The sequence below is a fragment of the Martes martes genome (genome assembly GCF_963455335.1).
Source record: "Martes martes genome assembly, chromosome: 4".
In the NCBI taxonomy this organism is placed as follows: domain Eukaryota; kingdom Metazoa; phylum Chordata; class Mammalia; order Carnivora; family Mustelidae; genus Martes; species Martes martes.
The window spans coordinates 172,736,714-173,022,733 of NC_137891.1; the positions used below are offsets into that span (position 1 = coordinate 172,736,714).

Genomic DNA, 286,020 nt, shown 5'->3' on the forward strand with positions numbered 1-286,020 from the left:
CACAAGCCCTGCCCTTTTGGAAAACCATGAGTAATTTGTGGGGAAAGAAAAGTTTTTTGGGAAACTTTTCCTTGGGAAAGAAAAGTTTCTTAATACTGTGACTGGCTCACCCTGTGACTTTGTCCACTCTGGACCCAAGCTCTCCCATCTAGAAGCTGAAATCTTTGGGCTCAGTGGTCTCTGTGGTCCCTTTCAGTTTTGACAATCCAGGACACTGCCCTGGTAAGGTTATGGTAAATAAAACCCATGGTGGGAAGGAGTGTGTGAGGGCAAGAGTTCGGGGACAACAAGAATAAGGTGATTTTCAGAGATTCCATTTAGGAACAAGGGGCAGCTCAGGGGAGAACTGAAGCTTGTAAGAGGTAATGAACCCCAGGTCAGAACTCAGTAATATTAAGAGGTCATGGCCACGGTTTCTATTTTAGGAAGAACAGAACCAGGAGTTAAGATAGTAAGTGTGGAATTTAATGTGTGGGATGGATAGATAGATGGAACATTGGGTGGGTGGATGGATGGATGGATGGATGGATAGTAGGTGGATAGGTAGACAAAGGAATGGATGGGGAATATTCAGTAGAGTATTAGATGGAGGGAGTGGGTGCATATATTTGGTAGATGAGACAGGTGCATATGATCAGGTAAATGGAAGGCCGGTGAGCACGTGGGTAAGTAAATGGGATCTGTGAGTGGGCAAGCAGACATGCAAAAAGGTATGTGGGCATAGGGTCAGGCAGGTAGATGCCCAGGTGGTTGGATGGGTGGGTGGGCCTTCCAATGTAAGAAGGCTTAGGGGATAAAAATGGATTTGTTCGTTCAGTTTTCTTGGCCATTTATCCCATTTCCTCTTCCATACTCTACTCCCATTCAGTCAAAGACACCTGAAACACTTACAGTGAGTTTCTCAATGTGTGGACATTGTTCCAGTGGTCGTGCATAAAACTATTTTATGTAGTTATAAAATAATCTCAGAAGAAATCCAGACACAGCTTGAAGTAACATTGAATCACATAGCAAGAAAGATATTCCCTTTGACTCCTCTTTCTGTCTTTCTGATGATCACGTCAAGGAGAAGGTCCCACCGGGTGCTATTGTGTCTTCAGCGCCTTGCTGATTCTTTAATCTCCCGTTTTAACAAAAAAGGTAGACCTTGGGATCAGAGCCTTAGGCAGGAGATGGAAGGTAACAATGTTTCATTTTCATTAGATTTCATTATACTGTCACTTTGTGTATTTGACACAAATTAGGATAGTGTTACAAAGGGTTTCCCTTTTAAATGAATGCCTATACATAAAGTGAGTCAGGTTACATGTCAAATACTCTGTGATCAGTCTTGATCACTGGGACAAGAGATCAAGAGATGTTGGATACAGTGAGAAAACACTGGTATGCAGAAGTACGATCTAGTTATGTCATTCCAGGCTCAGCGTCTGCTCCGGATCCTTCATAAGGGGACCCCCGCCCAGCCCACTACCCAGCCTCTCCTGCATCCCTTCTCCCTTCCCCACTCTGGTCCAGTCCCAAGAAATTTCTTTACCTTCTTCCAGCTTGCCAGACTCTCTCTCGCTTTCAGGCTTTTGCCCAGAACTCATTCCTCCTCCTCCACACTTGGGAGGAATCTCACTCAGCCATCAGGTAATGGTGAGATGTGGCCTCATGCAGGACACCTTTGCTCACACTCCCAGCAGGGTTCTATGCTGTCCTCACCACCCCCCAGAGCATCCTTCATGCCCCCATCACACCACCCAGCCTGCAGGGGAGAGACTGCCTGGTTAGCTGCCAGCACTGCCTATTAGAAGGGAAGCTGGTCAGGGACAGGGACTCTGTCCCAGTCACCCCTCGCTTATTTGTTCGTTCGTTTTACCGAGTGCCTCCTCAAGGGCCAGGCACTCTTCTAGCAGACACAGCAGTAAACAAGACAGCAAAAGTCCCTGTCCTCATTCTAGAGGGTGGAGTGGGACAAATATAAAGAATTGTTTTTTAAAAGCCATATCTACTTTATATGCAATTTCAGGTTGTACTGAGTCCCTTCAATAAATTAAGAATTCGGGAATTAAAAGAGAGGGAGAGAGAGAGAGGGATGAGTAGTGATGGGGAGGGACGGCGACTGCTATTTTAAATTGGGGTCAGGAAAGGCCTCTCTGAGGAGGTGACATTTGTACCGAAACCTAAAGGAAGTGAGGGGAAGATGGACAATGGCAAGGGGGAAGGCCTTGAGGTACAAACCAACGTGGTACGTTTAGTGAATTTCTAAGCAGCGAGAGTAGCTGGGAGCAGTGTGAACTTCCTGGGAGCAGCAAACCTGGACAGGGGCCCCCACTCTGGGACTCGAGGAGCAGGCTGCCCTAGGAACGAGGCTGCCTTGAGCAAACAGAAGGGAGGATGCCTTCTTTTCCTGCATGCCTGCCTACCCTGAGCTGCCTGAGAAACCGAAACATTTGTAGAGGTACTTCCCGTTAACATTTACCTTGGCTGAATGTTTATTAATCGGGTCTATTAATAGACCTTTTTTTTTCCTTTGCCCTTCCTAAGAAGTAACTCCTGGAAGAAGCATTTTTCCTCAATTATCCTCTACCTTGCGTAATGCTTCAGGTTTGCAAATTGCTTTTCCGTCCCTTATTCACTGATCTATGTGTTTATCTATCCGTATGGCACCCATACACTTTCTTGAGCAGGGAACAAGACAGACTGAGGTCCTACCCTCATGTGGTGTGTACCCTTATGAGAAGCAAGCCTGGGGGCTCTGGTGGGGTCCAGCTTCCCTCTCACTTTTGGTAGCTCAGCAGAGAGCTGGCTGGGCTGGACCAGGCCAGTCTGGCAGGAGCCACCCACATCTGCTTCAGCAAATACTGGTGCTCCTGCATGCCGAGACCCTCGAGGTTCTCCCAGAGTCCTTGGGGAGCGACTCACAGCCACACATCCCTCAATGTATTTCTTAGAGAAATTGCGTGTCCCCTCCTCCCTCTTAGCTCAAGAGCGATGGGTAGGTCCTTCACCCCACGAACTGTCGCACATCTGGCCCACTGGCTGTGGGGGGCACCTCTCTGCTGAAACACTGGCCATGTTGAGGACCATGCTGAAGATGGGGAGAGTTCGAGGGGCTGCAGACGCTCTACTATTTCTCTGCCTCTCAGTTCCTCCCTGGTGGTCTCAACCTGCCCCAAGGGGTGTGAGTGCTGTGTGTGTGTGCCCCCTTGCATGAGAACTCTAGCGGAAGTAGACAGGAAACAGGCAGGTGCCCTAAATTATGATGAGTGTTACAAAGGAGATGACCACGCGCTATGGGAGTGACTTAGGACTTGGACTAGGGGAGTCACAGGCTGGGTTCTCTTGAGACAGAAGTTTCAGTGGAGGTCAGCATGTAGGTGCTTAATAGGGAGGATTCTGAGATCAACCCCTGTGGAAGGGAGGGGAAGGAAATGGGGTTGGAGGAGAGGGGAGATCCCAGTCCCCGTCCAAGGACCTCAGTGGCCCCTAGGGGAGCAGTGAAGTGGGAACAGCCCTTCAGAGTCATCCTGAGTTAGTTGGGATGGCTGGGAGGAGTTCTTGGATTCTCCTTGCGGCTAGTGGTCACTGAGCAGTCACCAGACACAGGCAGCCCTGAACGGGGTGGTGGCTGGAGGGTGCAGGCTGTCTGAAGACAGCACCCCGGACCCAGGACACTGAGTCTTTAACTGAAGGGTGACCCACCCGTGCATCTTGTGCCCACCACAAGGAGTTTCAGGAAGACTTCCTAGAGGAAGGGGCATTTCACCTTGGGGTTGGAGGGGTGAGCAAGGAAAGAAGAGCTGTTCAGGCAAAGGGGACAGTCCCTGAGAAAAACCGAAGGGCCAGAGGGACAGCAGTGCTCTTGGGAGCTACACAACCCCTGAGGAAAGCAGTGGGTCCATTTTAGGGTGGAGAAACCACCTCATAGAGGCCAGTGGACTCGCCCAAAGTAAGGTTACAGCAAATGAGAGAGCCCAAATTAGAAGCAGAGCTGTGCAGCCCAATTCCAGAGCCCTCCCACACCCCACTCCCATTTGGGTGCTGTCCTCGTCGGTCTCTTCTCTGAGACGGCCACCGGCAGTATCTGTTCTCCCCTCCGCACCCGCGCACACGGTGCCTACAGCTCTGCCCAGTGAAACGTTCCTATTCCCTCTAGTTCCAGCACCGTCTCTGGCCTTCTGAAGGGATCCTGGCTCCCGCCTGGGTCAGGTTTCAGGTCAAGAATTGACTTGTTATTTGGAAATTCGAGATCAGTCTGTGGCCACGTTCACAGTTCAGCGAAGGACAGAGGTCAGGACTAGAAGTTAGGGCTGGATAATGATTGAATTTCTGACCAGAGCCAAGATTTGGTTGGGGATTAGGTTTAGAGCTCCCTCTCTAATAAGGGTTCAGCCTGGAACCAGGGTCGAGGAATGGTCTGGAATTGGGTCAGAACTCAGCCTGGAACTGGGGTCAAAGAGCAGTCTGGAAAAAAGATTGAGGCTCGGTCTTAGAATAAGGCCAGGGGCCAATCTGGAACCAGGATCAGGGCTCAGACTAGGGACGATAATCAGGGCTTAGCATGGAGGTCGGGGCAGGGCTCTCTCCAGGGGCAGGTTTGGGTCTTGGACTGGAAACATAGTCAGGGTTAAGCCTTGGGTTGGGGCTCAGGGATAGGAATCTGTGTCTGAGATGGACTGACGACCATCAGGCCTCTGACTCCCCTGCCTCTCAGCCTGAGACCTGCCCTGAGAGTAGGCAGGAGAAACCTAGTGAGGAGAGACACACCCCGCCCTCCGCCCAGCTGAAGGTCCACCCCTGCTGCAGTGCCGTGCTCCAGACCCCCTCACTCATCTGCCTCCCGCTCACCCCCCGGGGCCCCGGCATTCGCAGGCTCACATAGGTTTGCAGTATGTGGGAAGGAGGGACCCAGGTACGAGGCCCTGGGGAATGCGGCAGCACTGCTGGTCTCGTGTTTGCGGGGAACGGTCTGCACAGATCAGATGGAGCCCCAGGGAAATCAGAGCCAGCTCCCAGGAAGGCACAGAGGTGGGTGCAGGGAAGGGGTGGGTGTCTCAGGCTACACTCTGCGCCGCCCCCGCCCCCGGCCAAGCCTCATGAGAGCCCCAGGGCCACCAGCCTACAGAATTCTGGGTCTCTACGTCAACAGTGTACCATGAGTCCCCCAGGACTGGCCCTGCCCAGACCCTTGGGAGGATGACGACCAGGTATAGAGCAAAGAGCCCCGGGCTGGATGTGGGGGGCCTGGGTACCCCGGCCTTGCTTCCCATCTCTGAGCCATCTGTAAAATGGAGATAAAGTAAGAAGGGTGAGTATTCACAAAGGAGGAAACTGACCATCATAAAGGGGAGGGACGGCTCCTGGCTCACGGCCCAGGAAGGGAAGCCAGAACCCAGGCCTTCCAGCACCGAGGCCCTTATTACTCTTGCCAGTGTGGCCTCCCTTGTCTCTGAGATGGACCAACAGCCTGCTCATACCCCACCCCACGCAGGCTCCTAGGGAAAGACAGTATAAGAAAAAGAATGGGTGGATGGGGCAGGACAGACACCCTGCTTGGGTCTCCCTTTTCACACTGGGACCCCTCCTCAGCCTGTGGGAGAGGTGCCAGGAACATCCTGTATTATCATGGAAGTAAGAAGTTCCCTGCCAGGAGGTGAGGTTGGCATCTCCCCCCTGGGAATAGTTGCTGGTAGGCCAGACTGTTCTGGGCCCACCTGAGCAGAGCAGGAGAGAAGCAGAGAGAAACGGCACATTGGAAGGAACTGGCAAGGGGGCAGCCTGCATGCCTGTGCCCCGCTAAGGATCAGTAGAGGCCACAGAAAAGAGCCAGGCTTGCACCATCGTTGGTACCCATCCAAGAAGGTACCCCGCCACACATGGGTCCCGTAGCAGGAACCATAAGGCAAAATGGCTGCCATCAGGGTCTGTCTGGGGAGAGGTTATCCACATCAGAATATCCTGGGGAGGGGCGCCTGGGTGGCTCAGTGGGTTAAGCCTCTGCCTTCAGCTCAGGTTATGATCTCAGGGTCCTGGGATCGAGCACCGTATCGGGCTCTCTGCTCAGCGGGAAGCCTGCTTCCTCCTCTCTCTCTGCCTGCCTCTCTGCCTACTTGGGATCTCTGTCTGTCAAATAAATAAATAAATCTTTAAAAAAAAAAAAAAAAGGATATCCTGGGGAGGACAGATATCCACATCAGGTGACTCTGGAGGCCGGCGATCCCACAGGCCCCCCAAAAAGCACACTCGCGTGCCCAGCAGAGAGCCAGCATTCAGACCCCTGCCCTGCTGAGGGCACCGGCAGTGGGCAGGCTCAATCCCCAGGAAGGAGCCCAGCCACGGTGGATAACAAGGAGATGTCATCTCGTGAGCCCTGATTCCCTCAGCCTCTACATCTGTGTCTTAACAGAGAGGAGGAATGAAGGACCTGCTTCCACACGGACACGCGTCAGAACCATGGCACTGAGCGCAAAGAGCCAGACGCACAAGGCCACGTGTTGGATGATTCCGTATATGTGAAATGTCCAGAACAGGCAGACCACAGGTGGAATGTAGACTGGCAGCAGGCTGTGGGGGTGGCGTGCTGTAGTGGAGGGCTTCCCGTGAAGAGGAGATTTCTTTTGGGCAGGACGTAAATGTTTGAAGGGGGGATTGTGATGCTGAATGCACAACTCTTGTGACTATACTCAAACCCATTCAGGTGTGCACTTTAAACAACTGAATTGTTATGTGAATTATATCTCAATACTGCTGTTATTTAAAAATGGAAGTGGATTTCTTTGGGGGCGATGATGAAGTTCTGGAGATGGACAGGGGTGACGGCCACATAACACCGAGTGTGCTTAGTGCCTCAGGCCAGTACTAAAATTACAGATTTTATGTTAGGTGCATTTTACCACGATTTTAAACAAATAAACATTTAAATTTAAATTTGAAAAAAATGGCAAGGGGAGGGAAATATCCCAGAACAAGACTACGTATTTTTAAATACTCCCAAGATACTAGGAACCAGAAAAGAACCCACGCTGCGTGCGCACACACACAAACACACACGCACTCCCAAGTCCCACAAGCCTGTCATCTGGAGACAAAGGAAAGGAAAGCTTTGACTTGCCCCTGGGATGAGGATCTCGAACAGATGGCCGTGTAATAACAGTGTGACCACGACACCCTGGGACCCTGGGATCTGCCACTGAACAGTTGGGGTCCGTGACTGGAGAAAAATGAAACTGTTTCCTGTTAAGGCCCCTATAATCAGGGAGCTCATCAAACTGGCTACAGATGCTCAATGTCAGCTCCCCATGGCGCAAAAACTCGTTGAAGGCTGGGACCACTGGGTCTGGCTTGTGCCCGGGGCCCAGCACAAAGCTGGACACATCATGGGTCCTCAGTCAACGTCTGGGGAAAGAATCAAGAGCCTCCCCCATTAGACAGAGAAGAAACTGAGGCCCAGGGAGGCCATGGCCCTGCTGAAGGCCACACAACCAGGGAAAGGGGGCAGCCAGGACCAGAACTCAGACTTCCATCTCCTGCAGCCCAGGCCCATGATGGGCAGAGCTCCACTGACGGCTGAGCCTCCAGCTGTGCACATCTGTTGGCCTTGGTGGAATGAGGCAATCACCCAGGAGGCTGGCCAAGAACTCAAACCTACAGGACAGAACAATAGAAGGCACTTCCAATGGGTGGGGTTGGCAGTGCAGCGCCAAGTCTGGGGCCCCATAGGGCTGCCTCCTCCTGACTGACTCTGGGAGCTGCATTCCCAAGGCCACACCTCACACTGTCATCCTAATTCCTCCTGGCTGAGAGGCAGGAGCCCTGGGATACTGTCCTGGTCAGCTACTCTCTGGGGGATGAACTCAGCAGGTCCCCGCCCCTCTCTGGGTCTCAGTTTCCCCTGGGAGATGATTAGGTTCCATCCAGTTCTGTTAGTTCCAGTCTGGCTTTGCTGACACTCACCTCTTAGAACACTCAGCCCTGCCTAGTCTGAGGGAAGAGACATCACACCCTTAGATGCCCCAGCCCTACCCCGCACACACAACCCCCTGAGAGCTGAAAGAGAAGTCACACCACTCGAAGGATTTCCCAGTCTCAGGAGCGAGAACATCTCAGAGTCAGGAACTCCTAGTCTGATGGGGGAGACCTGGGACACCAGCAGGAGGCCCCTGTGTCAATGCTTGGGCTCTGGCTGGCTTCTATTTTTTTTGAGATTGATGGATGGCTTGATTGATTTAGAGTGAAATAGGGGGAGGGGGCAGAGAGAGAGGGAGAGAGAGAATCTCAAGCAGACACCATGCTGAGCGCAGAGCCCAGTGTGGGGTTTGGTTTCATGACACTGAGATCAGGACCTGAGCTGAAATCAGGAGTCGGAGGCTTAACAAACTGAGCGCCCCCAGGCACCCCTCCTCTTCCCACTGATAGGGTTAGGGGCTCAGAAACCAGCATCTCTCTCAGTTTCCACAGCAGTGGGTACCAGCTTCCTGACGGACTCATCCTGAGCTATGGCCTGGCAGAGAGCACGTGCTCCTAATGTACTGTCTGCTTTGGGAGAGAAGCTTTCTGACTCAGCTGTGTCTGTCACAGTCCCTGGGATGGTGTCGCCTTGGTCCGAGACCTGTCCCTGGCAAGCCAACAGCAGGAGCGTCTAGAATTAGGAAGTGCTCAGACTGGACAGGCTCCTTTGGCCTGTGCAAGACCCAGTGACCAAGGCTGGCCTAAATTCAGGACATCCTCCAGGAGCCTCACTTTGAAACGTCTGGCATCCATGGTGCACAGCCCGGTCCTCACAGGAACTCCCCCCAAAAGTCTGGGTTTCTTATTGATGAGGAAACTCAGAGCTTGCTTCCCCAGCCACAAAATGAGGTTGATAAAAGTAACAGCCCCCAAAAGATAATTGTGAAAGATTCCATGGAGGAAAAGCAGGCAAAAATACCAGCATGGTGCCTAGCCAAGGGTAACATTGGCAGTTTTTAGGTCCCCCCCCCCTGCCACAACCCCGCTCAGCATTCAAACCCCTTTCCTGCTTATGGGACTAGCTAATAGCATGAACCTTACAGGGAGGCGGCCGTCCTCCCAGGACAGAGCCTGAGCCTCGCCAGGTCAACCTGGACCAGGCCCGGGACTGGGCTCCGTTAGGCTCCTGCCAGCACTGAATTCAGGGTACAGAGGACAGTGCGGCCGTGCCCAGGACGTGACGTCCAGCGACAGTGGCCTGGGCAGCAGCACTGGAATCACGCATCTCCTCTCAGGGCCCCTTGATGGGTCCTGAGCAGCCAGCCTCCTTCCACAGCTGCCCTTTCCCTGAGCCGGGCTGGTGTCCTTCCAACAAATTCCTGTCCTGCTTCAATTAGCGAGCGTCAGTCTCCATTGTTTTCCACGGGGGGACTTGACTGGTTTGGAAATTGGTCTGAGGGGTGGGTTTCAGACAACACACCCACAGGGAAATGGGGGAAATAATGATCGGGGCTAGCTGGGTCTGAAGGTAGCGAAACTCCAGTTGGTATCCAGGGACAGGAATCTAGCAGGCTGTGGTATGTAGTGGTGAAACAGCTAATTAAATTAAATTAATGAATTACACTATGGCCTGTGGCCATCTGGAAAAAAGTGCCATTGAAGGCAAAGCTTGGAGGGCCTGAATTGCTCCTGCCACTGAACACATGAATGGCACGAAGATTTTAAAGATCGGGCGGCTGCTTCCATGACACTGGACAATTGGAAGAATAACAGCTTTAATCCCAATGTTCTTGGCTCAAGGCATGGACTGGAGCCTAGGAACTTTTTTACAGCTGGGCTAGAAATGCTCTTATCTTTTACTGCAGCAGGATGACGTTTGAGGAAAACCAAACGCAAACGTGATCTCCGCATGGCCAGACTGCAACGGTGGCTGAGCGCTCACGCAGATGGGTCAAGGCTGCTCCTGGGATTGCTTCTCTCCCCGCTCCACGTCCTGCTGCGTGTGGGGTGCATTTGGCCGTGAGTGACTGAACACCCTGGGAAAGGGGAGGCCTGGGGCAGGTGGGCTCCTGGGCATGGCCCAGCTCCCCCTGGCTCCCACCACTGTTAGGGGCACCCTCTGCTCTTCTCTGCATTCCACCCTCCTCGGGGCTGGCTTCATCTGGCAGGGGCTGGAGCTGGCTTATGCAGGCTTGCTGAGCGGATGGCATGCGCTCCTCGTCTGCGCTCAGTGACGTCCTGTCGCAGCTTGAAAGTGGCCACAGAGGGGATATTTACACCATGGAAATCTGCAAATGCTGCCAGTCAGCATCTTCTTTCTTTAAGGGGGAGAGGTGGTATACCAGCCCACAACTGGCCTCCTGCTAGTCTGGTGCCCTGAGGGGTGGCAATGGGGCCACTGGCTTTTTTGTGTTTACACCAAAAAGGGCGAGGGGGAGTGACAGAGGAAGGGAGGATCTCTCTCCCCTGACTCGGGAACCAGGTCGGTTTTTCAGTCTCACTGAGCACCAGCACCAGGAGGGATGCCATGAGCCAACCGACGGAGTCTCACCAGATCCCTCTCTGGAGCCCGAGTGTGGGGTCGGCTGCCCTGAAGAGCACGTGCCGTGCTGAGGGTAGATCTTTGAACAAAATGGGTCCTTCGGGGAAGGGGGAAAGATGGAACAGAGAGGACGAGTGGCAGGATGAGGCCCCCACACCCTCTCAGGGTGCCCAACTGCGCCCGTGGCTTCCCTGACCATGACCAGAGCTAGTCCCCCGCCCCGCCGGGCTTGGGTAACTGGTCACGACTGGACATCTGCGCTCAGGCGATAAGAACGGCAGTTCTAACAGCTCCTGCACAGAGCGTTGGCCACATCCCAGTGCATCTAACCACAGAAGAGCCGGTATGAGGTGGTGCTACTGTCGCCCCCATTCACAGACGAGGAAAAGGAGGCTCAAAGGGGGGCATGACTTGCCAGAGACTACAGTGGTGGTGCTGGGATGGGGAACCAGCTACCTGGCTCCAGGTCCTGGCGCCAAAACTCCACTCTACCCTGCCCCCTCCTCTGCCCCCCACAGGAACCTCAAACTTACTGCCTTCTCTCCAAACCTGCTTAAAGCCCTTCCCCTCCTTGTCAACTCCAAGTCAGTGGTCAGGTGTCACTAAAGAATCTCCGTTCTAGAAAGCTTTTCTAATCCCATACCAGGCTAACGCCCTCTCCTTGGCTGGCCCAAAGAGCTCTGCCTCCCCTAACAAAGCCCAGAGCCCCGGGTGCTATGACTATCTGGCTTCGTGTCTGTTTCCCTGGAAATGGGTCTTACTGCCCCCAACATGCCCAGGGTCCTGAGTGCAGACCTGGCATGCAGGGGCCACCTGCTGAGAGCCCAGCCCTGGGCCCTCCATACCCTCCCCTCCCCCGCTGCCGGGTCCTGTCCTAGCGGGCCCTGTCCTAGCAGGCCCGGCACGTGCCGACCCCTGCCTTACTTTGCAGGCAAATGTCCCAGCAGCCCCTCCACCACTCTACCTCCCCAGCTGGCTCTACTTCACACGCTCAGCACGGATTTCCCCACCTCCGCTCCTCAGCCTCCTTCCTGCTTTACTCTTTTATTAAGATTCTAATTAAATAATTCTAATGAAATGTAATGAGCTGAATCGACAAACTTACTGCGATAAAACAGCATTTGAGACATTCTCTCTCCTGCTCTTTTCTCGGCAATGGAAGCGAGATGGCATGGGGCCTTTCCTGCCAGGGGTGGGGTGGCGATCGGCAGCTGGCCCTGAGTGCCCTGCTCACAGGACATCACTGTAGGCCGGAACCACGGGCCTGCCACCCCCAGTCCAGCTGAGGCCTCCCCTGACGGGGTGCCACGCTTAGCACAGAGGTCTGTCTATTCTAAGAGATCAAGCACTGGCCTGGACCTCACCATCCGGCCCTCTTCAGGCCTGTGCCTCCGGCCAGCCTCAAGGCCTCTGCCTAATGGCCCTGCGTTGCCCTCTCCGTACCAGAAGGGGCTGCTGAAGGTTCCAGACCTATGACCTGGGGTTTGCTAAGTGCACGGCCATCTGTTGCTGCCCTTCGCAGAGAAAGAAAGGCCTGGGCCTGTGTCTGGCCCCATCTCCAGCACGGCCTCAGACACGTGCCATCTTTCCTCTGGGCCCCAGCCCAGCTTCTGCCAAGCATCAGGCTTATATGGGCATGAGGGAGCCACTGTGACAGAGAAAGAGCACCAGGATGTTGAGTTGGGCCTGGCCTCTGGCCCTTCCTGCCTCTACGGCCTGGGGCAAGTCACTTCACCTCCCTGAGCCTGTTTCCTCATCTATAAAAAGGGACCAACATCACCTGCTCTGCACAGCCATCATGGAGACATTAAAACAAAAATAAGTGTGGCGCTGGTGTGGCTCAGTTGGTTAAGTGTCTGTCTTCTGCTCAGGTCATGATCCCAGGGTCCTGGGATCGTGCCCTATGACTAGCTCCCTGCTCAGTGGGGAGCCTGCTTCTAACCCCTGCTTGTGAGAGGTCAAATATAGATAAAATCTTTTAAAAAATAAATAAAACAAAAATAAGGCACAGACTAAGTACTTGATAAATTATGACCACAAATTATCCCAATCCATGTCCCTTTCCCCATGGCAACCCTGGGGACCGAGAGCTGAGGTGGGGGATTTAGAGCTTTCAGAATCTTCCAGACCTGACGCCCCTGCCTTCCCACTCTGGGTTAGACCAGAGCCATCAGCCAGTGTAGGGACACAGTGCCCTGGTGGCCTCAGGCTGGACTCTAGAGCCTCACTCACAGGCCCTGCCCAGGCAGCAGGCCGCAGTCACAGCCCCGTGGAGCTTCCTCCCCTGCCTGATCTCAACCCCTCCGGGCAGCGAAGGCAGAGATCCACTCATGGTCCCATTTCACAGACAAAGAAACAGGCTCAGAAAGGGGATGGGGACTTACTCAAGTCCCACGGCCAGGCAGCAGGAGTCAGGCTCCCACACACGTGAGCGACGAACTGCCATCTCCCCCTCCAAGTGCCACACAGCCCAGGCCGTGAGACCCAACAGCCTCAGAGGCAGGCAGGGGTATGGAGGAAGGGGAGAGTCCACAGAGCAAAGCCAAAGAGCGGGGCCCTGGTTCCTGGGCTGCCCCAGGCTCACCCAGCCTCGGGCTCTGGGGCTGGGCACAGCAATACTGACTTTGGAGTCAGGGAGACCTGGGTTCAAGTCCTGACGTTGCGCTCACTTGATGGGTCCTAGGGCCACGGATGGCACCTGTGGGAGCCTGGGTCTCTTCACGGGGTGAGTGAGGGCGGGGGGTGGGGGTGTAACCCCAGAAAAAACGGAGGGCGTTGTGGGTATCCTGTCACAGCCTGCGTGTTAGCTTCCTGGGGCAGTTGTGGCAACATGGCGCGAATTCTGACATCTCATAGTTCCGGAGGCCAGGAGACCGCGCTCCCTCTATCCCCTACAGGGAGGCATTGTGCCTGGCCTCTGTCAGCCCCTGACTGCCCTCGAAGTCCCCACGGTATGGCAGCGTCGCCCTGGTCTCCACATGACACTCCCTGTATCTCCTCAGTCCTTCCTCGGCGCATGTCTGTCCTGTCCAAATTCCCCCTTTTATAAGAACATCTGTCACATTTGATTAGCCCACCCGAGTGACCTTGTTTAAACCTGATTACTTCTGTGAAGACCCTATTTCCAAATAAGGCCACATTCTGGGGGCTGGAACTTCTATGTAGCTCTTCAGGAGGACACAAGTCAACTCATGACAGGATGCAAAGCTCTTTTGTGCTTATCAGATCCCGACGGGAGGGCGGCTCCCCACTCAGGGAGGGGACATGACTGGTACGAGGTCACACAGCGAAGGAGTCACAGAGCCAGGGTTTGAACTTTGGTTCCCCTGAGTCTGGTGCTTCTCCACCACCCTCTTTATTTAAAATGAGGAAATAGAGTCCAGAGCTATCCTTCAGGGTCAGGAGCCTGATCCTGAATAGCCATTTGGCATCAATACCACCACCATGGATCAAACACCGACCAGGAGTCAAGCACCTGCTTTCTGTTCACTGTCTTACACTCCTGCCTTTGCAGCCAGACTACCTGGCCCAACCCAGGCTCTGCCCATTCCCAGCTGAGTGAGGGGGTGAGTAACTTCACCTCCCCGGGCCTCAGTTTCCCTTCTGTAATAGGGGTCAGTAGCTATTTCAGAGAGTTAGTGCTCCAGGTAAAGCCGTAGCACAGCGCCTGGTGCACAGTGAGTGCTCACCTCAGCTCCACAGCAACACCAGGAGGCGGTCCCCACTCTGCATGTGAGGAAACTGCAGTCATCCAACCAAGGTTAGGAAGGAGGAAGTGGCAGAAATGGGATTTGAACCCAGGTCCCTCTGATTCCTAGCTCTGTGTCCTTTCCACAGTACTAAAGACTTGGCTTTTCCAGAAGGTCCTCGGGTTCAGGAATCTGGCTGTTACTTAAGTCTGTCAGGGTCCAAACATCAGACAGTCTTCCTAACCAGGTGGAGGGAGACCTGATCCAACCTGGTTACCGGGGAGGGAGGGGGAGTCCTCCCTACTTCAGCTGTCAGAGACCCCAGGGGGCAGACCCTCCACCCAAGTCCCCAAGAAGCGCACATCAACTCCACTGAGTCCCACGGGCCATCAGTTTTGATTCACTATAAAAACTAGAGCTGAGCTCTGTGGAAGGTCAAACAAGCAGGGGCTCTCGTGACTAAGCCAAAATCCAAGACATTCCCCCATGCTGCTCCCTACAGACGACCAGGGACCCACACATATGTACAAAGGAATACACATGCCTGCTTCCTCCGCCTCCATCCCCCGGAACTCACAGTTTCCAGGCTCATATTCAGGTACGTGCGCCTGAGATGCACACAGACCCACTGAGCCAACATGCGCTCGCTCCACACACCCAAGGCGATGACACAATGTGCCTGGAGATGCTTGTGGCTCCACAGCCTTGTGGCTGGCAGGGACCAAGAGATGCCAGCCCCGCACATCAGATAAGGATGCAAACTCTGGACCCAGCCCCACAGAAACCCACAAGATCCTTGATGCACAGATTTGGGTCCCTGATCAAGTGCATGGTGTCGTCCTTGGCTGGAAAAGAGAGGGAGGAAAAGTTCCCTTTTCAAGCTTCTGCTGCCCCTTTCCTAGCCACTTGCCTGCTTCCTCTGGGGCCTGCGACCTTGGAACCCCGAAGTCTCTGCATCCACACTTGTGTGCCACCTCTCTGCAATCTTGTCTCTCTCTGCACAGAACCTTCTGATGAGCGTCTCACTCAGAAGCCAGCCCAAGGCCCCTGCCACAGCCCAGAAGTCCCAAGTGCCTGACCTGCTCTCAGACCTCATTTCCCAGTTCTCCTCTCCAGTCACACTGATTTGCTCCTCCTGTTCCTGCCACATTCCACTTCCGTCTGCCTCAGGGACTCTGCACTTGCTCCAATAGCCATGTGCTGGCCTCCCTACTTCCTGTGGGGTCTCTGCTCGAGTGTCCCTGCCCACCCTGGGTAAAGCAGCACTGCCCACCAGGTAGTTTACCATCTTCCCCTGCTTTTTCTCCTTCATGGGACTGAGCACCCTAGAGGACTGATTCATACTTACAGAGGGTGCAGTTCCCAGAATCACCCACAGTGGAACGTCAACTTCACACGGATGGGACTTGTGTCATTTTGTTTCCTGCCGTGTTCCAACTACCTGGAACGCCGCCTGGCCTGTGGTGGGTGATCAGTCGATGGGTGTTAAAGGAATGACTCTCTAGATCCCCGAAAGCAGCCAGGGGTAGGCTCATCTCCAGACAGCCCAGGGGTACGGTCCTAGTTCTGTCACCCAGCAGGGCCCTGTCCTCAGCCTTGACTCTCACAGGGCTGTCCTGAGGATTAAGATAGTGTGTGAGGCAGGTGGAGGGTGACGCAGGGAGGTTTGCTCGGGACCACTGCCCTCCCCCAACCCAAGTGCAAAGGGGGAGGGGTGCCAGGTTTCTGGTGGCTGCTCAGCACTACTTCCCTTCCCTTCTAGTTGCCCTCTCGTACCTCAAGGCTAGATGCCTCTAAACCACTTTCCCACTTCCCTTTTGGGCAGACTCCAAGCAGTCTGCCCGTGAGACCAGATCCCGTGAGAGCTGGAGGCAAAAGGGCCCTGGGATCCCGAGCAGCAAATTCCCCCAACCCTAGCCTTCCCTGATGCCCTGAGCCTTTGCAGGAGCCTCCCTCTCTCCCCTAGCCCTGCCAGTGGTTTTGTGAGCGGAATCTCTTTATTAAGAGATTTATTTCCTACTTAAAACTGCTGGGGTAGAATGTTTTCCTGACTGAATCCCAAATGGATAAGAAAGGCTCTTAAGTTTTCCCAGAGGGCACATTTCGGTGGTGGGGACAAGCCAACGTGTGCCCTTGAATGGCATCAGGGTAGAAGCTGGTGAGACATTTGCCCCGGGGAAAGGTAGGTGGGCCTCTCCCCTAAGTGGGGACTGGTCCCCAGCCCTGCCTCGCCCACCTCCAGAGTGGCCCGTGCAGCAACAAGGATAGAGGGACAGCCCCAGCAGATGGTGTTTTCAGCATCTTACGAATAAGAAGTCTTCGTTAACTCATTCTCTCCTCACAACACCCCAACTTGACCCGAAAGGAACCCCAGATCCAGACTATGAAATCATCGACACAGCTAAGAAGTGGCAAAGCTGAGATTCCGGCCCAGGCTGGTGCCCAAGGTGGTGCTCATCACCATTTTTGGTTCTCTTTCCGGCCTTGTGCCGGCATCTCTGGCTGTAGAGACCTCAGGGCTCGAGAAGGGGGCTGAAGAGACAGATGAGCTGACACTCGTTCCATGCCTTGGAATTCACCAGGCCTTTTCTCCAGCTCTTCTTATAATCCTTTCCACTGCCCCACAAACCCTTGGACCTTGAGCACGTGGCCCTTTCCAGCAAGTGTGGGGAAGGGACTTCTCTTTTCTCCCACTGGGGTGGAGGACTGAGCATGGGCCCCATGGAAAAATCTATGGCTGAAATCGCAGCTCTGTGTAACTGCCCACACAGCCTGGGGGAGTCCTGTCCCTCTATGGGCCTCAGCATCCCAGGTGTAAACAAAGTAGGTAGCCCGGAGGACCATTAGGGGCCCTTCTGGCACTAAATTCTAGGATCCTGCTCTAAAGACATTTTAAAAACCAAGATCTTTGGTCAGGGTGAAGGAGTTTTCCCAAACCAGGCGGGGCTGTGTGAGAGCTAGAACGCCAGGCCCAGGGTAACTGGTGGAGCTTGCCATGGGACGGGTTTGCCTCTAGAACAGATAGATACTCTGCAAAGTGGGCCACCGTGCCACAGAGGCTGGTCTTGACCCCTCTCTCAGCAGGGTCTCACAGGAAGCCAGGCCAGCTGTCTCCGTTTTGGTGAGCCGGCTGTGGTCCTTGACGGCCACTCAGTGCCAGGTGCTATGCTGGGCACTGGGGCCATAGGTGTCTCAAACCCACACCCTGGCTGTCCAGAGCTCAGGGTAACCAAGGCAGTCTCCAACCTTTGTACTCTCCTTCAAGGCCTAGCAGGAACACTTCCCTCTTCCAGAAGCCCTTGTTGGCTTCCTCAGCTGACTTTCAACGTCCCCATGGTGCAAGGTGAACCTACATCATGCCCAGCTCTCCAGGGCACTGTGACCCACAACCCCTGGACTGCGAAGAGATCAGGACAGGCCCTGGAAGCCCCATCCCACTCGGGGGCTCAGCAGGTGCAGTCAGAATTGTTGCTTGGCAACCAAGACTTGTGACACAGCTCACATTTGTCCTGGCTGGAAGCAAAGGCACCAACCTGATCCAGCACCTGTGTGCTGGGAGCTCTGCTCAGAAGCTCCTAATATGCAGCAAGGTATTGTCCAAATGTTCCAAGTGACCCACAGCCACAGCAGGACAGGGGAGAGCACACACGCTTTGAATCCCAGGCCTGCCTCTTACCATCTGTTGGAGGCTGGGAGGTCACATAAGCTCTGTGAGTCTCAGTTTCGCTGTCTCTAAAATGGGCTTATGATGCCTACTAGCCCAGTCACTGCGCAGCAGCTTCGACTGGCCAATGTGTGGAGGTGCTGCCAGGGTTCCAGAGAGGGGTTCCCCTTCCTGGCGCCTCCGAGGCTGCCATTCCCCACCAGTCACACGCTGAGTCTGCCTGCAGAGGAAATCTTCCCCCTCTGAGGGACCACAAAGCTCATTCTGGCCACCCCTTCCCTGCCGGCCCCAGGCTGGGCAATACCTACTGGCAATATGCGGTAGGGTGTGATGAGGCATGACCTGCCAAGTCCTAAGCCGGCGTGTCCAAGCAGCAGCCCCAGAGCGCCTGCCTCTACCTGGTTAGAGGCGGGAGGGATGTTTGGGCCAGTCTGGGAGATAGACCCCGCTTTAGGTGCCTAGCCTGGCCCAGGCCCCGCTACTCTGCCCATGGAGACACCCACTGGCCAGCAGCTCCCATGTGCCCTGTGGGTGATGCTGCCCATTTCTGGGCATGGGCAGCTCGGCTTTACCCTTCACTCCACGGGGTGGGTAGGGTCATGGAACTAAACAAGCACTGGAGTCAGACAGATTGGGGTCCAAATCCCAGGTCCGCTCCTTACTGGCTGGGAGACTTCGGTCAATTCACTATCTTCCCTGACCCTCCGTTGTCCCATCTTGAAAATGGGACTAGGACCACCCACCTCATAGTGCAGTTGTCAGAATTAGTACCACCGATGTTAGGCGTAAGGGACCTAACAGGGCCTGGCACGTATGAAGCGCTGGAGAAAGGTTCACGCCCTAACAGACAAGCAGGCCACCTGCCGTGATCTGTACACACGGGGAGGCAGGAGGAGGAAAGCCAGAACCGAGAGCATGGAATCGACGCCGATTCCCTCTCTGGGCTTACTTAGAAGTCATTGGAGAGATTTAACTGGGATGCTGTCTCCTCCTGGGAGACAAGACCTCGACATCCACCCAGTGAAGCTGAAGGTCACATCAAATCTGAAAGGCGACTTTGTTCTTCCTGGCTTCATCTGTTATGCATGAAAGAGCAGACGGCAGGAGCTTGGGAGTCATAATTTGAGACATCCGGAGACTAAAGACATTGGCCAAATTTATACCGAAAGATGAACTTGTTGGGTGTCTTTTCAGATTATGGGAGAAGAAGAAAGGAGAGGATTTCTTAGTCATCTATGATCCACTCAGAACTCAGTGAGTCTGCCTGACATCAGAGGGCTCCGCCTCTGGGTTCTGGACGTTTTAAAAATCGCTGTTTAAAAGGGACAAAGAGATTCATGTTGGAGACCCCCGCTGGAGCCTGTGGAGGGAGACTTTCTGTGACCAGCACCATGGGGCTCACAGGACGCCATGGGCAACATGACTCCAGGTGTGGCTCCAGGGAGGTCAGGACATGGTGGGGTCAACGGTCCACAGATCCGAGTATGGCCTGTGGTTCTGCAAAGTGCTAGGTGCAAGACAGCCTTCCTCCCTAGCCTTGGTGCCGCAGCAGTGAAAGGAGCTAAAAGCAATGGGCTCAGATGAGTTCAAGTTTAGCACGGCCCCAGGTACATGGTAAGAACTTCATTAACAACAGCTGCCTTTATTGTCAAATTTTACTTTGATTTCCTTAGGGTCTGAAAGCCTTTTGCTCTGAGATAAACTTTGAGCTACCTCAGTAGCCACCAGTGACGAAATGGCTACCTCTGAGTCTCACAAAAACCAGGGAGGTGGGAGGGTTTAAACTTGCAATAGCCTTTTCCCAAATGGGGAAACCAAGGCTTAAGGAAAGAAGTGACTGGGGGCGCCTGGGTGGCTCAGTAGGTTAAGCCTCTGCCTTCAGCTCAGATCATGATCTCAGGGTCTTGGGATTGAGCCCCGCGTTGGGCTCTTGCTCAGCGGGGAGCCTGCTTATCCCTCTCTGTCTGCCTGCTTGTGATTTCTGTCAAATAAATAAAATCCTAAAAAAAAAAAAAAAGAAGAAGTGATCGATCCAGTGTCAGAGCCTGAGTGAGGCCTTGGGTCTCCCACATCACTAAAACTCTTTCCACCATCCCTCACTCAGGTCTCCAGTCACACCAAAGCTGCCACCTGGAGTCCACTGGGTCCCTGTAATGAATGCATGTTGGGGACCCACGTAAGAATGTGACAGAAACGATGGACATGCTCCCCAAGAAAAACACACATGTGGATCCACACATAATCACACGCACATTCCATGGGTTCGCAGACCCCTGGCCAGGAGGCCCTGCCCTAGGTCCCGCTGCTCCAGATCGCTGGTGTGGCCCCAAGCCCTCCAGGACGAGCTAGCCGCATGGCCACATCTGCCGGGTGAGAAGGCTTCCACCTGCTGGGCTTCCACCAGCAGACCACAGACCATTCCCGCCACACACACCTCGGCCTGTGGTCACCACCACCGCAACCACTGAAGGCAGGAGCTTTCATGCTCACCGGGCCACGGGCCATGGGCCACTCCCTCCAAGTGCTCTTTGTGGTTCAAAAAGAGAACCTTTATTACTCCATCTTTTCCTCATGAGAACATCTTTTAGAGCAACACAAAGCAAAGCACAAGCTCATCTGCAGACACACAGGGGCACACGGACAGCTTGTTAGCCAGGGACCCACAGGAAAGCCAAGTCCCGTTCTCGGTCTCTCTTTCACACACACACACACAAGCACAGCCTCTCAAGGCCAAGTCCTGTTCTCTGTCTCTTTCACACATACATACACACACACACAGCACGGCCTCTCGGAGCTTCTGGACCCTGGTGCCAGGGACAGCCGGCGTCGGGCCCACCCATTGCTGCCTCACAACAAATCCACGGGCCCACACCAAGGTCTGGGGTGGGCAGCAAGGTGCAGGAGAAGGGCAAGGAAAGAACAGATTCCCGTGTCTGATAAAGACTCTACGAATCCCCCCCACCCCACCCCTCGGCCAGGCAATTCTGTCTCTGCGCTGATTCAAGTGCTTGGAGAAGAAGATTCTGAGAAATGGTGTGTGTTTTTCCCCGGCTGGTGCAACCTGCGAGCATCAGTGACTTGAGCTCAGTAAAGCCAAGCCCAGGAGGCACCTCCAGGTGGAGATGCAGCTTTGCTGGGAGCCCCGGGGGGGTAAAGTGGGAGGAGAACAGGAGACTGAGGACAGCCAACCACCACCATGCCCCGACCCAGGGGCCAGAGCCAGGAAAGAAGAGCGTGATGCTTCAGAGTGTGGTTTGGTTTCACCCTCCCAATTAGCATCGACACTTCACTTCCACGGAAATCGGCAGCCAGACAGCTAGCAGGGCAGGAGGCTCAAGCCAGTTGTGTGTGGAAAGGCACCAGATGGTTTGTTATGAAACACGTTTTGGTCAGAAAATAGCTGGGGGTTTTGGTTCCTGGGAGGACAACAAAGCCACAAAGAAGGGAGGCGTGAGCCAGGAGAGGCGAGAGTGAGTGGCAACTTTGGCATCAGATCTACTTCTACTCTGCACTCTACCCCTTCCACACTCGGGGCCTGTCTCCTCCTCTGTAAAATGGCGACAAAACAGTCCCGACCAAGTCTCGGTGCTCAGTGCCACACGTTGTCCCCGGAGGCATGGGGAGTCGGAGCTGAGACCCCACGCGATGCAACAAGAAGAGTGGGCACATGCCCATCCAACTCGGGGAGAAGAGTGCGGCGAGTGACCCCGACGGAGGGCAGTCACAGATGACCCCCACTGTTGCAGTCTCTCTTGGGACCCGTGGGCAGCCAGTTAAACAGGTTCCGAGCACCGATGGGGCCTATCCACGGGGACTTCGGGCCTTCTTGTGGCGGGGCAGACAGAAAGCTCCCTGCAGTACAGCACCGTGGAGGAGCCCCTGAGGGCTACACCTGCTGTATGTGCTTTAAAGTGCCAGCTGCGCACCGTCTTTGGTCGGGGGCGACCCCTCCGTTGGGGAGCCCAAGGCGGGGGCACAGGCCTGCTGGGCCCCGGCCGAAGGCACACTTGAGGACGCAGCACTCTCCTGAGGCTGTGGGGCCCTCCTGTGCTCGGTAAGGAGTGGGGGTGCCGCCAGGGAAATCTGGGTCCTTAGAAAGGGAGCAGGGACAACAAGAAATGCTTTGGTCACCGTCCTGACACCCGCAGCAGAGAGAGCTGGCTCGAGAGAGGGCAGAAAGCTGGTTAAAATACTGCGCTCGTGCCAGACGCAAAACCGGCTTCTGAGTTGAACCAGGAGTCACTGAATAAATATTCAAGGCATCCTTCAGTTCTTACAGAAACAGTAGAGCCAAAAAAAAAAAAAAAAAAAGTCCTCCTTCCCCCCTGCTTGACTGGAGGCAGCTGTGACTCTCAGGCTGACAGCGCTGCCACCCAGCAGAAGAGGGCCAGGGGTCCGGGCGCCAGCCCCACGCCGCCACAAGTGGCTTTGGTCTGTCACGTGTCCCGCCAGCACCAGGGCCCTCAGAAGCTGAAGAGGTCATCCTGCTCTGCACCATGGCCGTCGGGCTTGTCCCAGTCGACAGGTGAGTGGCACTCGGCGTAACGGATGTCCTGTGCTGTCAACCCAGTGTCCAGGACCTGAGGGTTCGTCCGAGAGTGCGCCAGCCTGGAAGGCAGAGCTATGTGAGCCCAGGGCCCCCGAAGGGGACTGACAGGGTCCTGAGCAGCAGTGCCGGGGCAGAAGTGAGAGCACACCGGTGGGAGAAAGCCAGGACACAGGGGCCAGAGAAGAAAGTCCTAGACATCAGGACAGGTGGTGCCTCTGACCAGAGTCTACCCTTGAGGACCAAACGGCTGAGAAAACTGTGGGGCAGGCAGGGGCATTCCCGCCACAGAGCCACCCTGACCCCGACTCCACTGGGGACAGGTGGGAAGGACAGCGCCGGCACGGGCAGCAAGGGACACATGCGGGGTGAGGCAGTGCAACCGGGCTCGGACTAGTGGCGAAAACTCTGTTACAGGAAGGAAGACAGCCCAAGCATCCAAAGAACAGGGGAGATGTAAGTTAAATTACAGCCCGGGTCCTTAGAGGAATGGGAGGCAGTCAATAAATGAGGTGTTTACAAGGAGTTTTTAACAGGCTGGGGGAATGCTCCTGACAGGTCAGGGTTAAGTGAAAACCAGGATCCCCAAAGCAAATACCATTGTGAGTGATCAAGGCAGAAAGAAAAATGTATATGTATAGGATTAGCATGAATTAAACCCAAAAGTCTGGGCTGTGGGATTACAGGATGGTGTTATTTCCTGTTTAATGCTTTGCTGATTTTCAAAGTTGTTAGTAAAGGGCAATAGGTTCTTAAGTAATTTGGAAAAAGCAAATGGAAGATTTTCTTAAAATGAGGGGGTTGTAGTCAGCTAGAGAAGCAGGAAGATGGTAAAAAGAATCTCTGTCTCCATTCAAGAGCCACCCACGCCGACCCCCAATCTGCCCGGGCCGGGCCCAGGGGTTTCTAAGCAGGTTCTGGCAGGGAAGGAGTTGGGGAGGAAGGAGAGGGCTGCAGGCGGCTGCTCAGGGTTCCAAGAAAGACAGGGACGCCTGACTGACCAGGCCCAGTGTTCAGAACCGAGCTGCCCAGGGCTTCTCTTCAGCCCAGCCTTCTCAGTGCCATGTCCCCAAGCTAAGGTAGCCATGGCTACAGGGCTGGCCCCTGGGAAGATGGGGAAAGGCCATCACCCTCAGGCAAAACCAAAATATCTCCCTATAGGGCCTGACATTCCTCCTCTATGTATCGCTGCATGGACTTCATTAAGCATTACCTCCTCCCTGCCCCCTTCCACAACTGCAAAGTCTCTGGAGGGAACAAAGCCTGCAAAAAGCCAGGTCTGGAAGACTACACCAGCTGTAGAAAGACGGAATCAACCTGAGCTGCAGAGTGTTTAGCTCATCTCAGACTGTGGTAGAGAAGCCACTAGGAATAGTTTTTGATTCAACAGCAAGAGCCTTTTAGCAGACCTGGCCAACCCGATAGTGAGTTCCCCATTCCTGGAGGTATTCGAGTTGAGATTTTACACCCTGGCAAAGGTCAGAGTTCATGTTCTCAGATATGGCAAAGGACCCCAGAGACCAGCCCACAAGTACCAGGCCCTCTTCCCCAGCACAAGGAGCCCAGCTAATGTTACCTCGAAAATGCTTCATCCAGGCCATCATCCAGCTCCTTGGGGAAAACAAAGGAGGAGATATGAACCCTCAGTGGGGGAGCCCGTGCTCACAGCCAGGCCCTAGCCCAGCCCTGGGTAAGCTATGGGGACTCGGGACACAAGCGGAGGAGTCTGGCGGGTGCCTGGGGAACAGGCACACACATCTAAACACACAGGCCCAAACATGGGGTATAGAACAGGACAAAGAGCACCTGGGGGGTGGGTAGAAATCCCAGCTCAATAACACAAGGGACCCCTTGGCAAGTCGCTGCTCCTCTCTGGGACTCAGCTTTTCCTTACATAAAATGAGGGGGTTGGACTAAATAAGGTAGATGGCTTTCAAGTTCCAAGAGCAAAGAGGGTAGGGAAGAAGGTTTTCTTGCTTTTCTCCACTTCCAGGCTCCTGAGGGAATAACTCATGGCAGGGACCCCACAGCTCTGGTGGGTAAACGATGGGCGGGGCTCCCTGCAGCCTCCCTGAGAGGATGGGTAGGTGCTAAGAGTGGTTCCCAGGCAGCAGAGAATGGGCCTGATACCTACTTGAGGGGGCCGCAAGGAATGGGATTTGAGTCTCTCAAGTCCATCACCATTCCAGATATTTTACAGTTAAAGAAAATGACAAAGTAACATGTGATTCTGCAAGTGATCCAAGAGCAAAAAGGGGACGTGTGGTGGACACATGACTACAGCCTGTGCCTGACCTCATGGCGTCGGACTGATAATGACTTCCATCACTGTAATGTGCTCGTGTGAGATGCTGATATGTGGAGAATTTGGATGAGAGGTGAACAGGAATGCTATGTACTGTTTTCATAACTTTTTTGTTAAGTCTGAAATTATTTTCAAGTGCAAAAAATTTCTGTATTTTTAATAAAAAAGGGGGGGGGGCGCCTGGGTGGCTCAGTGGATTAAACCTCTGCCTTCGGCTCAGGTCATGATCTCAGGGTCCTGGGATGGAGCCCTGCATCGGGTTCTCTGCTCAGCAGGGAGCCTGCTTCCCCCCCCACTCTGCCTGCCTCTCTGCCTACTTTTGATGTCTCTCTGTGTCAAATAAATTAATAAAATCTTAAAAAAAATTAACAGTTTCCTCTGGAAAATTCTGCAGGCAGAGGTCATCATCTTCACTGAGGGGATGAAAAACCTAAGACACAAAGAGGTCAGGGGGCTTGCCTCGAGTCACAGAGCGAGTCAGGGCCCAACTGCTAACCGCTGGGCTTCAGGCTCCTCCTTCAGATGGCGAAGCGGGGAGGGGTGTTGGAAGCAAACCATGCCCACGCCAAGAACAAGGGAGCCTTTGGCTGGTCCTGTGGTGGGCCGAGCCACAGGCGCTCAGACCAAGAGGTTGGGCATTGTGAGGATATAGCTGTGCTGGGAGCCAAGCCTGCTGGGGATGCAGCCCCGAGTTCAAAGGGGACATTGTTCACCCCCCACCCTGGACCTGGGCGCTGCTGGGCTGAGTCTGGTCCTCCCATAGGACTGAAGTCATGGGTGCCAGGGCCTGGGCCCTAGAGAAGCCTTAGGCCTCAACCAGGATCAGGCAGAGGCTCGCTGGATCCCTGCGGGGTCCCCAGGCCACATGACCACTCACCCAGACAACACTGCTATTGTTCAAGCCTTGAGGCCTCGGTGCCTCGTCCACGTTAGTGGTATTAGCGCTGACTGTGGACAGCGGGGCCTTGGCCGTCTCTTCCAAGTCCAGCAGGTTCCCAGTGGCAACCACTATGAGGGGTCCGGTCAGGTGTGTCAGTGGGAGGAGTCTCCTATTTCCAGGCTTCATCTCCCAGCCCCCGTCGTAGAGCCTCCCAGGCCATCTTGGTCCTGACCCCACCCTCAGGCATGGCCTTCCCAAGCCTATCAACAAGACTACCCAGAGCCCCACCCCAGCACCTCCCCAAGTGGCTGGACAGCTGCCCAAAGGGCGCAAATTTCACCCCAACTAATGTTTTAAGCTAAAATTTTCACATTCACAACAGGTGTTAAGTTTTTTTAAGAGATCACATAAATAAGATGTTAAACGTACCGAGAGAGGGGTATACACATATTTACATATTTGCATACACATATTTGGAAGAACATGCATCAAAAAGAGCAACCGTTCCCTTTTATCTGCATTTTCTAATTTATCTATGATGAGCATGTATTATTTATTTAACAAAACAAAAATAAAAAACCAAGGGTTTGCCCCAGCCCTCGAGGGAGTGAGCAGGGCCCTCTGGATGAAGGGCAGCCCCGATCTTGCAGCTGATTCCGGCCCCACCCCCTGCCCAAGACTCACAACTCTTCAAAGACGGGATGCTGTCTCGGAGGCCCCCGCCTAGGACGTCCCCGCCCTCTTGGCTGGCTTTCTCCCTCTTCTCCTTCTCTGTGGGACAAAGGCACAGAGGGTTGCAGGCCCCGCCCCCAGCAATCACTGGACAGGGGCCCACATCGGGTGCCCAGCAGGGAGAACAGAAACTGCAGATCTGACCCTCATAAGCACCCTGGGGGAGGGAGACAGCTGTTCCTTTCCTTCACAGGGGGACAATGGGACTCAGGGAGGTGAAGGGACCTGTCCAAAGTCACACACCAAGTTGGTGAGGAAGAGGAGAGCTGGGCCTGGACTCCAGGGCCTTTAGTACCTGCTCCCCACTCCTCTCTCTCTGCCAGTCTTCCCCTGCTCCACTCCCACCCCCCACAGCGTCCCTGAATAAGACTCACCTTCCTTGGACACCTGCCAAAACTCAAAGGCGACTTTGAAGGCCTGGGCGACTGTGAGGGTGACAGCCTGGGCCTGAAAAACAGGAAGTGGGGTGGGGAGGGGTGCCTGTCAGGCAGGTAACAGCAAGTCTGAACTGCAGGCCTGAGGCTCTGCTCCGTCAAGGCCCTGAACTGCCAGATGGGTGAAGGCAGAGTCCCAGCCCCTCCCAGGTCACCAAAATAGCCCTGCGGTGTCACAAGGCCACACCCTCTCCAAGCAGACAGTCCACATCCTCACCACTGGTACGTAGCGCAGCCAAGGTTCCCACCTGTATTCCAGCCCCAACGTTTGCAATGGCTGTTTACCTCTACTTTTTCCCCTTTCCTTTGGGCTTCTCTATATTCAAATAACTAGGGGCTTACTTATTCCAAGAAGTCCCCCTAATTACCTGAGGACTTCACACTTAGCCCTTAGAATTAGAGAACAGAAAAGCCAGAACTGGAAAGGGCCTGGCCACTGCCTGAATGACCAACTTCTAGAGGCAAGGGTTAAACTCCGGGCAGCCCTACGCCGGCTGGGAGGGAGTGCAACTGGATCCACAATTCAGTGCGTGCCCATGGCAGGGGACCAAAACTGTTCAGGGCCATAACGCACCTGGAAGAGGGAGCCACACCTTGGCTCTTCACCCCTGAGGGACTCCCATGCACCCCGCCAATTCTCTCAGGTCACCTGGACTGGGGCCCCACAGGCCCACCAACCTCTCTCTGGCATCATGCCTATCAAAGTGGCACCAGCTCACATGCCTGTGTCACCCTATCTGGGTGCTTCCTTAAAGCAAGAACCCGGTCTAAACACCTTGATCCACAGAGCAGGCCAAGCCCTCCAGAGGTGCAACACTGCATGTGCCCAAGGGGCAGGCCTCCTGAGGCCTCACTCAGCCAGGACCTACCCCCAGCCCACATTCATGGCAGCCTCTTCCTCTCTCTGCTTCCAGTTCAGGGTTAATCACAGCTCAGCTGCTGGGAGTGGGAGTCCCAGAGCTCAGCTGTAGCCGGAAGCGACATCCAGCTTCCTTCTGACAGTCCAAGCCTAGAGAAGAAAGCACCAGATTCTTTCAAGTGCACAACAAGTTCAGGCCTAACCAGCCTTGCTCGGACCCATTCCCTTTCCCTCTACCAGACAACCTGATTTAATTGAGAAATGAATCTGCGGCTACTGCCTTTAAAACTCTTTTTTCTAAAATTTAAAATCCTTAAACAAGCTGACTGATCCATGCCAATTAAACTTCACGAAGTATAAAATCTCATTTGAATGTCTCCGTCATTTACATTTTTGATGGAAGTACGGGTGCTTTATGGCAAAACTTAAATATGGTAATTAAGTATGAAACTCTTCACAGCTGTTTACAATTTAAGCTGTCACGTCTGAATCAAGTTTAATAGACCCAGTTACCATTGAGAATTGCCCATGAACTAAAAATATGGGCTGATTACCAGCCAGAGTCAGCTCACTACATCCCCAAGACGCGGCTGGTCACCTAGTGTGGCAGGGAGATGGAAACACCATTATTTTTGCCTCCAGGATATTTGGGGCCATGAACCTGATACTGGTTTTGCATCAATCTACTCATTCATTTGCATACATTCCTGCCCTTTCGCCCTAAAATCCCGAGCTACAAGTAAACCAAACATAACCCAAGATGCACGTGTGTGCAGGTGGCTGCAAGCCCAGGTTGGGCTGGGGCTGGGGGTGGGGCAGGCCCTGATCTCTGGGGCGGCTGCCGGAATCTGGGCAGCATTACAAGAAAGGACTGCTCGAGCCTGCCCACGGGGAGGTCTTCCTTCCTTGATCCCGCAGGCTAAATGCTTCTCTCTCCTAGGAGTGCCTCTGGCCTGTGAGTCCCTCAGCACCTGAACCAGGTTCTACCTCACCCAGTTTTCTTGTCTCTGGCTTGTTCCCTGTAACCAGGCTGTGAATTCCTTCAAGGGACCAGGTCTAGCTCAGGACACCCAGGATCCCAGACCCCAACCTAGTACTCAGACCAAGTCCGGCCATGGGTCCCTTAAGGCCCTGATGGCCCAGAAGGATTACCTGAGGAATGCCAACGGCCGGGTACAGCAGAACAGCTCTGCCCCAGCCTGCCCGGGATAGAATTGGTTGTGGTGGGGGAGCAGTGCGGAGTCACTTTGTTTACTGTCAGTCCACCTACACTACAACCCTGGGCCCCCCATCAAAACCACAGCCCCACCTTCACTTCCGAATCCCGAGGCTGCAGGGCTGGCGGAAGCCTCGCAGTTGGGCAGACAGAAGCATTTCTTTCTGGGGGAACTCATCTTGGCCGTGCCAAACAGGAATCACTGGGGGAGGGAGGCCGGGTGGCTGTGCTGCCCGAGCTGAGTTGAACAGGGGGGCGAACCAGAAAGGAACCCTTCCTGCCACCCTGGGTGGTCACAGACTTCTAGCCCAGAGAAAGGGTAGGGATACATGGAGACTGTGGGCCCCCAGCCAAAGGCAACGGGGGGCTATGTCGGCATGCAAATTCAAGTTTCCCCCACAGGCTGACTCTACTTTGCCACCCACCCTGGGCTCCAGTCACATCTGAGTCCTCCACCACCAATCATACCATTTAATTCTGCACCTGCATCTTTGCACGTGCCGACTCCTGTGCACTCGCTCTCTTACCGCCCCACCCCCTTTCTCTCGGCCGGCAAACTCTTAACTCATTACTCAGTCTTCAAAGCTCAAAATCAAAATGTCTCCTCTGGGAAATCCTACTGACCTCTGGTGAGACTTAATGACCTCCACCCTAGAACTGAGTCCCCTGGGTTCCAGTTACCGAATCCTGGCCCCTCTGCCCCACCACCTTGTTGGTATCTCCAGGGTCGATTCCCTGGGTCCCCAGGTCCCAACACAGGGCTCAACCCAGGACAGGCAGCAGCGGACATCTGGGAAGGCACCTGACCACTGGGGGGCTGCAGAACCTGAGACCCCATTTCACCCTCTGCCTCCTTCTCAGAAAGGTCCACTAAGCCCCGAGAAGCTCAGAATTTCCAACATGGCCAGGTTACTGGCAGCCTGGGCTCAGCGGTGGCCTGGGGAAGGCATGAGACCACCACCCTCACGTCGGGGGGCCTGTTTACCCTGCCCTGCCCTGGGCTGTCTGAAGGCAGAAAGCCGGCTAAGGAAGGGTGGATAAGCTATAATTGAGCCAGTCAGCTCCTGACACAGAGCAAAGTGTGTTAGGAAAAGTGACAAGCCTGGGCCCAGGTATCCAGCAGGAGCCACCCCCTCTGCCAGGCCAGGGTTCGGCTGTCAGCGCCAAGCCGCAGGCAGGTTGTTTTCCTCAATAAATGACCTCTTGGCCTGGGGCAGGCTGATTTTGTTCCAGCCTATCTAAAGTCCTCTGGCCCCAGACCAGGCCTCCCTTCAGCCACTGGGCCGGCATCCGCTTTCTTTTACCCCCTAGCTCCCCTTCCCAGAGGAAGCCTCTGGAGCTTGGCGCCCCTCCTGCCCAGGGTCCACACTCTGCAGCAGTGGCTGTGGGCCAGCTGCCCCTGCCCAGTGCCTGCTCTGGTCGGTGGGGAGGAAGAGACAAACAATGGGGACATAATGAGCCTGTATTTTTAAGTCTCTGTGGCCTCATAAGAGACAAAGCCAGGAGACACTGTCTGTGAGAACAAAGCCGTCATGGGAGAAGCTACTGCAGTTCGGGGACCTGGGGCATCACGAGGCCTTGGGTGAGTGGCTGGCGACACTGAGTCTGCAGGAAAGAAACAAGGTACACAGAAGAAAGGGGCCTTTCAGAACAATCCTAGAGGTCACTGAGGTGACCTCCTCATTCTGCTGATGGGCAAGCAGCCCAGAGAAGGGCAGGGCCTTATCCACAGTCACACAGCACAGCAACCAGAATCACACCCCTGATCTGTCTCATCCTGCAGTGCTCCCTCCAAAAGCCCTGTGCTATAGGCTGAATCATGGCCCCCAAAGATGTCCACATCCCAATCCCTGGAACCTGTAAGGGTTAGCTGGCATGGCAAAAGGGACTTCACAGGTGTGATTAAGTTAAGGATTTTGAGGTGGGGGTTATCCTGGATTACCTACAGCGCCCAATCACAAGGAGCCTTCTAAGAGCCAGGCAGGAGGGTCAGAGCCAGTGACAATGGACTGACAAGGGAAGCAAATGACAATGGAAGCAGGAGGAAGACTGGGAGGTGCTGAACTGCTGGTCCTCGGGTTGAAGAAGGGGCCAGGAACCAGGGAACGGTGGTCTCTAGAAAGTTTAAAAAGGGCAAGGAAATGTATTCTCCCCTGGAGCCTCTGAAAGGATTCCCAGCTCTGCTGACCCACTTCAGACTGCTGACCTCCAGAACCATAGGAGAATAAATTTGGGTTGTTTTAAACCACTACTAAGTCTGCGGTAATTTCTTACAGCAGCTATAGGAAACTAACACCGTATCTCGAGCAGGCCCTGATGGGTAGCAGGAAGCCAGGGGGTCACTTAAAGACTGTGATGTCCTTGACATGTCCGTGATGAGAGGGGTAGGAGAGATGATCTTGTCTCCTTGGTTCCAAGGACCATAGGATCTGGGGAGGGCTCTGGGCTCTGTACAAAGGTTAACAGAGGCCAACGCTAAACCAATAAACGTCAGAATCTCCTCACAGAGCAGATGCTCAGATCTCCAGGCCTCCGAAACGAAAGCCTCAACACCAAAGATGAACTCACTCTGCCTGCTTGTTGCAAAGTTCAACACAAAGCCCAGAGACCACAGGGGTCTCCACTCGTCTCAGCTGGATGTGGCCGGAGGTAGCCTGGAAATGGGGCAAGGAGCTCGGGGCTCCTTGCAGTCATGCAGCGGGGAGAAGCAGCATGGGCTAAACCCTTGCTCTGCCCAGCTGGCTGTGTCATCTTCAGCAAGACAGCTGACCTCTGTGAATCTGCTTCCTTGTTAAAAATAAAAATAGCGAAGCTAGTAGCAGCTGCCACCTCACAGAGCTATGAGGACTGCACAGAAGATCCCTCAAAGCCCACCATTGACAGAGGCACATGGTAGGTGCCAAAAAACGGCCATTTCCCTCCCCACTCTGGCTACAGAGAGCCAGGTCCCCTAATCTTTCCCCTGAGCCTTCGGATCACCAGTCTCCAAGGACTAATTCCTATAAGGCCCTGAACCCCCAGACTGTACTACTGACAGGAAAGCTCCCCCCCTTCAAATCCAATCAATCATGTTAAAGAGGAAGGGACTAGGGCACTTACTGGGGACATGGGCTTGTCACCACCCACAGGCCAGGCTGGCCACTCAGGGCAGCCCACAGTGACAGGCTGCCTACTGACTGCAGCCTTACTCAGTGCTCTCAGCATCCATGTGGGGTTCCCAGGAATTTCATTCCTCCTATTAAGTGATGTCACCTATGGGTCCTGCCTCCCCCCTAGGGCAGGGCTGCCAAGGCCAAAGCCTGCCTGGGCCCAGCCTCTCCCCACTGACCACTTTCCGCTTGGTGCAGAGGAAGGCATGGCACTCGAGATTCTCGTTGTGCTGGCTCTGTGCAATGTAGGCAAACACTTTGTCGTGCATCTTGTCTGCTGTGCAATAGGAGATCCTGAAAGGCAAGCGGGAAGTGTCACCAAACCCAGCACAAGGGCCTGCCCACATACGGGTTGCCCCACAGGGCATCACCCCTGATTCCCCAAGAGCTGACTATCCTACTCCACCAGGGGGAGACTCTGGAGAGACAGCTTTGGCCTCTGGACCTGGCATTCTGGGCCATCAATGGGGGGCACACAGGCTAAGGCAGGAAGGAGTGGAGGGGACGTCCCCTCTCTACTGAGCCATACTCCAGAATGGTAATAGCTACACCTGTCCTGCATCCCAGGCCAACGTTCGAGATAAGACTTCACTTAATTCTCAGAGCTGCCCTGAGATGGGTTCTATTATTATCCCCACTTTGAGTGCCTGCTGGACAGAACTCCAGCCTCCATGCCCTGGTCCCAGCCCAGCTACTACCTCACTGTGGGGCCTCAGGCAACTCCCTGGGCCTCCGCTTCTCCATCTGTAAAATGGACTGTCCCTTCCAGCACTAAAATCCTACAACCAACCAGCCAAAAGAGGGAACAGGGAGAGCTTGAGGTTCCAAGGGCTGGGCTCTGCCTCCTTGAGAACAGTGTCATCCCCACCCCACCCCCCATACCATCTACACTCTGGCCTCAGACTCTGCCTTGAGGCCTCCCTGAATGCCTGGCGAGATGTCCAGAGCTGCTGCATTCACAGTGGAAGGAAAAGGCAGTGACTCCACAGCTCTTGGCTCCAAGCCTGCCTCAGCAGCACGCCTGGGGAGGGGCGGTGGGTGGGGAGGGGGTCCCAGTCCTCACTAGGCCTCAACTGCCTACTGCAACTAGGAGTAATGACAGCAGCAACTGCCCTTTAACCAAGCACCCACTGTGACCAGGTGCTGTGCACTCAGCACTTCTAACAGCACCATGAGGCAGTGTCTGTTTCCAGCCCCCGCCCCCAAACACACACACAGGAGGAAACTGAGGCTCCAAGCTCACCCAGACAGAAAGTGGTGGAACCTAGATTCAGAAAGGGCGCCCCACCCACTGCCCCAAGCAGCAGAGTGAATGTGGGGGATGCTGAGCATACCTGTAAATGGACACGTTCTCGATGAGCTGGTTGGTGATGTTGTCGGTCAGGATAATCCCCCGTGGCGACACCTTGAGGGTCACTTTCTGCAGCTTCTTCCCGCTGGCCTTGGCCTTGGGGTAGACGTGGGTGAGAGAACCTGCCTGCCCCACTTGGGACCTACTCTCATGGGCTACACCTAGCTGGTCTAAGCCCTAGACTCGAGGCCCCTGTGAGGCCTCAGCGTAGAGACAGCAGACACGCTGGGGAAGACAGCAGTCAGCGCTCTCCTGTGATAAACACAGGACAACCCCAGCTCATGAAGCACCTGCTGTCTGCCAGGCACTGGACCTCAAGTTGTCCTTAGAGGCAACAGAGCTTCTCCCGAGGAGGAAACGGGCTCAGAGGTTAAGGGAGCTGCCCCAGGACACACAGCTAGGAGGACTCTGAGGAAGAGTGGGCTATCACAGCCCAGCAGGGTCACTCCTGGGGACTCTTCACTCCACCCACTAGACCTGAGAGCGTCTGAGCTGAAGGGTCCAAGGCCACCAAGGAGGTGCATTTAGAGGGCCATGCTTACTCAGGACAGGGAGCTGGGGAGTGGGGAGATCTGTCTCTGGTGCATTACCCCATCCCTCAAGCCAGAGAGCAAGTGCTTGTGTGACCGCAACCTTTCCACTACTCCTTGGCACTAAGTCACCAACCCTGAGGTGGGACCTGAGTTGGGGGAGGGGAGCCTGGGAGAGGCCGAGGCCACAACAGCTGGAGAGGAGGACATGGACCCTGACCCCACAAGCCCAGTGGCTCTCCTCTACCAGAGTCCCTAAGCCAGATACAAGGGGAGTCAAGGATGGGAACAACTGATATGCATCCCATCAGGGTAGTAAGCAGGGGATGAGCAGTACCCCAAGAAGCAGCCGGCCCCTGGCTCATGGCTCCCCCACCCTGACTGGGGCTCACCGTGGCCACAATCCTCTTGACAGCAGCAGCTGACAGCTCCTCGCCCTTGGGCTGCTCCACCAGCGTCATGCCCAGGTACTTGAGGCTGAAGAGCATTCCCTCGAGCAGTGTCTCCCGAGTGTCTGTCCAGTTCTCCGGCAGCTCTGTGCAGAAGGACAGTCCCTTAGACCCTGTCCTCCCTGCACCCATTTCCTAGGAAGACCTAGCAAAGGGTATTGGGGTCGTTCATCTACCATTATTTTTACCTATAATAAAGGACTAACATTTTCCAGTACCTACCAAGCACCATGGTAAGAAGCCTTCCATAAAATGTTCTCATTAATCCTATGACAACCTATGAGGTAGACACTTTTATCGTACCCACTTACAAAGACATTGAGGCCCTGGAAGGTGAAATCACACAACCATGTCCACAGAGCCAGCAAGTATAAGAGCCAAGATCTGAGCCCATATTTTCAAGTTCAAAACCCAAACTCTATACTTCAACACTTGCTGAGAGCAAACCATGCTATTTTCTTACTGAATTTTCTACATGATCCTGTGAGGTGGATGCTATCCTCACTTTACAGATTAGAAAACTGAGGCTCAGAGAAGTAAAGTCATCAAAAGGCCACATACAGTGAGTAAAGAGTTGGGAGGTTCCCAGGGCCCCAGCCTACTCTTGCTGGCCTCCATCACCACAGCCATGGAGAGGAAGAGGCAGGGGTGGGGGACCAGGAGAGAGGTGGGGGCAGGGGCAGGAAAGGGAGAGGTTGAGTGCTCAAATGACATCTTATGAAGGCTGCTGGAATCTAGCAGACCTGGGTTCAAGTCCCAGCTCTGCTTCCCACCACCTCCATGTGTTGGGGAAGTCCTCTCCCCCCTCTAAGCCTAGTAATGCTGAGGCCAGGGTACAGAGTAAGGCACACAGAAGGGTCCTCTGAAAACTCTGCCTGAGACTGAGGTCAGGAAGGTTGGGAGATGGGAGCTATGAATACTAAACAGAGAGAGAGCTGGAAAGCCCCCTCCTCACCCCACCCATGTGAGAGAGGGCCCCGAGCAGTTAGAGAGGCAGGAGGGCAAGTGTGGTCTTCATCAGTGGTTTGAACAACCCCAGGGTTTCTCCCCAGATCACTCAGCTGGAAGCAATGAAGCCAGAAGCGAAGGAAGGTCTCTAGGGATCCTTCCAAGCAGATCACCAAGACAAATGAAAACCCCACACTCCTGGGGCGCCTGGGTGGCTCAGTGGGTTAAATCCGCTGCCTTCAGCTCAGGTCATGATCCCAGCGTCCTGGGATCGAGCCCCGCATCGGGCTCTCTGCTCAGCAGGGAGCCTGCTTCCTCCTCTCTCTCTGCCTGCCTCTCTGCCTACTTGTGATCTGTCTGTCAAATAAATAAATAAAATCTTAAAAAGAAAAAAAAAAAAAAGAAAAGAAAACCCCACACTCCTGCACGTCAGGGCCCTTTGCCTGTCCATTATCATCCCTTCTCTGACAATGCAGTATAGGAGGTATTACGATTGTAGCCACTTTAAAGAGGAGGAAACGGCTCTTCAGCTTCACCCACGATCTTGGATAGGGCAGGATCCACAGAGGAATCAGTTTCCAGGGGCCACCATTGGAGGCAGGGGGCCAGCTTCCCTGGACCACTTTCCGGGAGAGGAGCTGGGAGAATCCTGTACTCTCCTTGCTCATCCAGGAGTCCTCAGTGTCTCTAATGAAAGAGCCACAGGAAGAAAGCTTCGAAAGCATCAATGGTGCCAGGGCAGCTGAGGCTGGGCAGGGCTGCAGGCCCCACCTACAAGGCACAGGCTGGCTCAGGGGTTTCTGCGCTACTGGGCCCAGTCTGGCCCATGCTGCCCCTCCCAGCAACTGTCTTGAAGTTCTCCTCCTCCAGGGGTTCTACCTTCTTTTCCACCAGCCATAAAAAGCCTTGCATACCCACACCTCTCTGGTTTTGACTTGAGCAAGCCACTGTCTCTCTCTGAGACTGCTTCCTCATCTGAAAAAGAATGCATGGGTATTGGGGGGGAGGGACGCCTTACAAGAACTTACAGGTGTACCCAGTCCCCCTGTTTGAGGTCCAGGTGAGCAGGGATTTGTTGGCTGGTCATCCAGAGCCTGGCATGCAGCTGGCACTCAGTATTTGCTGAGTGAAGAAATGACCTGGACAACTCCAAGGCTTCTTTCAGGTCTGCAATGTCTCAAAACCATCTTCAGCTGCGGGCCCCAGCCCACTGCCTTCCAGCCCCTTGCACTTGGGCTGCCACCCCAACAGGAGGCCCCAGTCCCCACTGAGAAGACCCCCAAGGCACCCTATCCTCTGCTGTATCAATCACGAGCCTGTTCCATTTGATCCTCCAAAAAGAATCAAAGTCCTGGAGGTGACCCAGTCCTGGGTTGGGTGATGGAAGCCCCAGGGCAACTCAGACCCGAGCCTCCGCCTCAGAGAAACCAAGACCACCGCCACATCATCAGCGCAAGACTGAGCTATCAAGTAACAAAGACAACAGTTGTAACAAAGCAGCTCTGACCACTACTTCTAACATTCACAGCTACCTTGCAGCCAGGCATTCTTTCATTCCCCTTCCAAAGGAGGGAAGGGAGGCTCAAAGGACATGTGATTTGTCACATTAGTTGTCCATCTGACTCTAAAGCCCAAGTTCCAGGGAGCCTGGGTGGCTCAGTGGGTTAAAGCCTCTGCCTTTGGCTCAGATCATGATCCCAGGGTCCTGGGATCAAGCCCCGCATCTCTCAGCGGGGAGCCTGCTTCCCCCTCCTCTCTCTGCCTACTTGTGATCTCTGTCAAATAAATAAATAAAATCTTTAAAAAAAAAAAAAAAGCCCAAGTTCCTGATCAGTAGCTCATCCTATTGATGAGGGGACAGAGGGCTGGCTGAGGACAAAGCAAAAGGCTGACACCTTGCAACCTGCCCCCCACCCAACTCCTGGGTGGGACATATGTGACATTCTTTAGGAATCTCCCACCCATCTTAATGTTAATACCTTCCTAGAGGGCAAAACGACCTTGGCAATGGCAAGGCCTTTGGTATCTGATATCTTATAGGTCCTCTTTAGCATATGAAAGTTCTATTGAAACCTCCCTTTTCCTTACCTGCCCCCCAACTCCATGGTACAAAACCGGGCACCCCTGGTCACCCCTCACAACCCGGGGGCAGCAGCTCTTCCTGCCCATGGGTCCTGTCCCCGTGCTTTAATAAACCACCACTTTGCACCAAAGATGTCTCAAGAATTCTTTCTTGGTCATTGGCTCCGGACCTCACCCCACCGAACCTCACCTATATTCTAGAACTTCATCACTATCTTCTCATGAGGCAAATCACCTTGATTTTAGCAAAATGTCAGGAAGAAGTTTCTAGAGCCAGAGATATTTCCTCCCACAATTCCTGAGGATTCTCCTCAGTAGGTATTCAGACTACTGCTTTCAACCCAAGATGCATCTAAGCAAGGATGGTCAACTACATGCTGCCATATCTATCACTAGTTTCCTTGACAGACCCTGCTAATCAATTGCAGCTCTATTCCCTGATTTACAGGCTTTGGACTGTTTCTCAATGTAAGGCTCCAGGCAGGATCGATCAGGAATGGCCTCGTTCACCTCACTATCCATTCCTGCCCTACAACAAACATCCTTCATTTTCATGTCCCCACTATCCCATTTCCTTCAGCTCAGCCTTTCCTGGCTCCTCTCCAAAGCCACTTCCGCCCCTTCCATTCCAAAGGGCCAAAGCTTGCCAAGGTCACAGATGACCTTTTTGCTGTCAAAACATTCCCCAGTCCTCCCCGACCTCTGAAATGCTTGGCATATTCTGCATTCTTCCTTCCCTGGCCTGACCCTTCTCCTATTCCATGGCCTCCTTCAAGAGGGCCCTGGTAGACCAGTTGCCACTCATCAGCCTTGGAGACCCTCTGCCCAAACTCCTCACATAACAGATGATGAAACTGAGGCCCAGAGAGCAATGGGACTTGTGCAAGACCACACAGCAAGTCAGAGCTTTACCCCTCCCCGCCTCCCCAGCTCCCAATCCACTACAGGCAACTCCCACAATGACTACTGGGGAGTCACAGGTGTCCCAGTACCCACTCCCACAATATCCCTGCATCCACACACTCATTCACATACACATGTACACACAAACGACGCTGCAACCATGCAGAGCTTCTTCCTCATGATGTTTAACATTTTCTTTCCCACGTCTATGCTTTGGCTCAGGGAGTTGCTTCTACTCAAGGAGTTCCTTCTATCAGAAATGCCCTTCCCTTTATCTGCTTGAAACCCCTTGCGTCCACCCTCATCCAGGAAGCCTTCTTGAAGGCAGGATAGCCTAGCAGTTAAGAGCAAAGGCCTTAATCCTAGAATCCCAGGTCTGACATTGAGTGATCTTGAGCAAATTAATTACCTTCCCAGAGTCACAGTTTTTTCATCCATAAAATGGAGAAAACAACAGTCCCCAGCTCACAGTCTACTGTTTTGACCCTTTGATGAGATAATAAAATTAGATAATGAGATAATAAAACATAATGTGCTTAGCATAGGACCCAGCCCATGGTCACACCCCCTGATGGGGTGTTGTCCCTCTGTGAGCTGGTCTACGGTTTCTTTCTTGAGCCTGTGCCTCTCTTGAGCATGGATTTCCCTCTCTTCCTTCCTCCTTCCAGCCACATCACTCACACCCAGCAGCTGTCTACCATGTGTCTTCCTCTTGAAGGACTTCTGGTCATGTGTGTCTCCCCCAAGAACTGAAGAAGGTGTACTCCTGTCCAAAGATGCAGCTGTGCTTCGTCCTCTTCACCCTTCCCACTACCCCATCCTCCCAGGCCCAGCAAGATCCTCCTTCCCCTCAAGGAAGGGAATCCTACCTCTGCTCCTATACTGTCCTTCTGGGCATGAATCATGTCTTCAATGAGGTGGAAGGTCTCTCATGCCCCACACCTCCCCTGAAGAAACCCACACCTAAGAGCACTCAATAAGACAAATGCATTCACGCCTGCCCACCAGCCAGCCATCTCGGGCTGGAGGCCACATGCTCCTAGGGGAGGAGCCCAGAGCTTCAGGAAGAGCTCCCAGAGGCCCTCAGGCAAATACAGGCCTGAGTCCACAGCCCTATTCCGGTCCTGGTTATTTTCAGCCCTGTGGTGGAATAATGACTGCGCTATTTTAACTTAGCAATTTTACAGATGACCTGCTGTCAGAGTTAGCTGGGGACGGACCATATGCCCAGTTTAACTTGCGGCTGCAAACATGTGCCCTTTCCTCATTAAGGCCCCCTGCCCAGGACTCAGAGCTGGGCAGGGGGCCCCTGTGCCCCTCATGGAGAAGGGGAGAGCCAGCCTGGCTCGTGTCTGGACAATCAGAGCAACAGCCAAACCCATGGGCCAGGGGGAACCTCCAAGCACCCTGACCTCCAACCTCTTCCAGTCTGGTGGGGAGATGGCCTCAGAAGTCACAGGGTAACATCTCAGAAGGCAACTCGAGCTCTACCATGACCCAGAATGTAGTTGCTTTTCTAAGGCCACAGTCTCTTTATCTGACAAATGGGTTCAGTTCCTTAAGAGCATCATCAGAAACAGGTTCAGCATGTAAAAAGTGCCAGGTAAATTTCAGAAGTTGTTAAGATTATCAAAAGAAAATAATTAAAAAAATTATCATCGCATAAGCTCTCATTTCCTGGGTACCTAAACTCTGTGAAAGAAAAACGAGCTGTCAAGGTTAAAATCCTGGGGTTTGGAGATGGGCTGTGGGTCTAGTCACTCCACCTCCCTGGTCCTCAGTTTCCTCACTTAAAAACTGGGGGACAACCCCATAGTGTTGCTGTGAAGATGAAGTGAGTTTACACACCAGGTAGGCTCAGAACCATGCTTGGCACACTGAAGTGTGAGCTACTGTCATTACCAAGGGTTGAGGGCTAAGGGCTTGAATGGGCACACAGTCATTTTCTGTATTTTGTGAGGAGAGGCAAGGATATATTAGGATTCTCACTTTATGGATAAAAGAGGCTCAGAGGAGTCTGGCCATGACTCATAATTGACAATGCTGGTCTTTGCCTCCCACAGCCCGTGCTGTTTACCCACGCCGGCAGCCCACCAAGCCCCTTTGCATGTGAGCCAGGGGTCAGGTCCAGGATGACCCAGAGGGGTGGGAGCCCTGTCCTGCAGGGCTGCCTGAACAGAGTGCCGCTCCATGAGCATGGAATGACCTGACTCCTTTAAGGCACCTATGCCTCCCTCAGCCAGCAGACCTGTGAGAAGCAGGACCCAGCCTCCAGTTAAACGTCCCCGGCACCTGCTGTTCCCTCTGGCTGGAAAGCTGTTCCGAGGTTCCTCCCTCCTATATTCTCACATGTGCTCCAAGTCACCTTCTTGGAGACACCTGACTGCTTGCACTGACGCTAGCAGTGCCCCCCACCTCGATCCCCTCAGCCGACATCATTTCCACACACACACCCTGACAAGCCACCTCTCTGCCTGCAGCTCTCTCTGGCTACCAGAGGGGCCGATGTCCATGCAGACTGGGGCATTCAGGGCTCCCATCCCTGAATCCACCACTGCCAGGAACTGCCCCTCAGAGTAACCCAAGAGCACATTCTCCACTGCTTCCCAAAGCTCCCCACGGGATGGCGCTCAAGTCACCCACACTGGCGACTGGCTTCATACTGTCCACATTTTGGACTCTCTTCCCTTCTCACTTCTCCTAAAGATATTTTCTACGGTCTGTTCCCAGATAGATAACTTGCACTCAGATCCTTCTCTCAGCATCTGCTTTCTAGAAGAACCCAAAGGGAGATACCACTCTAAGGAAGCAGTCCCTGCCACTTCCTCACAGCCCACTTTATCCTTCCTCACAGGGTCACCACTACTCCCGTGCACCCTGGTCACTCTGCTTCCTCCACCAGACCGTGAGCACTGCTGACAGACAGACAGACTTGTTCACCAGACTCTCCAGCACCTATCGGTACATGGCACACAGTCTGTGATCAATAAGTATTATGACTTGGGGGGTTATTTATAATATCTTCTATTGTAGATACTGTAAGTAAGTACAAACAGATCCTCTGTTCTCCACAAACCACCGTACTCTAGCTTTCCTGGAACCTGTGCCCTGTATTTCTTTACCTGCTGAGTCCTCGGACAGCCTGGAAGGAGCCTGAGGATCAGAGGGGACCCCTCTTGGAAAGAAGGGTACTGAGGGGCCAGGGTGAGCCTCCTTTCAAGCTGCTGGAAGAAAAGAAAATCCCTGGCTAGGGACTGAGATAAAATATTATAGCTCCTGAAGAGATGGGGAAAAGACCATGTGTGGGAGAGGGAGGTGGACCAGCTGGGAGACAGGGCCATCAGGTTCAGTGCAAAACAGCCTGGGGTTCTAGCTTGCTGTGTGACCTCAGGCAAGCTGCCTCCCTTCTTTGGGTTTCAGTTTCTCCACAAATAAAACAATGATCATGCTAATCCCAGCTGAGGATCTTTGAGCTGTTTGGGGAGGAGCAAGTCACAGCTGATAGCAGGTTTCAAGTCTAACCTTAACTCCACAGGCTTCATTTTGGCCCCAGAAGTCAACCACGGGGCTCTGTTCCAGATGACCGGAACAACACCTCAGGCCAAGCTACCCCAGCACCTCCACCCCAGACATACCCACAGCTTCCCTCTCTACCTTGTGGCCACTACTGTTCTCAGGAGCTGTCAGCCCAACCTGGGATGGGGTCTACCCCAGCTCCTCCCATGGCCAGAGTCGTGATGCCTCATAGGAAGCATGGTGATAGACCCCTGGGCTGGGGATTCAGAGTGCTACCTCTAGGAAGCTGTGCGGAAGCCTGAACCTCCAGTCTTTTATCTCTGACACGGGTCTGGTAAGAATCTCTGCTCTGGGGGCGCCTGGGTGGCTCAATGGATTAAAGCCTCTGCCATCGGGTCAGGTCATGATCTCGGGGTCCTGGGGTCAAGCCCTGCATCAGGCTCTCTGCTCAGCAGGGAGCCTGCTTCCCCTCTCTCTCTGCCTGCCTCTCTACCTACTTGTGATCTGTCAAATAAAACAAATAAAATCTTTAAAAAAAAAATATGTGCTATGCTGAGTGCTGTGAAATGTGTAAACCTGGTGATTCACACACCTGTACCCCTGGGGATAAAAATACATTATATGTTTATAAAAAAATTAAAAAATTAATTTTAAAAATGTATTAAAAAAAAAAGAATCCCTGCTCTGTCACCTCACAGGAGCAAATGAAACAACAGAAGCAAAAACTGCGTAAAACATAAAGTGACAAAAGCAGTAGTTACTATTTATTGATTCCCTTTGCTATTCCAGGCAAAACACTATTTCATTTAATACACACACACACACACACACACACACACACACACACACACACAAATCTGAGCTGGGTACTACCGTTATTTACAATTTACAGATAAGAAAACTGACAATAACGAAGGACAGTGAAGATTCCACCCAGATCATTCTGGGTCCAGAAGGCTCAGGACAGCATTCTGGGCTTTCTGGGGGTCCGCAGGGGAGGGGGGTTCTCCTCTCCTTTTCTCTGCAGGTGTAGATAGGCTCTGAGCCCTCAAAACTTGTTTCATCACAGTAATAGTCACACTGAAGGTCCACATGACAGGAAGGGGGAGAGGGACAGAAGGAAACCACCAATGAGGTGCCAGTAGGAAGCATTATCAATAAGTTTCTCAACACCCGTGTCAGGTTAGAAGTTTTATCCCATTTTTCTGGTGAGGAAACTGAGAGCCAGAAAGGAAAACGACTTGCTCAAGATGAGAGCAGCACGAGAAACTCTTTCCCACCATCTAAGGTGGCTTCCTCTCCCCGTTCCCCAGAATCAGAGGCTTTTAAAGCTTTCTTCCCTTACCTAGCACCCCCCTTCCTCCCCCTTCCCAGGAGAATTGCAGGGTTCCACCACTGGAACAAATCATTATTCCCAGAAGTCCCAGTCAAATCCCTGAAGTATTTAAAGGGGCTATATTTAGGGGCCAATAAGTGTGGGAGATGGTGCACCCCTGGCCTGGCCCTGGTCAGCCCTAATGGGTCTCTGACCCCACTCCCACCAGCAGGCCACGGCCCGTGTTCCCAGTGCCAGTCTTGGTTTAGGAGGTGGCCACAGCTGGAACAGTGGAGTGGGGCAAGAGGGAGAGGCAGGGCGGGCTTTCTAGGCCCAGACACGCTGGCACTAGGAACTCGGGCTCCCCTGGCGGAGCCCTGGAAAGAAGGACGGGGGTGGTGGCGTGTGACTGTACTGTCAGTGGTTTCTAGCGGGGGGGGGGGGGGCGGGAGAGCGGGAGGGGAGAAGCTGGAGTCCCAGGTGTTTGATAGGAGGGTGGGCGTGTACAGAAGTCCTGGCTCCCGCTCCACATCTACCAGGAAGGCCTGTGTGACCCCAGGCAATCCACTCCCTTTCTCCTGAAGAAAAAAGAGGGACTTAGGCCGGGTTTCTCAGGCCTCAGGGGAAGGTGCCAGGTGACGGGTTCCCTGAGAGTAATTGGAGCCGGGGAGGGGGGGCCTCCCGGCCTCCCAGACGCCCCCGGGAGAGGGGAGAGGTGGCGACGAGTCTGCCATTCGCCTGGGCGCCCTGGGACTTAGGAAGCCCGAGGGGGAAAGTGCGAGAGAAAACAGGTTTCAAAATTAGCCGGAACGCCAGCCAAGAGGAGGGGCCGCAGGGGTCTGGATGACTCGGGGTGTGAAACCTCCTGAGACCCCAGGCTTGAGCTTCGCCCCCAACCTCAAGTAGGTACCTGAGAAGCCCGCTCACACCTGAGTCGGTTTCTGGGCGTCTGGGAGCCCAAAGACGACCTCCAGGGCTGGCAGGAGGGTGGCGGAGGTGGAGAGCCAAATGGGCTCCCACCGGCCACGGACCTCGCAGCTAAGGCGCAGGGCTACAGGCATCTCCCCAAACCCGGCGCTCACTCCTCCTCCCCCGAGCACTGTCTCCCCTCAGCCGCCCAGCGCGGCGAAGTGGCCGGGTGCCGGGCTTCGCGCACGTCTCTTCCCCTCACCTGCGGCCCCTCCGACTGCCGCCTGCACCTGGGGACCCCGAGCTCCGCTCTCTCCCCCAGCTTCTGCCCCTCCTCCCCAGCCGCACAGAGCGGGGACAGGAGTGAGCGCGACTTGACCCCCGGCGACCCCCAACCCCCGCAGGACCCGGCAGGGCCGCAGGGCACCGGGCAGACCGCGCCTCTGCCCCCAGCGCCCGCGGGAGGCCGGTCCCTCTGGCTTGGACCCCCGCCCGGCCCCCGCCCGGCCCGGCGGACGCGCACACACTCACTCCGATGCCGGCCGCCGCCCCCCCAGCTCTGCTTGGCGAGGCTGGGGCTCCGGATCAGCGCCCGCCCCGCGGACTTAAGCGCGTCCATGGCCGCTCCGGCCGCCACAGCCAAAACTCCGTCAGGGAAAACTTTCCGCCGGGGCCGCGCGGTGCGCGGGCTCCGCGCTCCTCCCCCCGCGGCGCGAGCTCCGCGCCGACGTCTGACGGGGCGGGGTGATGGCCGGCCAGGCCCCGCCCCTGCCCCGCCCCCGACCGCCCTGCATCGCCCGGCCCAGCCCGGGCTCCTGCTCTTGCTCCCCAGGGAGTCCACACAACGGGCGCCCCTAACGTAGAGGGCCCAAAGCCCGAGTGGCCCCTTCTTTCCCACCCTCTCCCAATCCCCTTATTCCTAGGATTTCTAGACAGCCCAGCTATAAGATACTTTGGGACCATTTTACAGATGGTTAGACTTAGGGTCGGAGAGAAGGGTCTTGCCAGAGAGGAGGGTGATGCCGAGGGCAATGGGAGGCTTAGGAGAGGTGGGAGTAGTAGGACTTTGCTGGGAACCGGGCAGGACTATTAAAGTTTTCCTTAGTAAGACCAGCTCGGCATTTTACTCACCCAGCAGCACCCAGGCTGCTCTCTGGCACGATCAGGGCTCCAGGGCTGCCCCACACCCCACTCCGTTCCCCATGTAGTGATATGGCCTGGGTATTAGGGTCCAACACTGACTTGCTCTGTTACCCCTCTCTAGGTCTTAATCTTTATCTGTCAAAGGAGATGGGATCCTATTTCTAGTGATCCTTCCAATCTGCCAAGGTCAGGTGCTGCATGACCTGGACCCAGAGCCTGCCATGCTTAGTAGGAGGCATTTTGCAGGCAGTCTGGATTCTAGAATTCCTCCAGCACAGATGTGCTAAGTCCAAGATTTAGAATTCTCTCTAGGATCCTATACTCATCTGTTGGGCTTTGCAGTCAAAAGAGCACATGCTGGGGCGCCTGGGTGGCTCAGTGGGTTAAAGCCTCGGCCTTCAGCTCAGGTCGTGATCCCAGGGTCCTGGGATCGAGCCCCGCATCGGGCTCTCTGCTCAGCAGGGAGCCTGCTTCCTCCCTCTCTCTCTGCCTGCCTCTCTGCCTACTTGTGTTCTCTGTCAAATAAATAAAATCTTAAAAAAAAAAAAAAAAAAGAGCACATGCCTCCATGCCACAGTCTGGCTTCTTCTAGATGGGGAACTTTGGCAAAGGTGAACTTCAGCCTCTAGGATTGCTGCTAGCTCAGAAGACAGGAGTCCTGTTCCTGTGCTGGGAGAAAGATGGGGCTGAGCTGTCCCCAGCTGGGTGGTGAGGCTCCACTGACATTTAAACTAAGTGCTTTTTCTACCATCTGTCCTTTGCTCCTCCAAAACCCTGCAGCCAGCAATAACACACCCGCTTTATAGATAAGATTTCAAAGTCTGGGAGAGAAGCACTCAAGAAGGGTCTCTACAAGTCAGAGGTTGGGATCAAACTCAAACCCAGGCTTGTAGTCCACAGTGGAATGCTGGGGATTTGAACTTGACTCCTTTTGGTGGCTGTGAACTTATCTTTCTAGCCTCACCTGTAAAAGCAGCAACAACATCTATGCCACAGGGCTGTCTGTAAGAATTAATTCATGAGTTGAAAAGGCAGAGATCTGTCCTTGAAAGCTCACCTCCAGAAAGCCTTCCCTGACTGCCACCCATCTGTTAGGCTTCTGCCTTTGAGATCCCATAGACCTGAGCGCTCACCATTGAGAGTGTTGCTGCTGCCTGTTTCTGCTCTGCCTCCACTAGACTTTGGGTCCTTCAAGGCCAATAAATTTTTCTGATTCATTTTCTGAACGCCTAGCAAGGGGTCCGATGAGCTGGAATACAGGCAACGTTCCTTTCCTTCCTCTCTTCTTCCCTCCTTCCCTCTCTCCCTCTCTTTAGCTTTTTACCACATGAGGCTATCTTCTCCCCAGAAAGTGCTGTGGCAATGGGTACGCAGGTCCTCGGGGCTGAGCCCCCCAGCTCTCTTTCCCTGAGCCTTCTGGGTCCTGGGGCAGTAGAGAGAGCATTCTGGAGCCTGGAGGAAAAGCAATCACCCAGGGCTGGCAGGTGAAGGGCAGCTGGTGGTGTCCGGCTGGCAGGGGGCACCATATGGGCCTAGGGAGCAGGCAGGCCTGGGAACGCTGAGCCTGCACTGAAGGCTGTTTCCAGGCCTATCACATCGTCCCGGAGGTGACTTGCTGGGAGCTGTCAGCCATGCGTCCCCCGCAGAGGGGCAGTCTGCCTGTGCCTCTTCTGCCAATCCAGGAACAGAAGCAGAAACAGAAGGTCAGAGCTGCAAGGGGCCTCCTCTGAGGTCACCATGCTCAAAGCCTCCTTTCACAGGTGAGGAGCCTGAGACCTAGGGAAGGGCAGGGACTTGCCCAAGGTCACACAGCGAGGCAGGACTGGAAGCCAAATCTCTTGCTTCCCCTCTTGGATGCTTATAAAAACAGAGGGAGCAGAGAAATCTTGAAAACACACCGGTATTCAAGGAAGAGTTTTAAGGTGATTTTTTTTTTCTTTTCTCTCTCTATCTCTTTTTTTTTTCTCATTTGCTCTAACTTTGTAAAAAAATTTTGCCACGATCATATAGCCTTTTGTAATCAGAAAGAAAAATAAATAAATAAAGGAGAGGAAGAAGCTACCCTTAGTTATAACTGGCTTTTGTCTTTAGGAAAATGGTGCCAGAATTGTAATTTTACTGTTTTCTCCCCCACGGGGCCCTTATGGAACCCCAGGAAGATAGTGGGTGCACGCAGGTTGGGAGGGCTCTCGGCTTCTCTCCAGCTATCATTTGGGCTTGCAATGGGGCCAAGATAGAAGCCTAGCCTAGGACCAGGAGCCCTGATTTCCTCAAGCAATCTGTCCTCCCTACTTGCCTGAGCCAGTCCCTTTACCTGGCTTTGACTTAGTTTTTCCATCTGTAAAACAGTAGTTCTTACAGCAGAGTATGTTTTCTTGCCCCCCACCAGCAGAGCACAGTGCTTAAACACGTGGATACTGGAGCCCGAGATCCTGTCTTCCCTATACCTTTACTTCATGATCTTAGGTGGGTCACTTAAATTACATGGACCTCAGTTTCCTCATCTGTAAAATGGGGATTATACATCATGGATCATTGCAAGAATTAAAAGAGTTAACGTTTGGAACATGTTTAGGATTATGCTTGGCCTATAATAAGTGCTATATACATAGGTTGCATATTTTAATAAAACTAGAATCACTTTTCTGACTGGATGAGCAGTAAAAGTGGAATGGCTATTATTATCATAATTCTTTACTGGCCCCCAGGGAAGGGAGCTCTCTTGCAATTGGAACCAGCCTGGCCCAGTCTGAGCTCCCCCAGAGTCCTCCCCTCCACCCCGCTGCCCCACTCCTGACTGCTCAGCCCTCTCACAGGGATTCAGAGGAAACTTGGGTTACTGGTGAGTCAGGAGCCCAGGGATTACTGCTTAGACTTGGCTCTGACCCTTCACCTGACCCATGGGACCTCTCCTGCCTACTGTGTTCCACTGATCCAGCCGCTCCAACTAGTTGCTTCTGAAACCCTTCCCTCCTCAGAGCCGTCCCATGATCCTTGCTCTTCCAGAAACATCCAATCAGAATGCCTCCTCAACTCTCCCAGACTACCCACCTTTGCCCCAAAGATCTAGCTGGCTTCCTCCCTGATACCCGGTCACAGCTACCCACACACTTGTCTTCCCTGGCAAACGGCGACAACTCTTTGACCTTTGAGTTCTACAGAACTGGGCCCTAAAACCTAATCCTCCATCTCTATAAATGCAATCTCAGGCAACCGGGCTTCAGTTTCCCCATCTGTGCAGTGGGCATAATACCTGCTGCAGAGGGCTTTGTAAGGCTTCTGTTGGATAATACGGGGGAAATGCTTGGCCTAGTGCCTGCCAGGGGCCAAGTGCTCTGTCAATGGTAAGTCAGGTGACCATTCATGTTTTACAGTCCCTGGTGAACCTGTTTACCTCCTCCATCAGCTGAACATGCCCCAAGCATGGGGGCTGGGAATCATCCTTCACCCCAGGGGTCCCTGGAGCAGCTGACCAGGGCCTGGCACCAAGGAGATACCCAGTACACATCCAAGGACTCCACTTATATTCTGTCTTCTGGTTCTCAGCATTTGCCCAGCAAGGGGGAGGGGGACCCTCTGTGGTTGGAGAAGCAGCAGCACCTAAAGGGGATGGGGAACGTGCTCCTGAGGGGCTCCTACCCACCCAGACTGCCCACCTGGGTAGGACCACCAACTATCTCCTGCTTCTTGGAGGAGCTCTTTGCTTAGGGAGCTGCTGAGCTAATTAAGAATGACAAAGCACTGGTTAAGTGTCAGGAATTGATGAGTCTCCTGCCTCTTCCTGCCCCTCCTTCTCTTTGCCCTCCTTGGCACCGTCTGGCCTGGAGGCCAGGCCTACAGGCAGGCAGAGTGGTGAAACTGAGCACAGACTAGTATCAGGAGATTTGGGGGCTGGCTGCTTCCGCCACCCTCTTACGTGGGATCCTGGGCTCCATTCCGTTGGGTCCATTTCCCCATCCGCAGGGCTCTTAACCTTGTGTTAAGAGCAGGGACAAGGCTGCAGGGCCAGGCCAAAGGGCTCTGCTGAGGGACTGGGCAGGAGCTGCCAGGGGGGTTGAGGTGGACAGTCTCAATAAAGGCAGACAGCCCTGGGTTTACGTCCTAGCCCCGCCTCTCACCTGCTGTGTGATCCTGGGTAGGCTGCTTACCTTCTCTGAGCAACAGATTCCTCATCACCAAAATGGGATTTGTTTGACAGCACTTAGCTCTTACTAGGAGAACCCTTATTTGTCCTAGATGTGTGTCTGTAACAGAGACTCCCTGGACAAGAGCATCTCTATCAAAAAGAACACAGAAGTTACGGGTGAAAACTTGTAGTGCAATTTGATAGCGCAATTGTATGTCTTGAATGTTATAGTTTAAAAAAAAAAGGCTTGTATTTTTTTTTCATTTTATTTTTCAAGTAATTCATTTTCCTTGTATTTTATAAAAGTATTAGTCTGTAACAGATTAGAAATTTTTAAAAATGGTCCTTCTCCACAGATGGTTTGAGAAGCACTGCTTTAGAGCACCTTGTAAAACAGACATGGTAGCAATCTTGTCACAACATCTACATAGTTCTAGAGTATGATTTCCAAGGACCTTCCACTTCTGTGGCTCCCAAGCCTTCAGGATCAAGACCAAATCCCTTAGCCTGGCTTTTAAGGTCCTCCTTATAAAGTCCCAACCTACTTTCTCATCTCGCCTCCTTCCCCACGACACAACCTTGTAATACAATCCTGTCCTCTCCCCCTGCCTCTCTGCCCCCCGCCCCCACCCCGAACCTCCCATGCCTTCTCACTCATTCATGCCTTTTCCTATGCTTCTCCTTCCATCTGGAATGCCCTTCTTCATTTTGCCCTAAAACTGGCAAACTCCTATACATCCTTCAAAGCCCACACCAAATGTCCCCGCTTTTGGGAAGCCTTTCCCAGTGCCACCCCTGCACCTGCCCTGGGCTCTGTAGTGCAGCATGCTACTGAGAGACAGGATGTTGTAGCGGTCAAGTCTACATACAAGCTCAAAAGTCAGAACAACGTGGGACGTGGACCTGACATTGCCGTTTGTGTGATCCTAGGCAGGTGCCTTTGCACTGTTGAGTTTCATTTTCCCCATTTATATAGTGGCATCTGCTGTGAGGAGTAGAGATGATGTGTGAAAAGTTCCCAGCACCGTGACCCATGGGAGAGACCCGAGATACGACAAGTGTTGTTAACATTATTTCTCTGGTTGATTTCCCAGGTTGTTTTTTCTGTCTCCCAACAGACTGGTTGCTCCTTAAGAGCAGGGACACTTGAGAGTGTCTGATGTATCTAGCTAGATGTTTCCCAGGCTCTGTGCAGGGCTTTTGCACAGAGGGTGTGTTTTGGGTAAGGGAAGACCTGAGGGTTCAAAGCCCACAGTCAAGAAACAATTCTTGAGACGTCTTTGGTGCAAGGAGGTGGTTTTATCAAAGCACAGGGATGGGACCTGTGGGCAGAAAGAGCTGCACCGGGGTCCAGAGGAGTGACCCAGTGTATGCTTTCAGGTTGGGAGGGGTTTAGGGATAGCGTAAGCCTCTAAGGAATGTAGAAGCAAGGTTTCTGGGAGCTTGAGGGGGCTAGCTGTTGTTGGGGAAAGGTCATTTATTACTGTCTAATAAAACCTGAGTCCCGAGACCCTTCAGATGTGTATCAGTGCGCCATATGCTTGGGGAATGATTGCCAACATTTATCTTGGGGGAGGGGGGCGGCAGGTAGAAATAAAGGAAGTTTCCAAAGGAATTCTTCCATTAAAGTAGACTTACAGGATCCTGGGCAAGGGGGATGGGGGAAGACTAAGATTGCCTTTTGCCCTTAGCAAAGTATTAACGTCAAGGCAGCTGAGTTCCTAGAGGAATGTCACTCTGCCTGTTTCAAGGATTTGTCAGTGAGATATAGGTGGTAAGGAAACATAAATTTTCTTTTGCCTTTTTTTCCCCACATCACTAGTGCCTGTGGCTCCCTTGTCCAGCAGAGAGCTGATTAACCAGCTCTATGGATTAAAAAAAAAAAATCTTTGATTTCTTTTTTTTTTTTTTTTGCCGGTTTCCATGCAGTAAAAATACCCACCAAGGCTGCCAAGTTACAGAAAGTTTAACAACCAGCTTACAAAGTTCCTGAATATTTTAACAGTCTGCTCCTGTGAACCACCCAGCTCCAGCACCCAGCTCCAGCACCCAGCTCCAGCACCCCTCTGGGTGTGACTACTCTGAGCCGAAGGGCAGCCAGAAAGGCTGGGACCCATAGTTGAAAGACAGGCTGCTTCCCATGCCCTCTGCCCCAGCAAACCCATTGAGGGCCACCCAGGGAAGGGCCATAAGGTCGCCAGGCTCCTTACAGAGGTTCTCACTCATCCCCTCCCCCAGGCCTCCAGCCCCTTTGTTCTCTGTGAAATCATCCATCCATCTCCTCCCGCCACAGGAAGAACAGCAGGTGGGCCAATGAGCCCAGATGATCCATCAGTGACTCCTGGCGGCCTGGGCAAAGGGGGGCGACCTGTGCAGTCAACTGGGGCCTCTTTATAATAATGCTGTCCCTACAGCCGCGGCAGGTAGCCCTGGTCACCTTGTCCCTTGGTCACAGTGGGGAGCAAAGAAAACTTGTGCACAACCTCCTCTCACCTCTCCACCCTCTTCCTCTCCTCTGGTGGAGCCCAGCCTCTGGGTCTTTGCCTCTGCAGTTCCCTCTGTTTGGAATGCCCTCTCCCTCTCCCCCGCCCCTACTTTCTGCCCAGTTCAATGCCCAGCTGCAACAGTCCTTCAAGAGGTCATTCACCAGCAGAAGTCTCCAGGCCCCCCTCTGCAGGTGCAGTTGGTGCCCCTTTTCCCCGCTGCTTGGCCCAGCTGCCCTGCCCCTCCCCCTGCAGCAGTGGTGCCCCTTGGGATGCTTTTTTAAATGCAAAGTTCTGGCAATACCCTCTGAGGCGGGAATCTGGGCCCCCGGACATTTGGATATAGAGGACTGAGAACCTGATGGTTTGAGAAACCCTATCTTAACTCACCAGGACAGTGGCTGATTCACCCCGAGGCTTCTAACCCCTCACCAGGACCACGTGCTCAATCTGCCTCCGAGGGATAGAATCCAGTGTCTGCTGCTGAGGCCTCCCAGTCTGGAAGGCCCATCCTCCAGGCCCAGCTAAGGGTTACTCTGGGTGGGGGTGGGGGACTGAGCACCACACCCCCTGCAGGTGAGCTTTGGACTGAATTGTGTCTCTGCATCCCCCCAACAACTCATATGTTGAAGATCCCCAGTGTGGTTGTATGTGGACGTGGGGCTCTCAGGAGATAATGAGGGTTAAGTGAAGTCAGGAGTGTGGGGACCTAATCTGGTAAGATTGGTGGCCTCCGTAAGGAGAGGAAAGAAAGAGATGAATTGTGGGTGCTGTGGCAAAGCTAGGTGAAGACCATAACAAAAAAGGTGCCTGTCTGTAAGTCGGGAAGAGAGCCCTCACCAGGAACTGAGTTGGCGGGCACCTTGATCTTGGACTTCCCAGCCTTCAAATCTGTGAAGAAAAAAAAAAAAAACGAAAAAACCAACAACCACAGTTTCATTTCAGCCAGCCAGTCTGCAGGCTTCTGTTCTGGCAGCCTAGGCCGAATGAGGCCCATGCTGTGCCCTGTGCTTGGAAGGATTTTCCCCTGATCTCACGGTGGCTCCTTATGTCTCTCAGATTTCAGCTCAAATGACATGTTGGAGGGGCCCTGCTCCCACCTCACCAGAAGCTGGAATCTAGGGTCTCCTGCTTAACTCCCTGAGCCTTGAACCCTAGGTGGCATCCTGGGGCCTGAACTATATGAGTTAAGTTGTTTTTAAATACCCAGAATCTGACCACGCATCCTTCCAGGCCGATCCACGCCACCATCACCCGTTCCCGGACAACTGCAGTGGCCCCCTGTTTGTCTGCCTACCTCCTAAGGTCTCCTCTCAACCCCGCAGGAGCCCCCCTAATTCTGACCATGTCACTGCTCTACTGAAAACCCTTCCTTGGCTCCCCCTTTCTCTCAGACCAAAAGCCGTCATCCCTAAACTGTCCCCCAGGGCCTTGCAGAACTGGCCCTTTCTCCAACCACTCCATCCACACAGGGCCTCCTGGCTGCACCGTGGATGCATCAGGCATGCGCCCAAGCCAGGGCCTCTGTACATGTGGTTCCCTCTGCCCGTAACACCCTTCCCTCGGAAATCTGCGTGGCTCGTTCCTTCTCATTCTTCATCTTTGCTCAAACATCATGTTCTCACCAAAGCCTTCTCTGAACATTTGTTGGGAATGACCGCCTTTCCTAAACCCTCCAGGGCTGGCTTCTGGGAGCACCACCAGCCCACAAGCGTAGGACCCTGTGCTCAGAAGGGCCCCATGCTTCCCACTTCATGTTCCACCAGCACCGTCTTGAGGTTCTTGATAATTTTATCTTCAGATTTGTGTGTTGTAAGTGAAATCTGATGGGACAAGGGAGTGTGCACCAGGAACTTGGCCTCAGCTCACACACAGGCTGCCTGCTCCCCACCCATTCATACCTCTGGCCCAAGTCAGCCTCCTTTCTCTGGCCCCACCTAATGATTGTGGCTGTCTTGGGTGCCTCGCAGGACCCGGATCACAGGCACCAGACAGGGGCAGGGGAGGTCAAGGGCATGCACCCCACAGTGTCTTGGGGCAGGACATGGCCATTCCTCCCCTTCACTGGCAGCATCACCGAACATCTGGTAGGTGATTGGCCAGAGGCCACATCTCAGCAGGGGTAAGACCCTGATCCAGGTACTGAGCACATTCTAGAATGGAAGTTTAAAGACCCTTGGGTGTTACCCATCTGCCAACAGTTGCAGCAGTGGACCCATGGGAAGAAGTTGAGATCCATGGGCCCCACCTTCATCTGGGGTGATACACATCAGTCCTGAATCTGGTGGAAGGGATGATTTTGTAGGTGGAGCTTGGTGGCCGTCAGGCTCTGGAGAGTGGACATGTCCCTTATAATGGGGCAGGGTTCCTGGGAACCCAGAGACCTGAGGGTCTCTCGGTGCCCAGGAGAGCTCCCTTACTCTGGGTGGGTGGCGGGGCAGATCAGCTCTTCCTCTTTCCAGTCCTTCTGTTTGGCCTCTTCTGGCAGGTTTGGGGCACCCTTGGGGACAAGCCATGAAATAGAAATTGTGTAACTTCTGTGATTCCACATACGAGTTGAACGCTCTATTATTTTCATTTCAAAGCTGGCATTGCACAATAGAAAAAGGTGAAACCCATGCTGATCATTTAAATTTAATTTTTTTTCTTTACCTTGCATGACATTAAATAGCAAGTAGAAAACAGTGACAAGTCGAGAGACAGAGAGGGATGAGCGCCTGGGTGCCTTAGTCGTTAGGCATCTGCCTTGGGCTCAGGTCATGATCCCCGGGATCTGGGACTGAACCCTTGCTCCTTGCTCCACATGGAACCTGCTTCTCCCTCTCCCACTCCCCCTGCTCGTGTTCCCTCTCTCGCTCGCTCTCTCTCAAATAAATAAGTAAAATCTTTAAAAAGAGAGAGAGAGAAGCAAGACTGCAGAAAGAAGGAAAAAAATCACCTGTGTACCTGTGACAGCTTGTTTTCTCTGCTTTTAGAACAAGCCCCACGTTCCCAGTTTGCACGGGGCTCCACAGCTTACAGAGTCAGCCTCATCTCCGGCACTCCTGGTCCTGTTGTGTTGTTTTGTTTTTACAACACTCACTGTATCTTGGCACTACAGAACTGACTTATTTTTTGTGGTTGTCTTTTCTGGTCTGCTTCCCCACCAGCATGTGGGGCCCCTGGAAGGTGGCATTTTTTTCTGTTTGGTTCATGGCTGGATCCCGAGGCTACAGAGGTGACCAGGACACCTTAGGAACTGCAGAAATGTTGAACGAAACGATGTTACCTGGGAAGACTGAGGCCCATCGGGTCCTTCCCCTCCCGAGCCCCTCCCCAAGGCCTATTTTGTCTATTTTGGCCGAGACGGTTCCTATTAGAACTTTGTGGTTCCAGCATTTCCTTTCCAGAGCTTTCGTGTCTCCCGCCAGCCCCAGCTCTGTCGGTGTGAATGGTGGCGGCTGTGAGGAGCCCACCAGGTGCCTGGACCAGAGGCTTCTCTCCTTCCTGGAATTCCTTAGGTCATTTCCATCCATTGTCTTTGGCTACAGCTTCTTGAATTAGTCTTTCCACCTTGGGAGGGCTCCCTTGCTGGTTTCCCCATCTGCGTCCAGGTCCAAATCCTTTTTGGCTCCAAATCCTTTCTTGGGGTTTCCTTGGCCCTTCCGCCTCTAAGGGCCAGGGTGACCTTGGGCAAACATCCAGCTTTCCTCTGGGGAGGCCCTTGTGAGATGAGGGGGGGTCTGCTCTTGTCCTCCCGCCAGGGAAGGGCGGCAGGGGCAGAGTCATTTAGAAGAACAATGGTGGGGCACCTGGGTGGCTCAGTGGGTTAAGCCGCTGCCTTCGGCTCAGGTCATGATCTCAGGGTCCTGGGATCGAGTCCCACATCGGGCTCTCTGCTCAGCAGGGAGCCTGCTTCCCTCTCTCTCTCTCTCTGCCTGCCTCTCTGCCTACTTGTGATCTCTCTCTGTCAAATAAATAAAAAAAAAATCTTAAAAAAAAAAAAAAGAGAACAATGGTGGGGGGTGCCTGGGTGGCTCAGTGAGTTAAGCCTCTGCCTTCCACTCAGGTCATGATCTCAGGGTCCTGGGATTGAGCCCCACATTGGGCTCCCTGCTCAGCAAGTGACCCCATTCCTTCCCCTTTAGTTACACAAGAAACTGTCCTGCTTCACTGCTGCTACGAGCAACCCCGGTCATTCAGTCGTTCTGCAAAAATGTGATGGGACAGAGCCCATCGTGTGGGAGCCCCAGACTCTGCTCCCCCTTTCTCCTAAAGAGCATTCGGGTTGTGACTACTCAGCCGGCCTCTCCCCTTTCCCACCTCTCTTATTTACCAGTAGGACTCAACTGCTCTTTGCTGAGGCAAAGAAACCCCCACATAAAGCAGAGTGAGGAAGACAGGAGTGTATGCCCGTAGAGAGACTTGGTCCCTTCCCCGGGAGACTTCTGCCCCGAGGCTCTGTCAGCCCCACCCTGGGTTGTCGCCCTGTGGGCCCTCAGCCAGCAGGGAGGAAGAAGAGGGCACATGATGACCCAAGGCCTGGGGCTGAAAGTGACTTCCATCCCTGCAGTGACATTCTGGTGGCTGGGACTTGGTCCCAGGGCCACTCCAGGGCCACTCCTGCGGGGAATCGGCAGGTCTAGCCTGTGGCCCGCAGCAGGAGGGGCCCAGGGTTGGGAGGACAGCCCACTGATCGGCAACACCTCCTTTCTCCCCATAAGGTGACTCTGGCTTTTGGACAATCTGGTTTCCAGGTTTTGTGTCATGGAGTGGAAAAGAGAGGAAAAAGGACAGAAATGCAGCGGGAAGAGGATTTTAAGGGTATTAGAGAGACACAAGTCACAGCTGGAATTATTTTTAAATTACTTTTGCTTAATGGTCTGTGTCTTATTAAGTGCTCTGGCCTCACGGTGCAGGGACTGGGCCCCCAGGGGTCCCCGGAAATGTGGGTTACACGTGCCCAGTGCACTTGTAATCTCCCAGGCCCTGTGCTGAGACTGAGGGCACAGGACACGCTCTCTGCCCTCCAGGAATCCACAGTCCAGTGGGGAAGACAGATGCGGGATTAGTGGCAAGTCCAAGCTGCTGAAAAGACGCTGAGGGAATTAACTCGGGCTTGGCGGGGTGGGGGAGGGGTGGGCAAGAAAGGACTTAAAAGGGACATCATGTGCTAGGTTTACCTCGGCCTGTGGGAAATACTCCATTTTTTAACACATTGCGCTCAAGAGATGGAAAGCAAAGGGAAGAAGATGAAGTCAAGATTGCAGGAACTCAGGTCGTGGCCCTGCTGTTGTGCATCCTAGGGCAAGTCCCTGTCCCTCTCTAATCACCTTTGTTCCATGCCATGTGCTGGGCCACCGTTGGCATGGTCTGCACTCTTGGAGGAAGTACTGAAAGGCTCAGTCGCCGATGGACAAAATACAGGAAGGTGACCCCTTCTCCAGGCTGACGCGGGCCCCACGCTCGGACACACGGGGTGGAGACGGGTAGATTTCAGCCACACTTCCCCCATGGCTTCCCACCCTTGTTCAGTGCACAGCCCACACAGCTGTGTGTAGGCAGCAGCTTTGTAGATCAGCTCCCGAGATGCTGTGTGATCCCAAGGGGGTAACTGCTGTGGGGCTCCCCAGAACCCCAATAATCTCTGGAACACCCTTCTCACCAGCAGGTTTCCTTTTTCCTGGGCTCTGCAACAGGTGCGGAGCTCGCGTGGGGCAAGCCAGGCACCTAGGGCACATGGTTAAGGAGACAGTCATGGTCACGGTGACCATTGACAATGGGTGCCTCCTTAAATTTTGCACACAGGGCACCTCACCTGCCTCACCTTAGTCCTAGCCCCATTCTATTGGGTTCCCACAGATCTGGGCAGGTGGTGGTAGCTTTTCAAAGGAAGGTGCTGGAAAACAACCTCAGACCTGCTAAGGGAGGCTTCTCTCAGCAGCGGAAGCCATGGAGGGGACTGCTCCCTGAAGAGGAGGCGCAGGGCAGGTGGACCATGGTCCAGGGAATGGGGTGGGGTGCTAGGAGAGGCTCTGTGCCTGAGAACCTCAACTTTAGCTAGAACAACAAGGGGAGACGGGGAGGGGCCAAGTAACCAGGCCCCTTGCTTGTGACTTGAGAGGTCTGATAGGAGGACGATGCTTCTGGGCCCTGAGGAGGCAACCTCCAAGGGTGGCCTCCACTCACCTGTCCGCCTTCGGGACCTCCAAGACCCACCACAGGGTGGCTCTGGAGGCAGCGAACTTGACACCCAATGCTCTGAGAGTTCCAGACTCAGGCTATCTCGAGTCAGTGAGGACATGTCCAGGCCACGGTCCCTCCAGCAGAGGAAGCCAGGACGAAGTCAGCCTCGCCTCCCGGACCTGGGGAAAACCTCTGACTGCCTCTCAAACTTCCCAAACATCCAAACCCACTTTCCCTTCTGCCTGGGCTGATAGCTGCTCAGTGTTTTTAGAAAAATCAACTCATCGTCACTTAAATAATTTATCTTTAAAGGAAACTATGTAAACGGGAAACTTGTAGGATGGCCATAAATAGCAGCTTTGCAATCGCACGAGGACAATGTTAATCGAGTCGTGTTCTGAAATTCTGGCTGGGTTCTGGAGCCCCGAGTGTTCTGAATTCGAGGGCCTGTCTTTGTGTTCAAAGGGAGGTTAGCAAAGGTGAAAAACATCAGAAAGAAGGATGGTATCCACCTGAGACTCCCCTTTCATGTCAGAAATGGAACCATATTCTCCCACTGTGAGTCTGAGTCTTTTAATGTGGCATTTGTGCCCATCTACCCCATTTCACAAATGTGTCCCCTCCTTGTAAAAAACGGCTCCTAGGGAGTCCCGAACGTAGGACAAGAGCTACCTTTCAGAGTTGGGGTGGGAGTTGCTGGGGCCTCTGGTTCTGGGAATGGGCTGGGCCCTGAGCTACACCCCAGCCTCAGCCTGGTTACTCCTGTCTCAAGCGAGTCTTGGACAGGCTGGTCTTGATACCCTTTAACCTCAGTCGTGTAGGAGCAGACACAATAGTAGGTGCTCAATAAATGCATGAATGCAGAGCTCTTGGAAGAGGGACAGGTCAGACCTCAGGAGCGTCTGGGGGCCTGGCTATGGTGGTGGCTCCCAGAGAAGCTGGTTCATCTCAGGGTCCAGCCTCAGCCCCGACAGGGGGAACCCCAGTTCTGTGGGCCTGGAGTGAGAGGGTTGGGGCAGACATGGTCCCAGAGAGAGGCCACTGGGAGGGATGGGTGTGTGCACAAGGGTAGCTTGTGGGTTTGGTGCTACAGTTTTGTGGTGACAACTGTTTCCCACGACTAAAGCGGTGATAAAAACAGGAAGTATCAAGCAGCGGAGAACTTCCTCGATCCTACCAGCCCTCTGTCTCCTCCACATCCTCACACACCAGGCTGGTAACCTGTCTGGTGTGAGGTGTTCTGAGAAGTCCCAAGAATCTCTGAACATTTGACCCGCCCTGCTGCCCGCTGTCTCAGGCACCACCACCACAGGGGGGCACCGGTTCTGCTGGGGGGGGGGTGCCTAGCTTTCTGGTCCAGCTCTGCCATCCTCTCACTGAGTGACATTGGGCAAATCTCCAACACTCCTCACCCCCTGCCCCAGCCCTGGACCTGGATTTCCTCATTACTGAATGGAAGGGGCTAGATGTCTGACGGCCAAGGGCTCTTCCTTCCCAGGAATCCCGCAGGATCCTGGGGGCAGCAGGAGAAGCGACTGGGGAGACTGGAGAGGAGAGGTCGTCCCTGTGGCAGGAACAGACATGAGCCCAGCTCCCTGCAGACTCCAGATCCAGGGCACACGCACCCATGCTCACACACACTCCCACACAGACACACAGACACACACCCCCACCACACACACACATGGCATGGGCATAGCTCTGTGAGTGAAAGTGAGAGAGAACACAGGTCATACAGCTGACAGTGCCAGCCGGGATCAGGGGCCACAGAGAAGGACGAAAGAGCCAGGCCCCACCGTGCCCTTGGATGGCCCCTGGGTCAGGGAGACAGACCAGCTTGCAGAACAACACCACAGAGAAAGGCATTATAACAGGGACTGGCCGTTTTGGGGTGGAAGAGAACAACTCTGCAGGGGCTGGGGGGTGGGGACTTGACCATTGTTTACCCATTGTTTATGTATTATTTATCATCATTATTATTTATTTTAATTTTTTATAATATTGAGATAGAATTCATAGTACATAAACTTCACCATTTTAAAGTACGCAATTCAGTAGGTTTTTAGCGTGGTCACAATGTTGTGCAACGACCCCACTAATTCCAGAACATTTCCGTCACCCCAGAATGAAACACGGTACCTCTCAGTAGTCACTCTTGATTCTTTCCTCCCCACTGCCCCTGGCAGCCGCCAATCTACGTTCTGTCTCTCTGGATTTGCCTATTCCGGACAGTTCATGTAAGAGGAACCCTGGCGCCTGAGACCTTTTATGACTGGCTTTTTTCCTTGGCATAAGTGTTTTTCAGGTTCATCCATGATCACGTATCAGTACTTCACTCGTTTTCACGGCTGACTAGTGCCCCATCGTATGGCCACACCACGTGTTGTTTAGCCATTTGTCCCCTGATGGATGTTCGGGTGGTTTCCACTTTTTGGCTATTATAACCCATCATGTGTCAAGTTCTCTCTCCCTGGTCCCAGGCCCTGTTTCAAGAGTTCCTCAGCATCGTCCCACGTAGCCCCTCGCTCCAGTCCCCTTTACGCAGACAGGGAAGGAGATGGGTGCCAGGATTCGCCTCAGTGCGGCGCTGTGTGCACAGACTCCCTTCGAGGCCACAGCACTTTATTGTGAAAGCGAGACCCTCCAGGGCCCCATCGAGTTGACTGAATGGATTGAGTTGGGAGCTGCTCCTCTGGCCTCTGTGTCTGAGTGCCGGCCTGGGGCAGAGCTCTCACCAAGCCACAAAGGACACAGGCAGTGCCTGGGAAAGCAGCTTTTGCTGTTGGAAGCCACTGAGACTGGGGCTCATTTGTTACTGCCGCAGTGCCCAGCCTTCCCTGACGGACCTGGCGCTTCCGTGGGCTGGGACCCCGGCCGCCTCTGTGCACAGAAGCAATGCCCAGGCTTGCAGACGCGCACACAGCAGAGCTTGAGGTCAGGTTGAGGGCAGGCAATGTGGCTTGAATTTCCAAAGGCTTGGCGAGTACATTTTGGGAGCTGATTTTCACGAAGGTTCTGTCGCACAGTGACCAAAACTGCCCAGAGGAGGCTCTCGGTTGTGGATCAGGCTCCCCCTTGAGGTTGTTTCCAGATGCCCCTTTGTGCTCCTTGAGAACAGCCACTCACCTCGGCAGATAATCAGAGCCAAAATAAGTACCGATAGAGAATCTACCAGATACAGCATCGAGCACTCTTCATATTTGTATATATCTTAACCTCCTAGCCACCCTCTGGGACAGCTACCATTATCACCCCCAATTTCCAGATGAGGAAAGTGAGACTCAGAGAAGTAAAGAGACTTGCCCAAGGTCCCCAAACAAATAGGTGAGAAAGGTAGACTTTGAACCCTGGTCTGCCTACTTCTAGAGCTCACGTTCAACTCACTATCTTTTGACCATGAAGGTCCTCTTGCTGACCTATGAGCAACTCGGCATCTACCAGTGTCTTATGCTGGAATTGACCATCAGGTCTTCCAGGGAAATGACACCATAGCATACAGACTGAGCCCATAGTTAAAGGTCAAGAGCCTTGGGTTCAAGTTTCAGATTCAGCTTTAGCTTACTCCATAGCTTAGGGCAAATTCCTCCCCCTCCCTGGGCCTCAGTGTTCACATCCATGAAATGGGACATTTTGACTAGAGCAGTGGTTCCCATGTTAGCTGGACATCCAAAGCTGCTTAAAAATACTGATTGATGGGCCCTTCCCCAGATCTGCATTATCAGGTCTGGGAATCCCAAATCTGTAAGTGATTCACACCCCAAGCAAGGCCTGGGAACCCTGCTACTAGGGACCTTCCCTAGCTCAGCCTGTGAGTTTATGGAAGCAGAAGAAACCAACCCAGTAACCACGTTGGACAGTCTGAGTCAAAGACCAAAGACAACACTTTCTGGACAGTGTGTTGTGGAAGAACCTAGAAGGAAGTCGGTTGGACTGTGGACGTTGGGGTGGGAGGAAGGTAGAAGCAGAAGCTGGCTTTAGTCCGTTTTCATGGTTTCATTTTCTCTGCGGAATAAAATCACATTTCCAGTGAAATGGCCTTTCCTGGCCTCCTTGCAGTTAGGAGGGGTGGTCCTGGCCAACGAAGGAGGTAGAAGTGATGAGTGTCAGCTCCAGGCCTGGCCCTAAAACTCATGAATGCTCCCTTCCCATTCTGTGGTGAACTTGGACATGAAGCTGGGCTCCAGGGGGAATGAGAAGCGCCCCCAGCCCATCACCTCGTGCCGTGGATGGCCGGATGAGGCCGCAATGAACTTAGACTGTGTTGAAGGATAGAGACGATGGGACTGCTTGTTGTAGCAGCTGGTGGTACTCAGCCTACTACAGCCTGGAGGAGGAAGTGGGACCAGAGCAGGCTCTAAGAAGGCAAGTAAGGTTTGGACACACAGACATTCCAGAGGGAAGGAACAGAGGAAAGTTCCAGAAGCAAGCGGGTGGGAGCTAGAACAGGGCGATGGGTCTGCAGGCTAGAGAGAGATTCGGTGTGATTGGTGCCGAGGACCACACTGGTGTGCTGGAGTCAGCTCACACCTGCCCTGGAGAGCCAGCCCTTAGTAACCTTTCCCAGCTCTGCGCTCAGTGACAGCTCTCCCTTTGGCAGCGTGAAACTGGCCATGGTGGGAGTATTTACACCATGGCAACCAGCAAACTCTATAAGCCAGGGCTTTTTTTCTCCTATGGTTATACAGTTATCAGCGTGCTACTGGTTGTAACCCACATGCAAATGGGTCCTGCCCACCTGAGAGGCCGTGGGAGGACCAGAGCCCCTGCCGCTAGGTCTAATCCTTGCCCTGCTGAGCTGAGTGGCCTGGGACAAGTGAATGTCACCTTTGAGACTCAGATTCCTCATCTGCAGAATGGGACTACTAACCATACGCCCTTCACAAGGCTGCTTGTGGACAATGAATGAAATCATGTATGTGGAGCCCTGCCCGCTCTCAGGACCACCATTCCCATGCACAGGACAGCCTCCTAGAAGTACCGGCAGCTCTCTGGAAGCTTCCTCTGGCCGGAGGGCATGTTCATCAAGCCAGGGCCAGTTTGCCAACATACAGCAGGCTGGGAGGGCTGGGACCTTGATGTCTTTGGAAACAGTCCTCAGCCAAGGGTGGGTGGTAGCTGGTGGGCAAAGAGCCCAGCCCTCTCACTTCTTCAATAGGACATATCTGAGGCCTGCCCTGTCTCCTGGAAGCCTCCAGAGGGGCTGAGCCTCGCCTGTCCCCACTGCAGCCTGTTCACTAGGCTAGCCTGACGTGGATTCTTTCTTCCCTGCCTCAATTTCCTTCTTCCTTACTGGTGCTTCTTGGGATCACTGCCCAAAGGAACTTCTCCCCATCCTTATCTCAGGGTCTGCTGCTGGGGGAACCCAACCCAGAGAGCAGCCAAGATGATCAATAACCAGAATCACCTCTTTTTGTGCAAGGAGATTTACACAGTGAGATCCCATCTGAAGCTGGCTTGTCCTTACAGAAACCCGACGAGGCAAACAATGGATTATCCAGGCCATTTTGCAGATGGAGACACCGAGGCTCAGAGAAGAGCAGTGATTTGCTCAAGGACGTACCACCATCAAGGAGAAGGGCTAAAACGAGGGTGTCCATGTTCCAAGTTTCTAGCTTTGAATTGCTCTGGGCTCCTGGAGGGCCCTGAGCTGTCTGGGAGGGTGGTCTCTATCTCTCAGACTCCTCTCCCCTGGCGGGTAAGGCTGCCTCTGGTCCCTACATGGGCCTGGGACTGTGAAGGGCAAATGGGCTGGTGGGAGGAATGGCCGGTTATTAAATCCATCTATCACTCTGCAGGTCTGACCTCATTCTGTCCTGGGAAAGCTAGTTCTGCCCAGGGGCGGCTGTGAGGGTAGGGTGGGGTGGGATGCTGACCCAGCAGGAAAGGGCAGGTGGGGGTCTGCAAGGCCAGACTGGCTAGGGTGGGATGAGGTCAGAGACAGCTCCTGGCTGTCTGTGTCCAGACAGTGGGAGGGCAGCCAGGGTCCCAGGGACAGGCAGAACCATTGTAATGCAGATGGCCACTGGCACCCCCCTGGGGCAATGGCCTAAAGAGGGGGCCCTCTTGGGTGTCCCTGCCTCTAATTAACTCCCCATCACTGCCTGAGCCCTCCAGACCCAGGATCGCAAACCCAAGAAGATAGGGGTCAAGGGCAATATAGTGGTCGTGACCTAAACTTGGCTGTGCCCATGGGACTCCACTACTTCACTATTTAGTGAGCACCAGCTGTGTGCAACATATGACCTGTTTCATCCTCAGGCCACGTGGGGAAGGGTTACGGTTGAGTTCTGGAGCCTGAGGGACCTGGGTCAGGTCTGTGCACCTCCTTCCCTGGCTAACCTTAGCCCCCACGTGGGTGAAATGTGGCTAATAATAACCCCCATATCGTGGGAGGAACGTGGTGAGGATTCGATGGTAGATCCTGTGTGACTTGCTCAACTCAGAGCCGGGCACATGGGACACTTCGTAAGTGACAGCAACAGCGATGACATTAGCACCTGGGCTGCACAGGGTGCTGTCCTGAGCACTTTCCATGGTTGTCTTAAATGTCGCAGCCACACTGAGGGGGAGGGACTATTGTTAAGCCTCCTCTCACAGGTAAGGAAGCCAGAGCTCGAAGGGGTGAAGTCACCAGCCCAAGGTCACACAACTGCTGTGTGGCAGAGGTGGGACTTGAATCCAAGTCTCTGTGCCTTGAGGGTCCTACTAGCAAAACCCCACCCCCCTTCGTACCCCCCACTCCCAGTCAGTGAGGCTAACAACGCACTGGCTCATCTCTTCGGTCCTTTAAGAGATGCTGCTGTGCGAAGCTTTGCCGGAGGCTCACAGAGGTCAAGGCACCAGCCCTGGGCTGCAGACAAGATGGGACCAGAGCTGGGACTGCCACCAGGGCCTCTGGCTCTCTGGCCAGGCCTCATGTGGAGCCCTGGATGTCATCCGCAGCTCTGCTCTGGCCTCGCAAGGCAGGGTGTCTTATCCGCGGGCCCTGCCCCCACCTCGCCCGCTCCTGTGGAAAGGAGGGAGCCCCCGCCGGATCCCCAGGCCACTGAAGTGTGGGATTGAGGTCCCATTCTTTTCTCTTCCACTGGAAGGTAATTTGCCTGGAACACGTTGAGCACTTAAAATATTTGGTCACATTGCCACCGTCTAGGTTACCATGGTGACCTCTCTTTGAATTTGCTTCCTAGGGGGAGTGCGTAATAATTAATACAGCACTTAGCACTGCTGCCCACAGAGAGTGTGGGGGGCATCCCAGACTTGCCCTGGGACTGACCTCCCCAGGGGAAGAGCTGTCCCCTCTAAGCAGGGTCCTGGGGTTCCCCTAGGAGTCATGGAGGGGAGAGGGCACCCCAACCCTGTCCACCCCTTCAGTGGCCCTGGCAGCCAGGTCATGGGAGCTAGAGTAGATTGGAGAGCCTCCTTTTACCAACGGGGGACTCGAAGCTCACGAGAGTAAGTGACTCACTCGTTCAAGGCCACAGGACAGGATCCAGGCAGCCTTAGCATCAGGCCGGAAGGCTGGTTTCCTAAGCTGCAGGACAGGCTCTCAGGGAAGCCCAGCCTTGAATCTCCTCCCTTCCTAAGTGCACTTGAGGCGTGTGAGAGGGTGAAACATTGCCCTCTCCGGACCCCAAGGAGGGGGCCGATGGCCTGTGCTCAGTCATTGCCGGTTCAGACCTGAGCGGATTATGAGTTGGGGCAGGGCGTCAGGAGCCAGGCTTGAGGGGAGGCTGGAGGAGCAAGCAGATGGACTACGATGGGAGGGGAGCCTGGGAAGGAGCTCCCCACAGTGAGGGCTTGGCCATTTCTGGAGAGGGACCCCAAGCGGGGTAAGGGCAATGCAGGGGCCATTCGGCCTCTGTGCTCCTCTCCACCGGCTCCTCCCCTTCATTTCTTGGTCTCTGCTCACTCCAGCTCCTGATGAGAAGTGGAAAGACATAGAGTAGGGGCACCTGGAAGGCTCCGTGGGTTAAGTCTCTCCCTTTGGCTCAGGTCATGATCCCAGGGTCTTGGGATCCAGCCCCGCATCGGGCTCCCTGCTCAGCAGGGAGCCTGCTTCCCCCTCTCTCTCTGCCTGCCTCTCTGCCTACTTGTGATCTCTCTCTCTCTCTGTCAAATAAATAAATAAAATCTTAAAAAAAGAAAAAAAGAAAGACAGACAGACATAGAGTAGAAAGAATAAGAAGTCTCTTGAATCCAGATTCCATCCCATTTCTCTGATGAGGAAATTGAGGCTCCTGGAGGCCTTGGAGAGGTCCACAGACCCACAAGCAGCACGCGGTCAGCAGGAATTTGAACGCACGTCAGTCTGTAGCATCTGAACTCCTAACCGTTACCACTGGGCTGGATTCTTTCTCTGTTCCCACATTCCCCTTGGGGGCAGAGCTGAGGGCTTGGGGAGGTGTTAGCACCGATAGAGAATGGAAGGGAATATGGGTGGGCTTGAGGCTGCCCAGGGCTGATGAAGAGCAGGACACAGGGAGGAGGAGCAGGCGGACTTCTTTGCTGGGAAACTGGAGCAGGCACAGCTCAGGCAAAAACCTGGGAGCTTAGGAGCTTCAACTCTGGAGGCTGGGTTATAGCAAAAGGAAAGGGAGAAGAGGAGAGTAGGGAATGGCTTTGATATCTCCAGCCACGGTCAAAAATTGAGCTTGCAGGGTTTTTGTTCATTGTGAACAAACCTGGGACTTTAGTATGCTGCCACCAGGTGGCGGTGTAACTTGGCTGCTCACAACATTAACGTCCATTAAAATAAAAATTTCAGTCATTTTTCAAAAAAGATAAAAATCTAAAGAATTAGATTTATACATTTTGTCATATAGTTTTTAAAAATGAAGATGTTTTAGGGGAAAACATCTGAATATAAGTTGATTCTTTCTTCCTTGACCTTTAATTTATGTCTATCTACCTAACTCTAAATCGTCTGCCTGACTTGGATCAACAACTAGAGCCCATCGCTAATGTTTTCATGCCAGCTCAACATACTGGAAAGATCGGAGGAAATGGAGTCAGCTTCATCCCTCACTTCAATGAGCCCAACTCCGGAGGTAGCTGCTTACCAAACCCCAAGTCACCCCACATCTGTACAGCAGACTTTCCATACATCGTGGCTCTCCTCCCCCTGGGTTTTAACTCTTGACTCCCTGCCACATCAGAAGGTGAATTCCTCCAGGCAGAGACCGTGGCCCATGCATCTCTGTACTTGCCCCAGATCTTAAGTGTAATACCTGGCACATGGATAATGACCAGCAGTTTGTTGAATGAATAAATGAATTCCCATTTCACAGATGAAGAAACTGAAGCCCCAGAGGGGAAATGATGATGATGATGATGATGATGATGATAATGATGATGATAACTGATATCTGTTATGTATCTACTATGTGCCAGGTATGTGTTAATTCATTTAGTTCCCACAATAATTCTAGGAGATAGATACTAGTATTACACTTACACGTTAGGGAACTGGGGCTTAGAGACATTTGGCATGGGGAGATGAGAGCAGCCATCATCCATCCATCCATCCATCCATCCATTTATTTAGGAAAATTTTGCTGCAGCTAGATGCTAGATGTCTATGGGATCCCTGGTCCATGCTAGGCACTGTGGTCAGTGAGCACCAGGAAAGCACTGTCCCATATCCCCTCTTTACCCTGGCCAGCCCTTGCATGAGGCTCTTCACCCAATGCCTGGTGTACAACCTGTGGGACGCCCACCGAAATTGGCTCCTGCCATCTTGAACTTCATCTCCTCATACCCAGTGGCAGGTTGGGTGGGAGTGAGAGGAAGCGCTCTTTCGCAGAAGATGGGTAATGTCTCTTCGCCTACCTTTGGCCCTGGTTGAGTTGAGATTCCATCCCTGAACCAATCAGGGAGGACTGAAGGATGCCATTGGTAGATGACTCCGCCCCCGGAAGTGGGCAGGTGTTAATTCCAGGCCTGGGTGCAGTGAAGAGGGTGAGAGAGGCAAACTCCCTAAACAAAAGGCAGGGTCCGGGTGGGAGAAGGCAGGTAGATGCCGGGAGGTGGCCACACCTGCCACTCGCTCCCGTTGCTGGAAGCTGAGAACTTGCAGACAGATCCCTGCCTCCCTCCGGCCCCTCCGGGTCAGGGAAAGCAGCCTCCCCTGCCTGCTCCTCCTCTTGCTGGCTGTGGGTGCACGAGCTCAGACTGGGCCTCAGTGTGCTCACCTGCTCAGGGCTGTGGGGAAGGTCCAGTGGAGGCGAGGCCCAGGAAGGCACCTTGCCCCCTAGACCCATCCTTGCACGTGCTTGGTGTTCTGAGAGGGCTGAGTCACAGCCCCTCTGTGAATCTGTGCACAAGGCCCTCGCTCTGACTGCAGGAGGGGTGCTCAAGGAGCCTGGGAAATTAGGGGCCAAACACTTCTCCACTTCTTGCCTGTGTGATCCTACCTCCCTGAGCCTCAGGGCTTTCCTCAAGCCTTTCCTCGCCCATGAGGACCAGCATCCCCAGATTGTTATGGGAGTAAATAAGCAGATATGGACATGGGGCCTGGCTCAAGGGAGTCTCTCAGAGAGATTTTCTCTACTTGTTGGGAGGATGTGCAGAGTCAGGATGGAAGAGAATCAGGAGGCTCCCAGTCAGATTCTAGTGCTCATTCTTTGGATGACCAGCAAACATTTATTGAGCACCTACTATGTGCCAAGCATGATACGGAGCCCGAGGGATACAGCAGTAAACAAAGCAGACAAAAATCCCTGCCTTCCTGGAACTGGCATTTCTGTCAGGAGGGACAAACCACAAAATCAGTTTAAAAATTTAAATATGATAGGTAACAATAAATACTGAGAAGAATAAAGCAGAGAAGACAGAGACTATTGGTTAGCTGGTCAGGGAAGGGCTCTTAGAAGGTCATATTTGAGTAGAGATCAGAAGGAGGTAAGAAAATAAGTCTAGAACATTCTAGAAAGAAAAAAAATAGAACTGTCACAGGCAAGAGGAGTCCAAAGAGACGTAATGACTAAATGTAATGTGATATGCTGGATGAGATCCTGGAACAGAAAAGGGACATTGGGTAAAAACTAAGGAAATCTGAACTAAGTACAGACTTGGTTAATAATAATGTATCAATACTGGCTCATTATTTATAACTCATGTACCGTATTAATGTAAGATGTTAATGATAGGGAAACTACATGGGGAGTATACAAGAACTTCTGAACTATGAGTTTTTCTGTACTTCTAAAACTATCCCAAAATAAAACGTTGGTCAAAAAGGGGGGCAGCATGGAATGCCTGGGTGGCTCAGTGGGTTAAGCCTCTGCCTTCAGCTCAGGTCATGATCTCAGGGTCCTGGGATCGAGCCTCACTTCGGGCTCTCTGTTCGCCAGGGAGCTTGTTTCTCCGCCCCCCCCCCCCCGCCTCTCTGCCTACTTGTGATCTCTGTCTGTCAAATAAATAAATAAAAATCTTTTTAAAAGGGGGGGCAGCAAGTGCAAAGGTCCTGAGGCAGGAGTGTGCCTGGTGGGATTAGCAAGGAGGCATTGCTTAAGGGAGAGTGGAGGGTAAGGAGGTCAGACAGTTAGGTGGGGGATGAGTTGTGTGCAAGCTGGTGGGACATTCAAAGGACTCTATCTTTGCTCTGAGGTGGCTATAGAACCACTAGCGGGCTCTGACATTTTTGGACTTGTGTTCCAACAGCATCCTTCCAGCTGCTCTGTTCAAAGTGGACCATGCGGGGCAGAAGCTGAAGTAGAAAGACCAGTGAGGTGGTTCCTGCAGAAGTACAGGTTGGAAAGGATGGTGGGTGGAGGAGGCAAGAATGGGTTGGGTCCTGGAAATATTTTGTAGGAGGTAGAACTGACTGGATGTCAGATGTGGGGTGTGAGAGAAAGAGAGGAGTCAAGGGGGATCCCGGGACAGCCTGAGCCACTGGAAAGATGGAGGGAGACAGATTTGGGTCAAGTTAGGAGCTCAGTTTAAACAGACTGAGTCAGAGGTGCCATGAGACATCCCAGAGATGTCAACAGGCATCTGGAAATACAAGTCTGGAGCTGCAGAGGGAGGTCTAAGTGGCAGATTATGAATGTGGGAGTCGTCAGCAAGGAAACAGAAGGGAAAGCTCTGGAAGCCAGGGTGGGGAGATCCCCTGGGGCGAGGCAGGGTGAATGCTGGCACTGCACATGCGCACACAGTCACTTAACACACATGGCTGCTGTCATCCTTGCAGCCACCTCCCCAACCCACTTCTTGAATGTTCTCCTGCATCAGTGGGGAGGTCAAGGGCTACCTAGCGTGGCGTATGGCAGAGACGGGCCCTCCACGCTCCACCAGCAACCTTGTAACCTAAGAGCCTTTGTCATCACCCCATTTGACAGACAAGGAGAGTGAGGCACAGAGAGTTTAGGGGACACGGCCCCCCACTTTCCAGCAGAAAGCATCTTGGAGGTGTTGAGGGTCATATCGAATCCCTCAGTTCTCATAAGGAATTCAGTTGATTCAAAGTCAGGGCTGATCAGTGGGCCGAGCAGCCCTACCCACAGGGCCTCCCCAAAGAGGGCTGCCCGCACCCGCTGTGCCAGCCTGTGCGGTGCCTGAAATGCCCCTGTGGGGCCAGGTCCTGCGGTGTTTGAGACATCTGTGGCTTCTGGTGGCAGCGGCTGGAGGGACACGCTGTCCACAGAGGGAGCAGGTTAGGTTGCTGGTGGTACCCGGGGCCCAGATAACCAGAGGCCCGGAAGCCGCTGCGTGCGTTCCCGAAGCCAGCTCTGGTGTTGCAGAAAGGCTGCCTGGGTGCCTGGAGGGGTTGATTTCTCCCGCTTTTTGGCTCCCCTGGAACTGCTGTGGGCAGCGGCATTCTGAGCTAACACAATACTGGGAGTAACGAATTAATACATGTGGTTTCTTTTGCTCGGGGCGGGGGACCCTTCACACATGGAGCTCACAGGAGAGGAAGGCATCAAAGGGGCCAGGGCGGAGGGCAGGCTAGGACTCGCGGCCTCGGGCTTTGGCTCGAGCCCCACAGCTCGCTTGGTATCTCCTTGGTAACAACCTGTTTCTGGTGCAGCCTGCGGTGGTCACAAGCTCCGTCTCCATGGGGAGCTGAGGGCCCAGAAGCACGTCCTTCCCCGGGCTCCTGCTCTCTCCATCCCGGGGCTCGGCCCAAGGGGAGGGCCTAGAACCCAAGCTCGGACTCATGCTCTGGATTGGTCGGCAGCTGCTCTGGTCACAGCCTCCAAATCTCAGGGTATTGTTTGTTTGTTTTAAGATTTATTTGAAAGAAAGAGAGAGAGCACCAGCATGAGCAAGAGGAGGGGCAAAGGGAGAGGAAGGGAATCTCAAGCAGACACTCCACAAAGGATGAAGCCTGATAAGGGGCTCGATCCCCGGATCCCAAGATCATGACCTGAGCCGAAATCAAGAGTCAAGCCGCTTGACCGACCGAGCCACCCACGTACCCCTGTTTTTGTTTCGTTTTGTTTTGTTCTGTTTTGGGCTCGTAGGCATGAAGGTTGGCTTTGACCCTGCTCACCTCTCAGCCAGGCACGGCCCGTGTCTGGGAAATACTGTTCTCCCGGCAGAGAGAACGAGAAGCTAACCTGAACCACTCAGGGGCATTTAAAACTTCTGCTCAGATTGGCCCGTGTGATGTCCTCACATTCCATGAGCCAATTCGGACACCCGGGAGGGTGGATGGATCATCCTCTCAGTGGGACGGAGTGGATCACTGGGAACAATGGTACAAGTCTACCGCGGTCTCCTGACTCTTGCCCCAGAGAGCCTGGGTCATGGGCTCGTTCACCCCAGGCCAGGGCCCGCTGAGCGCTTCTGCTTCCGAGGGCCCAAGCTGGCAACCGGCTCTCTTTCCCAGCTGTCTTCTCAGCCTCCAGACAACCCCGTATGTCCTCGCCTCCCTTTCCACTCAGTTCCCTTTCGGATTTACACCGGCCACAATCTGTTCGTATGCCTCGCGATATAAAATACCTCAGATAAGAAGAGAACACATAATAACAAACTTGAGATGATGCTAGCAGAATTTCTTTTTGGAAACCCGAGGGCCAACAATTGAAGTTGGTAAAGTTCAGTGGGATCAATGTGGTTGGCGAGGGGAACCAGGACAAGAGCATGCAGGGAAGCCCAGAGCTCACGAGGATGAAGAGAGCTGACAAGGGTCCCCACAGGGAAGGTGGGAAGACAGACCCACTTCCCTCACCTCTCAATCCGGCCAGCCCAACGCCTTAAGTCCTGGTCCACGGGTGCTCTGTGAGGCCCCAGATCCCAGCCAGGACGGAACCTTCCTCTTGTTACCCTCCAGTTCCTAGTCTCTTAACCTTGGCTGGGTTAGACATCTCTTGGGAGTTAAACAACAACAACCACAACAACAAAGCTGTTGCTCCCCAGCCCTGTTAATTCAGGCTCCTTGGGGGCCAGGCCTGGAGATGGGCATTTTTAAAGAGCTCCCCAAGTGACTGTAATGAATAACCAGGGTTGAGACCTGAGGCCTACTTCCCCCAAGCTCCGCAGAGCATGGGGAGGGACACCAGCCTTAGGATTTCAGATGTACCAATATTTCATCAGAAAACAAAAAAAAACACCTGATAGTACGCCCAATTTTTAAGTGTTAGCTCAAACTTCTTCAATTCTATGCAGGCCAAATGTTTCTGCAAACCACTGCATAGGAACATCTGGACCATAGTCTCTAAGTTTTAAAATCTCTGGCCTGCTCCGGGGAAGGCCCGGAGTCTGAGAACACAGCAGCACTGACTGGGACTCGGGGCTGTGCTAGGGCTGGGTGAACTCGGGCAACAGGTGAACTACAGGGAGGACAGAGCCCTCACAGGTCATCATCCCTTGGTCCAGCTGGACCCCCCGAGCATGTGGTCTATTGGGTTCCATACCCTCCAACTCCCAGCAGACACCTGGGCAGAACCAACCAGGAGGAGAGGGGGACGTGTCCCATTTGGGGGTTCTCTTTACCTTAAGCTACTCACCCAAGATCCCCCTTGGGCTGTTGTTGGCTTTTTGAGTTGTTTTTTGGGTTTTCATTACATTTAAAATGTGTTTTTGAGACAAGTATTGCTTTTTATTATAAAAGTAATATTTAATTTATTATAGAAAATTCAGAATATAAAGCATAAAGAAGAAAATGAAAATCACCTATAATCTTAACTGTCCCTTGGATTCTGAGTATGGAACGATTTCAGGGTGTTCTGAAAGCAAGTCCCTCATGCGTGTGCTGAGAAGGGTCCCCTCTCAGGGGTACAGAGTTCCATTTCTCGAAAACTGGGAGATTCGACGCCTTCAAAAGGCTTATCCGTCAGACCTTTGATACTTGTCAGAGACCGATTTTGAGAGCCTACCTCGTTTTTTGGATCAACACTTCTCCTTCTTGATCCATAACAACAAAGATTACAATTAGAAAGAAATCTTTAGGGGAGAGCCTCTGCAGTCCAGCGGCGCGGCCGCTGGAGGACTGAGAAGACCCCTGGCCAAGGCCACAGGTGCCCTCTGGTGGCAGCTGGAGGGGATGGCTTCAGGCAGGGCTGGGCCCCAGAGCAGTGGTTCCCAGAGTGGGGTCCCAGGATCCAGCCTCACTGGGGAACCGGTAAAAACACACTTTCCCTGGTGTCATCCTAGACTTCTTGAATCAGAACACTAGAGGTGGGACCTGGCAATTTGGGTTTTAACAAGCCATTCGGGTAGTTCTCATGAACCCTGAAGTTTGAGAACCATTGTTCTAGGTAAGTACAGGCCTGGTCCCAGATAGCGTATTGCAACAGCACAGGCCTCCGAGGACAACAGGGAGGCCAGACGCATCTCATAAAGGTCACTGGCACGCTGTCTGGCCTCCCTCTCAACCCGAAAGCGCGCCTGGCGCTGCAGAGGCAGGAAAGAGGGGTAGGCTGGGCTGTCTCCAGGCGAAACAAACCCTTCTTGGGTTTCTCGGGTGGGGCTTAAAGGCCACAGCACCTTGTGTGAAGCTAAGCCTGGGATTCTTAGGACAGAGATCAGAGGTACACTGGCAGTGTGATTCCAGAACCCTATGAAGCCCATCCTGAGGGGATGTAAGATTTGAACCTCGGGCAAAGGCAGAGGAGCCCTGAGACAGGAATGAGGCAGGACCAGAGTAAGCCCAAGGAAGGACAGAGGCAAGAAGAGAAGGGTGGCCTCTGTGGTCAGATGGAAGGAGATCTTCGAGACATTCGTTTAACCTTCCTGGAGGAAATGCTTTAAAATTCGATTACTGTCAAAATGAAAAATCCCCACACTGACTCTAGAGGCACTGGGGCCAGCTCTTGGGGAAATCAGGTCTGAGGCTCCAGCTGGGTGATGGATGGATGGATGGACGGGCCCAGCAGGTTCCCTGCGGTGAGGTTTCCCCGACAGGGAAGCGAGTGTTCTCCGTGCATCCAGCTGTTTAGGAAATCTCTGCACCTGGCGAAGTCAGGCAGGCGTTTGTAGAGAAAAATCTGACAAGAAAACAAAGTTTCGGCAGAAACCAGAGACAGGCAGATGGAAGATGTCATGAAAATATGCCACTTCAAATTTTCCCGTCTCCTTCGAGAAACAGTTCTGTGTACACTGTCATTCTAACAGTACTACTTGAGAGGCGCTCTGTTAAGACATAGTCGTTCAGATTACATGTCTAACCTATTCACCTGTTCCCTCGGTAAAGGTTTTCTGAGCACCTAACTACGTAGCAGTCACTGACCTGGGTTCCAGGGCTCCAGCAAGTAAGTAAACAGACACCCCTGCTCTCACAAAGGTCACACTCTGATGGGGGAGGGGGATAATACACAAAATCAGCAAAATGGGTAAAGGCTAGGGCTCTTCGTCTCCAGCTTGCCCTCATCTTCCAAACTCTTAGCTCTGATTTTTCAAAGCCAGAGTGTTGGCTTTTCCTGATCCAGAAGAGAGGGAGGGACAGTGTTTAATCTTCAGGTTGGGGAAGTCAGCTCAGGATGGGGCTTCTAGCCCATAAACACTGCAAAGCAACGGAATCCTCTGGGGATCTTGCTAAAAAATGCAGATTCAGATTGGGGGCGCTGCTGGGGAGAGCTCTCCAGGGAGTCAGCTTGTGGGGGAGGGAACTAGCTCCAGGAATAGGAATTCAGCCGGCTCCCTGCCCAGCCATGACTCCTTGCTACAGTTCTGGACTTGCCGCTGGGAGGCCCTGGATAGTTTGCAGAACACTCTTACGTGTCGGCTCACCTAGTTCCCATAGCAACTCCTTCCAGGAGGCACGGCAGCAAGGAACTAGGCTCCTTAAAGGTGAGGGCACCACACCCACCCAGAGAAGTTAAGGGAGGTCACGGAGCTGGTAGCTTCGAAGCTGGGAGCAGGCTCCCATCTGTGTCTAGAGGGCTTGGCTAAGCCACCAGGCTTCGGAGCAGTCTGGAGCCCTTAGAGCAAGGTGTCTCCGAGCAGGCCTGTGAGGAAGCCAGCTCAGAGGGGTTGGCACTGAGAGAAACAAGGCCAGTCACGTAACCGGCTGGGCCTAGCCACCACAGGCCCAAGCCGCCTGACCACACTTTCCAAGATGCACTTCACTGAATTGGCTTCTGGGTAGGCTTCAGGTCTCCTGCTTTGGCTCCTTCTAGTGTGATGTGAATTGGCCAAGAAGCCATCGGACAGCAGCCCTGAGAACATTTGGCAGTTCCGGGTGGCTGGCATGGCCCCCTAAACAGGGCCAGGTGAGCAGGGCGAGTTGGGATGGTTAGGAGAGGACTAGTCCCTTCCTTCAGGCCCGGAGTCAGGAGGAATTGTTTTCACTTTAGAGGAAAGATTATCACAGAGAATGGACACACGACAGCTATTTCCTTGTCAAGCTGGGGGACTGTCAATAAAGAGAGGTTATTGGGCCGGTGAAAACACACCCAGCCTGCTCCTTCTGTAAACATTTAACCATCCAGAATGGCAAACACGGCTTTATGGCAGGTCATCAATTACAGTGTACTAACAAGTGGAACCCCTTCGCCATGGGCCTAAAACAGCAAAGACAACAACTGGAGATTTTCTTGGGGGAAAAGAACGTGCCAGTGAGAATGCTGTAGGCAGACACGTCCCTCCATTCCTCCTGGGAAGGTGAAGGCAAAAGCCAAGCTAAGGTGCTTCCCTGGGGTGGGAGTGGGGGGCGGGGAGCCCTGCTCATGGCATTAAGTGTGGCGTGTCTGCAAGAGCTGAAGTGGCTGAGACTCAGGAAGGCTATCCAGCAACAGGGACGGAGGGTGAGGTGCCAAGAGCAGAATTTTCCAAAACCGGAGCCAAGATCAATTGTAACAATGGCCAAGAGAGGAAAGCAGGGACCAAGAGAGGCAGCTGGCTTCTCAGAAGATGAAAACAGACAAAGCCTCTAGAAACACAGGAGGACTTAGAAGGGGCTATCTCGGAGGTCAGTTCAGGATCCAGAGCAGACAGAAAACCCAACAGGCTACTGGTCACCAAGTGGCCCCAAAGATTCTGGAAAATGGGAAGGAAATTTGCTCTCAAAAGATTTTCTTGCCAACTACCTTCCAACCCCCCCCCGCCAACTTGTTTTTTCAGGAAAGGAGGGTTGTACCAGAAAATAAGTTAGGTTGTACCAGAAAACAAGCCTACCCAGAAGCCTAACCATATGTGAGGGAGAAAGAAATTCCAGGGGTGGGGGGGTGGGAGGAGAGAAAGATAGAGGGAAGGAGGGGAGGAGAGGGAAGCATGAGGGAGAGAGAATGAGAATGTGTATGTCTTAAGCTGGACGAGAACTAAAACCAACCTGAGACCGTGCATGGATTCTTCCCACATCCTGTTTCTGCCCCCGCATGGGGCACTGCCCCGACAGGGCGCCGAGATGAGGAGAGAGCAAGAGCGACCACCGAGGGCCCATTCAGAACAATCTACCTTGTCCCTCCTGCGAAGTTTAAAAAGGCAGAAAACTAGTTTTATCTGTAAGAAAATGTTTATTCTTTTGAACCCCACAGGAAAAAAAAAAAAAAAAAGAATGCAGCCAAGACCACGTGTTTAACGAAATAGTGTCCCAAAAGGCAGCAAAACGGGGGGAACCTCAACACAAAGTCAGGGACAGTTTTCCATGTTTTTGCACAAAGATGAAAAAAAAAAAAAAAAAACCTATGACAATTCTGAGTAACACTTCCATGGCGACAATTACACAAGATGATTCAAAAATGCAAAATGGCAGCAACATGCACACCTGGCTAAAGCTAGGAGTTTTTTTTTAACCCCAAAATAAGATCTGTGATTAAAAGGATGATTCTTTTTAATACTTCTATTCTGCTGACTCACTTGTCCTACTTAATCTGCTTTAAATATGACACATGCCAATTAACAGGAAATTTGAGAAGATCTATGTCCTTCCAGAATCCATGGCAAGGAAGCAAAACCCATCTATTTGGTTTCTTAAATTTTCCTCAGTTTCCCAATACAATTTTGCTTTGCCCCTCCCTCTCACAGCCCCTCCCCCCGCCCCACCCTGGTTCTTAAACACTTCCAAAAGTTGCCAAAACACTTTTCTACAAGTGTCTAATATACACTTGAAACTGAGATCTTTGTGCAGAGTTTTGAGTTTAAAACTCTTAAAAAAAAACAAAAACAAAAAAGAACTCCTTGGCACAAGAGCTGAGGAATAGTCACGTTTCTTTTAAATCATCAAACACAAGATGATGAAGAGAGGAAAGCACAGTTAAATGAAATGAAATTTTTTAAAAAAAACAACCCAAACCTAGAACGGCAGCTTTTTGTTCGCTGTCCTTGCAGTCTCTGGCACATAAACACCGCCCGGCTCCCTGTCCCAAGGTGCTGGCCTCGAGACGAGTCCAGAACACCGTGGTGCTTTCTCTGAAAGGACACGGGCTGGAGTGGCGGTGGTCATGAGCCCCCGCTACCGGCCAGTTTCCAGCAGGATCCGCAGTGAGCTCGACACAGAAGACAGATGATGGTAAAGGGGGCAAATAGTTTAAAATCGTCAAGTTTCCTCTTGAAATGTCTTTTCCCAAGGCACTGCTAGCAGTTTTCTAGGACTGAACACCCCAGGGGAATAGGAACGTTTCAGACACAACCCCGGGGACACGCTCATAGCTAGTCTCATCGCCTCACTCCCCTCGGCTTAAACGACACTCCCGGAATTTGTTTGGTCCTTGGAGGGATAATCAGCTTTTGTTTTCTGTAATATCAAGAATCATCTTCTGGAATGCAGCTATAAAATCAAAGCCGTGTGAGGTTATTAACCCTTCCACTCTAGAAAGGAAACGTTTTCATTAGCATCCCATGTGAATCCAAAATGCAGGTTTTGCTGGCTTATTTAAGAACAAAACCAAAAGAAAGGATGGAGAAGCAAAAACCTTGCTTTTTTTTTTTTCTTCTTCTTCAAGAGGAAACTGTAAGAATACATAAAAGGCAAAATTGGCTATTTGAAATCCAAGAGTGGTTTTAATGTATTGGCCGAGAAAAATAAACTGCAAAGTTCTGTGAGGTCTTCTAAAAATTTACAAGAAAAACTGATGGGCAGTTCTAATCAGACTCGGATGTTATCTTCCCCCCCTTTTTAAAAACGACAACATATACAGTCCCACAAAATACAATATAAACTTTTTTTTTTTTTTTTTTTTTTATCCTGACTGCCAGAGATGCTCCTTTGTGATGCCTTCTGGTAACCAAATGGTTGGGCAAAACCCACAGCTGGTCTTCATTTCTTCAGGGGTTGGTAAACAGAGGCATTGGGATCGAGTCCAGAGGGGCTGGTCTCCACAAATTTGGAAGAGTAGTGGGGGGAAACAGGGCTCAGGGGGCTGGTGGCGGCACTGTACGTTATGCTGGGCATGACGGCCATGACTTCAGCTATCTTCTGTTTAAGGTCCTTGATTTCCTGGTCTTTCTGAAGAATTTGTCCTGGAAGATCAAAGACCCACCATTAGTGAGAAGGGAGGGCGCCTAACACAGTGCCCTTATCTCGGGTCCATCCCAAGTGCATTTTGCTCCAACTCTGACGGTCTGTAAGGGTAGGAACTTTTCCTCTTTAAGGGCCAAATAGTAACTATTTAAGGCAACGTGAGCCACAGACTGTCTTTGTTCTTTTCTTTTCTTTCTTTCCTTCTTTTTTTTTTTTAACCTGGAGAAATATAAAGACCATTCTTAGTCCACACGTGGTACAGGGACAGGCAGCAGGCCACATCTGGCCCGTGGGCCATGGTTTTGCAGGTTTTTGGAAGGGGACTCTGTTTGTGTAGATGCAACAAGCAAAGAGATCACTTTAGGAACCGCGTTCTGAACACAGGGGTGGCCATGGCAGCCGGAGACGCTACGGGTTTTACACTAAGGCCACACCTCTCGAGCTGGACTGTTTTCCTGGGAGGCGGGTATCTGGGTGTCAGCCCCAGGCACACAGGACAACTGAGGCCTCTGCGTCAGTCCCCACACCTCCACCCCCAGGAACTCTGCCAGCAGACACAGGCAGACACACTGAGTTCTGCAGCGGCTGCTCCCGGGGGGCTCCTATGTGGCTGTCCCTGGGGGGCTCCTATGTGACTCAGTGTACTCGCCCCTGCCTCTTGGCCTCGTGCCCCTCAGCCCGCTCTGCCCCTGGCCGGATGCTCTCATAACACGGCAGCACATCCCACCCTCACTCACCTGGCTTAGCTTCTAGATCCCACCCACTCTTGCCTGCCTCGGGCCGCTTCCCCTTCCATGCTTTCCTTGCACTCTCTGTGTTCACTCTGAGGTTTCCACTTCCTCACAAGGCTTTCCCTGACCCTCCCTTCTAAATCAGACCTGACCCTGCCCCCCAATTCCTAGATTCTCAACACACCCTACACTCGCCTTTTTGTCACTTTCTTCTAATAAGGATAATAAATACAGTGGCTAACACACATGTGCCAGGCACCATTCTAAGTACTTAGACTCATTTATTTAGCACAATGACCCTACGACATGGAAATTATCATCATCATCTTCATCTGTTTTATGGGTGAGGAAACTGAGGCAGAGAGAGGCTGAATGACAGAGCCAGGACCCAGGTCTATGCAGTCTTGCTCCAGAATCTTTACTCCTACGGCCTTCTTCCGTGTCTTGTAACTATTCATGTGGGGATGACTGGTGTCCATCATCTCTCTGGTGGCTTATGAGCTCCATGAGGGCAGGAACTGTGTTTACATCTTTACTTACCGCTAGATCCCTAATGCCCAGCCCAGTAGAAAGCTGAGGCTCTGCAAGTTCCATATCTTGCCAAGAGTCAGTTATTAAGAGGCAGAGCAAGATTTAAACCCCGCACCCGTATTCCAAAGCCCGTGTAATTTCCATCACACTTTGAAGCTCCCTAGTCTACTCGGGGAAGGACACTTAGGAGTAGCCCCTCGGAAATTTAAATGCTTAAAAAAAAAAAGAGAGAGGTTGCATTTGAGTTGCACTCATTTTGAGTCCTACGGAAGATGGCAACGGATCTGAAATGGTAAGAGAGCACGGTGGCATGTTTTTAAAAAGGATGTAGGGGAGATGAAAGTCATTTTGGAACTGGGGTGAAGCAAATGACATTGAAGGGAGGAAGCAGAAAAGCAACAAGGGGTTTGATTTGAATTACAAAGTTGGGTCCTTATTAGAATATTCTGAGCTTGACAGTGGAGGGAAGTAGTAGGGGAGGCAGCAGAGCCCTAGAAAGGAGCTGCTCCCTCTGAGGCCCTTCATGTCCCCTCGGCTTCAAGTTCACATCAGACAGCCTCCCTCCCTTTGAACAAAATAAGCCTCAGATGAATAAAATACCTAATAGCATCTGATACGTGATTACATGAACCACTCTTTTTTTTTTCCAGGCAGATTTAAGTTTGATTTTTTAAAATCAGCAACATGCAAACATTCCCAGAGCTTTTGGAAAAGGCAATTCTCTTTGCTTTTTTGTCGCTTTACAGAACTCCTGGGCTGACAAGGAAGAGCGGACTATGCTGGTGAGCCGGACTCCCGGTGGCTAGGAAGGAGACCAGGTGTTCCTTCCCTCCAGGGGCCAGCTCCTCCGAGAGGACAAAGCCAAGTCAGAGAGGGGTGGCTACTTCACAGCAAGCTGAGCCAGGAAGGCAAAAAAGCCAGTGTATGGTCAGAAGTTCAGCCTGAAAGCAGAATTCCCAGACACCTTCTTTTTAAATGCTTCTTTTTGAATGCTTTCTCCGCCAGACCCTCAGCCCACTCTCTTCTTGCTCTGCCCCCTGCACCGTCCCAAGCCACTCCTACGGCTCCATTTGCTTCTCACAACTTCTATATCCCTTCCCCCTTCCTGGGGTTTTGGCCTCTCTCTGGGGTTTAGATGGCAAATTCCCACTTCCACCAGGCAGTCAGGAAGCCACTGCAAATCAGAACATCTCCAACCAAACTCATTCTCACTTCTCATCCTTCGAATCTGTCCTGCTTTTTCCTTTGCTCCTGGGAACTTTATCCTCCCACACCCCTCAGGCACCTCCACTTTCCTTCCTCCCTGCCTGCACCATCCTTCCCCCGCCCCTCCCACACGCCTCACCTCTTAGACAAAAGACAGTGCCCGCTTCCTCGCAGGCCCCTCTGCGTCCACGCAATCTCATCGAATCCACCTTTCGCGCTGCCATGCCAAAATGATGGCAGAACACACCACCCCTTTCCTCCTGAGGATCTCGGGAATACATTCTCCAGGATGGCTTCATTTATGGTTCTCCCAATCTCCCACGTCCTCCAGCTGGGGCCACTGGACTGCTCATCTGGACATTCTCAGCTTTTCTTGCCTTGGCTTACATGATTCCCTCGGTAAAAACGTTCTTCCCTGCTACTCTCTGTTCTCAGAACTCATCCTTCAAGGCCCATTCCATGTCCCCTCCCTTATGAAGCCACCCCTGATCTCTGCTCTGGCCTTTCAAGCCCTCTCCCTCTACCCAAAGGCAGCAGGCCTTTCTGCTTGGCTTGCCCGAGTGCAGTAATTCTCACAGGGTTCGCAGGGTCCAAACCATCTTTGTGAAAATACTAACACATCATCTGACTTCTTCACACGCATTCCCTCCTGGGGGTAAGTGGAGTCTTCCAAAATAATGTGCAAGTAAAATTACAACAGACTGAACATAGAAACAGAGATGAGAATTGAAGTATCTTCTATTGAGCCAGAAATTAAAGAGGTCTGCTCAATGTAAAACAATGCCATTTTTCTCAAAAATTTTTTTGATTTTAGAAAATAGTTATTTTTCATAAAAATATGTTAACAAGTTGTATGTTTATTATGTTATTTTAAAGATAAATTAATACTCGTTTTAAAGTTTTAATTTCTAATAGGTAAATACTGATATATATAACCCACTTGAAAAAAAATCTCCTTAGGGTACTCGATAACTTTAAGAGTAAAGGGGTCCCTAAGACCAAAAAGTTTGAGCACCACTGCCCTAGTAGATCCTTCCACTAGACTGCGTCTTGTTCATCTTTGTCTCCCCTTTAGCTTCTAGTACAATGCTTCAAATGCTCTTTTTTTTTTATTTTTTTAGATTTCATGTATTCATTTGACAGAGATCACAAGTAGGCAGAGAGGCAGGCAGAGAGAGAGGGGGAAGCAGGCTCCCCACTGAGCAGAGAGCCGGATGTGGGGCTCGATCCCAGGACCCTGGGATCATGACCTGAGCCGAAGGCAGAGGCTTTAACCCACTGAGCCACCCAGGCGCTCCTCAAATGCTCTTTAAGTACCTGCCGAAATATTCTTTTCCTAAGTCCAACTGTCTGAAAATTTGTTTCAGCAACTTATCGCTGGCTAATCAATTTCTTGGACAAAACTGAAATTGCTTTTCACCAGACTGTCATGCCTCTGTTCAGAAACTTTCCAAAGCTTTCTGTGCCACTCAGAGTAAAGTCCAAAGTTCCTCCCATGGGTTACAAAGTCTGGTGGAACGTAGTTCTTGCCAGTCTTGGCTTGTTGACTCCAACAACTCCGCCCATCCCTCCGGCTGCAGGCCCACCGGCTGCTACCCATGCTCCTTCCCCCTGCAGACTGACCGGGCTCACTCACTCTATTGCTTTGAGCCTCTGCTCAGATGCTCCCTATTCAAAGGATCTTCCACGACCACCACGTGGAACGCGAGTCCCCACGGGGACACACTCGCGCATCCTGCCTGACACCACTTCGCTTCCTTCCCTGCCCGCACTAGCATCTGCTCCGCTCTGTGCTTGCTTGTGGCTGCCTGTCCCTCGGGGAGCCTCGGGGCACCTGGCATACAGGAGGCCTCAGGAAATACCCGCTGAGTGAACAGCCAGCTCCCCAGAAGCTGCTGCCACCGCTCCCTGGTTTGTAACCACGTAGAACCCACTGTGGCTTGAACACATCAGGCCCTCCTAGCTTCCCTGGCCTGGTCCAAGCCGTTTCTTCTGTCTCCACAGTTCCCTGCCCCTCACTCCTCTACACTGCGTCTTCACTGGGCTAACCCCTGCTCACCAGTCAAAACCCAGCTCAGACATCGGTTCCGCTGGGAAGCAGCCCTCTCGAACATCCACCCAGGCTCGATCCCTGCCTCCCCGTTCCCACAGCCTTACACCTACCACCACATCAGCATCTTTTGGTGGCTCTGCAACTCTCTGTCTTTTCAACAGCACCGCGAGCTCCTTGATCTCATACTGCTCTCTGAATGCCCCCCACTTGACATATTCTCACCTCAAAATATGTCTGCAGAATGAATTAATGCAATGATTCCTAGACATCAATGTTGGGCACTTCTCAAACCACTCAAGAAGAAAACTGAATGCCTCCAAGCTCTAAGGGACCTCTGCTCTCTGTGACCCTGTGTGTGCGCAGCCGTCCCAACTTCACCGGGGCCCGGGGCTCTCCTACCTTGAGCGATCTCGAGCTGTCGCTTCGCGTCCCCCAGTGCAGAGAACAGGTCCAGCTTGATTCTCGTCTCTGCACTCAGACTGTTCTCCAGGTGTTGTGTTTTATCTTGCATGGCCGAGAGGGCTGACATTAACACCTCAGTATCCTTCTCATTTTCCTTATACTTCCGAAGCTCCTATCAACATCATCAAAGCAGCAAGATGTTACAAGATAGTTTTGGCATCGATGTCTATAAATTAGCCTGAAATCACAAATAAAATCCCGCTATTACTGACCTGGCCCCTAGAATACAGAATCCTGGTGTTTCATGGGTTAAGACCTCACCACTCCGAGTGCAAGATGTATTTATATGATGATATGACATAAGAAAATATTTTAGTAGATAAATTTGACTGTATTGGGCTGTTTCTAATAACAACAGACTGTCTCCAAATGAAATACCTTCTTACAAGCCTAATTCAGAAGAACCACAAAGAACTTTTTCCTTGCTGCCAGTTGCAAATGTTGCTGTAGTGCTGCAATCCAATTTGCCAAAACTCTACTCTCAACCTGAACTAAAAATTATAAAAGTGTTCATTATTTTGACAGGACATATTGCAGAATAAGCCCACTTAAAACATCTGGTAATGTAGCCCATACACACACACACACACACACACACGTATGTGTGTATATATAATACATATTATACATTAATGTATATTTAATATATATTTTGTGTATTTATTTCATATATATTATATATAATAGCTAACATATATATTTATTTAGTAAGTGATGTAATATATTTAATAATATATAATATTTTAATATATAACATACTTAATATATATTAAAATACATGTGGATATATATAGGTATTTTAATTTTTTCATTTTAAGACAGAAATCCAAACATACTCTAGAGAATTTAGAAATATACTAAAGTTCAAGGAAGAAAATGAAAATCACTTAATGTCTGGACACTGTGAAAAACTTTGTTACTTATTTCCCTTTAGTATTTTATAAGCATATATGTATTTTTTAGCATAAATGAAATCACACTATATGTAGTTTTGTGTACAGTTTTTAAAAAACTTATATAATCTCAACTCTTCTTTGGAAATGTAATTTTTAAGGGTTGTATAATATTCCTACTTGTATGTATCATAATTTCTGGAAACAAATCTCCCTTTGTTAAAGTTGGGTTTTTTTTCATTTATATACCACTATGATGAACATCTCTGTATATCAATCACTGGTGAGATATTTAAATATTTATCTTAAGCGGGAGTTGTAAAACAGAAACTTTTCCGGAAAGTTATACCTCCTCCAGCGATTATGAGGCCTGTTTCATTCATCCTCACCCAGGCTGATATTGTTATTTAAAAAGTATTTTGCTAATTTCACAAGAGATAAGGGAAACAAAAGCAAAAAGAGGCTACTGGGACAACACCAAAATAAAAAAACTTTTGCAAAACAGAAAGGTAACCTCTGAATGGAAGAAGATATTTGCAAATGATATATTCTGCAAAGGGTTAATATCCAAAATATATAAAGAATTTCTATAACCCAATACCAAAAAATCAAATAATCTTACTAAAAATGGGCAGAGGATCTGAACAGACATCTTCCCAAAGAAGACATAAAATGGCCAACACATGAAAAGATATTCAATAACACTAATCCAGAAAAATGCAAATCAAAACCACAAAATCATCTCACTCCTGTGAGGATAGCTATTATCAAAAAGACAAGAAAAAAAAAAGACAAGAATAACAAGTGTTGGCGAGGATATGGAGGAAAGGGAAGCCTTGTGTACTACTGGTGGGAATGCAAACTCGTGCAGCCATGGAGGCTCCTCAAAAAATTAAAAGTAGAAATACTGTATGATCCAGTAATTCCACTACTGGGTATTTACCCAAAGAAAACAAAAACACTAATTCCAAAAGAGATATGCTCCCCTATGTCTACTGCAACATTTATTTACCATAACTGAGATATGGAAGCAACGTAAGTGCCCACTGAGAGATGAGTGGATAAAGAAGATGCGCACGTGCATGTGAGCGCGCACATGCATGTGAGCGCGTGCACACACATAGAATATTACTCAGCCATAAAAAAAGAGTAAGATCTTGCCATTTGTGACAACATGGAAGGACCTGGAAGATACTATGCTAACTGAAATAAGCCAGACAGAGAAAAACAAATATACGATTTCACTGATATGAGGAATCTACAAAACAAAACGACGGGAACAAACAAAAGCAGAAACAAACCCATAGATAAGAGAACTGGTGGGGGAAGGGGCGCCTGGGTGGCTCAGTGAGTTAAAGCCTCTGCCTTCGGCGCAGGTCATGATCCCGGCGTCCTGGGATCGAGCCCTGCATCGGGCTCTCTGCTCAGCGGGGAGCCTGCTTCCTCCTCTCTCTCTGCCTGCTTCTCTGCCTACTTGTGATCTCTGTCTGTCAAATAAATAAATAAATAAAATCTTAAAAGAAAAAAAAAAGAGAACTGGTGGGGTGGGCAAAGTGGGTGAGGGGGTGTGGGAGGTATGGGCTTCCAGTTATAGAATAAGTCAGTCAAGGAAATACAAGGTACAGGATAGGGCACAGAGTCAATGATGCTGTAACATCATAGTGGTGACAGATGGCAGCTAGTAGCTACATTTGCATGGGGCACGGCATGACATACAGAGTTGTGGAATTACTATGTCTTACATTTGCAACTAATGTAGCATTGTGTGCCAACTATATTGCAATTAAAAAAGAGGAAACAAATTTCACAGGAGATAAATGATACCTACTGTTAATCTACAGGTCTTTGGTGATTGAGGAGGATATATTCTTATATTCTTCTCAGCCATTTATTTTTCTTCTGTGAATTATTCGTTCATATCCTTTACCCATTTTTCCAAATATCAGAGTTTTACTCGACAAATTTTATGAGTTACCTACATATCAAGAGTACTAATTCCTTATATTTGTTGTAGAATCTATACTCTCCACAACTGATTTTCTCTCTCTCTCTCTCTTTTTTTTTTTGGCTTTATGATTTTTTCCATTTTCTTGTTTAGAAAATCTTTCCCAGTTTCAAGATCAAATTCTAGTTTAAAACAAAATGCTTCTCTTTTCTGCCTGTATTCAACTCCATCTGCAATTTCTTTTTGTATAATACGAGATGAGCTTTTTTTTTTTTAAGATTTACTTATTTATTTGAGAGAGAGAGAAGGATAGCGAGAGAGCATGAGCCAGAAGGAGAGGGAGAAGCAGACTCCCCGCTGAGCAAGGAGCCCGATGTGGGGCCCCAGGATCATAACCTGAGCTGAAGCCAGACACTTAACTGACTAAGCCACCCAGGCACCCCAAGAGATGAGCTTCTAATTTTATTTTTTTTTCTAGTTATCTAACTATTCCGAAGCCTTTTTCTGACTAGTCCTCACTGTTTCCAATGATTTGTGCTGTTTTTACTGGAGACTTTATGCTCTGTCTCTAGGGCATCTATCCTATGCCACCAACTTGCCCACAATTTCGTACCAGTTCCACGTGATTCAAATTACTGTAACTTCATGGTATATGACATTACTTTTAAGGGTCCCTTTGGAAAACCAAGTCCAAATACCTGGCTAAGGTACACACTGCCCAGAAAACTGGTTGTGTCCACAGCACTGGCAGCTTTCCCATCATGCACTGCTCAGAATTGCAATCTACAAGGCTTAGAGCCATTCAGAATGGCCAATTCCCTGGCAATGCACAGATGGTTAGGGCTTAAGAAGAGGTGCAAAATCTCCAAAGCACACTAATCTAGCCTATAACCTGAAAAAGGGAAATGAATCTACAGTAGGTCAAATTCTGGTATAAACCGTGCCAAAAGACAGTCAGTATTTCTAGTTGTATTAGGATCTGGCTAATTAAATACGATTTGAATGAGCTGGACAAGGCTAGAGCTTCTTTCTGTCATAGAGATTTTGAGATGCAGTGGGATTTGGCCTATTATCAAAAGGCACCATCTTGAGGTGCCTGGGTGGCTCAGTGGGCTAAGCATCTGCCTTCAGCTCAGGTCATGATCCTGGGGTCCTGGGATCGAACCCCACATCGGGCTCCCTGCTCAGCAGGGAGTCTGCTTCTCCCTCTCCAACACTCACGCTCTCTCTCAAATAAATAAAATAAAATCTTCAAAAAACAAAAAGGCACCATCTCCACATTGCAACACTGGGTACACAGCTAACACAGGAGAACCCAAGTAGGAGGAAGTCTTTCGTGCTCCCCATACCTGAACTTTCAGTTCTAGTTCTCTGATCTGGTCTTCTTTCACCTTCATGTCCATCGTGAGCTTCTTGCCCTCTGCTTCTAATTCTCTGATCCGATTCCGTAAGGTTTCGGTGCACTCCCCCCTTTTAAGAAAAGAAGAGAAGGAAACAAAGGGATTTAAAAGACTAGTGGTTTACTTATGCTGCAAGAGTGATATTTCTCTTATACTCCAGAGTTTGTCAGGTTTTAGGTTTTGGCTCAGTCTGCTCATTCTCTGTTCTTTGAGAATTTCAATAATGATCTAAAATAATGAATTGGTATCTACTACGAACCAGGCACCAAATGAAGCACTTTACCATTTCCGCCTTCTTTGCAAGCATAGGATGTACTGTCCCATTTTCCAGATTAAGAAAACTAAGACCACGCATTTATAACACCAGTCCAACCTCACCTAGCTGCTAGGTCACAGCAATCCAGGGGTAAGAACTGAGGTTTTCCAGCTTCCCAATGCAGGAAGCATCCCCCCAGGCTGCATGACCTGAGACAGTGCCCCCTGAGGTGAGCAAGCGAGAACGGGATGTGTACTATCTCCAGCAGGGGGCAGTGAGCTAAAATAATCCTCCCTTTTGAGGGTCTATGCCTTAAAAAGTTCACCTTTCTTGAGTCATGAAGTTGCCAGAGCGTTGGGTTGCTTCTCAGGGCTGTAGGAAGAACAAACCAAAAAACGTGATGGCAACAGCCAGTCCAGAGCTGACTAACCACTTAGGAGTTAGCAACAGCCAGAGGGAGAAAGGAGGTGTCCTCGGCCTACCAAAAAGGAAGGTCCAGTGAGAGACCTACACCTTGAGATTTGCTTGAGAATAAAAACAGCCTCTCCCTAAGTGAAGGTAAACCAGGACCATCGATGGATAAGACCAAAGCAAGTAAGCCTGACTGGAACCGAAAGGGAGTCAGGGAAGAGACTGAAACTCGTGTACTGATGATCAGGCGTAAAATACTGAACAATACGGCTAAGGAACTGTCATAACTTCCTCAGTGGACTTTTTGTCAGGGTAGGAGGTGCTGGATGAACCAAGGACAGTACAGGCCGCATCAGATGACTGTTCAGAAAAATCTCCTGCAAGTGTAAGTGCTTCAGAAACGTTTGCTTTGTACAGAGGCCTGTGCTTATGAACAAACCAAACCCCCACATCCTAGGCAGGCTAGTGAAGTGTCCTGTGAGTCTGTCTGGATGCCGATCGGCCAAGTGAGCTCAGCCATGTGCACTACAGAGTTGGCGGGGGTAGCAGGAGCACAGGGGAGGAAAGGGTTCTCTCTGGCTGTTCTCTCCTTAAACGTGAAATGATGATGCATTGGTTCTTCTACAAATGCCAGAACCCAAAAGAAGGCTTTTGACATGCCACATACAAAAAAGAAAAACTTAAGGAAGAATTACAGCATAATCGATCGATACAAATTATGATAAAAATTTAAAATGAGGGGCGCCTGGGTGGCTCAGTGGGTTAAGTCCCTGCCTTTGGTCATGATCTCAGGGTCTGGGATCGAGCCCCACATCTGACTCTGCTCAGCAGGGAGCCTGCATCCCCCTCTCTCTCTGCCTGCTTGTGATCTCCATCTGTCAAATAAATTTTTAAAAAAATTTTTAAATGAAATCAATAGGGACATCTGGATGGGTCAGTGGGTTAAGCCTCGGCCTTCGGTTCAGGTCATGATCCCAGGGTTCTGGACTCGAGCCCCACATCGGGCTCTCTGCTTGGCGGGAAGCCCGCTCCCCCCCCACCCCCGCCTGCCTCTCTGCCTACCTGGGATCTCTCTCTCTCTGTGTCAAATAAATAAATAAAATCTTTAAAAAAAATGAAATCAATAATAATGTACCCTCACTTTGCAACTGTAAGCCCATAACTGACCCCCACCGCACAGATGGACTTCACTAGTCAAAAAAAAACAAAGAAAAGAAAAATCCCTAAAGTGAAATAGAAGCGCCCCCCCCCCCCATGCCAAAAGGCTCTTAAAGATCTTCCCTCCTTGCTGGAATTCAGTTTCTGGAAATACCTGCATACTTTTCAATGGTACAGAAGTAATGCCCAATTCCCAACACTCCACAAATTCAATGGTATCTAATAGTGACTTATGTTTTGGTTTTTTTTCCCCATCTTTTCCAGCTCATGTTACAGTTTGCTGATACCCAACAAAGATGGGAGCAGTCAGTCAGTAAAAAGGACTTAGGCAACCAAGATTTTCCTTTCTTCTATTTTAAGATAAAAACGTCAGAAACACATACACCTGAGAGTACAGAGTAATGACACAGAAAGGGAATGACATTCCAGACTGGAATCTCTCCCAGTGTTTAGAAGTTGTTGGCCACACAGAAAGTGACCAGAAACCCTTTGATGAGTAGCACTTTGCCTCCTGGGTATGGGAGGCATGGTGATGCCCTCATCCCGCTTCCTCGATGAGGTCACTGAGGGATGAAGCTGTTACAAGACCACGCAAGTTGCACAGATGCGGCTTAGCCAGTCAGGAAATAACACTCGGTGGCAACCTCTCAGTGCCTGACGGTTCTATTTCAACCCTGCCTGAGGCCTCAGACTCTCAGGCCGGTCTTGGTGCAAGGCAGACCCACCTCGGATGCAGAGCAGGGAGGTGCGGGGTGGGGGAGTGTGCGGGGGTGTTGGTAGAGGAGGGGGCGGGGGCGGGGGGGCATTGTGGACATACCTAGATGCAGCAGCAAATGCGACGGCCCGAGCAGCAGTAGCTTCTTCCAACTTCTTCCTTTTTTTCTCCTCCATTAATTGCTTTTCTACAAAACTTCGGGCTTCCTGCTCAGCTTTTAGCTTTTTCTCCAACTGGCTGATATTTTGTTTGTCTTTTTGCTTCATTTGCACAGCGTTATGTAATCTATATGGAAACGATTATCATACAGAGTTTCATCGTTAGAAATGCCCACTAGAAACTCTGGGGAAACGTGGCTCCTCTTTTGAACAGCAAATCATAAAAGTCAGCTTCCAGAGTGCCCGGGGAAAAACATATTGTCGTTATTCTTTAACAAGAGCAGCCTAACAAGATACAGAATAAGACCCAGCCTTTGCCCTACTATGGGAAGCGATCTACAGAAGGCAATCCAGAAAAAGGGATAAAACACGTTTCTATCAGAGGGAAAGACAGCTGTACCACTAATTCTAGTTGTGCCCCAAAGCACCTTGAGAGAACTTTCATTGATCAAAGAACTACCAATGGAACCAGCCCCATGAAAGCAGAGGTAAAGGGTGGAAGAGGGAAGGGTTTTTTTTTTTTTGCCTGAATCTGGTTATGCTGCGGCCCTGCTGCAGCCTTTCCTTTTCCAGCTGTGAGCTGTTTTCTCCAAGTATCCCAAAACAGACCCCAGAGTTAGAGGGTGCTTAATTTCACAAAGAGATTTCAGCTGTATTCCCTTCCCTGCCTACTACCACCCCCAGCATTCCGTATCAGTACAGGGTGAGTTCATCTCAGTGTATCAGCGTCAGGCGAGAATCATCACGTATATGGGTCAGAAGCAATGGAGAAGTTAACGTGCTTCTAAGCCTCTGGCTTTGAGTTATGTTCCTCCAGAATGTCGAAGGACTCCTCTTTCAATGGGGGAAGCCCAGAGCCTATCATAGTAATCATTACCCCAGGCACACACTGCCAAGAGATTTAAAAAAAAAAAAGGGAGGGACAGATCAATACTGAGTCAAGAAGTAATTCCAGGATGAATCAATGGGAAGTATAAACAAATTCACACAGAAGAGCTGGTTTTTTGCTTGCCTCTTCAAATAAAATAAAAATTCAATGTCATTTTTTTGGTTCCAGATATCAAAGTAAATAGAGTCTGTTCCTCTGGAAACTTTCATTCAAAGGAGCAGGATTTTCAAATCGTGGCAGAACAACTTCTTGTCAATTTTACTTATAGTATCACAGAAGCTCAATGATTATTTTAAACTAAGAGAAGAACTTATTAAATGAAAGGAAAGAACAGTAACATTAGTTAACTGTGCTGTTGGGATGAAACAAGTTTTCATAGGTTTTGTAACATGCTGAGTATCTGGTACTACATTAAATATTTTAAACATTTCATTTAACAACCCTGTTACTAGGTCCCCTTATCATCACACCTCTTTTGCTCCAACCCCTGGAAACCACAGGGACAGTGAAGCCGTCTGAGGCCCCCAGGTACACATACTTGTTCTGCAGCAGCTCGTTCTCCTGCCGGAGCTGGCCCATTTCGGAGCGGATCCCCCGCTCGGTGCTGGACAGGGAGCTGATCTGACTGCGGAGCTCCTGTTCCACTTGTCTGCTGGCCTGCAGGTCAGCCTTTAACTTTTTAATGTCTTGTTCCAGCCTAGGAGAAGGAGAAATGTGGCATTTTCATCAGGGAAAGGGCACCCACAGTGCTCTGCGGGAGACCCTGGCTGACGTCCCAGACTTCCCCGGGTTGGGTTAGGGGGTGGCGGGCAGCGGCAGAAGATCCCCCAGGCATCTCCTGCCAACGGCCAGACTCCTGTCTGCAACTGGCTTTTCACTGTGTGCTTCCTTCTGCCCGGGGCCCCTACCCCTTCCCACCTCCAGAGAGTAACCTGCTTTCCTCCGCATGCTGTGAGCACGGACACCCAGGTGCTTGTGAATTCCTGAGCTGCCAATAAAGGAGGAAGGGAAGGCAGAGAGAGGATGGCCCAAGGCTTGGGTCCCCCAACACACACACACACACACACCAGTGAATTTCCTATGCCCCCCTGCCCACGCCCCTGCCCCCAGCAAGGGAGATGTGTCAGTAACAGTCAGCTCATGCCCTACAGGCTCTGAGATGATTCTGATACACCAGAATTTACCCTCTCAGATTCCCTTCCACCTTGGGCCCAGAGAAGAGTCTCAGGCAACCTCTGAAATTGCTAGCATCCTTGCTACGTGATGTTCACACTTTCAGTGATTGTGACAGAAGAGCTCATTCGGCTCAACAACAGTGCAAACAGGAACAAATGACGCGCTCTGAGAATCGTAGGGCAATTCCACCTGTGAACTGAAGCCCATCTTTTCTCTCCAGTTCCTTAACCTCTGTTCCATCTGTTTTCCCTTAATATAGTAACAGCTTTATTTTAAGTGATACGTTTTGGGGAGCTATCACATGCGCAGGTGGGCCTGAAGAGAGTCAACAGAAAGTATAAAACCCAGACTCTCTCTTTTTTTTTTATTTTTTAAAGATTTTACTTATTTATTTGACAGACAGAAATCACAAGCAGGCAGAGAGGCAGGCAGAGAGAGAGGAGGAAGCAGGCTCCCCACTGAGCAGAGAGCCCGATGCGGGGCTCGATCCCAGGACCCTGGGATCATGACCCAAGCCAAAGGCAGAGACTTAACCCACTGAGCCACCCAGGCGCCCCAAACCCAGACTCTCTTCATCAGAGGGCTTTGTAATGTCACTAGAGGCCAACAAGTGACGGTTTTAGGTGGTGAGACAGCAGCACAAGGAAGGCTGGATTAAATACACATGAGGAAGAATAACAACTAGTACTTAATGAGAACTTAGGTGCTACACACTGTTTGCTCCACAGGCTTTACTGGTATGAACTTATTTAGTCAGCACAACCGTAGGCTAAAAGTTTGTTATTCCCACTCTTACAGATGAAGAGGTCTAGACTGGGGAAAGGCTCCAGCCCCAGGTGACACGGGCCCCAGAGCCCACCCTCTTCTCCAGCAGGCGGAGCCGTGGCCATGTCATCCATAGCTGGGGATGGACGAGAAGTGCCACAGGAGTTCTAACAAGAGAAGGTGGGAATTAGGTTGGGCCTAGAAGGCTGGGCAGGACTTGAAGAAGAAGGGGAGGGGGGGCCATTCTAAACAAGGGGAAAACATGCTCGAAAGCTCAAAAGCCATAGATATTTGCGGACGGAACAATCTGGCCTCTGAGGAAACCATGTACTCTGGGAACAGAGTGAGAAAGGGTAGAACGGGTCTGGTGGATGGGACTGTGGAGAACACGGAAGGTCAGGCCAAGGATGGCGGCAGTGGGCCTGAGGAGGTATGCTTTCTGACAAACGAAAAGACAGGCAAAAGTCAGTCTGCTCTGAAGAGACCCTTATGCAGGTCGCGAATCCAATATACCGACAGAACCGAGATTTCTGGCGGGCAGTGGTGACCTCTCCTTGGAACTGCCAGCCCCACAGACTTAAGCCCTTACAGACATGTTTTATTAAGCACCATGTCCCCAGGGCCCACCACAGTGAACAACACTTACTAAATATATGTTGCCTGGCCTCCCTTGGAAAACCAAAGAGCGGCTTTATTTACCCATCTACCTTCAGTCAACTGAAACAAAATCTCAAAAACAGAAAGTCATAACATATTGATGGTCCTTTCCCAGGCATCGTAGCCTGTCCCCCTGTCCCCCTGTCCAGCGTCCAGGAACAGACGAGAGACCTGGTTTTCCAGAAGCACGGCCTCGTCTCCTGACACAGCTCACTCCCCAGGGAAGGGTCACAAGTCAACATCACGCCACACTTTCCCTTTAGCCAGGGTTATCCCAGTTGAATGTGCTCCCAGAAGTGCTCTCAACAATTACAGACTGGCGTTTATACCATCCCCACACCATCCCTCGTTCACCCGAAGTAACCCAAGGGATATCTTCCAAAACAGGTCGATGCTGTCAGGTTATCCCCATTAAGAAGATGGGTTGAAAAACGTGTTAGGTTATTCATCTTTCTGGAGAAGTCGGTTTCAGTCTGAGGATTGCATTTCTAGTAGAAAGGGTGAGTTTTAAGGAGAGAATAGGGGCTTAGCATGGGGTTTAGGACCAGGATTCTAGATTCAGTTCTGATGCCAAGTCCGTGACCCTGGGCAAGGCATGTAACCTTCCAGGACTCAGTTTCCCCATTGTAGGCTAATGACCTCTAGAGTTCCTCCTGGCTCAGTCTAGGGTTTCTAGGCCTGACACACTTAGGGCCGGCTGCTGATCTGCTTCTTCAGATTAGCAACCTAAGCTGTATCACACGCAGAGGCCCAGGAATCAAGTTCCACACAACCAGCCGACTGGGGCAAAGCGCTGCCGCAGATGGGAATGAGATCTGCAGAGGCTGGACGGAAATAATTTTGCAGTTATTATTTTGCACCTTTGATCTTTAAGGGCCCATTTTCCTACCCTGAACTAAGGATAATGACAATATTCTGAATGGAACTTTAGAGCTCCTTGAAAAAGGTAAAAACTCAAAGACTTAATGCACTTATGAGAACAAAAAAATACAAAATACCTTGAGAATAACTTCTGGAGACCACAGAACCCTAAACAAAAATATATTTTCTTATGTAGAATTGTGAGATTTTGTCAAAGACAATACAGCAAAAATGGAATGATGTGGTTACCAGGGTTATGAAAATTCCTAAGGTTTGTGCTCTTTGGTGAACGTGTGTTATACTTCAATAAAAAGTTTATTTTTAAAATAAAATAACTTAATTTCACAAAACAGGGAAGTAAAATCAAAACGCTTCAGGATTTTCAAAACTGCCACCAATTTTCTAAGACTTGGCATTACTGTTCTCCAAACAGTGCGGCAGACCTGTGAGCGAACACCAGCATTCCCAGTTGAAGAGACTGGGGGAAACACCGCATGGTGACACACAAGATAACTTCGAGTGCTAAATGGAAAACTCTCAGGAATTTTTAAAACGTATAAGGGGCCATTATGTATTGTCTCTCAGAAAAAGCATTAATTTAACCTTGCATGTTAATTTAACCCAGCAGACTACATTTTAAATCTTAACTGAGGTAGGTGGAAAAATGATTTATAATCCCTTATTAGATCTATTTTCTATTGCAAAAGTGACATGGAGTCCAGGGTAAACACTGCATACAACAACAGAAAAGTAAAAATACAGAATAAAAATGTCAGTAATTCTTAATCCTGTCATCCAGACAGAAGCACTCACTTCACCTTTGGTATACTTCTGTCCTGCATGTGTCTTCTTTCTCTTTCTTCATACATGTCAATATTTTTTAATATTGATGAGACAGTACCATATATGCAGTCTGCATCTCGCCCACACCTTTCCACATCATCAGAAATTGTTCTGTTCTGTTTTTTGTTTTGTTTTGTTTTCTTAAGTAGGCTCCATGCCCAATGTGGGGCTTGAACTCATGACTCTGAGATCAAGGGCCACTTGCTCTACTGACTAAGCCAACCAGGCACCCCCAGAAAATTTTAATAAGCAATTTAATTGCTGCATAATATTCCACTGTATGGATACACAATACAATCCTATTGTCCAAGATATATTTCAATTTTTGCATATGCTCGACAGAAAAATGTACACAAGTTTTAAAAAAGAATTATGTGAATTAGGAACTTGAACTGAACCAAGCCAAAGTGCCAGGGACATTTATTAGACCAATAACTACTACTTGTCTTAATGGTATACTTAACCCTTTGGTGCTGAAGGTCAATACTTCCTAGATAAAATGCAGCTATGTAATTTATTGGTGTGAAGCACCAAGAAGTACTGATTAAATGGTGTTAGAGGTTAATGCAAAATCTTCAAATGTATTCATGTGATATTATTAAAATGTCAATAGCTGTAATCTGAATGAGAAGCGAGTGGTCAGGAAGAAAATGAGGCAGACGTGTAACAGTTTATAACCCTTAGAACCGATTTCTGTAAATAAAAAAGGAAGGAGGAAAGCAAATGCATGCACAAATTCAGACCGTTTTTATCAGACCTAAATCCTACTCTCTTCCTTACACAAAAGATTAAGATATAAAAGGGAACTTTACTCCAGAAGAAGTGCAATCTCATCCCCCAAAAAAGAAAAGGAAAGAAAAGAAATTGGGCCAGAGAGATCTTAACAAACTTTGGTAAGGCTCAGGCAGGAAGTCAATGCACTTCCTGCTTGCCCAACTCCTGTGGCCCCAGACTGCACCTTCGCAAAGTTTGCCCGATGCTGTTACCACTCGGAATGCAGACAGGGCCCCCGGCAAAGCTGGAGTCTGAGTGCCTAACAAACATGGCCACTGGTGCCCAATTAGACAACCCAAGGTTCTAACCAACCCAAAATGTTACCTATTAGGTCCAGACACCTTTCCCAGCCACTTTTATTAATAATTCTAAAAGATAGCACCCAGGAGCACCTGGGTGGCTCAGTGGGTTAAAGCCTCTGCCTTTGGCTCAGGTCATGATCTCAGGGTCCTAGGATTGAGCCCCGCATCAGGCTCTCTGCTCAGCAGGGAGCCTGCTTCCTCCTCTCTCTCTGCCTGCCTCTCTGCCTACCTGTGATCTCTGTCTGTCAAATAAATAAATAAAATCTTAAAAAAAAAAAAAAAGACAGCACCCAACTTGTAAACTGTGAAGTGACCTCTGACGCCCCGCAGACTGCCTCACTCACAGCAGAAGGTGGGCTCGGTCAGAGCAGCCCTTATTCAGGGCTGCACTCCAATGGGCAGGCAGCCTTCAAAGCCCAATTACCGCCAAGGTGAGGATCCCTCCTACCTGCTCCAAACCCGAACTCTAGCTCATCTTCTCCCTCACCCCACTCAAAGAGGGTAAGCTGTCATATGACTGTCTGATAATTATTTTACATTTGCATTTACATTAAATTTACATTACTTTACATTTTAATAAGGGGTGATCTCCTAGTTGACCAGAAGAATGAGGCTCAAACAGCAGCCTTCCCGGCGGGCTAAGCAGAAAAAACATCTCTGGGTATCTTGAAGTACATACGCCTGGTTGTAAAACAAAGTACAGTATTCAAGTGTCAGCTTTTAGTTGAAAGGGGTATTGTTTTAAGTATCTGAAAAGGTAGGGAGATATTTGTGTCTAAATGTCTGTAATCCTTATCTTCTGTGAATTACTGGAATTACAGCCCGTGGTACTGTGACTTCACTGAAGGTGTAGAAGTCTCCAATGGGTATTGCCAATAACTTCAGGGTTTTAGAAATCCTGAGGCTTTATGAGCTCAGAGAACTATAAGGCTTTGGGGGCAGTAAATTTCCCTAGGAAGTAAGTCCTGCAGAAAAGGAGAGCTTTTTTTCAGCCAGGACTTCACCTAGGGATGACTAGGTTCCCCAGATCCTCTATGAGTCACACTCTATACCCACTCCAGAAAACCACCGAAGTGTATGTTTCTAGGGCTGCTGATCTGACCCCATCAGAAAGGCGAGGAGCCTTGGCTCTGCTGGTTATTTCTGAACCCTAAAGAGCTAGTGACAGAGAGGCTATGGCTCTGCAAGACGACACAGAACTGGAAATAACACAGAACTGGAAATAACAAGCGTCAGCAAGGACGTGGAGAACAGGGAACGCTTAGGCACTGTGGCTGGGAGCGTGAACTGGTGCAGCCACTCTGGAAAACAGTATGCAGGCTCCTCAAAAAACTAACCAGAGAAGTACCAAAGGATCCAGTAATTCCACTTCGAGTATTTATCTGAACAAAACTAAAACACTAATTTGAAAAGATATATGTACCCTATGTTTATTGCAGTGCTATTTACAATAGCCAAGATATGGAAGCAACCTAAATGTCTACCGAGAGATAAAATGTAAAGGTATAGGGTGTATATATACACAATGGAACACTGACCGGCCATTAAAAAAAAAAAGAATGAAATCTTGCCATTCGCAACAACATGGATAGACACAGAAGGTATTACGCTAAGTGAAATAAGCCAGACAAATACAAATACTATATGATTTTACTTATATGTGGAATCTAAAAAAAACAAATGAACAAACAAAAAAGACAGAAACAGCCTCTTAATATAGAGAACAAACTGGTGGTTGCCAAAGGGGAGAGGGAAGGTGAAATAGCTGAAGGGGATTAAGAGGTATAAGCTTCCAGTCATAAAATAAATAAGTCCCGGGGATAAAAAGTATAGCATAAGGGATATAGTCAATATCACAATACACTTACCACAGTGAGCATTTCATAATGTATGTAATTGTTGAATCACTATGTAGTACATAGTGATTCAGCTATACTTCAATTAAAAAAAAAATACAACTTGGGACACTTGGGTGGCTCAGTTGGTTAAGCGTCTGCCTTTGGCTCAGGTCAAGATCCCAGGGTCCTGGGATCGAGTCCTACATCGGGCTCTCTGCTCAGTGATGAGTCTGCTTCTCCCTCTTACTCTTCCTCTGTTCTCTCTCTCTCAAATAAGTAAATAAATAAAATCTTAAAAAAAAAATACAACTTACAACCTTGCTTGCTCTGTAAGAAAAGGGGTTTCAGAAATCATCTCCAAATTATACAGCCAAATGACTGAAAGATGGATGCTTCTAACAAACCCGTCGCACCAGCCAAAATTACCTACTCCTTGTTTCCAGACATCTTCTGCCTTTAATTAGACCACCCAGTGGGGGAAGAATGGCCTCCAATTTTCGAATTGCACTCTTCAAAGCCCAGTTAAAAAAGAAAAACAAAAACTAAGCAAACTCTCCACCATCAGGTGCTGATTTCCAGGGCTCAAAATTTTCTCTCCCTCTGAAATCTGAAAGCCCTTACTATTGGTGCTTCTTGTTTGGCACTACACCACTGCCCTGGGCTGTTTTTAAATTTGTTTTGGTTTTTAATCTTTTCCTGTGTATGTATCTTATTTCTACAAACACTATACATTCTTTGAAGCCAGGAACTGATTGTGCTACAAAATTAGAAGCTGGAATTGTATTTCTGAAGTTTCTTCCAACCCTTACAGGCCTCTGTCTCTAACCCTCACTCTTTGTCCATCTCCCCAGTGCTAAGAACAGGGTCAGGTCTACCTACAGCAGACCGCCAGATTCTTAGTTTAATAGTGGCTGCAGGAGACAGGGGCAAGTGGATGTCTGCTTATCAAGAAGGCAGGTGAACATGAAAAGAATGAATGAAGAGCAACTGCTTCATCTTGGTAAGGACCTAATTCCATTAGGAGATCCCCTGGTATACATTAATCATACAAGACAAGACTTGTTTAGGACCACACAGTTGTCTATGCAGAACACCGAGCTCATGCATTAAAGCTCTGTCCCCAGAAGAAATAGTATTTACCCTCTCCACCAACGCCCTCCCCTCCCCTTTCCAGGTCATTCTCACTGGCAGGACGGGCAGCACGGGACATGCACATAAAAACCCAAATGCATTTCATCTCCAATACAGCGTACACTAACCTGAAGCTGTTCCAGCATGTTCTACAGACCACATCTTTGGAAACAGGTCTCACTGTGGTCACTACAATTGCTTACTAGGCACAAATATCAAAAAATAAGCAAAAGCTTGATGATTACTAAGTAAAACCATATGACAAAGTACCTTATGTCTCTGCTCCCTAATCTTTTTTTTTTTTTAATATCTTATTTATTTGACAGAGAGAGATCAGAAGTAGGCAGAGCAGCAGGCAGAGAGAGAGGAGGAAGCAGGCTCCCCGCTGAGCAGAGAGCTGGATGTGGGGCTTGATCCCAGGACCCTGAGATCATGACCTGAGCCGAAGGCAGAGGCTTAACCCACTGAGCCACCCAGGCGCCCCTCTGCTCCCTAAACCTCAAACACAAATGGTAAACCCATTCATTTTCATCAAGAATGCAACGAGAGGAAAGGAATCCTAAAGGCATTCACATAAATGGTCCTATAGGGAAATAGGGAAACTGACTTCAAACCCTTCAAAAATAAAGCTATGAGTGCTATGACTAGTATTTTTAATACGGTCCTTAAAGGATGTGGTCAGATTTGATCATTTGTATCAAAAGTCTTTAAAAATGTTCCTATCTATTGATGCAGCATCCCACTCCCTGACCCTCATTAGGGCCCTGGAGACACACACGAAGACTTATGTAACAGTGTGCTTGTTGCTGCATTATTAGAAATCTAATAAGATTAGATTATTAGAAATCTAATAAGAAAGAAATCAGAAACACTTAAATATTCAACAGAAGACTGGCTAATTGTATATTCATGTGTCTGACTGACAGACAACCATTAAGAAACCAATAAGGAAGAGTATTTGATGACACTGGAGAATGCTCATAATATAGTCAGTGAAAAAGACAAGTCAAAAAACATTATACATATGGATAAAAAAAATGTGGTGTGTATATATATAATAGAATACTACACAGCCATCAAAAAATGAAATCTTGCCATTTGCAATGACATGGAAGAAACTAGAGGGTATTACACTGAGCGAAATAAGTCAATCAGAGAAAGACAATTATCATATGACCTCTCTGATATGAGGAATTTGAGAGGCAGGGCAGAGGGTTGTGGGGGGAAGGGAAGGGAAAAAAATGAAACAAGATAGGACCAGGGAGGGAGACAAGCTGTAAGAGACTCTTAATCTTAGGAAATAAACAGGGTTGCTGGGAGGTGGGGGAGGAAGGATAGGCTGGTTGGGTGATATACATTGGGGAGGGTATGTATTACGGTGAGTGGTGTGAACTGTGTAAGACTAATGATTCACAGACCTGTACCCCTAAAGCAAATAATACAATATATGTTAATAAAATTAACATGAATAAATAAATAAATAAATAAGTAAATAGAACATTACACATAGTATGTGCTCCATTTGTAAAAAGAATATGCAAGAGAAAAAAGACTGGCAGGATATATAATAAGATAGTGATTGTCTCTTCTTGATCTTCAAAATTGGATATAATCCTTCTCCTAATACCCTCCATGTTAGGAGAAGGAAAGGAAAAGTGAATTGGGGTAAATCGGAGGGGAAGACAAACCACAAGAGACTGTGGACTCTGAGACACAAACTGAGGGTTATGGAAGGGAGGAGGGTGGGGGGGATGGGTGAGCCTGGTGGTGGGTATTAAGGAGGGTATGGATTGCATGGAGCACTGGGTGTAGTGCATAAACAATGAATCTTGGAACAATGAAAAAAATAAAATTAAGATGTTAAAAAATTGGATATAATCAACATATAGAACTTTTTAAAAACATTTTATTATTTTAAAAGATGAGGCTATAATGACGTATCACCTCCTACCTGTCAGAATGGCTAAAATCAACAATACAAGAAACAACAGGTGTTGGCAAGGAGGTAGAGAAAGGGGAACCCTCTTGCACTGTTGGTGGGAAGACAAACTGGTGTAGCCACTCTGGAGAACAGTATGGAGGTTCCTCAAAAGTTAAAATTGGAACTACCCTATGACCCAGCAACTGTACATTTAGGTATTCACCCACAGAACAAAAAAATACTAATTCAAAGGGATACACGCATCCTGATGTTTACACGAGCATTATCTGCAATAGCCAAATTATGGAAACACCCCGTGTGTCCATCGATTGATGAATGGATAAAGAAGATGTGATCAGGGGCGCCTGGGTGGCTCAGTGGGTTAAAGCCTCTGCCTTTGGCTCAGGTCATGATCTCAGGGTCCTGGGATCGAGCCCCACATCGGGCTCTCTGCTCATCGGGGAGCCTGCTTCCTTCCTCTCTCTCTCTGCCTGCCTCTCTGCCTACTTGTGATCTCTGTCAAATAAATACACTTGATCTTAGCCAAAAGGCCGAGAAGCGATTCTGTCAAATAAATAAATAAAATCTTAAAAAAAAAGATGTGATTATAATATTCCCGATGGAACATTACTCAGCCACAAAGAATGAAATCCTGCCATTTGCAACCACATGGATGGAGCCAGAGAATATTACGCTAAGCAAAATAAATCAGAGGACATATACCAAATGATTTCACTCATATGCGGAATTTAAGAAACAAAACAAATGAGCAAAGTGGGGGGATGAGAAAGGGACAAACCAAGAATCAGACTCTTAAAGAGAACTGCTGGTTACCAGGGGGAAGGGGGTTGAGGGGATGGGCTGAATGGGTGATGGGCACAAGGAGTACACTAGTCCTGATGAGTACCAGGTCCTGCATGGATGTGTTTAATCGCTTTGCTGTACACCTGAAACTAATAATACACTGTATGTTAACTAACTGGAATTTAAATAAAAACTTTCAAAAAAAAATAAATCAAAAGAGGAGGCTGTTAATCTGCTTTCTATGGCTTTTCAATGTTCACTGTTACTCTTGGATTTGTCCATGTCATTGGTCAGTTTCAGAATAACCTGAAAGCCTTAGGGAAAGTCCAACTCTTTTATTTTATAAACTTTTTAGGTCACTCCAAAAAAAGGGGGAATTTAACCTTCTGGAATAGAGAATGCCTCACTTCCTGAATCTATATCAACTACTTCCTATTCATCAGTTCCTACCAAAATAATCGTTTTTCTAAATCTAGACTCCAGAGCTACAATTTATTGCCCTGGTCTGGCTCCCTCTGCAAAGGGGAGAGTGGACATCGTTCTGACATCAGGGGTCACGGCATACACACATCATAAGGGCTGGTGCTGGGAGGTCAGATTCTAAACCAGCTGGCCTGTGAAGTCTGAACAACCAGCATCCAGGTCCCGAACTTTGGTGTATTTTATGCTCCAAGAGCACAGCAGAGGAACATCTTGGTGTGGAAGAAGTCACCAGTCCTAGGCACAGGAGGGCTAAGCGGCTCTCCGCACTGCATGGCTTGAGGAATACCAGAGACCCAAACCACCCTTCTCATCACGCGCTTTGCTGTCCGTTCTCCTATGTGCTCTGAAAGCCTCACAGTCAGGTGTGAGCATTCAACTAGATAGGGAGTGGTCTCTGACTGGGGTAGGGGGCATCATCCACAGGTGCATGTTTTCCAGGAATGCCACGAACTGAAGGAAAGCAGAAGGCAAAAAGGTCCCATTAATAATACACGGCAGATTAGTTCATGGGATTTACCAGATACTTCCTAATAGAAAAGTCCTTCCTTGAGGAGTCAAGTTTTGATTGGTGGGGCCAGGGGGTGGGAGGGAACAAAATACGAGAATAACAGGAAGGGTCAGGTGCAGCGCTTCCAAACTGGTCAGTCAGTCTGGCCCAGAACCATGTTTTGTTTGACCCTCCTCGACTTTATAACTGGGAGGTTTGACATAGATATCTATCTTTGGCATCTCTTCAAAATCTCAGAAGATTTAGCACCACTAGGCCGGCCATTCCCCATGGTGACGACTGGCTGTCCCACTGGAAGGGTATGTGCTCCCAGACTCCCAGGGGCCACGTGCAGAAGTGACTGGAAATGATGGCACCCCTGGCTTGCCCCCCTGGTGCCTGTGCCCTGTCCTGCTCCTGCAGGAGTCAGTCTCTAACACCAGCTCTAGGGTGGGGGGTTTGAGAGGAGGGAGTAATAAGGGCAACAGTCTTTTCCAGTTCATTATTCTGTGTTTCTTTGTCCAACCTGCTAACAACACTCCACCCAGAGAGGCGATATGTACCCTAGGAGACAGAAGAGCTGTCATTCTTCCCATAAAAGAGAAACTAAAACTTATTCTAGTCCTGAAAGTCCTGGTTGGCTAGGAAAAAGGTCTCAGAGATTTGCAAAGACTGAATGCCCACGCTAGCTGTCAAAGGATCCAAACGGCTAGTTTCTAAATGATAGCGTGAGTAACATTTAAAGAATATAGTTCCTTTTCCTCAGAGCACATCCCCTTCAGGGAATCCACCCTTAATCCCCTTAGCTGGAAATCTCAATTCATCATGTGCCAGCAGGGGCACTGACTCAGAATTTGACACAGAGTTTTACAGTAGTTCCTTCTAAATTCTAGGGAGGAAACTTTCCAACTGCCTAACTAGAAATCCCTGTTTTGTTAGAATAAACGCTCAGTACTCAACATAAAAATGGTTCTAACGTGGACTCCCTGCCCCAAATAATTTGTTACTTTATAATTTATTTATCCATACAATATAATTATCTTCTTTGATGACCTGGATATGAAGGTATTAGGTAAACCACTGCCTTAAATTCATTGATACCTTGTTTCTCAAAAACTGGTTTTCAAGTCACAAACTTGACCCCAAGTCAACATGGTTTTCAAGTCACAACCTAGTCCGGTTTAAGTATAAAATTATCATGCTTCTATTACCACATTTATATCTCAGAATATTATAGTTTTAAATCACTGTAATGGTTAATATAAACTCAGACTATATTATGAATTAACATAAACAAAGCCAACCAAGTAAAACCTATAGGTACCGTAAATACTGGGAGCATGGCAGAAATGGTGATAAATCATGCCTGCTCGGAGGCAATGCTACACAAACATGAATCAAAAACATTTTTCCACAGAGACAGAAAAAAAACCACACTAAACTTACTTAATAGAATGATGGCTCCACCACTTCTTTTTTCCACTTAATAACGTCCAGATAATTTGACAGCAGCTATATCCAACATGTTTAATTTAGTTAGAACCTCTCACTGTCCGGTTTTCATAATCTGCACTCTAAAATTTCAGCTCAGAGTAAGACCACTCCATGTCAGTTTCTCCGTGAACCTGCAGCAGCCCCCGAGGCAGCCCCGGCAGCCAGCACTTGCTGGGGAAGCAGCCAGGGTAAACCCCCAAAGCCCGATCCCTGGCCTCCAAGATCAGATTTTCTCATGCAAACTATTCCTGACACACAGCAAACTGTATTCAAAGGCAAAAGAGAACAACCAAATGCACCATTCTCCCTCTCGCACCAGAAATGATACATAAGCAGTCAACACCCTTTCTAACCCGGGGACTGCCTTGGAGCAGAACTGTGGGATCTGAGTTCCCTCTCCAACTACCATGGGGACAAGGAGAATGGCCAGGGCTTCGGGGTAGGGAGAGAGGGGGCAAGACTCACCAGGAGAGATGAGTAAGACAAGCAAACTGAGATGTCCTCCAAGTTCTTGGCCAAGGTGTGTGTTGTGCTAAGATTCCCTGGCCCCGAAGCACAACCAACCCAATGCTAGAGCAAATGGCTTTTTTCTGAGAGCAGTTCCTTGGAGTTTTCTCTCTTTGTCCCTTGTAAGTTCCAGACATTCTTGGACCTCCTGCACAGCCTTAGAAAATGGTACTGGGTGCCTGGGTGGCTCAGTCGGGTAAGAGTCTGACTCCTGATTTTGGCTCAGGTCATGATCTCAGGGCCTGTGTAGGGCTCTGTGGTCAGTGGGGAGCCTGCTTCAGATTCGCCCTCTCACTCTCCTTCTGCCCTCCCAACACCCCTCCCCCAATAAGAAAATACTCAAAAATAATAAAAAATAAGTTTTTAAAGAAGAGAAGAGTATTGATAGAGTACTAAATTTGAAAACTTCCTAGGAAATACCAAGGAAAGGGGCTTAGAGTAGAAAGCATTCTATTTTTTAGAAATAAGACTGATAACAACCTAGCCCAGAGCAACAAATAGTGGGACACTGGATGTTCGTGCTTCACCTGGTCTGATGGAACATTTAGCTTTTCTTACGTCAAAAGCCTCTGAGCTGCCCGGCAACTCCACTTTGAACCACGCTGCACTGTACTTACTGACGCTCATCATTTTCTCCCCTCTCTTTCTACTGTTTTCCCTGCACAAAGCTAATACTCACTTAACAAGTATTTATTGACTATCTGCTCTGTGTACGGTGGTAGATAAGAGAAAAGGAGGTCCCTGACCTCACTGAGCTTACACTCTATTATGGATATAACAAGACTGTGTAAAAATTCACACTACATAGAAATAGGCCATATAGGAAGTAAATATCCCCTATCATCAACTACAACTGACCATCTGGTACATACTATTTCAAATAATTTTCTGTGTACCTGAGAACTACGTCCACCCGTATTTTGTAATATATAATGTTTTGCTACTTCCTCCCCTTGAATAATCAATCTTGGAGTCTTTCCATTATCTTCTTTTAAGATGGGTTTCCATCTTTCAAGAGAATCCTTTGTACACTTTCCCCTTCACACCACTGTGATTCCCCACTTAGGACTCTTCAGGGCTTGGGGGAGGGCTGGAATAGTCCATAAAAATGCCATCTCCCCTGGGGCACCTGTCCCAGGGACTGCTCAGAGGCTCTACCTCCTGAACTGACTGTTCTGTCTTGTTTCTTCCCCATAGTCGGGTCAGCCTGTATTCTCGCTTTGTGCCAACAATCTTGGGTTCCATGTACTGAATCTCTTCCCCCCACCCCTTCTGCTGCAGCTTGGCACCAGCAAGTTTCTTGCCCTTCTTTGCCCCTGGAGCTAGGAGCCAGCCCTGCTTACCCCTAACCCTGAGATGGGCAAGTACCTGCATAGCTTCCTGCAAGGGACAGAAAAGATGGACAGTTGTAAGAACTGATGTCTCTTTGTTTTTCTGGTGTAGATCATCTGCCCCTAATTTTCCTTATTGCTTTGAAAAGCTTTTCTAAGATGAAAAAATAAGAGTTGCTTGGATTCTCTCTTTACATGGGTCTTTTTTAGTTATTTACACCAAGTCCTACTAAATCCATGGACTTTATATTAAATATCAGTATCCAAAAAATATGGCCCTTTCTTTTCAAAGGATATATAATTTTTAGTTGTGTGTGGCCATCTTGAAATGTGGGGAAATGAAAAATAAGAAGTACTGTACATTGTCTCTTATTGTCAGTGCACCTGGGTGGCTCAGTTGGTTAAGCCTCTGCGTTGGGCTCTGGTCGTGATCCCAGAATCCTGGGATCATGCCTCGAGTTGAGCTCCCTGCTTGCTGGAGAGTCTGCCTCTCACTCTGCCCCTCTCCCTCCGCTCCTGCTCTCTCTATCTCTCAAACAAATAAAGTCTTAAAAAAAACCAAAAACTGTTTTCTGTTGTTTTTCCCCAAAGAGCAAGACCACGCCCCAGAGGTTTATATAAGTCAGAGGCTATACAACAATCTCAAATGATAGTATTTGGAAGACAAGATTAAATTCAGAAATACAAAAGACTGTGAACTGCTAGTCAAACCACACTTGGGCAGTCTGTGCCATCAGCAAGTCCAGTCAAAGGGGGAAACTGGCTGTTTTTAGCTTTGGCTACTTTCATCTCCTTTTTTAAGCTAAACCTAAAAATCATAAATGCAAACAGAAGGTTTATTTGTGCTAGAAAGTGGAATGAAGAGCATTGACATTGTGCTCACCCACCAGCTTAAACTAGATAGGAGTCACAAACACATGACAGCCTGCTAAAACACAATACTAATCAATATACTTACTCATTGATGGCCTAGAACATTATATAGCCCATTTAATAAAATATGTTGTCATCAATCTATATGCTCCAAAAAGATTTAAGATCCAGATATGGTAATATAAGTTAGTCCCTGGGCATGAATGTTCAATGCTCCTCAGTATAAGTGTTTCTGTATCCCTCTGAGGCAGGGCCACCACTGGCTGAGAGATTATCTAAAAAATCCTGATAAACATTTTCTCCTCTATCTCCCTATTTCAAATCTCCAAATAAGTAGAATTATACAAACAAACTAAGGTATAAATGACTATATTTTCGTGTGCTTAAAATAACCAAATACAGGGGTGCCTGGGTGGCTCAGGGGGTTGAAGCCTCTGCCTTCTGCTCAGGTTGTGGTCCCAGGGTCCTGGGATCAAGCCCCACATCGGGCTCTCTGCCCAGCAGGGAACCTGCTTCCCTTCCTCTCTCTCTGCCTGCCTCTCTGCCTACTTGTGATCTCTGTCTGTCAAATAAATAAATAAATAAATAATCTTAAAAAAAAAATAACCAAATACATTTAGAGGAATGAAAGAGTGAGTATCCAATATAGTATAGCTTTCCCCAGATTTCCATGTTTCCCTGAAGAGAGGGCTCTCCCCAGCTCTCTTGCTTCAGACTTTCTCCAGAACTTAGCAAAGTCCAAACCCCAGGATCCCAGGCTTTCCAAGCTGTCACTGGTGACCTCTCCTCAGGGGAAGCTGATGGTTACATCCCTGGTCTCAAATCTTCCAGTTCAGGGCTCTCAGGTCTGCAGGTGACAAGTTAGCCTACTCTAGAATTATCCCTCCCGAAAGGGCAAATTCCATGCTGGGTGGGTCCCGGCTGTCTGAACCAGAGTAACTCCCACGCTAGCCCTAATCAGAACTGAGTTCTCAGAGACTCTGTAAGTGTTCAAGGGTATGAGTGGATGGCCCCTTTATGTTCTGAGATTAAGAACGCCCCTGTGTCTTTGGGTAAGAGCAAGAATTTTAAAAACACTTAGAACAGCATCTCTCTATAAAAAAGGAAATGAATGAATTCTGAATAATTCATGAATTAATAATATATGAGTTCTGAAGTTCTAAGAATTTCTCCTATAGATCTTAGCCATGAGAGCTTAAAATCTAGGTCTGGTGCCAATCCTTGAGCCAGCTTTAGTTGTAGGTACACTTAAAACAAACAAAAACACAAAAACAAAAATATAAAGTAGAAAAATAAAGCAGGTTGATAAACCTCTTTAAAGCAGCATGGTTAGAACAAAGGAGGCGGAAGTCAAAAAGAAACTCCGGTCTGGTCCCAGCACTCCGACCACAGCTTGGTCACCTGGACTAGCCATTTAAACTTCCAGGGCTCATTAACTTCATTGATACAAAGACAGGGTTGAGGACGCTGGTCTAGATGCCTCTGATAACTCTTCCAGCTCCCAAAAAAATAATCACCATTCTAAATTCCACTCAGTTTTGTTAAATGCATCTCCACTAGGCAAACTGTGGATACTTTTCCTTTGTGAATCTTCATACTAGATACTATTCAACTACATTAAAGTCAGAGGTGATCTCTTATTAAGAACAAGCACTAAAAATAAAAAAAGATGAATCTTCTGTGTTGGGTTAAAAAAAAAAAATAAAAGAGGGACTAGAAAAGAACCAAAAAGAGACTTTTGTTTCAACATTTCTACAGAATATGGATCACTTTACATCTTGTAGTTAGTTTTAAATTCTCTTCCTTGATCAGGAAAGTGAAACAAGTAACAGTCAGCAAGAAGAAACCCTCCAGTCTTGGGCTGTATTTGAGAGGGAGCTTAATGCCAAGTGCACATAAAACTGTCGCCTCTTTTGCTTGCGGGCCCTGAAACTGCAGCAAAGTGGCTCAGGTGACACCCTGACCCACCCCATCTTCAAGTGACTGCTGAAGGATCTCACAGACCTGCCATGGAATATTCCACATCAAGGGAAAAGAGGGTGATGCTAAGTTGGCAAAATGTATTTGATATAATTTTTTTAAAAGATTTTATTTATTTCTGGGATGCCTGGGTGGCTCAGTTGGTTAAACGTCTGCCTTCAGCTCAGGTCATGGTCCTGGGGTCCTGGGATTGAGTCCTGCAATGGGCTCCTTGCTCAGCGTGGAGCCTGTTTCTCCCTCTGCCTGCTGCTCTCCCTACTTGTACTCACACTCTCTCTCTCTGACAAAGGAATAAATAAAATCTTTAAAAAGAAAAAAGATTTTATTTCTTTGAGAGACAGTGTGCGAGCAGGGAGGGGCTGGGGGGGCAGAGAAAGAATCTGAAGCAGACGCCACCGTGAGCATGGAGCCTGACTTGGGGCTCGATCCCCTGACTGCTGCAAATTCGGACCTGATCCGAAACCAAGAGTCAGATGCTTAACCAACTATGCCATCCAGGCACCCCTCAAATATAATCTCAGTGAAAAAAGTTGGATACAAAAACCATACAAATGCTATGGCCACAGCTATATAAGTTTAGTTGATGAAAAGAACATACAACAAAATTTTAATAGTGATTCGTGTCATGGGGTGGGACTATTCCCCCATTCTCTGTCTAAATTTTCTGTAATTTTTTTGATATTTAAAATGTTTTAAAATTGACCACTGAAGAAAAAAATGTAAACAAATCTCATTCTAATTTATATTATTCCCAGCACTTAGTAAAGTAAGTAATCTTCTTCATTGCTTTTTCTGTTTTTATCTAGAATTTTTCTGTTTTTATCTAGAATTTTTCTCAGGTCAGAATTAAAAATATTTTGGCTACCCACATTACACATCTGTTTCTAAACATCTTGGGTAAAGAGCTCAAAAATCAAGCTGGCAGAAATCAGGTCATTTTGTAAGATGTATTTTTCAAACAAAAAGGGGACTCTGGACTGGCTTTCACAAGTTCCCAATCTCTTCCTGGGCAGGATCCTAAAGGAAACACTTATTCCCAATGTCCCACCTTCCCCCACCTTCCCTAACCTTAGCAGGTTATCAGCATCCTTTTTCTGTGCAGGGCTAGACAGTGACTATCTTCACCTTTATAGGCCATACGGTCTCTGTGGCCGCTACTCAACAGCCACTGTAACACAAAAGCAGCCATAGATGTGGTGCGCCTGGTGGCGGGGTAAGCCTCCACCTCTTGGTTTCAGCTCAGGTCATGCTCTCAGCATTGGGAGATCCAGCCCCACTTCCGGCTCACACCTCAGCGGGGAGTCGGCTTGACATTCTCTCTCTCCCTCTCCCACCGCACCTCCCCACCCTGCCCCCGCACGCATGTGTTTTCTCTCTTTCAAATAAATAAATAAATCTTTTTAAAAAAATTTTTAAAAGGCAGCCACAGATGCTACATAAATGAATGAGCGTGGTTGTATTCCAGTAAAACTATTTTTTACAAAAACAGGCAGTGAGCCAGATTTGGCCTGTGAGCAGTAGCTTGCCAGCCTGTGGTCTACACACCCTAGAGAGCATCCATGGGGCTCGGAGGGATGGAGGAAAGACCTGAATGTCTACTTGCTCCTCCTAAGGAATGGCTGTCAAACCTTTTCACAGCCACACTGATCTAAAAGAATTCTCTTTGAAAGTGTCACTGATGAATTTTTCCACCAAAAGTCACAGAACGGGTACCTTGAATGTAGCAGTTCCCAGCCACATTACCGGTAGAATGATACCTACAGAATGTTTTGCAATTAATTTACTATTAATAATACAGGACTGGTTTTTCAAATGATTTTTTAAAAAAACATTTATAAAACAGGAAGCAGTAGATCAGTCTTCTCCCAACAGCCAGCCTGGCCAGCACAATCCTGGGCATGTCTGCGGTAGCAAAGGGCCGTACACACTGTATGTTTGCATCAGGAGCCTTACGGGGCACTGCATCCAGCCCCTCTCCATCTTAAAATAACAACCCCTTTCTCTAGCTAACAACTCAACATGACAGGTTTGGATCAGTTATAGTCTTACTAATATCCATCAAAGCACACATGAAGTCAAACAAGAGGAAATGGGAGATAGCCAAGAAGGGTGAGAGGAACTGATAAGGCCTCCTACAACCAAGCTGAATAATTTGCTCACAAACTCTTCTTTTTATAAACTTGCACTATCGTTCATCTTAGAAAAACTGGAAAATGCATGAAAGTAAAAAAGAAAAATTAAAGCCCCAATGAGGCAATAACTATTATCATTTTAGTTCTATTCCCTCCAAGTTATTTTTCTGTGTCTATGAGGAAAAAAAAAGATGTTTTTGATAAAACTGCTTTCTACTTTCTTCATGATTATGTCATGAGCCCTTCCCTGTATTGTTCAATATGGCTCAAAAATGTGATTTGGTAATGTCTATATTAAGAGTCCATCCAATGGATGGACCATATTTTATTTAAAATTTTCCCCTGTTGTCGGATATTTATATCATCTCTTTATTTTTTGGAATACGTTAGAAATTGAACATAAGCCTATGCAAGTCATAAAACTATTCAAATATAATATTTTCTATTTACGTATTTGACAGCAGGTATTCCCTAAAACATAGTAATTTCTGGGGCCCTCCAGGTCAAGGCACATCAGAGTGCACATTAGTGACCACAGGAAGAGGCCTACAACCCAGAACGAGCATGGGGGCACTGGACCCGCACACGGGAAAACTGGCCATCTGAGTCCTTGAACTTCTTCACTAAAGGCAGATCAGGTAGTGTCAACCAACGTTGCAACTGTGGCCCATGTGAGATGCTGTCACAAGACTGAGCCTCGTCTGCCCTCTCTGCAAAACCCAACAGAAGAAAACTGTTTTGCCTTGACTGCTATTACTAAAACTGTGTAGGAGAAAGGATGTTAAAAAGCTTGTGGCACATGTTTTGTTTATAGTATATAGTAAACTTGTGGGATATTTCTTTTGAAATAGAGGGTCAACTAATTGGTCTTTCTCCCATGGGTGCCTGGAGAGGGTCCTCTGCTGAGTGTTTTCTCTGCAGGGCATCATGCGTAGAATGTCGTAACGAACACATGTGGATGTTAGCTTGGCAGCATCAACAGTATGGGATGCTTCTGCAAGTGGCCGGGGGCCCAGAAACCTCCAGAGCCTTTAGTGGTAGAACCCAAATATATTTCCCTTAATCTAGCTGCCAGTCAGAAAATTAAGACAAATTAATAATCTAGTTCATATAATTTATAATGCTGGAAACCTTGCCTCCTAGGATAAATTGTGTGCTCTTAATTAAGCCAAAGGAAAAGGGATATAAGATAACTTAGCAGAGGGAGGGAGTTATAATTGTCCTCTTGAATTACACATAAAAAAAGCTCCAGTTCAGATTCCAGTCTCCAGATTGAAAGATACGAAGTAAAAGGCACACATGTATATTTTAGAAAATATAAAAAACAGAGAAAAATTAAGGCTGAGCCAGTCAAGGTAATACAACAATGTTATTCTTTTACTTAATGATGGGAAAGGAACACATCTGATTAAAATGTAAATCTAACGTCGTATTTACCTACTGGATTTTTTTTTTTTAATATTTTATTTATTTGACAGAGATTACAAGTAGGCAGAGAGGCAGGCAGAGAGAGAGGAGGAAGCAGGCTCCCCGCAGAGCAGAGAGCCCAATGTGGGGCTCGATCCCAAGACCCTGGGACCATGACCTGAGCCGAAGGCAGAGACTCTAATCCGCTGAGCCACCCAGGCGCCCCCCTACTGGATTTTTTAAAATTACTTTTCAAACCTAATATTCCCACAGTTACCTGGGGGATAATTCACAGTTTAAGTGGAGTTAACAAAAAACAAGCACAAGGTGGTAAGGACAACTTTCTCCACACACCCCCCACCCCACCTTCTGTACCTTTCTGACAAAGAGCCACACATGCACGGGACACGGACTCTTCGCTGTGTGCCTGTGCCACAAGAACTTTGGACATGCAAACAGAAAAGGACCAGGACTACAGGTATGTCTCTCAAGAGCACAGGAGGAATCAAGTTACATGTAAATTCGTCAAACACGCAAAGAAATCACTGTCACCTCTTACTTCCAACACTGGAAAGAGCTGGAGTCAATGCTTCAGGACAGAGGTACCAAGGGACCAACAAAGCCACGTGAAACGAACACTAAAATGTCAAATCCCACAGAGTTAACGGTCACAGTATCTGATCACAAACAAGGCCTACAGAGCCCATATGGAAGTATCTATTTTTCAAGACCTAAGTCAGCTTTACTGGAAAGTGGCAGTAAAGCCACAGCACGCACTTACCTTACCAGTGCATCTGGTTTGCTTAGCTGGTTATTAGGAATACAGTTTTCCATTAAGTCCTTGTGTGTACTTGGGCTCTTGCTCGTGCATTTTTGCTTCTTCTCGTTTTTACTAGATGAGGAAGGAATGCTCCCGTTTGTGGCGCTATGACTGCGAGGTGATGAGTTCACAACTCCGCTGGCATTTTTGTAATTTTTTGAGGAAGCAGTGCATGAGTCCTCTTTCAAGAGATTTTCTGTACTTCCCACAAGATCATTATTCAATCTTTTACTATTGATATGGTTTTCCATATACTCAATTTCTTGTATTTTCGAGTCTACAGGTTGTAGAATATTGTTGTTATTTATTCCAAGGTTGTGTTTTTTGGCATCCTTGTCCTTTTCTTTCCCTTTTTCTCGGTATTCTATCTCTGGCAAAGTTGTGGAGAGTTTTTTGTTGGCTGTGATACCTCCGTTGTGGTGTATAAGGATCGAGGAATCCATATCAGGCAATCCTTTGGCTGCTACAATACCAAAAACAAACCAACAAACAAAAAACCCACACCGGAATATTTAGTTGTATAAAACCACAGCACAGACTGAGTCAAGAAACTGCATTATCTATGGTTAGAAACTCACTATATCAATTTGCAAACTCACTGAGAAGCAATAACCACACCACATCTCGCTAACTTCAAGAAGCAAATCCAGATAAATTTGAGAAGCTGCACATTCAGAAAATCACCATCGTTTATAAACACCAAGCTGTTATAGCTCTGGCCTTGAAAAGAAGATTAGGATTTTGTAATTAAATCATACTTATCAGTCAAATCCAACTTGCCTATCACTGGGATGAAGAGGACACAGGCCGGTCAGACTCTTAAGAGGCCGTATTTTAAGAGATGCTAACCAAACTGTTAATAACTTTACTGAAAAGACAGCGATTACATGAAAGAAGAGGTGTGATGTAGGATAGAGGGCATTATCCTTTTCTTGATCGAGCATTAAGGTAATAAGAAGTCTGTGTCATTTATTAGACCACTCGACAAGAATTTTCTGTATGAGGTCTACACACTCCAGTTTGTCCAAGTCTACTTGAAGAGGTATTTTTGCACCATCCAGAGAGTAAGAGTTTGGTATATACCAACTAAAAACATGACTCTAAACTTCCAACCCTCAAATCAAAGAAAACTGATCCTGCTGTCAATCCATCTGCTGAATTGGATCTATGCCCATTAGAGAGATCCTGTTAGAAAAAGCTCACTTTAAGATCCACCTTGCATCATATGAACCACTTAGAATGAGACCTACCCACCTCTGCTCCATTCAGAAGAATTTTAACTTATAAAACAATTGTTTCTACCTCTCGATCTTGCTTCTACTTTGGTTTTTGGCCTGCCTCAATTACAAGCTCACAGAGTTATACATATACATTGCTACTGTGAATAAATATTTTAAAATATTTATAACAGATAAAATATTAAAATATAAAATAAGCTATTAAAATAAACATAGTAAAAGCACATGGTCTTCGGACACTAGGTAGTTAACCCCCACACCCTGTTACTTCATGACCAAACAAAGCAATGGCCCTGAAAGGGAACACTAGAAAACAGGAAAATCCTTGGTCATTTTCCAAAGTCCTACCAACTTTGCCAGGGGAAAAAAAAATTCTACTGATAGACAAAATAATGACTCATATACTAAGCCAACACAACTTCAGGGTAAAGACCTACCTTCCTCGGCCTCTTTTTCCTGCTTCTGTAGCATCTGTTGCTCTGGGGGGAGAGCTTGTTGAAGAAGCTGCATGTAAAATTCGTTCTCTTTTTGCACTTCCTTCTGCTTCCGTAATCGCATTTTGTAGCTTACATAACTTTTGAAGCCAAAGCCCAAAGTCACCACAGGGTACCCAATACTAGAAAGAAGAAAATCTAGCCAGTTATCGCCAGTAAAAAACAAACAACACATGCATCAAGCACATGAGGACACCTAGGACTGAAATAAAGAAAGAAATTCTAAATGACGATGGTATTAGAGCACTTAGTAAACACAGACATATATGGGATGTCTGCTGTGGAAATGAGAGGCAGCCGGCACACAGGGAGCAGAAGGACTGCTAGACCATTAGAGGCTGCCCACCAGACTCTGGCATTCTTCAAACCAGCTCAAGAACTTAACCCAGTGACTGCTGGATATACTGGCTAATGCCTTTGATTAACAGCAAACTCCCTTGTGCATTATTAGAACTTGGGCATCTGTATGCTTTTAAGAACAGGGCAGAGATTTTATGATTGGGCATAAGTGAACACTGTAAGTGTTAGAAAATCAAAAGGGACACGTGTTCATTTTTAATACCATAGCCAGGGTCAAATTCAGGTGACTACTTTATTCTTGCTGCCTGAGGGGTATTGTCAACTAGCTGTTCCTGAAAAATCAGTTCATAAATCCTGTCATACATAAATTCAAGAGTTACTTAAATAAGTATTGATATTATCAGTGCCAATATTTGTTTTATACTCCCAAGTTAAACCAGCTGCACTTATAACTCTAACCTCTGGGATAAAAAGTTGAAATATTTTCATTCAACTCATCAGTCTGTCTAATACCATTTCAAAGCCTCTGCAACCCTGTCAAAACTCATAGTAAGCTTCATTAACATTCAAACTTATAAATTATAATTAGCCCAAATGCGATCCCACTATAAATTTAAAGTGACAAGTTTTATTGACCAAGTTATTTAATTCACTTGCCTGTGAAAAGACTTTAAAATAATAGAAACTGTATCTTTTTAGTTGATTCTATTTATTCTGGTTTCTGCCATAAATATTAGCAAAAATTAAGTCAGTTCATTTAAGCGTCATGAAATAGCCATACATTTCATCGAGGCATTTTAGAATCGTTATCTGATTATAATAAAAATAGATAACATTATCAGACACCTTTGTGCTTGAAATTAAGTTACATATTTTACATATATCCCCTCATTTCCTCTTTCCCATGACCCCACAAGATAGGTTCCTAATACGCGGGTGAGAGAGCTAAGGCTTAGAGAGGGTGACAGGTCTGAGGCAACAATGCTGTTAGGGGAAGGAGCTGGGGTTCAAAACACTCATCTGCCTGAACAGAGGGCTCGCGCTCTTTACCACTATGTTATGTTGTCTTCTGGGTTCTTGTAAAAGCTCTAAGAAAAAACTTACAATTGAACTTACCATTCTACACTGAACGCACTGAACAGACTTACAGATTAAGAACATACATAATACTCACCAGTGAGCAGCAAATGGACGACAAAGGTCTACATGAAAATTTTTGAGATCTTTAAATCTAATTGCTGCTTCAATATAAACAAAGAGTATCCAGAGGGACACTGTGGGCAAACATACTCCCCTTTCTGTGGGAAAGCAGTAGAGAGACAAGCATCAGTGATACGTTAAACTAACATAACAGATGGGCTGTTTTGGAGACAAGTTCAACTACGGTAGCTTTCTTACTTTTTGAGTATGGCTGACACACGATGTTACATCAGTTACATGTGTACAACATAGTGATTCAACTTCTCTATATGTTATGTTGTGCTCACCACAAGTGTACTTACCATCTGTCATCACACAAGCCTATTACAATATCATTGGCTATATTCCCTATGCTGTGCCTTCTACTCCCGCGACATTCATTCCATCACTGGAATCCTGTACCTCCCACTCCCGTTCACCCATGTTGCCCCTTCCCCTATGCTTCTTCCCTCTGGCAACCACCACTTTGTTCTCTCAACTACAGTAACTTTCATTAAGACTTTCAAACTAATTAAAAAACAGTATGATCCAGGGGCACCTGGGTGGCTCAGTCAGTTAAGTGTCCAACGCTGAGTTTGGCTCAGGTCATGATCTCAGGGCGAGAGATCAAACCCCATGTCGGGCTCTGCACTCAGCACAGAGTCTGATGAGATTGTCTCTCCCTCTCCCTCTCCCCTGCTCCCCACACTCTAGCTCATTCTCCAAAAATAAATAAACATATCTAAAAAAAAAAAAAAAAAAAAAAGGAGTATGATCCAAACTGAAAACTTCTATCTGACAAAAGAAGCAATGGAATCACAGACAAAAATAAAAGACAAACATCTGGCAAAAAATATTTACAATATGTAAAAGAAAGGAGTCATAGCCCAACCATACAAAGAGCTCCTACAAATAAAAAGGCAACTGAAGAAAAGAATTTGCAAATTATAAAAGAAAAATACAGATGGCTGAAAACATATGAAAAGATGTCCAACTTCACTACTGATTAGGGAGATACAAATGTTTCAAAAAAGAGATTCCATTTTTTTAGCCTATCAGATAAAGCAAAAATTTAAAAGACAGGTAATACAGGGAGGGTAAGGCAAAGGGCTCATTCTCAAATACTTGGCAAAAATATAAAGTGGGGCAACATTCTTAAGAAGGCAGTTTGTCAGTATAATTAAATTTAAAATCTTATACATTTGACCCAGAAATTCTAATTCTGGGAATCTACTCTACAGAAAAAAAAAAAAAAAGCCCTGGAATAAATGTATAAGAATACTCACTATATTATTATTATGTTTTTTTTGTACCAACTTCTTTCTTTCTTTCTTTTTTTTTTAAATTTTTTTTTTTTTATTTGACAGAGATCACAAGCAGGCAGAGAGGCAGGCAGAGAGAGAGAGAGAGAGAGAGGAGGAAGCAGGCTCCCCGCTGAGCAGAGAGCCCGATGTGGGGCTCGACCCCAGGACCCTGGGATCATGACCTGAGCGGAAGGCCGAGGCTTTAACCCACTGAGCCACCCAGGTGCCCCTATATTATTATTTCTAATAGCAAAAAATGTAGAATCTTTTTAAATGTGTATCAACAGAGAACTGTTTATGATAAGTCTGTATACTGAAATATGATGCAGCTTTTCAAAGAATGATCTGTAGTAACATGATATGTAAAATAAAATAAATTCCGGAGAATGAGTTATTACACAAAGAAATGTTTCTGACATTTAACTTCTGTTCTACAACTTTTTTTTTTTAAAGATCTTATTTATTCATGTGAGTGAGAGAGAGAGAAAGAGCACAAGCAGGGGGAGAGGCAGAGGGAGAGGGAGAAGCAGCCTCCCCACTGAGCTGGGAGCCAGACAGATGGACAGACAAGGGGCTCAATGCCAGGACCTAGAGATCATGACCACAGCCAAAGGCAGATGCTAAACCATCTGAGCTACCCAGGCACCCCTGTTCTAGAAATTTTTTATTCTTAACTATAAGCTTACATTTCTTTTATAATTAAAAACAATTTTTGTGAGTGCCTAGGTGGCTCAATCGATTAACTGTCTGCCTTCAGCTCAGGTCATGATCCCAGAGTCCTGGGATCCAGCCCTCCATCAGGCTCCGGGCTCATCAAGGAGCCTGCTTCTCTCTCTGCCTGCCACTCCCCTGCTTGTGCATGTTCTCTGTCTCTTTTTCTCTGACAAATAAATAAAATCTTAAAAAATAAAAATAAAAACAATTTTCAAGGGAGGAAAAAGCAACTTGCAATATAGAATAAATAAGATAAAAATAATGAGGTAATTTCCATTGATTTTTAGAATCAAAATCTGTAGGCTAGGTCTGTCTGTGCCAGGACAAGATTAATAATGGGATTTTTTTTTTTTAAATGTAGATGGACGACATAAGCATGAGGTCCAGTAACTGTGGAAAGAGCTCCTCTGAGACTATTTAAGGCAATTGAGTTATAGAAGAGAGAACAGGGAGTTAGGGGAGGGAAATCAGTAATCTGAAGAACTAAATGGCTTTTTACTAAGGATCTTTGGGATGAAACAAAAGAAAAACCACAGTATCTTGGAATTACAAAGAAGAACTTTGGTCCAACCTCCTTATCATAGTGAAGAGTAAAGTAAGGCCCAGAGTTTATGCAAATTGGGTCCAAGTTCACAGAGATAATACTGGGTCTGCTCCTAAGGAGAACTTAAGTCCCCTTAGACCTAATCCCTGTAGTATAGAAAATGGTAAAAGCTCTGTGAAGGCAGCAAATGGCCTCAACCATTCTTACAGATTTAACATACAAAAAAAGGGGCATTTTCACAGTGTACAAAGACAAACAGCAGCCCCTAGGATAAGGCATTTTCAAATTCATTTCAAAATGCATTTTCAAAAATTTATATTCTCTAACTCCCTATATTAATTTCCAAAGCTATCATATACATAAGCACATTACAGAAAAAAACAAATTTTTAGACAAAATACCTGTATTTCTACATTTATCAAATAATCAAATCATGTTGAAAATATTTTTAAGCAAGTGAGTCATATGTTGTACATATGGTTTCGTATTCTGTTTTTTTCCCTCTTAATGGTAAGGAAGTTTATGATATAATCATTCTTTTTTTCATAATAAATAATTTCATCAGCGATTCCTAATAAACTTACGAATTTTAAATTTTAACAAGTGGTAAGAGAAATTAATCCCAGATTTTATAAAATGTACTTATATCTGTCCGGCCCAGTAAGAACATAAAGTTTGCTTTGTTTTGTTTATTTGAGCGCTAATCATTTATTTGAGCACTAATCATTCCAAATTAAAGCATACTTCACAACTTAGCTATTCCAACATTTCTGAGCCTAGGGCTAAAGAGAGGCCAGTATCACTCATGATATTAGCTTCACTGCTGCCCTGTGGGTCACCCACTGAACTCATTCCCAATAGGTTCTGTTAATAGTTATAGGAGTTGTTTTTTCCAAACTACTAAGACATTATTAAAGTAATTTAGGAAATCATTATAGTTCATCAGAGTCATGGATTGTTGAGCTGGAAGGTTCCCCTAGACACTATCTAGATAATTCCACCTTCTTATGACAAAGAAGAAACTGATGGGGTGCCTGCGTGGCTTAGAAGGTTAGGTGGCTGACTCTCGATTTGGGCTCAGGTCACGATCTCAGGGTCGAGTCTCCTAGAGATTCTTTCTCTCCCTCTTGCCCCTCCCCCCCAAATAAATTAATAAATCTTTAAAAAAAAGAAGGAGAAGAAGAAACTGAGACCTAAACAGAATGACAAGTGTAGATGGCAACTCACTTGAAACTAAGACCCAGAACAAGAAAATACAAGGAAAAATTAAAGTATGAAAAAATCACTTTAATTAGAGGAAAGCAGGCTTAGAAACTGTTGTGTTAGCTTATAAATCAAGTCAGATGAGAGCGTGCTAAAGAGGGAGAAACCCATGCTCACAGTGGGTACTTCAAATAACAGAGCTGACCTGTGCCTTCTACATGGGCCAACATCAGCCTTTCAGCACCTTTGAGAAGAGGACGAATGCTGCTCCAGAGAGCTTTTATGAGCTGAAACTCCCTCAGTGGTCAATCCTACAGGCTGCATCCGGGCCTAAGCATCAAGTTTCATGCAGCTTTGCAAAGAAGCCTAACACTCTGAGAGCCAGTCCGCACGTCCCCGTGCGTCCCACTCAGGCTTTCACAGTGGACTGGAGCTATGAAAACATCTCATCTCATCTTGGTTTGAGACAGTAGAAGTACAGCTTTAGGAAGAAGGGAGAGGACTGTATGGCTCTACTCCAGTCAGAACATACCAGAAACAGTGCATTTGGTGAAGAGAACCATTAAGAACTAGGGAGATCAGGATGGTGAAAGTCTTTCAAATAACATACAAGTCAAAGCTGATGAAACCAGAGATGTGCATACAGACAAGAGGGCCTGAGAGGATAGGACAGTGCTTTAAATCTCTACAGAAATGTTAACCATGGATGGCAAACCACACTCCTTTGGTGTGGCTCTAATGTAGGGACGCAATGTTGGAGCTTGAGGGGATGATCTGGTGACCCCTTGAATCTGAAGGAAAAGTTCTGTATACTTCCCTATACTTGTGGGGGAAAGCCTCCTTACATCCTCTACGAGATAAACAAGCCCCCCCCAAACAGTCAAGAGGTACTGGGTCAAAAGTGTTAAGGAGGAAAATTCTGGCTCAGTATGAGGAAGAACTTTCTATTACAGCAGCCCTGAAAACTGAGTTCCCTGTCACTGTAGCCTTTCAATCAGAGACTAAACCACTACGTGTCAGGGATGCTGTGGGGATTCTTATACCAAATAAGGGTTCAACTAAATGACCTCAAACATTCCTTTCAAAGCTGAAACTCCAGGAACATTTTTTTCTATGTGGAACATGGCTGTCTCGGAGTCTACCTAAATAGAAATCACTTCAACTTAAAAAAAAAAAAAAAAAAAAAGAAAACAAAAAGAGTATTTTCATAATGAGAACTGGTTACTGAAATGTTTACAATTGAGATGTAAAATCATAAAGGCTTAAACTTTTCATTCAATAATGAAAAAAATATAAAATATATTTTAGAGGCATCATCTATTAGAAAAAGGCCACTTAAAAATGCCCACATGGTCACCTGGGTGGCTCAGTCAGTTAAGCATCTGCCTTCAGCTCAGGTCATGATCCCAGGGTCCTGGGATCGAGTCCTGCATTGGGCTCCCTGCTCAGCGGGGAGCCTGCTTCTCCCTCAGTCCCTCCCCCCCCCCCCCGTCAACTGCGCACATGCCCTTTCTCTCTCTCTCTCTCTCTCTCATGCACACACATACAAAAATAAATAAATAAATAAATCTTTTTAAAAAAGGTCCACATTAAACTCAACTCTAAATAATGTATTCAAGGAAATCACTACATTAAAAAAGTTTGAATCTAAGATTTCTATCCATCTGAGAAGCCATTAAGACTTACCTGTGTGCCATACGTACTGAACCCATACATATGTGCTAGCAGCAAAAAAAAGCCATTGTATGGGGATGAACAGCAGACATATTATATTTGATGTGAATGCTACACAAACAAAAAATACTGAGAAGGCCTAAAGGAAAAAAACAAAACAAAATTAAAAACACATCTTAGAACTTGTTATTTTCAAACAGATTATTAAAAGCATGTTGGACAAAATCTCTGAAACTGCCATGAGAGAACTATAGAGCAAGTGTAAACATTTAAAACCCTCCATGTAAAAAACAGAGGTTAATTCAATATTAAAAAGTAATCCTATTTATGTCCTCAGTCATGAAGAACTGGACCAGGACAGGCTGAGGTTGGGTCGCAGTGAGTTCATTTGGACTCCCCAGGTGGGTTACCTAGAACAACTAGAACTTTAACAGAAAAGCCTCCTCTCTCCTCCTAAAACATTCCTAAAGAGCCTCATTCTTAAAGAACAGGCTGTTGGAGCACAAGTGAATCATGACAGTAAGAATTAGGCTGATGTTAAGGATTTTAATAATGCAGCCTTTCTCTGGACACACCATTGGGTATTGCCCAAGAGGCCAGGAGCCCGAAGCTATCTTTTTGAGGCTCTGGATTTCTGAGTAGAAGAGTTCCAGGTTTAAGGTGTAGCCATGGAACATAAGAGAACTAGAGGTCAACCAAGGGAACAAGCCTAGGCCTGTGCCCTTGCTCTAACCCAGTAGTTTTCAAAACATAGTCTGGGGATTCCCAGGGGCAGCAGGAGAGTCTCTGAGATCCTTTCAGTGGGTCTTCCAGGTCAACACCATTTTCATAACAATATTAAGATGTTATCTGCCTTTTTCATGTTCATTCACTCGGGACTAAGGTGGCTTTTTCGAGAAGATACATGATGTGTGATTTTGCAATCCACTGAGTTCAGAGGCAGATATGAAAATGCAGCTGCCTTCCATTAAGCCAGACATTAAAGACATTTGCAAAAATGTGGTCAATCTCCTAATTTTTTTGTTTTGAAAAACACAGTTATTTTTCACAAAAATGTAATTTTCATTAACATGCAATAAGCTTATAATTTTTAAGTGAATAAACATTTAAATTTGTTTTCAGTTTTGATTTCTAATATAGTTAATATGGAGAGATCTAACCCAGATAAATAAAAGCTCCTTGAAATCCTCAGGAGTTTTTAAGACTTTAACGGGGCTCCGAGACCACAAAGTTTGAGAACCACTGCTCTAACTCTAACCCAATCACTGACACAGTGATAAGGCTCCAGAAATACTTCAGAGTAGGACTGGGTAATTATTGCTTCCTTCACTACTCTGTTTCCCTCCCAAGGTCTTTGGCCCTCCCCTTCTTTTCACTGGAATGGTAGAGATGGGGAGGGGGTGTATAATGATTTGATCACAGTTTGTTTTTTAATCACCAGCTACTGAAGATTTTCTTAGAAAATTAAATCCCTTACACTTGAAAAATGTATTAATAAACATACCAGTCCCTGGTATCTGAAGGAATCATAGACGCTCCTGATGAAAAGCCAAAATGGCCACAGGTATTCAAATCTGAACTCCAGGACAAAATCTGCCAGGAGGACAAGCGCCCACACTACCAGGAATTTCAGGTATAAAAATGTACTGCAAAGCATAAAAATAAAGAATTAATTCAAGGTCACTGGCGAAGGACTAGAAAAAGAAAATGCAGTTTTCGTTAAGAGACCAAAAATATCTTCATATACCATGAAAACAGATAGAGATGTTTCTGTAAGCCACCTAAATTTTAGAAGCTCTGGCTTTCACACTGAGACCCACAACTATCAAAGTAAGATGATGACCACAAATGCTTAATTCTATTTAAGATGGAAAGAAATTTTACATTTCACCACTACTTTAAAATGTACTAAGTGTCTGATTTAAAATACTGCAACAGTCCCAAAATTACAGCTTTCCAGCTCTTCTTCATTAGAAGAAAATGTCACGGTTGAAAAGCTTCGAATTTGCTATTTCCCTCCCCACTACATCTGTGTGAAGAGTCTTTGAAATTCTTGATGCACATCCCTATGTGCTTGAAGGATTCTGGTTTTTTTCCCTCTTTTCTCCTCTTGCCTTTCCATGTAGCATTCACCTGCATTAACCAAACAAAAACCAAATGACTTCCGCAAACAGAAACTAACTTAGGGAGCAGTTGCCAATTACTACCATGGGTTGTGAGAACACAAAATGTACATTAAAGGAAACAATCCTAAGTACCCCAGCCTTGCTCTAGCTAAGATGTAAATGTGTGCTTCCAGCTCTCTCTGGATTTACGTTAAGTAGAAGACTTTGATACACCAAGCAGGTAGCTCAAAACAAGGTAAGGCCATGGATTAAAATCTCAAAGTCCATTCTTCTAGTTCATGAGTTGTACAATAGATAAATAGAAGCCTTCAGATTAATAAACCCCTAATTCTATGTCCTTAACCCAGTCAATTGTGGAGCAGATTAAGTTTAGGCATTAAAAAATAAAAAAAGGTTTTCTTAGATATAGACTGGAAATACCTAAAATTCACTTTGATTTGGGCCAGAGCCTTGTATGCTGCTTTGTAATACAAACATTCTAATACTGATGTGATTACATTAGCTGTTTGAATATACACCACCAACAACAAAATCAAGGCTTTAATAAATCATGGTTAAGTATATCAAAATAAGCTACAAAAAAATTGATAAACTTGGTGGGCGGCAGACAACAAAAGCAAGACCCAGCACTAAGGATTCTTTCTGTGCCCTCTAAAGCCACAAGGGTAAAAAGATGTCAAGAACGGACCCGTATGGGGGCGCCTGGGTGGCTCAGTGGGTTAAAGCCTCTGCCTTCAGCTCAGGTCATGATCCCAGGGTCCTGGGATCGAGCCCCGCATCGGGCTCTCTGCTCAGCAGGGAACCTGCTTCCCCCTCTATCTCTGCCTGCCTCTCTGCTTACTTGTGATCTCTCTCTGTGTCAAATAAATAAATAAAATCTTTAAAAAAAAAAAAAAAAAAGAACAGACCCGTATGACCCTCAATGATACAGTAGCATAATGAGACATTATTTGCAATTAGGGGCAGTTTCTAATACTAACTCTTTTTTTTTTTTTTAAAGATTCCATTCCCTTATTCAACAGAGAGAGAAAGATCACAAGTAGGCAGAGAGGCAGGAAGAGAGAGAGGGGGAAGCAGGCTCCCCGCCGAGCAGAGAGCCCAATGCGGGGCCCGATCCCAGGACCCCGAGACCACGACCTGAGCTGAAGGCAGAGGCCCAACCCACTGAACCACCCAGGCGCCCCTCTAATACTAACTCTTGATAGAACTTCTTAGGGCTTGATAATAAGTTTCGATTAAGAGGTTTGCTATACAATCAAGGCACCCAAGGCAAATCAGAAGAAAACAGTCTTGTATTCCAAGTCCCAACTCACTAGACTCATTAGTCAGACAAAGATGGAGCCCTCATTCTCCCCCATTAAGAATCCATCACTGATCCAGTGGAGAGCAAGGCGTTTCTTACTAGAAAGAACAACTGAGTCACATAGGCATTCAAGAACACAAATCTAATTTCAAACTCGATTTCCAAGCTGCTTAGCTTTCAAACTGAGAGGTTTTTCCTTGTCTCTAGAACTGTTTCTAGGTTTTAAAGAAGTGATAATAGCCTCTAATCCCTGTTTTTGAGGCATTTAAGAAATGGCACACGTGGAAATGTTTTGACCTCCCCGACTGAACACTTTTTCCCACGGGGCTGCCTCCGGAGGAGGTGACTGAGATGCGGTGAGGACATCACCTTGTGTGGTCATCCCCACTCCCCAGGTGGACAAAGTAGAGCGCTACCAACTGTTCCCAACGCTCCCAAGGCACGGCAGGATCCCAGTCTAGCAGGCAACATTCTGTTGCACTATTTAGAGAGCATTATCCAAAGAATGACAGCCTGTTGAATACTTTTTAGTAACCAAGTCATTTAAACTGAAGGCAATACAGAAATGATCATCTTTGTAACAATGACTATTCTTTTTCAAGTATGTGACTTCAAGAGAGTTCCTTTTTCTGTATTTCATTTCTTTAAAAAACAAAACAAAACAAAACTGCTTTCATACTTTCATGTTCCTTGACACCCAGCTCTTACTGAGTCACAGTTTAGAAGCACAGATATCTAAGGAAACTTGACCTTTCACAACCATATGCCATAGCCTCAACTTTCCTCAGCCTCCCCTTTTAGGTGGGCCTGCCTCTAAAAATCAAGAGGCAATCTAATGAACAAATTATATTTCACAATTTTCCAAAAAGAGTTCTAGAGCTTAGTTGCACAATCATGTGAATATACATATTTTACTGAACTGTACACTTAAAAGTGGTTAAGACGCTGAATTTTACATTATGTGTTTGACCACACTTTAAAATATATATAAAACAAAATAAATAAATAAATGAATAAATATATATAAAACAAATAATTCTTTACTCATGTTTAAAAAAAGTTGATTTTACTTTAGGACTCGTACTGAATTCTACTGATTAATTTCTGCCTTCAAGGTTTTAGAAAGTTTAAGACAGTTGCCTGGGGGCGCCTGGGTGGTTCAATGGGTTAAAGCCTCTGCCTTTGGCTCAGGTCATGATCCCGGGGTCCTGGCATCCAGCCCTGCATTGGGCTCTCTGCTTAGCAGGAACCCTGCTTCCTCGTCTCCCTCTCTGCCTGCTTCTCTGCCTACTTGTGATCTCTGTCTGTCAAATAAATAAAATCTTAAAAAAAAAAAAAAAGACAGTTGCCTGATTCTGTATTCACTTAGTCCCCTGCATCAGTAAATTATGCTTATTATCCTTCTATAGGTACATGCAAAAAAAAGTTGAAAGACCAGTAATCTAAAATGACTGCTTAACAGTGTATAAACCCTAATTCCTTTCCTTCCATGTTCTGAAGGTCATAAGATTTGACCAAATCCAAAGAGATGACATTCTAGTGGGAAGAGAAAGAGGTTTTAAGCCATTATAGCATTCTAAAATACTTCTTTTAAACTATGAAGAGAATGTGATTAAACATAAAGTATTTTTAGACATACCATTCACAACATGGTCCATAACTTGATGTTACTTTCTTTGACCCAAATGCATTTATGAATAACTATAAAATATCTTGAACAAAAACTTAAAGCATAACTACAATGAAAAGACACTTTCCATAATAATATAATGAAACCAGGGCAGACCAATAATGTCTCTTGATGGTCTTACAAGGTTCTGTTTCCGATGCCGGTGAAATTAAGAAGAGACATGTGCAATGATTAGTCTTAATGGTGGTGATTCTTTCAAAGTGGTTATTAACCATAAGATTCTTTCCCCTCCCTCATTCTATTCCTACCCTTGCCATTTACAACCACTTTTAACCTGAATCTATTGGGCAATATTAATTATCTACGATTAATGAGAAGTAGTACTAAACATTTTTCTTTTTCCGAGTAAAGTGCACCTTCTCTCTAGTACCACTAGCTGCTGTCATTTAGATCACTTTCTGGAGCCCACATAATTACCATGGTGTGGCCATCAATCCTCAGCACCTGACCTTTTCCCTAGGCAGACTAATGGCCATTTAGTTCACTTGGTCCTCACCACAGAAATGCCTCTGTAGAAGATTTCACTGGCTGTGCTGGTGGCCATCTATCTCAATCCCCAGCTTTCCTGTCTTCTCTTTAATAGCAACTGTGAATTGCTTTCGTCTTTCTGTATGTAGCATGATACTTCTCACACCAAACTGCTGTCTTCTCTGTTATCAAATACCTCTTCCTACTCCACCCCACTTCTAGAATATTCATCCAGCCTCTTGTCCAGCTGATATTCCTACTGAAATCTGATTATGTGTAATCATCGTCCTGCTACTCCAAGTGTGGTCCACGGACCAGCATCATCAGCATCACTGTGAGCTTTTCAGAACAACAACAGCTATTTCAGGACCCATTCCAGACCTATTTCATCTAAGCCTCCATTTTCACCAGACCCCTAGACCATTTGTGTGTACATTAAAACTTGAGAAGTACTGGCTCTTGGTATAAGCTTCTCATTGTCATGGAACTTCCACTGAATTCCACAATGTCTCAGAAAGAAAACAACCCTCAGCGTTCCTTCCCTCAACTGAGATCACTGTTCAGGGTTGATTCTTCCATTTTCTTACTTTTCTTTCTGAGTCACAGACAAGATGACAAGATCCCCACCTAAGTACAATTTAACCAAACGAAGCACTTCTATTACTGCACTCATCCTTCAGCACACAACACACAAACATGACTTCATTTAAAAAAGCCTCCCTGAGTAAAGACTGGTTAGTGAAGACTGTTACCCTATTATATGCTCATAACATCCTGTACCGTAAGAACATTTAATCACAGTTATAAATAAATAGTATTTTATTTAATTAACTGTTTAAATGTACAGTCCACAAGAACAAAAGAGCTGCCTACTTTGTTCCCTGCTTTATCCTCAGTGCCCAGCAGAACACCCTGCACACCACAAAAACTCAACAAATATTTGTTGAATGAATGACCTGCAATGCACAAGAGTGTTTAGGATTGACAGCAAGGCCTTTCCCAAAGTACACACTTGAAATGAAGGTAGACGGAGAGATCATGCACAGATGACTGGGAAGGGTATCTGAACAATGCAACAACGACAAAGGAAACAAACACAGGTTCTGCTCCAAAGATCACCATGAACCTGCTCCCAGTCTGTTCTGGTCTTCAGTAGGAAGAAATGAATCTAATCAGCCCTGCTCTGCGCACCAAACTATCACTCCGTTTGGCCTGCCTGTCACTGACTGGCTCGGCCTACAGTGAGGGTTCTCGAAGTGTCTTCTAGTAAGCCTAATATTAAAGAAATGTGCAAAAATGTAAAGCCACACCACTCTTCTCATGAATTTATTACTTTTACATCAGCTTGTAATTATTTAAAATGTGTCCACCTTAATTTTGAATACAGCAAATATTGATAGATAACCCATATAAACCAAGAGCGGAAAGAGGTCGAGACAAAACTAACTTGAGAGATGGCGGACTAGAGAAGGCTGTGCACGGCAGCGAGGTAAAATGGCCTCATCCTGCTGCACCTGCCTCCTGGTGTGCAATCCAGACAGGAGGATGCCTGAGAAGACCCAAGCTACTCCTTATTTCCCTTTTCTGTTCTAGCCTCTTGCAGACTGCCAAGAGAACCTTTCGAGTATCAATTACACACACACGCACACACACACCGCCACTGCAATGACAAATCTAGTGTAAAAAATGCCCAATTTAGAAAGAATAAAGAAAACCTAGAATAGAAATCTCTTAAAAAAGCTTTTAAGAATGGTGTGGTGGGGCGCCTGGGTGGCGCAGTCAGTGAAGCGACTGACCCATGCTTTCCGCAGGGGTTGTGAGCCCGCGGTTGTGAGACAGAGCCTCTTGTTGGTCTCAGCGAGAAGACTGCTTGGGATTCTCTCTCCCTCTAACCTTCCCAACCACCCCCTCTCCTACGCACATGCTCTCTCTCTAATATAAATAAATAGGGACGCCTGGGTGGCTCAGTGGCTTAAGCCTCTGCCTTTGGCTGGAGTCATGATCTCAGGGTCCTGAGATCGAGCCCCGCATATGGCTCTCCACTCCGCAGGGAGCCTTCTTCCCCCTCCCTCTCTGCGTGCCTCTCTGCCTACTTGTGATCTCTCTCTCTCTGTCAAATAAATAAATAAAATCTTTTAAAAATAAATAAAAATAAAACATAAATAAATAAATATTATAAAAAAGAATTATGTGCTTTAGTGTTTTTGCAAAGGACTAGACAGACTGCAGACATACCAAGGACAGGTACTGTAACTTAACACAATTGGAGAACTCAAGAGTTTTACAAATTCTGCTTCAAAAACACTTCCATCCAAAAAAAAAAAAACAAAAAACAGGGGCGCCTGTGTGGCTCAGTAGGTTAAACCTCTGCCTTCACCTCAGGTCATGATCTCAGGGTCCTGGGATCAAGCCCCCCGCATCAGGCTCTCTGCTCATTGGGGAGCCTGCCCCCGTCCCCGCCTGCCTCTCTGCCTACTTGTGATCTCTATCAAATAAATAAATTTAAAAAAATCTTTAAAATATTAAAAAAATAAAAACCATACCACTTTCGACAGTATGGACTCTGTGAGGTTCAGAGGCTAGTGCTGGAAGCACGTGAGGAGAGAGGGAACAACCCACAGGATTACACCTCGTACCTTTAGCAGTAGTAATCATCTACCTAATCACACCTTACGCTTACATCACATGTGTAATTTTCCCAAATGCTTTCATATTAATTATCTCATTTTAGTCTTACAACTGTGAAATAGGCAGGGTAGTTATTACCCTTCCATAGGAAAGAAACCTGAGGAACCAGGAACTGAGAGGCTGCGGGGCACTGTTGAAAGAGCACAGGAATGGGAGTCTGGAGACCACAGAGAAGTGAATTCTACGTGGAATGCTGTGCTGCTGCTAAAAAACATAAATGAATATATTTCCATGGGAAAAAAAGGAAAAGAGATTAAGCGAGGAGAAAAGCCAAGAAACTTGTATGTGAGATGGAACCCTATTTTTGTTAAGGAAGAAATACACGTTTGCTTATATAGAAAAAAAAAATTATACTTAAAAATTATATAACAGTCATCACCCCAGAGCAGGAGTACTAAGGTCTGTGTTGCATTACGCACTAAGATACTATCGTGTTAATTCGTTCATAACAAGTATGTGTTACTTTTATTTTTTTTAACTCTTCATTTTGAAATAACTTTGGACTTAAAGAAAAGTTGCAGGAATATTACAAAGAGTTCCTTTATAGGTTTCAGAATACACAAATGATAAAACATTTTATCATGTTCTTATTATCATTATCCCCCTATATATGTTTTATTGGTTTTTTTTTAATCGAAGTCAGGAAATTAACATTGATATGTTACTATTATCTGATCTAGATACCTTATTCAAATTTCAGCAATTATCTCACTTTTTTTTTTTTTAAGATTTATTTATTTTAAGAAGGGGAAGGGCAGAGGGGGAGGGAGAGAGAGACTCTCAAGCAGATTCCCTGCTGAGCGTGGAGACTGACACAGGGCTGGATCCCATTACTGCGAGATCATGACCTGAGCCAAAACCAAGAGTCAGACGTTCAAATGACTGAGCTACCTGGGCGCCCCTCACTAATGTCCCTTAAAGCAACAGATAAATAGATAGAGCTCGATCAATCAATAAATCCTGGTTCTATCACATTTTGCACTGCTGTCATAGCCATACTGTTTTTTCTTTTCTTAATTTATTTAATAGAGTTTCTCTTTTTTGAGAAAGAAAAAAGGTTCCTGGTACCTGTTGCTTCACCTGGAAAATGAAGATAATGACTCTTGCTCTCCATGTAGCAGAGTCTGAGAGTATCATATGAAAACTAAACTGCCACGAGTACTCAGACGAGAAGACTCAAATGAAAGCGGGAGGAAAGTACCTTTCTTTTAAGGTAATACACTACTGGCAAAAACTAAGTACAAAACCCCAGGGTGGCAGATTTCTTTAAATGCACTCCATGGAAACTGCAAATACAAGGATTAGGTTAACAGCTCCCTGAGAAGGGTAGTCAAAACTTACTCCCTTCCCCAACACCCCACTAAAACAATACAGAATCTATCACTTTCCTGTTGGGTCCAGTGTGGCTGAAGTCAAAGCCTCCCAAGATTACCAAAGTGCTTTTAGGCTGTGAGGTTGCAACACTGGCGTCTGGGGTTTCGGTGGCAAGAACACGAGTACAATCAAGGCAGCCAAGGGTCATGCCAGCCTCTAGTGGCTTTAAGAAGCATAGCCCAGAGGAGGCTAAAACGAGGCTTAGGAAACATCATTAATTAAAGAGGCAGGAAAAGCCGGCAAGTGAAATCTCTGGAGGTGAAATTAGTTAAACGAGGGTCTCAGAAAGGAAATGAGGAAGCTGAGAGGGATGCGAACTTTGATCACTTCAGAAGTCAAAGGCCAGGAAACTCTCTCCTAAAACAAAGATGGGACAAGGTACTCTATCTATCAGGGATGTCCTGAGTCCTCAGCTCTAGCGGGAAGGTGTGAAGTTGTCAGAAGCTAAGAGTCGGGGCCAGCCCCGCACCCCCTAAGCCGCAGGTGGCAGGCAGAACCCCTCCCACCGCCCCCCACAAACACAGGGCGACAGGAAGTATTTGTAAATTCACAAGTGAAGGGGCGCTTCCTTCAACCACCGGTTAACAAAGATATAAAATAGTTTCCTGAAGCTTAACACATGTGCCTTACTTAAAATGCTTATTATGCCTACTTGGCCAAGAAACAATTTTAACTGCAGAGGCTTTCAACATAAACATCTCTGCCCCTGTCTTCTACTTACCACACCTCATCTCCTCATCTTCCCATTATAAAGTCAGTAATTCTCAGGGGGAAGGAAGTGGGGGAACACTTGTTCCAGTGTTCCTAAGTGACAGATGGGTAAACCACAGAGGATCCCCTTAAGGCTTTTAAAAACTACAGAGCACTCCAACCCCACCTCACCTGGAGAATCACTGCTTGTAATTAGACGTTACTGTTGGGAGTGTCTGGTTCATGTGTGAAGGCAGAGACATGGACAGAGAATTACTGCCATAAAACCCAAGGACCTCAGAAATGTCACAGTTAAGTGTAGTTATTTATTTTACTTTCTCTTATTAATAACTGTTCCTTATCATTTCCGAAGTACTTTCACATCTATCTCATTTGAGTTAGAAAATATTCCCTCACTTAGTGGCGACCGTCTACTTCAACATAAAATAGCACGGGGCAAAATAAAGCTGTTACTGCATCAGGTGAATAACTAAAACAGCCAGCTAAAATGTAATTCGACAAACATACTTTTCCTTGAACAGAATGCAAAGTTTTCTGGAAACTCAAAAGTACTGTATAAATTTAAAAGGTCATTATGATGATCGACTAGACTGTAAACTCCTTGAAGACAAGAAATCATATCCCATCCTGTATCCTTCACAATTCCCTGAACACTGGAGGTTCTTAACCGAGTAGGAGGAATTAGTTTATATTCATTTATTTATTAACTCACACACTCAGCATTTATTGAATACTGAATTCCCACTCTAGATCTGTGTTGGCGCGGATTATTTTTAAATGTGTTTTGAATTTTAGTCCTTAATAACATCAAAGACAATCATCACCATTCCTGTTTCTCTTCTCTTATTCTTGATTATTAATTTGACTGGAATAAGAGATCTGTACCTTTCAGTTTTCAAACAATGGGTACACATGTAAACGTAGATAATGCTGATATGTCTAAAATCTATTTTCCTTCTACCTCGCCCCTAAAACGATTCTATCACAGCCATTATACTGACAATAACCATATCATTTGACAATCACCTCAGTCACAGTTGCTGGATTGGAGCCCATGATTAAAAGCGTCTCAGCAATAGGATTTTTTCCAGCAAGACCGAGCAGCAACTGACCCTTTGTTTTGACTACTCAACTTCTGTTTATAGCTGTAGCAAATCTCATAGTCTCTCTTCCCTCCTTAAAGAATAAACCAAACATGTTAAACTGTGATAACAACAACATGGTAAATAATATTTGTATAGCCCTCTAGAATTTATAGGGTTTCGCAAACTGAACACCAGCTCCTTTAGACCTCAAGACTCATCTGACAGATGAGAGAATGGGGCTTAAAGTGGCAGAGCCGGGATTCTGAGTCCGAACCCAGGTCTCCGGATGCCCGCGGTCCAGTGCTCTGGTCATCACAGCTGCCTCCTTGCTATGCCCAGACTCAAAAAGTTGTGCAGACTGAGAACATGAAAATAACGTTCATGAAACATTATGCTGTGAAACAGTAGATAGTGGTTATCAAAACTGTCAACAGGTTCTCAGAAAAAAAACAAAGCTCTCTGTTTAATGAGACCAAAATTGGCCAGATGTTGAAAACAAAATGGGCAATAGATGGTATGAAGAACAATTTAATACAGAGTTAAATTCAATGATCACAGAAATTTGATATTCACAAATCCTCAAACACCATAATTTATAACTATCCCACTCATTCTGTTTGCTTTAGAAATAAAGGAAAAATTTCTAAACATTTTCTCAAAACAGAATTGGAAAAAAACAAAACTATGATCTTGTTCTTCAGTCCAATACTCCATATTAGAAACTAAGAAGCAGGTATGTGAATTAAAACATTCATTTGATATATGATGCTCCAAAAGGAAAGACAGCTAGAAATATATGTAGGCCTTTGATTAACATCTAACTTAAAGAATGCCAAACAGAGAAGGGTAAACAGATTTGAGAGCTATTGGGTTTTAATATTTTACAGCAAGGGGTGCCTGGGTGGCTCAGTCCTTAAGTGTCTACCTTCAGCTCCGGTCATGATCCCAGGGTCCTGGGATTGAGCCCCAAATCAGGCTCCCTCCCCAGCGGGAAGCCTGCTTCTCCCTCTCCCATTCCCCCTGCTTGTGTTTCCTCCCTTGCTGGGTCTCTCTCTGTCAAATAAATAAATAAAATCTTTAAAAAATAAAATAAAATATTACAGCAAAACTCTGAGTAACTTGTATAGCATATTTGCTTTAGAGTAAGAACATTTGAATTCCAAAAGTTCATCACTAAAATAATAGATCTTCACTAGACAATGAATTCACATTATTCATGTTGATTGAGTGGTTACTATCAAGCAGGTATTAAATTGGGCATCATTTGTTCAAATATAAAGAGATGTCAAAATATAACACATGTAAACAATATGGGATCCCCAGTCTTCTTTGTATAAAAGTATATCATCGTATGTTATTGTGACTAGCAGCCATTCAAAGTCCTTGGTCTACAATTCTGTTTAATATGCTTTTTCTATTCTTGTGTCACTATTAAGTTGTTCAAATCGTTTTCAATGGGCAGAAAAAAAATCCTTCCTACAGGATCATAGTGTCTTCAATTTGAAGAGACATCCCATCCCCCCCCCCCAATAAATCTGTAGGAAAATGGTTTTTGCTTTTTCACTTTTGGTTTAAATGGTCAGGTTTGATTGATTCAGTATGGACTTTGGCCTGTTTTACTGACTGCTGTACCCTCAGAGCTAGAACAGGGCCTGGCACATAGCATATACATTTGTTGAATGAATGAATGAATGATTCCTATGATCTATGGCTCATTACATAAGGATATACTTATACAGAAGGATAAATATACATAAGAACTTTATACTTTGACTTCTTAATGCTTTTGAACTTGAAATAAAGGAACCCCTGATGTTTACAACACTCAGCTGCTTTGTGAAAAGCAATCTTCCATATATGTAAACAAGAGCATGTGCAAGGTGTACAGTTATGCTAAGATTTGGTCATTAGCTTGGTGACAACTTGGGTGTTATCAACTACCTCACATATTTCTCTAAACCGTACAGCTCTAAGAGCTAAACTGTAAAATACCACGAAGGTTCAATTAAGCCAAAATGCACATGCTGAGAATTCTCCTTTGTAAATTATTTCTCCACCAAAATCATTTATCAAGGCAAGTCCCATTCAGAATTAACATTCTAAGAAGAACCAGAAAATAACAGGTCGTACACAAGTTCTGCTTAGGAAGCTGTGATTGTCACTAAATTGCCCCATGAACCTGTTGTCCTTCTCCCCCTCAGAGCAGTGAATTCAGTTTCTATTTAAAGGGACGATGTCTTTTTTTTTTTTTTTTCCGGAAGAAAAAGAAAATTTTGAGTTTGGAAAAAAATCCCTTTTAAAAGGTTCGATGAAAACTATCTGCTTAGAATGGTCAAAATACTGTTTGCTGAGAAAATGATCATCCTCTCCTTCTGAGTCTGGAGCGGGGCCACAGGGCATGATTAGGGGGTATCGGCTTCAGCCCGCGGTGCCAAGCCTGAGATCCAGCAAGAGAAGTAGAGGGCGAAAGAAGGGACAACGTGGCCACCTGCCCAGTCCGCCGGGGACCGTGGGGCCACTGTCTGCTCCCAACTTTGTCAGCCTTTCCTCCTAGTGCATATGGTCCACGCGCCTCCCGACTCAGGCCGGCGACTCTCAGGCCAGAGCGGAACTGGGGGGCCAGCGGAGGCCCGGCGTTCCCGGGAGCGGCCCTCGGGGCCCGGCGGCGCGGGCCAGGGTTGCGGGAGGGGAGGGGGCTCGCCGCCCCTCCCCCCCACCCCCCCGGCGGGGCCAGGGAGCGCCCAACGGCGGCTCGGCTGCTTCCTTGGCCAGCGCCCGCCGCGCCCTCCCCGCCCAGCCGGCGGCCCTCGCCACGCCCCGCGCCCCCGGAGCGCACCCCTGCGGGCCGGCCGGAGCCCCCCGGGCTGCGCTCCTCCGGAGAGCCCCCGGCGCGGGCGTGCGGCCTAGTCGGGGTTACATAACGGGGCCGGGCCCCTCCGGAGCCGACCCGGGGCCGCGGGGCCCGCGCGGGCGGAGGCGGGGGCGCCGCCGCTCACCTGCCGTAGATGCCCTCGGTGATCCGATTCCGCTTTAGGGGGCGGCGGAGCTTACTGCAGTCGGCGTTCCGCCGCTTCATCCTCCCGCTGGGGGGCCGGGTGCCCGCGCCGCCTCCGCTGCCGTCTCTCACCTCGGCCGCCGCCGCCGCCGCCGCCGGCCCGCCCCGCGTCGGGCCTGGACTCTACCCCTGGGGCCGGTCACACAGACATGGAGCCAGCACCCGGGGGGAGGGGGTGGGACGGGGAGGGGGGGCTCAGAGCCTCCTCCGCCTTCGGAAACAAAGAAATGACAATTCCGGGGCCCGCCCGCCCCAGCACCAGCCAGCCGCCTGCCCGCCTCCTCGGCTCCGACGGACGGCCCCCGGGGCCAATGGAAGGCACCGCTACGCCGCTGCCGGCCAATCCAAGGGCCCGCTGAGGCAAAACGGACTCGAGAACCCGCCTCTTTGAAGGACAGAAGAATGCGCCAATCATTATAGTGTCTGTGTGCGTGCCTGGGCCTATCAGAAAAGATTTAAATAGAGGCTTATAAATAGGCCCTATAAATATAACATCCTATATTATGCCTTATTGCGAAGGTACACTTCATGACTGTTGAATTGCGTTTCATTGTATTATAATCCATGCTAGAGCATACCGTGCTATATTCAGTGCCCGCTATCACTAGCACCGTACGAAATAGGGAGGCCTGGGTTTGCGGCATGTGCTGTTTCTGCGCTGACATGTGCTCCAGTCAGTCGCGTCATTATGTAAGGGGCTCGCAGCGTTCTCCCCCTCCGGGAGCCTCCGGGGTCAGCGCCGGGGGCCCTTCCTGCGGGTCCTGGAGCGTTTGGCCAGGCCGGCCGCGTCAGCGCGCGACGGGGGTACGAATGACAAAGCAAACCCCACACACACATAGACACACACACACCCTGCCAGCTCCCCGCGACGTGGTGACAGGGCGGCGGCCAATCGGAGGAGGTGCGGGGCGGGGCTGCTGCGGTCCCGCCCCCTGGAGGTCGCGTCACAGGGGGCGGGGCCGTGGGTGCGCGCGACGTCGCGCTGGGCTGCCGGGTGTGTGTGGGGCGGTGCGACCCTAGCTCCACGTCCGCAGGGCGGGCTGCGTGGCTGCCTCCGCGGGCACAGCGCCTGCTGGACACGGCGAGCGTCAGCGTCGGGGACGTGTCTGTGCCGCGCGAGGGGCCGATGCCGCGGGGACTAAGCGGCTGCTCCGCGGCGAGGGCCGGGCTTCTCAGATGTTGGGACACCGGCCAGCGACCCCTCACCCGACCTTCCTAGAGCTCCGATTTTGTGCCAGGCAGCGTGCTAAGTGCTTTACATCTACTTACTCATTTACTCCTCATTATTCCCTTGCAACGTAGGTATGAAAAAATCACATTAGAAAAGACAGCAAAGATTCTTTAAAAAAGAATGTCATCAAAGAGAACTGGGCAGCTGTCAAAAAGTAGCTGAAGGGAGAAGAAACACTCATGGATCTCATCACCTTATCACGACCACTATCAGCATTCTAAATTTTTTTCTTTTTTTCCTAATTGCCCCCATGGGTGATATTCTTATTCCTATTGCTGCTATTATTACTGAACAGAGTAGTGATCATACTAGATATTCAACTTTGTGTTCTGTTCTTTGTGTGTGTGTGTGTTTGTGTGTGTGTGAGCAGATCAAAAGAAGTTTATTAAGTGAACATACAGAAAAAGCTCTCAGAAGTGCGAGGGGTCCCAACAGGGTTGCCACTGAGGGCCTTTAAGGTCCGTCTTTTTGTATTCTGTCCCTTAATGTAAACATTGTCCCATGTTACTATGCATTCTCCCTAAATATTTCTGATGGCTGCTGAGTCTCCCATCAAGTGGCTGTACCAACTTAACCACACACCAGCAGTGGGACTGTGAGGTGGTCTTCCAGCACATTTTAAAAACTTCCAGGAAGTAGATGGTATCTGGTTTTGTCCTGAGGTGGGTGGACCTCTTCCTACCCTATAATTACCCCCAAGGAGGAACTTGTAATTTGTATCAAATTCATCATTCTCATCTGCTGTTCTTCATTGTTTTATCCTGCTCACAAATCTTTAAAGATCCTCCAAAGCCTGAAAACCATTCTCTTTGTTATGGCATCCAGAGCTGTCACATGGGAGACCCAGTCTCCTTTTCCAGGCCTACCCAGGCCAGCAAGTCTTACCTACTCACTGTCCTCAAACCTATTGCAGCCTTATCTTCCCTTCTTCCTGCCTTTGCTCCCACACAGAGCATCTCCCCAGTGCTGCTCCTAAGTCAGTTTCCTGGGTAGGCTTGTTCATCCACCAAGGACGAAAGCTTCTTGGGAGATTGGATCCATATTCTGAAGAGATGCAATTTTGAAAAGTCACAAGAGTACCTGCCTTTTCAGACCAGCTTAGCCACTTACTAGCTTGGGCACGTTACAGAATCTTAGAACCTCTGTTTCCACTTGGGCATGCAGTAGGTGAGAGCAAACTATTACTATTAATAGTATACTTGTTTTTCATTCCTAACTTCTCTCCAGCATGTTGATAAAGTGGCCCTGCGTGGCCAAGGGTAACAAACTCTATGAGCTCAAACTTTCACCAAGGCTGCCCATCATTGTGAAAGGGTCTGAATGGAACGCTCTGCTTGGAACAGCAGGAAAAGGCTTCAGCTACCAAGGTGAATTTTTTCATGGGGGAGGATACAGACAGGACCTAAAAATCAATATGCTGGTGGCTTGAATGCATTAGGAAGGTTTCATGGTAAGATCCTGGCTCCAGACTCCATGGGACCCTACATCTGAATAGCCATCAGCTCCAGAACCTCAAGGTTCCAGATTACCCGGGCCAGAGACAAACAGACAACTCAGTAAGGTTATAACAGGGCTATATCCATGGTCTTTTCCACTCCCCCTTATGTCCCTGTTATCTAGGACAGTGCCATCACACACTGTGAAATGAAGAGGTGAGTAATCCTGGAAAAGATGACAGAGGCGCTGAAGCTCACTGTCTAGCCTACCATCCTGATAAGGACATTCCCTGCCATGGGAGAAGTGTGGAGTGACTGGGAGTTACTCTCAAGCATAGGGCTACATGGGAGAAAGAGAGAACAGAGAGAATCTGGAGTTCTGGGTTCCAGTCTTAACTCCCTGGTGTTGAGTTACCTGCATGCAGCTGTGCCAAGATCCCCTCTGGAGACCCTTCAAGCCCTATGTTTAGAAGCAGGTCATATTAGCTCCATTTTATAGATGAGAAAACTGGGGCTCAGAGAAAATAAAATTATGCAGTTGGCTTGGTAGAACAGTTTAGCTCAAGGAACAGCTGAGTGAGATCAAGCTGTGATGCTATAGGCTGTATCTGGTGTTGGTCGGGTGATTGGCTTGAGTGGGATGATGAGAACGGTCCTCTTGCCAAGAGCCCACAGGACAACTGCCCTTCTCCATTCCGTTCTCTCTCACTCCTCCTGCCCCAGCCAGACCATCTCTTTTTCTGGCCCACACCCCCTTTGGCTCCAATCAAGTGCCAGCCTTTCCCCTCTGAGCCCTCAAATGGCTCTTTGGGATCCTAAGGGCACAGACCTGGACAGAGATGAGGCAGACCTCCCGCCTGCCACAGAGCCCCCCCAACTCCCCATACCTCCACTACCAGTCAGGAACCAGGGGAGATCAGTGGCCATTTTATAGATGAGTAAGACAGGGAAGGGAAATCATTTGTTCTCATTCAAAAGACCAAGGCCCAGTCAAGAATTCAGGGCTGTCCCTCCTCTTCTCCTGGGATGTTTGATGAGCAAGGGATTGAGATTTGCACTTGAACTTCACCTGAGCTCAGAATGGCTCAGAATAGCCTGGAGAGTGATCATCACACCCTGTTTCACAAATAAGAAAACCACATTCCCCCCCTTTCAGTAGCTTCAATCCCCTCAAGCCCACCAGGCGGGGCTGGCCCAGCTGCCTTGAACTTGGTTCCCCATGCCTCAGGAGTCACAGAAAAGTCCAGACATTGGGATGGGCCACCTCTCATACATGTATCTGTGTCCCCGAGAGAACCCTGTTAATGGAGGATATTCACTGTAGTGTTTAGAACAGGAACAGTTTAGAAATAACCCAGATAATCCCACAAAGGGGGCTAGTCAAACAGGGTCACATATTCTTACCACAGAAGTCCTGTGGCATGGAGAATGGTGACACACAGCACTTACCACATACAGTCACTGCTCTAAGCACCATATGCACTTTGATCTCATCCTCACAACAACCCCACGAGGTAGGAATGATTACTGATGCCATATTACAGAGGAGAAAACTGGCACAGAGCAATTCAGTTCTTTGCCTAAGGTCACACAATAAGTGACAGAGCCCAGATTCAAACTCAGAAATTCTGGCATCAGAGCCTGGGTTCTTAGCCACACTGGTAGAGTGTAGTAGAAAGATTGTCCTGGCTTGGAAATGATTTATGATATACTGTTCATGGAAAAAGCAATTACCCAACAGTATGTGCTGTATAATCCCATTTTTGTAGGGGAGAAAACAAGGCATAAATTCACATGAATAGAAAAAAAAAATCTGAAAAATATACAAAAAGAAGTAGAACTGGTTTTTGGAGATGTTGAAATCATGGGTGCTTTACGTAAATTTTTGCATGTCTGCATTTTCGGAGTTTTATGCAGTAAATATGCCAACCCTGTGCAATTATAATAATTACGAACATTTATGGAAGATTTTCTACACATCTGACACTTATGCGCTCTTCCTCATATACTCTTCATGACTGGGGTTCCCTGGGTGGCTCAGCCGGTTAGGCGTCCGGCTCTTGGTTTCAGCTCAGATCATGATCTTGTGGGTTATGGGATCAAGCCCCACATTAGGTTCCACACCTGTGAGGAGTCTACTTGAAGATTTTCCCTGTCCACCCCTCCCCCTGTCACATGCACGCACTCTCTCTCAAATAAACAAACCTTTAAAAAAAAAAATCTTCACAACCACCCTATGAGATTGACACTGATTTTCTCTACTTTACAGATGAGGAAACAGAGATATTGATCATCCCGCCCAAGTTCACACAGCTAGTAATTTGTGGAGTCAGGGTTTGAACGCAAATTGCCTGACTCCAGAGCTCATGTTGAGTGAATGAATGATTGACTGAGCCACACTTTAACCAGGCATGCCCAGAGCAGGATCACACACCCTTGGTAGAGGGAATGGAGGACCTCCCTATGTGCTTTCTCACTGCCCATGACCGAGCTTTACAATGCTTGACTCAGATGAGGATGACATGGTGAGTATGCTGATGAAGTCCTGTTTTTATAGAAAATGCATGATTACACGTGAATTCCACAGTCCCTCTGACTTGATTCATTGTACCTGGAGGAAACCTGGTCACTTAGATCAGAATGCCACAGGCATGGTACCACTTGACCACCTTCCTTTCTACAACCCAGCCACCACTCATGCTTACTCTTCCCATATTTGTGAGAACTCTGTGAGGAAAGTAGAGCAGGTCACCTTATTTGACTCATAAGGAAATTGAGACTGTGAGTGGTTTACTAAATGGAAGGCAAAATTGCAAAGTAGTTGACAGCATAAGCCTTTGGCGTAGATGGAGGTGGGTTGGGTCCCACCCCTAGCATTTATGAGCTGTGTGACGTTGAGCACTCACATCACCTCTCTGAGCAGCAGCTTCCTCATCTGTAAGACAGGATGACTGTGCCTGTACTAACAGGCTTGAGGGGAAAAGTAGATAGAATAATGTATGCAAAATGCTTGGTCCAGTGCTTGGCATTCTGAAAATGGCAGTTGTTATTTATTCAACAAATATTTAAGGGAGCCTGGGTGGCTCCATTGCTTAAGCATCTGTCTTAGGCTCAGGTCATGATCTCATGGATCTCATGGGTTCGAGCCCCGCCTCGGGCTCTGGCTCAAGTGGGGCGTCTGCTTCTCCTTCTCCCTCTGTGTGCTTTCTCTCTCTCTCTCTCAAATAAATAAAGAAAATCTTTTAAAAAACCAAATATTTATTGATCACCTATTATGGACGGAGCACTAGGTGTTGAGATACAACAATCAAAAATCCCTGTTCTTTCATTGCTTGGCTGGGAGATGGAGAGGGCAGGGGTGGTTGTCTGACAGGAGGAGGCTTTCGGGCAGAGGGAGCAGCAGGTGCACAAAGTGCTTTCCCCAATATTTTGTTATGAAAAGTTTCTAACAGAAGCCAAGAAGTTGGAAGAATGATATAGTGAAAAGCCATTTACCTCCCACCTAGATTTGACAATGAACATTTAACTATATTTGTTTTGCGGCATATCTGCCCTCGATTCCCTGTGCTTTCTTGTACCAGGTGAGCTGCCTTGAGCATTTGAAGACAGAATGTCTGGAGCCAGAGTCTGAAAACAGGGACCTTTTGCAAGAGTCGGAGGGGAAGAAAGAACATTCTCCTTTGGACAAATCTGTTGGGAGAGGCCAAGTGTGGGGGACACCTCCCTTTATTAAAGAAAGCCCATTTGGCAAGGAGCTTGGCCCTCTTGTCAAGCAGTCAGTCCATGACTGGGGCAGGAGCAGGCTGCATAGGGGTTTCCAGGGGTGTGGAACCACCTGCCACCCACACTGTGCTGGCCAGAGGATAAACACAGCCATCAGGGGGGCTCCAGGCACAGGAGCAGGCAGTGACTGAAAATCTTCATGTTCACCTGGCTGACGTTTGGTGTCCCTGGGCAGGTGAGTCCAGCTGCCTGGTTTACAAGGTGCTGGTACAGGACCCAGGCCAGCTAAGGTCATGTACGTTTATCCCCCACACAGGGGAGCCCCTCCTTATGGGAAATGCTGAGGGCCAGAAATCAGAACCATGGGGTGACCATGAGGGAATGGAGATTTCTATCTCTGATCTCTAGGGGTCAGGGCACCTTCTGTCTATTGCTACTGTTGAGGGGGGCAGAGGGCTGGGAATCCCATGTTCCTAGATTTTGAAGAGGACTTAGAAGTCGTCTGGGCCACAGTCACATGGCTAAAGGCCCAGTTGCTCAATCTGGGCTTTGGGTCTGGGTTAAATCCCAGTTCTCCTACTTACTAGTCCTGTCACCTTGGACAAGTCACATGACCCTTGTGCACCTTTGTAGTATAAGGCTAACCGGACCCCCCTCCCAGGGTTTAACTGGGTTCATGCATATGCCTAGAACAGTACCTATCAAGGATAAATGCTTGGTGAGCGTTGGTAGAGCAAAAGGAACTGGTGTCGGTGGTTTGCAGCCATTTATCCCCCTTCCATGCATGCACTAACATATGGTTTTATTATTATTATTTTTTATAAAAGTGGGAACATATTGTACACACTGTACCATAACTTGCTTTTCCACCCAATAGTATATCTTCTGTGTCACTTTTGATGAACATTAAAAGCATTTTCCTCTGGATTTTCCACATATGTTCAGGACCATGATATGTGTCCTGTAGCTTATTTGCCAGTCCCCTACTACTGGACATTTAGGTTATTTTCAATTTTTTTTCCTTCTACAAATAAAGCCGCGCTGAGCAAGAAGAGTGTATGACTGTATGACCTTGGGTATGACCTTCTGGTGTGAGTTTCTTCACCTAAAAACAGAATGACAAGATTCTTCTGGGTGATTAAAATCTCCTGCACACTGCATATGAATCACTTCCAAGACATCGCTGACACGTAATCATCAGCTTCTGTTTGCATTCCGCTAGGGACAGGGTGCTCACTACCTCATGAATAGCTTGTTTCTCCGGACAGCCGTAGTGGTCAATAAAGAATCCACCCATGGTGGGCCAAAATCTGCCTCCCTGCAGTTCCTAGTCTAGTTTTATTACCTGAAGCCCCATAAATTCAGTCTATACTCAAAGGCCAGAAGCTGAGGCCAGTGTAGAAGGTAAGAAAATTTCAATCCTTCCCTTCCTTTCTTCCTCCCTCCCTTTCTTTCTTTATGCTTATTATAGATCAGACCATCTGCTAGGCACATGGATGGGGGCTACAAAAGTTAGCTGCAGGGTCAGAACTGGATCCCAGGCACCCTAAAGCCCATTTCAGGGGACTGCCTGCCCCCTGCTTTGGGACAGGGGTCCTGAAGCTGGTGGTCTGCCTCAGATACGCTTTAAGTACTTATGCCCCAGGCAGAGTACTGGGTTGCTTTGTGAAGAGGTGATCAGAGTTGGAGACAACTACAGCCTAGGGCTTGGGCAGGACCCCACCAGGTTTTTACTAGAGCTGGACCCAAGCCTCCTTTCTTCTACCCCACTTACCCTTAAAAGATTTACAAACAAGTAGATTTAAATACAGATCCAAATATAAATAATTCCAACCATGTAACTCTGCAGAGTTAGCTCCCCAGGGGTTCTGTCTGGATCTTCCTCAGGGCTTAGTGTTGTTCTTTGCTTTCACTTCATTCATTCTCATTCAATACATTCTTACTAAGAACTCACTGGGTAAGGTTTTAAAAGAGAAATTTTGTCAATCCAAAGCTCCCCCCGAGGTTCCGTTTCCCCATTTGTAAATTAGGAGTGCTGATCCACTCTCCACCTTGTAAGGAGATGGGGAGGTTAAACTGAAGTCATGAGCAAAGGAGGGTTCTCCTGTGTGGGTGCCCAGTGAATGGACGCCCTCTTGGAAACCGCACACAGCGCCTGCCCTAGAGTAGGAATGTAGCAACTGCTTGTTGAATGAACAAATAAGTGAGTGATTCGATGAATGGGGTCGCCTTGGAATAAATGCATTTCTTCCCCTACCTGTCATAGTCCCTCTGCTTCTGTGTTAACTCCTTCAACAGGCCAACAAAGCCAGCCTTGCGGCTGGAGATAAGGTTTTTGGCGGGTGTCTCCGCTATCGCTCCCTGGAGTGGGGGTGGGGGCAGAGGGGTGATTCCTGGAGCGGGTGCAGGTGCCACACAGGCACGGACACAGGATGGGCTCTAAGTACCCACCATCTATGCGGCGCTGCCTGCCCCCGTGGACCCTAGTGCTGGAGGCGGCTCTCATTGTCATCTTCTTCTTTTTCACCTCCTATGACACTTCGTCACAGGATCCGCCGAAGCAGTTCATGAGGACTTTTCGAGGTGAGTGTCCAGAGGGGAGGTGGTCACAGAGGCAAATAGCAGGAACAGGGGAAGTGAGAAGGTCTGTGGTCCTCCAGGGACCTACGTGTTCTTCTCCACAAAGTCTCCGAATAAATGGATTCCCACGCCTTCTCCTATAGGTTGCGCGGAGACCAGCCAACAACTTAGGCTCTCCCTTTAAGGACCAGCGTGGACATCTTCTCTTCCATGAAGCCTTCCTTGATTTGTCAGGGCAGTGAGGGGCCTCCTATTCTGTATTTCTAGAATTTCCTTTGCCAAATAGCCTTCATAAGTGTCTGCTTTTCTGTCCCTTCCTCCCCTTTCTCTTGAGCAGCAAGGAATTTCACATTGTTCACATTGTTCGGCTTTTAGTTTTTGTTTCTTTCTTTCTTTTTTTTTTTTTTTGGTGTCTCTTGGTCATTTCTGTACCACCCTCCTTTTGGTAGCGTGACTCTGTTGCCCCTCCCCCAGCCCCAGGCTTCTCCTTCTCACTCATTGGCTGGGAAGTCTACATTCTGTCTGCAAATCCAGGGCCATAAGGTATGGCTGAAGAGGAGTGTAGGATGGTTGTGATTTTATATGCAGCTAAAAATGTTCACAGACTGTGATGAGAACAACTGTAAACAAGACATATGTCCCCAGCGGTGTGGCTTTTGCTTTAAAAAAAAAAAAATCGAGATGAGTTTCAAGCATTTCACTGGGCCAATCTCTTATCTATGATAATGGATGGGCCTTGTTGAGTGTCCTCCCTGAGACAAAGCTGAAGCCCTAGTCTGGTGGAGTGCCCACTTCTTCCTGAGTGACATTAACTGGCTAGTTAGCTGAAAGCAGAGGAAAAGCCTCGCCGGGCTCTCGGCAGCAGTAAGCAGGACAAAGAGATGACTTGGGGAGAGAAGCCTCTGCACCAGCTCAGTAGCCGGCCCAGAGAGGGGCCCTTAGTGCCTGACGAACAAGGCCTAGGCAATTGAAGTTCATTTCACTTCGCTTTCATTCTTTCCAGTCCAATACAATGTAATTCAATGCATGCCATTCATTCACGCATGTATTACACAACCAGTGGGGGATCTAGACATGGGCTAATCAGTTAATATTTATTGAACTCTTACTATGTACCAGGCAGTTTCAATGCTTTAGATCGAACCCTGACAACAATTCCATGAGTCAGTACGATTATGATCTCCGTTTTTCATATAAGGAAATGAGGCACATGGACGTTGAATAATTTGCACAAAGTCACTCAACTAGGACAGCACAGCAAATTGAAATTTGCACAGCCTGGTTTTAGTTTCCATGCCCTTAACCACTATGCTTCACTGCCCCATTTTCCAGCGAGCTTGAGTCACTTTTCAGATAACCAGTGGGTGTAGGAGCCAGTATTTCAACTCTGTGTGTTGGCACCAGGGTCCATGTTCTTCATCCCTCTGCTCTGCTGCTAACACAGAAATAAAGTGTCCTCAGGGCACCTGGGTGGCTCGGATGGTTAAGCATCTGCCTACGGCTCAGGTCATGATCTTCAGGTCCTGGTATCGAGCCCCGCTTTGGGCTCCCTGCTCAGTGGGGAGTCTGCTTCTCCCTCTCCCTCTGTCTCTCTTCTACTTGTGCTCTGTCTGTCCCTCTCAAATAAATAAAAATAAGAATTAAAAAAAAGAAAGAAAGAAAGAAAGTGTCTTCAGACACTCACTTTACATGGAAGCACAAAGGAGAGCTTACAACCCAGGCAGGGGAGTTGATGGTGTCAGGGAAGGCTTCTAGAAGGAAGTAACTGACCAGCCATGTCTTGGAGGCTTGGTAGGAGTTAACCATGTGAAAATGGATCATCACCCAGAGAGAGAGGACAGCAAGAGTTGGTGTGCGCACTCCTTGGAGTGGACTAGGTTAGGGCTTAACACTGCAACACTGGAGCCCAAAAAAGGCAGTAGGGCATCGTGGACCCACTGGTTGAATAAGGAGCTTGACCATCTTGCTGCTGAGCTGATAGGAAGCAGGGGTGTGGCAAGTTTGGGTTCAGGTTATGGAGAAAGCCATTCCAGGGCTAATCGGGGGTAGGGGAAAGGGCCATGACTTGAGGTGGGAGACCAGCATGTGGCTTGTGTGTAGTATGGACCAGAGGGCTTCAAATGCTTCTGATCATGCACACTATCTTTCAAGCATGTACCATACTTACATGTCATCACCCAGTACAGCTGCATGAATATGTTTTGTACATCATAAGAATACACACAAATTAGAAAATTTGGAAGAGGTCGAATGAAATATACAATATTTTCAAATTACTGATGATTGATAGCGCCCGTCAATCTCAAGGCAAGGTCCATTGTTCCCATTACTGAGAGTGGCTGCAAATCCATTCCTAGAGTTTTCTTGATAACTGCAAATTCTCCTGGTTGACTTCTTGTCAGACCTAATTAGACTGACTTTTTTAACCTTGAATGTGACGGATGAAGGGTTTGCACAAGAAACATCACTCTGCCCTTTTTTTTCATACGCTTGGCTGCCATTATGGTTTTGTCTTCATTCTGTGGTTTTAGGCAGGTGTTGTTAGTCCATTTTGTGAAGGTTAGTTGAGCTAAAACTAGGTTACCTAATGTGTCAATTCACTTGATCTAATCCAGTCAATGTGAAGTCAATGTTATTCAAAGCAGCCAATTCCAAAAAGACATTTTTGAGGCAATCAGCATGAATCCTGTATGGTATACAGGAATTGTTGTTAGTTTTGTTAAGTCTGATAATAGCATGGTGGGGCTTTTTTTAAAGACCCCATCTGCTAGAGAGGTATATTGAAATGAAGCAATGGCCGGGGCTTGCTTTATGCCAGAAAGAAAAAAAAAAGAAAGAAAGAAAGAAAAGAAGTGGAAAAGATAATAAAAACCAGATCAGCCCTGTGTGACAGTCATCAAAGCTGGGAATGGGTACATGACATTCACCATGCAACTCTGTTTTTGAATATGCTTAATGTTTTCCATAATAAAGAATTAAATTGAAAACAAAAAGCCAAACAAAACCATGCCATTCATTGCAACCTGATGAATACAGAGAAACACATCACCCTCTTCCCCCCGGGACCCAACATTCCCTCCAAAGCTAGGAGACTAGAAACTGTCTGACATCCTGAGCGAGCAGGGAAGGCTCCTGGGTCAGTGTGGGTCTTAAATACTTACAGAGCTGCAAACTTCACCAAGGCCCTTTGGAGGTAGAATAGCCCAGATCAGTGATTCTCAGAGTGTGGTCCCCAGACTAGCCTCCTCAGTCACTAACACCTCAGGAATGTGTTAGAAATGCAGATTCCTGGGCCCTGATCCATAACTCCTGATCAGAAATGTTCAGGGTGGGGCCCAACACACTGTGTTTTACCAAGCCCTCTAAGCAATTCTTACCCACATGAGAGTTTGAGAAACGCAGGAGCCAGACTGATTTAACCTCTGCCTCTGCCCCTTAGCTGCGAGACCTTGGGCAAATTATTCCATCTCCCTTGGCCCCCATTTCAACCTGGATCATGTGACAACAGTACTTTTTCAATTTATTGTTGGAAGGTTTGAATGAATGAGCACACATAAAGACAGATTAAGAGTATTCATTTTCACTATGAATAGACTTCAATTTCTTACAGTTTTATAAAAACTGGAAGGACTAGTATCTTCTTCCAGGAGCCCCTGGGGATCGTCTGGAGCACCTTCTGAGGTGTGTGCTCCCTACGCTGATGACCACTGGTCTGCACAGCCAGTGATGAGGCCAAATGGGGAGGGACACCGAAGGAGAGGCAAGGTGTCAAAATATTCAAGAGATGTCTAGGAGATCAAACGAGTTGTACCTGATGGATGTGAAGGAGGGGTTTAAGGATGGTTTCAGACATGTGCTTTGGTATATGGAAGTGCTGGTTCCTGAGAACAGAAGCAGAAGGGGACGAACAGGTTGGACAGTAAATGAACAATGATATATTCATTCTGGGCTTGGGGTTGAGGTGACTTCAAGATGCTTAGGAGAAGCAGAGTGTAGCAGCTAGCCATTGCTGCATAACAAACCACCCCCAAACTTAATGGTTGAAAAAAGCAATCAGTTAATTTGTTCATGATTGTGATTAAGTGGTTCAGCAGAAGAGTTATAGCAGCCAAAGAGGATAAGCTCTAATGAGTGGGTGCTTTTCAAAACTCTGTTTGTCACATGTTGACTAATGTTGCATTGGCCCAAGCAAATCACAAGGCCCAACCTAGGAGGGTGGGGTCTATACTGGAAGGCATGATTCACTGGGAGCCATTACTATAACAATCTACACACAGAGCCTGCTCTTGGACTGCCACATTGGGGGAACATACTAGACCTTACACTGTGGATACTACCCAGGTCCCCCCTTCCCTCTGCTCCCCAAAGGGAGGAGAGCTACCAAAAGACAAGAGGGGCTTTTCCACTGACGTGTAAACACAATACCCCCAAATCCTACAATGCTCCACATCTTAGCCTTGGCTGCCCCCTTGACTGGGACATCTTTTTTCTATTCCAGGATGCTGAAGGGGTGAAGGTAGGGTGGGAGTAGAGGCTACTGGGAAACAGAAGTCAGCCTAGGCCTCTATGGATGGTCCCAGTTTGGGACAGCAGAGGTCTTTCCAGTCAGCTGTGGATAGAAGAGTGTGGAAGTTGAGCCTAGATCCTAAGGGCCAGAAGCTGGTTCTGGCTTCAGAGTTGTTGGTGCTTAAGTGTCTACAGGCCAGAGGAAGGAGCAGAGGTGGGTGGAAACACAGAACTAGAATCACAGGGGCAGCTAGGCCAGAGGAGGGGGGAGCAGTCTTGCCCAAAGTCATATAACCAACAAGTGGCAGGCACACTATAATAGTGACTAACTCTGCATATCCAGTGCCAGGCTAAGTGATTTGCATGAGCCAGTGAAAGTATTCATGGCAATCCTCTGAGCAGGTGCCATTGTTTCATACCCATTTTACAGATTAGGAAGCTGGGACACAGAGGTAGAGGCAGGCTCTGAACCCTGACAACCTGACTCAGAGTCTTCACTGTTATACCCCGTGTGCTATGTGGGGAGGCATGACGCATCGTGGTTAAACCCAGATGGTCAGCATTCTGATCGCTCACCATTTGCTAGCTGTGTGACCTGGGCTAGTTACAGCGCCTCTCTGGGCCTCCCTTTCCTACCTGTAAGAGGTGGGTAATAAATAGTACCTACTGCATGAAGCTGTGGTAGGTGAAAGCCAGAAGGCTTCTAGAACGGTGCCTGGTGTGTGGAGGGCACCACACTCGTGCTGCTCCTACAATGCTGGTCATCATCGCCTCCTCTCACACCACCGGACCCTCAGCTTGGACTCTTCCTGCAAGTCATGGGACTTCCATAACATTCTCCGGAACAACTGTCTTCAACCGTAGAATTCCCCTCTGGGACCCAGTCTTTGGGGCCCCTGTAGCACTTCCACACCTTATCACCAGCCAACACCTTAGAGTCCATTTGCCTATCAGCCCAGCAGCTGATCTGGGGTGCAGCGCAGAATCTGAGGGGGGAGGCTTGCACCACTGGGGATGCCCTGAGCTGGGACCCAGCCCTGAAGTGGGACTCCCATGCTGAGACTGAGGAGGAGTGTGTGTGGGGGGGAGGCTGGGTGAGGTAGTGGGAGGGTGCAGAGAGTAAAGAGAGGCCTGAAATCTCATGTTATTGACTCACCCATTGGGGGTGAATGGGCTCTGTCTGTCAATAGCTGCCAGAAACTGCCCCTGACTTCGTCCCACAGGTGGAGCACAGCTCCTCCCTCAGGGACAGTGTGGGGCCTTGGGGAGGAAGGCCCTGAGCTCCTATGCCTGGCAGCAGCGACAGGGATGGCAGCTGTGCCTGATAAACCCCTCAGCCCAGATCCTCGGACTCTCTAATCTTTAGGGCCCCACTTCTGCCCTATCCTGGTTACCCTCCTCCCCCCACCCACTGATTCTCTCCCCAGAATATGCCAGAGCTGTAAAGGCCATGGAGAGTACCAAGTCACTCCCATGTTTACAGAGAGAGAAACTGAAGCCCCAAGAGGGGAGGGGACCTGTATGGGGTCCCTCGGGGGACAAACAAGAGCACTGTACCTGGAGTTCAGAGCATGGCTCTGCTGCTAGCATGCTGTGCGGTCTTGAGGAAGTCACAGGCTCTCTCTGGTCTGCTTCCGTGAAATGGGAGGAAAATGAAAGGATCTCCCCACACATGTGGTGGACCCCACGCATACGGCATTGCTGCTGTTGGGCAGATGTGTGTTTGCTTTAACAGCAGGACTTAATACGAGATGGCTGGGTGTGCTGTCTCTAGTTGGCCACGGGCCTTACCGCTCCCAAATATGCATTGCGCCTTTCATACGCAGAGTTTCCTGCTTGGCTCCTGAAGGAATCTGAGCAATCCCAAGAGGAACTCCCTATACAAAACATGTCCTGTCACCCCCACTCTTAAGAGGATGTAAGCAGGAGACAGAAACATTGCCTGCACCTCCCTCTCCCCCACGGCACAGGAGAAGGGGCAAGAAGTGGAATCAATGCCATTTCTCACCCACTCCCCAAGTTCCCAGACCCTTTGGAGGTCCTCAGGGGTGAGGGTCCTCAGGACCACCTCAGGAGGTCCTGGTGTGAGCAGATTGTTTAGGGAGCATCAATCCCCACCCATGTCTCACACACAAGACCCTGTGCATTTCTCAGTGAAGGTAAATTTAAACGTGACTTGAAGGGGCTTTCTGAGACTTTGGAGAGTTGTGGAAATGAGTGTTTCCTTGTCATTATCAGAGCCAGGGCCAGAAGCCAGCGGAGACCAGGTGGGTTCTTATTACTGTGATGGTGTGGATGGTGGTGGCGGGAGGGGGGACAGCCACCATTTCCTGAGCATCCTCCTTGCACCAGGTGCTATGCCAAGCCCTTGGACAAAACATCACCTCCTTCAGCTCTCGGCTCCCTCTGAGGTGGGCATGATTGCCCTTATTTAGTGGATGAGGAAAGTAAGGAAAGTAAGCCACCTACAAGGCCACGCAGCTATGAGGTTGAAGCATTTTTGTAGGTCAAAAATGGTCAAATGTTGGCAATTTTAATATGGTTTAACCTAATGGGGAAGGATAGAGCTGGGATCAAACAGAACTGTCTAAACTTGAAGTCTATGCTATTTTTCATCTGTGTGTGTGTTTTGTTTTGTTTGTTTTTATTGTCTGCGTGCTTGTAGAAAATTTAAACACCAAGAAAAAAAACAAGGAAAACCCTCCCAAACTCAGAGATAATAACCCATGGGGGGACAAATTCTATCAAGTTCTCTCTCCAGGCGGTTGTACATGGAAAATAATTGGTGTTTGTTGCTAACAGATGAGAAGACAAAGAACAGATAGTGTGGTAGGTGAAGGCACAGGCTTCGGAGCAGATCATCTGGGTTTTAATCCGGTTGGGAGAGCTCGGGCAGGTTACTTAACTCCTCTGTGGCTCAGTTTTCACATCTGTGAAATGGTGATAATAGCACCCACCTTGAAGGGTGGCTGGGAGAAGGAAGCAGGCTGGTCTGTGTGATGTGATTAAAACCGGGGTGGTGGTGGGGGGGGAGGAGCGGCAGGCTGGAAAGCACGTGACTCTTGATCTCAGGGTGGTGAGTTCAAGCCTTGCATTGGGCGTAGAGATTACTTTAAAAAACAACAACAGTGTTGCTACATGGCAAACACTTAATAAATATAGGCTATTACTAAGCTCAGAGACTTTAAATAACTAGATGAAGCCACACATCTAGAAAGTTCCAGATTCCTGATTTCGAACCCAAGTTTGTCAAGCCACTACCCATTTTTCAAACTTGGAATGGAATTAAAGCATCCACCCTTTCCCTTTCGCGTGACCTCTCGCTGCCGTTAGGCGGGTCTCTCGTACTCACCTGCCGCAGCAGCCCCTGAACAGGGTCCAAGGCTGGAAAAGGGGAGGGTTCTTCAGATGGCCCTGGTGCTTTCTGCCAGCAAGGGACAAAGGGAGAGAACTGCTTTCTGCAAAGGCAATTTGGTTCTTACCAAAGAACCTCCGAGTCTCCTTTTGCCCCTCTTTTTTGGGCCGAGTCATCAGCTTTCATAATCTTCCTTTCTCATGCGCACGATCAGGTTAAAATCTGCTCCCCAGGAGCCACAGTGATAACCTTTACTCGATGTCAACTGTGCGCCAAGCACTGGTTCAGATGCTTTATCCATGTTCGTATTGTTAAGTTTGATGATAATAGTAATTGCCACAATTACTGAGCACTCACTATGGGCCAGGCCCTGCCTTTGTCTTTCACCGGCATTAGCTCATTGTATCCTCACCTCAACCCTGCCTGGTATGCATTGCCCCCATTATTCAGATGAGAAGACTCAGGCTCATAGAGGCAAACTAACTTGCCCAAGCCCTCTTTAATGATCCCTTCCAGCTGCCGTCCCATAAATTCCTACAGAATGTATGTAAATTCTAATTCTGTAAGCTCTATAAATTCTGATTTCTGATTTCTAACTTTCTATCTTGTCTGCTTCTCTTGCTCCTTCTCCATATTTGCTCCTGGGCAGTCCTCCAGGATGTGACCATCATGGCGGCCCTTGGCTTTGGCTTCCTCAACTTGTCTCTGCGGAGATATGGCTGGAGCAGCGTGGCCTTCAACCTCTTTTTGCTGGCCCTAGGGGTGCAGTGGGCAGTCTTGATGGATGGCTTCTTGGATCAGCACTTCCAGAACAAGGTGGTCATCAAACTGTCCAGGTAACCAGATGACAGCTATATCATTTCTTGAGGGTATGGGCCCCAAGAGGGCTCGTTCTAGAAGAGCTGGGAAGTCCCCTCGAAATCATGCAATATCGAGGATATCTGCTAACAAATTATTCACTGTTTATCTAAAATTCAAATTGCATTGGGAATCCTATATTTTATCTGACAACCCTGGGCCCAGATCTCCAGCCCTCTCTAAGTTCTTTCTTTATTATTGAGTATGATATTATAAAGTTACATAAGCAATATGGGTTCAAAGAAAAATTAATAGAGATTACAGAAAAGAAATAGAAATGTCACAGTCTCTTGAAAACAAAGAAGTACTCTTGGTCCTCAAATATCAGTGAACAAGAAATAGCCATGCCTTTAAATTACCTTTGATCCATTTAAATGCATATATATGAAATTCTAAAAACTAACAACATTAACCATGTTGCTAGAGGAAGGTGATGGTTATTGATTAGGAAGGAGCACAAAAGAACCTTATGAGGCACAGTAAATGTTCTCTGTGTTATCCTGGGTAATGGTTACACAAGGGGATAGATATCTATATCCATCAAACTGTACACTTTTTTTTTTTTTTAAAAGGCATTAGCATGGGGCACCTGGCTGGGTCAGTTGGTAGAGCGTGCAGTCCTTGATCTCAGGGGCATGAGTTCAAGCCGGATTTGGGCATGGAGCCTACCTTTAAAAAAAAAAAAAAAGGACAAAAAATTTTTTAAAAATAATTAAAAAAGCATTGGTATTTGACAGGAGAAACTCGGTAAAAGTTACCTTGTACAGTGTTTTTGCTCTTATCCAACTCCGAATCTCTGTCCTGCCCAGATGATGGTAAATCCCATCTTAGGCATCTGGGGGAACGGTCACCTCTCCAGGTCACTCCATCCATCCCTCTGAAACCTGCTAAACCTCTGGGCACTGCTGTTGACCATCTCCCCACGAGCCAGGCACAGTGCCAGGCAGTGCACAAACATTATTTTGTTTAACCCTTCCAGTAGGGGTCTGACTAGTGGACAGGCAAGGAAATAGAGGCTCAGAGAACATAAAGCATTTGCCAAGGGTCACACGGCTAAGTGGTGGCAATGGTTTTAGCTTTTTACTATCTGCAACCCCTTCCCACACCCTCCAGGGTGGTTATGACATGAACAATGGACAAGTCAGTTCCCTATTGGCCCTGAAAAAACCCTCCACATTTTTTCTTCTAACAAGTTTTAGAGCTAATCCCCATGGGGATTTGATACCCACTCCTCCGCCCCCACAGCCAAAAAACAGCTGGGAAGAGGCAAAGGTTACTGTCTGAAAGAATTCTGACAGTGGTGGCCCTGGTCCGGCCTTCCTGCTGCCTTGGCTTAATGTCTCACAAACCTTCAGCCTCTTGCCCCTTAATGTGCAGGCCTAACTGGGCTGTTCCTTCTAAGGTACCTCGCCCACAGCAGCCAACTTGTTTTTGACTCAGTCCAGGAAGACAAGAAGAGGCCATATGCAGCCTGAGTGAGCTCCCCTGCCCCACCCTTGACAGCCTGGATCCTCCCAGCTGTGACCCCCACTGGGACTGGCTTCACAGATTTGAACAATGAGCTCCTTCCCGACCTTTCCAAGGACCTGGCTGGTTCAGGGGGCGGTGCCCAGGCCTGCCTCCCGACAGGGTCCTCCCCTTCTCCCTTGGCCTCACCCACACTGTGCTGCCTGACTTGGCACTGAATTGCCTTGAGTCACTGATGACCAGTCCCTTCGGGGCAGGGGCCTGTCCTGCTCAGCTTTGTCTTTCATTTTCCTCCTGCAGTAATGGTTATTGAAACCAAATGAAAATAAAAGGAACCCTGAAAGTTGTGATATTTTTAACACTGTATTTTGAGAGGTTCAGGAGGGCTCCCTTGGAGGATCAGTAGCCATAAGCAACCCTCTTACTGTGCTTGACACATATTAACTCACTTTACCCTTATGACAGCTTCACAGACCTGGCCTCCACCTTGCAGATGAGGATACTGAGGCACAGAGTGGTTCAGTAATTTGCCCAAGATCACACAGCCAGGAAGGGTGACCAACCTAGGCTGGCTGGATTGGAGACTGCACTCCTGAACCGTGCACTTCACAGTCTCAACAACTCCCCAGCGCCAACCGGCCCCTGGGGTCTGACATTCTACCACCAGCACGCATCTCTTGAATTAGACTCTTGCCAATTAAGTGAACACTCACCAAAAGACATAACATGGCCAGTCACAAGGAAATTTTGTGTAACTCCTGTTCTAAATAACGCCCGATCCCTATGAGACTCCTTCTCCAGGCCCTTGACCCTCTGCTGATTGTCCCTCTGAAGTCCTTGGGCCTTAAGCAAGGTACTACATTGGCAGCAAATGCTGGGGAGGCTGTGTCCAGACTCCAGAACACAGGCTTTAGATCCAGGCCAACTGTGTTTGGACCTCACATTTGTCATTAGCTAACATTGAGGCCAAAAGAGTTGCCTCTTCTAGTCTCAGTGTCCTTTTCTGTAATGTAGAGGTACTGAATGGTACCCTCCATTTCTAGAGGGCCACTTAGAAGATTAAAACTTAAATGAGGTGGTGTAGTTGTAAGCCTGTTATACATAATGCTTAACAAATTATCATTATTTTGTAGTGGTGGTTATACCATCAGGGAGGGGAGTTGGTCTCAGAGCAAGATGCCTGGAGAGAGTGGGTTGGTTTAACCACCATGGTTAATTCTGCTCATTGCCACCTCCCCCAGGAAGCCCTCCCTGATGAGTCCAGTACACACTGCTCTCTCACTCCAGTGAACCCCTCTAGCCACGTAATATCACGGATAGTCTTAGCAGACAGACTCACAATGTCAGCCCCGTCTCTGCAGCTGGATCATAAGTGCCTTGAAAACGAACTGTTTTCGCCTAAATCCCCATACTGAGCTAGCTCATTTATCAAGGGAAGTAAGGAATCAGCAGTAGTGCTAATAATGTGGGCCTCTACTCCTGAATTAGTTCTTTGTGCCAATCACAGAGCTGGACACACAAGCACAGATATTCCTTCTAAACCCCACAGCACTACCATGAGATCAATATGATTATCACTCCTATTTTACAGATGAAGAAACAAGCTCAGTGAGATTAAATAGTTGCTCAAGTGAAAAAGCTGGGACTGGAAGCAGGCTTGTCCTACTTCTAAACTGTCTTTCCATGACCAAGGAGACGGAGGCCGGTTGCTGAATGGCTGGCAGGCCAGCAGGTGAAGAGCGCCCTCTATGGAGCATCTTTGTGAGATGCAGACAGAAGAGAAGCGGTGGGCAGAATCTCAGTTGTCAGACACTAGAAGGGGGTCTTGAGGGAACAATCAGCCTCTGTAACTCACCATGATATTCCTATGAGAAATTCAGAATAGCCTCGGTGTGAACGAGTATGTGCAGATCAATTTCTCGCCCTGATGCCACCCTGATGGGGGAAGAAGCCCACGGAGACCCCAGATGGGGCAGCGTCAGTTCCCATGAGGGTGGAATCTTGTCTCCTTCTTCTCCTACCGTGTCCCTAGATTTTTAGACAGTGCCAGGCTTGTTGAATGAGTGAATGAATGAATAATGAATGAGAGGATCCTTTTCGGTCATTCCTGTCTCTCTCTCCCCCAGAATTAAGCTAGCCACCATGAGTGCTATGTCTGTGCTCATCTCAGCGGGTGCCGTGCTGGGGAAGACCAACCTGTTGCAGCTGACATTGATGGCACTGGTGGAGGTGACGGTCTTTGTCACCATGATGATGATTGACAGGCACTACCTCAATGTGAGTCACGATGCTGTGAGGAGGGGACTTTGGGGAGGAGGGGTGTGGAGGTGGACGGGTGTGGGTACTACCTCCATTTGGTTTTAACTGGTGGTGGTGCAGTCACTCGTGATGACAAGGTCTAAAGTTTGACAGGGCATATGGGTGGCAGAAGTCTAATGTTGGCAAGTTCTTAGAAGAGACAGGATCAAGGAACAGAGAGAGTTGGATGGATCAAGATGATGACCTAGAGGAGTGATGGAGAGAAATATGGTAAGGCAGGTGCTGAAATCTTTAGAGACCAAGAGGCAGGTGGATAATCAGCAAGGAGTGTAGTCTGCCGATGCATCCTTCAAGGGTGCTGGAGATATTTGTGGAGGGAAAAGGAACAATGGTCTAGGGGCGCCTGGGTGACTCAGTCATTATACATTTGCCTTCGGCTCAGGTTATGATCCCAGGGTCCTGGGATTGAGCCCTGCATCAGGCTCCCTGCTCAGTGGGAAGCCTGCTTCTCCCCTCTCTCTCCCCCCTTGCTTGCATACTCTCTCTCGCTGTCTCTCTGTCAAATAAATAAATAAAATCTTTATTTTTTTTTAATAAATAAAATCTTTAAAAAAAAGGAACAATGGTCTAGAAGCTTAGATTTGAAGTTCTTATTATTTACTAATTTTTGGTTCTCTTCATCTGTCTATATGACTTTATTTTAACCCCTAACTACTTCAGCGTATATTTCCTATAAACAAGGGCATTCTTGGGGCACCTGGGTCGTTCAGTTGGTCAGGCATCTGCATTCCACTTGGGTCATGATCCTGGGGTCCTGGGATCGAGCTCCACGTAGGGATCCCTGCTCAGCAGGGAGCCTACTTCTCCCTCTCCCTTTGTTCACTGCTCCCCCTGCTTGTGCTCTCTCTCCCTCTCACTCTGTCAAATGATTAAATAAAACCTTTAAAAAAAAAACCAAGGGCATTCTTTTACATAATCATCATTTAATTAGCAAACCTTGGAAATTAATGTTGACATATTATTATCTTATTCAAATTTCACCAATTTTCCCAATAATATCCTCTTACAGCTATATATCTATATATATATTTCTTTTTGGTCCATCACACTTTGCATTCAGTTCTCATGCCTCCTTAAACTTTTTCAATCTGGAAGTTTCTTTGTTTTTCTTGATATTTCATGACCTTGATGTGTTTTGAGGTTACAAGCCAGTTATTTTGTAGGATGTGGGTTTGTCTACTGTTTCCTCATGATTAGTTGGAAGGTGTGCATTTTTGGCAGGAATTACACAGAAGTAGTGATGTTGTGTCCTTCTCAGTGCATGTATCAAGAGACTCATGTTGTCCACTGGGCCCATTACTGAGCCCAGTGGACAATTCTGGTCACCTGTTAAGATGTCCAGGCTTTTCCACTGTAAAGTTACTATTTTCCCCTTTGTAATTAATAAGCATCATGTGAGGGAGACAAAAGTCTGTCAAATCCTGTTTCTTATCAAACTTTCACCCACTGACTTTAGCATCTGTTGTTTTCTGTTTTTGTTTTTGTTTTTTTGCCTGAATCAATTAGATGATTGTCAATATTGGTTTTCTTTCTCTTTTTTGGTGGTGGTGGGGGGTACCTGGGTGGCTCAGTTGGTTAGGCATCTGACTTTGGCTCAATCATGATCTCAGGGTGCCAGGGAAAAATCCCCACATTGGGCTCCCCACTAAGCAGGGAGTCAGCTTTTTCCCTCTTCCTCCACCCCTCCCCCTGCTCATGCTCTCTCTCAAACAAATAAAGAAAATCTTAAAAAAAAAAAAAAAAAAGAAAGAAAAAGATGTTATTTTTAATTAGTCTCTACATCCAACATAGGGCTCAAACCTACAACTACCAGAACAATAGTCGCATGTTCTAGGGACTGAGCCAACCAGGCGCCCCCAATACTGGTTTTCTAATTCCATCTTCCCCTCCACAACCATTAGTTAGCATTCTGCTGTAAGAAAGAACTCACTTTTCTTCTTCATTCAGGCATGCATGCACTAATTCATTCCTTCATTCCTTCATTTCACTATGGGCTCACGGAGTCACCCAGACATACTTTCATTTTTTTGCTTTTTCTCTCTGCTTACCATAAGGGCTAACTGCAACTTCTTGGTTTCAAGGAAGAAAACTGCACTGGAGCTTTTTTAAGGCAGAAAGCGGGCAGGAATAGCAGCCAGCAATCGCAGCCAGACTCAGGACTGGAATTGCTTATGAGAAGTCTTTAAAATCCCAGGTAGTTCAAGCTCTCCATCTTTTTGTTCTATTCCTCTCTGTACATCTAACTTCTGTGCACATCAGCATGCTCTTCAGTGGAGAACATGCTCTCTCCCAGCCCTTTCGTTTCCGGGATTCTAACTCCCGGGTCCTGCGGGAAATAACACTCTTCCCTATCAGCTGGTCCCAGCGCTACGGTCCAGTAAGAAAGATCCTGATTGGCTCACGCCACCGTGTCTGCTTTGGTCCAATCAGCTGCAGCAAGCGTTGGGGGCGGGGTCATGCGGTGAACACGTGGCAAGAGGTGGACCGGTAGCTGCAGGCCGCGCGTGGTGAACGTTTTCCTACATTAAAAGGCCGCAGCGATGGAAAGCCATCTATCTCCTCTTTTTGCGGCTTTGACTCTCTAGTTTAGTTGGTGCAGGGGAGCGTTCAGCACTGATTTTGAGGGTTGGCTGCTTCACCTCAAGACGTCAGTTCAGCCAGGGTTTATTGAGTGGATAAGGCTCGGGGCGGGGGACCGTAGACAGCAACCAGAGTTGTTTCAGTGGTGGCAACTCCAGAAACGAGTTCAGGGTTCCACGTCAGTCGTCCCCACGTGTGTTTCCTGGGTTCCGGGAGGGGACCTCGAACATTAAAAATGCAAGACTACAGGCAACTTCATTTTCATGTATGCCTGAAATGTGTGAATGTATCCTTCCCATTCATTCATTCCTTTCACAGATATTTATCCCGTGCCTATTATGTACCGGGCATCTTTTCTGCAGTGGAAAAATCCAACTGTGGTGGACCTTCCATTCCAGAGGGAAAGATTGCCAATAAGCAATCACATAGGCAAACCGTACAGCATGTTAGATAGTGATAAGTATCATAGGGAAAAAATAAAATGAGAAAGGGGCTAAGAAGAGTTGAGAGGGGATAAAATGTTAGACAAGGTGGCCAAGGAAGGCTTCCTCTAGTAAATAATTTTGACTTGAGACATGAAGGTAAGGAGTGCACAAGCCAAGTAGTTGTCTGAGCACAGTGGCAGGTCAAGGGCAGAGGGGTGGGAATGGCCTGCCTCTTCCAGGAGTATTTTATCACCCACACTGCTTAGAATTGTTGGCGCGTGGTGATAATAAAAAGCAGACAGACTTCTAATAGCTTTTATTATTGCTTTAAATTCTCTCCAGGCAATGCATGCCCTTACTGCCTGCATCCCTGGTGGGCCACTCCTCCACCTTGCATTCCAGGCATTGGAAAGGCCGGAGTGAAGTGAGACTGATGTGGGAGCATGCCGATGGGTTTGAGAAAGAGCAAGGAGAGTGTGTCAGGAGTGGAGCAGGAAATGAAGTCAGGCAGGTTAGGGGAGAGCAGGTCACACAGGGTTTACCGGTCATAGCCAGAACGTGGACTTTGAATTGAGTGAGAGAGGAACCATTGGAAAATTCTGAACAGAGATGGCCGTGAAGTGACAGATGTTGGTAGGGTCACTCTGGATGCTGTGTGGAAAGTAGTTGTACAGGGACAAGGGTGGAAATGGGGAGAACAGTTAGAAGGTTACTGCAATAATTTGGGGGTAGTGATGGTGGGGCTTAAATCAAGGTGGGGTCAGGGAAACCTGGTGGTAACAATTCTGCCAATTCTGGATATCTTTTGAAGGCAGAGTTGACAGGACTTGCTAATAGTCTGCTAAGTGGTTATTTGATACTAACTTTGATATTACTAACTTTGATATTCATAAAGCAAAATTAGCCTATGTCAAGAATTTACTAAAGGCGCAAGTTTGGTATTATAACAAATCTGGCTGCTTCCTGCCACCAAGTTTATATCCCTCATCGCTCCATAATTTCTGCTGAAGTGTAGGAAGCAGTGGGGGTGCACATCCGTGTGACTTTTTGTCTCCCCTAAACAGATCTCAGCCAAAAACAGTGAATAGCGACTGATAAGGCCAACCAGCAACTTCTTTGGAATAAATACGTGGCTGCTCCTAGGTCCCCTCTGAAAAGGGAACTGCTAGGCAGGGGAAGCTCCAAACACCAGTGCCATGATTCCAAGACACACCTCCTGAGCTTAGGTGAATCTCCCAATGGTCTCCAAGGTACAGGCGACTGGCGCATGCGCGAAGGCTGCCGGAGCTCACCGCCCTGCTGGCTTTGTTGCAGGTGGACGCCCACGTAAGCATGATGCACATCCACGTGTTTGCGACCTATTTTGGGCTGATGGTGGCCTGGTTCCTCTCGAGGTCTCTGAATGAGAGAGTGGAGCAGGAGAAGACTCAGACAGAAAAGAGGTCCAGTTTGTTTACCATGCTGGGTGAGGACAAGGTGGGGTGTGTGTGGGGTGGGGGTAGGGGGGTCTCACCCTGGGAGTGATTGGGAGGTTCTCCAGTGGTTCTGTGGGAAAATCTCCCTCCTTTACCAACCTGCCTGGGGTGCTTGGAGCCACTCCGTGATGACTCAGCTCCCCAAGTAGTGTTGGATGGATTCACAATCCCTTCTAGGGCAAGGCTCTTCACTAATATCCACAGGAGATGGGCCACTCCTTACCTTTGAGTTTAAATCAATTTGTCTCATCTTTTTGTCTTCATGTGAAGGGAGGGAACTGGACAAGTGGAGAAATCAGAGGCCGGCAGTGGGACAGTGTGGGGAAGAGAACAGTAGTATAGGTGTATCAGGCAGAGCAGCACCAGAAAGGTAGAAGCTAGACTGGGGGAGAGGCCAAGAGGAAATCGGGCAGTGAGCTGGACAGTAGGTGACCCAACAACCAGCCATGAGGCCAAATCAAAGTGGCACATCACGTTTTCAGAATAAGCATTTGGCCATCACAGGCTGGACTCGGGAGGCCTAGAGGTTGGTGATTTCAACTCTCTGGGCCTTCGTGTTTTTGCTTGTAAAATATGTTAGCTGGGCCCTTTCAACTTGGGAATTCAGAGGAGACATGATTTGTCCCAAAAGTCACAGAGCTAAAAAGGGACAAAGCTGAGACTTGCCTGTTCTAGGAAGCCCCTGCAGGCTCAGGGTTTGGGGTAGCAGTGCTGGCTGTGGCCAATGACCCTCTCTGACCCCCAGGAACCCTCTTCTTGTGGATATTCTGGCCGAGTTTCAACTCCGCTCTGTTGGATTCTCCAGCAGAAAGGAAGAATGCCATGTTCAGCACCTACTATGCTCTCGCGGCCAGCACGGTGACAGCCATCTCTGTGTCAGTCTTGGCTCACTCCCAAAGGAAGATCAACATGGTGAGGATGGCCCTGCCCCTCAGGCAACACTCAGGTCTTCTAGGCTGGACAAATATCCATGCCCCCTGTCCCAGAACCAGCCCCACAGGGTGGGAAAAATTATTCTGGGTGACAGAGCTTTTTCTGCAGTGTCCTGGGGTATCAGAAAGGACACTGGCTTATCAAAATGGGAACTGGAATTTGGAGACTAGGAAATGATCAAAGACTCTCTGAGGGGAGTGATTAAGCCTATCAGTGTTGACACCAAACAGACCCATGTTTGAACCCTGTTTCTGCTGGTTACCAGCCACCATGAGCAAGAGTCAGCAGAGAAGAGCTAGAATAGAATCAGTCAGGCTCTCTTCTTCCCCTAAGAAAGTTCAAGAATGGGATGAATAGAATTGGAGGTAAAGAAGGATGTTATTACCCTAGCCGTGTGACCCGGGTCAAGCCCCTTAAACTTTGGGAGCCACAACTAGCTCATGTGTAAAGTGGGAATTAAGAGACAACGCACATAACATGCTCTGTGGGGGATATAGCGCTGGGCAAACATTAGCCATGTTATGAATGTAGCCAGGAGACCGTGTGAGTTTCGGGGAGAGAGATGGGTGAAAGGGTAGAGCTAAAGATGAAACAAGTTTCCATGATGATCAGCTATGAGGCCAGCCAGCCAGAGGTGGTGGGGAAAAGTCTGGCGAGACAACAGGGCCTAGAGTGGACAGAACATGGCCCTGCATGATAGGCACTAGGGGGAGTGGGTACCTTTCTGGAGGAGCTCCATGGTGGCAGGGAGTTGGATTAGAAAAGGTGGGGACATCTAGGGAGGCAGGTGTGCCCCGAAGGTCAGGGAAGCCCAGAAGCTGGTGCCAGGCCCCAGAGCCCAGACCTGGTTGGAGTTGAGGGGGCAGAGGGAAGTAGCATGAGAGCAAAGCAAGGCCCCAGTTCTGGAGGAAAAAAGGACATAGTGGAGATATGACCCAGGAACGAGAGCTAGCTGGTTAAAGCTGGGTAGTAGGACAGGGGGACATAAGCCCCAAATAGTCAATAATAATGATAAAAATAGTAAAAACAATAAAAATGGCTTATATTTCTTTTTTTAAAAAGATTTTATTTATTTATTTGACAGACAGAGATCACAAGTAGGCAGAGAGGCAGGCAGAGAGAGAAGGGGAAGCAGCTCCCCGCTGAGCAGAGAGCCCGATGTGGGGCTCGGTCCCAGGACCCTGGGATCATGACCCAAGCCGAAGGCAGAGGCTTTAGCCCCCTGAGCCATCCAGACACCCCGGCTTATATTTCTTGAGTCCTTGACCCAGAGTCTTCCATGTGGTAACTCATTTAGTCTTACAATAGTGGTATTAAGCAGGTACAATCAAAACCCCGTTCTTCTAGTGGAAAAGTTGAAGCATGAATGGCTCAGTGCCCAAGGACACATCACTAACAGGTGTGAGGGTGGCTAGGATACACTTTCAAGTTCAGTGCCTCCTCATCAGGGTGACTGCTCCCTGAGCCTGAGAGGTGTCATAAGATAAGACCATTGATGAAGGTCATGTAGTCTCAGCAAGAGAGGAGGGGATGGTTTCAGAGTCAGTGAAGCAGGGAAGACATCACAGTGTTGCTGGCTACCAGCTTATGGAGTGACTCTGGGCAAGATGCTGTCCTCTCTGGACCTCACTTCATTCGCCCACAAGCTATTTCTCTGCAGACTCATATCCACAATGCGGTACTGGCTGGAGGTGTGGCTGTGGGTGCCTCGTGTCATCTGATCACTTCTCCTTGGCTTGCCATGGTGCTGGGCCTTATGGCTGGACTGATCTCCATCGGGGGAGCCCTGTGCCTGCCGGTAAGGAGCTGGGCACCTGACACCTGATTTGGCTTAGACCTGCAGGGCCCTGGGAGCATGGTGGGCTGTCATGTGGTGCCACGCGCTGCAGTAGGCAGGCATTGGCACCTTCTCAGGCAGGCTTCGGAGCTTGGGTGAGGGGCCCCCCTCCCAGGCTGTACTGTGTATTTGTTAGGATCTTGGGAGCAAGGAACAGAACCCATTCAACTTTGCTCAGGCACAGGGGGGAATATTATAAGGCTACTGGGGTGTGACAGAACCCAAGGACAGGGATGCTGCTGGGAACCCAGGAATGGTTGACACCAGGGACAGGAATGTTGTGGGGAGCCCAAGCGGTCCCCGCTCTTCTTTCTTTGCTTTTCCTGAGTATCTGCTTTATTCCCACTCTGTAGACTTCCTTCCCCTTCTCCTCATGCTCTACGTGGTGGAATGTAGTCTTGCTCTTTAGGAGAGCAGCTAGATGGAATTTCTTGGCTCCATTCCCAAGTGTTCTGGAGAAGGGACTCATGGGTTTAGTTTGGACAGGGTGCTTATCTCTGGCTGGGAGTGTGGGGGACGGGAGCATAACGTACATATATGGCTGCTGTCCATGAGCCCTGTGAATGAGGGTGGGAGGGGCAGCAGCCAGAAAGCGATGCTGGGCTAACCGAGGTCATGCCCACTTCTGATTGTTTGGTTCTTCTAAGTGGATGGACTTTTCTTCCTTCAACATCCAACAAGTACTGATAATACCAGCATACTCCACAATACCCAATTTGTTATAATACACTTTGAAGAGAAGTAATTTCAGAGCAGCAAGTCTTTGTGGGTTTGAAGCCTTGGTAGAGGAGAAAGGAGGAGACTTTTGGATGGCTCAAGAAGCTGAATTTGGATGAATAATGGGTATTCAAGGAGGCAATTGCAATCCAGGGAAACTGTACCAACGTCTCATCTGACCAGTGATGGGGCAGTCTGCTTTTCATCTTTGGAATTGCAATGAATATCTTTTGTCTCCTGTGCTTTGAGACCCTATGGTGAAAGGCGGAAATATGCAGGGAAACCTGCATAAATTCTCATCAGGCTGGATGTCCATTGCTTTCTTTGTGCCTATTTCCTTGACTCCATCACTGGGGGAACAGTTCAGAGATGATTCATTCATTCATGCATCTGTCCCTTCATTCATTCACTCACGGATGTTTTAACACGTATCGTGCTTCCCAAGCTATGGTGTAGTGAGGGCAATGGACCAATAAACATAACACAGCTCATCTAAGCCAGCCTGAGTTGGATCAGGAAATGCTTCCTGGAGCAGAGGCTGTCTCAGCCGAGTGTTGACAGATGACTGATACCGGCCAGGCAAAGTAAAGGGAAATGTATCCCAGACAGAAGGAGCAGTGTGTTCCAAGGTTCAGTGGTGAGAAGAACAGAATGCCCAGGCAGGAAACAGACACTGCAGCACTGGGCTCACCTGGGAGTGTGGTGGGACCACAGTCCTGAGAGCTGGGAGATACTCAGGGTGTTTATTCTGAAGACAGTGGGGGACCCCAAGGGGGAAACTCACATGTCCTATTTGCATTCGTATCCACATTTCTTGGCTCATGGTCCCCCAGAGAGGCTAAGTGGTGAAGGGAAAGGATGCTGAAGGTGAGTCCAGAGCGCGGTCAGATGCTTTTCTTCTCGTTAGTCATGGTGACTTTGGGATGGCAGTTACGTTTGGGCTGGACCAGCGGGTCTCAATCACCCTCCGGGGATGTTTGACAATATCTGCAGACACATTTTGGTTAACACACGGTGCGGGGGCTGCTCCTGGCATATCGAGAGTGGGGCCCAGGCGTGCTGCTGAACATCCTACAGCCTTTTCACAATACAGAAGTATCAGCCCCGCGTGTGAGTAGGGCCGGGGCTAGACCCAAGTGTGGTCAGGGGGCCAGCAGCATTGGCATCACCTGGAACTTTGTGAGAAATGCAGAATCTCAGGCCCCAGACCCACTAAACCTAACCCTGCAGTTTCACATGTTCCCCACGTGGTGCAAGTGCACATTCAGGTCTGAGGAGCCCTGCTGGAGGGGAGCCCCAAAGCCTGAGCCCCGTGGGTGGCCCCGGAGGCCAAGGAACCATGGAAAGGCTGGAGAGGGGCTGTCAGTCTTCCATGTACAGCTGCTTATCGGATGTTTGTTCCAGGGATATTTTAACCAGGTGCTGGGGACCCACGACACCTGCGGCGTGCACTACACCTTCGGCTTGCCAGGTCTGCTCGGCGGAATCACCTACATTCTGCTGATCATCTATGAGGTCAACTGGACCACGAAGTCCATGTAGGTGACTTGGTATATCCCCTTCACATGTGATCCAGCTCGGGAAGAAATGCGCCCCAAGCCATGCGTGCGTTTGGAGCCAGGCACTCAGCGGGCCTCGGCACGTTTAGGGATACGTTCTGCCTAGCCTCTGCCTCTCCAGGCCATGTCTACTTTCCAAAGAGGACGGCTTGGGTGCTGGTCAAAGGCAGACAGTTGTGAGTCCGGCCCCTAAATGCAGACAGAGCAGGTTGATGGGGCCCAAGCCAGCTGGGTCTGTGGTTTAACCCCTCGTGGTTTTTTCAGGTCATGGTGAAGAGCGTGTCATGGAGTCAGACTCATCTTGACCTCTTGCTAGCTGGGCTTGCTACCTAATCTCTGTGAGCCGCATGGGCTGGTGTGAACGCAGGTCATAACAGGGCCTCCCCTCATAGGGTAGTTGGAGGCTGCTTGAGGCCAGGCCCCTTGTGGTTAAAAGTATTTAATACTTTAACGTAGAAGAATGCTAAGCACAGACCATCTTTGAGGCCCAGAGAGAGAAGGAGCTTGGCGAAGGTCTTGCTATGAGGCAGGAACATGGGCCTCGGGACTAGGATCAGATCCTGTTTCCTCCAGACAATGGACTCCAGTGACTGGTTTGACATACCTTAGCCCCGGCTATCATCTCCCAGAGGTTGTGTGAATATCTTCCAGGTGTGGCTCACATAAAATGAAAGAGTGACTTGAGCATGATACAGGGATAGATTTTTCCAGATGACCTGTTACAGTGAGAACAATAATAATAGTACTGGTAATAATCACCACTGTTTATTGGCTGCTTTGTAGGTGCTAGGCCCTAGGCTAAAAGCGTCACACGTATCATCTCATTTAATCCTCGCCACCACCCTGAGAGAGATTATTACCATACTCTAAGAGATGGTACATACGGGGAGTTACCTGTCCTAAGTCCCTTGGCTGGAACATGGCTGTCCAGGTGATGAGCACCTGAGTTTGGTGATGAGGAGCTCATTGTGTTTGGAGGCATCTCAGAGCAGTCATGGAGGGCTGGGTCCCTTGTAGCTCTGACAACAGAGATGGCCACAGCCCCACATTCTAGGAATCACGTACGGCGTGGGAGACATCGCTCCTTGAACTGCTTGGGGTAAGAGGGATCCCACCTCCAGGTGGGGAGAAGATGGTCTGTGTGAAGGAAGACGCCTCAGTGATGGGCTCCCATGGTGTTTCTGCCACTGTTTTAATAGCTGTGCAACTCAGCAAATCCTTTCCTCTCTCGGAGCCCCTAAATCCTTCTCTGTAAAGCTCAGGTGCTTACAGGGGCCAGGCAGGTAAGATTACAAAATAAGAGCGGCGAGAAGAGGCTGGGAAGTCATGGGTGACTCGTCTGAAATCAGCACCAGGCAGCCATGACAGTGCCAGGACCCAGGCTCAGTGTCCCCAGATCTAATGACTTTTTAAGAGAAGCCAGAAATCCAGAGTTACACACCTGCGCTCCCAAGCACTGGCAAGAGATTCAGAATCATTAGAAACATAGTGTGGGCCAAATTCTGCTCGTGGGCAGCCAACCTCTGCCTTCTGAACCACCGATACTTCTAGTTCCCCAATTCTGTGCTTCTGTGGCTCTCTTAGGGCAGTGGTTCTCCACAGCACTAGCATCACCTGGAACTTGCTAGAAATGCAAATCCTACCCTACCAGACCTACACTGTTAGAAACCTAGTGGCGTGGGCCCAGCAACCTGTGGGTCAACCAGCCCTCTATGGGATTCTCCTGCAAACTAGTTTGAGACTACTAGCCTAGAGCAGACAACAAACAAAGAACAAAATGAAAACAAAGGTCAGCCGACCAAAGGTGTGCTGCTTACAAGGACTAACAAACTACTCTCCAGGAAAACAAAGACCTGATTGCAGATAGTGGCCAAGTGCAAGCCATCCAGGGGCTATCACTGAGCTGGGAGTTGGGAAGGGTTGAGAACAGGGGCCAGGATGGGACTGTGGAGGACCAAGTAGTTGTCCCCTCTCCTCTGCAGGAACCCAGACAAGGGAAGGGCCTAGCGACAGAAATGACACCTCTTAGGGAGCCTCTGGTCAGCTGGAAGTCAAGGGCAGAGGCTTCAGGGAGGGACTGTCCGGCGGTCCCCTTTACCAGCCGTGTGACCTTAGGCACGGTATACTGAAACTCCTCGAGTTTCAGTTTTGGTCTGCATGATGATGGGAGGATAAGATCTGCGTCCTGGGGCTGCTCTGAGGATTCACCCTCTTATCTTCATGATGATTCTTGCTTCTGTGGCTTCTGCAGGAAAGAGGGACAAAGGACTAGCTGGGAGTCAGACCACTCAGTGTGACACGTGGAGCAACTGTTTATGGGCGTGGTGTCATCGGACTGCCAGGCTGGCTTTTCATTCACTCCGCCCACAGGGTGTTTGTTGAGCTCCAATCAGGGAAGCAGATGGGAGCGGGTCACGTGCTGTGCTTGCCGCCGGGAGGGGGTGGGGTTTCACGAACTGTGGCATTTAAGTGGTGCAAAGACACACCTAGCTAACCTTGAATCCTGCAGGCCAGACACTGTGTTTCAATTATTCAGTCTTTTGGTTGCATCAGGGAGAAAGGCTGCACTCAGGTGCTAAGTGTTCTCGCACTTCTGCCAATGCCAGGTTGGCAGGCCGCCGAGGCAGCCTCTGGCTGAGATCTAAGCACTCAGGCTGCATCTGGGGGAGACTTTAGCCACACTTTGTTTGCACTGCATCTTTTTACAGTTACCTCCCATTTCTCTAACATATTGACTCAAAGTTTCCTTTTAAAGACATTTATTTAAATGTAAAAAAAAAGTCCACTCGAAGAAAATTATTTAAAAAAAAATAGTATCCTTGGAATGTCAATATGGCCAAATTTGTGAAGGTAACCCACAAATGCCGAAATTTGGGAGAGATCTGCAAGGTCTTCGTCGGTAGAAAGGGTATGAGTCCCAGGAGCCACTCATGCCAAGCCATGTGACATTAGAGGCCCTGGTTCACTTTTCCAAGCTGGATCTCCCCGTTTGTGAAACAGGGACGCCAACAGCTTGCCCAGAGGGCTGCTCCAGCATCATGTGAAATCAGATAGTAAACACGGGGAGCAGAGGGCGTGGTGCAGGGGAGCCCACCCTGCGTGGGGACTGTTAACATGGCTGGCTCTGTGCCATCCATTGCTGCCTTCAGGTGACATCAGGATAGAGTGAACTGGGGGGTTGGCAGTTAGCAGATTCAGGGTCAGCTTCCATGCTACCATTTAATGTCACTTTAAAAAAAAAAACATTTTTGTAGTATAATCTACAGCCAGAGAAGAACAACTATCATCAGGGCTCCACTTGGTGAATTTTCTGACACGCCCAGGTAATCAGCACCCAGAACTCCTTCATGTCCCATCCCAGGGCACCCATGAACCTGACTTTCAACACCATCCATCAGTCTTGCCTGCTTTTGCCCTTCATGTTCATGGACTCCTACAGGAAGTCTGTGCTGTCATGTACCTGGCTTTGACTCTATTCTGTAGTTGTGAGACTCTCCCACATTGTTCATTTTTATTGGGGTAGTAGGGTAGAGTGTAGAATTGTGCTTGGGTTTACGTCATAAGGGTGACTGAGTGATGACATGGAGAGGTCAGTGTCATTGATGGAAAAGTTTAATGTTACAGTTCTCCGGGAAATGAGAGGCACAGCACACCATATAGGGCCCCACAAAACCTTATCATACCCAGGGACCAGGCAGCCCAGAGAGAGGGGAACTGAGACTATGCCTTCAGGTTGATGGCAGTGGGGGAATGGGGGAATGGGAGAGTCCCCTGTTGGGCAGGAACTGAGAGCATATGTTAGAGTTTGTGGTCGGGGGTTTATAATATGAATTTTGCACTCCCAGGAAATCTGACTTGCTGGAGAGAGAGCGGTAAACAATTTCAGCCATTAGTTGGGCCTTGTGATAAATGAGTGCCATGTAGACAAATACAGAATCTAAGAAACACAGTTAAAATAAGTGTTCCATTGTGTAAATACGAAACAATTTATCCATTACTGACAAGCATTTGGGTTCTTTCCAGTTTGGAGCTATTATGAACATTCTAGTATTTCTGCTATGAACATTCTAGCACTTTTTTTTTTCTTAGAACATACAAATGCTCTTCTGTTGAGTAAATGCCTAGAAGCAGAATTTTTGGATCACGGCATTCATATAATCCGTTTTAGAGGCTATTATCCGTTTCCCACTGTAGTTTGTGCCAGTCCAATCACCCTTGGCACCCAAGAGTTCCCTTTCCCTCATATATTCTCCAAACCCCGTATTTTCCTTCATTTTAAGTTTATCCAATTAGGCATCAAACATCACTTTAATTTTAATTTCTCTGATGACCGATTAAGTGCAACAATTTTCATATGCTTTCTGGACATTTGAACAACTCTTGTGAATTGTGAAATGTCTGTCCAAGTTCTTTTGCCCATTTTTCTCTTGTGTTCTGCCTTTTTCTTATAGATTTGTAGGAATTCTGGATATAGAGTCTTTGTCATATAAATGTATTGTAAATATCTTCTCCCATTTTGTGGGTTATATTTCACCTTCTTAATAGTATCTTTCGATGAACAGAAGTTCTTAATTTTAACACAGTTCAATTCATCATTGTTCCCTTTAAGTTTGTGGGTCCTGTTTAAGAAATCTTTGCCTACTGCAAGGTCATGTAGATGTCCTCCCAGGCCACTTCATAGTTTAAAGTGAGGTCCTGGGATCGCCTGGGAGAGAGGACAGGGAAGTATGTTCAACAGGGGTGGGCTGGGGAGATGAGCCTGACAGCCATGCTCTACTCTATCTTGTCCTGATGGAAATAGAACTTTCATTTTTCATCTTTAATTGCCTCATGAGAGAACAGAGAGGTTAGGTGACTTGCCCAGGATCATGCAGCTAGTGACAGTCCTTGGACTTGAACCTGGGTTTTCTGCCTCCTGGTCAAGTTGATCATCTATTGTTTCTGAGAATTGAAGTCAGCCAAAGAGGATCTTGGAATCGCCTCTTTCCCTCCTTCATGTCTGTGTAGCTTTGCAGGAACATGACAGGAATGTGTTACCTGGGGAGAGGAGTTATTCTTCTGGTAGCTCTTCCTGACAGCATCACTGCTGTTGCAGAGAGTCCTTCTTGACCCCAATGAGCTCTGCAGTCTTGATTCCTGAATGTGACTACATCCTACTTTGTCAGTTCTAGGATCAACATCCAGTTGTTCTTTGGCGCTGGGACACTCAGCTTGGCCATGGCTTCAGGTCTGATAGCTGGTGTTTTGACAGGTGAGTATGAGACCACCCTTCTTCCCCCATGGCCCAGGGCACAGGACTTGAGGCCAGAGGGCATCTGGCCCATGGCCGCATGTGTCTGTGCCCATCCCCTTCCCTGTGAACCCCCGCAGCTCAAGCCAAATGATGCAAAGGGGCTCAGACCTTGATTAACAACAAAAATGGAATCATATCATTTCAGAATTAGAAAGGCCCTCAGAGGTTACCTGCTGGAGGTGTGGACTCTGAGGATCAGAGAAAGTAAGAGGCTTTCTGGAGCTTACAAGTAGCAGGGAGTGGCAACAATGCAGCCTCTTGAGCCCAGGGCTGGTGATTTCACCCAATTTTGTACAGTGAGCCAAGGAAACCCTTATGCCAAAAAATTTACCTTCATTCCCTGAGAATACCCATACTATTATTTTGTTCAGCAAGTATTTATTCAATAGCTACTATGAGCCAGGGCACTATTCTTAGGCACTAGGGACACAACAGTGAACAAAACACGTTCCCTGATCTCATGGAGCTGATATTCTAGTGGAGGGGGAGGGGACAATAAATAAACAGATAAGTAGAGTGTTTACTATGTCAGAGATGGTAAGTGCTATAAAGAGAAATAACTCAGGGTAGAGTTTCATTTCATTTCATTTCATTTCATTTCATTTCATGGGATGCTCTTTTAGAAGGTTGGGAAGGGAAGACCTATCTAAATAAGTTGACCTTTAAGCAGAAACCTGAAAAGGAAAGAGGGAAGGAGACATACCATGTGTTTATTTGGCAGAAGAGCATTCCATGAAAAGGGAGAGCAAGTGCAAAGGCCCTGAGGCAGGAGCAAAGCATGCTCAGAATGGTGGATATGGATAGAGTGAAAAGGAGAGTGGCAGGGCTTGAGGACAGAGTGGTAACAAGGAGCCAGATCATTCTGAGAGATGGGAAACCACTGGAAATCTTTTTTTTTTTTCAATTTTTTTTTCAATTTTTTTTTCAATTTTTATTGAATTTTATTGAATCAAAAAAATCAATAAAAGATTTTATTTATTTATTTGACAGATCACAAGTAGGCAGAGAGGCAGGCAGAGAAAGAGGAGGAAGCAGGCTCCCTGCTGAGCAGACAGCCCGATGCAGGGCTCGATCCCAGGACCCTGAGATCATGACCCGAGCTGAAGGCAGAGGCTTTAACCCACTGAGCCACCCAGGCGCCCCACCACTGGAAATCTTTAAACAGAGGATTGAAGTATACTTTTGCTCCTGCAATATGACAGAATGGCAAAGATCCTTAGGGAGTTACTAATTTGCCAGTCTTATTTATATGCTAGGAGAAAATGTGATTTCTGTCCAGAAGTGCTCACCTTTATTCTACAAACAAATAGCCTTATTGGTTAGACACTCATATACTGTGTCCCTAAGAGGGAATGAATACAAAAGAAGAGACAAAATAGCATAATCAGACATAAAGGAGTTGTGTGGCATTGGGCACATTAGTTTAGTCTCTCTGGGCCTTGGGTGGCTTCTCTGTAAAATGAAAGGACGATGGCTTCTTTTCTGCTCCAAAACATGTAGGAAGGTACTTTTTGGAATTGCCTGGGCGACTTTAGAGAGCAAGACTGACTAGAATTGCTCTAATGTACCCACTGGCCTCAACTTTCTGCAGTCAGGGTGATTGATTAAATACAGATGAGACAAATGCCTCCCTCCATAAGTTTACATTCTATTCATGGTGGCACTGTAATCCTGAGTAGGGTGACCAGATTTAGCAAGTGAAAATACAAGATGCCCATTTTTTAGTTCCACATTAACTGAGCATCCTGTATTTTATCTGGATATTTTATCACCTCCTCTGGACTGTGACACCATTCACCATTGTCACTAGTATTCACAAAGTGAAACTGACTTGCACTGTTTAGTAAAACCCCTCAGAGGGTTTTGGGGTGTTTTTTTTTTTTTTGTCTTTTTGTTTTTTTTATGCTTGCCTGGAGTTAAAAAAGAGAATAGAATATTTTTTCTTTAAGAGTTAAGATCAGGAGCATCTGGGTGGCTCAGTGGGTTAAAGCCTCTGCCTTTGGCTCGGGTCATGATCCCAGGGTCCTGGGATCGAGCCCCGCATTGGGCTCTCTGCTCAGCGGGGAGCCTGCTTCCCTTCCTCTCTCTCTGCCTGCTTCTCGGCCTGCTGTGATCTCTGTCTGTCAAATAAATAAATAAAAATCTTTTTAAAAAAAAGTTAAGACCAGGGGCACCTGGGTGGCTCAGTGGGTTAAAGCCTCTGCTTTCAGCTTGGGTCATGATCCCAGGGTCCTGGGATCGAGCCCCACATCGGGCTCTCTGCTTGGCGGGGGGCCTGCTCCCTCCTCTCTCTCTGCCTGCCTCTCTGCCTACTTGTGATCTCTGTCTGTCAAATAAATAAATAAGAATCTTTAAAAAAAAAAGAAGTTAAGACCAATGAGCATTCCTCTTTACATGTAAAGAATGTAAGAACACTGGTGAATAAAAAGAACATGAACAATGGAAGGGGAAAGGAGACCACCAGGCAGCCCAGATAGCATCAAGTTGACCCCCTTAAGCTGAGCATTTTGCTTGCCAGGAGGTCCCCTGATTTGGGACCTGTCTACACTGACATAGGAAACAACCCCCCCCAAGCATGGTTATTGGGTTTCCCAGCTGCGACCGATTAGAAATGGCAGGTTAGAAGTGGGACAGGTTTCTAGAGGTAAGGCCCACTGGGAGAAGTGAGAGGTGAAAGGAGACAGCCTAACAGAAGAAAAGACATTCTTAAGCCCGACACTAGGACATGAAAGCTTGAGCTGCTAAAAGACACCAACCACCCTCAAGAGCTACATATTTCCTCTGCATTAGATAGTGCATTTCATAAATGGATGTTCCTAGCAATTGTTCTGATTAAAAAAAAAAAAACAACAACAGTCTAAATGTGTTTAGTGTTATGTCATAAGACAAGAAAATATATTTTGGATGCATTTTCATCAGTGGTGAGTAAGCCTCTGCTATCTGGAAAGTTCGTGTAGGTGTTTGAGATTATTTCTGAATAATCCCAGCTAAATGAGGTGTGCTGGTTACACCCTACCTGTCAATATCGGTTAAAGGTGTGCATTAAAAGAGGAAAATGTGAATAAGTACACGCCTACTCTTGTTAATCTTACTACTTAATACTTGGGGACCGATCACCATTAAAAATACACAGATACATCTATCAACAGCATTTCCCTGGTTCACATAAAAGTTGAGCAATCCCTTCATGTATCCTGGGAAGTTCGGCCGACTTTGCACCGCTGCAGGAATATGCAGGGCCAAGCTCTCTGGGCAGAGGCTGGATGGGTGAAAAGAAGAATAGGCACAAAAGCAAGCTGTTATAAACTACTTTCCCAACTACACGAGTGGCCTCTTGAGCGGAGGTCACAGAGTTTACTGGAGCCAGCAACGCCACACTGACAGGAACGCGGAATTGGAGTTGCTGTCCATGGTAGCTCTTGTGTCAAGTACAAATCAGCATTTCAGCAGGAGCGCGGTCTGAAAGGGCTCTTATATTCCAACTTGGGAAGCATGTCAGATCGGTAGCTACTGTACATCTCTCAGTATCATCTAAATCCTTTGGAGATAATTGCTCTCGCCAGTTTTCTTTTAAGAGATGTCTACAGAATTAATAAGGCTGGTCCAGGAAGGCCAGCGCTTCAATTTGTCCGTCTTCTGGCTGTAGAAGAAGGGATTTTTGTTGAGCTAACCATAGCTGGCCTATGATATTTTGATTAATTTTGAGGTAACAGATGCTGTGCTTTAAAGGTTTAACATGCAATATTGAATTTTAACAGGTTTGGTCTTAAGCCTCAAAATATTTAAGGCACCTCCTGCGGCCAAACATTTTGATGACCAGGCTTTCTGGGAGGTAAGATTTTGAACGTAATGTCATCGATGCTGAGTGAATGAACTTAAAAAGATATCTGTTACATCTATATATAGGTTGACTTGGTGTTTGTGAGAACAAACTAGAAACAAAATTGTGTGTGTGTGTGTGTGTGTTGGTGAGGGCTGGGGGAGTGGTAAAGATTACCATTCCCCTGACGCCTCAGTTATTGAGGGTCAGAGATGTGAGAATGGCCACTGGCCTTACTTCCCCCATCTGGGGTCATCAGCGTGGGCAGGTGGTTTGCCCTAAAGGCCATCGAGTCATGCAGTGCCCGAGCCAGCAGGTCCAGTCTCATTCGACAGATGCACTGACCGGAGCCATGACCGTCTGTGTTTTCACAGCGAGTGTGCGGCACAGCTGCATCTAGAACACAACTCTTAACACTCAGTAGCCAGTGGACATAAGACCACTTGTACTGTAGGAGTCCGGGATCATTTAGCCAAAGGAGAGAGAGCTCAAACAACGCGGCTGCTGCCGAGGGTCTCTGTGTCCTGTGTAGCATTTGTTGTCATGACTAGTCTAGAAAGAGGCTCTAGAGAGAGGTTCCCTGTCACCCCACTGCACACCTCCCTTTAACCAACACTCATGATTCACCAAGTACTCTGATGTGTCACCTTACATAACTCCCGTTTGATTCTGAGGTTGGCTGGGCAAACGTTGCAAAATTATAAATTGGAAGTGGAGGCTGACTGAGGTCAGGCTAATGCCCAGCATCATCCCTTTGTGAGTGGCAGAGATAAGACCAGGAACTAGACCTCCCGAGTCCCAAGCCAATCCTTTTTCCACCTGGCATGCCTAGATACTGATCACTAGAGGGACAGAGAACCAGCCTCATTATGGGCCTTGGCATTGTTTGTAAGAGAACCTGCCCTTTCTTCTCCTCTGTCTCTTCCTTTATCTCTTCTTTTTCCTCTGCTTCCTCCTTTTCATGTCAAAGAGCTTTACGGAGGTATAACTGATTACGACACACGTATTTAAAATATACAATTTGATACATTTAAACTTATTTATATGCCCATGAAACTATATCAGTCATATCAGTCAAGATAATGAACACACCCATTGCCACCATGTTTCCTTGCACCTCTTTGTAACTATCCTTCCCTATCCACCCTATTTTATCCCAAGCAACCACTGAACTGCCTTCTGTCCAATAGATTCATTTACATTTTCTATAATTTTATATAAATGAATCACAGAGTACATTCTTTTTCTGGCTTCTTTTACTCAGCATAATTATTCTGAGAGTCATCCACGTTGTTGCTAATAAACGGGCTCATCCTATACCAGCATCTCCCTATAGCCAGTCTCTCTCAGTCCCCGCAAGTGTGCTCGCCCCTTTGGTGGTAGCAGGGTTAAATCTAATGAAAGGATGCAGAGAACTGGTTTAATTCATCTGTTCATTCCACAAGTATTTATTGAGTAACCCCTCTCTACCAAGCATGCTGCTAATTAACCAGGGATGCCACAAACAGGACCAATATCCAGCTCAATTATTTGAGTTGCAATAAATGTTTGCTGAATAAATGAAGGGAACTTGAGGAACCTAGTCTAACGCTGGGCACTGCAGCAGCAGGTGAAGTGGAACCCTGGGTATGGACCTAGAATGGGAAGATGTGAATTCCAGTCCCCATTCTGCAAGGTCTCATGGAGGCAAGTACCATGAACTTTCTTACTGGTAAAATAACGGTAATCTTTGTTCTACCTCACTGGGTTGTTTCAAAGACCAAATGAGGTAATAATGGCTGTAACTACATTTTGTAAACTGTAAAACGCAAAGCACTACATGAACAGGAAAGCTTATTACTGGGAGTTTAGCGAACCACAAAGGAATGCGTAAGCATGACAGTTATCATCTATCGTAAGCTGATGGGTTCCAATTTTGTGCTAGATGCTTTTCAGCATTATCTGATTTTATCCTTACAATAACCCTGCATAAGAGTAAGCATCCCTGTCTTAAAGATGAAGGATGGGGTGCCTGGGTGGCACAGTCAGTGAGGCATCTGACTCTTGGTTTCGGCTCACGTCATGATCTTGGGGTTGTGAGATCGAGCCCCACGTCAGCTCCGGGCTCAGCACTGAGGCTGCGTTAAGACTCTCTCTCCCTCTCCTGGTGCCCCTCTCCCCACCACACTCTTTCTCTTTCTAACATGAATGAGTCTAAAAAAAAAAAAAAGAGATAAAGAGTAACTTGTCCAAAATGACAAAGCTAGTAAATGGAAAAGGAGGAATTTGAATTGATAGCTGTTTGGCTCCAAAGAAACAGCTGCTGCTGCTGGAGGACAGTTACTTCTCCCCTCCTTCCCCCACTATTCTGATTAATCCTCTTACAGCTGAACAGAACATTTATTCAGCAGTAGAACACAGCTTTCATTGGAAAAGCCAAATATCCATTAAGAGGCAAGAATTCAAACTTCCAAAGCTGATAAATCCAGGGGTAATTTTTTTTCTTTTTTTGGTAAACCACCCAAAAAGACATTTTAATCATTATCGAATGTCCTAATGCATTTCAGAGAACCAAAGACCTGGGGACTGGAAAAGATATTCCTTCCCTTGTTGCCCAAACCATGCCTGGCAGTTCACTACCCCTGTCATCCTTGGATGATTCTATTACTAATTAATCATTCATTCACTAATTAATTCCATTTAATGACTTACCTAATATATGACAGAGCTCTTGTGTAAAGAGTTGGAGAGATAAATCTAAATGAAATGCAGTTCTAGCTCTCAAGGAACCACATTCACTGATACTCTGTCTTCCTATAGATTACAATGATCCTTCTGCAGATACTGATTTACAAAAATTCAGTTCCTGACACAATTTTTCATAAACTCCCTCCTTCAACTTTTTATTTCAATTTAATAACCCATGGATTTTATTTTGTGCTTTCCAAAGCACAAGGACACCCCAATATCCACTCATTAAAATTAATTCCACAGTTAACCTTTCTGAAAATAGGTTTTTTGTGAATCTATTGCGGACAAGCCCCTGTCCTGGGTACTGTGGGAGGGATCAGAGGAACTAGGGCTTTCACTACGTAGGACTGGATCTTTCTCTGTGCACAGCTCTATCTGTTAAGCACTGAGTGAGTAATCCTGGCAGCAGCTGCTGGACAAATGAAAGAAGGGAAAGACCATGAGTTTGGGGAGGTCAGGGAATGTGGAACTTGGGAGTTGCGTTGGACTTGGCTAAGAGGCAGGAAGTGAAAGACATTCCAAGCAAGGGGCAGGTTGTGAGCAAGAACCGGAGAAGCAGGAGGCAACCTGGCTCAGCAGCACGGTTGGTGAAGGGAAGGATGAAAGGTAGGCAGGAGCCACTTGACTCAGCCTCCAGGCATTTGGAGGCTCCTGAAAGTTTAAGCGGGGAAAGTACAGGATAAGGTTTTTAGAGCTGAGTAAAGACTAAGCTCGTGGGATGGATTCTGAAATGAGCACAACATGCTGAAGATCATCCATTGGCTTCTGAACGAGTATTTGCAGTTTATTTTTAAAATGATTTTATTGCCAAGAAACATAAACCCCACCACTGTTTTAGCACATAAATACCCCGGAATGTGTTGAGTCCCTCCTGCTGTGTTAGGCAAAATTCTCAAGAGCTAGCCTCACCACACTGGCATCACCCCTGCTTCTGATTTCAGATACATGTTCCAGACACACAGTAAAGATCCAACAAATGCTTGTTCAACAGAAATGAGGAGAGCGGAGCAGAGTAGCAAAACAGATTAGGAGCCTGTCAACAGACTCCTGCCCTCTTGGAGAGGCTCCTGAACACAGCCTTGTTCTGGAAGGCAGTGCCTTCAGGAACGTCACTTTACTTCTCTGGGGCTCAGTTTCTTCATTTGTAAAATGAGATCAAATTCCACATTGTGGAGTCGGACGGATCTGGGTTCTACCACCCCTTGTTCTGTGATCGTCAGAGCCCCATTGTTCTCATCTCTGTGGAGATAGAACACTAATACTCACCAGGTTGTTTTAAGGGTTAAAAGGAGATGTGTGTGAGATGATAGCACACAGATCCTCAAAAAACACCCCATAAGTGTTAGCCACTCTGATTTCCCCTTCTACAACTCTGTGGCCCATGGTACTGGATGCAGTGATTTATGGCACGGTGGGATGTGGCACCCCCTAAGAACTTAGGAGATGCTCAGCTCGCAGAAGAGAAGACCCAAAGGAGATCTAAGAACAATCTTCAAATACTTCAAAGATGATCATGTAGAAAAGGACAAATATTTGTTTCCTATAGCCTTCTCCAAAGAATTTAACTAGGCCCAGTGGACAATGCTGTATAAATTGCTAGCAATTTGAACTTGTCTGCAAAATGGAATGAATTACTTCATATGGTAGTGCATCCTCTATCACTGGGGGCATTCAAACAAAAGCCAGATCACGATTTACCAATGACTCATGTTAAGTGCTGTAAGATATGAGACCTAAGAGTTCCTCCCATTCAGATTTTGCGGAAGACCCTCTAAGACCTTTGTGATGACATATTTTTGTCAACATGTCAGTTTCCAAAGACCAAGCCAGAATCAATATGTGTCCAAATTTTGTGCTCGCTTCGGCAGCACATATACTAAAATTGGAACAATATGTGTCCAAATTTTAAGACTATAAAGGTTCATCTGTAATAAAAATGTTTGCTTTGCTTTCACAGTTTCCTCATTTGGCTACTGGATTTTAAGCAAAACCATCCAACAAAAACAAGGCCTGTCTGAAAATGAGACAACTTCTTTTCACTGTTGCCTCTCCTTTTTTGTGGATGACACTCATTACAGCAAAGTCTCCTTATATACAATGAAACAAGGTCAAAGAGATGCATTTGATATTAAAAAATAAGATTAAAAATGTATTTGAATGATAATTTCATAATAGTTTAAAATAAATGTTTGGTTTCATTAAAGATGATGCTATCAGTATTTTCTTGGGTGCAGACATGCAATTAAGGTATTGGTTCAATTTTATTGACAATTCTTAGATTCTTTCTCATGCTTAACAAAGCCTGCTATGCCACCCAGTGAACTCTTGTCTACATCAGCAGAACACAGAATATTAAATAGGGAAAAATGAAGAATTCACTTATATTTAGTCCTATAATATGGACATTGTGCTTCTACTCCAGCAGTTTCACATAGTTCTTATACCCTGGGTATATTCTGAATTTGACTGCAGGGAAAGATGTGGTCAGTTGTGGAAATACAGTGTCTCAAGATTATAAAACTAGTTCTGTGACCTTGCGAAAATCATTTACGTTTCCATGGACTGGGTTCCCCCATCTGTAAAAAGAGGTGAACCTTCAACCTCTCAGATGCCCTTGAATTCTCTGAAAACCCACCATGGGTGATTGGCTATGGGATGGCAGCAACGTGGCCATTTCTCTGAGTGTGTCTGGATGCCCAGGCGATATTCCAGATGTACAAGGTGAAAGATCACGTGACTGGTGTGGACAAAAGCACCACAATTTAAACCATCTAGGAGATATTCTGTGTTTCAGGAAGGGCTAACTGTAGTAAGTTTTATGAAAGAAAACATTTCAAGCTGCATTTCTAAAGAACCTGTATCCCATAGTTAGCTAGCTCATTTAAAAAAAGATTCCCATTTTGCCAAGGTGGGAGGGAGGGGGGAGGGAGCCTGAGAGAAAGCAGGGTTCCAAAAGGAACAGACTGTGAGAATTCTCAGTAGTTAATGTTTGTAACTTTAACTGACCTTGCTGGTCTATTTTGAGGTTAGTGGTTCAATACAGAGATACAAGGAAACTTGGAATTCAATTTATTGTCAAACCAACAACAAAAAAATTTGTCGCCTGAGTAAAGACCAGTGTCCAGTCTCTATCCTTTTCCTCTTTCCTTCAATGATAGACGGGGAGTGACTGTCAGCATCCCACCACGACCACATGTCTGGGCTGAGTGATTGTCAGTCCTCAGCCCCGATCAAGGGCACCGAAGGGACACTGTTGAGCAGCCTCGTGGCTGAATCAGGAGCTTCTCTCTTCCAACATGGTCACTCACCCCTTGGGACACCCTCAATGGCTACTTACACTGAAATGTTTGCAGACAGATCAAAAAACAACATATAGCGAGAAAGAATTCTGACCACTGCATAGATTTAAAAACAAGAAAATGTTTATATTTCATTTAACATTTGACACAGAAGAGGCCACATTTAGACACATTAAATCTTCAGAGCACTTTAATTTGTAGTTTTGGACCTTGGCTATGACAAATGCTCATATGAGATGCATCCATAATTCCTTTCGTAATTTATGTTTACAAATTACACCATGATAAAACTTAATAAAAAGTACTCATGTGGCATATTTTCAACATTTTATAAGTTAGTCCAATGCATACAATAGATTTTTGCTGTTGTTTACATAGGAAGTTCTCATGATTTCAGTATTACACAAATTGAAGCTGAAGACTACACTCAAAAATGAGTTTAGAAAATGGCATTACAAAAAACTGGGAGTGAGTAGTAAAAAACCCACAGAGGGCTGCTGTGCAGAAGCGAACTGGACGCTCTTACTGCCATAAGTCTTCAGTGCGGCCAAACTTAAACACCAGTCCTCTGCAAATAAAATAAGAAATATCACATCTGGTTGAGTTTGGGGGAGAAAAAAGAGTATGTGAGATTGGGAGGATGGTGGGAAACTAGCAACAAAGGATTGATGAGTTGTATGAAAAAAACCGGGAATGTATCAGAACAGAAAATGAACGTGTGCTTCCCACATCCTCGACTTCTGAGTACTGGAGCCTTCTGCCACTCTTAAAAAGTTAACCAATGTTTAGTATATAACGATTGTATGTCTAATTTTATCATATTCATTCAACAAACCTTTTTTGAATATAATTTGCTAGATGGTTGGGCTATAAAAATACATAAGCTATGGTGTCCCTGCCCTCAAGCTGCTCACATCTCACATTCTTGGTGACACAATGTGCTAAAAGCGGAGGAGGGGTGTGTGTGGGGGAAGACGTGTATTTACCAAATGTTGAGAGAACATAGAAACACATAGAATTTATTCCGCCTGAATGTGTTAGGAAAGAAGCTACAGAGGTGGTAATGTTTGGAATGGGCTTTGGAGGATAAGCAAGAGTTTCAATGGGAGACTGGTAGGAACAGGAACTAGTGTGACAAAGGAAGCGGAAACAACGTATCAAGAGGCAAAGAGGAATAAAAGACCACAGGGCCTCAGGAAAAGCCCAAGTGACAGTTGTGTCAGGAATATGCCCACAAAGAACTTGCCATCCAGGGTTTAGGTGGGGAACGGTCTACAGCTGTCCTCAAAGTTTCAACTTAAGAGCGGCAAGATGGCAATTATAGGCATAAGGAAATAGAGGTCTCCATCTAGATCTCTGGATACACGTAAAGATACCTGAAGTGCATTAGAGCAGGGAAGAGTCCAATACGGCTGGATTATAGTTTAAGAGACAAGAAAGACAGGGAATGGCAGTGGCCAGGATTTGATAAACCAACTGACCAGGGTGGCTAATTGCCCACAGGGGCCTTACATGCCTTAAATGAGACAAGCGGGCAGGTGTCAGCCTGTACGTTCTGCTATGGGGGCTGATACTCAGTGTGAAATGGGATTATGCGGAGATGCTCCCCAACTTAAAGGAACAACTATCCATCTCCAGCTGATTGTGGTTATGCAAGGCTCAGGACTGTCAGATCTTCCAGTTTTTGAGGAAAAGCCCAAATTTCAGATTTTAATGTAAAAGTCTCTGGAGTTTTAAATGTTGGCTCAATAAAACCGAAAATACTGTACAGAATAAATAAAACAGAGCCGCGGACAGAACTTGGCTGCATGGCCACTAGTGTTGGGCTCTTCTGTAGACAGCTCCCAGTTCTGAAAAATTTTAAGATGAGAAGTGACAGAATCAGAGCCATGTTTTAGAAGAGAAAGTGACACAGGAAAACTGGATCCAAGGGAAGAACCATCAGGGATGTGAAGTGCTCAGGAAGGGATGATGGTGACCCAACAGAAAGTGAACAAGTCTGAGACCCTTCCGAGGCTGTTTGAGAGGCCCTGGATGTGTGGGCAAGGGGGAGAAAGAAACTGAAGATGGGGGTAGACAGTGGCATGGGCTGCTTTGCATTGTTTTCTCGTGTTTTCCAGGCCCCAGTGTCTACTCAAGGTTAAGCCTGCAATCATAATGATCAATTTAAAATGGCTTTCATAAGCCTTTCTGGAGGTAAATACTTGAGTGTTTTTTGATGAAAACAAAAATGCAACTAGGAAATTGTACCCTCTCTTGCAAGAATGTTAACTTCTCTTTATAAAGGATTTCATAAAGCTCCAAAAGGTGTTCTGATCTCTGATCTTCTGGTTAATAGCAGGCCTCTACCCTCCAGATAGCTTGGATGAGACACCCTTCAGAATACTAGTCAACAGATGTAAATTGTAATCTGAAGAGTTTCTTGGACAAAAGCCAGTCCTTCCTACACCGTCAGATGGTCACCTTTGGTACTGACATCTGTGTCTGATTTCTGAAACAGTAATTTCTCAGGGGCTGCTGAGTATTGTCCTCTTACAAATCAGAATGGTAGGCAATCTGCTACAACTACTCTACTAGCAGGGCTTATTAGTTGAATTTAATTTCAATTTGCTTATAGTATTTTCAGAAACCACAGTTTTTAAGTCTGAAGAGGGACAACAATACCAAATGAGAAACCAAACTTGCTCCATATAAAAGGAATTTATCATAAATAATTTGAGACAAGTCAATGATCAGTTTCCAAGGTTTTGTGCCATATGAAAGCTGCTACGTGAACTCATGTGTTTCCCCCTCAATCCTCTGTTCCCCCCTCCTGTGACACAGTGACTTCTCTGCTACAGCAGCGTCTTAAGGTGGAACTTGCTTTATTCTTTCTCTCTGCCAGGGTAAATGATAAAGAAGGCTGCTGTTTGCCCCTCCCTGGCTGGTTCTCAGTGGATCCGCCTCCCCACAAATCCATCCTGAAGCTTTTCTTACACACCCTCACACTACCTTCCCTTGGCTGAAGCTGTGGGGCCCTGAGTTCCCCGTGCACCTCCCACACTGTGGAGACACTGGAGTAGTGAGCTCAGGATGCTTGGGGGCCGTCTGTACAGATGCCCAGGCCCGGGCACTGCCGCTTGAAAGGAAAAGAAATCCTACCTATCCACACCAACCTTCTCATAAACATGCTACATTACCCTACAAAATAACAAACATACCCAGATTTTATTTCATAAGCTGAGAAATGAGATTTACTCATGCTGTATTTTTGAAGTATTATACTCCCAAACTCCTGAACTCCCACTGTTATGCTCCCAAAAAAGGAAGAGGGAGGAGGGAAAGAGAATTCATGCTAAACAACCAGCTGAGGACAGCAAAAAGAGAAAACGTCAACTGAATTCACCCCAAATCTCAAACGTCTTCATCCTTGTAGCTAGAGCCTAAACTCTGGAGTCAGACACCTTCCGTTTTAGCCACATGACCCCAAACGAGGAGCCTATTTTTTCTGTGCTTGCTTTCTCACATATAAAATGGGGATAATCAGGAGGCCACCTTCAGAGTTGTTACAGGAATTCACTGAGCATATAGGTAAAATACTAAGAATAGTGCCTCACAGATAGTAACTGCTCAATAAACTCTGGTCATTATTATTTTCTGCATAATAACAGTAGCTGAATTTTTTATTCTTGTTGTTTAAACTCCTTGGGTTTTCTCCATTAGTTTCAGGACATAAGAAAAGACCCAAAGACCTTGTATACATTTCCACATCTAAGTTCACATTTTTCTTATTTCCAAACTGATTTTATAAAACTGCAAGAATTCCTGGTGGAGGAAAAAGTTTGAATACCACTGCTGAACGTTACTGAAGGGTAACTGTCAGCATTTCATGAGTGGCTCAAGTAGATATGGGGCTTTGGTTTCGTTTTGGGGGGTCAGTAGGAAGAGACAGAAAAGGAACAGTCCTACAATAGACTGTCCTAGAACAGAGTAGTTTTTTAACCCTTTTTTTGGATTAGGGACTTCTTTGAAAATCATGAAAGCCATAGACTCTCCTCCTAGAAACAAGCAGAAACAGCAGTGTCTTGCCTACGGAAATGTCTGGTGCTTTCCCATCTTGAGAACCCTACCCACAGGATGATGGTTAAGAATCCCTGATGCAGGGCGCCTGGCTGGCGCAGTCAGTGAAGCATCCTACTCCTGGTTTCAGCTCAAATCACGATCTCAGGGTCCATGCTCAAGGTGGAGTCTACTTGAGACTCTCTCTCCCTCTGCCCACCCCCCCATTTAAATAAATAAAATCTTTATTAAAAAAAAAGAATCCCTGATGCAGAGCATAAAAAGAAGATTTTTGGGGGTGGGCATGGAGGGGGTGGTGGCAGTGGCAAGGGTGAAAGGCTAAGGGTAGGGAAAACCTTAGTACCCAGAAAGGAACGAACATTAGAAAAGATTTTTGATAAAAATATTAAGGTTCTCAGGGGTTTTAGTAATCCCTTAATTTGTCATTGCAGCAGAAAGATAAAAAATGTTAGGGCTTCTCCTGCATACCTCAAATATCATCATGCATAAGTTCTAATAACACCAAGTTAGAAAGACTATAAAATGCACTCAGAAACAAAATTTTAAGGAGAAAAGGTTTTAAGCAGGCTTTCACTGAAAGTAACTGTTAGAAATACAGATTTAAAACACTGTCAGCATTACGTAACTAAATCTACTTGAATCACAGTTCATTAAAGGGGAGTTGGTGGCAGTTAAAAAAAAATCAGTGTATGTTCCCAAGGTTGGTAACAACAAACATGTTTGTTATTTTTCTCAGTCTCATTCTTCATATTTTATGACATAACATGGGGGAGGGGCACTGGACAGGGTAAATTAATCAACTAAATATAGTAAGTAACATAAACAATTATAAAAAAAGAATTCAGGGGTACCCGGGTGGCTCAGTTAGTTAAGCGTCTGCCTTTGGCTCAGGTCATGATCCCAGGGTCCTGGGGTTCACGCCCATCAGGCACCCTGCTCAGTGGGGAGTCTGCTTTTCCCTCTCCATCTGTCCCTCCCCTCCGCTCGTGTTCTCTTTCTTACTCCCTCTCAAGTAAGTAAAACCTTGAAAAAAAAATTAAAAATAATAAAGAATGTAAAAGAAACTTACCCAAAAAAGATAAAGGCATTTTGAAAAAATACAGCAATTCCAGGGTATACGATGGCTTTTTCTGTAAAAAATAGTTGTAATATTTAGAGGTTCATGGTCTCAAAACATTTAGTTTCTGATACACTGGTGAATAGCAGGTTTCCTGCCTTACATAATTGAATCTTCTGGTAAACATGGTTGGTTCAAGTATTAAATGACATAATACATGTGACAGAGTCTTGCACTGGTGTAGTATGTGATAGCTCCCTTCCTTCATTTCGCAGATACTTAGCGAGTGCATACCATGTTCAGCACTATAATGTGCAGAGAATATGGCAGTAAATAAAACAGGCAAAATTTTTTTCATCTTCGTGAAGCTCAACAACGTAGAGAATAATTAAGTGAGGAGAAAAAATAAAGCAAGAAAAGGTAAGGGAAGTGCGATGAATGATGACATTTTATCCAAGTGGCCAGGAAGACCTCACGAGAAGGTGACAGTGACGAAAGGACAGGCAGGAAGGGTGGGCAGCCCCACGCAGAAGCAGCAGAAGAGCAAGGGCAGCAAGCCAGGGGTGGCCGAGTGGGCGACAGAGAGAAAGCAGGACACAGATCAGAGAAGAATGAGGGGTGGGTTGATGGGGGGTGCAGCGCGAAGATCACATGGAGCCTTGCAGTCACAGGGAGGGCTTTGATTTTCACTCTAAGGGAGATGAGAAGCCATTGGAGGGTTCTGAGCAGGAAAGTAATGACATATTTTAATAGGATTCCCCTGGCTGCTGAGCTGAGTAGACAAAAGGAGGTAAGAGGAGAAACAGAAACCAATCAGGGAGCTGTTCCAGGAAATCAGACAAGAGACTAACAGATTTAACCAGGGTGGTAGCAATGGAGATGGTAAAAAGTGGTAGGATTCAGGGGGCGCCTGGCTAGCTCAGTCAGTAAAGCATGTGACCCTTGATCTAGGGGTTGTAGGTTGGAGCCCCACACTGGGTGGAGAGATTACTTAAAACAAAACAAAACAAAAACACTGTATTTAAAAAAAAGTGGTGATGGGTGGCTCAGTTGGTTAAGCATCCAACTCTTGATTTTAGCTCAGGTCATGATCTCAGGGTAGTGAGATAAAACCCCACATCGGGCTCTGCACTGAGTGTAGAGCCTGCTTACAATTCTGTCCCTCGGCCCCTCCCCCCTCCCACCCCCATGGTTGTGCACAAGGACGTGCCTGTGGGCTCTCTCTTTCAAAGAAAAAAAAAGTGGTGGGATTCAGGATATATTTTAGCAGCGGAATCAACAGGATTTGCTGATGGATTGAACGTGGGGTACAAGAGAAAAAGATGTATCATCTCTCATAAGTTTTAATCCCCCAGTTTTTGACCTGAACATTTGGAGGGACAGAGAAACCATTAGCTAGGATGGGCAAGACTGCCAGAGGAACATCTTCTTCCAATTCATCCCAGATTGAAGTTGAAATCCTCATAAATTTCTACTACTGGAGCTATCAATGATTACTCATTAATTGACAAACCAACATGATAAGTAGACGAATTATGAACTATTTCTCAGAATAGTTTTAAGTTATGTGATTACTTTAACAACTGGTTTGCAGAAGCTTCACTACCTCAAGGCCAGATTAAATTATTCCACATTAGTGAAACTACTGGCACTAGAATGGCTCATAAGGATCCTATAGAAAGGCAATTTATAAAATTACAGATCTCCTGCTAATAATTCTTAAAGCATAACCTGGCTCCAGAAGTCTTTAGGAAAATACCAAAGTTTTGTGAGATAAACACATTTCTATAAAAAGGGGCTCTGTATTAATAGTTGCATCTGGGAGAGAAGAATTATCAATAATTTTATTTTCTTCTTTGAGCTTTTTTATATTTTCAGTATTCTACAATGAACAAGCACTATGGAATTCACATGATAAAAAAGTAACATTTTTTGTTTTTAAAATATGATGGTGATAAAGATTTTGTAGCAGCAAGAGAACTACTTAGGATTATCATGTAAAATGCAAAACCTAGGTTCAAAATCATATTTATTCTATAACTACACAAAAATATAAGAGACCAGAGGAAATACACCAAAACACTTAAAAGCAGTACATTATTACAGTTTCTTTCTTTTCTACATTTTTGGGAACATGGATTTAGTAATAAATTATATAAGCAACAATAACAAAAATACATATTAAAGTGCCTATCATTCCTGTCTGTAAGACTTAAATGATCTTAATAAAAATTCAGGAAACCCATAATTTTAATCCAAGAATTACATTCTGTTCAAAGAAATAAAGGGTTAAAATCTGGGCTAGATCAGATCTCTGCTGGTCTAGTTTTTGCAGATCATTAATACCATACTTTTACTGTAAGAAGCAGAGTCAATTTTACCTGGAACAGTAAGGGGTTTTCATATTTTTCTGGGGTCTGTAAAGGTGAGATTTCAAACAGGGATCTAAAAGCCGGCCTCTTCCTGCAGGCTTTGCTTTACACTGGCCTTCCACAGCAGACGTACGTGAACTGTTAATTTACTTTCTATTTAAAAGGAGATGATGTCATAGTACAAGGGAGGCTTAGCTCAATACATTTTAATTCTAGGATGTTAGAGCTTTCCATGGATATCATTCACCAAGTCAAAACTTGCCAAATAGCTAGAGAACATATGTATTCTGCTTCTGAGGTTTTGGGAAGCCAAAGAGAAGCAAGGTTTGGAGCTGTGTCCCATTACTTCCACGCTCTAGATCAGAAGAAAAAAAATACAGAAGAAAGGAATAGTAAAAACATACCAAATAAACAAAACAAAATACTGATAGGGTGAAGGGAGTTCCCAGGCATAAATGCTAGCAGCTAGTAGCTGACCCATCCGTGTGAAAAAAAGCTTTGCTCTAAAATAACCAACCCTGATGCACAACTTCAGTAATCCATCAAAGTAAAAAGTGAACTGTTTTCTCTTACCTTTAGCAACATAGCCTCCAAAGAGAATCCACATAGATGCAATCAGGGATCCAAATGCCAGCATGAATCCAATGAACAGCCAAATGCGAGCACCTTAAAAGAAGTAACATTTTACCCGCATTGTTTCTCATATGGCAGCAGCCAGTTCAATTAACTTTTCAAAAGGAAAGCAAAAACCAAAACAGAAAAAATGTGTAGTTGCCACTTAAAGTCTAAAATAAGAATGGAAGATGTGTTGAATATCTTTCATGAGTGCAGACGTTGGCCTTTTTCTTGTTGGCTGGTCTGTATATTCTAAGTGCCTATAATTAATCTCCTTAAATATGTATACTGAGAAAAATTCCTCAACCATCCTATAAAAATCTCACAAAATATGTTTCAACATATTTACAGGCTCATTCTCCATATATTTTTAGAAACTGTATTCCAAAACTTAAACTCCTCCAAGAGAATTTCCAAGCAATAACATAGGTATACTTAACAAAAAATTCATATTCAGTGATATGTGAATCTAAACATACTACCATACTTCACTTCCAGGTAAGTCAGGCAGTGAAATAAATTCAAACTAATGTGCCTGGCACTTAGGAAAGCCTCATTAAAATTATGTTAACAGAGGAGGACAAATTTTAAATCACATTTATAAAATATTTATGACTTGCTATAAAATAAACAGTTCTTAGACTTCCTAAAATGAATTGAGATGAGTTTAATTAGCATAAATACATTTTAATAAAATAAAAGCACTGCCTCGTTCAATAAAGCAAACAGAATGCTATATTTAATTTCTGATTTCATCTCCAAAACATGAAACAAAAGAAGAGTTAAGAAATAATAAGCTGGGGCACCTGCGTGGCTCAGTGGGTTAAGGCCTCTGCCTAAGGCTCAGGTCATGATCCCAGGGTCCTGGGATCGAGCCCCACATCGGGCTCTCTGCTCATCCGGGAGCCTGCTTCCCCCTCTCTCTCTCTGCCTGCCTCTCTGCCTACTTGTGATCTCTGTCCGTCAAATAAATAAATAAAATCTTAAAAAAAAAAAAAAGAAATAATAAGCTGACAGTCACAGATGTAGTCTTAAATACAACTGGCTCTCGATCCCCAAAGCTGTGTTAGCTAACAAATTTTAGTTAGAGATGTGATGGCCATATTCTAGTCCTAGCCCTCGCTATTACTAGCTTATTATTATCAACACTAACTGCTAACATTCGTCTATTTGTTTATAGTTTACGATCATGCCAGATTAGTGTTTCTGTATCTCTTCTACTTCAGTTCATCTACAGAGACCGTGAACCAAAGAAAGTATAGATCAGGGCTGACTACTGAAGTTTCTCCTGTTTCATTAAAAAAAAAAAAAAAGACAGAAAAAGAAAAAAAAAGTCACTTGAATTCTGCCCATTTTTTGTATGGATATAAGTTTATCATTTAAATTGCTGAATCAATGATCCCTCAAGTCTTTGTGTAAGCTGGACTCTCAAGGAAGCTGTGCCACACACATCCTGTACTCAGCCTACCTCACCCAGGTGCGTGGCAATGGAGGCCAGGGGACAGGAGCTGCTCAACTGAGAAGAAACAGACTCAGTGAACCTATGCACCAAAATTCTATTATTCTACTCAATTTTGCGAGATGAAAAGAATTCTGGAGGTTGGTTACACAGCAATGTGAATGTATTTAACACTACTGAACTCTACACTTAAAAATGGTTAAGAGGGTGGGGCGCCTGGGTGGCTCAGTGGGTTAAAGCCTCTGCCTTCGGCTCAGGTCATGATCTCAGCGTCCTGGGATCCAGCCCCGCATCAGGCTCTCTGCTCAGCAGGGAGCCTGCTTCCTCCTCTCTCTCTGCCTGCTTCTCTGCCTACTTGTGTTCTCTGTCAAATAAATAAATAAAATCTTTAAAAAAAAAATGGTTAAGAGGGTAAATTTTATATTGTATATTTCAAAACACACCCAAATTACTACGATTCTGAACTATTTCAAAATGCCAATCCAATCAAATAAAGTTGACAAAAAAGAGAAGAAAATAATTTATATGGTAAACCTTAAGGTACTATAAAGTCAATTTTGCACTTACACTCTTTATTGCATACTGTCCTTTGCTTTATACTATACACACTTATATCTACATTTTATTGCACAAGCTATAAACCCAAGACTGCATACACTGTGCTCTACAGCCAACCTAGATTAAATGTGACTTGTACCTTATGCCTTGAAACCTATAACTTCTGCTCTAGATATACTTCCATCCTATTTCTGATCTGACGGAGTTAGAATGATGGCCCTGCCATGTATATTCTCACTTTTAAGGATGTATAGTATGACGTTGTTTATGCCTATTTACCTGTTTGACCCAGGCAACCTTCACTGTAACTATCACCTCGGACTTGTCCATTTGATACTGCATTAATCCTGTATGAATAAAATAAAGCCAAGATATCACAGTCTTTGACTCCAAGAGAAAATACCCATGACATCAAATTACCAGATACAATAAACTAGAGTACCTCAAATTTAAGGTTAGGCTTCATGAGTCTTGAGTAATGGGTTCAAGTAAACTTAAACAAGTCCCTTCAACCAGATCCCTCTAAGCAGCAGTGATAGTCCCCAGACCAGCAATCATCACCTGCGAACTGATTATAAAGAAAATTCCCCAGCCCCATTCTAGACTTACTAAGGCAGAAACTCTGGGTATAGGGTGTAGCAATTTGACTTTTAACAAGTCCTTCAGGTGATTCTGATGCTTGGTAATATTTGAGGGATAATTTTTCAAGATTTTATCACGCCTGTTAAAATTTGAGAGCGAAATTCTCAAAATTACGCCTTGCTGAGATAGAACGATCCTACCTAGCTTTCCATTTGTACACAGGGGACATACTCAACATGTAATTTGCATGCATGACAAAACACAGAGACAGGTCCCTAGACAATCCAAAAACTACTTAAAATTGGCTTTGGAATGCATTTTTTGTGATAATTCTGTACTAATGTCCAATGTTTGGAGAAATTATATAGTAAGCAAAACAGTAACTTTTTGCTCTGAAGATATTATCAAAGTGATTCAAGTGGTAAAATCTTGGTTTTTGTTTTTTTTTTTTAAATCTTGTTTTTTGATCCCTGATGCAGGTTCCAAACATAGGAAGTCTTTTGCTGACTCTCAGAGAGTACCATTCTAAATTGAGACAGCCTTGCTTTCTTTAGAAGTATCCTTTCAAAAATTTAAATAGCATGGGAAAATGTTCACAATATATTATGTTAAAAAGTTATAGAACTTTATACATATTTTATATATATATATACATATATATATATATATATATATCCCGATTCAATTGTGGGTGTATGTATATATGTCTACCACTACAATGGAAGCTTTGTTGAGGACAAGGGCTGTGTCTATCTTGTTTCCTATTTTTATTTTCAGTGCCTAGGATATAGTAGGTGCCCAATAAACATGCTGACTACATGCACCCTGACTTTTTAAATAATAATATGAAGTCTTAATTTATTCATTCAAATCTAAGTTTTAGAATGATCAAATGATCTCTGTATCAACCACGTTATTCGGCAAACAAATACATTTTAAAACAAGCTTTGTATTTTAAAAAAAAATGCAGATGTTCTTAGGTTAGTGTTTCTTTGCTCTTGTTTTTTCCTTGCTGAGCCATCTGCCAGTCCTTTGCAAGCTGACCTTTAAACCATGTCCAGTACATTGATGACATTGAAAAATATGAACTCTACTCAACTATACAGAAGACATTTTTATTTTCTGACAATCTATGTTAAGTAGTGTCATGAATAATGCTTACATCAGGAAGGCTATGGTTGCTATAACACCACAGGCATGGTATGAGTGGTTGAACTCTTCCATAGTGGGATAAATGACAGCTGCATCTATGATAATCCACCAGCCTGTAAAAAACTAAAACAGACATAAAAAAGTGACACTAATGAGAAATTACAGTAATTTCATATTATTAGCTAAAAAGAAAGCAAAGTATTAAAGTGAAGAAATCCCTTCTAATGATTTTTTTTTTAAGACTTTATTTTTAAGGGGCACCTCGGTGGCTCAGTCGTTAAGCATCTGCCTTGGGCTCAGGTCATGATCCCAGGGTCCTTGGATTGAGTCCTGCATTGGGCTCCCTGCTCGGTGGGAAGCCTGCTTCTCCCTCTCCCACTCCCCCTGCTTGTGTTCCCTCTCTCGCTGTGTCTCTCTCTGTCAAATAAATAAATAATAATCTTAAAAGAAAAGACTTTAAGTAACCTCTACATCCATCATGGGGCTTGAACTTAACCCAAAGATCAAGAGTTGCGTGGTCCACTGACTGAGCCAGCCAGCTGCCCCTAAACTTAGATTTTTGTTTGTTTATTTAGAACCCACTATTTAGAGCATATGACAACATGAAAGTATAAAACACAAGGATCAGATGCCTTGAGGGATTTGCAATGTAAATAAAAATTTTATACTACAAATAGTGAGCTTCCTGTGTGGTTTTTTCTTTCGTTTTTGCTTTTTAATGAGATTGAGAAGAAAACTAACTCTGGATTATGAAAAAATACAATCATATCTCTCCACTGGTTTTGACCTGTTTCTTTCTTAAACACTTCCTGGTATCTTAATAGACTCATAAAAAGGAGGCATTATCCATATAATGAATAAATGTATAAAGCATACCATCTTATATACCATTTTTAACATGCATTTAAAGAAAACCAATCACTCTACTAATCATTTTTCAAACCGTAACGTCATTCTTAAAATGGAGTAACTCTAACTCCCTCATAAACAAAACATCAACATTTATTAAAATAAATTTAGTAGTCAAAGATAAAATAAATAGTAAATATTTAAAAGCATCACACAGAATTCAAAACACATAAAAACAAACACAACAAAATAATGAAGCCCCAAATTATCAATGACACTTACTAGAACACCAGCAGCAATGGAAGCAATAGTATTGCGCTTTTCCCCCCAGTCAATGCATTCTGAGCATCTCAAGCCTTCTAGAAATCCAGACATTTTTTTCAGGTCACTTAAAAAAAAAAAAATCAACTCCATTAAAGTACTTCTATTTACTTGCTTCAAACATGAGTTATGTTCCTAGAAAACAATTAACAGTTCAGGAATAATTTAATGAAAGTCAAATACTTTATCTTGGCTACATACACTTTTTCAGAATATTTAATTTTGGGGGGCGCCTGGGTGGCTCAGTGGGTTAAGCCTCTGCCTTCGGCTCAGGTCAAGATCTCAGGGTCCTGGGATCGAGTCCCACATCAGGCTCTCTGCTCCGTGGGAATCCTGCTTCCTCCTCTCTCTCTCTGACTGCCTCTCTGCCTACTTGTGATCTCTCACTGTCTGTCAAATAAATAAATAAATAAAAATCTTTAAAAAAAAAAAGAATATTTAATTTTTGATCAATTTCCACATTAAAACCTTGGAAAACGAAATTTGGGCTCATTTAGCTTTTTTTAAATTTAAAAGATAGTTTTGGTATACTTAAGAAATATGAACAAAGGTGGGTATCCAAATATGGAAAAATTTTATAATGGTTATTAATTTTAATTCCAAACTAAGTTATTATGTGATTTTAACATTTACAATCCAGGAGCACTAACATGGAGAGAAAAAAAGATAAACTTTGGCTCTCAGTGAAAGCATGCACTCAGATGGAAAAATATTTGTCTTGGGAATTTACAGATTTTATCACAGAACGTGTTGTTTCTTCACACTCAGATTAAGAAATTAGACACTGCACTGCAGGTCTTCTTCTCACATCATCTCCTTTCATTTCATTATTTTTTCCAGAACCAATCCTGATTTTTGGTGTCATTTCTATATAAAGAACAGCCATTTCATTTTAATATCTCTGTCTCTGATTCTAACAGATGTCTTCCAGTCAAAAGAAAGCACAAAACTGAAGCTAATATTAATTCAGACCAAAAAAAAAAAAAATCCACTGCTGAATTACCATATATGAATTACCACAGTCGACCTAACAAATTACATAAAGCATTCCTCAGAGCATGGCTATGCAGACCCGGCCTAACACATCCGGAAACTATCTCTATTTCAGAGTACTGAAAAAGCCTGAATTATGTATAACTTGCTAATTATCAAGACACACCCAAACTCCTACAGAGAACCTGAATCCTTCTGTTAAGCTACTCTGTAGTCAGCAATCTTGATTGGCCAAAAACCATGATATTCTAAAAAAGAGCAAGGAGTCCAATCGTTAACATCCCTTTTAAGCATTAAATATTAACACCTGGGATTATAACCAGTGCTAATATGCTTTGGAGCCAAGCTCAGTTTTGAAAATTCGCCTTTAATATTCCCTGGGAGGAAGCGCAATCCAGGGTGTGTTACTTTCGGTTCATCCCTATGCCCCCGCCCCAACCATCCGTGTCCATTTTTCTTGGGTTTATTACCAGCACCCTGCTGCGCAAAGCCCGCCCCCAGACTCCGGACCCCAGGTCTAAAGTGGACGCGGGCTGAGAGGATGTGGGAACTCGTTCTAGCTCGGCCACCCCCCCCCCAGAAAGAAGCCCAGGGGTGAGAATCCCTCTCGGGGGCTGTTTCTCCAACCCTCATGAACGGAAACTCGGTGATTTCCACAGATCCCGGAACGTCCGGGGAGGGGGGCTATCCGGCAGCCCGGCGGGATCCGCACGCGGCCGTCCCGGAGGAAGCGGCCGGGAAGGGTCTAGAGAGAACCCAAGCCCGCAGCCTCCCAGAGGGTGGAGATAACGACCCTGTCAGCACCCGCCCCGCAGACAGCCCTGGGCCCAAGCCCTCTCGAGAGGCTGTGGCGGCGACCCCCTCCCCCGACTCCCGCCCGGCACTTACGTCCAGGCCCGCCCGTGCAGTCGGTCCCGAGCCCGGTGTCGCGCTGCGCGGGGCCGCCTCACTTTCTCTTAGTTTTCAGCCAAGAAAACAAAACAGGCACCGGCCACCGGGTACCCGGATGAAACAGCACCGCCCCCGGAGCTCGGTCGCGCATGCGGGGAGCGGGACTGAGGAAGCGGCTCAGGGAGGGCGAAGAGCAGGGGGAGGGCCAGAAGGAGCCACGCCCACCGCGCCGAGGTCTGTGCGTGCTCCTGGCGCGGGCGGACGGACTGGGCTGTGCGCGGCGCTCTGCCGCGTCTGCACGTCAGGAGTGGTAGGCTGAGTGCACCCTTCCAGGGGAGGCGTGACAAGTCGCTCTTCCTTTGAAAGGAAAGTGTGTGTTGGGCCTTTGTATCCGTTCAGTGTGAGATGGTAAGTGTTCTAGTGCTGCGGTCGGCTCCTCAGTTATCTCAGGGTGACAGGAAGAGTGACGGGTCCCGCGTGGCCCGAAAAGTGAACGTTCGCGGTACCCTCCTCCTCTCTGTTTTTAAGTCTTGTTTATTTTCTCAGCGCCTGGCCCCGCCCTCCCTGTAGCTCCGCCTCCATGAGGGGTGGAGTCACTCCAAGGAGGCGGGGAGGTCCGGGGCGAGCGTCTGCGGTGCAGTGCAGTCCGAATCCCGGCGCGCTTCTGGGACTTGACCTTTATTCCCCTTGGGGAAGGGCCAGATAATTCTGTTTATGAGGGCTTGTCCAGTTGTGCACTATAGGGTGTTAATTTGCATCCCCGGCCTCTGCCCCCTAGATGCCAGGGTCATTCCGGCTGTTGGGACGGCCACAAATGTCTCAAGAGGCCAAATACCCCGTTTGCGGGAAGGTCATCCAGGTTGGAGCCGCTGTGAAGGAGACAATCTGGGTTTTGGGGAAGTGACCCTTTTCAAAAGCCGGAAGCAATGAAGTCTTGCCTACGTGAAGGACTTGTGGACGGCCTCGCCCGCTCAGATCTCTCGGTCCCGCTCCAGCGGCTCGAATCGGGTGTCGGAGTCGCAGCCGGCCCCCGAACCCGAAAGAAGGCAGCGGTTGAAGGCGGAGATCCAGGAAGAGATCGCAGAGCAGAAACCCGTTTTGCTTAAGTTAGAGGTTGCATGGGTCATTTGTCGTGAAGAGGGACGCAAGGTTCACCTTTTTTGCATATGAGGCTACAGTATTTGAGTAAGCTAGGAACCAAGATTATGTCGTTTAATTTCTTTTATTTCCTTTGATGCGTAACATCTGTAGCTTTGTGCTTTTGAAGGGGGGCATTAGCTGATTAGTAGGCAAAATTGGACAATGCAGTCTATATAGCCTATTTTTAAGTGGACGTCGTTCTTACCCCTCAGGGTTAAAGATTAATTATGACTGTTAAAAGGCTCGGGGTGAGGGGGGAATATACTGCAGGCAGTTCTTTGTAGAACCTTTTTAATGCTTTTTAACGACTTAAGGTTCGCTTAGCAGCTCTGAGCAGCCTATAACAAATCTTGTCTTCGGCTTTTTTTTTTTTTTTTGAAGATTTTATTTGTTTATTTGACAGAGGGAGAGAGTGAGAGAAGGAACACAAGCAGGGCGAACAGAAAAAAGAGAAGCAGGACCCTGGAATCATGACAGGAGCGGAAGGCAGATGCTTAAGGACTGAGCCACGCAGGTGCCCCTTGCCTTCAGCTTTTAGGTCAGCTAATGACTAGGAGGAAAGGTATTAACTTTTCCTTTCTCTCTCTCTCTCTCTCTCTCTCTTTTTTTTCTCTGCCCCCCCTCCTTTTTTTTACATTTACTGTAGTTAACAATGATTGTCAGATATTTTATAAACATAAGTAATCACCTTTATGTTGCTTTTATAATAAAGTACATGCTTGATTTGTCATTCTTAGCCTTCTTGGAATATGTTGGAGTGTTTTTGTCTTTTCTACATACATTGGAGCTATTAGAAATAGCAAAAGACAGCGCAGCTGACTCTTTGGGAATAGCCAACCTTGACTTGCTACCTCGTCTCAGAACTGTTCTTGTAGTTAAAGAATGGAATTTTGGAACAGGTATACCAAATAATGCAAAGTTCTAGATAAGCCAGATTTATCCAAACAGAACCTTCCAAAAAAACTATTGCCAGAAAGATCTGGTTAACTGTTTTTATTTGATTTACCTTACACGGCACTTCTCAGAACGTCTAGCTAAATTTAACTTGTTAATGTCAAAATAGCAGATCTGAAAATACTAGACAAGCTCTCACTGGTGGAAATGGGAAGGTAATCAACTCTATTTTTGGTGACTAACCACACCAGATTGGGACTGGCCCTGAAAGTCCTATGTTACAAGAAACTCTTCTTGGGTGTGAAGTCCTGGTTTTAGCAGTGAGTGCCATAGATTGGGGGCAGGGAGGAGATAAAAACCCATATTATGCTCCCCCCTAAAAGGAAGACAACCCCGTTTTTAGTGACAGATGAATCTGGTGATTATCTGCCTTCTATTAACCGTTGACACTGGCAGCGATGATTTGTGATTCACAATCATGTATCAATTGTAGCATCCTCTCAGAGCAACTTAATTTCTAATCATGAGTGTTAACACTTGTGCTTTGGAGGGAGATAGTGCTGGTTTAATTTTTAACTTTGTAAATACTGTGCCATGTTTTCTAAGAATTGAGATACTGAAGATGAGAGTGAGTACAATATCAACATCATGATCCAGACAATACCAAAAATAGAAGACTAAATGGCTGTATTATTTTAATGACAGATGGAAGGACACATACAACTGGATTAGGGAGGCAAATGATCCAAAGAGAGCATACTGTACAATCTGTGAGAAAAGAATTTGGGGTTGGGCATGGTGGAGAAGGGGATAGGAGAACGTGGAGACTGAGCACCACAAGTCTGGAATGAGATAGGCAAGTACTTTTGAATCAATGAAAAGTCTTCATCTCCCAAAAAGACACCAGTGCTCAATCAAAAATAGCAGTTCACCTCAGGTCATGATGTCAGGACCAAGCCAAGAGTTGGGTTCTACGCTGGGCGTGGAGCCTACTTAAGATTATCTCTTTGCCCACCCATGCCCCCACTTCACAGGCTCACGGGCTCTCTCTCTCTTAAAAAAAAAAAAAAAGCAGCTGCTGAATTGGCGGGGGCATACCACAGAAATGAATAGGCGTTATCTTTTGGCTCCCTTGATTGCTCTTTGAAACTGGGTAAAGTTACGTTTCCAGATTCAGAAGTTGTAACTAAAATGTCCTGTGGGCAGGTTACTGGGTGGCTCAGTTGGTTAAGCAACTGCCTTCGGCTCAGGTCATGATCCCAGAATACTGGGATCGAGTTCCACTTCGGGCTCTCTGCTCGTCGGGAAGACTGCTTCTACCTCTCCCACTCCCCCTGCTTGTGTTCCTTCTCTCGATTTGTCTCTCTCTGTCAAATAAATAAACAAAATCTTTTAAAAGGGGGGGGGGTGTTGATCATAGTTGTATTGGCCCCTTACAGCATAGACCTGATTTTTTAAGATCTTACCAATAATCGTGCCTTCTACAGTATATCAAATGATGTGTTACATCATGGCATTAAAACTGTTCTCCCTAGCTCTTAGGTACTTTAATTTTGAAAATTAAGTTTCAAATTGTCTTCTTGATGGCTATGAATATTTTAATGAAACCTTAGAAAATAATAAGCAAAAGATCAACCAAACAATACAAAAGCAATACAAACTAGATTGGCTCACCTATCCGCATATTCAGCAGATAGTATAGATGTAAATTTCAGCAAATTCCATTCAGTCTATAAACTTCTTACCAAAGAAAAAGAAAACATCTCATCTGCTAAATGTTCTTGTACACCACAGACTGCTAAAAAGGGATGTGATTTGCTTTCTTGCGACACTGAGGTTTTCATAATTAAAGTTTTTGGTGACTTCAGTTTCCTGAAAACATGCAGAAGCACTTAATGAGACTTTTGACTTTTCGAAATGGAAGGAGATAGACACCTCAAGACATATGCCTATAAGATGGTTTTCACTGTTGCCAGCCATAGAAAAGATGTTAAAAATGTTGGCCATCAGTAAAATCCTATTTCCAAAGTGTGGGAAAAGGTGAATGTCCTTCTCTAATTTGGAAATCCATTGAAGGTGAGAAAGGAGAAGAGGATTAGAATATGAAAGAAATTTGCATGCTGTTTCTCCAGACCTCCTTTTTGATCTTTGAAGAAGCTATCAGAAGCCTAGAAAAAGATAAACTGCCTGCACCTGAGTTATTTGAAGTTTGATGTTGTGTATAAGTTGCAACAAAAATTCATACAGTGAAAAAATGACTCATTTTTTGGAAAGAAGACTGCTTCAGAACTGAATCAAATGTTGCCAGAAAAGGGCAACCAAATTAAATTAGACTTTCTCCATTTCTTTCCTAGAATGATAACTTATTTGGAATCCAATTTAAATCTCACAATTGAAATATGTTTGTGTTTGAAAACCACTTTCCCTGAGAAAGAGAGGTTGAACTTAGAGTGACATCCAGTGTACTATCATTTGAGACACAGACAACCTCTCTGATGAATTTATAGATGCAAAGGACCTGATTGACAAACAGCTGGTCTACCCAAAGAAGCCTATAGACAAAAAATGATGGACATTTTTGGAGAGCTGGAAACAAATTCCTACAAATCTGAAAGCCTGCTGTTGCTTGTAAGTAAAAATCCAAAGTATTCTATGCTCGAATGTTTGTGCTGAGAGGCTGTTTCAGTTGATGTTATCGCATTGGATTGACACCAGCAATCGATGTAATGTGGGCTTGGTAAGAGCACAGCTGCAAGTCAAAGAGAACTTTATATTTGACTGGATTCGGTTTTACTGCTACATGAAAGAAAAGAAGGATGTCCTAAAGGCTACAGGCAGTTCACTTAAGTATTGTTGGAAAAGGAAACAAAAAGTGAAAATATCCTGTATTATAAGACAGAAATATACCATTGCCATTTTAAATAAATATAGCAATATCTGTTTAGTTCATCTTACTGTATTTATATTCTCCTTTTACTTATTCTTTTTAAGATTTTATTTATTTATTTGACAGATTACAAGTAGGCAGAGAGAGAGGAAGGGAAGCAGGCTCCCCGATGAGCAGAGAGCCCAATGTGGGGCCCGATCCCAGGACTCTGAGATCATGACCTGAGCCGAAGGCTTTAACCCACTGAGCTACCCAGGCACCCTATGTTCTCCTTTTAAAGAGTCACATGTTTGGGGGGTGCCTGGGTCACTCAGTTGGTTAACTGTCCAACTCTTGATCTCTGTCTGTCAAATAAATAGATAAAATCTTTAAATAAATAAATAAAGTCACATATATTGCCTTTTAAGACTGAAGATTAATATAGCCTCTACAGTTTAAATACTCAATTGTAAAAAAGTTAACTTTTTTAAAAAGATTTTTCATTTATTTATTTGACAGAGAGGTCCCGAGTAGGCAGAGAAAAGCAGAGAGGCAAGCAGGCTCCCCGCTGAGCAGAGAGCCCAACTCGGGGCTCGATTCCAGGACCCTGGGATCATGACCCAGGTGCCCCAAAAGTTAACTATTTTATCAGAGGAGACAAAGGCATAAAAATATTGTTATATATTTCTCATGCATTATTTAATTAGTCCTATTACTACTAATTGTCAATGTTAACTAGTCCATTTAAATAATGGCATATATGTAACATACAGATAAATAATGGAATATACATTTTCAAACAGACACCTGTCTTTCATATTTTTATTTTAGATAATAATACTTACATGTAATTATTTTCTATTTATTGTTGTGTGTATGTATGTTTTTCAGGTTTAGTTTTGTCCCAAATTGGCTGTCCCTAGTGTCAGTCCTTTTATCCTTCTTTTTTTTTTAAGATTTTATTTATTTATTTGACAGACAGAGATCACAAGTAGGCAGAGAGGCAGGAAGAGAGAGAGGAGGAAGCAGGCCCCCTGCAGAGCAGAGAGCCCGATGTGGGGCTCTATCCCAGGACCCTGGGATCATGACCCGAGCCGAAGGCAGAGGCTTTAACCCACTGAGCCACCCAGGCGCCCCGTCCTTTTATCCTTCTTAACTATGGAATTTTGGTTCCTGTTTTAAGTAGATTCTCTTTGAGATTTTCCCCCACTGTGGTACCAATTATCTTTTGCTAAAGAGAGCCACCAAATAATTACTTTTGGCTGAGGAAATAAGGAAGGGCTTTGTAGGTCGAATTGGGTCTGTTAAAATAAAATGGAGACTAGGCTTAAAAATCCCCAGGCAGATGAAACCAGGTAAGCCATGTAAGCAAAACTTAACCTAACTTATTTCATGAATGTGAGCAAAACTTCGTTTAGGCTCTGTCTTGTAAATACCTCTGATAATCACAAACAAAACTTAAATCGTTTTACTAAAATGGTGTAAGATAATCACCTTTTTTTTTTTCGCTTTTACTTTTTTTTTTTTTTAATTTTAGAGAGAGGGAGTGCTTGTGTGTGAGCAAAGGGAGGGGCAGAGGGAGAGGGAGAGAGAGAATCCTAAGCAGACTCCAAGCTGAGCCTGCAGCCAGGTGCAGGGCTCCATCCCACAACCCTGAGATCATGAACTGAGCCAATATCAGGGGTCAGACACTTAATCAACTGGGCCACCCAGATGCCCCTAAGATAATCACTTTGTAATGATGCATCATTGCAAAGTTATCAGTCTCATGTTATAAGCCATCTTGTAATGACCCTTTGAACGTCTTGGCATTTTTGGTTTGAACTTATTGCTATTTTTGAAGTCTCCTAGCTTGCGAACTGTTCTTTGGCCAATACACTCGACATTTCAATTTGATCTGGTTTTAGTTTTGACAGTTTCTGCTGTCAGAAATGGGATCTGAAGAAGACTCCTAAAGAGCCCCCAGTATGTGAGGAGCCAGATGCCAGTACGTAGTGAACCCAATGTGCTCACTGCTTTCTCACTGACGGTGGAGTTCCAGGCTCAGTCTCCTAGATCAGAGCTCCATTCTCTTTATGCTTTAAGCTCTCAGACTTTATTGTGTATATCTGTGTTTTGTTCGACATTCTTGGTTACCCTTCTGTTTGTAAGAGGAGAAAAACCCATGATTCCCTGGGTTTCTAGACAGCAGTAAAATTCTCAGGATCCCTATAGCCATTTTAGAGAATCTAAGACAAAAGATCCGTTCTGGTTGGTCTAAAACTCTTTACCCACTTCTTTCAACAACTCCTGCTTCCTATATGTATATCCATTTAACCACCAGGATCTTGTCCTTTTTTGGAAAAATGAGTGCGTTCTACATAGGATAACTTGGAATTTTAGTGGCCACTTTGGGGAATCTTTAACTTAAATTTAAGATAGTCCACCTTAAGGGTACCCCAATAGAGATGATCCTGAGCCTTGTAAAAACAACGGAATGTATTCCTTGATTCGTACGGAGGCCTCCAAAAGACAAAACAACTCTAAAATAGACTTTCTAGAAGAATCATTACAACAAACCAATGAAAAACGTAAGACAAAAGCTCCGACTGACACAAGTGACTTGAGCAATCTCCAACGAATCCCTCTGCTCCTCTTCATCCTCCTCTACCTGATTATTCTGAGCCCACTAACCACTTTGATCTTGCCCTTTCCCTCCAGACCCCCTAAATTTCAGCTGTCCTTTAAGATAAGACCTTCTAATGAACCAGGGATCCTAGCCTCAGCAGAATTTAAACTCTGGTCTCAAGCCAAACTTTGAGCTATTGTAAGTGATATTCCAGACCCTAGAAAGGACCAAATTAAAATGATAGAAGAACTTTAAATTTTTTCTGGGTGCCTATGTTCCTAGAATACCTGATTTTTACCGGTCTGTTAACATGATAGCGAGTCCAGAAGATGCTCAAAAATGGCTTCAGGGGGTGCCTGGGTGTCTTCGTTGGGCATCTGACTTCAGCTCAGGTCATAATGTCAGAGTCCTGGGATCGGCCCCGCCTTGAGCTCTGTGCTCAGAGGGGAGTCTACTTGTCCCTCTCCCTCTACCACTGCCCCTCCCCACTCTTGTGCACATACTCTGTCTCTCAAATAAATAAATAAATACCTTTTTTAAAAAAATGGCTTCAAGAAATATATTGGAGAGTCCCTACCTACGATTTTTGGGAGCCCGCCAAACATGCTTCTAGAGATAAATAAAAAGAGCAAAATAATAAGTCAACAGCTTCTTGAAGCAATTCCCAAAGTTTTTCCTATGAAAATACACGGGGCTATAATATAATCCTGTAAACGAAAACTGATGAGCCAGTGGCAGATTTCCGAATTCATTTAGAGTTAATATTTAGACAACACACTGGCCATAAAAACCCTGGGACTAGTTTTGCCCTGCGTGCCCATTTTGTTAATGACCAGTGCTCCTCAAACCTGCCCATCAAAAACAAGGGAAGTCTGAGAAACTGTCACAGCTACTATATGTCCACCTTATTCTGTGCGCCTGGGTGGCTCAGTCGGTTAAGCATCTGCCTTCAGCTGAGGTCATGACTCCAGGGTCCTGGCATCGAGCCCTGCATCAGGGCTCTCCCTCTTCCCGCTTCTCTCTCTCCCGCTCCCCCTGCTTGTGTTTCCTCTCTCACTGTATCTTTCTCTATCAAATAAAATAAATAAAATCTTTAAAATAAAACAAAAGAAAAACAAAAAACCTTATTCTTAGAGCACTTTTTTTTAAAGATTTTATTTATTTATTTGTCAGAGAGAGAGTACACACAAGCAGGCAGAGAGGCAGGCAGAGGCAGCGAGAGAAGCAGGCTCCCTGCTGAGCAAGGAGCCCGATGTGGGAGTCGATCCCAGGACCCTGGGATCATGACCTGAGCCGAAGGCAGCGGCTTAACCAACTGAGCCACCCAGGCATCCCTCTTGGAGCATTTTTTAACTGCAGTGAACTCTGTGAAGAGCACGTAAGCTTTCTCTTCTAACTCCACCAAGAGTCAGTGCTACTCAAAGTCAATTTGTTAAAGACTTAGAGACCTAGAGCTTGAAGAAAACTGAGCTATCATGGTCATCCTCTGAGGGAACAGGCTCCAAGTTTTATGTGATTTGCTTTTGGATGTAGGAAAATAAATTGAGAACTGGGATTCACCCATATCCAGCTTCCATTTCAATTCTCATTCCATTATCCACATGGATTGAATTTTTTTCTTTTTAAGATTTTATTTATTTATTTGATTTTATTTATTTATTTATTTATTTATTTATTATCTATTTGTTTATCTATTTATTTGACAGAGATCACAAGTAGGCAGAGAGGCAGGCAGAGAGAGAGGAAGGGAAGCAGACTCCCTGCTGAGGAGAGAGCCCAATGTGGGGCTCAATCCCAGGACCCTGGGATCATGACCTGAGCTGAAGGTAGAGGCTTTAACCCACTGAGCCACCCAGGCAACCCAGCACATGGAGTGAACTTTAAAACATTATAAACGTAAACTTCAGTAACATATTAAGAATTTCCTGGATAGCATTGTTGCAAAAGTTGGCTTTGGTATCCCGCTGGCATGGGTGGTAACCATAGTATAACTACAGAGTTGGAAACTTAAACTTCAGCAAGTTACTAGACATTTTCTGGATAAAGGCACAGGGTTTTGTTGGCTTTGCTTTCCTGTAGGCACTGGTTAACTGGCAGTATATGGCTAAGCCTTTGTGCATGTGGTTTCTTTCTCGTCCCTCTCCCTCAGCTTCTCCTCTCTCCCATGCACACGCTCTCTCTCTGAAAAAATGATGATACGAATCCAGTCAGAAAGACAATTGGATATGTGTATAGATAAAAAGAGGTTGACCAAGTGTTGATAGTTGTTGAGGTTACATGATGAGTAGATGAAGGTCTCTTATCCTGCCATATTTACTCTTGTATACGCTTGAAGTTTTCCATTATCAAAAATTAAAAATTATTTTATTATAAAAGATGAGACTGATGGGTAATAGGAGCTAGCTAGCAATAAAATAATGATGTGGGGGCGCCTGGGTGGCTCAGAGGGTTAAAGCCTCTGCCTTCGGCTCAGGTCATGATCCCAGGGTCCTGGGATCGAGCCCTGCATCGGGCTCTCTGCTCCGTGGGGAGCCTGCTTCCTCCTCTCTCTCTGCCTGCCTCTCTGTCTACTTGTAATCTCTGTCTGTCAAATAAGTTAAAAAAAAATCTTTAAAATAATAATGTGAAGGGCAGGTGGCATACCTGGTAAATTTTACTTTCTTCTACACTGTCTTTCTCCTATTTTAGTGTATAGGGACATAGCTGAACTCACTACGCTACCACTGTGAATTTTCAGTATCACAATCTTATGGCTCTAAGGTCTTATACAAATCTCCATCCCCATCTATGGGGTTTCTTCATAGTCAAGGCAGGTGTATTGCAAGGACTGGTACAGGGAATAAGCCTCTGACTTATTAAATCTTCTGTTATGGGGTGAGCTCTTTCTCGCCTCAGGTTTTTTTTTTTTTAATATTTTATTTATTTATTTGATAGAGAGAGAGAGAGTGCACAAGTAGGCAGAGCAGCAGGCAGAGAGAGAGGGAGAAGCAGGCTCTCCACTGAGCAGGAAGCCCAATGTGGGACTCAATCCCAGAACCCTGGGATCATGACCTGAGCCAAAAGCAGATGCTTAACCGACACCCAGGCACCCTGCCCTCAGGTTTTAAGGGGTAGGGAGGAAGCAGTTTAGACAGATCAGTCTGAATTTTAATGGGTTTGGTACTTCTGTTTTTTTTCCCCACATCTGTGGAAGAGGCCCACAGAGTATCAAGGATTTCAAAGACATCTATCGCTCTACACTTCCATCAAATTTAATAGTCTCCTCGGGACAATCAATTTGGCCTTGGAGAACATGTAATGCTTCAGTGTCTGATGAGTCTGAAAACTATTTCTCCCGAGGAAAATTTTATGTGGCCTTCTAATATAGAAAGCAGGTTTCTACCTAGGAAATTCACAAGGGCAATATCACATAATAGAAAGGTATGACTTTCAGAGAAAGGGCCAAGGGTAATAACAGTTATATATTCCAGTAAAGGAATTCTTTGACCTTGACTAGAAACTTCCACTGCTGAAATATTTTTATTACTGCAAGTTCTTCATGTATAATGGTGTGGTTTCATGTATAATGATGGGCTGTAAAGTAAATAGAGTTGCTCTGATATCTACCAACACGGTAGAAATTTCCCCCTAAAAGTGTAGTTTAATTTTCCTTGGTGATTTAAGGAACTATTGGAAGTCGCTTACCAGGAAAATTCTCGGAGCCCTGTCACTGTTGAAGGTGATCGTCAGAGTCTGGGAGCAGAGGGCTCTCTTACACGGCAACTGGATTGTTTAACGGGCCCTCCATTTAAAAGTGGGCAATTCTTGGGGTGCCTGGGTGGCTCAGCCATTAAGTGTCTGCCTTCAGCTCAGGTCATCATCCCAGCATCCTAGGATCAAGTCCCATATAGGGCTCCCTGCTCAGCAGGGGGGCTGCTTCTCTCTCTCCAGCTCCCCTGTGCTTGTGTTCCCTCTCTTGCTATATCTTTCTGTCATAAATAAATAAAAAATCTTAAAAAAAAAAAAAGGTGGGCAATTCTTTTTCCAGTGTCTCTCTTGAGTACAGTATTGATAGGCATCTCTGTCAGCTGGGGCAAAACTTGGGGCAGGAATGGATCTCCTGAAATCGGGTCAAGGTCCGTGGAATTGTTGCAGCTCTAGAACTGTGACTTTATTCATTTGATAGCCTTTTTGCTGTTCTATTATTCTTTCAAAATGTTCAGCAGGAGGGGCATCTGGGTGGTTCAGTCTGTTAAGTGTCTGCCTTCAGCTCAGGTTCTGATCTCTGGATCCTGGGATAGAGCCCAGTGTCAGACTCCCAACTCAGTGGGGAGTCTTCTCTCTCTTCTTCTGCCTTTGCCCTTGCTCATGCACATTCTCTCTCTGTCTCTCAAATAAATAAAGTCTTTTTAAAAAAATGTTGAAGGATGCCTGGGTGATTCAGTCGGTTAAGCGTCTGCCTTTGGCTCAGGTCATGATCCCAGGGTCTTGGGATTGAGTCCCATATAGGGCTCCTTGCTCAGCAGGGAGTCCGCTTCTCCCTCTGCCGCATCCCCTGCTTGTGCTCTCTTTCTCTGTCTCTCTCTCTCTCACACTCATCCTCTCTCAAATAAAAAAAATCTTTAAAAAAAATTACTCATCAATTGTGATAATAACACGGGTTGGGCATACCTTAAAACGCACACACCCACACAGAACACCACCATGCTATCATTTCAGTGCCATCCAGCCTCGTTTCTCGTTCTAATCACTGCAATTGTCTCCCTGCTTCATCTTAGGCCTCTACTCCCCCATCTTTTCTTCACACAGCAGCCAGAGAGGCTTTAAAATATAAAGCAGATTCTATTACTTCTGTTCTCCAAATGCCTCAATGTCTTCTCATCTTGTAGAACAAAATCCTACAAAAGCCTTCATGCTCTAGTTCCTGGCTACCTTATCAGAACCGTTGCTTGCTGGCTGGCTCTGCTCTGTCACAGACCCTGAAACATACCAGACTCCTGCCCTGGAGCCTTTGAACTTGGCCTCTCCGCTGGAAGTGTTCATCCTCCGCACACCCACACAGTGAGCTCTTTCACTCCTTTCAAGTCTCTGCTCAGATGTTACCTTTTAAGAGAGGCTTTCCCTCACACCCTGTCTTGCATAACAGCCTCTGCCACAAGTTGTCTTTTCTCCTTATCCTTGTTTTAATTCAAAGTAGTTATCACCACCTGACATTATAATCTTTGTTGTTTTGCCTATTGTCTGTCACTTCCATGAAAACACAAGTTTCATGAGACCAGGCACTTTATCCAATTTATTGCTGTATCTTGGGTCCAAAGGTAACAATAAATATTTGTTGAATAAGTGAATTAATACATAAAATACATTTTTTTTTTTTAATGAGCAGGTTGAATTGTTAAGTAAGGTGGTTCACAATCTCGGACTCCCAAACTCCTAGATGTCTTTGAAGGTAGCAATTTTCTGAATTTCTAAAGGTCTGGTCGGATATGAGTTAAGAACAGGGGTGGTGGTTCTTTCCTGGTTGTGTCCCCAGAATCTGGGACAGTTCCTGGAATACACCGAACACTCAATAGATCTATCTTTATTATAATAAACTGGGAAGAAATGGCAACATGGGAAATAAGGAATCACATTTTCTCCAAGCAAAGTTTTTGTGATAGAACCGTATTTGAAAGACCGAGAAATACCAAGAAAGTTTATGTACAAGGACAGTAACCACAGAATAAAATTATCTTTATGTAAAGTCTTTTATTATTTTTTTTAAAGGTTTTGTTTATTTGAGATAGAGAGGGGTGAGAGGCAGAGGGAGAAGCTGACCCATTGCTGAGCAGGGAGCCCAATGCGGGGCTCGCTCCCAGGACCCTGGGATCACAAAGGCAGATGCCCAACCAACTGAGCCACCTAGGCATCCCAGTTTACATAAAGTCTGTTAATAAGTGCTGTTATGGACTGAAATCTATCCCCCTTCTCCAGTTCATATGTTGAAGCCCTAACCTCAAATGTTATATTTGAAGATAGGGTCTTCAAAGAAGTCATTAAGGTTAAATGAGGTCATACGTGTGGGGCCCCAATCCATTAAGACTTTGTGTTCTTATAAGAAGAGGTGGAGACACCAGGAGCACACACGCACACAGAAAAGACCATGTGAGTACACGGTGACAAGGTAACTATCTGCAAGCTAGGAAGAGGCCTTACCAGAAACTGAGCCTGCCAGCACCTTGCTCTTGAACTTCAAACCTCCAGAACTGTGAAAAAAATAAATTTCTGTGTTTAAGCCACCTAGTCTGATAGCATTCCCTATGGGTGAAGATATTAATCACCTTAGAATGTGAAGTTACAAAGGAAGGTACACACCCTCTCCCCTGTGTTTCGGAGGTGGCATCAAATTCATTGTTTTATGTACTCTACAAGAAAAAAATCCATGAAATAAATTTTATTTATTTATTTATTTATTTGACAAACAGAGATCACAAGTAGGCAGAGAGGCAGGCAGAGAGAGAGGAGGAAGCAGGCCCCCTGCTGAGCAGAGAGCCCGCTGTGGGGCTCCATCCCAGGAGCCCCTAAATTTTAGTTTTAAATAATGACTAGGTTGGTTCTCTTTCATGCAAATAATACTCCTAATTTAAAAGTCCTGGAAACCAGGGAAGGCGCCTGGGTGGCTCAGTGGTTTAAAGCCTCTGCCTTCGGCTCAGGTCATGATCCCAGGGTCCTGGGATTGAGCCCCCAAGCATCGGGCTCTCTCCTCAGCGGGGAGCCTGATTCCCTTCCTCTCTCTGCCTGCCTCTCTGCCTACTTGTGTCTCTGTCTGTCAAATAAATAAAATGTTTTTTAAAAAGTCCTGGAAAAATAAATTCACTGTCAAATTTTTTATCTGTAATTACAGTTATATAAGTGAAACCTTGATAATTTGATAGCTTGTTTATCTTTTGTTTTTATTTTTTAAGTATTATGGAACCAAAAAAGAAGCTGATCTTTCAGAATTTTCAATGAAAATACTCCTTTGACCAAACTAAGGTTCCCCACAGTAACAACCTACAGACAGCCATGTTCAGGGACTAAATTGTGTTTATTCCTTTCTTCAGCAATGGAGTTCCTTTTGACCATTTTTTAAGAATCGTGCAAGAAAACTGTCTATTCATTTCCCATATTCTGTTTGGCAAGCAAACTGTGACAGAGCAATAGAAAAATATAACCCTGGGATGCACTTGCAATCAATGAATGTGTAGAAGTGTGGCAACAGCATTGAAACACTGCCACACACTGTCCATCTGTGTGTCCTGCAGCCAAAGGACTCAGCTTCTGCCCCTGGACTTGATGGTGGCCTGAAACACAAGCACTGCCAGGTTCACAAAATTGTCAGTTCTTTGAAAGACTTTTCAAAAAGGAAAGTATAAAAATCTGAAGACTCTAATAACATATTCTCATTAAGATCCCATGAAGCATATGATTGACCGTAGTTGTGACAAGCATTCTTCAAGAGCGCACAGGTCACTGTTAAAAAACCAGAGGACGGGCGGCACCTGGGTGGCTCAGTGGGTTAAAGCCTCTGCCTTCCGCTCGGGTCATGGTCTCAGGGTCCTGGGATGGAGTCCTCCATTGGGCTCTGTGCTCAGCGGGGAGCCTGCTTCCCCTCTCTCTCTCTGCCTGCCTTTCTGCCTACTTGTGATCTTTCTCTCTGTCAAATAAAGAAATAAAATCTTTAAAAACAACAACACAAAAACCAGAGGATCCGCCAGAAAGATTTTATAGGTAATGTATGAAACTTATTAACGTGTCCTAACTTTTTATTTTACAAATTTCATAACATTCTCTCTTTTTCAGCGTTAATGTTATGTGATACTACTAGAACCAATTTCTGTTAGAAGAATTGGTTCAAATAAAGTATATCTGCCTTTTCTAAAAACAGTGTAATATCCAGATGCCTGTGATGTATTTTAAGGTGGGAATCATATTTACGTTAGTTTTGTTTTTCCTGTAACTGATAAAAGAGGAAATACTGAGAAAATGCTTGTTGACTAACTGAATGGATGACTAAGCATAATTCAGAATTCCAGAAATTTCTAAAGAATAACAGATCCTTAAAGAAGGTACCATTTACTTCTAGTCTCCCCCTTTTCTGAAAATAATATGTAGATGGAAAGATTCAAAACTAGTCTGTTTCATGTCCTTCTTTATTCAGCAACATTATCTTCAAGAGAAATAATAGTGCTAAAATAAAATCCTTGTTTATTCTAATTACCTTGGACAGAAAAACTGAACCAGGATGTGTTAGTCTTTGCTGTTATCTAAAGTCCTTAACTTTAATAAATTCTAGCATGAAGTCCAATTAACATAGAAATAGCAAATTGAAAAATGTCTTTTGTATATGTAATGTCAATTCAGTATTAACTCCATTCATTGAAAGCTGAAAACTTCTAATGTGGTAAGAGAAGATCAGACGCTGGAAAAGTAATACTGACTGGCCTCATTTTATTTAATTTTTAGAGATTTATTTATTTGTTGGAAAGAAAGAATGAGCACAAGCAGGGGGAACAGCAGGCAAAGGGAGAAGCAGGCTCCCTCCTGAGCAAGGAGCCCAATATGGACCCGATCCCTGGTTTCTGGGATCATGACCTGAACTGAAGGCAGATGTTTAACCAACTGAGCCACCCAGGCATCCCATGATTGACCTCATTTTAGACTCATGATCACAACCTCCAGTGGCTCTGAGTGATGCCTCGCTGTCCTACTCTGTGTAGTCACTGTCACCCTAGATGACTGTACTGGACTTTCTTCTTTCTCTTCAGACCTCCAATAACTCCTGCCTCTCTTCAATCTCAGCTGCTTATTTCACTGGGAAAAAAAAAATCACAAGAAGACTTCCACAAATGCTCACCACCAAGCTGTCCTATCTCCACCCGGACTCACACTCTGTCTTCCCACTTGTCCTAGTCCATTTGGGCCGCTATAACAAAGTACCACAGACTCGATGGATTATAACAACAAAAATACCTTTCTCATGGTTCTGAAGACTACCAGTCCAAGATCAGTGACATTATGTTCAGGTTCTGGTGAAGACCTTGTAATGGGTTGCAGATGGCTGACTTCTCACTGGGTTTTCACATGGTGGAGAGGTTGAAGGAACTCTCCAGGGTCTCTTTCAGAAAGGCACTAATCCCAAACATGAGGGCTTCACTCTCATGACCTAATAACCTCCCAAAGGCCCCACCCCCTAACCCAATCACTTTCGGGGTCAGATCTCAGCACATGAGTGGAGGAGGCACAAACATTCAGACCCTAGTACCACCTGTCGTGCTGTAGAAACTGTCTGTGCTCACATGTAAGGCCAGCTCCTCCTCTTGTTCCCTAGACCTGTCCTCACTCATACTCCACTACTTGGACCCCGCAACTGTCTAACATCTCTCCCACATCATCCATTTTCCCCTTTCTATGAGATTATTTCCATCAGTATACAAACATGCTATCTTCAAACAAACAAAAAAAACAACAAAAAAGCTTGATCCAACCACCTTCTCTAGCCACCAGCCCAATTCTTCGCTTTTCTTTACACCAAAATGCCTCTAAATTCATATGCACTGTCATTAAAAATTAAGTGAGAGAGAAAATAAGGTGTTGGCAAGGATGTAGAGAAATGGGAACCCTCGTACATGTGAAATGGGGGATGTAAAATGGTGCAGCCACTGTGGAAAACAGTCTGACGATCCTACAAAAAGTTAAACAACATTATCAAATAACCCAGCAATTCTACTCTTAGGTATGTATGTATCTATGAGAACTGAAGACATATGTTCATACAAAAACCTGTACATGGGTGCTCATAGCAGCAGCATTATTCATAATAGCCAAAAAGTAGAAACAACCTAACGTCCATCAGCTGATGAGCAGATAAACAAATGTTGTATATCCATACAATGGAATAGTATTCAGCCATAAAAAGGAATGAAATATGGATATATGTCACAACGTGGATGAACCCTGAAAACATGCTAAAAGTGACAGAAGCCAGACACAAAAGAACACATATCATATTATTCCTTTTATATGAAATGTCCATAATAGGCAAATCCACACAAACAGAAAGTAGATTTGTGGCTGCAGGGAGCTGGGTAGGGAGGGAATGAGACATGATTGCCAACAGGTAGGGGGTTTTTGGGGGGGGGTGATGAAAAAGTTCTGGAATGAGTGAATGTCTGGAATCCACAACATTGTAGATACACTAAAAATTGTAGGATTGTGTACTTTAAAAGGACGAATGTTCCGGTAAGTACATTGTATTTCAATTTTTCAAGATTTTCTTTAGTTTTCTGAGGGGGAGGGCAGAGAGACTCTCAAGCACACTCTGCAATGCGTACAGAGCCAGAGGTGGGGCTTAATCTCAAGACCCCCGAGATCATGACCTGAGCTGAAATCAAGATTCGGATGCTTAACTGACTGAGCCACCCAGGCACCGGATACATTGTATTTCAATTTTAAGACTATTCTAATTGGTCTAAACTTGTCTTGACTCCTGTTTTCCTACTGTTTTCTTGAGCCTACTGCTTTTCCTTCCAGTACTCCATAGAAACTACTATTTTCAGTGACATCTATGCCCTGTTGTTTCCTGTAGTTTTAATCTACAGGATTAATCTACAGGATTCTTTTCAACAGAATGTCAAGGAAAGATAAAGAGTTTAAAATTCCTTTAGTAAATCCTCATGACAGAGGATTCTGGAAGTCAGAAAGGAAGCTAGATATGTTCATTAAGGACAGTATTTTATTGTATTCTACAGTGCATGATAAGGTGTGAGATTATGTATTTTTGTAGTATAGGTATTTTAGGTGTCTGTTCAAGGAGAGCATATATTAAAATTAAAAGCCTTTTGAATTTTATTCCCCAAATCCTGCACATACTTTCTTCTTTCCAATCCCATTAAGTAAAGCTGTTTACCATCTCAGTGTATCTAGTTAGCTTTGGAAGGGCAGGTCAGTATTTCTGACAAACTAGGACCCTGCTGCTTGAGAACCAGATGTTCACATTTTGGGCTCATCATAAGCTACCCTAATTCTGCATCTCTAGCTTCATCTTCCCCAGATTCTCCACCACAAACTCTTTGCTCTAGCCAAGCTCACTTATTTTCTGTCCCCAAATAATAAAATGGGCATTTCCATTTCCAAGGTTTTGCTAAGATCTTTGTCCTTCTCTAGAATGTTCTCTTTCTTTCCCTCTGCCTATCATTCAAGACTTGTGATTCTCTTTCATTTATTTATTCATAAACACTGAGTGTGTACTATATGCAGTGCACTGTCTAGAATGCTGGGGTTCTATAAAAACAAGGCTGTCCTTATGTAATTTATGTTCTAGCAGGGAGATGATACAAAATGAATTCAAACTAATTACAATTGGGATAAATGCTCATAATATGAGGCACAGGAAAATAAGATAACCTATAATGGGGGACATGAATTGGTCTGTGGCATCAGAAAGGCTTTCTCTCCTACATTGTTGTTACAACTTCTTTGGAAATAATATGGCAATATATTGAATCACATACACCCCCCTTTCTTTTTTTTAAAGATTTTATTTGTCAGAGAGAAAGAGTACAAGCAGAGGGAGCGGCAGGCAGAGGGAGAAACAGGCTCCTCGCTGGGCAAGGAGCCTGATGTGGGACTTGGTCCCAGACGCCTGGGATCATGACCTGAGCTGAAGGCAGACACTTAACCGGCTGAGCCACCTGGGCGTCCCAATCATATAGACCCTTTAATCCAGAAATTTATTCTTTTTCCTTATTCAAGTATAATTACCATATATTTAAGTGTTATGCTAGTTTCAGGTGTATAACATAATGATCCAACAATTCTATGCATTTCTCAGTGCCAACAATTCCACTTTTGAGACTTCATGATTTAACAGTAAAAGTGCCAGTACTAGAAGTGGCATGTGACTGGGGCACCTGGGTGGCTCAGTTGGTGAAGCGTCCAACTCTTGACTCTTGATTTTGACTCAGGTCATGATCTCAGGGTCCTGAGATAGAGCCCTGCATCAGGCTCCCCACTCAGCAGGGAGTCGGCTTGAGATTCTCTCCCTCTCCCTTTGTTCCTGCACTCCTCTGCTCTCCAAAATAAATAAATAAATCTAAAAAAAAAAAAATGTGGCATGTGACCTTTGTTCCTAGCAAAGTTGCAAGTCTTACAAGTTTTAAAATCCCGCCCAGCCAAGCTGCCCAAGAGGTCAGCTCTCCAAGCCAGTCTTATGGATGGAGGAAAGTAAATGAAGGTGATCTAATGTGCCATAAAGTACTACTCAAGTGGGTGCACCGATCATGAGATGCATGGAACATTCCAGAGAAATCAGATTTAGGTCCAATTGCATAATACAATGGATCCAGCATGAGAGCTTGCTATGAGATCCTGATGGATGTCTCCCAGTAAAAACTTACCCATTCATGTGCTTTGACAAAATGGTTGCTGAAAATGGGGGCAACGGTCGGGGTGACTACTCAGGGCACATTTGTTTTATTGACCAGATTAGTTGATATGTCATCCTTTGCCTCTGGAAGGCAAATTACTATATAAGATCCTGTCCAGCTGGTAAAACATCATGGTGTCACTGCATTGTACCTGGAAGTAAAGGTCGTCTGTTGTTAGGTTGAAGACAGAATAGTTCATCTTTACACAGGGCCAGACAAGTGCCCAGTCTCCTGAGACAGTCCATGAGATTGTTTGGTTGTTGAGCAAAGGCAGCAAACATCAAGCATGGTCAGGTGAAAACTGTGAAGGGACTTGAGGGAGCAGGCATGCAGTAGACTGCATGACATCTAACCCTTGAAAAGGAAGTCAGTACTGTAGCCTTATGCAGTACTTCCGTTTCCATTCTGGACCAGTTGACATTCTCTAGTTATTTTGGTTCCCATGACCATGCCATTATTGAAGTCAAATTCCCTGTGAAGATTGTGTAACATAATCCACATATGGTTAATGACGGTTCCTTTGACATTCAGGTGAGTGTGGCTGAGACAGCTTGTCTGATTGAGTAGCTGTACCCTAGTGAGCAAGGTGTGCATTGAAGAGGTCTATTGCTTTCAGAGTTGAGTCATTCTCAAACAAGTGATTTGGGTGGCCATTAGGCATGGACACAAATGTCACATTCTTTGTTAGGCAGAGTCGTGGACCAGTCTGTATACTGTAATACCACCACCAGTAGTTGCACCTTTGTGGGTTATTGGGAAAGATGTTGGCAGATACACATCTGGATCTATGCGAGGCTCACTTGCTTTCCTGGCTTCTTCAAAGCTAAATGACAGTGCAGAATCCCTAACACCTCTCTATGGTGGCTGCAGTGGGGACAGGGGAGCAGCTTCCATGGTGATGTTAAGATAACATCCTCATGCGTAAGTCTTCATGGCAGGAAACATGTGTTAAGCTTGATATAACAAGTGGGTGCCTCTTAAATAGCGCTGTAAATCTGATATTCCCATGCCAGAGCTACCAACCCGAGACACGGTTATCAGGAGGAGCGGTAGGAATAACAGCCTGGGGCGCCTGGGTGGTTCAGTTGGTTAAGCAGCTGCCTTCAGCTCAGGTCATGATCCCAGGGCCCTGGGATGGAAACCCACACTGGGTTCGTTGCTCAGGAGGGAGCCTACTTCTCCCTCTGCCTGCAACTCCCCCCTCTTGTGCTTGTTCTCTATCTCTTTCTGACAAATAAATAAATAAATCTTTTAAAAAATGGAATAACAGTCTAGTTAAGGCTCGGCTCAATAACTGTAGGCAGTGGAGGAATGAGCCCACGTGGGGTGATGATTGAACCAGTGGCAGGAGTTCCTTGGGACATGCTGGAACACAGAAATGTCACATCAGACTGGAGTTTATTGATCTTTGTGTTACTTGCCTTGAATGTTGCACTGTGGCTGTAGCTAATGATTCTACAGCAGGTCTAATGATAGAGATGTCTGATGTCAACTCGTCTGTGATATTATAAGATCAATGAATATGTTTTCTATGTCAGAACCACTCAGAGCTCTTTTTCCTCTTTGTAGCTCACTCTAGATAGGCTCTTGGTTGAAAGCTCCTCTGATCCTGTCTGTTGGTCTGAGAGAGCTGAGCTTATCCCTGGGCTGCAATGTCACGTATCTTGGAGGTAACTCCTTGTCATCAGCTTGTAATCAGCTCCTCCAGCTTGTATCCTGAACATGGCTCTGTTGACCTTGAAACCATGGATTAGGAGCATTCATGGGAGCTCCACAACTGCTGACATTTTCAGAATCCAAAACCGGTTCCAAGGCATAGTTTTTAGTGGTGGAAAAACTGAATTCCATATGACTGTTCATGAATAAGCAAAAAGGGATAAAAGATTAATTTCTGGTATTTCTACACTGTAAGGACCTATTTTATATTTTAATATTTTAGCCAGAGGCTTCCATTGAGGTTAAACAATAACCTTGTTGTTTAACCCTTAAACTGTCCCTGCTCCCCTTCCCCCAGGGGACTTACTTAAAAACAAGTCCCCGAAACCAGCCTCAGGTAACAAAGCTCAAATACAAGGGTGGGTCAGGCCAGGTGGAGACATCCGATCAGTGGGGGGATGCATACTGTCTCCCTAGTTACGAAGGAGTATTGGCCCCACCCTTTGGGCACCTTTTGGGCGCCAATTCTGACCACGGTGATAGGCTGGTTCAAATGTCTACTAGGGTAAATTGTAATTCAATTGGTCACCTGGCATGACTGTGCAGCTCTCTCTGTGCTTTACAGTTTCATTGGCCATTGTGCGTGGCCAGGCCCAACTGCCTGGCCTTTGCCCTTAAAAGCTAGTCTGTGAAACAGAGAAGGGTCATCCTCTCTGTAAGGGGCGGCCCCGACCGGTCTGTTTGATGGTCGGTCTGATTCTTGATGCTTGGCGCGAAATAAAGCTTTGCTGGACCTTCACTTTGTATCAGTCTTGCTCCTTTAATCACGGACCCATTATTGGGGCACAACAACACTCTGAAATATTATACAGCTGATAAATAGACATAAATTAGATCTATATGATCAAAGAATATTGGCTATAAAAGCAAGTTTTAAATCAATTTTTTATGAAAAATCATAAAACCCCACGTTTGTATTATATTTGAAAGAGCTTGGAGAAAGATGACAGAACACTTGCTAAACTGTTAAAATTGGTTACTTCTAATTTATGGGGAAAATAATGCGGACCTCTTTTAGAGGATTTCATACTTCCAAGGAATGGGTGTTTAGCTTTTCCTTTGTATATCTTTGGATTTCCTCACTTGTTACAAAAGTAGCTGTCATTAAAATTAATGAAATATTTTAATTTTGGTAGGGGAAAGGGCCACTACATTTTTCTTAACTTTCCCAACAGCATCTAATACAACAAACATTCTGTAAATATTTGTGGAAGAAGACAGGAGGAGAAGAAAAACAGGCTTAAATATTTGGTAGAAATAAAAAGATAGCCATTAAACTACTAATGGCATGATGAAGCATTGCAGAACCTCTAAATGGGCCGTGAGAGTGGAAAAAAGAGAGACTTGGTCAGGCTGGCAAAACAAAATAGGAAAAAGTGAAAAAAGCAAAGTAAAAGAAATAAGATACTATACTAATGAAAGTGATAAGATCAACATCGCAGTTACTCCAGTAAATGTAAATGGATTGAATTTACCTATCAAGTGAAAGAATCTTTCACATTGTTTACAGTCAAGGTGTCAGCAGGGCTGTGTTCCTTTTGGAGACTAGGGGAGAATCTCTAACACCTTTCTCCTTCAGGTGGTGACAGTATTGAATTCCGTGAGATTACAGGATTGAGATCTCTGTTATCTTGGTGACTATCAGCAAGCAGCAGATGTTAGCTCCTAGAGGCCTTTTCAGGTTTTGAATCTCTCCAGGGAATGGATTGCACCTAGCTCCCCTGCCCCCATAATTCCTGGTAATCTCATCACAAGGTCCTTAATTTTTTTTAAATATTTTTTATAAAGGTTTTTTAAAAAATTTCTTTATTTGACAGACATAGATCACAAGTAGGCAGAGAGGCAGGCAGAGAGAGAGAGGGGAGGAAGCAGGCTCCCGGCTGAGCCAAGAGCCCGATGCGGGGCTCGATCCCAGGACCCTGGGATCATGACCTGAGCCGAAGACAGAGGCTTTAACCCACTGAGCCACCCAGGCGCTCCAACAAGGTCCTTAATTTTAATCACATCTGCAAAATTCCTTTTTCAAGTGATGAGTGAGCAAAAGGCTAGCTGAGGACAGAGCCTTAGCAGGCACCCTACTCCACCCCCACCCCATATGACACGTGTGACATTCCTCAGGCACTCCTGGCTGCCCTAAAGGAAGAACAGATGGTTAACTGACAGAGGTCACAGTCCTGCAGGACAGGAGTCTCCCTCAGTGTACAAATGTGCCAGTGATTTACACGGAAGAAGCTTTCTTATCAATAGCCTAACTTCCAGAGACCCGTAACTCAGTTCCTGAAGCCCTAATATCACACTCCCCTCCATAAAATTGAGGGAGGCTGAGGCAGAGGGAAATGTAAATAAAACTGAATTTCTTTTGAAGTTCACTGAAAAGGACATGAGTCATAGGAGGAATGTAACATTCCTCCGGGAAACTCCCAATTGTCTTCATGTTAGTACCTCATTAGAAGGGAAAAATAGCCTTGGCTTGACAATAACCAGGCCTCCAGTATCCTGAGAGTCTTCATTAGCATATGACCTTCCGGACACCCCTTTGTCCTCAACTGCCACCCCTAACTCCTGAGTATAAACTCAGCCACCCCTCACAACCCCAGGGCAGCAGCTCTTTCTGCCCACAGGTCCTGTTTCCATGCTTTAATAAACCACCATTTCGCACCAAAGACATGGCAAGAATTCTTCCTTGATCTCTTGGCTCCGGACTTCACTCCCACCGAACCTCACCTATTTCCCAAAATTTCATCAGTAAAGTAATGAGGAGGGAGCAGGAGACTGGCTGAGGACAAAGCAAAAGCTGGCACCTTGCACCTGCTCTCCACGCACTCCCCTCGGTAATATGTGTGACATTCCTCAGGCACTCCTGACTGCCATAAACGAGAAACAAATAGTTAACTTGCAGAGATCACAATCCTGCACAACAGGAGTCTCCCTTGGTTTACAAAGGTCCTAGAGATTTACAACAAAGAAGCTATCTTAACAATAGCACAATTTCCAGAGGCAAATAACTCAGTTCCTCAAGCCCTAAATAAAGTTAAATTTCTTCTAAAACAAGGACACTTGATAGGAGAGATGTGAAACTTTATCTCTAGATCTCCAAGATAGTTTCGAGAATCATTCCCAAGCATATGGCCCACTGATATACATCTAAAGGGTCTCACAAGAAGATTTTTACTACTAGTAATAAATAACCTTTCTCCCAACAATAGCTAGCCCCTCAAGGTCCTGGAGACCTTGCTTCCAAAATTCCTTAGAGACTAACATCATCCCCTTTGTCCTCACCTACCCAACTCCTGTGTATATAATCAGCCACTCCTCAGGATTACGGGGCAGCAGCTCTTCCTGCCCACTGGTCCTGTCCCCATGCTTTAATAAACCACCATTTTGCACCAAAGATGTCTCAAGAATTCTTTCTTGGTCATCAGCTCCGGACCTCACCCCACCGAACCTCACCTAGGTTCTAGAACTTCATTAGTAACATTCCCAGGTTCTGGGAATTAGGGTGTGGACTTCTTTGGGGGCCATTAACCTGCCTAACCCCAGTGAAGGCCCTAAACAATTTTAAATAAATGTAGAAAAGCATCACATTCTTGGATGGGAAAATGTGCTATTGTAAAGATGTCATTTCTGCCTGAAATAGCCTACAAATTCTGCAAGGTGCTTTAACGGTAACTGAAAATGGATTTTGAATCAAGAGAGGGGATAGATGCTCAGAGAAGACTCTTTTGCTTAGAAAAAAAGAAACACATTTCTTCCAGACTTTAACTCAGGTAGACTTACACATATTCTAGATACAAATGATTGGGTTTTGGAATATAGGTGAGGTTCAGTGGGGTGGGGTCCAGAGCTGATGACCAAGAAAGAATTCTTGAGTCATCTTTGGTGCAAAATGGCAGTTTAGTAAAGCAAGGGGACAGGACCCGTGGGCAGAAAGAGCTGCTGCCCCAGGGTTGTGAGCAGTAGCTGATTATATACTCTGGGGTTGTGATGAGGGAACAGAAGGCTGGCTGAGGACAAAGCAAAAGCTGACACCCTGCAACTTCCCCTACCCCCACTCCTGGTGAGGCATATGTGACATTCTTTAGGAACCTCCCAACTATCTTAATACCTTGCTAAGAAGGGAAAAGCAACCTTGACAATGGCAAGGCCTCTGGTATCCGGTATCCTGCAGGTCTTCTTTAGCAACCTCCCTTTTTCCTTACTTCCCCCAACCCCATCGTTCAGAACCTGCCACCCCTCACCCCAGGGCAGCAGCTCCTTCTGCCCACGGGTCCTGTCCCCATGCTTTATTAAACCCCCATTTTGCACCAAAGATGTCTCAAGAATTCTTTCATGGGCTCCGGACTCCACCCCACTGAACCTCACTTACATTCTAAAACTTCATCAGTTGGGGGAGGTAAGGAAAAGGGAAGTTTCGAAAGGACTTTCTTACAACAAGGAAGACTTACAGGATGCCTGAGGCCTTGCCGTTGTTAAGGTTGTTTTCCCCTCTAGCAAGCCATTAACATTAAGATAGTTAGGAGCTGCCCCGAGGAACATTACTCTCTGCTTCTCTGCCCGCTTCAAGTATCTGTCAATGGGCAGCAGGTCGTTAAGGACATTTAATTGTATCTACATTACCTTCTGGAAGCTAGGTTATTGAAAGAAATGCTTTGTTCTTGCAGATTCCTAATACATTTGTAAACTGAGGAAGACTTATGCCTTACAGGATTATGATCCCTACAACTATTTGTTTTTCCTCTCCTTAGCTTTAGGGCAACTAGAAATGCCTGAGAATGTCACTTATATCCCTTGGCTGGGGGTGGGTGTCAGCTTCAGATTTGTCCTCAGCTTGTCTTCTGTTCCCTCTTTACAAACATACCAATATCATGCACACGGGCAAGGTAACATATCCCATTGTTTCCAATATCCTCCTGTTAACATCCAGGATTTTTCTACTCACCTTATTTTAGGCACTCATTTAACTGGTATTTTGAACCAGTCAGAGACTCCTACCATCCTTTCTTTTTTAATAACCCAAAGCTCCACACTCCATCATCCTATTTTCCCAACACATCCTTTTTACACTTGTCAAATCTGAAGCTCTTATTTTTCTGTGACTCATATACCTTTATGAGAAGTTTCAGGAAAAGTTCCTGGCAGTTGGGCATTGTGTCTTCTCAGTATACTTGTGATACCTCTTAGAAAAATGTTTCTAAAGAAACAGTTCTTGCCCTATGAACGATTTCCATCACGATACTTCCCTAGAGATGTGGATAATTGTGGACAGTAACCAAGGCAGGTTACATGGGTGGGTGCAGATTCTGTGATAAGGTTTTTATCCCCTCCATTTCTTTGCTTATTTGGGGATGTGGGCTGAAGATAAGAGAAAAAATTTGTATCTCCCTGGAAAGAGAGCAACTTTAGTAAAACTGCCACTCTTGACTCGCAAAGAAGCTCTAACAATGACTCTATTTGCAGATGTGATTAGTTCATTCAATGAAAAGTTATTTCAGGGCAAATGTTATGCTTTATTAAGCATAAGTATGTTTGGAATGTATCCAATTTACAAATCCATAGAAATAAAACAATCACCATTGTTTAATCCCCAACACCAAGCACAAAGTCTTCGGAACTGACTTTTCAGCCGTCATTCTGACGCCCGGTATAGGTCAACTGTGGGTGTCTCGAATTCTGTCTCCAACTTTCTTGATCTCTACTTGGCAAAACATGGGCGTAAGCGACCTTTTCTAAGTTGATACTGCATTGACGGAGATCCTGGGACGTCCGCAGCCCGGCACCGGTCAGGAAGAAGTGGCCGTGAAGAGTCCAGGGAGGGTCAGTCCGAGCCTGCAACTTCCTGCGGAGGGGAGGCAACGGCCAGATCTGTACTGACCCAGCAGAGAGAGCGTCGCCAGCCTGGGACTGGGGCCGCAAGACACATCCGCACTCTGCCGGGTTCAGCAAAGAAAACAGGCCCACGGGTACCCGGATGCAGCACCTCCGCGCCCCGCCCCCCCCTCCCCTAGGACTAGGACGAGGACGAGGACCGCCTACGCTTCCAGGACTTTGCGCACTGCGGGCGGGACCGGGCGGGACAGGGCGGGGCGCGCGGAGAGAGGAGAAAGGGCGGTGATTGGGCAAAAGGGGAGCCACGCCCACCATGCCAACGTTTCTGCGCTTGCTCTGCGCCTCGGCTTCTGGTATTTTCGACGCGTTTGCGTACGCCCGCCCAGTTCGCGTCTGGAGGTCGGAGAGGGAGGTCGAGAGCCTGCTTTCCTCAAGAGCAGCTTCGAAAAGCCTCTCTCCGTCCTCAACTTCGAAAGGAGGGCGTCTTTTGGTCCTTTACTTTCACTTTTGGTGTGGCGTCGGCGGTCTGTGGTGGTAAGTTTTCCAGTGACGCGGGGTCGGTCCCAGGTACGTGGGGCGGGGGTGACGCGCAAAGGGGCCGCTGGTAGGGCGTGCAGGCTGGCCTTTGTGGTCGTCACGGCCTGGAGTCGGAGCGGCTCTGTTAGTTTCTTGGCTTGGGATCGGCCTGCGCGACTCACTTCCGGCCCCCCCACCCGCCCCGTGTATTTCAGGCGCCGAGTTTCCGGGCAGGGATTCTCTGAGACGGAGGGAAGCTTGCAGTCTCTGGCCGAGATGTCCCAGTACGTGAATGACCTGTGGCCGGGCTCGCCGCAGCACAAGGAGTCCCCCTCGATGTCTCGGTTGGGCCGGTCCAGCCGCCTGTCCTCGGCATCCAGGAGCCGCTCGTCTTCCGGGAGCTCTCGGTCCCGCTCCAGCGGCTCGAGCCGGGCGTCGTCGCGGAGTCGGAGCCGGTCCCGGAGTCGGAGCAGGTCCAGGTCCTGGTCCAGGAGGCGCCACCAGAGGAAGTACAGGCGCTACTCGCGCTCCTACTCGCGCAGCCGGTCACGCTCTCGCGGCCGTCGGTACCGGGACAGGCGCTACGGCGCGTCCAGGAGATACGGCCGGTCGCCGTCGCGGCCCCGCTCCCGCAGCCGGTCCCGCTCGCGGGGACGCTCGTATTACCGACGGGCCTACGCGCTGCCGCGGGGGCGGCGATACTATGGCTTCGGCCGCCCCTTGTACCCGGAGGAACGCGGAAATTGGAGGGGCAGGTCCCGGACCCGGTCGCGGAGCCCCACCCCTTTTCGCTTAAGTGAGAAAGGTGAGTCCCGTCCTGCGAAGCTCTTCTTTGCACCCTCGTACGTGGCTGGCTGGCGACTGCACGACTACGCTGGGGGACCAAAGTAGCCGGGGGACCAAAGTAGACGTGTAGTGCGGATATTTCCATTGCTTTTGGCGCCTGTAATCTTAGTAGTTTCGTTGGGAGCACATAGGGAAGGGACACATTAGGAGGTTAAGAGCAGTTAAAAGCGCTCTGTTTGGTACCCCGTTTTTAAAGTGGACGTTCTTTTCCCGGGGGATTAGAAGTCGACTGTGGAATTAAACAGCTCGAGGTGGAGGAACTCCTTTTTCCCAGTGGCTGGACCGCCCTTCTCAGTGGAGCTTTTCTAGGTATTGCTAGTGACTCAGTTTGTCTTAAGCTTTTGTTATCTGTTGAGCGGGAAGAAGAGTATCAGAACCTTTTTTGTCAATACCGTGTTAGTGGAACAACTGGATTTTGTTCCAGTGTTTATTTTTAAAAGATTTTACTTATTTGGTAGAGCACGTTGTGGGGTGGGGGGCGGGTGACGGGCAGAAGCAGCAGCAGACTCCCCGCTGAACAGGGAGCCCTATGGGAGGCTTGATATGGGACTCTCAGGATCATGACCAGAAAAAGGGAGATGCTTAACTGAGCCATCCAGGTGCCGTAGTTCTAGTATTTTAATACAGATGATTTGTTTTGATGGTGGGTAAGATCACAGAACAGAAAAAAAATACCTAGACTAAAACTTCTAGGAATCTGGGCACCTGCGTGGCTCAGTGGGTTGAGCCTCTGCTTTCGGCTCAGGTCATGATCTCAGGGTCCTGGGATCGAGCCCCACATCAGGCTCTCCACTTGGCGGGAGCCTGCTTCCCCCCTTCTCTCTGCCTGCCTCTCTGCCTACTTGTGTTGTCTTTCTCTGTCAAATAAATAAAATATTAAAAACTTCTAGGAATCTGAAAGCGGATTTAGGAATGTATCTGTACTGGTTCATTGGTTGTGATTGTGCCATATATAAAATCTTAAAAAAGAACTTGATATGTTTAGAGAAACACATTTGAAGGGAAAGAAAACAATTGGGAAATTCAGGCCTTTGGTAAAGAAAATTGAAAACCAGTTGAGATTATTTAGGGATGCTTGCTTGCTTTTGTCAGCTAAAAATGGGCATTCTTTGGGGAAGTGATTTACAGGAGTAATGATTGTCTTCTTATTTTTGTAGATCGAATGGAGCTGTTAGAAATAGCAAAAGCCAATGCAGCAAAAGCTTTAGGAACCGCTAACTTTGACTTGCCAGCTAGTCTCAGAAAAGTTCTTGCACCTAAGGAGACGAACTGTGGAGCAGCTGTACCAAACAGTGATGCAAAGTTTGAGGTAAGTATTCTAGGTTTATCCAAAGTCTTCAGAAAGCTGCTATTGGGAAAATGTAATTAGCCACTTTTTTATTTATCTTAGAGTGCTTCTTGAAAAGCCTAGATATAATTTGTTAAGATCAAAGTAGTAGCTCCGGAAAGGGTCTTTCCCCCATGAAAATGGGAAATTAGTGATCTTTATTTTCATATGACACAATACTAATTAGTTTCATAGTTTTAGGTAGTATTTGGCAATTCTGTGTAGCTGTTGAATTTTTCTAACTAGCCTTTACAGAGTATTTTATCTGTAGCTTTCATTTGCAGCATTATGTTCCCACAAATTCTGTATTCAACATACAGTATAGTTTATCTGCTTTATTTCTGTCTTATAGAAATCATGAATGTGGTCTCCAGACATTGATGAAGAAAATCTGTTGGTAATTGATAAATGGGCAAAAGCATCAGAGGTTTAACTAATTTGAAGTTTACGTTCACACGCTGAAAGTTTAGTTTTTTGTTGGTAGATCCATGTGCATGCTAGATTTCGGGATAGGTACTATTTTAATAAGATACTAAAGACAATTTTTTAAAAAAACCATTTGTAATGTGGGGCATCTGTGATACAGATGTCCCTTTCATAATATATGCAATATATTCCAGATGTTTTGAAAGATTACAGAAGAAGAGGCCTGCTTCACTTGCAGATAAGTTTATTATAATTCTCCAGAAATGTGCAGGATGTGCATTGGTAAATTGCACTGTGTGGTCTTAATTACATGAAATAGAAAGTATAAAATTCATAGCCTTCAAGGTTTAAGGTAGTTACAAGTTTGATAGAATTAGTTAAGATAGGAAAGACGTTCTCTAGATGAATCTACCATTCAAACCCAGATGTGGGTTTGCTTAAGTATTTAGTAATAAATAAGGTCTTAGCCCAGCTGCTTTTTCAGATGAGGTTTCCAGCTGGCAAATGCCTTAGTTCTTTGGAACTAAGTATTTTCTGGTATGACTTTACTTTCAGAGTTAACTGGATTTGCATCAGGGGAATATAATACTGTTTTATTGGGGAAGAGTGCCTTAAGCTGATTATTGAATCAGTTTTGTTTTTAAAGTATTTTTTCTCTTACTTGTTTAGCTGTCGGGAAAACTAGAAGATGGAATTAAAAATCGCAGTGAAAAGCCTTCCCAGCAAAAAAGCATAGCTTTTAGCTCTAATGTAAGTATATCTGGGCATTGACTACTCAAAAATTGGACTTAAGGGACATAATTCTATTATGTGGGCTTTTATTTTTGTTGGAATACTCATTGTTTTTGTGGTGCTAATTCGGGGTCTACTAAGCCACTTTAGATAGAATAGACCTTTCATAATTTTTTTTTACCATTCTTAGAAGTGACCAGTATATTGGTTTTTTCTATTATATATGATATATTTTTGATACCAGAATTTACTTTTCCGTATTTCTTCTATACTTGCTGAACTATTTTAAAACTACATTTCAGAAAACGCTGTAATCAAATATTTTAAAATCAGCTAAGTGCTTAAACAAAACTGAAAACTCTGTCAGTGCATTATTTCGAATATACTTTGCATTATAGATCTTGATTTTTCCTAGTAGTTTTTAAAGTAGGCTTAACATTTGGGATCATGTGGGGTCCATTCTTTTCATTTGGTTGGTGTCTCAAGTTTTAGTTTTTAATGGGATTGCTTAGTGTATTTTGTGAACAAGTATTTTGAATACAATGCATGTGTTTGTATAGCTGACTTAAGAATTTCTTCTGTTACAGAATTCTGTAGCAAAGCCAATGCTTCAGAAATCCGCTAAAGCTACTGCTGAAGAGACCTCTTTGGGATCCCCCAAAATAAATAAGAAGAAAAGTCCATATGGACTGTGGTTACCTGTCTAAAAAAAGAAAACTAATGTATAAGGTTGGCTAAAATGCACTTTATTGCAAGTGTGTGTTCTAGCATTATTCCATCTCTGGGAGTCATTTAGTGGTAATTGTTGGAATTACAATGACACAGAAATATATAAATCCTTAATATTTAAATATTAACATTTTAGATTTCTCTTATAGATAAGAGATAACACACACGGACCAGAGGATTCATACAGGTGGGAGTCTTGTACATATACTTGTAAATGTTTTGTATAATACCAGTTATGTAAGAGCAAAATTTGTAAGAACAGTAATTGATATGTTTATATTTGCTAATAAATTTTTTATTTTTTAAATTAGTGTGACTTCATTATATATGTATATATTACATTATGAGTCTTTATTTAAAGAAGCATGAAGTGTTTCTTGTTTAAAACTTTGCTAATCCCAAATCCACATCCATGGAGTGATGGCAATAGGGTTCACCAATCTTCTGGGGTCTGAGAAATGCTAAATCTCAAAGTCTCCACCCCAGAGCCGAATCTTAATATCCCCAGTTATGTGGGTCTTCATTTAAATTTCAGAAGTTATGCCTAAAGTTTATGGAATTGTGGCATAGTGTTGTCCTGGACGACTGAAACTACTAGCTTTGGGGTAGGAAACTCAGCCAAAGAGGTAGAAATGGAATGCCTCCTTGAGTTCTAAAATTGGTGATGTTTAGCTGCATTTCTTTATTATGCTTTTTTTAAAAAATTTGAAGTATGTTTTTCTATTTTGCCATCAATTTGGGTAGTCTCTTAAATTTAGGAAATAATGAAATAGATTTCTAATAGGGATGATATGGTAGAGAACAGGATAAGCAGAATTTTTAGAGACAAAACAACTCAAGGAAAGAAAAATAATTTGAATAAATGAGCAGGTAGAGGTCATGAATTCTTAAAATAGAAGGGACAGTAACAAAGGTTCTCAAGTGGGACTTAATTTGCTGTTAACTAAAGCTGTACTAGCTAATATTTTACCTGTACTTTCCAATAACCTAGCCACTGTGATTACATTCAGTTTCTCAGTCATACTTCTGAGTTGTTAAGGCTAGTGGCTGTGTTATTGGAAAGTATAGATAATAGAATATTTCTGTCCTGAAACATTGTATGTGAGAGAGCTGCTCTAATAAAATTTGACCTTATGAAAAACTTAAAAGGACAATGAACAGGAAATTCCTGTAAGGTTTGCTGCTCTGGGTGAACATGTCCATTTTACATCTAGGTTAACAGTAGTTAACCAGGAGGGGGACATGCTCCTAAGGGAGTATGAAAGTTTATGCATTCGGTTCATTTTTATTCTAACGAGACCTGAGAACATTGGCAGGCTGGCGTGATTGCAGCCAAATCCAGTAAAAGGTGAGGATTTGAGTTGTAACTGAAAATGAGGCTAATATGAACACCTTGTTAGTATCTTTAGTATTCTCAGCAAAGTTGCAGAGGATTTCCTTGTGAGGGAGACTTCGGAAAAGAATGAAGTGATAATCTTTTTCACCTTCATTTTTTTTTTTTAAGGTTTTATTTATTTGACAACACAAGCAGGCAAAGAGGTAGGCCAAGAGAGAGGAAGGGAAGCAGACTCCCTGCTGAGCAGAGAGCCTGATTGGGGGCTCGATTCCAGGACCCTGGGATCATGACCTGAACCAAAGGCAGAGGCTTTAACCCACTGAGCCACCCAGGCGCCCCTTTCACCTTCATTTTGCTAGTAATAGCATTTTCTCTGATTATGACCTGTATTCGAATATTAGCCCTTATTAACAGCTAAGTTACTGGACAAGTCCTCTAACTCTAACCCAACTCCATCATATACGAAGGGTCTGGCTTATTACCGTTTCTGATACTTTGCAGTGATTTTTCTCTTCATTCTTCACCATTAGCTTCTCCTACAGTTTATTAGCACACTTGAGGCTTCACTATTTCATTTCTTAGTCTGTTGGATCATTTTATCTAGTGTCCTGAAAAGAGTATGGTTTATACATACATATTTTTTACCCCCATAATTGTCCCATCAAGTACTAACAGCGTCCTTGTTTAAGTTCACTTTGTCTTTACGCCGGGTCTGTGGTAGTCAGTCTGTCCTGGGCTTTGTAACATAGAAGATAAATGTACTGCGTGTGTATACCCAGACTGGCTGTCATTATGTAAGTGGGATACAGTTGCCCAGGTGTGATACCGTGATGCTGTGTAAGTTGTGGACAGTATAGCAAGGTGGTGCTGAAGGTGAGAAAGTGTACCAAAAGACGATCTCAGTGCTGTCTGGTGAAAATGAGGGAACCACAGTGAAAAAGGTAAAAGAATTAAAAAGTTTTTTACTCTAGTATATCTAAAGTGTCATCTCAATATTAAAAGAATTAGTGGCATTTTAACCTTTTTTGTACTAGGTATTGTGATAAGCGTATATCTTAACACTTAAAGCACCTGTTTGTCCTAGCCACTTTCCAAGTCATATGGTGGCCACCATTTTGGAAAGCACATCTACATTGGTTCAGGTGTTAAACCCTTTGCTTTTTTTTTTTTTTAAAGATTTTTTTATTTATTTGTCAGAGAGAGTGAGCACAGGCAGACAGAGAGGCAGGCAGAGGCAGAGGGAGAAGCAGGTTCCCCGCTGAGCAAGGAGCCCAATGTGGGACTCGATCCCAGGACTCTGGGATCATGACCTGAGCCGAAGGCAGCTGCCCAACCAACTGAGCCACCCAGGTGTCCCCCTTTGCTTTTTTTTTAAAGTGTGAACTAGAGGAACCATATTTAGCTTGCATGCTGTCCTTTGATTTTCTTTGCTGAAAACCTCTATTACGATTATCTAGTAAAATAAAACTTGGTCTTAATGAGTGCTTTCTACTCTCTAGAGAGTCCTTCAAAATTTTCTTTGACTCAGGGACTTATATGCATTTATTTCCTTTGACCTCCACTTTCTACACTGGCTCTTTGTCCTTTGCCCACTGTTAGGATTGTATCCTTGGCCTGCTGCTCTCTACAAGCTCTCTGGCAGTTTCCCCCACGCTGCCTTTAACTGCTACCATCTACTAATTGGGAATAAGTTTCCTGAGTTTTTTTCCAGTGCCTACTCCCCAGCTCTTCAAAACGAACCTTTCCTATACTGAGCTTATTAAAATATTGCCTATTTGACCATCCACTTAGTCAACTTCAGAGTAATTCTCAAATCAGACTGACAGTTGAAGCAGCAGTGGCTTTTGGGGAGTGTTTTTCTCTTCTGGAGAAATCTGTTTATTTTTTAAACAATTTTATTGACTTGAGAGAGCACGAGCCAGGCGTTAGGGGTAGAGGCAGAGGGAAAAGCAGAGTCTCCCCACTGGGAGCCTGATGCAGGGCTCAATCCCAGGACCCCAAAATGATAACCTGAGCCAAAGGCAGACCTTTAACCAACTGAGCCAGCCAGGTATGCCTATTTTTCCTTTAAATCCAGATTATTAGGATCTCTATGGAACCTATCCTTACTAAACTTACCCTTCTCTTTTTCCATTAGTGTACACTGGTATTACATGTTTTCTTGGGAAATATTGGAGAGCCAAGTAATTAACAGATTATTAGTTTGTTTCTTTATTTTCAGAAGACAGCAGCAAAGGTGTGTATTTGTCCTGATTTTTTCCTTAAGATTTTTAAAAATTTATTTGACAAATCACAAGTAGGCAGAGAGAGAGGAGGAAGCAGGCTCCCCGCTGAGCAGAGAGCCCAACATGGGGCTCTGTCCCAGGACCCTGGGATCACAACCCGAGCTGAAGGCAGAGGCTTTAACCCACTGTGCCACCCAGGCGCCCCTGAATTTTTTTTTTTTTTAACATTTATTTTGGAGACAGCACTAGCAGAAAGGGCTGAAGGGAAGGGAGAGAATCTTAAGCAGGGAGGCTGATGGGACTCAATCCCAGGACCCTGAGATAACCTGAGCTGAAACCAAGAGCCGAACACTTAACCAACTGGGCCACTCAGGCGCTCTGTCTTCAATTATTTTTTAAGGTTTTTGTCAGAGCACAAGCAGGGGGCAATAGGCAGAGAGAGAAGCAGGCTCTTCACTGAGCAACGAGCCAGACATGGGCTCCCAGGAGCCTAGGATCATGACCTGAGCCCAAGGCAGGTGCTTAACCGACTGAGCCACCCTGGTGTCCCTTGAATTATTATTATTATTTTTTTCTTTGAATTATTTTTAAGGGAGTTACACATTTGTTCTTTTTAAAGATTTTGTCAGTGAGAGTGTGTGCAAGCAAGGGGAGAGGCAGGCTTCCACTGAGCAAGGAGCCTGATGCTGGGCTCAATCCCAGGACCCTGGGATCATGACCTGAGGTGAAGGCAGCTGCTTAACAGACTGGGCCCCCTGGGGGGCCTGCCCTTGAATTATTTTTAAAAGGAAGTCAAACTAAAATTACTGCTTCTGTTTCCATTCCACAGAGGCAATCATACATAGTATGAAGTACATGCTGGATTTTTTTTAATGCCTTACACAAGCTGCGTATGAGCATCTTTTCATGTTAGTATGTATAGATCTACCTCATTCTGCATGTGAATGTACAACATTAAAAGTTTCCTTATTCATAGTACATTGAATCATTAATAGCACATTACCATCTTAATCAGTCCATCATTGACTAAATCAGGGCTACTGGTGTGCCCAACTTAATGGATACCAGTCCTACTCTTTTCATATAAAATGGCACAAATAACCTTTACTTTTATGGGATACTCCTGACTTTCAGGTTTTTGCCCTATATTTCCCATAATTACTACTAAAACTACATGCCCTCATTTTTCAGTTACAGTTGAAAGGTTAAAATTTCAATTAGGTTTTTTAAAAAAAAGTTTGTATTATCTAATTTTTAATAATACTTTGACCAAATGTTTTAATTTACTTTCTTCCAACGGAAATTTGCTTTTAAAAATGGTGTATATACAAAATGTCATTAGAGGATCAGTTTTCCTACTTTTCTGTGCTTGCCCCATAAATGTACCTGGGCCTTGGGCTAGAGCATGGGATAGGCTAGCACCTATTAATTGTGACTATTTCTGGAGAGGATGGGCCAGGGTGAATTTCAGTAGCCACTATCCCCTTTCACCACCCACCATAGCTTACAAGAAAAATAAGTCCCAGTTTAGCATTCTATCTCTGAAGCTCCCAAGTTCAACTCTAGTTCAAGGCAAACATGACAAATATAAGAATGATGACATATGTTTGTAGCTAGTAGTGTTAAGCCCAGTAGGGTACACACATGAAGTGCACACACTGAACAAAAATACATAACGTTTTGTCTCTGAAATGAGTGAATAATAAATATATAAGCATGAAAATACATAATGGAACACTTAACTTATAAAAGGAAAGGTAATAGTCCTGGTTTACTGTTAGAATTTCGCAGTCAAAAGAGTTCCCAAAGGAGATTAGACTGCTGTTCCCCTCTCTAAATTCTGTTTAATTTCAGCTGTATATTTCCCATAGAACCTTTCTGCTTTCTTGTTGAATTTGGCATTCCTTTCATTAATGTAGTCGATATCTGCATCATCATTATAAGGACGTCTCCGACTATACTTGTCTCGTTTTTCAATTCTGGAAGAAAAGAAAATTGACAATATTCAAAATTGCCTTCTTTTTTTGATCTTAATAAAACATGCCCAAATAATTAACTAAGAGTAGAATCAGTAATGGAAACAGATACACAGAATTCCAAGCTGCTTTCTTTTTTGGTCTTAAGACTGAAAGCAATATCTTTAGGAAAAAATTCTATGAAGAAATAAGTTCACTGAACTTCACTGAATTTATAAGTTAGTAGTACTGTCAGATGATCTAGTCTTAGGAACACAAGTTCATGTTGAAATACAAGGGCAGTGACATTAAATTACTTTGAGAGAATTTATATACTGCTGGTTCTGCCTAATAATTACCCTATTCAAAACACAAATGTACAAATGATAGTGATGGGACACTCTTCAAACTAGTAATTCAGGTGTTCCTTAATTTCTACCCTTTGCTACACGTGAAGACCACAAAGTTAATTTTGTCATGAGGCATTAATCAGTACTAAAACTTAAGGTTGCATGATAGTACTTACTGCTTTTCCAAGTCTATGACCATCCTATCAATTTCCTCTGTGGAGGGCACATGGGTTCCATGAAGAAGACTGTTGGATGTTGGGTAGAACTCCTCTCCACTGAGAAAGAGCGAGGTGTAAATAACACCGTGAAGATTCTATACCATCAGAACTGGACAATGTTCAATGGTCAAAAGTGGAAACATTTGGGATCATATTTGATTACAAAGAAATAGAAATCAGACCTGAAAAAAGGTACTTAAGAAATCATCTACTCTAGTGCCCACGTGAGGGACCAGCTGAGGACCAGAGGCTTATGGACTCACCCAACAAGCTGCACAGTGAGAGAGCCTGAACTGTGTGCTCTGAACAATTTAGAGCTCTCTCTGCTACACTCTCCCTATCAAAACAGTTGTGATCTAAAGCACACTACTGGTCTTAGGGAAAGAGCAAGTGCAGCTTAGCACTGCTTACTGCTCCTGAGCAAAGTAGATACCCACACAGGTAAGGGACAGAGTAGGAGTAGCTGTAACCACAATGACGATACCGCATACAGTGCTGTGTGCCAAACAGTATGTACACTGTATGAATGAATTCATTTAATATTCCCCACACCCTGTGAGGTGAGCACTGTTACTCCGTGTATACAGATGAGGAAATGGAGGGAAATTGTGTGACACATCTGGTAAGTGGTGGAGCCAGAACCCGAGGCCAGGAAGTAAAGCTCCAGAATCAGCACTCTTAAATTCAAGTCCTTCCAGGTAACATACTAAGAATATACCATTAAATCACTTACTGTTTTTCTCTCAGTCTTTCATAAGTTTCCATGTTAGGTTTGATCTGCTTGGTCAGCCGATGATACTGGCGTAACTGGGCAGCAGCATAATCTAAAAGCAGAATCCAGATTTTTCAGATGTTGGGGCATTATTAACCTATTATTAAGAGGCCCATTCAATAAAGTAAAAGCCAGTTTTACCTGAGAATCCCAGGTCAGGGTTTTTTCTCCTCTTCTTTCTCTCCCATCTTTCTGCGTCTTCTGCACTGATCTCCAGCAGCTTCACTTTCTCATAGTCCTCCCCTCTTGCTGCACATTCCTAAAAAGAGGGAAAAAAAATCATTAGTTTTATTCCCTTATATAATTCTTCAACCCCTTTAAAATCAAGAGAAGCCTAACAACTGTTATCAAAGCTGTTTAAATTGATTAGCTTGAAGAGAAAATTGTGTAATTTTCTGTGATCTGTAAGAAATAATACATCTAGGGTCACCTGGATGGCTCAGTTGGGTGTCTGGTCATGATCCAGAGCCCCGGGATCAAGCCCCACATCAGGTTCCCTGCTCATCAGGAAGTCTGTTTCTCCCTCTGCCTCCCACCCCCTTGCTTGTGCTCTCTCATTCTCTCTCAAATAAATAAAATCTAAAAAAAAAAATAAAAAAAAATCACCAGCACTTCATCTCTTATTAAAAAACAAAACCAAAAAACAAACAAACAAAAAAAAACAAAAAAAAAAAAAACCCCAAACCCCTCTGTAACACTGACATCAAAAACAGCCGTGGTGAAGGCACATACCTCAATATTATCAAAGCCATCTATGAAAAACCCACTGCAAATATCATTCTCAATGGAGAAAAACTGAAAGCTTTTCCGCTAAGGTCAGGAACACGGCAAGGATGTCTGTTATCACCACTGGTGTTCAACATAGTACTAGAAGTCCTAGCCTCAGCAATCAGACAACAAAAAGAAATTAAAGGCATCCAAATTGGCAAAGAAGAAGTCAAACTATCACTCTTTGCAGATGATATGATACTGTATGTGGAAAACCCAAAAGGCTCCACTCCAAAACTGCTAGAACTTGTACAGGAATTCAGTAAAGTGTCAGGCTATAAAGTCAATGCACAGAAATCAGTCGCATTTCTTTACACTAACAACAAGACAGAAGAAAGAGAAATTGAGGAGTCAGTCCCATTTACAATCGCACCCAAGACCATAAGATACCTAGGAATAAATCTAACCAAAGAGGCAAAGAATCTGTACTCAGAAAACTATAAAGTTCTCATGAAAGAAATTGAGGAAGACACAAAGAAATGGAAAAATATTCCATGCTCATGGATTGGAAGAACAAATATTGTGAAAATGTCTGTTCTACCTAAAGCAATCTACACATTTAATGCAATCCCTATCAAAATCCCATCCACTTTTTTTTAAAGAAATAGAACAAATAATCCTAAAATTTATATGGAACCAGAAAAGACCTCGAATAGCCAAAGGAATATTGAAAAAGAAAGCCAAAGTCGGTGGCATCACAATTCCAGACTTCAAGCTCTATTACAAAGCTGTCATCATCAAGACAGTATGGTACTGGCACAAAAACAGACATATAGATCAATGGAACAGAATAGAGAGCCCAGAAATAGACCCTCAACTCTATGGTCAACTAATCTTCGACAAAGCAGGAAAGAATATCCAATGGAAAAAAGACAGCCTCTTCAACAAATGGTGCTGGGAAAATTGGACAGCCACATGCAGAAAAATGAAATTGGACTATTTCCTTACACCACACACGAAAATAGACTCAAAATGGATGAAGGACCTCAATGTGAGAAAGGAATCCATCAAAATCCTTGAGGAGAATGCAGGCAGCAACCTCTTTGACCTCAACCGCAGCAACTTCTTCCTAGGAACATCGCCAAAGGCAACAGAAGCAAGGGCAAAAATGAACTATTGGGATTTCATCAAGATCAAAAGCTTTTGCACAGCAAAGGAAACAGTTAACAAAACCAAAAGACTACTGACAGAATGGGAGAAGATATTTGCAAACGACATATCAGATAAAGGGCTAGTATCCAAAATCTATAAAGAGCTTAGCAAACTCAACACCCAGAGAACAAATAATCCAATCAAGAAATGGGCAGAGGACATGAACAGACATTTCTGCAAAGAAGACATCCAGATGGCCAACAGACACATGAAAAAGTGCTCCACATCACTCGGCATCAGGGAAATACAAATCAAAACCACAATGAGATACCACCTCACACCAGTCAGAATGGCTAAAATCAACAAGTCAAGAAATGACAGATGCTGGCGAGGATGCGGAGAGAGGGGAACCCTCCTACACTGCTGGTGGGAATGCAAGCTGGTGCAACCACTCTGGAAAACAGTGGAGGTTCCTCAAAAAACTGAAAATAGAGCTACCCTATGACCCAGCAATTGCACTACTAGGTATATATCCTAAAGATACAAACGTGGTGCTCCGAAGGGGCACGTGCACCCGAATGTTTATAGCAGCAACGTCCACAATAGCCAAACTGTGGAAAAAACCTAGATGTCCATCAACAGATGAATGGATAAAGAAGAGGTGGTATATATACACAATGGAATACTATGCAGCCATCAAAAGAAATGAAATCTTGCCATTTGCGATGACGTGGATGGAACTAGAGGGTATTATGCTTAGCGAAATAAGTCAATCGGAGAAAAACAACTATCATATGATCTCTTTGATATGAGGAAGTGGAGATGCAATGTTGGGGGGTTGGGGGAGCTAGGAAAAGAAAAAAATGAAAAGATGGGATTGGGAGGGAGACAAACCATAAAAGACTCAATCTCAAAAAACAGACTGAGGGTTGCTGGGGGGAGGGGGTACGGGAGAGGGTGGTGGGGATATGGGCATTGGGGAGGGCATGTGCTATGATGAGTGCTGTGAAATGTGTAATTCACAGACCTGTACCCCTGGGGATAAAAATACATTATATGTTTATTAAAATTAAAACAACAACAACAAAAACAACAACAACAAAAAAACCCAGCTGTGGTGGACACATTAGGTGTCCATCAAAATCCTTTCTCCCCTCCTTCCCTAGCTCATGGCTCCCCATTTCCCAACCTCCCGTGCAGTTCAATCAGGCCACGTGACTTGGTTGCTCAGAGGGGAGCTAATACATGGGTGACTCAAGAGCTTTATAGGTTTTTTTTTTTTTTTTAAGATTTTATTTATTTGACAGAGTACAAGCAGGGAGAGCAGCAGGGAGAGGGAGAAGCAGGTCCTGCTAAGCGGAGCCAGACATGGGGCTTGTCCTCGGATCATGACCTGAGATGAAGGCAGGCGCCTAACGACTGAGCCACCCAGGCACCCCTATAGTTTCTTATTGTTGGACCCTCTGTTACTGTAGCTTAGGCTCTTACTCTGATAGCCACTGTATGTGCCAGGCACTGCTGTTAAGTGTTTTACACATTTTATTCTCAAAACTGTCTCAGATGCAGCTGAGACCAGACCCGGAATGCTCACCCACTGTGCCATATGTTGCCTGGACGAAACACAGGAGAATCCTACAATCCACAGACGGTGAGGATGGTGGACTTGTACTTACTTTTTTCTTTTCTTCTTCCTGCAGCTCCCATTCCAGACGAGCTTTTTTAGCCTCCCAGTTTGCAGGTAATTTAAGTCTTTTATCTTCCTCTACAACTTCCTGGTGGTTTAACTTTCGAGCTTCATTCTACCACCAAAACACACAAAGTTTGTCAGCACAAGTATGGAAACAAATCTAAATAGACATTACCTGTCTTCTTGTATGGCAGGGATCCAAAGCAAACTTTTGCATTTTATCCTGAATGGAGGAGAGCCACTAGAGAATTTTACATGTGTATTTGTGTTGGGGGAATTTATGGAGGGGGAGATGAGGAAGTCAACATCTATTCCTATAACTTTAAATATCCTTTTACTACTTTCAAGGAACCAGGTGGTAGGGATGCAAAGAGCTACGGTTTGGAAATAAGAAGGCCTGAGGCATATACGGACTTGACTACTCTCTGGCTGTGTGATGTAACCAAGTCTTTTAGGATTGGATTGAAACAGGGTTTCCCACAGTGTGAGTTCCACTGTAGGGAGGGACTTGAGAGGATTTTAGATGCTACTGAATGACACCAAGTCACATACTGAGAAGGTAATTCCATTTTCATGTCTCTCTCTTTTTTTTTTTTTTTAAGATTTTTATTTATTCATGGACAGAGAGAGATCACAAGTAGGCAGAGAAGCAGGCAGAGAGAGAGAAGGCGGGGGGGTGGGGTGGGGGGGGGGAAGCAGGCTCCCTGCTGAGCAGAGAGCCCTATGCGGGACTTGATCCCAGGACCCTGAGATCATGACCTGAGCTGAAGGCAGAAGCTTAACCCACTGAGCCACCCAGGCGTCCCTTTCATGTCTCTTTTATTAGCACCACACTCTAACCAGCTGAGCTAACTGGCCATCCCCCTTTCATGTCTTTTTTAATTAGAATTGGGTCCAAGACAAATGCTCATCAACTAATGGGTTTAGCGCTTCTGAAAACACCTTTCCTAACACCTCCTCTTAAAAACAAACGGGGGGGGGGGCGCCTGGGTGGCTCAGTGGGTTAAAACCTCTGCCTTCAGCTCAGGTCATGGTCCCAGGGTCCTGGGATCGAGCCCCGAATCGGGCTCTCTGCTCAGAGGGGAGCCTGCTTCCTCCTCTCTCTCTGCCTGCCTCTCTTCCTACTTGTGATCTCTCTCTCTCTCTCTGTCAAATAAATAAAATCTTTAAAAAACAAAACAAAACAAAAACAAACAAACAAATGAAAAAAACAAACAGGGTAGGAGACTCCATCAGAATGCAACCCACAAAATCCAGACTGTGGGAAGCTACAGAAAAACAGCAGTCTTTTTTTCCAACCAAATCAAACAAAATGACCTCCTCAAACAAATAAAAACCCAAAACAAATAAAACACAAAAAACTAAAAAAAAAAAAAACAAAAAAAACCCCCAGAAACAGAAAAGATGAAAAGAGAACCTATAGATTAAAGACATAAGAATGTAAAATTCCCATCTTAAATAGTAATATTACCTTTAAATAGCAATTTAAAGATAAACACTGAGCAAGTGGGCAGGTGGCCACATGTATAAGCTGCGAAGGTGATGGGAGAGAGACTCCAATCTAATGTTTATGAGGTTGAGAAAGTTTTTAGATTACAGAGTTAGTGGCAGAGTTAGGCCAAGACCAAATTTCCTGATTTCTGCCTATTTTTCCCCAATCTATGAATATTTTAATATCTCCTTTTTAAAAAAGATTTTATTTTTAAATAATCTCTACACCCAATGTGGGGCTTGATCGCAACCCTGAGATCAAGAGTTGCATGCTCCACTGACTGAGCCAGCCAGGCGCCCTTTTGATCTCTCTTTAACAATACCACCATCACACTCCCAAAATAATGAATTCTCATCCTATAATGTTCACATTTTCCTGATGGTCTCAAGGGTTCATTATTTTTACAGTTTGAATTCAGACAAGTTCCATATATTGCGACTAGTCAATACATCTCTTAAGGTTTATTTAATCTGTAGTCTCCTTCTCCATCTTTTTTACCCCCTGCTCTTTTGAGGACTGTGAAAATGATCAGGCTGACTGTCCCATTTCCCAAAGTGCTAGCTGCCTCCCTATTGTTGGGGTCCGTTATCAAAGGAACGAGACTGAGACAAAGTGAAAGTTATGGGAAGCTTTAGTCTATGCCAAGCATTAGAAGTCAGATTGACCGGCTAGGGCCACCTCTGAAGAGAGCGACCCCCTCCCGATCTCACAGGCTGGTTTTATAGGGCATAACCACAGACCCAAGATACGGTGGCTTCTATTGTTAAGGCATTTACTCCCGGAATTGATACCCGGAACCATACCAGGAACTACGGGGGCGTTTATTCCCGGAATGAAGTCCGTGGATGTAAACAATATGGCTACCTAGGCAATATGGAGTTGCTCTGGCTAAGCAGGCCCTAATAGTTAAACAGGTTTTAACATTAAATTGGCCCTAACACCTATGATGTCCTTTAACAGGCTCTGTTGACCCCTGTATTTCTTGTAAATTGGTCATTAGATCTAGTGGTTCCATCCAGTTCAGGTATTATTTAAAAAGTCTACTTATATGAAGCTAGCGTTATATACTTCTATCAGGAGACACATAATCTCTGATTTTCTCTTTTTGTGATGTTTGCAGTAACTGATCACCTAGAACCAGTGATCCATTAAAGATTACAAAAGCTTGATGTTTGAATTATATTTTCTTCACATAACATCCAGCCTACCCTTTACACAGTATTTCAAATTAAGTATGTGTGTCTGATGAGATTTTAAATTGAGTTTTTCTGGGCAAACACAGATAACTACACTCCTCACACACATCCTGTCTCCGGCTGCTTGCAGGCCTCCCACCCTAATGAGGACTCTGCCTTTGCACTTGTCCTTACTGCTTGGTTACCTCTTCCTCCAACTCCCTTTACTTGTCTGATAATATCCTACTCATCTTTCTTTTTTTTTTTTTATTTAATGCAATAGACTCTCTCTTTTTTTTTTTTTTAAGATTTTATTTATTTATTTGACAGGCAGAGATCACAAGTAGGCAGAGAGGCAGGCAGAGAAAGAGGAGGAAGCAGGCTCCCTGTTGAGCAGAGAGCCCGATGTGGGGCTCGATCCCAGGACGCTGGGATGATGACCTGAGCCAAAGGCAGAGGCTTTAACCCACCGAGCCACGCAGGCGCCCCTCCTACTCATCTTTCAAGCAGCTTAGCGGTCCCATTAGTCTTTAGTGGTCTTCTTCTTCTTTGAACTTCTGAGGCACTTTGTTCCTCCCTTTAACACACAATTACCAACTCGCGTAGTAATTACTGGTTATGGACCTGCCTCCACAACCAAGCAGGCAGGAGCCTTACCACACCTACCACTGTATCCACACTATCTGGTTGGCTGTGGCACACTAGGAGCTCGGGGATGAGGGCGGAAGAGGGAGTTTGGATGAATGAGTGAGTAGCCAACTTGCTGTGTGACAACAGACAAAACCAGTGTCTGGGTCCAGAAACGGATTAAGTGAGACATTCTAGAAGTGAGGCCTAAGCATGAGAATTTTTAAAAGTTCTCGAGTGGTTCCAGTGTGCCATGAGGGTTGAAACCACCGGGAAAGATCGTTCTTCAGCACCGCGGGTCTGTCAGGGGCGCCGGTGTCACTTGCTCGTCCCTCCACCAACACTCACGGGCCGCCTAGGTGACAGGTCTTGGATGCCTCGGGGGCTACTCACCCGCTTCAGGTGCAGCTCCCGGAACTTGCGCAGCCTCTGTTCACGCTTCTGGGCGGCCAGCTCCGCGGCCCCTGCCAGGGGCAGCTCCCCCTCCTCCGCGCTGTCCACCGGCACCGGCCGCGGAGAGGACCGGCTAGAGGCGGGGCGGCCCGGGCCAATTCCCCTCACTGGCGCAGGATCCCACGGTTCGTGCGCCTCCCTCCCCGGCATCGCCTGTAAGTGTAGGCCAAACCCCTAGCCGCACACGCCCTTATCCCCAAGCCCTGGGCAAAGCCCGCCACCCACCTCCCCTGCCTCCTCCTCAGCTGCCATCACCCGGCAGCGCTTTATCCCTCAGACTTCCGGCGGCAACAAATAACTTTTCCGACTCTCCCGCTCACTTCCGGCTGCCTGCAGCTACAGGTTTCAGAGGAAAGCCCCGCCCCTTTCTGCTTCCCCTGGAGACGAGGAACCAATCCCCGCCCGCCGCATCCCTGGGCGGCATCCGATTGGGCCAGGCTAGTGAGGGGCATTGAATAGCGACACCTGGGCGGCGCGGTAAAACCGAAGGGACCTGGCGTCTGCGCCATTGGGACGGTAAAGAGGAGGATGAGGGGGATCTTTCTCACACTTCTAAACCGCTAGTTGTGTGAGATGTGTGAGAAAGCAACCCAAAGCACAGGTTGTGCCCATCAACTAACCGACCTTGGAGTTCAGATTTCTGAATACCAAATACAAAGTAGATTCACAGTTACCATCACGTCGTCCTGTTTTAATCCTGCCTCCAGTTTATGGTCGCTCTGCTCAGCACAGCGTGAGCTCCAAGAGAGCAGCTGATGCCTTGTGGCCCCAACGATACCTGGTGCAGGGTATGAACGATACCTGGTGCAGAGTATGAACTAATTTCATACTGTTGAATGAATGAAGGAATAAACTGGTTGGAGATTATTTGGAATCTCGAGCATCTTCGTGATGCAGAAAGATTTCTTGGATTAATTTGAGGCTTTGACTTTCTTTGGAAAATTCTGCAAGAACGGCATTCTTCATCTGTCTACTCATTCAATAATGACCTGTTCTTATTTATTTACTAATTAGTGTATTCTCAGGTTCATCATTTATGAAAAAGAAATAATAAAGCAATACCCATGTCACAGAGTAGTTTGAGGACAAATTAGATAATATGGGTGAAGTATCTGTGTCTAGTACCTGGCCCATAGCAAATGATGAGTAATTGCTGACTTTTGCCAGTTGGCATTAGATGTACCCCTTTCCTGCCTAAGGTCTTAAATGTCTTTCTTCAGGGAAGCCTTCATCTCCACCCCCTGAAGAGTCAGTTTCCCCTGTTATAGCTCGTCATACTTTCTTCTTTGTTGCATTTACATAAGTGTAATTAGATAAATGTGGAGTTGCTTGTTTAATGCCATTGATTTAAAGGAGACAAATTTCTTGACCACTATTAAAGCAGCAAATCTAGGCCTTTATTTTTTCTGTATCATGGATGAATTGATGGAGGAAACTTACATGTATTTATATTCTTTAGGAATACAGAAATGTCAGCAACAAAATTATTTTCAGTAAGATCCCATCAGAGTTACAGGTTTTACAAAATATAGAGCCCTATATACTGAAACCAAATAATTAAGGAGAGTTTAATGAAGGGACTGTTTACAAAGTTGTAGAGTGGATTAAGAGAAAACAGAAAAAGAAAGTGAAGCATTCCAGGGCTAGGAGCAGGGGGAAGCCATTGCTATCCCTAATTCTAAAGAGGTAAGGGAAGAAGAAGTAGGAGAGGATGTTCAGATAGAAGCTGTGACTAAAGAAACCAGCCCATAATCCAGGCATGGAATAAATATCCTGACCTTTACTTGTCTGATAATATCCTACTCATCTTTCACGCAGCTTAGCTCTCCCATTCTGACCTCATTCTTTTCTTCTGTAGGTGCCACTCACTGGAAGGATCCAATGAGAAGAGAGCAATAAACAAGAGAGCTTATTGATGCAGACCATATAGACCAGCACTGGTGAGTGCAGAACAGAGTGAACACTGGTGGAAGGTGGCTCCAAAGGAGCAAACGAAATATCCAGTACAATTCTTTTCGTGGGACATGGTAACAATTTCATAATCTTTTGAAGTCTTAGAAGAGCTCTTTGTTCAAGTAATACTTACATAGATTTAGTAACAAAGAACAGAACAAGCTGTGTGGCCAATTGAATTTTCCAAGATGATTGAAGATCTTTCATCCTATGTGCTATTCTTTTTTTTTTTTAAAGATTTTTAAAATTTATTTATTAGACGGACAGAGATCACAAGTAGGCAGAGAGGCAGGCAGAGAGAGGGAAGCCGACTCCCTGGTGAGCAGAGAGGCCAATGTGGGGCTTGATCCCAGGACCCTGGGATCATGGCCTGAGCTGAAGGCAGAGGCTTTAACCCACTGAGCCACCCAGGTGCCCTGAGATGCTTGTTTTTTTGAACCCAGTTGCCATTCTTTGAGGAGCCCCGAGCCAAATGGAGAGGTTGTGTAGGACTGAACATTGGTACAATCCTCAGGAAGGGCAATTTGGCAATATTTATTTAAAAATTACAAAGACGTTTGCTCTTTGACTCAGCTATTATGCTGCTGGGGTTAATCCTACAGGTACAATTGCATAAGCATAACATGAATTATATATAAGGATTGCTTAGGACATCTATTTTTTTTCTCATATGATTTAGTAAAGACATGATAGATTCATTGGGTGAGAACACACAATATTCTTTTTTGGCTGTCATTTAAAGCTTGTTGGGTACATTTGGTAAAGCCTCTGTATACATCATAACATCTTGGCCAACAGAGGGAACAAAGACAGTGGGATGGAATCTCCTTCATGCTCAGGGAAAGCCAGGGTGTGATGATCTAACCATCCAAGTGGAAATCAAGGTCTAAGATCCATGCCACATAACCACTGAGCTCCATTCAGGGCTGCTCAGTAAACACCTGGACAGTGTGACCTGTTGGTACCAGACCAGTCACTTTCCTTCAGTATAACAGAATGCTCACAAAGTTCCAGATGTCTATCCACGTGTTGGGTATAATTGGGTTGGTTCTGCTTAGAGTGATTTTGTTGTTGTTCCCAACATAGGGGTCCCTGGGTGTTCCAATGTCCATATCCTGGGGTAAGCCACATAAATCCATCCCAAATCTGGGTATAGCCACCCATGGTTCTGACAGTCATATTTTTAGGATTCTTTTGGTTGACAAGTTGGTGGGCTGCCTGCATAGTTTGGTTAACAGAAAAACCTGTGTCATTAATACTGTGCTATAGGCCAGTCTTCCAGATCAGGTTTACTAATGTCAGATGTACTAAGAATACCAGTGTCAACATGTTCTTCCTTAATGTGTTGCTTTAGGAACTTCCAGTCTCCCCCCAGAAAGTGATAATATCCACCATGGTAATTCTAACAAGCTGGAGAGAGGAAGCTGTCCACATATGCAGCAGTTGGATTGATTTTTGTTTTGGGCAAATGAGTGGGTCTACTGCAGAAAGACATTTCCATCAGTTGTCCGTCCCATGACTGGACACCATAGGATAAAGAGACACCTAACCAAATGATTTCTAAAAATTACATGATTGTACTTGGGCTGTGAGTTTTCTGTGGATTTATTTCTCATCTCTATTGGGAAAATTAACAGAAGAGCTCCATGGCTTTTGGAACAAATGTGAGGCAAAGTGATCTAAGGTTGTATCTGTCATTAACCTCAATCAGTTCTAAAGAACTGGAGTTTATGAAAGAGGGGATTTTGACCACCAGTAGAGAAGCCTGACCTTGTGTCAAAGATCGAAAGTCATGAGAATTCCAATTGGAAGGAGTAATATCGCAAATATTTCAACTGGCTTACTCATCCTATAAAATGCTCATATGGCCTTCAAGTTTTCTAAATAAATAAATATATTTAGGGGGCGCTTGGGTGGCTCAGTGGGTTAAAGCCTCTGGCTTTGGCTCAGGTCATGATCCCAGCGTCCTGGGATCGAGCCCCGCATCGGGCTCTCTGCTCGGCAGGGAGCCTGCTTCCCCTCTCCCTCTCTCTCTGCCTGCCTCTCTGCCTACTTGTGATCTCAGTCTGTCAAATAAATAAATTAACAAAAACTTTAAAAAATATATTTAGGCACCTAAGTATTCATAAAACTCCCCACTTTCGACAAGTATTTCTGTAATCAGAAATGCAAGGATCAGGGTCACATGTGTGAATAAAACTTTGGACAGTACAGCTGGCATAATAATCATAGGATAAGAGGAATAAGAGAATATAAAGTATGATGGAAAAAAATTTTGAAATTGTAATATACAGGCCTGGTCCAGAGTCTTGGGATAGCTCTCTACTCAGATGCCATCTGTTTTTGGGATGTCATAAGTTTTAATTCTCTGATAGAGATGGGTGGCCCACCCCATATTAGAGCTTTTTTTAAATGAGAACCATGAACCCAAAAATCAATACCTTTGAGTTTAACTGCACAAGGATTTGTTCAAAGTAACCTGGTAGGCTCTTTTCCATTGAGGCTACAAAGCATCCTTGTGGAGATGTCTTTTCCAATGGAGAGAATCTCCAGATTGAAGGCAGTGCTGTAGGATGTTTGTCTCCTGGGCATGCTCTGTGGAAGAACTTTTCTACCAAGGCACGCATTTTCTTTAAGGCCTCTTAAAGCCTTTATTCAAGCATTTATCTTTTAATTAATAAAGGTTCATGAATTCCTGAACTTAATCTCATAGGTCTCCCAGTTACTACTTTGAAGGACAATACTTTGTTTTTTTGAAAGGTGTGGACCTTAAATTTAACAATGTAATTGGCAGTTGCTTAGGCCAGGGTAAGTTGAAGGCTTCTCTAAATTTAGCTAGTTGGGTTTTAATTATACCATCTGTCTTTTCTGCCAATCCTGATTACTAATGAAAATGTAAAATAGGGGTGCTCAGTCATTAAGCATCTGCCTTTGGCTTGGGTCATGATCCCAGGGTCCTGGGACCAAATCCCGCATTAGGCTCCCTGCTCGGCAGGAGACCTGCTTCTCCCTCTCCCACTCCCTATGCTTGTGTTCCCTCTCTCACTGTATCTCTCTCTGTCAAATAAATAAAATCTTAAAAAAAAAAAGAAAATGTAAAATAGACCAAATATCGAAATTGTCTTAATTATTTACCCACTAATGGGTCTGCCGATTGCTGTGCCATTCAGATGGGATTCTCTCATTGGCAGTGATGTTTCCTAACAATAACTTGGCTATTGCTGATACAGTGGCTCTGTGACAAGGGAAGGCTTCTACCCAATGGGCGTACATACAAATCATTACCAACCCATATTTACATCCCTGAGAAGGTGGCAGCTGGATAAAATCTGATTGGCATACCTCAAAGCGTCCTGAAGGCAGTGGGAAGTGCCCCACGGGACTGTGACTAGGTTTCCCAGAATTATGTTTTGGATAGATTGGACAATGCTGATAGATTTCAGATGCAGTTTTGTGGGAAGGGTTCCAAAAAGTATTGTTTTCCTCAATTTATCATTTTTTTTTCTGTGCTCCAGTGGGTCATTTCATGAATGAATTTTGGAGTAGTTTCCTTGCATAATCAGGGAGGACAGGCAGTCCATCCGACCCAGACCAAAGATAGAACGAGCCAAATTTGCAATTTGATTTGACTGTCTTTTCTTTTCCTTAAAGGTGGGGTTCTGTTGAGTGTCCTTGATTATTTGTTTTCAATCACCAATAGAGGTTGAAGCGAACATTCCTTTTAGTGTAGACCAGCTTTGTAAAGCCATAGCTCTTGCTGTGGGTGTGATATATGGTTTCCTTTGGTTTTCTCCGTGTTTGTTACAAAGTGGCCAGGACTTTTTTTTTTTTTTTTAAAGATTTTATTTATTTATTTGACAGACAGAGATCGCAAGTAGGCAGAGAGGCAGGCAGAGAGAGAGAGAGAGGAGGAAGCAGGCTCTCCGCCGAGCAGAGAGCCCGATGCGGGGCTCGATCCCAGGACCCCGGGATCATGACCTGAGCCGAAGGCAGAGGCTTTAACCCACTGAGCCACCCAGGCGCCCCAGGACTTTTAATTACAGAGAATGACTTTGGTAATGGAATAGAATCTAATAGTTCTAACACATAAAAGCTATTTTTAAACTTTTGGCCAGAGGAGGTTAAAAATCACTGTTGTTCTGAAAGCATACCAAAACCACGTGTGACACAAAGGCATGCCTGCTATCGGTATATCCTATCAGACATTTGTCTCTTGCCGGAATGCAAACTCTAGTTCAGGCCAAAAGTTCAGCCTGTTGAGGTTTACAGTTACGGAATGAATGAATCATTGAGATGGAAGGTACAGGATAGGGAATAAATGTAGTCAGTGGTCCTGTAATAGGGTTGTGTGGTCACCGATGGTAGATACATTTCTGGTGAGCACAGCAAAACCTATACACTTGTTTAATCACTATGTTGTGCACCTGAAACTAATGTAACATTGTGTGTCAACTATATAAGAGAAATGAAAACAGTTCAACATACAGAGCTGTAGGGGCCTAGGTAAGGGATTAGCCTTAATTATCTCTGTAGCTGGTTACAGTGTATCCTGCTGGTATTTTCCCATTTTATCCCTTAAATAAGAATTACCAATGAACCCAATTATTCAGCCTTTATGATAGGGTTTTCTTGAAGATCTAGTCTACGAGTCAGCAGTGGATTAGTCGTAGTGATATAGTCATGAGGAATCTCATCAGGGGCAAGAGGCAAAAAAAATTGCAGGGTTTAGGGATGCCCGGCTGGTCCTGTCAGTGGAGCCTGGGGCTTGGACTTACAACCCCCGGATCAAGATCTGTTGTGAGTCCGAGCCCCACACTGGGTGTAGAGATTAATTAAAAATAAAACAACAACAACAAAAAAAGTAGCAGGGTTTAAAGAGTGACACTTGGTGATAGAGATGTTTGAAAGTGACAGCAGGAGAATGTCAGAGGACGTTCATTTGCTAGTAGATGAGAGCTTTCACCAAACATGAAACTTAAATGATCTAGGGAAATTCATGATGGCTTCTTCTGCGTCTTCTGACGAAACAGCAGTGGCTGCTAGAGTTCTCTCGCAGGGTAGCAGTCCTTCAGCCGTTGGGTACTGGAGTACCCTGGAGACCTGTGCTGGTCTCCATGTCTCTGTCATTAGCTTTGTGATCATGAACAAAGAGGACGAAGGGCAACTGACAATATGGGTTGCCCCAGAGCATGGACTGAGCAAGGTGTTTTATCTCCTCAAAAACCTGTTGGTTTCATTTAGTCCAATGGAAGGGCTCTGGTTACAGTGCCTTAAGTAAGGAATTTAAGGTTAGCAGAGAAATTAAGAATTCAGTTTCGGCAATATCCAGCTGGTCTCAGGAATCCCCACAACTGTTGTTTGGTTTGAGGAAGGGGAAGGGAGCCAATGCTTCTTGTTCTTTCAGAACTGAAGAGAAATCCTTGGTCACTAATGACATATCCCAAATATTTAACTTGAGATATTTTATGTTTTTTAATTTATTTTTTTCTCCCCCACCCCCTGACTTAGGGCATTTTAAATTATGATTTCTCTTTTGCATTTTCCAGCTAACTGTTTTAACAGCTGGATACTGTCAATTGAACAAGCTCTTTATGAAGGGGAGCAAAGAAGATAGTGGCCCATATATTGTAATAAATAGAATTTTGAGGTTACATCAGCTATGTCTGCTTTAAAGATTTGGGGTACATAAGTAGGGCTCTCAGTGTGACCTTGAGATATAACTGTCTAGGTATATTATTTTCCTTCCCAGGTGATGGGAAATAAAAATGGTCTGAATCTGGGGCACCTGGGTGGCTCAGTGGGTTAAGCCTCTGCCTTCAGCTCAGGTCATGATCCCAGAATCCTGGGATCGAGCCCCGCATCGGGCTCCCTGCTCCGAGGGAGCCTGCTTCCCTTCTTCTCTCTCTCTGCCTACCGGTGATCTCTCCCTCTGTCAAATAAATATATAAAATCTTTTTAAAAAGTGGTCTGAGTCCACAGGTATACTGAAGAGGGCACTACATGAATCCATTCCTGTGTAGATTAGCTGTCTGGAGGAACAGCAGAAAGTAAGGTGTGAGAATTAGGCACGTGTGGATGTTGTGGAACGGCAACATTACTGACTGCTCTAAGGGCCTGCACAAACCTCCATCCTCTGCCACAAGATTTTCAGATGGGAAAAATTGGCATTTTATAAGGACTAGTGCATGGAATATAAGGACTAGTGCATGGAATAATCAATACATATACACACACACCTTGATTACAGGTTTAATCCCTTCAGTGGCTTCAGGATTTAGAGAATATTGTTATATATTAGGGAGTGGTTTAATATCAATCTGACCATTTATATAGGAGGGGCAGAGTGTATATGTCTGATGTCTCTAGGACTTTTGAACAGAAGAATGTCAGGGACAGTGTCCAGGAGGGGGTGCTGTAGGTTTTGAATTATAGGAAAGAAGAGTATTGATGTAGGCTTCTTTTGTATAGACTTCTCTGTGTGCTGTTCTGCTATTTGCAAAAATATTCCCCCTGCCTTTTTAAAGTAATCGCTACACCCAACGTGGGGCTTGAACTCATGACCCTGAGATCTAGAGTCAGATGCTCTATTGACTGAGCCAGCCAGGCACTCCCTTTCTGTTTATTTATTTTTAGACCATTAAAAAAAAATTTTTTTTTTTTACCCGTTTTGAGAGAAGGAAAGGTATGCCTAATAAATCTCCAGAAAATAGCCTAACAGGTGAACAGCAATTGTAGGGATCGGAAGGAATGGATGAGTGCCTTGTAAAGGCCCCAGCTGAAAAAAGGATAGGCAGGGATTTAAAAACTGTCATGGGATAGTAGTCAAGCCCACCATTTGTAACGTTTCTGTACTCTTACGAAGGGAGACAGAGGGGCTGGTGGGGTTGAAAATTGACAGTGTTGCTCCCATGTCTGTAAGATCTCCTGTCGTCTCATTCCCAGTAACAAGATTTCTTTCCCCTACGGTGTCAGTTTGAGGTCATGGGAAGACCCGGACCTCCCGGCCTCAGAGCTGCCCTGTTCTGTCCTATGAGCAATCTTCCCCAGCTGCTGGTGTCCTTAGAGGAGGAGGAAAGTGTTCTGAGGCTCTTGAAGCTGAATTTGTCAGCAAGACAAATTTTGGCAGCAAGACTTCTTCCCATGGCCAGGTTCTTCTGTAGTAATTGCAAACACCTTTGACAGGAAAAAGACCTGGAAGATTTTGGGGATTTCCAGGGGTTGTTAATTGGAATTGGAATTGGAGATGCAGGATCTGGGCTGCTTGGGCTTGTGAGTCCTTTCTTTTTTGTTGCTCATTCTATAGTGTGAGATAACTGATCAGCCAAATTAACCAGACCGTGAGGCTCCACAGTGGTCCAGCTGAGTTGCTGTCATTTACCAACGGGACCAAGTTCACCTTTTAAACTGTTAGCAAGGTGGAGTTAAGCAAAAAGGACAATTAAGGAAAAAAGACGTTTCATTTTGTCAATACCAGAGTATTGTTTAAAAGTTTTTTCCAATCTATCATAATAATCAAAACCAGGTTCATCTGGCTGTGGAGTACATTGTTGAATTTTTCTCTGATCTGTGGTCTTTGGAAAAATCACCAGAACAGTTTTATGTTATTCTTCAGCTAGCTTAAAAGCGTGTTTTTTTTTTTTTCTGTAGACCTTTTGCTTAGAGAAATCATCAAAATGCTGTGTCCAGCCTATTTTCCCCATCCATTCCCTTGCATGACCCTCACTCACAAGCATCTGGATAAGTTGGTAAAGGTCAGAATAACCAGGTTTGCAGATCTGAATAACTAAATTGAATTCCTTAGCAAATCCTAGAGGGTTTTCAAGGGCACTGGGAAAGTCCTTGATAATGGCTTGTAATTCTGCCTTCATCCAAGGAGTGTAAGTAACTGATAAAGTCCTGGAGCCTCTTTCATTAGGTTTAACTTTAGAAGGAGTCTGGATGACTGGAGAACCTAGGGGATCCTCTGGGTTGTCATTATAGAATGGAAGTTCAGCTCAACTGGGATTTTATCAGTGGAGAGCAGAGGGAAGAGGTGAAAGAGGAGTGGTAGTTGCAGCAGTTAGCTCAGAAGACGGTAGTAAAACTTTCATAGTTTAGATACTCTCTGAGAGCAGTTACAGTTAGTGTTAGAAAGTTTATTTTCTTATAAGGAAGGAAGTTTAGAATTATTTAATTTCTGGGACACTACAAAGACCAATTTACATATACTTCCCGCCCCTGGTTGCTTGGTTTTCTTTTCATTTTCCAATTGTGCATGCAACTAATTTTGGAATCTCAAACGATCCCCAAAGTGGCCATAGTTAAGGACAAGTCATTTTCAGTCCGATTGGTCTGACAACACCAAAACTTATAAGGAATGGACCCATAATATTTGAACATAAATACAGCTGGGCTTCCAGATGGGGACAGCTCTCCAGCAGCAATTTTTGAAACCAAACACTCTACTTCATAATCAATCACCAGAGAGAAAAGCATCTCTCTCTGTAAATCACATGGATAGAAACCCGCACCAGAAAGACACCCAAAGAAATGAGGCCTGAACCTTAACCAAAAGAAGGAAGATTGGGAACCAAGAGGATTTACCACCAGAACCTGGAGTGGACTGGGGAGAGGTTAGAGCACAATATGCTCAGGAAGTTACCCTGCTCAAATCCAGCGTGCCTTGGGAGTCAGAGCCGTGTGTTGCTTCTGATGCCATAGTCAACTAAGAAGGCAAAACTGAAAAAGAACAAAGGCCTTTATTTGGGGTCTCGGAGTAGCAATTTGGGCAGCATAGATTACAGCAGCAACCAGAAAAATGTGTGGGGAAACAAGTGTAGGGAAAACAAGGGGCTTTTATGAGAAAGGGGAAGGGGGGCAATTACATGAATAAAAGAAAATGAAATTGTCAATTGGTACTCCCAGGCTGAACAGCTCTGGGTTACACTTTGATGGACTGATTTACTATTGCTAACTAATGAAACAACCCCTGATATGCGTGGATTCCTCCGTCTTCGAAAAGTCCACACTGACAGTGTTACAGGCCAGACGTCAGTCCCCCCTGTTGACTCTAGGAAGGACTGTTCCTAAAACGATTGCTGTTTCTGGTCTAGTTCAAATGTCTTTTTGCCCTGTTCCAGAATTCATTAGCTATTTGTTTTAAAAAAGAAAATGGAGCTTCTCTCAACACGGAGTCTCTCGTCTGGAAACTACACAGTTCTGCAGCGGGGGTGGGGTGGGGAACGACCGGAGAGGAAAGGATCTCACACTACCCAAGAGAATGAAAATGGTGCCTGTTGACAGTACTGGAGGCTACGTGAGACAAGGCAGGCCAGGAAGAGCCACCTCGCAAGTGACACTGAGGCCAAGTGTTTGCTGGATGGCAAACATTCTTCGCTCCAAGAAGTGGCATGGACTTGGGACGACTTTCTACCCCGCTTCAAGTTCGTCTGGTCCCACCTAGCCGTCCCTTCCCGAGCACATTCCAGTACAAGCCTCTCGGCTTCCTCCCTCCCCTCCCTTGCCCCTGAGGTTTTTTGCGGCTGCGCAAGGCCCTACCCAATCAAAAACTTCTCAGTGTTAAAAGGAGCAGGGATTGGTCCCAAGCTCCTGAGACCGCCAGGAAGGGGCGGGGCTTATACTAGGTTTTTAATACATATCGGCGGGTTGGGCCACAGGCAGACGGAAGTGGTGGGTGTTATTGTCGGAAGTGGCGAGAGAGAGATTGTGATGGCGGCTGCGATTTTAGCCGAGAAGGTAAGTTCCGCCGGCTCTACCCAGGGATTTTTGTTGGGGGGAAGGCTCCGGGAAAACATGAAAGGGGAGAGGTGGGGAGATGCCTGGGTGCTGGGCCAGGGAGGCGTAGACGCTGTGAATTCGGGGTCGGTGTGAGGCCTCGGCTCGGCCCGGCCTGGCGGGATCCGCGGGGAATCATCCCAAGCCGCCCCGCCTCCAGCCGGTCCTCCTCGCCGCAGGTGCCGGTGGACAGCGCGGAGGAGAGGGAGCAGCCCCTGGCGGCTACCGCGGAGCTGGCTGCCCAGAAGCGCGAACAGAGGCTGCGCAAGTTCCGGGAGCTGCACCTGAAGCGGGTGAGTAGCCACAGAGGCAGCTGAGGTTGGTCACTCTGGCAGGCCCGTGCGCGTTCGTGGAGGGACGAGGAAGCCGCAAAACCGTGTCTGACAGACCCGCAGAACTGGAAGAAATATCTATCCCGGTGGTTCTCAACCCTGGCAGCAGATTGAAATCACCTTTGAAAATAACGTGCTTTCTCCAACCTTCTCACCCACTTCCGATTTAACTAATCTGGGCTAGATTTGGGAGTCTCTATTTTTAACAGTCTCCCTGCTGTATGGGTCTGACAAACTCTTCATTTTACCTATGGGATATATGGAGCTAGAGACTGGAAGAAACTAGTCCGTGTTAATAAGAGAGCTGGTTGCCTGTTCATTAAAAAATAATCAGCACATCTTTCTTTTAAAAAAGATTTTATTTATTTATTGACAGAGACACAGAGAGAGAGGGAACACAAGCAGGGGAAGTGGGAGAGGGAGAAGCAGGATTCCCATTGAGCAGGGAGCCCAGATGTGGGGCTCGATCCCAGGACCCTGGGATCATGACCTGAGCCAAATGAAGCCTCCTAGCAACTGAGCCACCCAGGCGCCCTAATCAGCACATCTCTAAAAGTGTATAGTGTCAGTGGCTCACCTAGTTGGTGGGAAACTAGATGACTATGATAGGGCTTTTGCTCCTAAGTAGAAGATTTTTTTTTTTTTTCCTAAAAAGATTTGATTTATTTGAGAGAACACAGCTGGGTGGGGAGAAGAGTGGGAAGGTCAGGGGGAAAGGGAGAAGCAGACTCCCTGCTGAGCAGGGAGTCTGATGTGGGGCTCCATTTCAGGACTCTGAGATCATGACCTGAGCCGAAGGCAGATGCTGAACCAACTAGGCCACCCAGGCACCCCGCTTAAATTCATTTTAAATCATACTCTTCATAGAGTAAGTCAAATGGAAAATACCTTTCTTTTGCCATAAAGTAAACTGTTAAAATATGTAAAAAGGAGAAGGGATTTGAAAAGGGTTGGAGATACTAAGATTAGTGTTAAAGCCTCCAACCCCAAATTGAAGTTTTTTGCTTGAATTAGGATTAAAAGAGAATTGAGGGGTACCTGGGTGGCCCAGTCGGTTAAGCGTCCAACTCTTGGTTTCAGCTCAGGTTGTGATCTAGGGATACTGAAATCAAGCCCCGCATCGGGCTCTGTGCTCTGTGCAGAGTCTGCTTGAGATTCTCTCCCCATCTCTTGCTTGTGCATGCGCATGCTTGTTTGCTGTCTCTCTCTCAAATAAATAAATCCTTAATAAAAAAAAACCTAACTAGGCCATTCCCTTGCTTAAAATCCTTTGATGGTTATCTGTTGCTTTTAGGATAAAACGGAGTCCCCTTGTTAATGTGTCTTACCTGACCCTTTTCAAAGTGGGCAAGATTTTGTTTGGACTTATTTTCAGGTCCCAGCTGACAAACTTTTTTTGTGTTATGGATTTAGAATGAAGCTCGTAAATTAAATCACCAGGAAGTTGTTGAAGAAGATAAAAGACTTAAGTTACCTGCTAACTGGGAAGCCAGAAAAGCTCGTCTAGAATGGGAACTACAGGAAGAAGAAAAGAAGAAGGTTAGGATCTACTCTGCTGGCTTCATAAGTGGTTTATTCAGTCATTCTGTTGTACTGGGACCATAATAGCTGGTTTTGTACACTGGCTGTAGAGCAGACTTCCGGAGTCCAGTGGTGGCCCTCCTGTTCACTAGCAGCAGCATTTTGGGGGAGTTATTTCACCTCTCTGTGCCTCTCTTTTCTCATCTGAAAAATGGGGACTATAATAATGATTTGAGTTGTGACGAATTAAATGAGTCAGTGCATGTAAAAAATTTCCAAGGGGACCTGGCACCTGCCACCTGCTGAACACGTGTTTTAAATTGAGGCACGCTCTCTTACACACTGTAGCAGGTTCCCAGATTGCCTCCAAATAGTGGTCATTAGTTTTAAAGTATTGCCTGATATCTTTGTTTAACCTGGAGTTAAAATAGATCCAATACTTGCTTGGATCATCATTGCAGGTATTAGCTTCTTTTCCCTCTTAGGAATGTGCAGCGAGAGGGGAGGACTATGAGAAAGTGAAGCTGTTGGAGATCAGTGCAGAAGATGCAGAAAGATGGGAGAGGAAGAAGAGGAGGAAAAACCCTGACCTGGGATTCTCAGGTAAAGCTCGCCTTTCCTTGGCCGAATGGCCTCAGTATATTAGCAATACCTTCAGTGTTTCTGGTTTTAAGAAAGGATATCCGTGGGCACCGTGCCCCCCCCCCCACCAAAAAAGAAAAAAAGGTTATGTCCAAGAATATTCTCCAAGAGGTCTAAACCCAAGAAAAATACAAATACGTCTCCTAGGGCAGAAGTAAAAAAGGCTGTACTTCAGCCAGCTGCATTCTTTTGTTCTTTGTGGTAAAGGTAGCAAAAGCCTGTATCTTCAGCATCTTCAGGGTAGAAGCTATGCTTAGTGTCTTGTGCAGATATTATTAATAATGATTTTGATGTTTTCTGGATCGTAATGACAAAACAGGGACATCTCTCTTATCCGATTCTCCTTTTATCTTTATTGTTTTTTTCCCTCTTTTTATCTTTAGATTATGCTGCTGCCCAGTTACGCCAGTATCATCGGCTGACTAAGCAGATCAAACCTGACATGGAAACCTATGAGAGACTGAGAGAAAAACAGTAAGTTGACATTAATTAATGCAGGTCCTGTGTTAATTCTGAAGGGACATAAGGGCGTGTGTGTGTGTTTGTGTGTGGTGTATACATACATACACATATACATAAATACAAACACACTTTAAAGCTTAGGTCATGGTCATCAGCAGCTGCCTATGAATGCTTTCTGGCCTTGACCATACTATTTATTGCTCACTCCACAGCAGTTCAGTTAACCCCTGGTTATTGTTCCAGCTGGGCATTCGAAGACTGGGTGTTGAGAGTTTAACAACCAGGTTATTGTAGTTAATCAGATGTTTTAGGAGGCTGAATGCTTTAATGCCGAGATGGGTGAACATTTTCTTTTCTTTTTTTTTTTTTCTTTGAGATTTTATTTACTTATTTGACACACAGAGAGAGATCACAAGCAGGCAGAGAGGCAGGCTGAGAGAGAGGAGGAGGCAGGCTCCCCGCTGAGCAGAGAGCCCAATGGGGGGCTTGATCCCAGGACCCTGAGATCATGACCTGAGCCGAAGGCGGAGGCTTTAACCCACTGAGCCACCCAGGTGCCCCTGGGTGAACATTTTCTGCAAAGATTTTAGGTTTGTGGGCCCTTTGGTCTCCATCACAACTACTCTGCGCTGCTGCTGTGATGTGAAAACAGTCATGGAGGATACATGAATGAGTGGGTGTGTCTGGGGCCCAGTAAGATGTTTGCAAAAGCTGGTGCTGTGGTTTGCTGACCCTTGCGCATTAGTGGGGAGAGAAAGAAGCTGAACCGAGAAGCATGTCCCTTTGGCCCTTGACTCTTAAATCTGTAGAATGAAGGTGCTGGGGGAGGGGTTATCTTAGGTCCCTTCCAATTCTAGCTTGCGTGTGTGTGTGTGTGTGTGTGTGTGTGTGTGTGTGTGTGTGTATTTTTAAAGATTTTATTTATTTATTTGACAGACAAGAGATCACAAGTAGGAAGAGAGGCAGGCAGAGAGAGAGAGAGAGAGAGAGAGAGGAGGAAGCAGGCTCCCTGCTAAGCAGAGAGCCCGATGCGGGGCTCAATCCCAGGACCCTGGGATCATGACCTGAGCCGAGGCTTTAACCCGCTGAGCCACCCAGGCGCCCCTATATATACATAAATAAAGTTAAGGTAGGATCCCACAGTCAACACTGTATGTATTTTAATACATATAATGTAATGTATAAAATAATGTGTATGTTTTATTGCTCACCAGGAGTAGTAGTTTGGTTTGAAATTGGCAAACGTGGAACTGTCTAGTGTTACTTTAAGTCCATTTTGCTGTCTTTTCAGTGGAGAAGAGTTTTTCCCCACATCCAACAGCCTTCTTCATGGAACACACGTGCCTTCCACAGAAGAGGTTGATAGGATGGTCATGGATCTGGAAAAACAGTGAGTACTCAGTACAGCAGCCTGAACTTCCAGATGTTTAACGACAAAATGGACCTAGCGTGTTTAGAGTGAATTGAAAGAGCAGATACTCTTCCTGCTCATTTCTGACTCAGTGTCTGTAGTGGTTTTGGGTACGGATGGCATATGCTAGCCGAATCCATATGATCTGGGAGCAGGCACAAAATATCACTGAGATGGAGTTGTCATAATTGAAGCAGGGAAAGGTCCAAAGAAAATGATTCTTTAAGGGCTTTGACCTTCATAAGTATTCCATTATTTGATTTGAAGAAGTACGAATGTTCCAGTAAATGTACCCTTGTTATATTTGTGTTTCTTAATACTGATATGGGTGAATATTAGAGCAGAATTATATTTTAGAAGTTAGTACATATGACTATTAAAAATACTATCTAGTATATAGTGTGTCTTCTATTCACATTAGCTGTGGCTATTATTAATGTAAGTACTATAATTTTCTTCTGGGCCTAACTTCATGTGTCCAGTGGCAACAGTGTATCATTGCTCTTTTTAGAAGCATTCCAAGGATGAGTTTGTATTTATTGAATTTCAGGGTTTGTACCCAGGGTTGTGTTTTCAGTTAGCAATTTCAGTTTGATTTTTTTTTTTAAAGATTTTATTTATTAGAGATCACAAGCAGGCAGAGAGGCAGGCAGAGAGAGAGGAAGGGAAGCAAGCTCCCCGCTGAGCAGAGAGCCGGATGCAGGGCTTGATCCCAGGACCCTGGGATCATGACCCGAGCCGAAGGCAGAGGCTTTAACCCACTGAGCTACCCAGGCGCCCCTACAGTTTGATCTTGATGAAAACTACCCCCACCCCTCACATGTGCTATTCTGAGTGCACTGATTCTGTTCTTAACTATTTGGCCATGTTTTGTTAAGATTACAAAATTCAAAATTGCCTTTTTTTTTTTTTAAAGATTTTATTTATTTATTTGAGAGAGAAAGAGAGAGAATGAACAAGCTGTGAGGAGGAGCAGAGGCAGAGGGAGAAGCAGGCTTCCTGCTGAGCAGGGAACCCGATGCAGGGCTCGATACCAGGACTGTGGGATCTTGACCTGAGCTGAAGGCAGACGCTTAACCGATTGAGCCACCCAGGTGTCCCCAGAATTGCCTTTTAAAAAAAAAAAAATTTTTTTTTTTTCCCTTTCTCCAGAATTGAAAAACGAGACAAGTATAGCCGGAGACGTCCTTATAATGATGATGCAGACATCGACTACATTAATGAAAGGAATGCCAAATTCAACAAGAAGGCAGAAAGATTCTATGGGAAATATACAGCTGAAATTAAACAGAATTTGGAAAGAGGAACAGCAGTCTAATCCCTTTAGAAACTGTTTTCAGAAGCTTGAGAATGCTGGGAAATTGAAGTTCTCTTCAAATTTCTACCAGGAAATCAGGACTCCCGTCTACTATGCCTTCCCACTCAGCATTTAGAAATAAATGCTTTTTCTTAAACGTACACTTCCATGTATATTTCCGCATTTCTGTGCTTGGATATAAGATGTATTTTAAGAGGTAGTGTACTTACTTTGTAAAAAATCTACTTTGTATGAATACTAATTATTTTTCTATGTATTTTAAATGGGTATGATTATTTAATCTTTGAAGCATCTTGGGCTTAAGATTGTTGGCATCATACATAAATGCAGTCATTGTTGCTTTGAATGTTAGGAATTTGACAAAAGCTAGAGCTGGACTCGGCAACTTTTGAGGTTGTAGACTCAGAAGCTAAGTATAGCAAGGAGGAACATGGCCGTGGCTACTGGTGGGCTGTCTCTCTCTACCCATGGCCTTTTATGACCAAGTTCAGGAAGCAGCAGAACTATCTTCCTGTGATTATTGACCATGTATAGTTCCTTTTATAAAAAGCAGATATAGAATCCCTATGAAGCACTAGCATTTAAAATAAGAATTTATATATTTATACATTTGTATATATATGCAAGATCATGTGCTTTCATTGAATAAACATTAAAATTTTTTACGATTATGGGGAAGTCAAAACAGTCAAAAGAAGACTGAATACAATGAATCCCATATACCCAATACCTGTCTTCAGTAATCAACTCTTGGCCAGTCTTGTTTCATCTTCATTTCTATCTCCTTTCCCCTCCATGAGTCCCATGTTATTTTGAAGCAAATATTAAATGTATGATTTTGCCTATCAGTAACTGAAAGATAAAGACCACTATGCTATTATACAACGATATTTTAATAAAAAAGTCTAGAAAGATCGGTATAGTTTTTTCTATGTGGTGTTTAAAATGAGGACGTTCCAAAACTGAAAGAGAAAAATCTCACAAATACATGAACATTTGTGTTTAAAGACAGTTTAACGTTAAATACCACTGGTGATTACTCCCTTTTAGAATTTATGTAGCACTTTCTATATCTATACTCATTTTGTTTCTGCTTCTAGCATTTCTGTGTGCAGGTAGGTCTGATCACAGGGCCTTGTTGCTGCCTTTCAACATACACTGAGTATGTTTCGGTTTCCGTTACACTAAGTTCAATGAAATCTTTGATCCTGAATGTTGCAATAGCTTTTTTTTTTTTTTTTTTAAAGATTGTATTTATTTGCCAGAGATCACAAGTAGGCAGAGAGGAAGGAAAGCAGGCTCCCCGCTGAGCAGAGAGCCCGATGCGGGGCTCGATCCCAGGACCCTGAGATCATGACCTGAGCCGAAGGCAAAGGCTTTAACCCACTGAGCCACCCAGGCACCCCTGCAATAGCTTTTAAAAAAAAAGTCAAAGCATTGTCCGATGTATTTAAAAGCATAGTCTGATATAAGCCAGCAAAGTGTATTCTAAGAATGCAAGAGTAGCTTATAGACCTGTTAGTTGCATGTCCAATATCAATCAGTTTTTCATTACCCACCAGAACCTTGATTTTTTTGTGAGTTTGTGGTAAAATTTCCAGGTAAACATTTGCTTCTCCAGGTTGACTTGATATTATAGGTGGTCAGATGTTAGAGTTTTGGCCAATAGGACACCAACTAATTTATTTTGAGGAACTCTTTGTTTCTCTGTTGGTAAATATTACGTATACAAAAGTCAATATGCATGTGTAAACATTACAGAAACAGCTTATCCAGTCTAGAAATAAATACATAGGAATGGAGGTGAGATGAAATAGTTAAAATAAAAATTAACTATTTAGACACAAATTTAATGAGATCTTCATAAGACCTACGTGAAGAAAATTATAAAATCCAATTGAAGGAGTGAACAGGGGACTTCTACTTCCAACCAAGATGGACTGACAAGAAACAGATTTACCTTACCACTTAAAACAAACAGACAAACATATATATATATCCCATACATATATGAAACAAGTTTTCAAGATAGTGGAAATCAGGAAAGGAAGGCCAGCAGACTCTAAGAGGGGAAACAAGGGTAACCCTATATGATCACTCCAGCTCACTTCCTTTAAAGAACTTCCAGGCTGTGGTGTGCGGAGGGAGAAGCCAGGTGGAGCCCAGCGGCTCTATTAGTTGAGGAGATAGAGCTGGAAGCCTGGGGAGATCATGGTGACAAAGGCCCGCATTGCCTTTCTGGAAAAGGAGGGAGCCCCCCACAGAGAAGTCTGCAAGTGCACAGAGGTCCTCTCCCCCACCCCCTTCCCCCCAGCATGAGCCAGAATAAGATCAGCATGTGTGTGAAATGATGGGGGAGGAAAGAACTCCCCAAATGGAGTGGGGGGAATAGGACCTGGCACTTGCGTGGCCAGGAATAGCGTTTATCCGTCAGCTGGAATGGAAAAGTTCATAATTCATGGGGTAGAAGAATACTGAGGAAGTTTTCCTCTGTAGTGGAGAAAATGAGCTCTAGACCAAATGCTGCTTGGGTCTTGTCTAAAAACTTAAAATTAAGACATGACAGAATCAAACTCTTTCCAAGTAATTTGAATGCATTCCAGAATGAAGATCAAGAGTAATTGGTTTTAAAAAACACAGAAACCGGGGCGCCTGGGTGGCTCAGTGGGTTAAAGCCTCTGCCTTCGGCTCAGGTCATGATCCCAGAGTCCTGGGATCATGCCCCGCATCGGGCTCTCTGCTTGGCAGGGAGCCTGCTTCCTCCTCTCTCTCTGCCTGCCTCTCTGCCTACTTGTGTCTGTCAAATAAATAAATAAAAATCTTTAAAAAACACAGAAACCTCCAGGACCCAATAACAGCAAATTCACCATGTTTAGCATCTAATCAGAGAAACTGGAAAATAGGACCCAATGTGTGAGATGATATGGACATCTGGATTAGGAGACAAAACCGTTACTGTAACTGTTCTGCACATGATCAAAAAGTTAGGTAGAGACATGAAGACGTAAAAAAAAAAGACCCATACTGAACTTGTCAACATAAAAACTACACATCCGAGGTGAAAAATACACCAGGTGGGTTTAACCGCAGTTGAGACATTGCAGAAGAAGAGATGTGTGAACTTGAAGATAAAGCAACGGGAACCATCTAAAATGCAGTAAGAGAGTAAAAAAGAATTAAAAAGCATGAGCAGGGCATCAGTGAATTGCATAACCTGAATGTGTGTTTTGGAGTTTCCAAAAGGCAGAAACATGGCTGCCCCCGGGAGGCTCTGGATCCGAAATCTGGTCTCTCTGTTCAAATGTGAGCAAACACGAGAGCTGCTATGAAAGCAGGTTAGCACTGTGCTGAGGCTTTCCACTTGCCAGTCACCAGGTTGCAAAAGAATCCTCTCACCTTGTGCCCACCTGTGGGACACATCTTGCTCTTTGGGAAACGCCCTGCAAGCAGAAAGGAGATGCTTTAAACCAGCCCTTCCATCCACGGGACTGATGAAATTGAGCATCTGAACAAGGAAGTAAGGTCTGTTAGGGGGGCCTATGTAGAGGACAGTGGTGGAAATGGAAATGGGGATGTTCTTTCTAGATGGATGTGGTGGGAAACAGAAGCAATATTAGGAATCCCCTGCCCTTGGATCCCAATCTGATTGCTCCTGAGTCCCTGTTAGCCATTGTATATTCAAAGGGAGCAGGAACAGCAGCCCTGTTCATCAACATTGCAGTAGTCCTGGCTGGGTCGTGTCCTTCTAACAGAGTTCCTCTTTCTCCCCGCCCCTGCCCATCATGGCAGGGCTGCCTTCCCACTGGCCCTTTCTCCACCAATGCTGTGATGGCTTAGTGGGGACACCTTCCTCTTTGGCTTATTTATTTCAAAGGCCTTCTGAGTGTGGACTTCATTATTACTTGACTCAGCTATGTTATCTCACTCGCAGGACGGAGTTGAATGGTTTTTGGCCAAGTGGTGGAGCTGACCCAAACAGAATGATCTCTTGTAGTTGCAATTACTTATAGAACAGCGTAATGTTCCACGTTGGCTCTGGAGTGCGTTTGCCCCCGCTGGAATCCTCTTACGGCTTTAAGAAATGGGGACAATCATGGCACTAGCCGCCTAGGATTGCTGTTGGTGTTAAACGGAAAATCCACACAAAGTGCTTAGCGCAGCGGGCAGGTGCAGAGTAAGTGCCTGTGCGTATTGGTGGTTCCTGTGACTATTATCCTGTTCCCCACTAGGGCTTTCCTCACTCCACCAGGACAAATGGCACTGTGAGATAGCCATGGATTAAAGTGGCCTGGGGGCGCCTGGGGGGCTCAGTCTGTTGAGTGTCTGATTCTTTGTTTAGGGTCAGGTCATGATCTCATGGTTGTGAGATTGAGCCCCATGTTGGGTTCCACACTCAGCACAGAATCTGCTTCAGATTCCCTCTCCCTCTGCTTTAACCCACCCACTCGCATGCAGGTGCAGGCTTTCTCTCTCTCTAAAATAGATACATAAATAAAATCTAAAAAAAAAAATCAAATGGCCTGGATTAAATGCCAGTTCTTCCATTTGCCAGACAAAAGATCTCGGGCAAAGGACCTTGTATCAGTCTGCAAGGGCTGTCGGAAAGGAACACCACGGCCTGGGTTGGGGGATGGTAAGCAACAGAAATTTATTTTTTCCCATTTCTGGGGGCTAGAAGCCCATGAGCAAGGTGCCGCCGGTGTTGGTGTCTGTTGAGGACTCTCTCCCTGGTTTGCAGATGGTCACTTTGCTGTGTCCTCACGTGGCCTTTTCTCCATGTCCACGCGGTGGCACTTCCTCTCCTTATAAGGACACCAGTCCTATTAGATTAGGGCCCCGCTCTTATGACCTCATTCAACCTTAATGATTTCCTTAAAGGTCCTGTCTCCAAATATAAACACTGGGGCTTAGGGCTTCTGTGTATTCTTGGGGGTGGCATGATGAGGTCCATAATGTCACCCACCCCCTTCGTGCCTCCTTTCTCCTCAGCTTCCTAAAGTGTTCATAATCTCTACCTCGGAGGGTTGTTGGGAGTGTCGCGTGCTTGGACCAGTGCCTGGTTCCTAGCGGGATCGATGCGTGTTATAACAGCAATAACAAAATGAATAAATATGATCATCTTCATGGACATCTCCTATGCGTGGTCTTCTCTCTTTTCTCACCTCCGAATCAAGACAATGCAAACCTGAACGTTTAGAAATCTCAGAGGGAGGTAAGAGTTCCATGTGACTTCCACTCTGTCCCCAAGAGTGTTGGCAGCAAAGACTTCCTCTTCTTGCCGGTCTGAAGTTTTGAAGTGACAGGAAGCCTTGAGCGGTGGGGACCCCCTCCCCTCTCCCCATCCTGCAGCACAGCTGGTTACAGCTACCCAGTGCTCTGCAGGCCCTGGCTGTGCTCCTCCAGGACTCTCTTCAGAAGCGCATCACTTATGCAAGATTAACTTTGTGCTCTCCGTGGGCTGCTTCTTCAGTCCGAGACAGTTAGAGTCAAAATCCAGCTTCCAACAAATCACAACTACTTGCAAAACTCAGGGATCCGAGGACCAGAGGTCCCACCTGGCTTTCTGCTACAATAGAACCAGAACATACAGTTGAATCATTTAAAAAAAAAGACAAAAACAAAACCCAAGACACTCTTAACCTTAAAAATGTTCACATTCTGGATGAATAGTTTAGCTTTGGATCCAGTCTTGTCCCCTTAGATGAGGTTGGTGGATTTTTGTTTGGAAACCTACAGGCTGTTGGGAGTTCTGTAGTCTGGAGCCCGTGAGAAACCGGGACATACTGACATCTCGTGTGTGTGTGATAGGTTGGGAGGGGCAGGTGTGTTTCTTCAGCTGGAAATGGCCCCCTGGGAAGAGATGCAGAAAATACCCCCAAATCTCAGAAATACAGCCTAGAATGCATGAAATCTTCCATACATACGTCATTTATCACATAGGTGTAAAGGTACATGTAAAACATCTAAAATATACCAGAATTATTACAAAATCCTGTCTTGGCATTTCTCATTCTATTTAACATAATAGAGGGTGAAAGAAGGATTGGCCTAGCCCTCTCCTGTTGCTCGGAGGCCGGTGTGCACAAGGACCCATCCAAAGCCGAAAGTGTGTGGGGTCTGAGAGCTCGGACCTTTGAACACTGCCCTGAGATCACGGGGGTGGGGAGGAGGCTGTTTAATGCCCTCTTGTGGGGTTCACGAAGCATAGCTTCCAGTCACTCCTGTATTATTTTTTATTATTTTTTTTATTTTTAAAAGATTTTATTTATTTATTTATTTGATAGAGATCACAAGTAGGAAGAGAGGCAGGCAGAGAGAGGGGGGAAGAAGGATCCCCGCTGAGCAGAGAGCCCGATGCGGGGCTTGATCCCAGGACCCTGGGATCATGACCTGAGCTAAAGGCAGAGGCTTTAACCCACTGAGCCACTCAGGCACCCCCAGTTCTGTTTTTTTTTTTTTTTTTTAATCCAGGGGCAAACATTTTGTTTCGAGTTACATCAATCCATAGTCATTGTAGAAAATTACTTCTGCCAGTCTGGGTGTGTGTGTGTGGATTTTGATTGGTTTATTAAATCCTTCAGTATGGGAACCATGGGACTATCTTAAACCTCTTCTTAAAAATCTGCTGTTTAATTTGCATACAATAAAGTGCACACTCTTGAGGGCATATCTAGATGAGTCTTTACATATTTGTAGATACGGGTAACCACCAACAAGGTCAAGCCATGGAAGGATCCCTCACGGCCTCTTGCAGTCAAACCGCCCCCAAGGGTAACGAATATTCTGACTTCTATCACTTTAGAGCCGTTTGCCAGCCTTGGATCTTTCTATAAATCACACCCTACTGTATCTACCCTTTTGGGTCCTGACTTTCTTCACCCAACACTGTCTAGAGTGAGATCTGCCCAGGTTGTGTGTGGGGCTTGGCTTCACCTTTACACTGATTTCCAACTTCAACATCATCTAATTCTATGAGGGAGGAGGAGATGAGCGGAGAATAAAACCGAAAGAGACCCTTGATGTCGTTTTGGAGATGATGGTTCCAGGCTCTTCAGGAGAGCGAGGATTACTTTGAAAGGAGAAGAATTCAGTGACCTGTCCCACCATGGCATGTGGCCTGTGGGGGTGGAGAGATAATCCGTCTGTCTCCTTAACGGATGGCTCTTTTTTTTTTTTTTTTTTAAGATTTTTAAATTTAGGGGCGCCTGGGTGGCTCAGCGGGTTAAAGCCTCTGCCTTCAGCTCGGGTCATGATCCCGGGGTCTTGGGATCGAGCCCCATGTCGGGCTCTCTGCTAGGCAGGGAGCCTGCTTCCTCCTCTCTCTCTCTCTGCCTGCTTCTCTGCCTACTTGTGATTTCTGACTGTCAAATAAATAAGTAAAAATCAAAAAAAAAAGATTTTTAAATTTATTCATTTGACAGAGAGAGAGAAATCACAAGTAGGCAGAGAGGCAGGCAGAGAGAGAGGAAGGGAAGCAGGCTCCCCGCCAAGCAGAGAGCCTCACATGGGGCTTGATCCCAGGACCCCGAGACCATGACCCGAGCCGAAAGCAGAGGCTTAACCCACTGAGCCACCCAGGCGCCCCAGTGGATGGCTCTTTAGATCAAGAGGAGCTGTGCTCTTTAACTGTGCTCCGGGAGCCTCGATGTTGTCCGGATCCGATATACAGGGCAAGATCCTGGATGTTAAGCTGGTGCTGTGGTGGGGTGAGACTTGGTGATTTTGTGGGCGAGGATGAGCATACTTTGCCTGTGGGAGGGCTGTAAACTTTCGTTGGCCAGAGGACGGCCTGTGGCAGATCGTAGCTTCCAAAGATGGCCACACCAACGTCTACCCCATCCCACCAGCTCTTCCTACTATGATGGGGATGGTCCTCCTTCGAGGGCTGGTGTACTTGTTTGCTAGGGTTTCCCACATGCTGGGGTGGAGGAGGGCTCAAACAACAGACATGTGTTGTCTCACGGTGCTGGAGGCTGGATGCCCGAGATCAAAGGGCCAGCAGGATTGGCCCTGAAGGAGAAGCTGCTCCATACCTCTTGTGGAGCTTTGAGTGCTTTTCTGGTGATCTTTGGAATTTCTCGGCCTGTTGAACCATCACCCTCATCTCCGCCCTTCCTCCTCACGTGAGGTTTTCCTGGTTAGCAGAGCTGTCTCCAAATTTCCCCATTTTATAATACCGCTCATACTGAAATAGGGCCTGCCCTCATGAACTCATTTTAACTAGATTAGCTCTGTAAACACCCTATTTCCAAATAAGGTCACAGTCTAAGGCATGGGGGTTAGGACTTCAACATATGAACTTTTGGGGTACGTGTATTTGAGAAAAAGAACTCACACACATGTATATGTAGTTTTGTGTGTATGTGTCTCTCTGTGTGTAATCTACATAAATCTGTACACATATAAGTGTGTGTAGAGATAGACGTAGGATGAGGGTCTGGCTCACGTGATTTGGGAGGCTGAGAAGTCCCATAATCTTTTGCTTGTGAGCTGGAGATGCAGGAAAGCCAGTGGTGGAATGTAGTCCGAGTCTATGGGTCTGAGAACTAGGGAAGCCATTGTGTAACCCCAGCTCAAGGGCAGAGAAGACTGGCTTCCAGGCTCAACAGGCAGGCAGGAAGAGGATGAATCCTCCCTCCCTCTACTTTTTGTTCTATTCAGGCCCTCAATGGATTGCATGATGCCTACCCACACTGGGGAGGGGAAGGTATTTTACTCGGTCCACTGATTCAAATGCTGATCTCATCTAGAAACATCCTCACAGACACACCCCCAAATAATGTTTAATTTGGGCATCCTGTGGCCCAATCAAATTCACCATGCGATTAATCATCAGAGTGCATCATATAATCCATAGCAGGGACAGCCTGTGTTTGCTTCCCTTGACCTTGAGTGCACTTCTGTAACTATGATGGAAGTGATGCCAGTGAAATACCAAGTCTAGGTCCTAGAGGCAATATATGGCTTCCCCCAGCTCTCTCTCAGATGCTTGGTTTGGAACCAATCCAGTCACCATGTTGTGAAGAACATGGATACACCATGTGAAGGTCTCGGTCAGGAGACAACATCGACTGCCAGATATTTGAGTGATGTTGGATTTTTCAGTCCTTGTCTCAGAGTCTTATGATGGAGGCACCAGGTTTGTGTGGCAGAGTCAAGCCATCTTGTAAATCTTTTTTTTCCTTATTAATTAATTTATTTGACAGAGAGGGAGAGAGCATAAGTAGGCAGAGAAGCAGGCAGAGAGAGAAGGGGAAGCAGGCTCCCCGCTGAGCAGAGAGCCCAATGCGGGGCTCGATCCCAGGACCCTGAGATCATGACCTGAGCCGAAGGCAGTCGCTTAACCAACTGAGCCACCCAGGCGCCCCCATCTTGTAAATCTTATCGTTATGCTGACCCACAGAAGCTATGAGAGGTCATGAATTACAGTGGTTGTTTTAAGCTGCTAAATTTTGGGATGATTTACTACACGGCATAGATAACTAATATATGCTGCTAACCTCATAGGGTTCTTGTAAAGTTTAAATGAACTAATTGTTGCAATTAGTATAACACTTGGCACATAGCAACTCAGGAGAACAAACATTAGTAGATAAATTAAAAAGTGAGAAATGTTGTAATTTCATTTAATTAATTTACTTGAAGTAATGTCTACACTTAATATGGGGCTTGAACTCATGACCCTAAGATCGAGTTGCATGCACTTCGACTGAGCCAGCTGGGCTCACTGAAAAAGTATGATTTAAAAATACACAGTAAGTGTTTTAGTTACTATATGTAATTAAAAGAAAAAAAGGGAATTCTTGGGGCACCTGGGTGGCACAGTCAGTTAAGCGTCCCATTCTTCGTTTTGGCTCAGGTCGTGATCTCGGGTCATGGGGCTGAGCCCCATGTTGGGCTCCACGCTCCGCGCAGAGTCTGCTTGGGATTCCCTTTCTCCTTCTCCTTCTGTCCCTCCCCTCCACGCTCTTTCTCTCTCTCTAAAACAGGTAAATAAATCTTAGAAAAAAAAAGAAAAGGGAATTCTATAAGTCATTCAGAATTTAAACTTTTCACCAATTCTATTTGGACTCTTGCTCAAGTAGACTGATTTTTTTTTTTCCTGCCAGACGTACTCAGTGATGGGACTTCAGTGGCTGAGAAAACAGAATCATCTTTTCCTTTGTTGTGGATACAGGCAACCAATGCATGTGAATTAACCAGATTTTAAGACTACTTTGTTCCTTATTAGGGAAAAAAGGATTTTGATGTCTTACTGTCGCCTCACAAAGCTTTTCAGCAAAATGAGCCTACACAGATATGATGAACTTTATGTCTATGCTCTTTTTAAAGAAGATAGACAAACAGCCAATGAACACATGAGAAGATGCTTAAAACCCTTAGCCCTCAGGGAAATGCAAAATAGAACCACAATGAGATACCACTTCACACCCACTAGGATAGCTCAAACCAGAGAGAGAGAGAGCACCAGGTGCTGGGGAGGATGTGGAGAACTTGTAACCCTCCATACACTGTGGGCGGGAATATGAAACGGTACGGCGGCTTTGGGACACAGTCTGGTGGTTCCCCAAAAGGTTAAATGTAGAGTTACTCTGTGACCCAGCAATTCCACTCACGGGTATGTACCCAAGAGAAATGAAGATGTGTTGCCGTACAGAAACCGTAAGCAAACGCTCACAGCAGCATTCTTCGTAAGAGCTATAAAGCAGAAGTGATCCAAGCGTTCATCAGCGGAATGAATGGATAAATGACGTATGGTACATCCATATAATAGAATATTACTCAGCAGTAAAAAGGAATGGAGTCCCGATGGCCACACCATGGGTGAACCTTGAAAGCATCTTGCGGAGAGCGACAGACGTTAGATGCGAAAGACCACACACATGATGGGATTCCATTGATACAGAACGTCCTGAGTAGGCAAATCCATAGTGACAGAAAGTGGATTAGCGGTGGCCAGGGCTGGGCAGGGGTGGGGAGGGCGGGATGGGGACTGACTGTTAATGGGTATGAGGTTTCCTTTTGGGGTGATGAAAATGTTTGAAAGTTGTATTGTGGCGATGGTTGCACAACCCCGTGAATATGCTGAAACCACGGAACTATGTGCTGTAAAAAGTGAATTTTGTGGTATGAGAATGATATCTCCGTTATGGTTTCTGTTTGTAACCGTATCACGAGAAGACTTCCATTGAGTTGGGAGGCCCTCTGTGATATGCAGGCTTCAGGAAACTCACTTGGGTGTGACTTCCAGGAGTCGCCTTGAGAAGACAAAGCAGCCAAAACAGATTCCCAAGAGACACATGTGATTGGCCATGGAGAGAAATATCAACAACTCAGTTACATTATTCATTCAACAAGCTGCAGTCGAGCACCTATTATATGCTAAGAAGTGTTTGAGAAATCAATCAGTTTAATCATGGATTACATCAATGAACAAATTCAAGGGTTGATTTTACTTATTTATCTATTTATTTATTTTGAAAGATTTTATTTATCTATTTGACAGAGAGAGACATAGTGAGAAAGGGAACACAAGAAGCGGGAGGGAGAGAGGGAGAAGCAGGCTTTCTGCCGAGCAAGGAGCCCGATGTGGGTCTCAATCCCAGGCAAGAGTTGATTTTAGTTAAGCTGTTTCTCAAATGAGCAACTGTAAACCTGGAGGGGCGTCTGGGTGGCTCAGTCTGTTAAGCATCCGACTTCAGCTCAGGTTATGATCTTGGGGTCCTGGGATCAAGCCCCATGTCAGTCTCCCCTCTCACCAGGGAGTCTGCTTCTCCCCCAGCTCATGCTTGCCCTTTCTTTCTCAAGTAAATGAATAAAAGCTTTAAAGATAATTAAACTAATAGCTAGGGTGAGTAGAACAGCTACTGGTTGACTAATAGTAGCAAAGATTGTGACTTCCCTCCTGCTATTCTGGAAAGACCAGCCAACCTAAAGAAAAAAGAGGGAGATGTGAAGATAAAGCTTTCGTAACAGGTTTTGTCATACATTAGAAAGTCACTAGCACTTAGGAATGCCTTTGGCTGTGAATAATAGAAATCCCAACGAATAATGGTTTGAACAAAGAGGAGATTGTTTCTCTCATAAAAATGTGGAGGTGGACAATTGCTCAGTGGCTTGATAAGGTCATCAAGGGGCTAGAATTAGTCCCTTTTTCTTCCTGGGTATCCGCATGCTGGCCTTTTGTCTTCGTGCCTGCTGCCTGTGGTCACCAGATGGTCCCCAGCAGCAGGCACAATGTCCTCATTCCAGTGTTCAGGGAGGAAGAGAGGGGCAAAGTCAAAGAATGTTTCTTCTCTGGAGTCTCCATTTATTCTGGAAAGCTTGCCTGGTGCATCGTTGGCTAGAATGCGATCATGATCTATATAGGGATGTAATGTGGTGTAGTCAACAACCACGGGGTTGCCTGGAGTTTGCTGATTAAGGCTGGGTTCAGCTGTGTCTGGCTTTGGGCTTCAGTCCAGTTTGGGCAAACTTCCTGAATCTCCCTCTAGCGCCCGTTAGGACAAGGGGTTATGCCAACAGCACAGGCACATACCAAGCCCCTGCTGGAATCACATGGCAAAATATCCCATTGGTCAAAGCAAGTCACATGGCCAAGCTCAAAGTCAGGGGCGAGGAAATCCACTTAGCCCACTCTGAAGCCGTGGTGAAGGCTGAGGTGTCATTCTACCACAGGGCAGTGAAGACCCCACTTGTTTTTCCTGAGACCACTCAACAGGGGGTGGATTGCGATGGATGACTTAGAGCAAGGCGGATACATGAAGTCTTCTGGTGTGGTGGTGAAGAGCATAGTCTTTGGAGAAGGACTTCTAGGATCAAATGCCAGCTTGTCCTACTGTCAACCCGGGGCAATCAGTTTCTTGTCTCAGATTCCTCATCTCCACAATAAGGGTACCAATGGCACCTTCCAGGCACTTCTAAAGCAGTCTAGCACACAGTAGGGCCCCACTAGTGTTAGCTTGGGGCCTCTGGGGCCAGAGGAGAGGAGGGCCCTGCTGTCCCTGCTGTCCCCAGGAGCTGTGTGTGGCCTGTGAGTTTGGCCACAAAGAAGGCAGGAAACATGTCCGTCTGTTGCATCTTGTATCAGTGAGGTCTCCATCTTGCTCTGCGCGGTTCTCGTGCTTCCCAAACAGCTCACCAGCTAAAGGACCACAATTGCTTCTTCATTAGTAGCCACAGAATTCACATCCAGTAGCTCCTGACCACTGAGGTTTTCAGTTACTGGTGGCCTCATACACAGAACCATGAAGCCGAATGATTGACTCCAGCTTGTTGGGCTGGAATCGGCCACTGGAATAAAGAATGTCACTGCATTCATCACCTGCTCCAGGGCCGAGCAGTCTTCCTCCAAGGGAGGAAGACTGCCCCACCAGATGCTCCACGAGCCGGGGCTCCAGAGTTCTTGGGGGTCCCGCGTGCGTGCATTCCAGAGAATTCTCAATCAAAGCACAACGCCAGGCAGACACATTTTCACACTAGCATGCCCACAGCATGTGTGGAAAAAGAAGGGGGAGAGCGGTGTAGATCTAAGTCAAACTAATTAGCTGTCAGCTGCGTCACATCTGGAGATCAAATATAAACTGTTGGCATCAAAAACTTTTCCGGTCCCTGTCATTTCCGTTCTCCTGGTACCACGCCATCCTTTGTAGCGTAGCCCTAATGTGTTTTTCCACGCTGACAAAAACCCAGCAGCTCGTCAAGCGTGGAATCCCAAATCATCTGTTATTGGTGACTGTGGCGCCCTTTGTTTTGTGCCAGGTGGGGTTAGAGATCCCAGGCTTTTGCTGGGATGAGTAGGTGGGAGAGGGTACTTGCATTTTTAGTATGCAGGAGTGCCAATATTTACACAGGTGCCCGTTACCAGGGTCCTTTGCCATGGCTACTGTTCTGTGTGTGCAAAGATCACAAAGTCCAGGGTCTGAAACAACCTCATTTTGGCCAATCTCCTGCTGAATTTTATCACTTATACCAGGCCGAGGCGGCCTGACTGGAAGGCTGGGACGTGGATTTTCCTTTCAGAAGAGGTATGTGCATCTGGAAATGAGAGCGTGGCCAGAGAACAGAGCCAGCAGCGTTTTTATTCTATTTAGATATTTAAAGTGCTTTTCTCTGGTGGAAAATAATCTGTTTTGGTTTAAGTTGATTTAAAATTGTTGCCATGTTAGTGTAAATAACGTGACACCTTATTTCTTTAAGGAAACTTGGAATATGGTTATGGAATCCCAGTATACAAATGACAAATTGGCTTTATGAATTTGACTCTTCTCCACGACGAAAGATGTTTAATTTTTAGTGCACTTTAAAATCAAATAGTTGGCATGGGGTACTTCTAAGGGCTATCCACTAGGTGGCAGTATACCTTTACGTTTTTGACTTGGGGCACCCTGATTCTCAAAGCCTGGTCCATCCACCAGCAGCACCGGCATTGCCTGGGAGTTTCAGCTACTTGAAGCCTCTGGCTCCGCCCCGGACCTTCTGCATCAGAAACTCTGGGAGTGGGGCCTGGTAATCTGTGTTTTAACAAGCCCTCTGGGTGACTGTTTTGCACTCTCAGGCTTGAGAACCAACCATCTAGTCAAGCTTGAGATCTTTCTGTGACCTGAAAATGGCAGCATTGCAGACGACAAGGTGTGGTGGGCCTAGATACATATGTTGTGACTAAGACACTAAAAGGCATTTATGTCTCAATGTATCTTTTATTTTGGACTTTTCCCAGTCCAAGATGTCCCCCACTGATCGTGACTTGAAGTATGAAATGTCCCAGCCAAGAAGTAAGTATATATCAACCATTGCAATCCAGGAATACCTAAGAACTATTTAGAGTCTTGGGCCAAATCCGGCCCACCGCCTGTATTTGTAAATAAAGTTTTATTGGAACACAGCCACGCTCATTGGGGTATTTTCTATGGCTGCTTCCACACTGCAAAGGCAGAGTTGAGTAATTGTGACTTAGACTCTATGGCCTGTAAAGCCTAAATTTTTACTACTTGGTCTTTATTTTTATTTTATTTTATTTATTTTTTAAAAGATTTTATTTATTTATTTGGCAGAGAGAGAGAGCGATCACAAGTAGGCAGAGAGGCAGGCAGAGAGAGAAAGAAACAGACTCCCCGCTGAGCAGAGAGCCTGATGTGGGGCTTGATCCCAGGACCCTGAGATCATGACCTGAGCCGAAGGCAGAGGTTTAACCCACTGAGCCATCCAGGTGCCCCACTAGCTGGTCTTTAGATGAGGAGTTACAGCAAGGCCCTGAGGGATTGTGTCTGCAGTCCCAGGACAGGTGAGGAACCCAAGGTGGGAGACCTTGAGTAGTGACACGGCCAAGAGTGTGGGGGATGGGTAGAAACAATGGTGTGGATAAGACAGAGAGGGGCCCTATGATGCTTCTGGACCATTCACCAATATGCTGATGGGCACAAATCCAATACTAACCAACAAATCTTCTAGCTAGAATCACCTTCACCCATCTGTAAATAACAACCATTTACTCATCTGTAATTAACTAAGATGCTTCTTGTTGGGGCTTTTCCTTCACTTACTTTCTAAGGACTTGAGGGAAGTGTGCAGACTTGGTGTGCAATGACAAAGAAGATGCTTGCTGATAAAACAGAATGGACCATGTTTGCTAGACCTCTTTACATTTATTTCCATCTTCAGTACCAGCTACTGTGCTGGGACTTCTTGAGCAAAATTTTCCATGTATTTGAAGCCCGTTTTATCTTGGGCGATTTTCATGTATTCACCTTTTGGATTTCCACAACAGCCCCCCAGAATATTCCTCAATCTTTCCGTTTATCTGAGGGACGAAAGCGCTCAGAGAAGGCAGGCTGAAAGTTGAAAGTTTCTCTGGTTGAAAGTCGGATCCTGAGTTTGACCCATCCTTGAACTAAGTTTGGCATTAATCCGAGCTGGGTCCACCCCTCCACACTCCCTTTTCTTGAATGCCTTTTTTTTAAAAAAGATTTTATTTATTTATTTGACAGACAGAGATCACAAGTAGGCAGAGAGGCAGGCAGAGAGAGAGGAAGGGAAGCAGGCTCCCTGCTGAGCAGAGAGCCCAATGCGGGACTCGATCCCAGGACCCTGGAATCATGACCTGAGCTGAAGGCAGAGGCTTTAACCCACTGAGCCACCCAGGCACCCCTTGAATGCCTTTTTAATCGTGCTATTCTTGGTATTCTTTTTATAAACTGGCAGCTAGGCCTTGCAGTCTTATTTAAGTTATTATATTATTATCTTTCCTAGTAGGACCCTAATTAATTAATCATATAGAAATTGTTCTCTGTGTAGTCCATTAAGTTAAATTAAGGTCTTACCAAGGGGAGCCAGAGGCCATGTCTGAGGCGTGGCGGTCCCAGGCCATGGCTCTGACAGCTCATCTGAGAGACACAGGGCAGAGGATCACAGGCAAGAGGTCGATATTCAGAACAGATGTACCTGCAACTTACCATTCTCAGGAAACAGGAAGGAAATCAGAGCAAACCCAGCTCTGTGGGTCAGGATCATTCATTAGACCCTTTTCTGGTTCTTTACCTTAATGTGGACCTGGGGAGGAACAAGTTAGCCCAGCCCAGGAGTGGGCTCGAAATCTCCATCCAGAGACCGACTTTGGCAGCTGGAAAAGGTCCTTTTCGGTAAACAGAGAATTGTACAAGGGCATCTGGAAATAAATGCCGGGGAGCACATTGCTCTTTTATTCCTCGGTATTTTGTTTGTTGTCTTGGGAAGTGTTGACAGGTGTGCAAATTAGAAATAATAAGAAAAGTGTGAGTGGAGGCTCTTGAAGAAACACTTGCCCTGAAGGTCTCCAAACCACCCCCTTGCCGCCCCATTTTCTGCAGAAGGTGCTGATGGCAGAGTAGGGTCATTGCCTATGTGGCTTTTGGTATTGACAATTGGACCCTTTCGTGGCCTAAAATCCTCCCCTCTCCTTCCCAATCAGGGTGCTTAAGACCATATGACCTGGTGGGGAAGGCAGGTTCAGAGCACACATTCTCCCAGGATTTGTTTACCTGGTGAGTTGACCTCTTGGAAGGGTCTGGAGAACTTGTCCCCAGCAGGGGACCTTCAGCTTGTGTGGCGAAGGGTGAACCAGGAGCTGATGGCCTGGAGTGGCTGGGAGCTGCGGGGCCGTCTACTGGAGGGGTGGGTCCGTGCAGGAGTGAGGCGTGGAAGGGCAGTGACCCGGAGCAGGTTTCGCAGAGTGTGGACTAAAAGGGGGAGGAAGATCATGAAACTTAAAAAAGGCAGAGGGCATGTAAGAAGTGTCCAAAGACCCACACCATGCACACAGAGAGAGCTTCCCATGCGGGCGCCCATTTAATGTGCACAGAGCCTCGAAAGTGGGTGGTGTGTTTAAGCGCTCAACCACAAAGCCACACTCCTTCTCCACTTGACCTGTGCACTGAGGTGTCTCTCAGAACCCATCTCAGTCTCACCCTGTCCCTGCACTCCCGCCATCTGTCCCGAGCCCGTCAGAGAGTGGGTGCCACGTGGTACTACCTTCTCACGGGCAGGACTTTGCTGCCTGGCTGATCCCTGCCCGGGAGAGCTCGGAATTGCTGCATCCTGTGCGCGTGCCGCCCCTTGGCACTGTCTGGAAGCTTCTGGAACATGCCGAGAGGCCGCCGGGGTCCTTGGAGCCTCAGACTGGAGCTGCGGCCCTCACATTCCTGCCGCCTGCCAAAGCTGTCTCCAAACGCCTGTCAGATGGTGAAGGCGAGGAGTGGCACGTTAACAGCTGCAGCAGTCAGGCTGGGTCGGAAGAGCTTAGCTCGCAGGTAGAAGAAAATTGCTTTGGAAAGAAGCAAGCTGCAAATAACCTGTGATGGCCAGAGCCGGGCCTTGCTGGCCTCGCTCTCAGTTTGGTGAAACGTCTCAAGGTATTTTCCCAAAGCCCTGGATTTGGCCAAACCGGAAATGTCTTTTGCCAAATGCTTTCTTTGCGTTCGTTTTTTTAAAGTCGAGAATGTTTTGAAGGCAATCTCCTCTGCTGTTTCAGGTTCATTTACTCTGGACACGTGGAGGCTGTCTGGTGAGTGGGGGCTGTTTATGAGAGTGGATATTAGGAACCAGAGGCCAAAGCGGGAAAGATTTGGTCCATCCCACAAGCATGTCCCCATATAGAGAGAAATACATATTCCTCCAGAAATTCATATTCCTCCACCTAGAAAGAAAGTTCTGGAAACAAGTGATTGAGGTTTGGGATCTCGGATGGATGTGAGACGTATCCCTCTGTCCCTCCTGGGCCACCTTAGTGGCACAAAGGACACTTTCTGGCGTCCCAGAGCTTCCTCTTTCTTTTTGGATTCTAGAAATGTTCCAGAGCCCAAACCAGATTCCCCGAAGCCTATCATGCAGTAAGCCTCTGGGCCTCGGTGTCACATTTGTCAGGGTCTTTCTGGCCTCCCAGAAACTCATTCAACGTGGCCCCACAGGTCTTTGGAGGGGCTCATGAGCAGCTCCGTGGGCTAGGAGCCCAGGTCGGCCAGGACACAGAGAAAGCCCCCTGAGGCCTTCGGCTCCCAGTTTCCAGTCTGCCCCTCGGCCCCTCCCCAGGAACCTGCCTCAGTCTCCTCCTGGTTCTGCACCGGTGGTGGAAGGGCAGATGGCACCATGTTCGCCGCTCTTCTCACTACCGTGGCTCAGAGTCCGAGTCGCCCTTGGGGGTCAGTACTGCCCGGTTTGTTCCTTCATAACAAGGCAGGGCTTGGGAGGGCGAAGAACAGTGTTTCAAGCACACACCACCCCTCCCCCTTGGCCTTCTGTTGGGAAAATCTGCAGCAATGCCTTCCGAGTCAATTCCACTGGGTTCCTGGTGACAAACCGTTCCGGCCGTGGCTGGTGGGTTACAATCACCAGAGCCCCTCGATGGAATTACAGGGGTTCCTCTGCACTGTCACTGTCTCCCTTTCTCTGTCTCTCTTGGCCTCTGTTTCCTTCTCTCGACATGGAAAGAGCTGGAACCAGACCAGAACGTGTGCTTGGGCCACCTCTGTCCCCGATGCCCATGTGCTAGTATGTCTTGGCGACGTGGCACGGAGCGCCCCGGCAGGGGCGAACAGATGAATGGGTAATTAAACGGAGCATTTCTTTACTGAGGCTCATTTCCCTTGTTCCAAATTTATTACTTAATTAAAGGCGGTTCACAGCCTGCCAAGAGATGCTAGATCTTTCTTTCCTTATGCCAATGGATAGTTCATCTAATATTCTCTTTTGCCCTTAATTCTGTCTCTGAAACACACACACACATACACACACCCTACCACACACAGTCTTAGATCAAATAAGACCATTTGCCTTTGGTAATATGAGATTACTCTCTGGGTAAGACCGCACACGATACTTTTTGCCACAGCACAAGGCAAGAGGACTGGTCTAGCTCTTGCTTTCTGTGGCCATTTAATGGCCTTGAGGTTGGGGTCCAGCGGGAGAGGAGTCAAGGGGCTGCGGCTCAGACCACACTGTGGTTAGCAGGTCTGGTGGAGATAAGGAAGGACCCTAGTTTCCTGGGGGTGGCCTCCAGACCCACACCACCCATGGCTTGCTCCCTGTGACTGCCTCGGCTGTCCTCCTCCCGACCCCCTCATTCCTTACTGTTTGCCTCATCGGAGATGAGCCAGTGTGCTTTGGAACACAGCAAACTATTGTTCCAAAAACAATGAAAAAAAAAAAAAAGATTGGGAAATGCAGCAGCTGTCACCTCCCTGGGTCCCCACGTTAGAATTTACTGTGTGTGCTGGGAGCGCTGGGGCCATCTTGCGGCCTGAGGTAGAACAAACAAGAAGGAATGAGAGAGAAACTCGAGAAGGCTGGGATCAGGCACCCCAAAAAGAAGATGAAAAGAGGCAGCTCCTTCCTTCCCTCCTGTGGCAGATTTAAAGCTTCAGTAGTGGCCCACCTGGGGATCTCCAACAGCGACTGCCTCATCATTGTGGCCATTAAGAAGAGTGCAAATGACCCGCCAGGGCCTTCGACCCATCACGTAGCTGTCACCAGCATGGTTTATGGCTTCTGAGCACGAGGTCTCTGATGGGCAACACTATCCCTTTCTTCCCTCGCCAGTGACTCTGGAGCTCGTAAATCCAGCAGGGCTTCCCCGGGGGACGAGCTGACATCTTGAAGGTGTGGGTGAGGATTTATGGCTGAGTTAGCGGGAGCCACAGGTGACCGGTGGGGACACTGGGGGACGCCGGGTCACCCCGCACAACAAAAGGTGCTCCCGCTGGTTGCTTGGGAAGAGTGGTGCTTTGCTGGCATGAGGGAGAACATGTGAGAGCCACTCATGACCCTAGGGGCAGACAACACCCAGCGAGGTGCTGGGCTCTCCATGCCTCATGTTCCTGCTCTCCACACTTCCGGTCGGGGGGCAGGGGCAGGAGGTGATCTCAGCCTGACCCCCCCCTTCGGCCTGCTTCTCCCCATCAGCGTGGAGAGAGGACTGGCTTTGCCCAGCTGGAGGGACCTGTCCAGTTAGAGGAGTTGCATCAGCGGAGAGAAGGGTACTTAGGTTCCTGAAGTGTGGGGCACGGGGCAGGGGCAGGGCCACTGTCTCCTCTCCACCTAGATTCCCCCAGCTCTATGCAAACGTCTTCAATGCTCCTGCCTCGTCCCTGCCTCGGGCCTCCGAATTCCCAAGCTTGCTGGCATTCATCTTCTAGAGCTGGACTATGGGGCCCAAAGCCTAGCTTTGTCGCTTACCAGCTGTGTGTTCCTGGACATGTAACTTAACTACTCTGGGCCTCACTTTCTCATCTGTAAAGCAGGGGTTTGTTATGGAGTGCCTCTATCATTGGGTTGTTGCAGGGACATGCTTGTGCCTGGCCCATGGTAAATGGTGGATAATGTTAGCTTTTTACTGATGTCAGTATCATCCTCGTGCCAACTCGTCGAACACATACCTGCTGGGCTTTGTGGCAAGACAAGTGGCCTGGTGTCACACTTTGTGTGTGTGTGTGTGTGTGTGTGTGTGTGTGTGTGTGTGGCTCATTCCTTGCAGACTTGCTCCCACTCTGTATCCCCTAGACAGGCATCCCGCGTAGGGGAACCCACAACCGAGAGGCTTAGACCTGTTTCGGGGTGTGGCGACCTGGGTTTCTCCGGGGATTGAAAGCCACCAGGGAAATGTTTTTCCTGATAATCTTTCAGGGTCGTTTACAGGCCGGAGGGATGCGGTGATCTAACAGGCTTCTCTGCAGCCTTCCTGCGGGCCTCTGGGGCCCTCCCCAGGGCCAGCCGCCCAGTGCCCCGCCCCCGTGATTTGGCTGTTGGGACCCTGCGTGCCCTTTGCCCCTGCTCTGCCCCCTGCTCGCTTCCTGGGCCAGAGGGTACCAGCTAGGACCGGGTGTGCCAAGCTCTCCTGCCAGGGTGGGGCGGATGGCCTGTGCTTTCTGCGTACCTCTCACACACATTGTTTGTGCAGACAAAGGAGAATGGAGTTTTGGTTTCAAGGTGTGATCCGGCTGAGCACATCCATCAGGCCCTGCTGTCGCCCTCTTTCTTTTTCTCCTCTTCTAATTTCCGCTTTGGGCCCTGGAGGGGAAATAGCCATTGTGAAAGGGCCACTTGTCAAGATAAAAATCACACTGCTGGGCAACGTTGCTTTGCTGGGGGTGGGGGGCAGCGCTAAGGGCTGCTGCCCAGGGGGAGGGGCAAGCCCTGCCTGGCTCGAAATCCTAGCCCTGCCTCTTACAACTGTGCTACCTCGTTGCTCTGTGCCTCAGTTTCCTCCTCTGTCTAATGGGCTGCAAGGGAGGATTCAGTGAATCCATTTGTGTAAAGTGTCTGGAACAGTGTCTAGTGCCTGGCCCAGAGTAAGTGTTCCATACAGGATGGCTATTTTATCAGGAATCAGGAAGCAGGCAGATTTTGGGGGCAAGTCCACTGGGATTTTGGATGGGAATATTTGCCATCTGGGATGGATATACTCAAACCTAGCTGTTCATCATAATCACTGGGGGAAATTTAAAAATTTGTTTCACCAACACTGTGTACTGTTTCATTCATCAGCTTAACCTTGGGGGTCAGTGTGCCTGGGCTCCACTCTGTGCTCTACCACTCAGGGGCTGATCACCAGACAAGTCATCTGACCTCACTCAGACTCAGTTTTCTCATCTGCAAAATGGGTACCCTTGCTGCTGCTCCAGGATCCAGTGGAATGATGTAGCTGAGTTCTGGGGTGACTCGGTTCTTCTGTGAGTGAGGTTCTGGGCTGCAGCAGGGAGGAGACAGGCACCCTGTGCCCTGGGGTGAGTGAGAATGGATAGCGGATTTCTCCTCCCACAGAGCGCAGGCCGTGTCGCTGGTGTTTCTCCAAAGGCCTAACTAGTCACCGGTTTCGACCAGCCTGTGGATGCCAGCACTGGCTCTGTGTTGCTGTTGCATTAAGAGCTAAGGAAAGGAGGGGCTGGCGCTTCCCTGCCCACGGCCACCACAGGTCTCCATACACACAAAGGAGCCGCCTTTAGCTCACATTTGCTCACTGTTCTCCATAGCTCGAGGCAGTGCCGGCCCACGGGGGCCGTCTGTGGACATGCAGGATGGCCGGGCGCTGGCAGGCGGGCTGCAGCTCTGTTCCCTGTTAACTGTCCTTTGATCCCCAGCCAGGCCAGACGCTGGTGAATGATTACAAGTATCAAATCGTCCTCCAGTTTCGTGTTACCCAAGCAGGGTCTGTGTCTGAGTCACGGGGAGGCCAGTTCCCCAATCCAGATTAGACGGGGGTGGGTGTGGACTGAGGCCTGGCCGGTGTGGCCGTGTGGGGCTGGACGCAGGACCTGGCCCCTGGGGGTGTGCTGGGGCTGCTGACCCCGTGGTTAAAAGATCATCGCTCCCAGGGACCACTTGTGGAGTGGGATGTGTGAGTGTGTGTGTGTGTGTGTGTTTGTACAAGTGGTGGGAGAGATTGTGTGTTAGTGGAAGAGTGTGAGTATGCGTGTGAAGAATGTGAGTAGGGGTTGTATAATAACGTGTGTGAGTGAGTGTGTGTCAGTGTGCATGTAAGGGTGTGAGAGGGAGGGTGATTCAGCCAGAGCCTTAAGTCAGGAGAGACAAGAAGACCCCTGTCTGGACTTTGTCTGCCATTTCCATAGCCCCCCAGTGTTGCCCCTTCACCCCCTTGCCCAGTTCCGCCTGGGTTCTGGGCACTGGGCTCCCTTTGTCCCTCCTCCTACCTCTTGCCCTGAGCACTGGGCATTGAGGCTCCCAGGCCTCGCTCTCAGGGCCATCCCCATCCTGCCTTTTAGGGCTGATGTCTTATTTCTTCTCCCAGAGGCAGGGGCCCCTCCCAGCCAGCCTCTCACCACCACCCCCCTGCCCTTAGGGTACACCTGAGGAGCAACAGTTTGCCTGGCAAGTGGGTGAAGACACCAGATCATTTTTGCAAGTGGGCCAGGGGATGGCTGGGAGCGAGGGTTTTTTTTTTTTTCTGGAACTCTCAGAAGAGCCACCCTGAAGCTGACACAGGAGAGGCAGGTGTGTTCCATGGGGTCATTCCCCCGGGGTGGGGGTTGAGAGACTCCAGGGGCCTGCAGGGAGGGTCCTGCCCTAGGGGGAGGGGAGACAACCAAGTCCCCTGGTCCTTGGGCTTTGACAGATGTGTAAAGTCTACTCCTCTAGATCCCAGGACCACTCGGGGTGGCCAAAGTTTAATTTTGCCAGTTGAGGATATGAGAACTCGGGCCCAAAATAGACCACCACTATCATATCATAAAAGGAAGGACAGTTACGAAAAGGGAAGTGACATAGTCTCAGTACCTTCCAAGAAAAGACATTTAGTAACTTTACTAGGACATGGTTTGCCTTGGACCTGAGCGAGCTCAAGAGGGCAGAGAGTGGGGAGACAGCGTTCTGGGGGTCTGGAGGTTGGGAACAGCTGGTGGGGTGATGTAGTGATAGGGAAGGAGCACCAGTCCCGCTCCTTCTGCCCCGGGGGGGCGGGACCTTGTATGGAGCAGTGAGTCTAGTTCCGGGGAAGGTTGTGGGAAGTGGGGGAGGGAGGTCGGGGTGGTGTGATAGCTGGAACCACCTCAGGACGCAGGGGTGCTGGGCTTGAAGATGCTTCCTCTGCACAAGTCCTGGTGCCATGACTTACTGGCTGT

General features: G+C 46.5%; 7 protein-coding genes and 1 long non-coding RNA gene across 11 annotated transcripts; 4 read left to right on the plus strand and 4 right to left on the minus strand.

The window, feature by feature from the left end:
- Positions 1 to 18,971: 18,971 nt before the first annotated feature.
- On the minus strand, positions 18,972 to 44,678 carry LDLRAP1 (low density lipoprotein receptor adaptor protein 1). Of its 2 annotated transcripts, none has more exons than XM_080800685.1 (9): positions 44,483 to 44,678; positions 34,222 to 34,364; positions 33,283 to 33,395; positions 32,128 to 32,242; positions 26,665 to 26,737; positions 26,243 to 26,329; positions 25,556 to 25,686; positions 23,950 to 23,984; positions 18,972 to 22,435 (listed from the first exon to the last, which is right to left on the minus strand). In XM_080800685.1, exons 1-9 carry the CDS (start codon positions 44,568 to 44,570, stop codon positions 22,291 to 22,293), a joined length of 930 nt encoding a protein of 309 aa, XP_080656811.1. In that variant the 5' UTR covers positions 44,571 to 44,678; the 3' UTR covers positions 18,972 to 22,290. The 2 variants fall into 2 exon arrangements, with proteins under 2 accessions (XP_080656811.1, XP_080656812.1); XM_080800686.1 differs by having other exon boundaries at positions 19,456 to 22,435; positions 23,950 to 23,981; positions 44,483 to 44,659.
- Positions 44,679 to 76,754: 32,076 nt separating this feature from the next.
- Positions 76,755 to 137,469, minus strand: MACO1 (macoilin 1). The gene is made up of 11 exons (XM_080803156.1): positions 137,196 to 137,469; positions 124,259 to 124,400; positions 122,767 to 122,893; positions 117,311 to 117,434; positions 115,780 to 115,958; positions 114,066 to 114,567; positions 92,057 to 92,215; positions 90,574 to 90,756; positions 87,881 to 88,001; positions 83,631 to 83,805; positions 76,755 to 78,709 (listed from the first exon to the last, which is right to left on the minus strand). Exons 1-11 carry the CDS (start codon positions 137,273 to 137,275, stop codon positions 78,507 to 78,509), a joined length of 1,995 nt encoding a protein of 664 aa, XP_080659282.1. The 5' UTR covers positions 137,276 to 137,469; the 3' UTR covers positions 76,755 to 78,506.
- Positions 137,470 to 146,076: 8,607 nt separating this feature from the next.
- On the plus strand, positions 146,077 to 182,082 carry RHCE (Rh blood group CcEe antigens; the record flags this gene model as incomplete). Its single annotated transcript, XM_080802893.1, has 10 exons — positions 146,077 to 146,227; positions 154,735 to 154,921; positions 158,537 to 158,687; positions 163,049 to 163,199; positions 163,955 to 164,121; positions 165,803 to 165,940; positions 168,101 to 168,234; positions 173,427 to 173,506; positions 177,307 to 177,380; positions 182,056 to 182,082. 10 exons carry the CDS (start codon positions 146,077 to 146,079, stop codon positions 182,080 to 182,082), a joined length of 1,260 nt encoding a protein of 419 aa, XP_080659019.1.
- Positions 182,083 to 183,498: 1,416 nt separating this feature from the next.
- On the minus strand, positions 183,499 to 198,824 carry TMEM50A (transmembrane protein 50A). Of its 2 annotated transcripts, XM_080802894.1 has the most exons (7): positions 198,303 to 198,824; positions 196,383 to 196,488; positions 195,262 to 195,374; positions 193,797 to 193,864; positions 191,459 to 191,551; positions 188,526 to 188,586; positions 183,499 to 183,965 (listed from the first exon to the last, which is right to left on the minus strand). In XM_080802894.1, exons 2-7 carry the CDS (start codon positions 196,473 to 196,475, stop codon positions 183,920 to 183,922), a joined length of 474 nt encoding a protein of 157 aa, XP_080659020.1. In that variant the 5' UTR covers positions 196,476 to 196,488; positions 198,303 to 198,824; the 3' UTR covers positions 183,499 to 183,919. The 2 variants fall into 2 exon arrangements, with proteins under 2 accessions (XP_080659020.1, XP_080659021.1); XM_080802895.1 differs by lacking the exons at positions 183,499 to 183,965; positions 188,526 to 188,586 and adding an exon at positions 190,338 to 191,240 and having other exon boundaries at positions 198,303 to 198,462.
- A 99-nt stretch (positions 198,825 to 198,923) lies between these two features.
- LOC308342464 lies at positions 198,924 to 200,174 on the plus strand. Its single transcript, XR_013966785.1, has 3 exons — positions 198,924 to 199,490; positions 199,849 to 199,959; positions 200,092 to 200,174. It is a non-coding gene; the product is annotated as an uncharacterized lncRNA (long non-coding RNA).
- Positions 200,175 to 225,599: 25,425 nt separating this feature from the next.
- Positions 225,600 to 230,663, plus strand: RSRP1 (arginine and serine rich protein 1). Its single transcript, XM_080802342.1, has 5 exons — positions 225,600 to 226,314; positions 226,512 to 227,101; positions 228,300 to 228,451; positions 229,565 to 229,645; positions 230,215 to 230,663. Exons 1-5 carry the CDS (start codon positions 226,094 to 226,096, stop codon positions 230,332 to 230,334), a joined length of 1,164 nt encoding a protein of 387 aa, XP_080658468.1. The 5' UTR covers positions 225,600 to 226,093; the 3' UTR covers positions 230,335 to 230,663.
- A 3,477-nt stretch (positions 230,664 to 234,140) lies between these two features.
- On the minus strand, positions 234,141 to 244,824 carry LOC308342110 (pre-mRNA-splicing factor SYF2-like). 2 transcript variants are annotated; one of them, XM_080802343.1, is made up of 6 exons: positions 244,447 to 244,824; positions 240,746 to 240,871; positions 237,354 to 237,471; positions 237,174 to 237,264; positions 236,399 to 236,497; positions 234,141 to 235,896 (listed from the first exon to the last, which is right to left on the minus strand). In XM_080802343.1, exons 1-6 carry the CDS (start codon positions 244,654 to 244,656, stop codon positions 235,731 to 235,733), a joined length of 810 nt encoding a protein of 269 aa, XP_080658469.1. In that variant the 5' UTR covers positions 244,657 to 244,824; the 3' UTR covers positions 234,141 to 235,730. The 2 variants fall into 2 exon arrangements, with proteins under 2 accessions (XP_080658469.1, XP_080658470.1); XM_080802344.1 differs by having other exon boundaries at positions 236,399 to 236,549; positions 244,447 to 244,816.
- An 11,293-nt stretch (positions 244,825 to 256,117) lies between these two features.
- On the plus strand, positions 256,118 to 262,059 carry LOC308342370 (pre-mRNA-splicing factor SYF2). The gene is made up of 7 exons (XM_080802774.1): positions 256,118 to 256,194; positions 256,413 to 256,526; positions 257,979 to 258,104; positions 258,572 to 258,689; positions 259,112 to 259,202; positions 260,482 to 260,580; positions 261,754 to 262,059. The coding sequence occupies exons 1-7, from the start codon at positions 256,168 to 256,170 to the stop codon at positions 261,917 to 261,919; spliced, it is 741 nt and encodes a 246-aa protein (XP_080658900.1). The 5' UTR covers positions 256,118 to 256,167; the 3' UTR covers positions 261,920 to 262,059.
- Positions 262,060 to 286,020: the final 23,961 nt, after the last annotated feature.

Bases quoted from the DNA above. Each gene is read 5' to 3' on its own strand.
- LDLRAP1 (XM_080800685.1), bottom strand. From the start codon at position 44,570: ATGGACGCGCTTAAGTCCGCGGGGCGGGCGCTGATCCGGAGCCCCAGC. The intron at 23,985-25,555 runs GTGAGTGGTCAT...GTTTTCCCCAAG, and splicing joins ACAATAGCAGTGTTGTCTGG to GAGCTGGATGATGGCCTGGA. The intron at 22,436-23,949 runs GTAACATTAGCT...TCTGCCTTCCAG, and splicing joins CTGGATGAAGCATTTTCGAG to GCTGGCGCACTCTCGGACGA.
- MACO1 (XM_080803156.1), bottom strand. From the start codon at position 137,275: ATGAAGCGGCGGAACGCCGACTGCAGTAAGCTCCGCCGCCCCCTAAAG. The intron at 117,435-122,766 runs GTAAGTCTTAAT...GCTTTCCCACAG, and splicing joins TCAGTACGTATGGCACACAG to AAAGGGGAGTATGTTTGCCC. The intron at 90,757-92,056 runs GTATGTGTACCT...GTTTCCATATAG, and splicing joins AACGAGCTGCTGCAGAACAA to ATTACATAACGCTGTGCAAA.
- TMEM50A (XM_080802894.1), bottom strand. From the start codon at position 196,475: ATGTCTGGATTTCTAGAAGGCTTGAGATGCTCAGAATGCATTGACTGG. The intron at 195,375-196,382 runs GTAAGTGTCATT...TGTCTGTTTTAG, and splicing joins CCATTGCTGCTGGTGTTCTA to TTTTTTACAGGCTGGTGGAT. The intron at 191,552-193,796 runs GTAAATAGGCAT...ACTTCTTTTAAG, and splicing joins AGGTTGCCTGGGTCAAACAG to GTGCTCGCATTTGGCTGTTC.
- RSRP1 (XM_080802342.1), top strand. From the start codon at position 226,094: ATGCCAACGTTTCTGCGCTTGCTCTGCGCCTCGGCTTCTGGTATTTTC. The intron at 227,102-228,299 runs GTGAGTCCCGTC...TTATTTTTGTAG, and splicing joins TTTTCGCTTAAGTGAGAAAG to ATCGAATGGAGCTGTTAGAA. The intron at 228,452-229,564 runs GTAAGTATTCTA...TTACTTGTTTAG, and splicing joins ACAGTGATGCAAAGTTTGAG to CTGTCGGGAAAACTAGAAGA.
- LOC308342110 (XM_080802343.1), bottom strand. From the start codon at position 244,656: ATGCCGGGGAGGGAGGCGCACGAACCGTGGGATCCTGCGCCAGTGAGG. The intron at 236,498-237,173 runs GTAAGTGATTTA...GCTCTTTCTCAG, and splicing joins GAAAGACTGAGAGAAAAACA to TGGAGAGGAGTTCTACCCAA. The intron at 235,897-236,398 runs GTAAGTACTATC...CTTTTCTTCCAG, and splicing joins GTCATAGACTTGGAAAAGCA to AATTGAAAAACGAGACAAGT.
- LOC308342370 (XM_080802774.1), top strand. From the start codon at position 256,168: ATGGCGGCTGCGATTTTAGCCGAGAAG. The intron at 259,203-260,481 runs GTAAGTTGACAT...CTGTCTTTTCAG, and splicing joins GAGAGACTGAGAGAAAAACA to TGGAGAAGAGTTTTTCCCCA. The intron at 260,581-261,753 runs GTGAGTACTCAG...CCCTTTCTCCAG, and splicing joins GTCATGGATCTGGAAAAACA to AATTGAAAAACGAGACAAGT.